This window comes from Rousettus aegyptiacus, unplaced genomic scaffold (genome assembly GCF_014176215.1).
Source record: "Rousettus aegyptiacus isolate mRouAeg1 unplaced genomic scaffold, mRouAeg1.p scaffold_m13_p_14, whole genome shotgun sequence".
Taxonomy (NCBI): Eukaryota; Metazoa; Chordata; class Mammalia; order Chiroptera; family Pteropodidae; genus Rousettus; species Rousettus aegyptiacus.
In genome coordinates this window covers 34,501,449-34,765,221 of record NW_023416289.1, presented here as the reverse complement: position 1 = coordinate 34,765,221, position 263,773 = coordinate 34,501,449, and the positions used below count along the sequence as shown (strand labels likewise).

Sequence of the window (263,773 nt, the reverse complement as noted above, 5' to 3'; positions counted from 1 at the left end):
TGCGTTACGGGACAGAGAGCGTACTGGCCTTCGGCGCCGGCCCAAGTACGTGTGTTGCCCCATTTCTGGAGTAACAACGCCTTGTGTGCCTCCAGGGGATTTTCACGCATAAGGTCCTATTAACAACCTATAATCGAGTCCCATTTTGCAGATAAGGGACAGAGTTCGGGTCGGTCGCAGAATTTCACATGCCTAGTGTGCAAGGCCTGGCCTCGAACCTATGGAGTTGGCTCCCAGTTTTAACCGCGTTTGGTCACACTGCCTCCCAAGATAGAGTATCTGATCACAGCAGCGTTGTACCAGTCACCAAGCTTGGGAGTTGGAAAGAGCGGGTATACAGTTCGCTCGTTGAATAACACCTTTTACAGCCTCGATTTAGCGAGATAATCTGTAAATTTGCTTAATTCCACTCCAGGTTCACAGTAAGCTCTCGGCGAAAACGGTGATTGTTAGTATTAATTAGTAGTAGTATTTCTACTGATGTGGGTGCTAGAGTATACCCTAAATTCTAGAGTATGGAGAGTATACCCTAAATTTTCAGTGCCATCATCAATCATAAGATGTGCATTGTTGATTTAACATCTTTCAGGAGAGAAAAAAAAGCAGGACTGTACTAAAGGGTACATGTAAATAGCAAGATGTGTTGTCTGGCCTTCAGAAATATCACAAAGGTAAATGTTTCAATACATCTGACAACAGAGGGAAAGCGCTATGACAGTAACAAACACATTATTATTATGGGTGTGAAGTTTACACCACAAAACCTGTTTATGAAAAATGTCACTTATCTGTGCTCCTCTGAATCCGATCATTTACGTGTCTGCAGTGGCCCAATGATGGGAGGGGACAGCTTCATCCTCATTCCTGTGCCCAGCTCCCAGCTGGCCAAAGTGAGAATCTAAATATTGGAAGCTGTGTATTGAAGACAGTGGATCAACAAGCTGCAAGGAGCAAGACAGACCCGAGATAATACATGAGAAATGACTTTCTGATTTAAGCCATGGATCATTCAGAGTCTCTCTTGAGCCAAACCAAAGTTGGGACATTTCCTGAATATAGAATGGGGCTGCAGTAGAGATGGCTAACTCTCCACCAAAACCTGCTCTTCCCTTCCAAAGGGTGGAATTACTCATGGGACACTGCCCCCAACTAGGGTCAGCGTTGACCAGTCCTCCTGGTAACTGAGTGTGACCTTGTTATTGGTTCTCACTAGCTATGAACCTGGAAGGGGACCCCCACCAGAAGGTAACTTGATCTTGGACTTTCAGGCTTCAGAACTGTGAGCAATAAATCTCTGTTGTTTACAATCCACTCAGTTGGTGGTATTTTGTTATAGCAGCCCAAACAGACTAAGACATGGCTTTCCTTGTTCTGGAAGCTTCCCCTATGCTAGTTAATACAGGGTTTGCAAATGCTAGGTAGTAAAAGCAATGGCAAGACTCTCCTTCAGAGATTCGTTAGCATCTAGATATAATTGAAAGTCATAGGACCAAATTAGATCACAGGGAAAAGGGAGTGACCTGATTGAGTTCTGGGACCCCCACATCCCTAAGCCTCCTGAAGTTTGGATGTCCAGCTCTTCCCTTAAGACCCCTTCTAGAAAAATTCCCATTTAGGCCTCAGCTAATTCCACTCAGGTTTCAGTCATCTATAACCAAAGAAGCCTGGGTTGCCCACAGTGTGTTGAATGAAGACGGGTTGGAGGAGGTGATGTGTGAGCCACTGGTGTGGCTGTGCTCACAGGAATCGCAGTGCAGGGGACAAGGAACAGCTAGAGCCTTTACAACCCTCTCAAACGTTCCTCCTATGACATCTCATCTACTGAGTGACAGGAACAGCCACAGTGGGCAGAATGCAGATGGAGAGTCTGCAGCTGTTGAAATGTAGATGGTAAGAAGTCCCCTGAAACAGAGAGACAGATAGACAGACAGACAGACACATACACACACACACACACACACACACACACACAATCACAAAATTGCACTTTTCACATTATCATGATAGTAACTATCTCTTGAGTTTTCTTTCTTTCCTTCTTTCTTTTTGTTATGGTGACATCAGTTAACAAAATCCAGTAAGTTTCAGGTATAATCATCTCTTGAGTTTTCATCACAGGCTGGACAGTGCTGAGCACTTTACTTCAGTTAACATCTCTCCATGTCCCAGGCCCCACTGCTGCTAGCCACCAAGTCAGAATCTGCATTTTCACCCAACCATCAAAAGTACTTCTTGACCTCGAGAAAGTTTGAGATGTGCAGATGTCAGAAAACTCCAGGACACTCCACTAAATTTGAATTCCCAACAAACAATGAATAATTTTTTTTTTAATGTGAGAACATTCTGATGCACAACCAAAATAATTCTTGTTGTTTATTTGGAATACAGGTGGAACTGTGCATCCTGTGTTTTTATTTACTAAATCTGGCAATCCTGGGTAGCAGACACCGTGGGTTGTTCTGTAACCCCATCCACCCTCGTCTCTTCACTGACTTTCCCATATTTCTCTGCCTCCTTCGTGCATCCCAATTGCTAAGGGGTGCATGGGAGGGAGGGGATAACTCCATCCCTGGATTTTAAGAAGCAGGAGTAACACCTGTCTTAGAGTCAAGCCAGTCAAGGTAAAATAATACCCCACAGTCACTATCTTTGGGTAGGATGTGACCCAATTTGTGCTGATGTGATAGGGAAGGATTTTGAGTGCTGTTCTGATAAACAAGCTCACTCTGCCTCTCTTTCTGGATATAGGGTATGATGCTTGGAACGGTGGCATTCATTTTGCTACCATGAGGGATACCAGCCAGAGAACAGATCCACACCACAGCAAGCAGAGTGAAAAGTAGGAAAGAAGACAGGCCCTTCGTGACACTTTTGAACAACTGAATCAAATCCATAATGGAACTGTCCCTTTCTCAGAGCTTTTTTGCTGACCAACGAATCCTCTCTTGAGTGTGAGCAAGTGGAGATGATTTTCCCAAGGCCTGTAACTGAGTGCATCCCAATGAATACGGATAGAAACTATCATTGCTCCCTTTTCATGCAGGAGGAAACTGGTGATGGGACAGAGGAGCTTATATGCCCAAAACCTTGTTAGTTCCAGGCCATGCTGATAGCCATCCCCTGGTCACCCAAATGAGGAAGCTTCTTACTAATGGAGACACCTAAGGCTCTCACATGTTCAAGGCATCTTCAGACTCACAACGTTGCTTGAAAGAGGCCAGGGAGACTCTTGTCCAAGTTTTAGACAAAACAACAACAACAACAACTGAGACTCAGAGAGGTTGAGTAATATGCTCAAAGCCACACAGCAAGTGGTGGAGCTGGGATTTAAACACAGCCCAAAAAGAGCTTTCTAACACCCCCATTATGACCAACCCACTCCTGTCCAAAACCCTCCGATCAAGGAGGAAGTCAGAGCTGCTCAGCCCAGCCTCAAGACCTTTCATCAGACCCACTGTTCCAGACTCAGATCTCAGAGCCCTCGCCACCGACCCCCTAGGTAACACTAAGCTATGGCCATGGGGAACTACTGGAAGTCTCCCAGCTGTGCTGCCAGCTCTTCACTGGTAGATGTTTGCTCCAGCTGTCCTCTCCACCCACCACCCTCTCTCATTTCCTCTAGCTAATTCCCTCTTGTCCTTCATGACTCAAGCAGGTTGGGTAACCCCTTGTGCTCCCAGCCCCTCCCTGTGCCACCCCACTATAATGACAGCCCCTCTTGTCCTGAACTCACAGTAAGCAAGGGCAGTGCTGAGACTGAAACCCTGAAAGTCTTGTCATTGTTCGAGGCTTCCTTGTTCGAGGCTTCCTTGACGGTCCCCCCACACACTTCAGATGCCAGTGCAAGCCAAGGGTCTTCACCTGTGCTTCTGGTCAACTGGCTATAGATTGGAGTTTCCAACCACCTGTCCTTGTGATCAGTGAATTTGCTGGAATGGCTCAAAGAATTCAAGAAAATCTGTTTACTCACTAGACAGTTGATTTATTTCAAAGGCTATTTTATTTCAACAGGGTATGGTTGAGGTACAGAAGGAAGGAGCTTCTGTCCACATGGAGTTTGGGGCCCAACATGGTGGCACCTAGAAGTGCTTTGGTTCCCCAAAATGGAGAAGCCTGCAGAAAAATGGTGCTGTCCTGGGTTTTTATGGCAGCTCCCATTACAAGTCTTATTTGACTAAGTCATTGGCCATTGGTGACTAATTCAACCTCAGGCCCTGATGAAATTTAATGGTTGGTTCTCCTGACAACTAGCCCCCACCAAAAGCTGCCTCATTATCATAACAAAAGACATCTTTGTCCCTCTCCACACTTAGGAAATTCTGAGGGTTTTCAGAGCTGTGAGCTAGGAACCCTGGATGAAGACCAGCTACCTTCTAAGTCACCATCCCAAGAGATAATAATAATAACTACCTGTTCACTTATATGATCTTATTTTATCCTTGCACAAATCCCATGATAAAGGTACTAGACATGGAAGACAGATGTAGATATATACATGTGAGTATTCACTCTTGTCTTAGTCTATTCAGGCAGCTATAACAAGATCCCACCAGACCGGGTGGCTTATAAACAACAGAAATGTATGGTTCCCAGTTCTGGAGCCTGGAACCCCAGGATCAAGGAGCCAGCATGGTCGCTTTCATGTGGGGCTTCCCTACTGGTTCATGGCTGGCTTCTCACTGCATCCTAATGTGGTGGACGCAAGTAAAGTATCTATCTCTCTGAAGCCTCTTTCACCAGGGCACTAATCTCATTTATGACCTGATCACCTCCCCAAGCCCTATGTCCTAACACAATTCTGTGAGGCATTAGGATTTCACCATGAATTATTTGGGGAGGGGACACAAACTTTCAGACCTCTCAAAAGGAAATATGAAAGCATGAACATGCATTTCTTCTTTAAACATGAAATGCTCGTCTCACTAGAATGCTTTCCTAAGGACATGTGTTAAAGAATAAAAATCCCCAAATGAGATTGAATTGGCTACACGTTGCACTTTCTGTTCCTTAAAACTCTTCTCACCCAAGGAGAGGATTACCAAAAACGAAACAAAAAACAAAATTAAAAACAAGAGAAAAAAACCTTCAAAGACTTCTTTAACTATAAAGCTAACTTAATAAGCTTCTAATAAATTTAATTTTAAAAATACATTATGATCCTCATTATTTAATGAGCAAAATATATGATCCCTTTAGGGATTAGCTCATGTCAAGAAAAACCTGCTTTGGCAATTACAAATGTCATAAGAAAATTGAAGAGAGGTCAGGTCTTAAGTGATATTGGTCGTGTAAACAAACTGTAAAATTGGTTACACTTTTTCTTTCAGGGGATGGATTGTTCTCAGAGCTATAAAAGTTTCAGCATAAACTCCTAGTGTTGTGAGGGGATGGGAGTGCTTTTCTTGTGGTTGCTGCAGGGCTTCAATAAACGCTTATTTATCTGGGGTGGTTTTTCCTGACATTATTATAGGGATGTAAGATGCTTGGGTTGCTGGTTCCACATCTGACCTCACATCTCCCTAGCCCTCCAATGGGGCCACTGGAGAGGTGGGGCCCAGTCTTTACAATGGGGCACTCCCCGAACTCAGGTTAGAATTCTCTCTCCTTCTCTCTCTCTCTCTCTCTCTCTCTGCTGAACAATGTGGTGGAGACAGAGCCTTTGAACCCCTGTGAGCCTCTGTGGAAAAACACCACACCTCACATGAGGTCCTCAGTATCCCAGAATAAGTGGCCTTGGGAAAAGGCCATGTCACACAGTAAGTGACCTGTAGTTCATGTTTATACAAGAAAGCCATTTTAAGGTTCGGTGGGATTCTCTCTTGACAAAAGAACTGGAAGTTATTGGTAGAAAACAGTTGGTTCTCATTATATGTGGATTCCATATCTGCGAATTTACCAACTCGCTAAAATTTGTTACCCCCCAGATCAATGCTCGGAAGAAACCAACCATGCCGACACCCTGAACTTGGATGTCTAGTCTCCAGAACTGAGACAATAGAACTCTGTCTGACTCTTTCCTGTCGTGGGCCATGCTCACTGTGCATCCAGTGGAGAGGGTCCTCTGGTCAGTGGAAGATCTGCTGCATAGGCTGGCCTGAGTCCTCCAGGAGGGAGACCAGGCTCCACTTCTGCTGCTGGTGCTATAACCTGGTCCGGCCCTACCTCTCTACTTCTCTCCCCATACCACTTGGGGAAGATGCGCTCACCTTGCTGAGTTTCACCTGTCCCAACTGTAAACCTATAAACCAGGCTGATGCTTTGATCTGCTCTGCAGTCTCCTGGGGTGAGTGTGAGGGTGAAATAACATAGCAAGTGGTGAGATCCCATCATTAAGCAATTCATTAACAATTTCATTATTCATTCTCAAGTATTTCCTAAGGCCTGACTAAGATGACTCACACTCAGATCCAGCAGCCCCGGGAGCCCTTCTTGTGGTGTGCAGACTGCAGGGACACGCCAGCCACTCCTTCCCGGACTGTCACCTCCCACCTTCACCTACTCATCCATCATCCATTCATCCAATAAATATCACCTGAGCCTACAGGTGCCACAGGCTGGAGACCCAGAGATAACCCAGATCCTCACCTGCCCTGGTCTGCCTGCTTAAAAGCTCCACACAAAGAGAAACATTAATTATTATTTTAGGTTATAATTATAGCGGTGCTACAAAGGAGCCAGCAAGCTTTGGTGAGGTCTGGGCTAACTTTGCTGCCAAAGGAATTCTCACCCTCAGGCTTGGGAAGCAGGATGGGAATCACTTTCCCTCAATCTTTGTTTACTCATTCACCCACAGGCCCCAAGCTGGGAGCTGGCAGCAGCCGGGCCTCTGGTATGGAGTTGGAGACCCAAAAATAGTCCAGGCACAAGATACAAAGAAAATGGGTACTGCGCAAGCTCAAATGTGGCACTTGGTGCAGGCTTATTGGGGGTAGGAATGGTCTGGGAAAGCTCCCTGGACCCTGGAGGAGACAGTGCCTGAACTGGTTCCTGAGGGATAAACCATGTTGCCAAGTGAAGAGGTGGAGAGAGAACATCCGGGGGGTCATTCCTTCATTCCACCCCTCATATTCTTGGTGTACTTGAACTCCAGACATAGAGTTCTGGTGTGTGAATACTGCACAAACCTGAATGGATACTTAATTTGTGGCACCCAGAGCAAAAGAAAAATGCATAAATGTTGACAAAAGAAAAACAAAAGAATGTTAAGAATTTCAAGATGGCCACAGGAGAAGATAAAACTCAGTGTGGGACCCTGTGCAACTGTCCAGGCTGCAGCCCCATGAACCTGCCCTACATATGTGTGTGACTTTTGTCACTTCTGGTTTCAACTTGACTTGAAAGCCTTGAGGGGACTTTTTACTCCTTGTAAAAGGAAGTCTGGAAGTAGGAGCACTTCAGGGTGGGTGGGTTAATTCTGCAGCTCATCTGTGCCAGGAAGGGCTGGTTCCTCCATTACTCGCTCCTCCCTCCTATCCTAAGTGGGATCTCCATGTCCCCCTTCATGGCACTCTGGTGGGTGCCAGTTTAGTGTCACCCACAGACACGATGATGTGGAAAGACACCTCTTGCTGCTCATCTCCTGTTTAAAAGTTGGGGGAAAACCTCTGATTAGAGGGCTGTATCATCTCTATTTCAGATAAAGACACTAATTAGTTGTTTGCCCAGTGTGTCGCAGCTGCGAGATGATGGGTGGTGGTCTGAACCCTGACACATCCACTGTGTGGTGCCCTGAACTCAGGATGAATGTGGATTCTGTACCTTTTGAGTCTGCCCAGCATCTGTCTCATGATGGGTGCCCAGGACATGCGAATGGAACGAGTGCTGAGTTGTGGGCACTATGTGGTAAAACAAGTGGTTTTCATTACATGGTGGTAGCTGGGGTCAACTTTGCATCTGGCCTGGGCTTTTATTAACTGTAGGTCAAGTAAAGACCAGCTAATGCTTCTCAACACCTGACTCTGCCAGGCAGTGTGCTGGGTGTTAGGCACTCACCCAGGATGCCCGGCAAGAACTCCATGAAGTGCTTATTTTTCTAAGGTGCCAACCAGATGCATGGACACATGTTAGCATGCATCAGAATCCCTGGGAGGCCTCGTCCAAACAGAGGTCTGGGCCGTCCCCTTCAAGAATTCCTGATTCAGCGGGTCTCCTGTGGGGATTGAGAATTTGTATTTTGAACTGGCTTCCAGGTGATGGCCTGGGGCCCTGACTTTATGAAACACTGTATTAGAGGACCCTTAGGCCAGCGGGGTGGAGCACCGGAACTGTGTGGAGGAGTGGTGTTTGGCTGATGGCAGGGATGAACCTTGTACCCTACCTACAGGGACCCAGCCAGGCAGAACATGGATGCCAAGCCCTCCTCCCCAACTACCTGCCCAGTTCGTGCACAGCTTAGGCCTGAGGCCCTTCTCTGGGCACCCTTTTCTGATTTTCACAAAGGCACCAGACAAGCTAGAGGGACCCTGGATCTGAAAAAGCGCAATTATGTGGGACCTCACAAGCCGGGGTCAAGAGTTTGCACTGGAGGGTGTTAAAGCGAAAGAGTGACATGATTCTACTTGAGTTTTAGGACAGGCCCTCTGATTAACAGATACACAAAATGTGGTCCATCCACACGATGGAATGTTATTCAGTCTTAGAGGAATAACATTCTGATACCTGCTACAACATGGATTGACCTCAAGTGAGATAAGCCAGACACAAAAGGACAAACACTGTGTGATTCCATCTACAGGAGGTTCCTAGAGTCATCAAACGCCTCAGCAGAAAGTAGGATGGTGGGTGCCAGGAGTCGGGGAGGGAGGAATGGGGAGTCAGTGTTTAATGGACATTTTCAGTTCGAGATGATGAAAAGAGTTCTGGAGATGATGATAAGGATGATGGTTGAACAACAATGTGAATATAATTAACACCACTGGGCTGCACATTAAAAATGGTTAAAATGGTAGCTTTTATATTATGGACACTTTACCACAATTAAAAAAGAAAAAAGATCCCTTTGGCTGCTGTGTGGAGAAGGGAGTGGGGTGCAGGGGTGGGAGGAGACTGGTGCAGAAGCAAGACACTCCCTAGGAGGCCCGAGCAGTTGTTTAGGTGAATCTCAGAGACTGAGACCAGGTGATAGGTTGGAGAGCAATGGTGGAAACAAACACACCACAGAAACAAACTCATAGATACAGAGAACAAATTGATAGGTGCCAGATAGGGATGTTGGGGGTGGGGTGGGGAGGTGGTGAAAAGGTGAAGTGATGGAGTCCAAACTGCCAGTCATAAAGTCATGGGGATGTAAAGTACAGCACAAGGAATACAGTTAATAATACTGTAATAACCATATGGTGTCAAATGTGCACTATACTTTCTGGGGGGATCACTTCTTAAGGTGTATAAACCTCTGACCACCATGCTGTGCACCTGAAACTAATATAATACTGTATGTCAACTGTAAAAAAAAAGTACAAGCGGAGCCTTTAAGTGGGCAGTTGCCTATGAGTGGGCACAAGATCAGCACGTTCTTGGCTGGAGCACAATAGGCAAGACCAGAGATGAACAGAAAGGTGGCCTCAGCAAGGCAGTTGGCTGTCACCCAGTATGGGGCAAGACGTTCTGTCACAGCCGCCAACCGTCTATGAAAGCCAGGGAAAGTCATTGTGCCTTGGGGCGTACTTGTCATGTGCCACCGCTGTCACAGTTTGCACCAGCCCGACGCTGAGGTGAGGCAGGCATCTGACCTTCACCGTGTGGAGGAGAAACCGCGGGTGGGGACTGGGACAACGTATCTGGGTCCACGCTCTAGAAGCCAAATACACTACCCTTTCTGAGATGGAGAACCTGAGGCCGTGGCCGTGTCCGAGTACGTGCAGGGCGTCTAGCAGCCGGTTCACAGATGGGGCTGAGGTCAAAGGCCGAGCGCCAGGTTCACGTAGACTGAGCCGCCGGAGACGCAGGCGTCTCGACCGCAGCCCGCACTGACCTGGGCCTCGTTAGTTAGTCGGTCTCGATCGGAGCGAGACGACTCGTTGTCAAGGAGACGTCACTGCAGGCGCTGATTGGCGCGGAACTTTGGCCCTGGCTCCTCCTCTGCGCCTGCTCGTTCCCGGGTCTAGGGGCCCCATTTCCCGAACGCCCGGCCTACTCCGGTCTCCAGGACAACACTGCCCTGGCCCCGCCTTCTCTGTGTTGGCCCCGCCTCCGGCTCCCCGGCTTCTCCTCTGCGCATGCTCGAATCTCGCTATGCATTCTGAGAAATGTAGTCCAAAGCCTGGCGCCCTAAAAGAGGCCATGTTTGCAATGGCCAATGAGCCGCTGGCAGCGCTCGATGCGTCTTGGTTTCTGGCACTAGAGGAGCCGTTCGGGGACGAGCACGGGTCTTCAGAGCGAGAGCCAATGGGAAGCTGCCGTTGCCGCGAAGCTTCCTGGGAAATGTAGTTCTCGGTGAGGCCGGCGGGGACGGGGGCGGATGGTTTGTCGGACTGAACGGACGCCTTGGTCTCGGACAGTGTTGAGGTGGGAGGAGGACAGAGGAGTTTGGCGCAAAGCCTGCTGGGGCATGGAGTCCCAGTGAGCTTTGTGCGCAAGTGCAAAAAGGTGAAGGGGGCTCGGGGGGCCTCGCCTGGTAGAGTGAGGTGAGTGAGGGGAAAGGAGGGTGGCGTGGGGGTCGGTTGGACGACTTTCCGTGGGGGCTAGAGGCAGGGAGTTGGGGATGAAAACGGGCTGAGTGAAGAGGAAGGTAGGGAAGGGGAATGGGAGAGCGAACGGGAGAGGGCTGTGATGAGGGAGGGCTGGGAATTAGACGGGGGTGTTTGTCCCCGGTGTGAAGAGCACAGGAGAGTTGGAAACGGGGTGAGTGGGGGAGGGGAGGATTCCAGCAACGGGGTGGGGCTCGGCGAGACTGAGGGCTCCGGGACCGACCTCATTGGAAAGGTTTGGGGGAATGGGTTGTGGGGTTCTTTTCGACAGAGACGAGCGCAGGTGGTTCGTTTGTGCGCCATTTCCACCAGTGCAGTTTCACCTTTATAAGTTGTGGGTTCCTGAGGGTGAGATGACTTGCCTGGTTTTCTTTCTTTCTCGAAGAGCACCCGCCCCTTTAGCTAGATACAAGGGGTTAAGTTCATCCTGCCCGGTTAGCTTGTTGCAAGGGGTTAAGTTCGTTAATGGGGGTCCAGTGCTTGCAGGCTGTTTGCTTTTGTCATCTGAGGCAGTCCCTTCCCCACGTTAACTCTAATCAGCCTTGAATCTCCGCCTTTTAGCGCCTATTCTAATTTATAGCTAACTTTGAAATGCACGTGCTTGTTTTGTTAGAGCGGCACCTCCTGCACCTCACAAAGTAACAGCAATTTAAGTGACCAACTCTGGTTGGGGGGTTGCTTAGCCCAGGTGCTGTTCTCAGCACCTTTGTTTCCCTGTATCTTGAATTCTTGCTGCGACTCTTGGGTTAGAATGATTTTACTGCCCAGGAATGGAGATTTGGTGTGTCAAAGGTGGCGGTGTACCTTGTCCAAGGACAAATAGCTGGTAGGTGGCAGAGCCAGGATTTGCTCCAGAGCCCTTGTGCTGAGTAAATATTTATCCCATGGACCAGTGGCTCTCCACCAGAGGAGACCTTGCCCCCAAGGGACACGTGGCAATATCTGGAGACATTTCTGGTAGTCAGAAGTGGAGAGATATTACTGATATCTGATGGAAAGAGGCCAGGGATGCTGGTCAGTGTTTTCTGTGTCACAGGCTGGCTATCGCAGCACAGATCATCCAGCCCAAATACCGCCAGTGCTGAGGTTAGGAAACCTGGCATAGACAGGTCTTTACAGAGCACTTACTCAGTGCTGGCCCACTTCTAAAACCCTTTGTGGGGAATGAGCCATTATTAGTCCTGTATTAAAAGTGGAGAAATTAAGGTCAGAGGGGGCAAGGCAGATGCCCAGAGTCACACAGCAGATCAGTGGGAAAGCTGAAAGTTGGAACCAGGTAGCCCAGGACCAGAGCCCATCTCTTAATCATTTAATTAATTTGACATGTGTTGTTTTTAAAACTGGCTGCAGGCCAGATTTGGCCCACAGGCAGCTGCTTGCTGACCCCAGTCCCAGGCTAGGGATTCTCAAAAGATTCAGACTCAGGACCCTTTTATAGTCCTAAAAATTATTGAAGGCCCCAAAGCACTTTTGTTTATGGGAGTTAGAGCTTTTGGTGGATATTGTATAAGAAACCAAGATTGAGAAATTTTCTATGTATTAATGTATTTAGAAAAAGCAGTAATCAACTTTTCATGTAACAAATACATTTTAAAAATTAAAAACAACAGTGTTTTCCAAAATGGAGAGTTGGAAATGTGGTGTCTTTTTGAAAATCTCTCCAGTATCCAACTTAAAAGAAGACAGCTAGGTCTTCATGTCTGCTCCTGTGGCTATCAGCCTCTGAAGACCCCACCGGACACTCAGGAGAGAATAAGAAGGAAAGACATGTGTGATGTCTTAGAGTTAGGACAACAGTTCCTACCTCGCAATGTCCGCCAGAAGGGTCTCGGCACCCAGGGAGTCCCCAGACCATTCAAGGACCACACTTCAAGGCCAGGGTTTTTCAGCCATGCACTATTGACCTTTGGGGCTGGATCATGCTCTGTGTGGGGAGGTGGGGGTTGTCCTGTTCCTGTAGGAGTCTCGGCCTCCAACTCCCCAAACATTCAAAAGTGTCTTCGGATGTTTCCAGATTTTCATGTGCCAGTGGGATGTGTGTGTGTGTGTGTGTGTGTGTGTGTGAGAGAGAGAGAGAGAGAGAGAGACAGAGACAGAGACAGAGACACATTACCTTTGGTGAGAACCACTGCACTAGGCTCTGTGTCATCCTCATACCGAAGTCACTGCCACATCTGTGTTCTTTCCTTTGGGAAGGCGGAAGAGGAAGTGGAGGGCTCACGGCTTCTTCCAGGGTAGGGTGGGGTGATTACACAAAAGGAAAGGGGACAGTGGGTATCGGGGAGCTCTCAAGGTCTGCCAGTTTTCCCAGTACCCAGACACGATTGAGGTCTGTTAGTGTCACCATCTGCTCGGACCGCCATAACAAAATGCCACAGATTTAGGGGCAGTTTCAACAACAGACATTTACTTCTCATGGTTCTGGAGGCCAGGAGTCCAAGATCAAGTGCAGGCAGATTTGGAGTCTTGTAAGGACCCTCCTCCTGGCTTACAGGTGGAGCCTTCTTGTTGTGTCCCCACCTGGCAGAGAAATCCTGGGGACATTTCTTCTTATGAGGACACTAATCCTATTAGATTAGGACCCCACCCTTACAATTTTAATCTTTCCACCCCAGTTTTACTGAGATATAATTGGCATATAATATTGTTTTTAGATTATACAACATAACGAGCTGACGTAGATATATAGTAAAATAATCACAATAAGTCAATAATTGACATTGTGTCACATAGTTGAAATTTTTTTCTTTCGATGAGAACTTTTAAGATTTACTCTCTCAGCAACTTTTGGGTATACAACACAATATTATTAACTACCATCACCATGCTGTTCATTACATCCCTGTCACATAACTGGAAGTTTATACCTTTTGACCAACATCCCCCATCATTTAATTATCCCCTAAAAACTCACATCTCCAAATATAGTCAGGGGTTAGAGCTTTCGCATGCTAATTTCGGGGACACAGTTCAGTCTGCAGCAGTTAGTAAGGAAGATACTAGAGGTGGCTTTTGAGCTGCCATCCTAAGATGTCTGTATGGGGGACACAGGGTTTGGAGCGTCATCGGGCAAAACAATCATGAGAATGGTGGTGCTGGCGATAACTTATACTGTCCTAAGCACTTGCTGAATGCCAGGCTCTGTGCCAAGTCTTGTGTGTGTTTTCCTGTTTAACTCTCACAGAGAGGTTGAGGGAGGAGGCTGAGGTCCTGTGGTGCCCAAGTCACTCCTGGGAGGGGCTGAGCCAGGAGGGAGTCAGCCCCTCTTCTTCCAGCACCTGCCATTTGCTGGGTACTGAGTGCAGCCCTTCTCAGGAGCCTTCTGAGGCAACTCTCTCTTGGCCACATGAGGCAGGTGAGCACTTCGTCTCTTGGGAGGAAACCAAGGCACAGAATGGTGACTTTACTTGCTCCAGGTCACACACTCCTAGGTGGGGTCCCTGCTCTCGTGTCATCTCACACGGAAGGCGGTGGATTTTGGAATGACTAGGCTGGCTCTTATATGCGGAACTTTCCTCCCTGCAGGTACTGCTGTCCCCCGGGCTCGCAGGCCCTCATGGAGGCCTCGTCCGCCCTGTCTGTGAAGCAGGAGGGCCAGGCCCTGGACTCACCATGGCACCGCTTCCGCCATTTCCACCTGGGTGATGCGTCGGGCCCCCGTGAGGCACTGGGCCTACTGCGTGCACTGTGCCGAGATTGGCTACGGCCCGAGGTACACACCAAGGAACAGATGCTGGAGCTGCTGGTGCTGGAGCAGTTTCTGAGTGCCTTCCCAGCCGACGTCCAGGCCTGGGTGTGCAGCCGGCGGCCGCAGAGTGGGGAGGAGGCAGTGGCCCTGCTGGAGGAGCTCTGGGTGAGCATGCATGTGTGAGTAGGGGTAGAGGGCAGTTAGCACCACATCCTCCACCACCTTCCCATGGTCACAGTTGGAGACAGGCCTGCCCCTTGCAGCCCGCAGTCCTCAGCTTGTGGGAGCAATACTCCACACAGAAGCAAATAAACAGCAAAGTTCCATGCACCCTGGAAGCCAGGGTGTGTTGGGCGTAGGGATGCTAGAGGGCAAGTGGGAGCATCAGACCATCAGTTAGATGGAACAGCCTCCAAGATACCCTCTCTCCTGACACTCCCTTGGGGGTCCCCAAGAGCACCCTTAGTTTGACAGTTCAATAGAAGGACTCTGAACTCAGGGACAGCTGTTGTGTTCATAGTTATGGTTTATCACAGCGGAAGGATACAGACTCGATCTGCTCAAGGAGGAGGCACAGGGTCAGGGACCAGGGAGTTCCACACACAGAGTTTCCAGTCTTCTCTCAGGGGTTGAGTGAGGGGCACCAAGTATGGCTTGCCAGGGAGCCTTCCTGAACCCAGTGTCCAGGGTTTCCTTGCGGGTCAGCTCCATACGCATGGCTGACTATCACATGGCTGACGTCGGTCTCAGGTCTGGAGGGCAAGCTTATGCAGCATGGCTGAAAGACCCTGGGTAAGTCCCATCATGAGCACAGCCTGTCCGAGTCCACACAGCCCTGAGGGGTTGTTACTGGGCATTGTGGTCCTCTCTTTTTCACAGATGAAGACACAAGGTTCAGATAGGTCTAGCAGCTTGGCCAAGGTCACAAATCTCGTTAGGGGTAGTGAGAGGAATGGAGCCAATGTACTGTGTCCCTAGATCCCTACTTCTAGTCCCTGAGCAGCTATGGCTGCTCTGTTCTGGGCATCTTCCTGTGGGTGGCACTCAGCCTCTGCACGCCTTAGCATCATGTGTCTGTGACCCCAAACCAGAGATTCCCCAGGGCATCCATGGGGTCATGCAGAGGAGTGTAGATTCTCAGGCTCAGATGTGCCCTGGGTCATGAGGAGAGCCTGCTGGTAGTGTGGCTTCCTGGCCTTCACCCCCAGGTGTGCTGACCATGTTGTGCACTTGACCATGCTGTGTCTCAGTGGGGACTTGGGTGAGACTGTGTGCTGCCCAGCCCCCTCTGAACTGACAGTTAGGAGGTAACTTGCTCAGGGTCCTACAAGCAGGTCTGTGGCTGGAGGCATCCAGGGACCTGGCCAGCCTCATGCTGAACCCTGCCCCATGCCTCTGCGTTTGACCCTCTCTCTGAGGGCAAAGATAGGTATCCACTCACTCAGTGTTTAGTACAAGAGGTACCAGGAACTGGGATGTAAAACCAGGCGCTCATGGTGGCAAACAGCCTGACAGTTCCACCAAAAGGTTAAACAGCTATAGCAGGTCCTGGAGTCGCCATTTCATTCAGCATTGATGAGCTGTGAAGGAGTTTAACTACCACATATGTCAAGCAGCCTCCGGTGAAATGGGCTTCATCACGTCATTTCGCTTGAAGTTGCAGAAGCTACCGACAATGTTCAGTGAGGACTTACCCACCCTGTTAGCCAGTAGTCCACTCCTGGGTGGCCACCCAGCAGAAAATAGCATTCGTTTGTCTTATGCTTATACCCAGGAAGGTGTAAATGACGGCAGTGTTACTCGTAATAGTCAAATCGTGGAAACACCCACACGTGCACCAGTTAGGGAGCAGATAACCCAAATGTGGAATGCTTACACATGGGCTATTACTCAGCCATGAAAAGGAATGACATGCAGACACATGCTACAATGTGGATGACCACTGAAAACAATATGTGAAAGGAACCAGTCAAAAAGACCACATACATACTGCATGATCCCATTTAGACGAAACATCCAGAATCCGCAGAGACAGGAAATAGATTCGTGGTTCTCATTGGCCAGGGGGAGAGGAGGAGGAGTGACTGCTGATGGGTTCAAGATTTATTTGGTGGGTGATGAAAATATTCTAAAACTGATGGTGGTGATGCTTGCACAACTCTGAATATACTAAAAACCACTGAATTGCACTTTAAGTGGGTGAATTTTGTGGTTTATGCCTCATATTGCAATAAAGCCATTTAAAAAAAGATTAGCACCAGGGATACCACAAAAGCAAGGGAGGACGGCCCCTTTCCCCCTGGAGCCTGCCATCTGTAAAATGTGGTGCACTGGTCCAGGCGGCTCCATTGGCAGTCTTGACATTTCAGGGAGAAATGACACCAACTCCATATAGACTTTTCTCCAAATGGGAGATGAAGGACCATTTCTGGCTCCCTCTGGGTTCAGCATTACCCTGAGAACAAAACTAAAGACCTAACAAGGAAAGAAAACTGTAGGCCAGTATCCTAATCTCAAAATAATTACATTGAAAGAAACTGGACTGAAAAAAAAAAAAAAAACCTGTTTACTGTGTGGTTCTAGTTGTGTAAAGTTCTAGAAAATGGAAACCTCTGGAGTGACAAAGCACATTGGTGGTCGCATGTTGGAAGGGAGTGGGGGAGGTCTTGTGTGCACAGGATTTTTCTGGGCAGTAGGTGTATTTACCATCTTGATGGTAGCGGTGTTTTGAGCATGTACGTCTCGAAATTCACTGGATGAATTTAAGTGCGTGTGTTCATTTGCACATCTGTGCGCCTCTATGAAGATGTTAAAAACTGCAGTGTGACAGGCATCAGGTAGGGGATGTTCCTGTATCACACAGGATTATAAACATGTGTGTGTGGCAGAGACGAGCTCAGCAACCTCCCGGATGGATGGTAAAGGATATGGGATAGGTTGGTCCAGGCACATAAGCTGGATATACCAAATATTACTATATTCGGATCTAGTACTTAGGATTCTAGGCAGGGACCAGCCAGAGGTGGGGCCAGACAGGATGGCAGGGCCCAGGGCCTGTGGCCCTCGTGGGCCACTCACTGCAAAAGCAAGTAAAAGAACAGCACCTGCGGCCCCTCACAGCCTGGGGTGAACAAATGGTCAGGAATCGACTTATAGTCCCCCTGGGATGGAAAGGTGGCCCCAGATTATCCTGCCACTGCCCAGACAGTGGGCATTTGCTGATACGTCCTAAACCACGTGCTTTTACAAAATGCTCTGCAGCTTCTTGTTGGACCCTCTTACCAGCTAATAGAATTTTAGGCATCATGAATTTTCACCCTAACAATTGCTTTAGTGTGAAAGCATTTGAAACAAGTAAAATGTGTAGCAGGGGGCTGGATGTAGTAACTCATGAGTCAGCCGTCCTCCGTCAGCACCAGAATTCCGGTTTTGTCCTTGGGACTGAGGGCTTGAGGAGCAGCGACAAGAGTAGACGAGAACTGAGCATAGTCACTTGAACCTTTTCTTTAACCTTTCTGGTTGTTGCTGTCTCACTCAGGACTCTCTGCCATTTGAGCTGGGGAAAGCCACATCCTAAGCTTGCTTCGTTTCTCCCGTTAAAAGTACCTTGTTTGTTTTTCTGCATTTCGTCGAGGAGTTTGCAAAGGCAGTTAGAAGCTAAAGCAAGATTGAAAGCGGGTGTATCAGTTATCTGCTTTTGAGTAATAGATCACCCCAGAACTTAATGGTTTAAAAAATCTACATTTATCATGTCACATGGGTTCTATGGGTTAGGAGTTTGCTATGGGTTAGGGTCTCTGAGGAAGCTGCTTCTGTCATCTGGAAGTTGGCCCAGGGCTGGTGGTCCTGAGGTGGCTCCCTTGTGAGCCTCATCATGGGGTGGCTGAGCATCCCAGAGCAGGTGGTGGGACTTGGTGACCAGTTAAAGGTAGAGGAGGGAGGGAGAAGAATTGAGGCCATCACTCAGGTTTCTCAGTTGTGGATGTGGTGTCTCTTGTTTCAGGGACCAGCAATGAGGGCCCCTCGAGACACAACAGAAGGCTCTGGCGTCGGCCTTGGAAAAGAAGATGGAGGGATGGTTCCATTAGGTGAGAAGCTGACTGCTTTCCCACACTGCTGGCTCTCCCAGTGCCAAGGGCCCCTTGTCTCCCAGCCCAAGAAAGACCCGCTCCTTTCTCTTTTGTTCATGAAGTGTCCCTGGTGTCCCTGGCGTGTGCCAGACCCCATGCTGGAACTGAATCAGAGCCCCCCCACCCTGGAGGGCACAGCAGATGGGGGTCACGCCAATCTGCACAGCAGCACAGGGGACTCACGTGCCAGACATGGCTCTGCCCTTGGAGTTGGGCAGTTAACCGAACTCTGTAGATGCAGGAGTCGCCCAGGGAAGTAAAATAACTCACCTGAGATCAGGTGCTGGCAAAGCCAGGACTGTACCAGGCAGTCTTTGTCCACACTCTCAGCTGGACAAAACGCCAGAATCCTGGGTCCTTGGTTCCAATTCAGTCATGCTTTCCTGGTCCAGATGCTGTGGCAATGGGTGCAGCACCCTGCTCCAATCGATGGCTTGGGACACATACCTGCCCTAAAGCTGGGGCTGGAGCAGCTGTATCTGGACCACACACATTATGGCGAGGAAGGGAGGTCAGGGTAAACCTCATCAGCAGTGAACAGACTGGAAGACTGACCTCTAGGATGCCCACCAGGGTTAGATTGGTGATTCTGCAGTTGATGTGGACTCAGTGCTCATGTCCATGTACATGGTTCCTGGTGGGATCTTGTGCCAGCCAGGGCCATGGTGTGCACAGCAGAGAAGCTTGAGGGTCATCACAAGGTGACACATGGAGGCAGCAGGATGGAGGCTACAGGGAGGGAAGGGACCCAGAGAAAATGGAGGTGATAGGGACCTAGGGACGATGGAGGACTCAGGGAGGACAGGTACCCAGGGAGGATGAGGGATGCAGGGAAGACAAGGACCTGGGAAGGATGGGGAATGTTGGGAGGACACGGGTCTGGGGAGAATGGGAGATGCGAAGAGGACAGGGGATGTTGGGAGGATAGTTGGGACCTTGGGAGGATGGGGGACATGGGCAGCATGGGGACCTGGAGAGTATGGGAGATGAGGGACGTGGGCAAGATGGACCTAGGGAGGATGGGGGACATAGGGAGGACAGCAGACATGAGCAGCACAGGGATCTGGAGAGAACAGGAGATAAGGGACAGGGGCAAGACAGGGATCTGGGGAGGATTGGGGATGCGGGTAGGGTAGGGTAGGGTAGGGTAGGGGCCTGGAGTAATGCTTGGGAACGCGTGGTTTTACTGGAAGCAGGTCCCATTCCAGTGAACACCACCGGAAGAGCAAAGGTGGAAGGACCTGTAAAGGTGCAGGAACACCTTTGTGCCTTGGAGAAGCGGGGCGAGTATCAAGGTACTTTCTGCAGAAGGGCAGGGCAGGGGAGCCAGCCAGACTGCACAGGTCACTGGACAAGGCCTCTGAGCTCAGTGCCTTCTCTGTGTTGGGGTAACAGGCCTGCCCTCACTGGATTTGTGAGGTGGAATTGAGGCGTTCCACATGGACAGCCCAGCCTATGCCGAATACACAGGGAGAGAGCGGACGTTAACGAACTGTTTTTGTCATGCCTGTCCCAGTGTAAAATGAAGCACGTTGCGTATCTCCCTGCAGTTCTACAGGGCAGTTAGAAAACAGGGAGAAAGGAAATATGTGGTTCATCCATCCATGTTACTTACCACCCACTGTTTGTTACTTGGGTACCTACTCACACATACCTACCTGCTCCCTTGCACCTTGTGCAGTCCACCCACCCACCATTCATCCATCAGTCTACCTTCCTACACATCCCTTCACCTGTCTCCTCACTACCCCCTCTCCACCAACCAGCCAGCCATCCACCAACCCATCCGTCCATTTACTCATTTACCCACCCAGCCATCCATCATGCACCATCCATCCATCCCCTCGCACACTACGACTTCTCTACTATTTCCTCTTCAACCCGTCAGTCCACCTTTCCACCCCCTCTTCACCTGTGTACTACAGCACTTTCCCCATCCCTTCACCTATCCCCCTCACACCCACCCACCCATCCATACATGTTTGGTGGGCACTTACTCTGCACCAGGCACTGTGCTGCGGACCACAGGAGTGAAGCAGAAGCTCCCCTCAATGTCTCCGGTTGTTCAATTCTCCCAGCCAGCCCTAGGGCCGCCCCTCCTGCCCTAGACGCCAGTGTCATCCCTGGCCCACCCCTGCCAGGTTATACTCACCCCCATTGGTGCAGAGCGGCTGCCCTAACTGCGCCTTTGCCCAGCAGGAGACGCAGCTCTGGGGGCTGAGGAGCTAGCAACAGGGGACGCCCAGGCCGCCCGTCCCTACAAGCAGGAACCGGGCAGCCCCCCACCGGCGCCACCCACGCCCGTCCTGCCTGCCTTTCTGGCTGCCTCAGGCGCCACGTCCTGCCCCGAGTGCGGCATGGTTGCCCTGAAGCCAGCGCACCTGCTGCGCCACCGACAGAGTCACTCAGCCGAGAAGCCACATGCCTGCCCCGAGTGTGGAAAGGCCTTCCGACGCAAGGAGCACCTGCGGCGCCACCGCGGCACACACCCCGGCAGCCCCGGACCGGCCTTGCGCCCGCTGCCTGCTCGTGAGAAGCCACACGCCTGCTGCGAGTGCGGCAAGACCTTCTACTGGCGCGAGCACCTGGTGCGCCACCGCAAGACGCACTCGGGCGCGCGGCCCTTTGCCTGTTGGGAGTGCGGCAAGGGCTTCGGGCGCCGCGAGCATGTGCTGCGCCACCAGCGCATCCACGGTCGGGCGGTGGGTGGTGCGGGCAGGCCGGGTGCGCCGGGCCCTGAGGGCGGGGGACCCTTCCCGCCCTGGCCTCTGGGATAGCCGCCCAGCCACCCTTGGTTCCCGCTGTGCTGCCGGGTCTCTCCAGCACCCGCTCTTCTCGCCTTCCCTCTCCACCCTGCCCCCCGCCCTCGCCCCCACCGTGTTTACACTGTCCGTTGTCCTAACGTTCTCTGTTCTCAGCTCTGCCCCAGACCTCACTTTCCTGTTAAGCTCTCACTTCCGTTCTTCCTTACTGATCCCTGAGCCTCTCCCATCTCGTGGAAGGTACCTCCTCGTACCCTCCTGCTTCCTTCCCTCACAATCCACTCCCTTACCCTGGAGAGAGGAGCAAGGCGGTCAGGAGCAGCAGGCCGGCCTTTTGATAGGAGGCTGAAGGTAGGGGCTGGGCCTTGCTCCTAAGAGACCTCCTCAGGACAGAGTGGGGCACAGGAGAGGAGGCTGGCAGTGGATTTTTTGGTCCCGCTGCCCTCTGTGATGCAGGAAAGCATGAGATGGACAGAAATAACCCTCTCTGGGAAGCCTGTGGGAGCTGACAATTCAGCATCTGCAGAGTAATAAAGTCACTGATGAGGTGTGCAGACCAGAGCCCTGGGTTCTGTCCTACAAGTTACCCTCCTGGAGCTGAGTGTCTGGGCGGGGTTCTCTGGGACCCACACAGTGGGAATCTGGGCTTAGCCCTAGAGCACCAGTTCCTGTTGTTGCTAAGTATTAGTTGGGATAGATCACTCCATTTCATAGGGGGCCCCCAAATATCACTGAGTAGGTCTTTTGGGTGGCCCATTTTACCAAGAGAAATCCACTCTCCTGCTAGATGTGGGGTACCTGCCTGATGGCTATCAGTCTAGGACCCTTGGACAGTTGGGCGAAGGGGCTAGGGATTGCTCACTGTTGAGTGCAGACCTTTTCAGGGTGCTATTTCACTTGTCCTCAGTCCAGTACAGTGTCCTGGGGTCTGAGCCCTCTTTCTTTCTCTCCATGGAAATGCAGGCCATGGGCCATACCCTAGCTGCAAGGGAGTCTGGGAAAGCAGCTATCTGGACTGTCCAGCATCTGCAGCCAGAGGCTGGCGCCACTTTCTGTGACCCATAAAGTGAGAAAGTGCCCAAGCTGCTAAGGGAAGTTTGAGAGCCAAGCACTCTCAAGAAGTGGGCCAGCCCCTGGCCTGAGTGCCACCTTATGAGACAATAAATAAGGCACCTACAGGACCGGGCCCATTGTTAGAAATGAAGTGAAAGAGCGAATACAAAACGTTTGGCACTGTTGGGCTCAGTGTAAGCATCCTCTAGTGCCTGTCCTTGCAGGATTCACACTGGAAGGTCTGTGTCACTGCCCAATGTCTGGCAGAGAAAACCAGCTTTCAGGATCTCAAGAAGGGTCTAGGAGGGACATGAGGTGGAAGTGGTGGGGGCGGGGGGTCTGAGGACAGGGCTCTAATAACACAAAGTGGTTCCTACTATGAACCAGATCTCTCAAGTGCCCAACCCCACCAACTCAATCACTACAGCAAAAGAGGCAAGCAATGTTGTCATTCCCGTTATACAGCTCAGGAAACAGGCACCAAAAGAGTAAGTGGTCGGGCTTCGGTCACAGCTGTGTTACGGTTTTGGGGTCTGGGCTTCACCTATCCTCTTTCCTCTTCAGTGACAAGGAGCTGGGTTGGTGCCCATGGGAGCCCTTGTAGGAACCCGCAGTGGCTGAAGACTCCAGGTTGGGCCACAGTGATGGTTCCTTCCTGCTCCACCTCCTTGGGGTCCTGGCACAGTGACTCTGTCAAGACCCAGCAGAGGTCAGCTGAGTTTTCCTCAGTTCCCCTCTGGCTACTGTGCCTACTTCCCCTTATCTATCTCTTTGTCCCAGTCACAGGAGGTTGACACACCAGGTCCCAAACCCACTCTACTTGGTGTGTGAGGAGGTGAATGACACAAGGAGCCTCATCATGTGGCTGGCTGCTCATCAGTCCCCAGACTTCATTCTGATCCCATTCCAAAATATATTCATAAGCCATCCCTTCTCTCGATCTTTCTTCATTCCCTCCTCTGGGTCAAGTGAGCATGTTCATTCCTTCCTCTCATGCTTAAAACTTGTTTCATAGCTCAATTGCTCTCATGAACGATGACATTGGGCTATGAAGAAGAGGCAAGAACAGAGATGAGGGTGAGTTGTCACTAAGTAAGTCAGCCATGTCTAGCAGGCTTGCCTGGACTTCTACACGTTGCAGGGGCAGGGTTCCAAGGTGATACGATAGCAGAGGTGTGCAGGACCTCTGAGGCCAGCACGACTCACTGCCACCTTATTTCATCAGTGAGCTCCAGCCCAACTTAGATTTGATAGTGAGGAAAAAGATGCTGGCCCTTGATGAGGGACTTGCAAAGAGCTTGGACTGGGAGAGGTAGAGACTTAGGGTGGTCAGTGCACACTCTTTTCTGAAAACTTCCTTTATGCAACAATTGGGTGAGCACCTGTGCTGACTGGGTGTCAGGTGGCCCGTGGAAATAGCAGTGAGCTAAAATAAAGTCTCTGTCCAGCTGACTTATTAATAGTCCAGGAAAGGAGGAAGACAGGAAAAAAAAAAAACCCACCAGATTCCCAAATAAGAGGTCGCAAGAGCGATAGATTATTTAAATGAGGGAGAGTGATGGGATGAGGAAGGCATTTTGGGGGTAAACAGTGGTGGGTAATCAGGGAAAGTCTCTGAGGAGGGACTTGAGAAGAGGCCTGGGTGATGCCAGTCCAGCCATGCAAAGATCTGGGGATGGCTATACAGGAAGAGGGGCCAGCTGGGACCAAGGCCACAGGGAGGAGCAGGCCAGCATGACTGGACCAAGGGGAGTGGAAGGAGGTGATTCGTGAATGTTTGAGGGCTCAAGTGAGCTTGAGGTTTTTTTTTTTTTTTTTCTAGAATGCTGGGAAGGCATAGGAAGGTTTGGGACTGGAGTTACATCATCTTATTTATATTTTAAAAGCAATATTTTGGCTAGTGGAAGAAGGGATAGGGCAAAATCAGGAGACAGGCATTGCTAAGAGTTGGTAAAATGCAGGTAAGCGTGAATCAGTTAAGGGAAAAGAACTGTGGACAAGGCCCAAAGTGTCCTGCTCCTCTTCCTTGGAGCCAATAATGGCCCCCATTCTCTAGTCATGCAGATAAGGAGTTGGCTATTACTGGGAGATGTGATTACATGATCATTAAGCAAACAGGCTCCAGAGTCCAAATGCCTGGTTCTGAATCTGGTTATTTACTAGCTGTGTAAACTTGGGAAAGTTACTTGATGTCTTGGAGCCTCTGTATTTGTCATTGGTTTGATGAGCATGATCCCTATGTCATACATATGTCCTGAGAATGTCACTGGGAACAAAGTAAATGCTGACTATTGATAAGATTACCATTGGTGAAGACCCTTTTCTACAGTGGGTCCTTTCCCCGCCTGCTTTATATGGAGGGTCCTTAATCTTTAAGTGTCCTCACAGGAGCTCTGTGAGGATATTATTATTAGTTCTAAAGTAATTTTAAGTTATTCCTACTTATTTTTTTAAGTTGTTATTCTCACTTTAAAGATGAAGAAGTTGGCACTCAGATATCTGCTTCGGAAGTGGGAGAACTGGAATTCAAACCCAGGCACATCTGGTTCCTTTCCATGTCCCTTTCTTCTTCCAAGAAACAGAGTAGCAGGGAGTAAGACAGATGGGACTTAAGACAGAGGCAGAAAGAGACACAGCAGGCCAAGGACTAAGTGATGTTAAGACACTAAGACACTAGCAAGTGCTGACTCCCAGGGCAGGAAGCCAGCCAAAAGCCACTGCATGTGCTCCCTTCTCATGAAACTAAAAAAAAAACCCTTCACATTCATCTTCTAATTTCAGGCATTAGAGCTTTTCGAGGGCAGGGATTCAAAGTAAAATATATTAGGGCCTTGGGTAACAAGATGGACTGGTGAGGTCTGTGGTGAGCTGGGAGAATGAATTTTGTTAAGTTACTGCTCAGCCCCAGCTAGTGGGTGCTGCTGTTTGGGGACTTGGGTCTGGTGTTTACAGATCCCCTGACATATTGTAAGAACCCAGGAATCCAGATCTTTATGTGAAATGTTTGAAGTCTACATGAGAGTGACTCATTTGCAGTCGAGCAGATCATAGGCAGGAAAGGGAGAGGGCTCTTCACCCTAACCCAGAACCCCAACCCCAGACAACAGCGCATCTCTGTCTTCTAGAGGACTAATTGTAACCCCTTCATTTTGGTCTAAATTAAGGAAGAACTGGTTGAGGGTGATGATTGAATATTCAGCACAATGGACAGAGCTAGTTGTGCAAGCCAAGAGGACTTCGCACTTCTCCACATTCAGAAAATCCATTTCACCTCCCTTCTCAGGTGGCAAAGAGAAATAAAGCTCTCATGCAAATTATTTGTAAACTGTACAAGCCTCCCACCCCATCCCCCTTTGTTTTGTTGCTTATATGTGAGGGGAATTCTTTGCTAAGGCTGAAAAGACAATGAGTCTGCATTTTTAAAATCCTAGGAGATTTTTGTGAATGTCACATTACCGGACCACATAGAAAGTGGGCATGGATTTTTAGAAGCTGCTTAGCTCCAAAGAGGTAATATTCAAAGAATGCATATGCCTTTTTCAGAAGGAACTGCCTTTTCCACCATCACAGTTGGTAATTCCTCCAATTTCCAGCTGACCTTAAACCATCATGGAAACCAGAAAGACACAGCCTACCATGGTAATGTCAAGGTCTTGCCCCATCGATGATGCTGATGTCACAGTCACATGGTGACACAAGTGGATGATGTGGCGAGGGGAGTACTGGTTCCCGGGCTAGAGTCACCAACAATGAGAGGGTGTCCTGGAGTTTGGCAATTGACAACAACAATGATGGGGATAATAGCATGCCTTAGCCTTCAAAGGCAAGTGGACATCCAGTTGTGAAAAATTAAAAAAGTACATAAGCCATGGCAACCTCTTTTGATGTTGAATTGGATTTGAGTCTAATGAATTAACCAGAAATTTGTAGGAACATCCGTGTGTTGAAATGGTTATTGCCTGATTCCTATGATTGGAGGTGGGGCCTAAAATGCAGTCTAATGTGGTGGTTAGCAGTCTCAGCCAAGGAGTAGCAGAACTGGGCTTGAATCTTACCTCTGACCCCTCGCATGTGTCAGCCTGGGCATGTTGTTTCAACTCTTAGAGCTGAGATTTCCTCTCTGTAAAATGAGATCATTATAGTACCCAAGTTACAGGGCTATTTCAGATTGAATGAGATAATCCGTATAAAGATATTAGCACAGTCCCTGGCATAGAGGAAAGGTCCAGTACAGGAGCTGTCATTTTAATCATCCACTTAGCATCACCCTAGAAATGTTTATTGCATTCCCTTAACTCTGAGGAGCAGCGGAAGTCTAATTGCATATGCAGGTATTCTCTCTGACCCTCTGTATCATCTCTCTTTGTCTGTTTTTTCCTTCCTTTCCTTCCTTCCTTCCTTCCTTCCTTCCTTCCTTCCTTCCTTCCTTCCTTCCTTCCTTCCATCCATCTATCCGTGTCAACTAGCCTCTGGTAAATGGGTTTCATTATATATCATTTCACTTAAAATCACAGAACCTATTGACAATGTCAAATGTGGTCTTACTCTAATGTCTCCTTAGGTATCTACTGCTGAATAACATACTACCCCCACAATTAAGTGGCCTAAAACAGCAACTCTTGTATTATATACCATGATTTTGTAGGTCAGCAATCCCGGCAGGGCTTGGCTGCATGACTCTCTGATTTCATGTGGCTTTGACAGAGGCTGCTGGTGGTATTCAGCCGGTGGGTGGTGGACAGATCTGGAGGTTTTAAGGTGGTTTCCATTGCATGTCTGGTGCCTTAATGGCTCTAGCCAGAAGTCTGGCTTCTGCTGGAACAGTTGACTCGAGTTTCTATACATGACTTCTCCAACATGACGGCTTCAGGGTAGTTGAATTCTTTAGTTCATTAAGAACAAGTTGCTGTAACAAAGAGTCCCCAAAATACAGTAGTGCCACCAATATAATTCTACTGTCACCTACCAGTTCAACGAGAGGCAAATAGGAGCTGGTAGGCTGGCTGTGATATCTTCAGCTATACAATTTCCATGTCTGAGTTCATAAGAAAGCATCACCTGCCACCATTGAGAAAGGAGGATGGAAGGCATATACCCATTATTTTAAAGAAAGGCCTTTGAAAGGCCACACCTCATGTAACTCACACACTTCTATGCATGGCTGTTCTTAGTCAGGAGGGAGGCTGAGAAATGTCATCTTTTGCAGTGGGTAACTGCCCAGTTAAAGACATACAATAATGGAAGAATTGGAACTAGATATTCTGCCACATCCTCTGATTTTCCATTGGCCTTTGAATTTACATTTTTTCTTAGCAACCTCATGGCAAGATGGCTAATCCAGGATTCTGACATGTCTGCATCCCTGCCTGATATCTAATATATCAGATACCTCATTCTTAGTGACTTTTAACAGCAGAACAGGAACAGAGAGGCCAGGCTTCAGGGAGAAACAAGACACAGCCCTGCCTTCAAAGATCTCACAGAGGGAGAAACCAGATTAATGAGTGGACAGATACCATGTAGGGGAAGGTTTTGGGAAGAAGGACAAAGGGACAAGGAGCATCTACAAACTTTGAGGTCAGGCTGAGAAACTAGTCCTCAGGGGGACTAACACATGTGGATTCTGATTTGCAGGGTGTTTAGGTGCCTCCATGAGGCCCAGGGGTAGGCACAGCGGGATAATCAGCAGGGTGCGCCCCAAGGGGAGAGCAATGACTATGGAGAGGAAACAAACACAATGAAGATCTCTGATTTCAGTCTTGGGAGCACTAAATTTCTTAAGAAGGTGTCACACTGAGGGATGACTGCCGGAGCCAGCCGGCTAAAGTTGAACAGCACCTGAGAGGGGTAGTGAGGATTAAGAAAAAAACAGAAGAGATAGAGTCAGGAGGGCCCTCAGTCAATACCGAGCAGCCCGGAGTTTCTTTAGCACAGCATATTTATACCCTGCAGAGTGCATAAGAAGCAAAGACCTCTAAATATACAAACAATCACTGAAACCTTGTAGCTATCTTAACATGCTCTTTCCCATGGTCAAAGAACCTTTAGTTTCTCTCCCCCAAGCCAGGTGCACCTCCTCCCGAGTCAGCAGACTGCACGGCTTGCCAACTCTGCAAAACTCCCAGCTTTACTGGCAGTTTCATACTGCCTTGAAATGGCTCCCAACAGATGACCAGGCTGTGGGCTGTAAGGTAGGGGGTACAAACTGTAGACCAAGGGCCAGGTCCAGCCTAGCTGCTTGTGGATGCACAGCCTTGGAGTTAAGAACAGTTTTGCCCTTTTAAATGACTAATAAAGAACAAAGAAGAATGTGGGCAGACTGCAAAGCCCGAAGTGTTTATTATCTCAACTTTTACAGGTAATGTTGGCCGATCCTTGATGCAATAACCCTAACATAATAGAAGAGTTTTCTCCTTCACCTAGAAGTCCAGGAAGGGAGTCTCAAGTCAGCCAGGGGCTCTCTATGTAATGATTGCTTCTACCTAGTGGTCACCTTATGGTCTTACCTTTGGTTGGCTCTAAGTGGGAGAGGAAAGAGGATATGGGGTCAGGAGCACCTCTGCTTTGTGAAAGCCTTGGCCCTGAAACGGCCTGCATCACTTTTGCTCATCATCATCTGGCCACACTTGGCTGAGATGAACAAGGGGAGATGGGAGTGGGGGTGGTGGTGGCGGTCTTCAAAAGGAGAGAAGACCTTTGTTCCAGAGCAATTTGCCCTCGCACTTCCTGATGACTCATGACAAGACCTGAGGAGTAGACTCAACAGCTGGGAGAGAGATGCCTCCTGTGCATAGAGGAGTCAGGTGCGGGACACCCATGAGGAAGGGGGAGGAGGTCGTGTATCGGCCATGGTCCTTCTTTCATCAAATTCTCCAAACTAGTCTCTTAAAAATGCTTAAATTTTTAAAATTGTGGTAAAACACATGTAATATGAAATTTACCATCTTAAGCATTTTTAAGCACACAGTTCAGAGGTATTAAGCACATTCATATTGTTCTACAACCATCCCTGTCATCCATTTCCAGAACTCTGCATCTTGCAAAACTGAAATCTGTCCCATTGAACAACTCCCCACCCCCAGCCCCTGGGCACCCGTCATTGTACTTTCTGCCTCGAATCACAGTATTGTAGTGTATGACAGGATTTTCTTCCTTTTAAAGGCTAAATAATGTTCCGTATCACCTGAGACATGGAACATTTTTACAAGCTGTGAAAAAATCCTTGCCTAAGCTCCACTTTATACCAGGGAGGTTGGAGTCTCTGAGGGTGAGGCAAGGCATGGGTGGTTTTTTGTTTGTTCTCTGCTTCCTGGTGATTCTATTATCATTGATGATCTGAGGTTTAGGGAGTGGTCTTTTCAATGTCGGTCTCCATGGGGGGCTAAATTTGAGGCTGTGATCAGAGGTCTTAGGGAGTGTTAACTGGATTAATTTCTTCTTGAGGACATTCTAACTAGAACAGAGTAATCAATCTCAGGTTTAATAGACTCTGCCAGGTTCATCAGGTACAGACAATTCCCCATCCCGGGATTTCTCAGCCTTGGCACTATTATCATTTCAGATGAGATCATTCTTTGCTGTGAGGGGCTGTCCTGTGCATTGTAGAATGTTGAGCAGCATCCCTGGCATTCTCTCCCCATTTGTGACAAAGAAAAATGTCTCTAGACATTGAGAATGTCCACTTGATATTCCACAAATATCCACTCAGTCCACAAAATTACCCTGGACTGAAAATTCCCATCCTAAAGGATATGAATGTGCTGGCTTAAAAATTACTGGTTGGCTATCACCCATGAGAACATAACGCTCTAACAATAAGCTTTCTGCTTCTGTACCCCTGCTTGTACAACCGACCTGTGGGTTGAGAGTTAGTAAAAAGAAGAAAAATTGACTTGTGTGTTCAAATAGAATGAAGAATAGGGGTTTAGGGCTTAAAAAACCCTGTACCTCTACATTTTAGGGCTGCTTAATCTGGGGTCTGTGTACCCCTGGCAGACCCAGCTGGCTGAATAAAGAGTGTGTTTCCTATAACTCACTGATTTCTGGTGGTCTGTGTGTCTATCGGGGGCTGGCGGCTACAATATGAACTCACAGGCTAAATAAGGAGACAACTGATTCAAAAAATAAAAAATATAAAAATTGGATTACAGATACTTTCAGAAATGAGTATGAGAACTATTGTCCAAGAAATATAAATAAGCATAATAAACATAAAAAATTAACCAGATGAAATAAGAATAAAAATTCAAAACCATAAATATAATTGAATATTAGTTTAAAAAAAATATATATATAGTATGTGAAACAACACATTAATTGGGACATATGGTAGAATGGACACAACAGAAAAACAAATTAGAGAGGTAAAGATAACACTGGGGACTCTTCTAGAAGCCACAAAATATAAACAGTCTTGTGAGATAATAGGATTTGTGAGATAATAGGATTCCACAAAAGAGGGGAAAATAAAAATGGAGAGAAGGAAATACTCAAAGAAATACTGAAGATCAGAGAGTTCCCGTGTACCCTTCACTCAGGCTCCCCCAGTGACCACATCTTACATAAGCCTGTAAAATGGTCTACAGCAGGAAGATGATAATGGCCCAGTACTACTAACTAAACAACAGACCTTATTTGGACGACCAAAGCAAAGAGATAAGGGGTCCTGGGTTAGAAAGAAAGACCAACAGATCAATATTTCCCAAGATAGATTTGCTTCAGAAGCATTTAACAAAAACATTTTGATTGGGCAAGGAGGGATCTAGTCCTATAATTAAAACAATGCCTAAGTCAAAGCATTGATGTCTTCCAAATCTAATTATTCAGCCAAGAGTGTGGATCTAGAGAGAGAATACGATTTATGTAGAAACAAAACTGAGAGCTCAGGGTTCCATAGACAGCTACCCAAATTAGAAATTTTTAGCTCAGTTGAGAAATTACGGCAGATCTGAGGTCAAAATAATAAAGGCTATGGTGCTGTAAACCTAAAACTGCTCTAAAAACATAAAGTCTAAAAGAATTTGAAGGCTACAAACAAGAATGAGAAGAATTTCTAGAATGAAGGATTTGAATAAGTTGGATAGGTAGATGGTAGCTTGGGGCAGATCCCAGTTAATTCTGGGCATTAGCATTATTCACATGAACTTGCTGATGGAATCTGTATTGTTAGAGGGAAAAAGATCAGAAAGCATCAGAAAATAATCATCACAATTTGGGGGGGCAAAAAAAGCTCGTATCAGGCCCTTTCCTGAAAGTCTTCCACTCTTCAAAATCCCTCAATTCTACTCACAAGGAATTTGAGGTTCACGAGGTTAAAAGGCTGGTTTAAGATTCCCCATGGATTGGAGCCAAAAATCAATCTAAAGCCAACCACCCTGCAATTCATCTGAAATGTTAAAAAGTTGACTGAATCTGAAACAAATAAGTCACTATTTGAATGGATTTGTTATGATTTGATTAACAATGGGAACATCCAAGATGGTAATCTAATCATGCCCAGAATTGATTAAAATTCAACCCAGACTGCATGATTCAATCAATAACATTCATGTAGAGCATCAGTCTCTCTATAAATCACCTCCCCCACCCTGGGACAGAGGGGATAAATATATGGCTGATGTCTATGTGCTTTTTTTCTGGTTTCTGTTGTTTTCATAAAAGGGTGAGTTGACTAATGCAAACCGGCGATTTTATCTACCTTGAACAAACCTTTAACATGTTAATTTCGAGATATTAAAAAATGATAAAAAATGTTTTTAAAATTACTAATATTCCTTGTGTATTAATAATTACTTCTCAATTGTTCAATATCTTGGTTTGCTAAATTGATATGACATCATTATCATTCTCTCTTGGTGTATGACCTCTGCTTTTCCAAGCATCTGCTTAGAAATATGTTCTTCTCACACTTTGCCTTGCCATCTTATTTTAAATAAAATTATTTGAAAATCATTTACATTTTTAAAAAGTGAGTGACCCAAATGGTTTCAAACTTTTGGATCTGCAGTATGACTCTTGCAGACACTTCAGAAGTGTGATAAATAACTCAGTAGACTGAGACAACCAATGTTGGGTCTAGCGTAGGTTAGTGTTTCTGTTAGCGGGGTTTCAGTGGGAAATCTAATCAACGTGATTGTCTAAAATGGTTCATTCCATGGTCTTAAACCAATCACCGGGCTAATAGGAAGTGAGGCCCGGAGCGTCTATATAAACAGAGACTTCTCAGCTCATGGCACAGGTCGAGATCCGGTCCCAGACTCAAGGAGGCTGAGAGTCAGAGGATGAAGAGGTAAGTGATGTATGGGGTGTCTAAGGGCACTCGGAAACCAGGACGGAAGGAGGTTGTTTTCAGAAAGATTGAGGTTTATGTTCATTGTGCATTAGCTCTGAGACCTTGTGAAAGCATTATTAACTCATTATTAACTTTGATTCCTTCTATAACTCATGGTTAACATATACATGGTGTGGTTTATGTTTTAAACCAGAGGTTCTCAGCTTCAGCACTATTGACATTTTTCGGCCTGTCCTGTGCATTATTCACATGAACTTGCTGATGGAATCTGAATTGTTAAGAAGGAAAAAGATCAGAAAGCATCAGAAAATAATCTGTAGGGTGTTTAGCAGTGGCTCCCCTCTTCTCTGTGCTCAGGTTGTGACAACCAAAAATGTCTCCAGACATTGCCAAATGTCCTTGGGGATGGGTAGGGGGACTCCTCGTTGAGAACCGCTGATTTAATTATGGATGACTATGAACAGTAACAATGTACCAGGCATATTATCGGCATCCTCTTATCCTCAAACAATTTAGGGGTCCATTTCATCATTCTGTATTACAAGACAGATTATCATTCTGGAAGAGTTAAATGATTTGCTCAAGGCACCACAGCTAATTAAAGCTAAAGTGTAAATTAAAACAACCCTGAGCTGAGCAAGTGTCCCCAAATGGTCTGAAATATGAAAAAAATTCAACCATTAGGGATTTTAGGTAAATGTATTACCTTTAAATGTTTCTGTATGGGGTGCAGTTTTCCTAAAAAGATTTATAGCCATGTCATAATATTGCTAAAAAAGAGGTCCTGGATTTTAGTATCCACAGAGTAGAATCAAACCTTTAATGAAAGACCTGATGTCAGCCTTATAATCCAGTCAGGATCAGAGCCGTTTTCTCTAGCTGGGTGCTGGTCTGATGGCTCTCACTGGTATTCAAGTCTCCTCAGAGTTGAAATGCTGAAGTGTGTACCAAATTTTATATATATATATATATATATATATATATATATATATATATATATATACAATTTTATTTTTAAATGACAGTTGACATACAATATTAGTTTCAAGTGTACAACATAGTGGTTAGACATTTATGTAATTTACTAAGTGATCCCCTGGATTAGTCTAGTACACACCTGACACCATTCATAGTTGTTACAATATTATTGACTGTATTCCCTGTATTGTTCTTTACATACCCATGATGATTTTGTAACTACCAATTTGTACTTCTTAATCCCATCACCTTTGTCACCCAGCCCTTCAATACCCCTTCCAACTGACAATCACCAGTTTGTTCTCGGTGTCTATGAGTTTGTTCTGTTTTGTTCTTTAGATTCTTTAGATTCCACATATAAATGAAATCGTGATATTTATTTTTCTCTGTCTGCCTTACTCAACTCAGCATAATATCCTCTAGGTTCATCCCTGTTGTTGCAAATGGGAGGATCTCATCCTTTTTCACAGCTGAGTAATATTCCATTGTGTATACGTATCACATCTTCATCCTGTCATCTACCAATGGACACTTAGGTTGCTTTCATATCTTAGCTCTGATTTTATTTTTCTTTTGAGGTTCTGTGGAACCCAAAGTGATTAAAAATTGCCAGTCGAATCCCTGCCTTCCCCAGGTTACCAGTTACATGACACCTCTTTCAATTCCCAGGATTTTGGGCTGTCTTTTCTCACATCTCCATGTGTTTTTATGTATTTTTCCACCTTGTGAACACAGAAAGCTCTGGGAGCCACCCCCCCACACACACACACGCCTCTCCTAGAGTCTCGTCCTCCTTGCTCTCCCTTGACTTTGCCCAAGAACTCCGCCTCCTAATTCTTTCACCAGACCTTCAGGTGGACCCTTACCTGTGGCTTGGAGGGACACTGGACAGCATTTTTTCATCACTCTTGCACTTTGAATAAAATGGATCTCTGGAGAATAATAGGAGGTGGCTCTTGCCTTTGGGAGCTCGATTTAGGACCTGTGAAAAACTTTTCTTTTAAAATCTTGCTTTCTGAAAATCTCGGAGTGTTAGATTTTAATTGATTTTCCAGGGGGTAAGGTTACATATACGTGATCCATTAATCCAGTAATCCAAGCAGATTAATGAGTTGTCATGGGCAGGGGTGTGGGGGGAGTGGACAGAGAAGGGGAAGGACTGCTCACTGGGCACATGATTTTCTTCTGGAGTAATGAAAATTAGGTTCTGGAACTAGAAAGCAGTGATGGTTGGATTGGACAACATCACAAATGCACTTAGTATCACAGAACTGTACAGTTTATAGAAGCTGAAATAGTGAGTTTTATGTTACATATTTTGCCATGGTAACTAAATATCTCCCCTGAGACAAAGGAAACATGTTGGGGACAACATTATGTTAATATTTCCCATGCTATTATACCACATGGACCCCTGGGGTGTAAGTATTTTTCTGTATTTTCCTACAGGATCTTGACTAATGCAGTGATTAAATATGAACAATCAAGATCTGTATCTTTTCTTGACAAGAAGCTATAGAAACTGACATGATTGTTAAAATTGATTTTAGGAGCTTCACACTTCATAACCATATTTCACTTTCAGTGAAAGAACACTGTCTCAATTTACAGATGAGAAAACTGGCCTCACCTCTACATTTAGAAATGAGAACCTAGGGGTCATTCAGACATAGAAAGCAACACATATAGTAAAAATAGGCATCAGAAGAATAACTGGATTAACTTCCATGGTGCTGAAGATAGGACCAGCGGTGAGTGAGGGGGCGTGGGATCCAGTGTTAGGGGAGAGACTTAGAAGGGAGGCAAGGGTGGAGTAAGAAGCTAAATTAATCAGATTCATTCTCTTCTCCCTGCCCCCAGACTTCTGGATCCGTTATAGAGTAAACCCTTTCAAATCAGTCTCTATTAGACACTGGCTTCAGGAAGTTTGCTCAAAGTTGTATTGGAAAATTTCCCAGTAAATATGGCTGCTGACCAGACATTTTCGTGGAATCATGGGAAACCCCAAGAGTCTGTGCCACTCCAAGATTTCAATATTACTGAAGGGCAAGACTGCAACGCTGAGACTTGGCACGTCACTTTTAGAGCGTTTACCGGCTCGGAAGAATCAGACCCTGTGGAGGACCTGCGAAGGCTCCAAGAGCTCTGCCGTCTGTGGCTGAGGCCGGATGTCCACACCAAGGATCAGATTCTGGATAAGCTGGTGATCGAGCAGTTCATGGTCTCCATGCCGCAGGAGCTCCAGGTCTTAGTCAAAGAAAGTGGCGTAAACAGTTGCAAAGACCTGGAGGACATACTAAGAAGCAATGCGAAACCCAAGAAATGGGTGAGTGGGACCTTAATGAAGGTACAGCGGGTATGGGGGCCGCAAGGTGGGGTTGGACTAGAAATGGCATAAGGGGTTTATTTAAGATTCGTCATTCTCAAAAGGGAACGTTTAACCCTCAGGGGACCCTTGGCCATGTTTAGAGACATTTTTGGTTGTCACAATGGGGAGCAGAGGGAATGCTACTGGTGAGGAAACTGAGGCACAGATAGGCTACATCTGAACAGGGACACAGTCTTAGCCTGGGCAATGGGTCTCATGAGTCTACACACTTTATACCATTGCCTGTCTTGCCTCTCATGGGGACAGTTGTGTTAGGGATATTCCGGAAGTTCAAAGAAAAGGGAGCCTGACACCAGTACTTTGGTGATTAGAGTCTTGAGATAATGCTGAGGGAGAAAGAAGGAGCTGGGATAGTGGTTGTTTGACTAGACCAGGGTTTCTCAAACTGATAGTAGTGATGTTTGGGGATGGACCACTCTGTGCTCTAGGGTCATCCTGTGCATTATAGCATGTTAGCAGTGTCCCTTGCCTCTCCCAACTAGATGTCAATGGCAAAACTTGGCTCTTTGCCCAATGTCCCAAAGGGTAAAAATGGGCCCTGGACTAAGTAACACTTCCATGGGGACACTTTTCATTACGGCAGTTTGACTGCCTGCATGCTTTGAAGAAAGAGTCAAGGAAGGGAAAGGGGGAAAAGAAGCAAGAATCGAGGATCTAGGTAGAGATGAGACCTGGTGTAGCACATGGAATACATTTGCTCCAGTCTTGGGAACATAAGTTCCTTTAGAGGTAATTTTGTACATGGACAGGAAGGCACCAAGATAGTTCAACGTGGCAATCCTTTTCCTGTGCACTCTGGTGGGTGGCAGAATCCTTTAGGGGTGAGCTGAGGATGGGAACGATAAGCTTTGGCCACATGGTGGAAAACTTGCTGTGAGGAACAGAAAAAGGTTAATCTGGAATAATCATAAAGGCATTCTTAAGACCTAGCCGAGTGAAATGTAAACTCCAAACATTTGAAGCATCTCTTTGGCAAAGTGTTAGATTTTCATCACGCTGCATCTTACCTTCCTAGTTCAGGGAAGGACAAAGCATGTATCAGGATGACACAGCTTGCTGATTTTTAGGCGAAGAGGCAGAAAAAATGGGGTAGGTATGCAGGTTGATCAGATATTGTGGCCAGAGTCAAATCAGAGATGTATTGTGATGATTCAAAGGTGAGACCACCTAATCTTGATCTAGGCCAGTCGTTATCCAATGCCAGGGGGTGGGGTGGTTCCACCTCTCCCCCAGGGAGCATCTGGCAATGTTCGGGTTGGGTGGGATGCATACAGGGAGTCTAAAGGCCACATCCCAATTCTTACCTTGTTTTATTTTCTCCCACAGACCATAGTCAGTTTACAAGGACAGAAATTTCTTCTGCGAGATTCGGATGTTGTGATGGCTGAAGCTGAGGTCAGTGACACAGATGATGTGACAGACTTGTCCAGGAAGCCTCCATCCTCTGTAAGTAGGACAGAGATATATCCTGAGAACAGCCAGAAGGTCCTCCAAAAGCTGGAGGACGTGCCGGGAATTGATGAAATGTCAAGAGGACAGGTGAGTGTCATGCTCTGATCTCTGAGGACAGGTGGGAAGTACAAGAGAAAGTGGTGGGTGTAGCTGCTAGAGTGTCAAAACTGGACCCATTTACCTAGCAATTCTCATGGCTACATTAAATCCTGAGACATTTCTGAGCCAGTGTGGACAATAAAGACCTGTCAACCTTTGTCCCTCTATCATTCAAGCTGTTTTTGTGTGTTAAGGGTGGGGAGAAGGAGATAGTTTCTGTGAAATGGTACCAGGTCAGTTTGCTGCAGGTCAGTGAACTGAAAACTAATTTTTCTCAAAGGCACCCATGGAATGACAATTGGTCAAAGTACCATGATTCAGAATTCTGTCAATTGTTTAAATTAAAGGAGTTGCTTTGCCCCCAAGAAGACCTTCGTCAATGTCTGGAGATGTATTTGGTTGTCAAAATGGGAGTCAGCTGAGGAATGGTATTGAAATTTAGTGAGTGGAGACCAAGAATGCTGTTTTTCACTTTAAAGGCACTGGACAGGCCCCCACAACAAAGAATATAGCCAAAGTATCAGTAGTGCTGAGTTGGGAGACCTGAGTCTAGTCATTTGGCTTCAATTGTCGGAAGCTGGGGTGACGGGGAGAGGTATGTCATTAGGGAATTGAGAGTGAAAACTGTGGTGTGTGGACTTGATTTGATGGTTTGATGGGTACAGATTAATGACAGACTTGGAGAATCAGGTGATGATTATATCAGGGATGATGGGGTAGCCCCAAGGAGGTCTGGACAAATTCACAAAACTGTTAGTAAAGCTGGTATCTCTGATCAGGGAGATGGCAAGATGAGAAGAGATGAGACAAGTTGTAGCTTTCTCTGACACATGTTTCTAATTATACTTGGTTGCCATTGCCAGGTTTGGGGAGTCCTGCCAGAGACTGTTCCTGAAAAAGGTGAACTGGAGGGTCTGAGACCCACACAGAACTTGGAGGAGGATCCGATGGAAGACAGGGAAGAGACGATGACATCTCCAGAGCCCCAGCCTCCAAAGTGTCCTGGTGAATATGGAAATGGGGATTTTAGGGGGGTTAGCGACTCTTTCTAAGCTGGGTGCCAGGCTGGGTTTCCATCACCACCATCTCCTGGGGAGAGCTGGCTCTCAATGCCAAGCCTTCTCCATCACCGACTTTCCAGAGAATCCTGCAGTCTAACGTTTCAAGTTTGTTGGCTGGCGAGAAAGTTCCCAGACAATACACTGTTAGTTCAAATGAGTTGGGTACTATTGTCAAAAACTTTATCAAATGTTCTGTGTTGAACTCTTTCTTCCAGAAGATTCTGTGAGGGCAGAGGGTGGGAAGAACCCCCAAGAAGCAACTCGTATTAAAAATGTGGATGCCAACGTACCTCACACCCATGGTTCGGAGGTTTTGGCCCAGAGTTGGAAAGGAAAAGACTCTTGGAGTCCAAGGAATCCCCAAAGAAGAAAACAGGGCAATACTTCCATTCCCCAAGAGGTGCCTCAAGAAGGAGCCATGTCATTGGACATGGGGGAATTCTCCAGACAACTCAGGTCTAATTCAATGCATTTGCCAAGCACTGTGGGACCATCTGGTCATCCAGTTAGGAAAGAAGCCATGAGACAGACACCATATGAATGTGGTACATGCAAGAAAAGATTTAATTATGAATCTCAGTTGACTGTTCACCAGAGGACACACACAGGAGACAGACCCTTCAAGTGCATGGTCTGTCACAAGGGTTTCATGCAGTCCTCAGACCTCCGAGTTCACCAGCGGGTCCACACTGGGGAGAAGCCATACACCTGTAAAATCTGCTTCAAACAGTTCACCCATGACTCCACCCTGCGAAGTCACCAGCGGGTCCACACAAACGAGAAACCTTACCAGTGTGAAGTCTGTGACAAACACTTCAACCACAAAGGGAACCTCAATGTCCACCTGCGCACTCACTCGGGGGCAAAGCCCTACGTGTGTCACCAGTGCCACCAGGACTTCCGTCAGCTGGGAACTTTGAAACGGCACCAAAAAACACATTTGAAGGTGATCACCCAAAAATTCTGCCATCAAGCCCAAGTCCCTTCCACTCAAGAAGGAAATTGATGGTGATTTGTCACCTGTGTTGCAAAAATGATATATGATGTGTGAAGTACTTAGACAGTTTCTGGAATACAGCGAGTGTTCTATAAAATGGAATTAGGATTTTTGAATAATTACCTTTCTTATTGGTTTTTGTTTTTTGTTTCATTATGTCCTATTGTTTTTTTCCTTATAGGTTTTTTTTTTTTTAAATGGTGCTATTCTTCCAATGAATGCAAGTCTTCTTAGTTGTTTTGATAAATATTTTGTAATTAAACTGAGGCTGCTGGTTGTCCTCCTGTTATCTGTTATTTCATTGTAAAATAGTGTGATCTCAGTAGGGTAATCAGATTAACTGAAGGACACCAGTGAAATTTGAATTTCAAACAAACATTTTTTTTAGTACACATATGTTCTGAATTATTCATTTATCTGAAATTCAAATTTCACTGAGCATCTTGTGTTTTTTAAAAAGACATTTTTAGAGCAGTTGTAATTTCATGGCAAAATTGAGCAGAAAGTAGAGATTTCCCATACCTCCCCCCGCCCCCCACCACGCAGAGCACCTGCCACAATCGACACTCCACATCAGACGGTGCATTTGTTACAACTGATGAACCTACATGAACATATCCTTGTCACCCAGAGTCCATGGTTTACATTAGGGCTCACTCTTGGTGCCGTGCATTCTGTGGGTTTAGATGAATATATAATGACATTTATCCACTGTTATAGTGTCACACAGAGCAGTTTCCCCGCTCTAAAAATCCTTTGTTCTTCATCTACTCATTTCTGTATTTGCCCCCTGCATTCTCTATTTTTATTTGCTGAATTTGGCAACCTATCCATTCCCACTGTGACTAATGGACAACAGGTCATTTTGACCTCAATGTTACATCAGCACCCCGAGAGCTTTGCTGAATCACAGATAAGGGGCCCCACATCCTGTTTCTGACTTGGTGGCTCTTGGGTGGGGCCTGGAGATCTGGATTTTGAAATGAATAGGGTTTCAGGATGGTTTTCTGAAGTCCGTCAGATTCCGGCCCTGTTAGTCACATCGCACACCAGCATGTGGCATTTGTCACAACGGATGGCTAATTCAGTATATTGAAGTGAACCAATGGCTGTGCTTCGAGGTTTTCTCGGTGTTCACATTGTGTCCCACTGTTCCAGCCACTATTCTCTTGCCTGGATACCACACTGCATTTAGTCATCCTGTCTCCTCAAGGCTCCTCTTGGTGACACTTTCTCATATTTCCCACATTTTTGAGGACCTGAGCATCTGCATTTTTAAAACAAGTTCCAATACTGTTGGTCTGGGGACACGAGAATATTGGAGTGGGTTTAACTCACAGGCAGGGCCCAGCCATCTGCGAAGGTCTGGGTGCCTTCCCCTGGTGGCCCATCTACAAAAGTCCTCAGGCCCCTTGGGGAGATGCTTTCGAGGACTTCCTAGAGGCAGGCTCATTTTCTGTGATCAGTGTGTGTGGACCGTTTTCACCTTAAAACTGGGCTGTGAGCAGTTTTGGGGCTGAGTGGAAACTGGTTCTCCATCTCTGTGGTTCAGTCCGACTTCTTTCGTGGGACCAAAAAAATTTTTTTGATGACACAACCAACTCATTGATTTTAACCCTAAGGTCTCTGTCATCAATTAACCAGATACAATTTTTTTTTTTATAGCCCTACTTTCTAATTTGTGTGCCTGTTGAAATCACATGAAAAGTTAGAAAAGCAAAACTGAACAAAAACACCCATGCTGGGCCACACCAAGAGAGGAGGGTTAGATTGGTCTGGGGTGTGACCCAGTCTTGGGGGATTGACTCTAGTGTGTGGCTGACTTTGCCGGGTCAGGGTTTTCTTGTCCATTGTGGTAACTGTAGTGATAGCTATGTGACTTGTCACTCAAGGTCTCCATCCTCTCATTGAAATCAGTGAGTCCATTCCAGTGGCTCAAACACCCACCTCCACACCCAGCCTACAGAGACTGGATGCTGCTGTGTGTCCAGAGTGGTCTGCTCCTTGCACCACTGTGTCCCCCATGCCTCAGACCCTCTTGGAGAGCATAGCTAGGGTTCAGAAGGAGGATGAGTGGGGTCACATATGAACAACCATTTGATCACTCCTGCCTCTCTGGCTTTGGTCCCTGACCCACTGCATCCAAACATCTGGGCTGCTTGCCGGGAATTGAAGCCATTAGGCCCTAAACCCAACCTGCTGAATCAGAAACCCTGGTTGTGGGTCCGGCACACTGCTCTAACCGGCCTTCTAGAAGTAGATCGTTCTCATGCTAAGATTCGCAAACCACCACCTTCCATCTTTCCTTCGTAGACCTGGTATCACTTAGAAAAGGTTTTCCTTGGTTTAGTTTTATTTTGAAATAATTATAGCTTCACAGGAGGTTGCGACAATAGTCCATGGGGGTCTCAAGTCTATTAAATATATGCCCGCAAGGGGCCCAAAATTGGGACATTTAAACATCTAAAGGGGACACGGCATGAGACCACAGATGGATGAACCTGCTTTTATTTCTTCCCATCCAATTCTCTCCTTAACCCTCCATTTGGGCTAGCAAAGTGAGATCTCATGGTGAGAAATTATCTTGTGTGTTGGGATTTGTGGGCGTCCAAGGTCTGGCTAGTCCAAGGTCTGGATGTGATCTAGACTCCCAGCTAAGAATAGGACCTGGATTTAGAATGTTACATTAGTGTAGTAGGACTCCTGAGTCTAAAATATGCAAACATGCTTCAGCTTATTGTATCATGCATGTGTGGCTGAATGCCACTATTATACTCTGCTCTGTATGGAGCCATGCAGTCCTCTGAAGAGCAGAAGGGGAGCACAAGTAGGTGAGCAGGAAAAATGAGAGCAATACTGTGCTCCCTGCAATAGAACTGTACTTCTAGAAACAGAAGTACACTCCACACAATAAAGTTGGTGCTTGCCATTTCATTCTCATGTCAACCCCTCATGCATTCTTTCAACTGGACATCTCATCACCTAAACCTTCTCTTCTCGATCATCTCGGTGTTAACAGCATTCAAGAAAAAAATTTCCAACAGGTAGGGCTTCAAGGTCTGAGGAGCGAACAAGAATTAGAAAAACCAGGGCTGAGGTGTTTTTTCGCCAGTTCAGCTTTTTCACAGAACAAGGTAACTGTCTAAGCTGTGCCACTAGTAGTTTACACATCTTGGTTATTTGGAACATTTTAAATGGTAAAACTGTAACCATTGATTTTAGAGCTCATTTGTATAGTTATTATGACAATGTCCACTAAGTGGCAGCAAAGGTCTTTGAATAGATGTTGCTAGCCGGTTCTGCCATTAACGTTTAAGATCCATCCGCAAAGCTACCAGGTTCTGGGAAACATGCCAGAGTGAGAGATGTCTTCAGATCTCTCCCCTTGAAACAACAATAAACCGAACATCTAAAACTCAACAAAAAACACCTAATCTACACACCAGCATGTCTGGGCGTGGGATCTGCGTGCATAAGAACTACCACAAGTCAGAACCCCAGATGTCAGGCGGTGGGCTGGTAGAAATAAAGAAGCTGCTTTCTCGTAGCCTCTGGAGCTCCCTGCAAGAGGAGGGGGACGGAAGAAGGTGTGGCAACTTCCTAAACAGCCATGCCTGGCAGTGCTGTGAGTTTCACGCAGCAGGCGGCAGGGCCCAGTCATCAGGGCAGAAAGCAGAGAAGTGGGACGGGACTGCAGAGAAACAATAGTTGATTTTTACTGGCCGCAATTGCAAAACTAAGGCTGAGCTGCAGCACCCAACTCCCAACTAAGAGGGCCCCTCTCCACATACACTCCGAGTGTGATCACCACGGAGCCCTGGGGGAATCTGAGCAAACGCTGCTGAGACTGTCACTGACACTGACAGGGACTGAATCAGAGGGTAATGAGCGTGATTAAATATCTACAAGAAAATAAAAAAGACATTATTTAAGCTTTAAGCTTTATATAAAGCAGGGGTCCAAAAGGTTTAGATGCTACCTACTGGAAACAAAAAGAAAAGCGCCTTCTTTGCAGTAGGTTAAAGAGAGACCTTTATATAATACATCTTCTTACTGGAAAAAAAGCCGAATACACTTTCATTAATGCCCAGGTGGAGAAATAGTTCATTAAACACCATGAACAACCAAAGTGACAAGCCATCTCAGAAAGAAAGAGAAAAATCTCCAGAAAATAAGCTTACAGACAAAGAAATATGCAACGTAAATGACAGAGAATTCAGGATAGTGCTTTTGAAAAACCCCGGTAAGTTCCAAAACAAAGTATATCAACAATTTCAGAAATTAAAGAAACTAGATGAGCAGAGTAAGGAGATTGAAACCCTCAAAAAGAACGAATAGATCTTCTAGAGATTAAAAAAAAAAAAACACTGCAAGAGTTGAAAAATGAAATAGCAAGCTTGGGAAATAGAGTAGACCAAATGAAGGAAAGGATCAGTGACGTGAAGGACAGAAATCTAGAAATAAATCAGAAGGAAGAAGAGAGAAACCAAAGAATGAAAAATAATTAAAGAGAAATTCAAGAACTAGCTGATAACATCAGGAGAGGAAACATAAGAATAATGGGCATTGTCAAAGACAAAGAAAAGGAGCAGGGACTAGAAAGCATTTATAGAAAATAGTTGACAAGAATTTCCCAATTCTAAGGAATGAGCTGGATTATCCTCAGACTTCACTACTCAACCTTACAAGGCAAGGAAAAAAAAAAAAGGAATCAAATGTTTAAACTATTAGGTGAAAGGAGCTACCAGCCTAGAATAATGTATCCAGCTAAGCTCTCCTTTAGCTATGAAGGAGAAATTAAGACCTATCCAGACATACAAAAATTGAGGGAAATCTCTCCACTATGAGGCCTGCACTACAGGAAATACAAAAAGGGGTCAGCTCACCTAAATCAAAATGACCAAAAAAAAAAACATACTCATAATTAGGAATGAAGCCCATACTTAGGAATAAAGTGACAATCAGGCAAATGAAGCAGAGGAGTGCAACTCTTACTAAGAACAGGCATTATAAGCTTAAATAATAATAAGAGAATTGCTATAGAAAAAGAGTAATGAATGTTTAGCTTATGCAGGGACAAATTGAGATAACAATGACTGAAAAGGGGAGGATTCAAAGATCCAAATTCGCAAAGGGAAATGGAAATAAGGCAGGCATATAAGAAAATGGATGACTATATATATACATACATACTATCCTTTTCATATTTGTAATGATAACCACACACCAAAAATTCAGAACTGAAGTATATAGCATAAAAAAAGAAGAACCAGAGGGAAAACTCACAAGAGAAAAGTAGGAATAGCAGTACTGGTATCGGATGAAATAGACTTCAAAATAAAAAAGGTAAAGAAAGATGGATATTGAGGGACACTTCATAATGATAAAGAGAATCATACACCAAGAAGACATAACACTTATTATAATACCTATGCTCCCAATCAGGGAGCCCTGAAATACATAAAGCAGTCACTAACAGAGCTAAAGGGAGAAACAGATCAAAACACTATCATAGTAGGGAACCTAAATACCCTACTGTTAGATATAGACAGATTATTCCAACAGAAAATCAATAAAAAAATAATATCCTTAAATTACACATTAGACCAACTGGACAAAATTGACATTTACAGAGCCTTTCATCCCAAAACAGCTGCTTATACATTCTCCTTTAGTGCACATGGAACATTCTTAAGGATTGACCACATACTGGACACAGAGGTATCCTCAACAAATATGAGAGGGTTGAAATCATACCAACCACATTCTCTGATCATAATGCTTTAAAGCTGGAGATCAACTGCAAAAAGAAATCAGGTAGAACCACAAATACATGGAGATTAAACAACATATTACCAAAGAATAACTGGATCAGGGAAGAAATAAAAAGAGAGATCCAGAGATACATAGAAACGAATGATAATGATAGTACAACATATCAAAGCTTTGGGGACATGGCAAAAGTGGTCATAAGAGGAAAGTTCATATCATTACAGGCCTATCTCCAAAAACAAGAATGAGTCCTAATGAACAACCTGACGCTTCATATTAAAAAACTGGGAAAGGAAGAACAAATGAGGCCTACAGTCAACAGAAGGAAAGAAATAATCAAAATTAGAGCAGGAATAAATAAAATTGAAAACAAACCAAAAATACAATAGAAAAAATAAATACAGCAAATAACTGGTTTTTTTTTTTTTTGAGAAGGTTAATAAAATTGACAAACCCCTGGCTAGACACACTAAAGAAAAAGGACATAAATAAACAAAATCAGGGAGGAAAGAGGGGAAATTACGACAGACATGGCAGAAATACAAAGGATCATGCAAGAATACTATGAAAAAGAATATAAAAACAAATTTAATAACCTAGAAGAAATGGACTAGTACTTAGAAAAATAAAGTTTTCCTAGACCGAATCAAGAAGATCTGGAAAATCTAAATAACCAATCAGCAGTATGGAAATTGAAATAATCATCAAAAATCTACCAAAAAGTAAAAGTCCAGGACCAGACGGCTTCACCAGTGAATTCTACCAAACAATCAAAGAAAATTTAATACCTATTTTCCTCAAACTCTTTAAAAAAATCGAAAAGGAAGCAATACTTCTCAACTCATTTTATGAGTCCTATATCACACTGATACCAAAACCTGGTAAAGATAACACACAAAAAAGAAAACTACAGACCAATATCTCTCATGAACACAGATGCAAAAATCCTAAATAAGATACTAGAGAACCTAATACAGCACCATATTAAAAAGATTATGCACCATGATCAAGTGGGCTTCATCCCAGGGGCACAGGGATGTGTCAATATATGCAAATCAGTTAATGTGATGCACCACATAAACCAATTAAAATATAAGAACCGGACGATCATATGAATAGATGTAGAAAAAGCCTTCAACAAGATAAAGCATCCATTTATGACCAAAACACTTAACAAAATTGGTATAGAAGGAAAGTACCTTAACATAATAAAGGCCATATATGACAGACCCTCAGCCAATATTATACTTAATGGTGAAAACTAAAAACTTTGCCTCTAAGATCATGAATAAGGCAAGGCTGTCTACTATTGTTGCTGTTATTCAATGTAACATTGAGGTCCTAGCAAGTGCAATCAGATAAGATATAAAAGGCATCCAAATAGGAAATGAAAAAGTCAAACTGTCACTATTTGCAGATGACATGATTCTCTATATAGAAAATCCTAAAGACTCCACAAGAACACTACTAGAAACAATAAGTAAATACAGTAAAGTTTCTGGATACAAAATCAATGTTCAAAAATCCATGGCATTCCTATACTCTAAAAATGAAGTGTCAGGAAAAGAAGTAGGAAAAATAATTCCTTTTGCCATTGTAACAAAAAGAATAAAATACCTAGGAATAAATTTAACAAAACATGTGAAGGGCCTATATAATAAAAACTACAAGACACTATGAAAAGAAATAGGAGAAGATACAAAGAAATGGAAAGATATTCCATGTTCTTGGATTGGAAGAATCAACATAGTTAAAATGACCATATTACCTAAAGCATTATACAGATTTAATACAATCCTTATCAAAATCCCATCGAAAATTTTTAAAGAAATAAAACAAAAATCATCAGATTTGTATGGAAGCACAAAAGACCCTGAATTGCCAAAGTCATCCTGAGAAAAAAGAATGAGGCTGGAGGCATCACTCTGCCCAAATTCACATTATGCTACAAAGTGACAGTAATCAAAACAGCATGGTATTGGCAGCAAAACAGACACATAGATGAGTGGAACAGAATCGAGACTCCAGAAGTAAACCCATACTTATATGGGCAAATAATTTTCAACAAAAAAGCCAAAAACATACAGTGGACAAAGGAAAGACTCTTGAATAAATGGTGCTGGGAAAACTGGAAAGCCAACTTCAAAAGAATGAAATTAGACCATTGTCCATCACCTCACACCAAAATTAACTCAAAATGGATTAAGGACCTGAACAGAAGACCTGAAACGATAAAATGCATAGAAGACACTAACACAGGAACTAAACTCAAGGACCTTGGACTTAAGGATGATTTTATGAATTTGACCTCAAAGGCAAAGGAAGTAAAAGCAAAGATAAATTAATGGAACTACATCAAATTAAAAAGCTTCTTTTCAGAAAAAAAAAAAAAACATAAGCAAGGTAAAGTGACAATCATCCAAATGGGAAAATATACTTGCAAGCAACACCTTGGATAAGGGCCTAATATCCAAAATATACAAAGAACTAATATGACTTAGTAACAGCAACAACAACAAGAACAAAAACAATCCAATCAAAAAATGAGCAGAGGACCTGAACAGGCACTTTTCCCTAGAGGACAAATACAAATATATGAAAAGATGCTCAACATCGCTAGCTATTGGGGAAATGCAAATCAAAACTAAAATGAGATATCATCTCACACTGTTAGAATAGCTATAATCAACAGGATAAGCAATAAATGTTAGAGAGGATGTGGAGCAAAAGGAACCCTCATACGCTGCTGGTGACACTGCAAATTGGTACAACCAGTATGGAAACAGTATGGAGGTTCCTCAAAAAACTAAGAATTGATCTACCATATGTTCCAGCAATCCCTCTATTGGGTATTTACCCCAAAGACTTGAAAACCCATATCTGAAAAGATATTTGCACATCGACGTTCATAGCAGCGTTATTCACAGTGGCCAGGAATGGAAGAAACCGAAGTGTCCTATGATAGATAGATGATTGGCTAAAGAAGCGGTGGTACATTTATACAATGGAATGTTACTAAGTCATAAGAAGAGATGAAATACTGCCATTTGTGATAACATAGATGGACCTTGAGATACTCATGCTAAGCAAAATAAGCCAGACAGAAAAAGTTGAACTAGAATATGCAGATGTCAAATTATAATGTACACCTGAAAATTATATAATTGTGTTAACCAATGTTACCCCAATAAACTGAATAACTGGGCTGTTACTTTTTGTTACTTTTTGTTGTTGTCGGCTGTTAGAATTTTTTATATATTCTGCAGGTTGAAGGTTGCCTTTTCATGCTGTGGATTATGTCTCCTTGATGCTAAAAAAAGGCAACTTTTTACAAATATATTTTTTACAATTTTATTTAGATATAATAAAGATAGTCAAGTGCGCATACTATCAGTTTATGATTTAATGCGTTTTGACGTCCATGCAGACCTGTGAAAACATGATCCCAATCAGGATAAGAATTTCCATCGTTCTCTGAGATTTCCTTGTGAGCCTGTGTGACACACGCCTCCCTCCTGCCCAGGTGATCACTGGTCTGCTTTATAGCATCATAGGTTAGTTTGCATTTTTTAGAATTAAAAAAAAAAAAGAATCTCACAGTAAGCATATGTGCTCTTTGGGTGTGGTTTCTTTCACTGAGAGTTTCAATATTGTGAATTCAGCCCTATTATCCCCATTTTCAAGAATTCATGCATTTTATTTGTGAGTGTTATTCCATTGTGTAGACATAACATTATTTCTCTTTTTAAATGTTAATGGACACTTGAATTGTAAAACAAGACTTTTTATTATGCACAAAATTCTCCTGTATATATGGTCATATTTTCATACTCTCTATTTGCTTCTGTTGATCTGTTTATTTAGATAGTGTTGCTCCAATAACACACTGTATTAATCACTGTAGTTTTATAAGCATCTTTAGCATTATTGTTTTTTTATTGTATTGTTTGCATGTGCACACACACTTACTCTTCCATGCGAACCTCAGAAACCAAATTCCATTAAAAATCCTATTTTGGTTACTTTAGAAACCTTATGTAAGTGGAATCATACAGCATCTGTCCTTCTGTAATTGACTTATTTCCCTGAGCATAATGTCCTCAAAGTCCTCTCATGTTGTGCCTTAAGTCAGAAATTTCCTTCTCTTGGAATATGTCTTTTATATGTCTTTTACTAGCTTTTTATTTATTTATTTATTTATTTATTTATTTATTTATTTTTACAGCTATATCCCCAGGTGCTGGCACAGTACCCAGAATATATCATCAGCCCATGAATATTTGCTGAAGGAATGGAAGGATGACAGAGTGGTATGTCATAGAATGGGGTATGTTATCACTGAAAAAATAAGTTATTTCTTACTGCTCTGGAAAAATGTTCATAACAATAGATAGCTGCAAAGAAGCAGGTCACTCTATGGATCATTTGCATACTCTGTACAGGTGTGTGCAGATATGTGCATCTGTGCATATGTCTAAAAGAGCTATACCCTGCTGGGAACAGGGAGGGCTGCCATTGGAATTGCTGCCATTGTTGGAAACAGTACAGATACTTGCATTTTTTGTTACAAAGCTTGTCGGTGACTATTTAGTTAGTAAACAAATATACCGAGTTGTCTGTAGTCTAGATTGCAAGAATGGAGACATTGACCCCGTGTGGTCAACAGGTCACAGAGAACCTGGGGCGGGGAGGGGAGAGGAGGAAGTGAGTGAAGTGACAGGTGGAGGGAACTTTGCTGGTGACGCGGAGACTCAGAAATCTGCCAGCAGCTCCTGGCATCAGGCACATGGAAAAAAACAAAACAGCCTTAGTATTCACAGGTGGATTCTGTCTGATCATTGGACCCCTGTGGCTCTTTTCCTGCTATTTCAAAGTTTGAGTTCTCCAATGGGTTCAAATTAATTTATTCCCAAACTTCCCTTGCCTATGGCTTAGGTTTTCCCCCTTCGGTGTCTGCCACTCCCTCCTCTCGGTTTTTCCTGACAGCCCCAAGATGGGTTGAATAATTATCCTAACTGTCCTAATTATACAACCTGCCAGGAAAATGAAGAACAGCGTCACCTACTGTCAGGGTCCCTGCGAGTATTGTTAAGGAGATTTTAATGAGTCCCAGAGCATGTGGCTCAGCCCGTGCCAGTTGAAGTACTAAATTGGCATCAGAAAGTTCACTCTGTTGATATAGAAAACTTTTTGTCAATTGCCAGCCTCCAGAGTGGCCTCCTTCGTTTCAATGCTTGCTGTAAAAACAGTGAGTGTGGTCTGTTTTTGATCATAAAGTTAATATCCATAAATTAATTGGATACATTGGGAAAATAAAGAAAAAAGATCACAGACAACATATAAATTGCCTATAATCTTATCATGTAGACAAGCAGTTTTAATGTTTCATGTGTGTCCTTCTGATATTTTTCCTATGTGCGCATGTGTATATACATTTAAATCCACATAGGTACATTATATAAATGTATCTATGAATGCATCTCCATTTATGTGTATATAGACTATATAAATATGCACATATACATAGGTGTTATACATATACATATACAAATACATACACATACACTTAAAATGCAGAGCAATGGGGGGGGGCATTGAAGAGATTCAAGCACAGGAGCGACATGATTAGAATTTCCTTAAAAAATCATCAGGACAGTCAACGTGGGGACAGATGGCCCTGGTGGCATACACCAAGGATTGGCCACCCAGGAAGTCCTGGTATGTGATGACTAATGCCCTGAGTAAGGCAGTGGACAGAGAAAGAAAAAAAGTCTGAGAAAAGTTCAAGAAGTGGGATGGGCAGATGTGTAAGCATTTATATACAGATGAGGATAAAGCAAAGCAAATGGGTGGCTTTGGGGAACTCCCCCGCAAAGGGAAACCAAATGGGAAGAGTGAGGAGTGAGGCTGAAGATGGACTTAAGTGAGAAGGTCTGTGGATTGTCTAGACACATGTGTGAGGTCTATGGGATGCCTGGGTTTGGGGATCTGGAGAGGGCACCCACCTTGACCATCATCCCAGAACGGTGTCAGGGTCAGAGACCAGGCAAAGGAAAAATGGGACCTGGGCAACCCTGGGCGGGGGGGGGGGGGTTGGCGCTGAGGTGGGACAGGGCATACAAACAGGGAGAAAGGAGAGATACGAGGAGCATGAACACTTGAGAATTCCTGGAAGCAGATGACCCCTTGGGGTAGGGGCTGCTGGAGATGCACCCAAGGCTGAACTGCATGTTCCCAAGATAAATTATGGGGAGGATATGGAACACTTGTTTGTGAAACACAGGCTCTGCAGTCCCTTCAGTACCAGACAGATCACTGATGTGTAGAAAACAGACGCCCACCATCGCCTGGCTGGAGAGCTGGCCGCCTCCACACCGTCTGTTCCCTATGACCACTGCCCAACCTTAGACAAAGCTCCGGGGGGGCTCTAAAAGCCTCCAGCAGTGACATCACTTGGGTGTTCTAGAAGCGCAGTGTTGGGCAATCAACCCTACCACTCTCAGCCACGTGACCCTCTCTTCTTAACTCTCTTTGTAGCAGTGACCAGACCTGAGGTGGCATCACTATCTTTGGCTAATATCATAATTTTCCTATGATAGGATATAAACTCCTGAGGGTTAGAAGAAGTACATCCCAACTCCGGGATGTGCTTCACTTCTGTGGTTCTCTCTTAAGCATCAGGCCACCAACTAGGGAGATGACCAGGTGGGCTGAGAGGTAGCTTGGAGAAGTGGCTTCTAGCAGGGCTGTCCAACAGGGAAGCCACCAGCAACTGCAGCCATTTAGATTTAAAGGAGTTAAAATGAAATGAAATTAATGCCACATTTTCTCAGTTGCATTAACCTCATTTCAAGTGCTCAGTAGCCACATGTGGCAGCCACAGTGGGCATGCAGATACAGGGTGACCCCATCACTGCAGAAAGATCTACTAGACAGGGTTGGTTTAGAGTACACACTGGATGTTTCGCCTCAAACCCCAGGCTTGCAAAATCCCAGCTGTGTGATTTATGTTGACCTTATACTTTCTGGGTCTCAGTGGCCTCATTTATCAAACAGGGCTCATAATGGTTCCCACCTTTAGGGTGTCAGGAGTTTCTAGACACAAGCCACTTAGAACAGTGCCTGGCATGGAGTCAGCACCATAAAAAGTATTAGCTATGGCTGCGATGGCTCTGTTTTTATCCCTCAAGAAACTGAGGACCAAAAAACTGGAAATAATTTGTGCAAGTCCACAGAGCCAGGAGGTGTGGGAGCTGAGGTTTCATCCTGTACTGTTCTAATTTCACAGTCTGGCTCATTCCCAGGAGGGATGTTGTGAATCCCTTACAAGCAAATCTCCTAACCTCCTTGCTCCCTCGTCTGTGTAGTGGTGGGGGACAGCAAGAGACCAGTGGGCTCCCATCCAGGATGGGTGTGAAGAAGGTGATCACTGAGGAACCAGCCAGAGGAAATGGGTTGTCAATTGCAGGACCTACCCTGGAACTTGGTTCTCCCTGAAAGTCAGGAAAAGGAAGTCAGGTTGCCCAGGTCAGGGGAGCCTTGATGTAGCTACTCAGGTCATACCTGTTGAGGTTGTGGCCACCTGTGTGGAGGCTGCTCTGAGGGGCTCATGGCCTTTGGGGCAGGGACAGTGCTCCAAGATGGAACTATTGTCATTAACTCCCCATGGAGCCTGGGGGATTGCTGCTGCTGGTTTAATTTTTAGATTTGGTTCATTTTAATATGCGCGGTTATTGTGCTTGTACTTTTTTTGTGGTAATACTGACTGCTATTTTATTGTCCTTTTCAGAGCCTTTCATGTATTTTTCCGCACTTCAAAATTTTTTTTTTTAAATAGAGATAATATTCACCTGATGTGAAATTCAACATTTTAAAGTGGCATTCCGTACAGTGTTGGGCAACTGCGCCCTCTGGTTCCAGAAGATTATCATCGCCCCAAAAGGAGACCCCATTCGCATAAAGCAGTCATGTCCTCCCCTCCCTCTGTACCCCTCCTTCCCCCAGGAACCACAAATCTACTTTCTGTTTCTGTGGATTTACCTATTCTGGATGGTTGGCATAAATGCGACCATAGACTATTGTCTTTTGCGCCTGGCTGCTTCCACTTAGCATCATGTGTCCCTGGCTCGTTCATGTCATAGCATGTGTCAGTGCTCCCTTTCTTTTTGTGACTGATTAATACCCCAGTATGTGGCTAGACCACATTTCATTTATCTGTTCACCTATCAGTGGACACTTGGGTCACTGCCATCTTTTTGCCCTTGTGAATAATGCCTCTGTGAACATTTGCATGTGTGTCCAACCCACATTCATATGTGAACATCTGAATCTCCAGTGACATAGCATTTGAAGGTGACGTCTTCAGGAGGTGATGAGGGCCTTCGTGATGAAATCAGTGCCCTTATAAGAAGAGACATGTGAGCTCATTCTCACTCTCTGCTCTCTGCCAGATGAAGACACAATACGAAGGTGGCCAGCAGGCAAGGCAGGGTCTCTCCCCAGACACCAGATTTGCTTTCACCTGATCTGAGACACCCAAAGTTTCCTGTTATCATCTTAAAATAGCATAGTATATTTGTTACAACTGATGAATGGATATTGATACATTATTATTAACTAAAGTCAATAGTTTATTAGGGTTCACTCTGTGGTACATTCTATGGGTTTAGACAAATGTGTAATGTCATGTGTCCACCATCGAGGTACCCTACAGAAGAGTCTCACTGTCCTAAAACTCCCTTGTGTTCCATCTCTTTATAGTGTGCTTCACTTTTATGATAAAAAAAAGTGTTAAAGTTTTACTTACATAACTCTGTGGCTAGTGACTATTTGAAGTCTAGGAGAAAAGTTCAGTATGCATCACGCATAAATAATAAAGCACTTTAAATGCTTGAGCATGAAAAGATAACTTCTTAAGACACATGTGCACATGGGCTGAGAGGTAGTATATATGTGATATATCCTTATATTACATTCTTAATATACAAACAGAGACTGTGCAATGTTTTATGTGCTTTATAGATATATATACAATCTTTTCAACAACCCTATGAGGTTGGAAATACCATTGTTCCCATTTTGCAGATGAGGAAACTGAGGCACAAAGTGGCTACATCATTTGTTCAGGGCCCACAGCTAGTGTCAGAGACAAGTATAAATGCAAACCCCTTGGGGAGGGGACACGCACAGGAGTGTGAAAACAATGTTTATTTCTGATAGGTACATCATTGTTTGTTTGATCGATTGTTTTTTTAAGATTTACAATTTGTCTAGGATGAGCTCAACAACATTTTCTGCAAAGGTCTAGATGATAAATGTTTTAGGGCTGTGGGTCAGACAGACAGTCTTTGTCACAACTGCTGGACTCTGCCACTGCAGTATGAAAAGCAAGCACAATTTCAAAATGAATAGGAATGTTCCAATAAAATGTTATTTATGGACACTGGAACTGGAATTCCTTATCATTTTTATGTCATGAAATATTCTTTTGTCTTTTTACCTCCTCAACCATTAAAAAATAAAAACTAAAAACCACTCTTAGCTCATTGGTTTCACCAAAATAGGAGACAAGCAGGATTTGGCCTGCAGGTCCTAGCATGGCAGGTATGCTCACCCTGAAATTATCCTAAAGTGACACTTTAAGATCAATAAGCAGCTGCCAGCAGGAAGAAGCAGTTCTGTGTCAGCAGCTGGTGGCGTGGGCACAGGTCTGGGTGCCTGCTGGTCCTCTAGGTCTGCCACAGGGCCTGTGTGGGCAGCTGGCTTTGCCCTTGGGATTTGGGAGAACAGGCACGAGTAGAGTCCTGTTTATCCTAGAAAGAGGACGTCCACCCCAACCCTGGCCTCACCATGTGCAGCTCGAAGCCTCTCCTGAAGATGGCCCTGCTGATTCTGCTGTTCCTGGGACTGGCCGAAGCCTGCATTCCCCGAGAAGGTAATGCCTGTACTTGCTTCTGGTCTCCCTTCCACTTCTTCTGACCTTGGGCTGGCTCCTGAAGTGTCACTTGGCTCCTTGTTTTGGGTTCAGACTACCCCTATGCTTTTCCCTTGGTGGAGATGGTGGGACAGAGGAGTCCTGGGCACCATGGTCACTGCCCTTGTAGATAGACAGACTTGTGTCTGCATCCTGTGTTGTCACAGACTCTGCCTGGCAGGGACATGTTGCCTAAACAAGCCTCACCATCCTAGCTGGACCACATAAGACTCATAAGACTCATAAGACTCTCCAGCCCGAGGGTGGCTGTATGTTGTTGATGAGTTTGTTTGTAGGAAGCACAGAGTTCTAGTGAGACCCCAGACCTTCACAATATAAAGACACCATATGTTGGGAAGAGGACCAGAGTCTTGTCACAAAGTTGAGTTTTCATATCCCCACTCACTCTGATACACAAGTAAACACACCCCAGTGTGGCAATTAAGAGAAGGGCTCTCTGGATAAGTGACGTTTGAGGAGATACCTCAACAACATGTAGGAGATAGCCAGCTAAAGAGTTAGGGAAGATGGTTCCGGGTCAGGAAATTGTACATTCAGAAGTCCTGGGGCAGGAAGGTGCTGGTGTCTGGAGCATGGTGGATGGGGTGAGGGGTATGGCAAGTGGGGATATTACAAGGAGGAACAGAGAGGAGACAGGAACCAGAACACACAGGGTCTTGTGGGTCATATTAAGGGTATAGATATCACAGGTGCAAAAGCTGATAAAGGGTTTTCATCAGGAGAGTGTGAGTGTTAGGTGTGTGTATGTGTTAAACAATTAGTCTTACCCTTCAGTGGAGAACAGAATACACAGGAAACAGAGTAGAAGCAAGGACCTCACTTATGAGACTGTTGCAAGTATCAGAGTGGAGGCAGGAATATGTAGAAGGTTGGTTGTGAGGCATTTGGGAGCTCAAGTTCATGGGATTGAATGATGGATGAGATGCTGGAGGTTGGTGACAGATGAGACGGATGGATGAGGAAAGACTTATCATTTCTTTTCTTTTCTTTCCTTTTCTTTCTTTTTTTTTTTTTTACAACTGGATGATTGAGGTTTCCCTTAACTGAGATAGGAAAGCACTGTGGAGCAAACTAATGTTTTAAACTTTATTTCAAAGTAATTTTAGACTTACAGAAAAGCCACAAAGACAGCCAGAGTTCCCGAATACACTTCGCCCAGCTTCCTTTAATGTTACTGTCTTACCAAGACCTGAACAGCAGCACAAAACTACTAACTAAATTATAGACCTTAGTCCAATTTCACTAGTTTTTCTATGAATGTCCTTTTTCTATTTGAGGATCCAGTCAAGCTTCCCACATGGTGCCAAGTTATTGTATCTCCTTACTCTTGTAATTTCCTCTTGGAATCTGTGGCTAAAGTGTGTCCATCTTTCACGACCTTGAGATTTTTTAAGAGCCCTGGTCAGACATCTGCAGAATGTCTCTTAATTTGAGCTTGTCATAAGTTTTCTAGTGATCACGTTGAGGTTATACATTTTTGGCAGGAATACCACAGAGGTGGTGCTATGCCCCTTCTTGCTCATTTTGTTGGGGATAACATAATGTTGACGTGTCTCATTCCCCGTGATGTTAACTTTGATCGCTTGGTTACGGTGGTGTCTGCCAGGGTTCTCCACTGTTACTATTTGTTCCTTTGTAATTAATAAATATCCGGGGGCACATAGCCGGAAACTATGCAAATATCCTGTTTCTCCTCAAACATTTGCTCACCAATCTTAGCATCCATCTGTGGATTGCCTGCAAAAATTATTACTGTTGTTTGTACAATGGTGATTTTCTATTTCTCTTCTTCCTTCTACATGTATTAGTTGGAATTCTTCTGTAAGGAAGAGCTGAACCTTCTCCAACCCCCACCCATTTATTTATTCAAGTACTTATTTACGTCAGTGTGAACTCATGGATATTTATTTTTATTAATAAAAAAACATTATTTTTTGATGGGTAGGAGGGCGCTTACCACAAATTATCTTTTGGACATGCCAAGTCTGAATAGCCTGTACAATATTCATGACATCTAGAGGTCATGGCTTCCATGAGAGCACAGCCTGAGGTGTGTCTTATTTACTTCTGCACCAGTAGCTCTCTCCCCGGCCAGTCTTGCAAATGCTCACAGGGCTAGGGCTCAGTCTAATTCATTTGAATCCCCAGAACCAGCATACACTGGTGTCCAGAGTATGTGCCAAATGAATGTTAGTTGGTTGGATGATGGATAAATGATGAATGGGTGATAGATGGATAATGGATGAATGGATAAGTGAATACATGACGAATGGAGGATGGATGAATGATGGGTGGATGGATGGATGGACTCAAGTAGCCTTGATGATACAAACAGTTGGTGGGTTAGCTGGTCTCCAGTGACATGTCCAGCTCTGGTCTCCTTGGTCATTGCAGTGATCTGAGTCTAATGTTGAATTCTCTCTCTGCTCTCTGCTTCCTGCTCCTGCTGGATCTGATGGCTAATACCTTTGGTTCCAGTCGCAGTTAAAGAAAAAAGTAAGAACTGTGGAAACCCTAAGTTTGTATTCCCATAGCTAACTCCTTTTAGATTCTTTTCAATCTTAAAACTATACAGGAAATTCTGGAGGAAAGGTGGGACACATGTTTTGTCTTGGGGGAAGAACATAACTAATATTTTTGTGTGGTGATAACTACATAAAAATAGTCTCTCATGAAATCCCTCCCCATATAATGGACAGGAAAATGAAGGCATAAAGAAATGCATGTGAAATTGAGGTGGATAATGTTAGTATTAACCCTACTCTTCCCTGCTTTTATTTTCCATGCTGATTCACTGACTCCTTGTTCTATTGTCCCAGTCAAATGTAAGTACTATTTCTTGCTTCCTACCGGAATAGGGAGCCATTCAATCTAGAGAAGGAAGGGGCAAAAAGGAGAGGTGAAACTGCTGACCACCGTTCAACCTGGGTAGATTCAGAGATGCTCTCAATTCTAACACGAGCTCCAAATCCAGAAGCTGCAGATTCCTGGGGGGCAACTGGATGGACTTTGGGGAGGTCAGCAAGTCTCTGTAATTGTGTGAGACTGGGTATGAGAGAGAGAACTTGTGTGGTTTTCTGGGGACATGGGCTTCGTAGCTTTGATCAGATTATTCGTAGGATCGGTTACTTTCTGCTCTAAAATGTACAACTGAATTGGATCGGATTGTGTATATTCATTGGTGGATTTAGATGAGAAAGGCATGGTTCAGAGTGGATAAGCCTCCCTCTATTCCAAGTATTAACCATTCTGGTATCCAGCCGAGAAGTGGAAATGGTGATTGGTTGTTATGGAGACCCTCCTTCTGCCAACCTCCCAAAATTTAGGTGGAAGGGGGAAGACTTGGATGCCCCAGGCAACCAGTATACCCAGGGTTTCTTGACTTCTGAGATAATGTGCCTCTAAAGGGGTACAGGGCTCATAGAATGAAATGGATCACAGCTTCTCATTCGGGTTCTCTATCCTGTCTCAGGAACTATGGGGTAACATGGGGTACAAAGGATGACTTAATTCATTTCATATTCTCTCTGAACCTTTACTGGGAAAATTATCCCCATCGGCCACCATTGGTCTTCTCCTTCCTGCTACTTGCATGTCAACAGTGCTGAAAGGTAAGACTTATTCCATCTCTCTCTCTTTAGATTCTGATTGCCCTTGTCTGATAGGAAATTTCTGCGAACCTTCAATGCATCTTTCTTCCACTGTAGCCAGTTTGATGAAATGAAACCACAGCTTTATGATTGAGTTTGCAAGTTGGGGAGGCAGGAGGCTAAGTCAAGAAGTAGGATGATAACCAGTAGAAAGTGCTCAGCATTATGCACCTCTGTCTTCAGAGCCCAGGTTGGTTCCTTTTTAGTGGGACAACCTTGGAGAAGTCATTTTGCCTCTCTGTACCTACTTCATGTGATTAAATGCAATCATAGATGTGAAACACTTTTCACCCAAAACCAGGGCTCGATAGTTCTTTCTGCTTCTATCCCCCACCTCTACTACAAACACATGCACACAATCATCCCTATGCAGGAAGATAATGATGATGATGATGATGATGATGATGATGATGATGATAGTAATGTGACTTACATCATGTTACTATTTCTAACATTTACTGAATGTTTGACTTGAGGAATTAGACTAAGAACTCCGTGTTCTTAGCATTATCTTCCTTCATTTTCACCATGGCTCCAATTGGGAGACACTATCCCCATTTTGCTGAGGCATGGAGAGTCCAGTGACCAGCCCAAGATCACCTAGTCAGCAACATTTATAGCTTGGGTATCAACCATTTATTTCACACCTATGTTCCTGACAACATTAGATATTTACCACCTGATAACTTTAAGTGATATGGAAGTTGGTTTTGTGAGCTATGTGAATACAAAAATTTCCACTGACAAATGTAGTAGAATCCTTCAGTGCATACAGAGTCTGACCCAAACCCCATAATTGGTATTAATATTCTCATTTTGTAGATGGGGAAATGGAGGGTTTATAGAGGAAATCAAATTGACCTGAGCTTGAATGCTTGTACTTTCACTCATCAGCTTTATGAATCTTTGTAAACTACATAATTTTATGGAGCTTCAGCTATCCCCACCAGCAACATGTGGACAATTCTTTAATCTGAGAGGAATGATGTGAAGTCAGTAGTAGTAAAGACCTTGGCACCTCTTTCCAGAGTCAGCGAAGCATACTTCCTTCCTTGCTTCCAAACATGATTGAAGAATTGTCCTAGCTCACTTAAGCTCTTTCTGAAATAAAATGCAATGAGACTCCCCAGAATGTCACAGGGTTTGAGTATTAGTCCCTAGCCACTCATCACGACCTGTTGTGAACTCTCCTTGACAATCTGTCCCCAGAGCCCAGCATCTGATTTTGTTTTTGGTTTTCTTCTTATGGCTTCATCTCCACAACTTCCTGATCTCACCATTCTGTACCACAACTGTAACTTTGACCTTTATGCTGACTCTCCTTCTGGATGGGCTGCTATCAGGAATCCTAGGTAAATATCTTGCCACACTCATGGTGACCTTGTACTATAAACTTTGGTGGGAAACTTTGAGCAAGAATTTCTGAGCATCTAATATATACCTGGACTCATGCTTGTGTGATGGAAACCCAAAGATAGATCAGATATGCTCATTCTTGAGGAACTCAGAAATTAGTGGAGAACAGGAACAAATAAATAAAAATTAAATTAGATGAGAGACAAGTGATGCCTGCTAGTAATGGTGGGGCTGGGAAAAGGAACAGTGAGAATATTGAGGGAACTATAAAATGTGCCTGAGGCATCATAGCCATACTTTCCAAAGAAGAGATTTTGTTAAATCTGTTTAACTAGATAACTGTATTAATTAGGGATATTTCTTTCTGTTGCATTTGCACATCATTTGGTTTGTCTTCTTCAGGTATGATGAGCAGGTTGTCTGTGGATGGTAAGTGTGAGGATTCTCTTTTTCCTGATACTTCCTTTCTCCTGTCTACAAGGGAATACAGACTTATGGAGTCAGTTAGGTTTTTACTTATTCAGTTAAAATGAACATTTTATTCATTTATTTAATTTATATTTTATTGATTTATTTTGGAAGAACCATTCAGATAGTATCCGATCATATTTCATTTCTTTGAACTTTGAGGTAATAGAAATCTTTATTAGCGTGTAACATTAGAGCTAGAAATCTTACCTAATAATTATTATGTTGTAGATTTTTTTAATTATACAAATAGTATATGCACATGGGAAAAGCTGAGGAAACATAAGATGTGAGTCAAAATCTTCCTCTTCGTCCCATTTCCAGTTCTACTCTCTAGAAACAACAACCATTACTGTCTCTTGTGTATTCTTACAAGATATATCCACACACATACATGTATATTCTCAACTTTTGGATTTAAAAATATGCATTTCAGCACTAGAATTTTACCTCTTTCTTTCAAATACCTGAATAATATTTTATTCATGCTTATACAAGTTAAAGAATCTCTCGTTCATGGATGTTTTCTTTTTTCTCTAATTTATTTTGATTTCAGTTTATTTTTATTCCATTGCAAACAATGCTACAAGGAACATCCTGTAGTCACTGCTTTTCTTATTTTGCATATACATATCTGTAAGATAAATTCCTAGAAGGGAAATGAGTGGGTCAGAGGGCATTTTACCTTTGGACAGAGGTTTAGCCAATTTACACTTTCATCAACTGCCTACAAGAATGCTTATTTCTTCACACCTTTGGCAACATAAGATATTATATACCTTTTTGATTTTTGTTAATGGGATGACTGGAAAAAATGAGTCCTCATTTTTCACAGATAGACTGAACCCCCAATAGGTGTCCCTGTCACATCCATGTACTACCAATACTATCATTTATATTTTTCTGTAAATGGCCTCAGTATTTTACTTAAATAGATATGCCCCAAAAAAGGAAGCCAATATCCTTTGCTATAAGGAAGAGACAACTGTAAAAATAAGTATAATGAAAACAAAATGTTAATAAATTATAATGTGATACTGTTTTCTGCTGAGACTCTTTGTCTGGAAGGTGTTCTCTCTTTTATAGAAAGGATAGTTAGAGAGGTGTTGTCAATAAGTTAGCATCATTTTGAAACATTCTCTCTCATAGAAAGAATTGTAAAAGGAATCATTTTCTCGCCATATGGGAGTTAAAGCTGAACCTATGTCCACCTGAGATCTTGGCCATAACCACAGTTCAGACTCTGCTACATAGAAGGCACCTGGATCTAGAGATCTAGGTAGAGGGAATGTCAGCTGGGCTGTCAAAACAGATGTGCCTGGAGTTTAAACCCAGCTCCCTTCTTTGCCAGGATATGGACCAGGGACAAGTCTGTCTTCTTCCCCTTAAAGTAGGGCTAGCAATATGATGTTAAGATAAAATATATTAAAAACTCAGGTACTAGGGAGCTGATTAAAATTGGTTCAACTTCCCCAACCTGCCATTTCATGGATTCTGGAGTCCAAAGCCCTCTTCATGGTTTCTGCTACTTGTGAGATAACAATTTCTGAGTGTTCTCTCCACCTTGAATTGTCTGTTTTCTCCTCGCCTTGAAAGCAGCACTCTACTTCACTGGTTCCCACAAGAAATCTGTTCATATTCACGATTAACCAGTTTTCATGACAATTAGAGTGTCAAGAGTAGTCACAACCTTGAGTAGATGACTTTCTCCACTCAGTGGATCTGCTCACTCTTCATCTCTCTCTTCTAACAGGCTGAATCACTCAGCTCCCTCTAATGCCCACTCTCAAATAATCCACCTAACTTATAAATGTCAGCCTTCTGTGAACCAGAACCTTGCTCCTTAAAAGGCAGCTAGACTTTATTAAAAAGCAAAACATACTTTTTATTCCACATGTGAAATGGCCATGAAGCCAAAGATCAATGTAATATAATCATGATTAGGCATAATAACCTAATACCTAGACCTCTGACCTGGAGTTGAGGTGATCCAGGACAGTTATGGACTTACGAGTCTGGAGATTATCTGACTCAGGATACAAATGGGGAAACGGAATGCTGGAAAGAAACGGCACATCAGAGGCAAAGTGGCAACTAACGAGAATTTCATGAAGCACCTTTCAACTTCCTACATTCTCTAGCTGTAGATACTCTCATGCCACAGTCATCTTCTACTATTATGCCCCACAGAGAGTCTCTTTTGATCCTTCCAAAACTCCAGACGGACGCACTCACACCCAACACCATGTCTACACTGTTTTCTCTGCCTGAGGTGCTTTTCTCTCTCCCTTTCCAGATGTCTTCATCTGGCTAACCCCTACTCATCTTTCAGGTTTCAGACCCAGCAACAAATCCTCCAAGATGCCTCCCCTGGTATCCCCCAAAAGTCAGTGACCATCACCCCTTATAGGTTCCCACTGTATCCTGCAGGTCTACCCAGAAACACACATCCCGCCTATACTCAATATATATATGACTCTGTTGCCTGCTTCTCTGACTAGATTCAGATCACTGATATTCCCTGTGCGTATGGACCTTGCCCATGTAGCTTTCCATGTGTCTTCCATACCGTGCATATAATGGATGTCCCATCTATACTATTTAGAGAGAAAGATGAACTGCATGATAAAGCGTGAGTCTTATCTGCCTCATCTCTGGTAGCACTTCTGCCTCTGCTTTCCTCTGACCAGTTAGGGACATTTCCTTGGTGGGGGTGTAAGATCCCAGCCTTAATGTTGATTTCTCTCTTTACTCTGCACCTCCATTGGAATCTGACTCCCTGCATTCTCACCTCCAGATAGGACAGAAGAAGAAAGTAAGTACTATGGTAGTCCTGGGTTTGTGACCTTGAGATTACCTCCTCAGAATGCCCTCTAAGCATGGAAACTTCTCAAAAATTCTGTAGAGGGGCCCTGGAATTTAGACATTGGCCTAGGGTCAGGAGCATATTCAATGCTAACAGACTTCAGTGAAGAATGGAAGCTGTGGCAGACTGGTAAAAGTTTAACAGACACCTCTGTGTGTGATGGGTGGAGAAGGGAGCCCTAATTTGGAGCAATTTCCAATTTCTGTGGTGTAAATACTTTAACTATGACTGGTTTCAAGCTACTAATGGTTTCATAGCCAGCTTGTAAAGTCTCTCAAAATTTAACCATTGTCTTTTGTGAACTAGCTCTGGCATGGAGGTGCAGTGGACAAATGTGATTAGAGTTAGGGTTCCCCTCGATCTCTAATCTTTCATCTCAAGTCCTGCTTCCATTCACCTATTGAGATGGAGAAGTGGTGATTCAATGGGATTCACCTGCTTTGGGTCATTATTTGGATCTTCTAAACTAAACACCCTCAGTGACTATATGAATCTCTCTTCTTTCATTTATAAAGCAAGATAATGATGTCCTTATTATTTTAAGAGAGCTTCCCTATGACTGTGAGATTGATGAATATTTAATAAAGTACCAAAAAATGAATGCATGAAAAAACTAGTGAAATCTGAGTAAGGTCGATAACAGTATTATGCCAATGTCAACTTACTGAGGGAAGCTGGACAATGGGTACACAGGACCCTTCTGTGCTATATTTGCAGTATTTTGTGAATCTATAATTAGTACAGATAAAAACTTAATCATTTTAAGAATATTTAATGAAGGAATAATGGAATGTACTGGGGTACGTGTGTGTGTGTGTGAAGGTTGATCCTGCTCTCTCGCTCACTCTTTTCCATGTTGACTTTCAACTTCCGATTCTGCTGCACTCTCCAGTGAAAAGTAAGTTATTTCTTTTTTTTTCTGTGAGTAATTTGGATGTTTTTAGTTGTTAGAAAGAAGAGAAAACAAGAAAGAGAAGAGGATTTTGGGGTTCTTCTCAATTTAAGAACCAGGTTACAAGAGATCCTCTGCTAAGGGAAGTCCCAATCTACTGTCCCCACCTCTGAATGGGGCTCAGAATGAGGCTCCTGGGTCCACACACCCTGAGATTGAATGGAAAATCTCGAGAGTGTGTCTGGGATGTAGGTGAGTTCAAAGCGGCAAGCATGACCAAATGGAATGAATACCCAAGGAAATCAGGTACCTGGAGTTTCTGGCCACCTGAATGAATGTGTATCCAAAGAGACAAGTACAGTAGAAGCATCTAGAATCACCCACCTTGGCTCACAGCCCATCCCATGAAATCTGAGAGATTTCCCTCCTACGTGAGGCTCTCTTGAGAACCACCATGGTGAAATGAGCTAAGAAGGAGTCATTAATATCTTTCTTGTCCTCTCCCCTCTGTTTCTATTGATGTCAATGATTCCTACTGGATTTTCTTCTCCTTGCTGCTCACATCTCATCAGTATTGAAACGTAAGATTCTTCTTTCCCATCCCTGCCCCTCCCTCCTTCTGCAATGTTTCCTTTCTCATGTTTGTGCAAGGGTCCATTCCTAGCCATCGATTATCTCTCAGGTAACTTTCCTCTTTAGCCCAGAGACTGGGGAAAAATCTGCATTACCTTCCTCTTCAGAAAGATGGGGTACCTTAGGAGAACCAACCCCCTTTTCAAGTCAGGGATAAAGACAATGTTATGATGATGGTGATGATGATGATGACCATAATTTAAAGTCATTAAGAGTTTCTTAGGCACCAGGGACCAGAAGCAGAAACTTTAACATATTATGTTATGTATTCCCCCCCAAAACTTCTTCATAAGGTAGGCATTATTTGTCTGAGGTATATAAGTTATGTCACATGGTGACACTAAGTACATGAAGAAGAAGTGGTGGCTGCCTTCCCAACCTAGCCCTGATCCAATCCAAGTCATTTAAGGCATTATATTTCACCTTTGGCCCATATAATAAAGCATCTGGTGGTCTCCCCTTGTTCCTTTCCATAAGTCCTAACTGCTCACCATGACCCATCTGGGCTCTGCCACCATTTACTCCCAATCGCCTGCCTTCTGATCATGTGATTTTTTCCTCCCCTACTTATGGTCTCATCTCTCATGGTCCCTGGGACTCAACACCCTGGAATTTGTCTGTGACCACGTTCATGGTCTTGTCTTCAAACCATACTTCCTTCTGGATGGGCAACATCAGAGATCCTAGGTGAATATTTCACTCTGTGCATACCTAGAGATTTTGGTGGAGAACTTTTTTTGGTGAAAACACTCTTTAACACTTAGCATGTGCCAGGACCATGGAGGGTGGCAGTAACTCCCCCCAAAAATGAATCTGATATGCTGTACCACCACATAAACTCATAGTGTGATGGGAGAGACAGAAAAATAGTTATGACACAACAGGAATCAATGTCCTCAGGGAGGGGCAGTGAGAAAAGGTGAGCGGTAGCTTGAGGTGAGCTTATTGAAGCTGTTGGTCTAGGGGCATTTACTATGCTGCCTTTTGTAATTCAATTTGTATGTTATATGTTGTTTAAATATTGTTTTCTATAGGTTTGCTGAGCCTCCAAGTGTTAAGTGGTAAGTGGTGATTGCTATTTGGCCCCACTGTTTGTTTTTGCTCCTGTACACAGAAATAGAGAGTCATTAGATTTTTTTTTTTTATGTTAAAGGAGACTTTAGATATCATCAAACCTTACACTCATTGTCATCATCATTATTATTAGCATCGTAAATGTTTAATATTTTTTCATTCATCCAACAACAAATACTAATTAATATTAGCTACTCTGTTCTAAGTCCTGTTCTAGGTGTTAGAGATATAGCAGAGAATAGAATGGACAGAAATATGTACCCAGGTGAAACCTATTAGAAGAGAAAGAAAAAAGTAGGTTAAGTCTGTTGGACACTAAAAAGTCCTATGCAGATAGTAAGGTAAGGGTGAAAAAAATGCAGTGTGGGAGTAGTTGATATATTTTGAAAGGGTGATCATGGAAAGTGGCATTTTAGCAGACCTGAAGGAGGTGAGGGAACCAGTCATATGTACATGGGGGTTAAGGGTATTCCAAGCAAAGGGAACAGCATGTGCAAAGGCCATGAAGCAGGAGAGGGCCTGGGGTCAAGGGAAGCAAGGAAGTGAGTTGCATTCCCTTCTCTTTTCATCCCGGGGCACCTAGAACACTGTTATTTTGGTCTCCATCCATTTCACAATTTGTTAATGATTTTCTTTCTTCCTTTCTCTCCTCTTTCTCCACCTTCTCTTCTTTTTTGTGCCCCCCTCCTCCTCTTTCTTCTCCTCCTCTTCCTCCCCCTCCTCCATCTTTAGAAGAAACGAATGACTGTAAGGAAGAAGGTAAGTGCATGGAATCTAGAGGACAGTGAGTTCCTTCAGTCTGGGTTACAAAAAAAGAGATCTCAGGTAACCAATGGCGGGGCTTCAGTACCTGAGAGGATGTCCTTTGAAGGACATCCAAAGCATTCAGACCATCTTGCCTTCTTCATGCTTTACCTTCTTCATCCTCCCCCCACCCCTTTCCCCTCTGGTAACCACTATTTTGTTATTTCTATTTATGAGTTTGTTAAACATGAAATCTTTGTCTTTCCAAAGTTGCCTACATGTTGGTTTATAAAGCAAGCCTCAATTCATTTTGGACTGAAGTCATTTAAAGTATCTTTCTGGGTATAATGGAATTAGGACATAATCATCAATAAAAAGTATTAGGTAATCCAAACTTACAAATTAATAGATATACTTCTAAATAACTTATGGGCCAAAGGAGAAATCACGAAAACAATGAGAATTTTGAATTGAATGACAGTAAGAATATCACTATCAAACTTTGGAGGATTCAACCAAAGCTTTGCTTACAAGGAAATTTATCATCTTAACTGCACACATTTAAGAAAATGGAAGGAAGGAAGATAAAAAGTCAGAAAAAAAGATTTGCATACACTTCAAAGAGACAGAGAAAGGACTTAGAACTACAAATTTTCCAAAGTAAATTCCCTAATAAAAAAAAAGAAGGAAGTATTTTCCTGATTTTTCAACAGTGACCATTAATTTTTTTTTCTTTTTTGATTCACATTTACCCTGGTAGTGTTCTATTTTTTTATTTTGGGCCTGTTTAGACAGGTGTGTTTTGTCAAAAATCCAGAAATAGCAAAGTTAAAACCACCAGATCAGTAAAATAGTATTAAGTAAAGGTTTATTGTTTGTGTAAGAAAAATTCTTGAACTCAGAGCTTTCAAATTCAAAAATGGCATGAAACTCATGGATATGACATTACAGGATGGCTAATAAATTGAAATGAGAAAGCCGTTTACTCTTTACAATGATAGTTATTACAATGGAGGGTTCCGGGTGGCAGGAGATTTCTTAAAAGTGATTATCTCAACCTTTTTTGAAAAGATTATAAGTTTCTTTTATGATTATCAGAAATAACTTAAGTTTCACTTATGTTCATGAAATAAGTGAAATAGGTTTAGTTTGGCTTACATGGCTTAAAACATTTTTTTCTGCTCAGGGAATTTTCGAGTCCAGTCTCCATTTTGTACTTAAATTTAACAGTTTATTTGTAATACTTTGAGTTTTTTGTGTGTAACATTTTCATGAAAAATTAAAGTGAAAAAACAGTACAACAGAGGGAATATAGTCAATAATAGTGTAACAACTATGTATGGTGTCAGGTGGGGACTAGACTTATCAGGGGGATTACTTCATAAGTTACATAAACATTTAACCACTGTGCTGTATACTCGAAACTAATATAACATTGTATGCCAACTGTAATTGAAAAATTTTTTAAATTTTGAAAAATAAAAAAAGAGGGAAAGAATATTGGGTGGGCTAAAAACAATTGTGCACCACATTAGGTTTGAAACAAGGAGGTGACAAGGTCAGATCTGGGTGCTAAAAAGACCATCCTGGCAGCCCTGTGGGAGACGGTATGAGGGAGAGGAAGTATGAAGTAGGAAGGTGAAACAACAGCAGTCAACAGGACAGCTGGTGAGGCTGGTGCCTTGGGGATGAAGAAGAGAGGTTGGAGGAACCCAGCAATGACAAAGCAACATTTCAGTTCAGGAGGCATGTGAAGATATGGGAATGGAGTTTGAAGGGAGATCTGTGCTGCAAGGGGAGATTCAGAAAAAGAAGGAATTTCTAGACAGGGAGGGAATGCCTTTGGTGTTAGTCGTTTCCATCTATTTCTCCCAGTTAAGCTTCCCCCAACTACTATCACCACCAAGAAACCACTCAAGAAAAGGAACAAATGGAACCTGTTGAAATGTGCCTACATGATGGTCACCTTCTTATTTGTGTCCTACAATAAAGGAGACTGGGTAAGAAGGAGCCTGTTACCTAAGGAGGGAGGAGGGTAAATGGAGGAGGGAGTGGGAGGAATGAGAAGGAAGGAGAGCATAGAAGAAAGGAGGAAGGAAGCAAGGCACCAAACAAATAAAGTATAGGAGGGGAGACCGCCTCTCTAAATCAAATTAACCCTCCTTCTCTCTCTCTTTCTTTCTTTCTTTCTTTCTTTCTTTCTTTCTTTCTTTCTTTCTTTCTTTCTTTCTTTCTCTCTCTCTCTCTCTTTCCTTCCTTCCTTCCTTCCTTCCTTCCTTCCTTCCTTCCTTCCTTCCTTCCTTCCTTCCTTCCTTCCCTTTCATCCTTTTTCTTCTCTCTCTCGTATCCCTCTCTCCATCCTCAGACTTGGATAGGAGCCACTCTCTTCTGTACTAACACAGTCCCAGAGATTCCTATGAAATACTACCACTCATTTATTCCCTCCCTCCATCCCACTTTCTCTTTCTCTCTCTCTCTTTCTTGCTCCATGAACAAATTTATTTTTTAATTGCATTTACCTTTAAACTGGCAATATCCTCCCCCTCTCCTTCCCACCTCCTCTCTCCCCTCCTCCTCCCTCCCTTAATTTAGGGCCTATTTAGACAGTGTGTTTTGTCAAAACTCCAGGAAAAGCAAAGTTAAAACCACCAGATCAGTAAAATTGTGTTAAATAAGAGCTTATTGTTCATTGCTCTTAAGAATCATGAACAATAAGCTCATGCGATGCCGATGATTAAACTCCCTTTAAATAGGTCATATTTTGTAATGTGACAAGCATCAAAAGAGATGACCAAATTACTAAGTGGGAGTGTTTCATAGGTATCACTCTGTTAGAGAAGTAGGTGATAGCTCTTATCTAAGGAGAAAATAAACTCCTGAAAAGCTTCCTGAAAGAGATGCCATCTCTGCTCCATTTGGTACAGACTTAGTCAATTGAAGGGGTGAGGGGAGGAAAAGCATTCCAGAAAGAGAAAACATGATATACATGAGAGTAAAAGTATAGGAGTAGAGGCATGGGAGTAGAAGTATGGAAGCATTACCTGCAAGAAATGGCCAGTAGCCATTCACTCATGCATGCATTCATTCCTCAAAATGTACAAGTGTAGCAGATCCCATTCTGGATGCTGAGGACTTAGGAAAACAAAACTCTTAAGGTTGCCGGGCCCACGGAGCTCACATGATAGGGGCAGGGGGACAGAAATGAAACATGTGGTGAGCTCCAGAAAAGGAAATGAATCAGGGGGATATCACAGTGCAGGTAGGCCAGTGGGGGCCTGGGGAGGCGATATTGGGATGGAGAAATGAACAAGTAGAAGGAGACTGCTTTGAGAATTGCTTGGAGATAGCTCAAGCAACCATGTCTTGAGCAAAGTGACAATGTAAGGCAAAGACGCTAAGGCAGAAATGTGTGACCTTGAGGAACTAAAACAAAATCTATATGAATAAAGAGGGGCAGAGGGCATCCAGATCCTGAAGGGGCCACATAGACCCTGGCAAGATGGAAAATTTCATCTTAAGTTTGGTGGCAAGCCTGTGAGAGAGACTGATTTGAGGTGTGAAAGGATAGCTCTGGCACTGTAGTCGGCAGTGAGTTGGAATCAGGGCAACAATGGAAGCAGAGGGGCTGAGAGAAGGAAGTCCGAGTGGCCCGGGCAGGATATTGGTGATAGTAGTGGAGATGTAGCAGTTCAAGAACAAGTGCTAATGGAGTGGGTATGAGGAATGAGGAAAATGAGGGACCAATAAGGTAGGCCTAGGCTTGGGCTTGAGACATGGGTTAGGCCAGTGGTTCTCAAATAGAGGTGACTTTACCACATAGGGGACACTCAGCAATGTCTGGAGGCATTTTTGGTTGTCATGACTGGAGGAAGAGGTGTAAGTGGGAGAGGCCAGGGATGCTGCTAAATATCCTGCATTGCATAGGACAGCTTTCACAATGGAATGAGTCAAGATGGGTCAAATGTCAGTAGTAATGAGGACAGTGTCACTTACGGGGGTTGGGAGAACTGGCTAGAAGATGGGACAGAACATGGGAGCAGTGAGAGGTGAGGCTAGATAAATCATCAAGACCACCAGATATTGCAACAAGAGGGAAGGGGGAAAGAAAGTATGCAGGAAAGGAAGAAAGGAGTAGGGAGAAAAGAAAGGAGGGAATTTGACTTGCCTCACCCCTACCATTTCTTTCTGTTTCCGGTTCACTCCTTCATCAAACTCCCAGTGTTACTGCCACTACTGTAACTCAGAAGTGGACATCAGGTATGTTATGGCAGGGAAGAGGGTTTTGTCCACTACTGGGGTGAGAAGGCTTGGTTCCAACTGCCTAGTGTTTGAGTAGGGACCCTGAGGAGGGTTTGGACACTCCGATTGTAGGATCACAGAATTATATGAAAAATCCCAGTTTCATCACTTTTAATCTCAAGCCACTTGACGTGGCCAGTGAAGAGAATTACAAATGATAAAGACATGGAGAACTGTAGGAATTCATTTATGAATTCTCTCAAATTTTATGTTGGGTTTTGAAAGTTGTGGTAAAATACAAATAGTGTGAATTTCCTGTTAGCGATATTTGATGCAGTCACAATGTTGTGCAACCATCACCACTATCTAGCTCTGGAAAATTTTTAGCATCCCAAAAGAAAACACTGTACCCATAAGTAGTCCCTCCACTCAGCCCCTGGCAACCACTAATCTATTCTCTCTATGGATTTACCTATTTTGGCCGTTTTATAGAAATGGAGTGGCCTTGCATGTCTGACTTTATTCACTTTGCATAATGTTTTCAAGGTTCATCCAGGTTGTAGCATGTATAAGTACATCATTGTTTTACATGGCTGAATAGTATTCCAGTGAAAGTATATGCCACAATTATTTATCCATTTACCAGCTGAAGGACATTTGAGTTGTGTGCACCTTTTGATTGTTGTGAATGCTGCTATGAGCACTTGTGTACAAGTTTTTGTTTGAACAAATGTTTCCAATTTTTTTGAGTACATACCTAGTAGTCAAATTATTGGGTTATTTGGTAATTCTGTTTAACTTATTGAAGAACTCATTCAAAAAATTTTTTATTGAGCAACTACTCTTTGATGGATCCTAGATTCATTAAAATGGTGAATTTTATGTTATGTGGGTTTTACTACAATTTAAAAAAAACCTATAAAAAGGGGTGGAGGCTGGAGTCACCCTTGGGCTGTAATTCGCCGACCTCTGCACTAGACTGTGAGCACCTCTGAGAGCAAGAAGTCTGCTTTCTCTGTCCCTGAGACTCCAGTGCTCAGAGCAAATCTTATATATTTACCACCTGCACTAACCCTGCATGATCCAGGGTGCCAGGCTTGGGTTACAGTGAGGCTGCAGCAGAGGAAGTCACTGAGTTCATGGAGGTCACCCTCTAGAGGGAGGGCAGGGAAAACTAGCGATTTCCATAAGGCCAAACAGAGTGCTGTGGCAGAGAGGAGCTTTCTACTGGGTATTAAGAATGACCCCTCACTGAAGAGGAGGTATTTGTACTGAGTGATGGGTAAGGGCCACCTGGCTGAGATATAGGAAGAGTGTTCCATGTGGTGGAACAGCTGATGGGTTGGAGAGACAGAGTGAGTGAAGCATAGTGAGTAAGGAGAGTGGTTTGGGATGCAAAATCAATGCACATATAAATTTCTCTCTTTTTTCTTCCCTTCCTTAGAAACGACCCCTGCTGTTCTTTCTAGTGACCCTCCTCTACCTCAGCTCAACCTTCACAAGTCCTCCAACTCCCAGGTAGTCTCACCTCCCAAGAAACCAATTTGTCCCCTGGACTGCCAATTTGGAGGGTAAGGATTTGGGTCCTTTGAGGAACAACACCTGTCTGTCCAGAGGCGCAGTAGGAAAGTGTCTCTGAGAGCCGTGAGCAGATGGGCCCAGAGAGTAGCTGAGTGAACATCTGCATGGGTTTCCTAAAAACTTCTCTTCCAGATGTCTTTCAACATTTCTTCACTGTTTCTTTAATAAAATGTACACATGTTGAAATGGCTGAACGCTCAGTTCTTCCATCACCCAACACTGAGAATTAATAATGTGTAGGGTGGCAGGGGTGCCAAAAATCATATATATCATTTAATTCTGGCAACAACATATAAGGAGGTTATATTATGCTGCCTGCCTTTATGAAGAAAATTAGGGCTTCAGAGGGTTTGACAATTTGTCCAAGGTCACACAAGTGACAGAGCTGATTTTTGACTCAGGTTTGACTCATTCCAAAGGCTCTCTCTATATATATTTTTTGTATAAAGATTTAGAGTTTCTCACTGAGGAAAGAAGGCTCTGAACACATAGCCTTTCCTGCCACCCTTGGGGAAAAGCAATTAATAAGGACATATTCTATTCCTTAGGGGGTAATCTTACATGCTTCAGCTCCAATGACTAAATGGGCATTTAAAAACTCCAAAAGGAAGAAGCTTCCTCTGACTTCCCAAATCAACTAAACTTAATTAAAGGGGGAGTGGGTGTGGCTGTGTTCACGCAAGTAGATCTGACTGGGCTTCCAGGAAGCTGTTGTCTTTTCTTACAGCAATTCATGTACAAATAAATAAATAAATAAAAAGTAACTACTAAAAGGCACAGAAAACATACAGTAAGTTGATGACAGACAAATGAAAGGGAATGCGGACTCCTTGTAGATGTTAGGTAAAAATGATGGTGCCATGTCCTTTATCCCGCTGTAATTAATTCTTAAACAAGTTTTATGAATTAGTTTATTATAAGAAAGGTTTTATATGCTAACCAGAACCAGCCTAGGTGATTGACATTATGTTTTGTAACTTCCGCTACATGCCTTTAACGGCCTTTTACATCCAATTACCTTTTTCCTTTTGATGGTACTGATAGAGGCCCTCTCAAATTGTATTTAAAACTGAATTTGTTAATGCATCAGCTCATCACAGCAATTGATATCAGACACTCCCAGGTTTTATTAAGTTATAATTGACATATCACATTATATTAGTTTCAGGTGTACAACATAACAATTCAATATTTGTACATACTGTGAAATGACCATCACAACAAGTCTAGTTAACATCTATCACCTCACAGTTATTTTTTTTTTCTTGTGATGAGAACTTTAAGATCCACTCTCTTACCCATCCTCACAAAGATGTTAATGAGCATACCATTGAGTTGGTGTTTACCACCTGCTCAAGTTATCTAAAAGTAGGAGTGCTTAGGAAAAGCCTTTGAAGAGCAGTGGTTCTCAATGGCTGACTTTGCCCCCTAAGGGGCATTTGTGAGAGTCTGGAGATATTTTTGGTTGTCACATGGCGGTGTGGGACGGGGGACAGGGAGCATCTAGTGAGTGGAGGCCCAGGATGCCGCTCAGCACACTATAGTACACAGGACAGCCTCCTCCCAACCCCAGCGGCAAAGAATGATCAGACCCAAATATCGATAACACTGAGGATGAGAAATATGGGTTAACTTCCCGCATCTTTTTGCTCAAAACAAAATTTCCGAGGACATTCTCCTGTTTGTATCCTTGGCAAGTGGCACTTTTGGGTATTGAATAAGGCCCTGTTGACTGAATAAATGTATAGCACAACCCTGTTATCAAGGGCCAGAGCAGGAATGGGATGCGTGGTGCTCCAGAAAGTTGGTAGTGACCTAGTTTGCTTGGAGACAGGTGTTTAGCTAGAGATAAAAAGGCCTTTCAAAGCGAGAAGCTGCTAACATTTGAGATTTAAAAAAAGAATAGCTATTCAGGAAGCAATGATTCAGGTGGAAGCCCAAAGAATTCTTCAATTAGAAGACAAAGGCAGGGGTGTTTATGAGAAAGGGGAGGAGAACAATTACGTCCACAGAAGAAAGGCATTGCTATTGGTGCAGATGACATAATATAGTGATGATAATTCTAAATAACCTTTAAAAATTTCAGTCCAGTAGTCATATCTGCTTTCTTGTTATCTTTGAAAACAGTTCTTTGGGGCACAAGCTTGCTTTAGTCCCAGTCCAAAGGTCATTTTGCCCTGTTTTAACATTCCAAAGGTTTGAGGCATCAGATGTGCTAGGCAGTTCCTCTCACATGGCAGCTACGGTTCCATTTGAGTAGCCCCCATTTATTTACTTTGACACCGATGTGAAACCATAAAGTCTAGGTTTCCAACCAAATTGGGAGAAAAAAATAATAAACAGAAGTGAATGAATGAATCCCAGCGATGTCTTTCAGCAGCTACAGAAAGCAAGCACCAGTCATCCGTGCTAGTTGGTCCTACTGTACTACTGTTTATTTCAATGAAGCGTCCCAGCACCACAGAGACAGCTCACAGGAGCCCCTCTGGTCCCAACCCCTGGCTCCTCCCACAACCGCCTGTTTCGCTTTCTTCCACAGACGCAAGCCTCCTCCCAGGGCACAGCCCGTGACGTCATAATGGTAGGGGCGGAGAGTGTGAGGTGTTACCATGGTGACCAACACGCTCAGAAACATCCATGAATGACGGTGGAGCCCCCAACAACAGACCCCAAAGCCTGCAGACGGGGTCAGGATCTGGCAAGCGGGGCCAGGGAAAGAAAGTGGATATGCCTGGGTCAGGGTCTTTTTTCAGTCCCATCAGCCACCCTGTCACTCAGTGCTCACTTCCGGATCCGGGGTGGGGTCGCCAGCGCCCAGTCCGCCAGCAGCGAGTGAAACTACAACTCCCAGGAGACTCTGCGGCTATCTTGCTCCATTTTTCTTCTCCCACCTCGTTACTCCAGCAAATAACAGTTGGCGAAAACATTTACGAGCGTTTTTTATCCACAAACTCACCCCTGGATGTAGGGGTTTATATCACAATCTCTTTCTTTTTATAAAGACGTGCTCCCATTCCTCTGCCCTTTTCAGACTGGAATACCCAGAAGTCTCTGGGCTGCTTTTCCCCAGGCCTTCAGTAGAAAGGTTGCTCTGGAGACAGCAAGACGCCAGAAGCCTGAAGAATAAGGCGGGGCCAAACTGCAAGAAGGATTTCGATTGGCGGAGAGGCCATACCGGTGCATATGCGCATTGAGTTGGCCTCGCGGGCAACTTTGGTCAGTAGGAGTCCAGGGGTCCGCAAGCTTCGGTCACCTGGGCAGTGTTGCAGGTCGCGTGCGGGGCTTAGAGGTAAGGCCAAGTCTGCGCATGCGAGGCTCCCTGGACCTCGTCCCGGGGGCAAGAAGTGCGGGCTTCGAAGTACCCCGGGAGGTGAGTGCGACCCCTGGTTTTCCCGCCCCGGTTTCTAAATGGGATTTCCAGCCTCTGTGGTAACAACTCCTCAGTTGCATGTGATGTCATAGCTCCCCCTGAGGAGGAGAGAGCAGATTTGAAGGAGTTGTTGAATCTGAGCTGCGGTCTACGTTGTACTCCACTCCCCACCCTGAGAAGGGTGAGTCGGTACCCTTTCACCCTCCTTGGGGCTTGGTTTTCCTTTTTGTGAAATGATCTTTGGAGCTGCTTCTGTGCCCTTTACCTGTTCTCGGACCGCAGGCAAGGTACACACTCTGTATCTAGGTTTCCCCATCTAAAACGAGGATGATGATAGAACTTGACTCTTAAGGTGGTTGTGAGGATTAAGGAGCCTAAAGGCAATAATCACTCAAATGCTAGTGTCTCTATTTTTGTTTGTGGATTTGGACAAGTGCCTCTTCCGCTCTGGGATCTCAGTATGTTGATCTGCATGACGAGGTCAAGAAGATATTTTTTTCAGTTCTGTTTCAGCCTCTCTCATTAGTGAGAAAATATGTGTGTCTGTTAACAGCTAATGTTTACTAACCTTTTATATCAGGCTGTACCTCTTTTCATTGTATTTACTGTTGGACTATATTTATGGCAAGTGATACTGGCTTTCCATTTGGGGTCGTGCAATGAGTTTCATTTTGAAAGTACACTTTGTACATTCAGTGGTTCTCAGGAACTGTAAAAAATATAGTATTGTGCCCGGCCCCACCACTTGGTGGTAGTCCAATGCAGTTTTAAAAAGTTTTCAGAAGATTCTATTGTGTAGTAGAGTCACAAAACGACGACCACCCACTGTAGTGATATGTGCTACTCTAATGCTCATTTATTTCTTCATTCCTAACTCCTAGAGAGGTCTCTGCTTGTCCGTTTTTGGCTTCAGTCACTAACCCCTTCTCCTAACCTAACAGCTGGGGAAGACTCCATTGCCTTGTCTCTTCCAGCTTGTAGAAGCTGCTAGCATTCTGTGGTGCTGTGGACTGAAGGTTTATGTTCCCCCTCCCTAAGTTCATATGTTGAAACCCCAATTCCCAATGTGATGGTATTTGGAGGTGGGCCCTTTGGGAGGTCATGGGGTGGAGCCCCCCACCCCCATGGGACTGGTGCCCTACAGGCAAGAATTCAAGTTCATTTTCTAGACAGAGTGGAGGCGCCAGGCCCCTCAGCTCTTGAGAGGTGGCGGTGGGATGAACGTGGTTGGAACTTAGCTCCAGAGCTAGGGCCTTCTATGTACATTTTTGCACTAAGCTGGGTATGGGGGGCGATGCTCATCCCCAAACAGATTTTTTTTTTTCTTTTTGGAAACTAAATGGATAATGTGCATTTTCAGACCTTTTCATCCGGAGCGAGTTAGTTGGAGGCACCAGAGCTGTACATTTCTGGAGAGTAAGCTTATGAGGACACAGTGGAGGTTACTCAGTGCCCTGAACCCGGAGAGGCCTGGAGGCAGGATCCTCTCAAGGGACAGGAGCAGCTCTTGGGGGAACTGACCATCCCGGAGGACGAAGGGCCCCCACGTTAGGGACTTGGGAGGACCCCCGGCCCTCCCTCCAGCAAGCCTGGGAAAACTCCGTGGGAAGCAAGGTAGCATCAGTGCGCCATCCGCGGGAAAGGATTCCAGTAGCATTCGAACCTGCTCACCCACCAGAGGCTCGACTCTGGGAAGGAGCAGGCGAGCAGGCGAGCAGGGAAGCCTCTGTTATCCCTGGGCCTTTATGCGCGCGGAGGACGCACGGGGCGTGGCGCTTCACGTGCGCTCACTGCGCCTGCATGAGCATCTGCGCCCACCTGGAGGTGCACGTGATCAGTGGTCCCGCTGCGGCACCCAACCGTCCTTGCGGGCCACACGCTCTTGGATGCCGCGTGTGCAGGAAGGCCTTCACCCTAGGCCTTCATCCAGCGCCCCTAGCTGGAGCAGCACCTGTGCGTGTACTGCGGCGAGAAGCCCTCGGAGTGCCACCGCTGCGGATGGCCTTCGGTAAGTGTGCGCACCTGGCGCGGCACTGCGGGCCGCACTCTGGAGCGGGGAGGGCACACACTGCCGGCGCTGCTTGGTGTGAGGGTAACAGTCACTGTACGTGGAGCTTCCACTTGCTGGAGGCGGGGCAGACAGGCTGGGTCTGACCTGGTGCAGCTTTGACCAGTCGGCCTTGGGGTGCAGGCGAGCCTGCTCTGTGGCTTCCGCTGACCCTGGTCCCGGGGCCTCAGTGTCAAAGCCTCAGCTTTCCTCGCGGCAGCCACAGGAATTCTCCAGGCTGCTGCTGCTGTTCTCTGAACTCCTTGGCCCCAGAGACAGCTCTGTGAAGAGACTGGCTGGAGGTCAGGCTGCGAGCCACTGTCCTCTGTAAGCCACAGTATCTTTAAACTCTAGAGCTTTACACATGTAACCCACCCTGTCCTTTTCCTTCTTCAGTACCACTCCCTCATTTATTCCTGCACCTCAGTGCTGGAGCCCGCCAGCAGAGATTGAACAGCATCTAAAAGAGGGGGGTGAAGCCTCAGAAAAAAGAAGACAGAGAAGCGCTCGCTTCGGGAGGGCATACAGTAACTGGTGCAGCCCCAGGTTTATTTAGCACAGCCTTTATATAAGTTTTTGGATACAATAGCAGAGTACAATAACAAAGCACAGAGTACAATAGCAAAGTACAGAGTACAATGGCAAAGCACAATGTACATTACCATAGGAATGCTGACATTTACGTAAGTTCCTATATATCCTTCCCTCAGGGTACGAACATCCTTTTCTGGGCTGTAAAACATTCCACTATCTTAAGAGGATTTCTTTAGGAGGCAAACCTCCCCTCCAGGGTCAGTAAAGTTTAACTCCACACCCTGCTTCCTAGAACCATTGTTTAAGCAGTCTCAGCAGTTGCTTCATGGCTATCAGCTACGTGACTTCTTCAATGTCTCTTAATGGCTCCTGACACCTCAGGATGCTGTTGCTCTCTTTCTAGAAATTCTTCCCTAATCTGTACCCTCTCACCACCCCCTCACAAGATCACCAATATCTGCACTGGATTCTCCCCTGTAAAGCTCCCTGACACCCTCCAGTGCCCTGTTATGTCCTTCGGAGTTATAATTTTTTGTCTGTCTCTTCAGAGAAGAAACTCCACGAGGATACTATGCTAGGCACCAAGGATGGCCAACTGCAAGGATTGAGAAGGCACTCATTAGGGACCTTCATTCTACCGTCATTCTCAATCCCTGACGCCCCTTCCTTATATGACTTTGGTTAACAGTGTAATGACATCTTCATCCTTCACCACACATTTATCCTGCAATGCATCGCAGGTTTTCAATACTTCAAACTACATTGGGGAAAGGAATCCCTCCAAACCACAAACACATTGGTGGCCATCTAAGAGATTGCCTACCAAGGTTGACATGGTGGTTTCAGCCTTAGCAAACTTAGAGACAAGTGATGTTGATGGAAATACTCTAAGAGAAGTCAGGTCTGGGTACAAGGATAGAGACTGGGACAGAGCAATCTGCACCTGGCTGAGTGGCCCTGCTGAGTCACTATGTAAATGAGGAGGGTAACAGGATATGGCTTTATCATCAAGGCCAATTAGTTGCAGTAACTATTAGCTAGCTCAGAATACTTTGTGAAGTTCTATGGATTTTTATGGGTATCCAAAGGTCAATAAACAAGCAGAGATTCAAAGAAATAAGGATTTATTTAAATCGTTTGGGTCAACTTAATTACTCTCATTTGCTGGCAGCGTTTTCCAAAGTCACACAGTTAGTAGCTGACTCAGTTGAAGTCAGAATTTTTAACTTCTTTCTCATGTGAAGGCACTGCTACTCATTTACTCTCATGTTTTTTCTCCTTTCAACTCTTTGCCAGTTTCTGGATGCTGAGATTCATGAGTCTGGCTTAGGTGACATAAGCCAATGTGAAAGCTTTGTGTAGTATGTCTATAGCAGAAGAACTTAAACTTTCATTCAGGCTCATTGCTAAGTCCAGAAATTTGAATGTGATGTTTTCTTCTAAAATTTCTCTAAGGTTATGGATAGGTGTAATTTTGTGATGGATGACTGTTTAACATTCAAGGACAGCGGGAGTGAAGTGTTGATCTACAAATGGGAATGACCACTTTGTCATTAGTGCACATTCATGGAGGCTGTGTTCTGGCCACCACAGGCTCAGTGCATGCCCACAGACTCGTCACTGGGACCAAGGGGCATGGACTGTGCATGTCTCCTGGTGGCTAGTGCGGGTCGTATAAGCAGCAAGGTGCTCGTCACAAAGGAAGACAACATACTAAATCCAGCTCATTGTATTGAGGAGACATTGCTCGACAAAGTCATTTTTTTCCAACCACATAATACATTTCTGGGCAATGGTTCCAAGTATAAAAGGCTCGGTAAGTCCTATTAGGGGCACCTGCAAACTGAGCAAATGTCACCTGGGACAGGCAAAGACTTTTGCCCCCACCCAAACTGCCTAAAACTAGGGAGACTCTGGTGGCACCCCCCAGTGAAAATGCCCCAGCTCAAGCTCCCTGTATACTTCACCCAACACTCCTGGTGCTGTCACACCAAACCGAAATTTCTACAACACCCACGTGGCAGAATGCTCACATTGACCTGCCTTGTGTTATAGGGCACAGCACTGCACATGACACACCTCCTCTCAGACAAGGAAAGTAAGGCTCCGAAGTATAAGTCCTCTCCTGTGGCCACCCAGGAACTGGGTGGGGACTCGCAGAAAAGTTACGGTTTTCCTGCATCCCATGTTCCTCTCTATTAGGAGACCGGGTGGACTTCTTGTGGCCCACAGGGAATTGAGGATTCCATGGAATCACATGGAAGAAGTCTCATGTGGTTTGTGGAGGGGAGGGAAGAGGGTATCCATGAAATCCAGTCTCGATACATGGTTGTTCATCTGAGCCATGGGAGATGAGCTGGAGTTGGCCAAGTGAGAGGGGTGGAGAGGAGTGCTGCGTACAGAAGGATAGGCCTGTGGATGCGCCTCAAGTGCCTCCATTCCATACCTCTCGTCACCCCAATGAAGAGTTAGAGAAACAGACATCTCAATCCAGAGTTTACACTCTGTCAACAGTCAGAGACTAAGTCCAATTTGTCCCCATCAGGGCGTCGTGCCCTGACTCTGTCCTGTGTGGATTACTGTCACAACCCATTAAGTGCTTTTCGGATCTTTCATTTGTTTGTATTCCATGGTGTGCTTGTAAATATTTAGCAAAAGACAGGGATAGAGTGAAGCCTTGCCTTATATTACTTGCCTTTTTCTACAAGGTAAATACTCCCATCATGAAGGATTGCAATCTACCAATATGAGATCAGTGACCATTACAGGATGGTATTATCCTGTTATATCCTTCACATGTGGGAAAATGTGGGAGAAGGACTTAAACTTGGCTGATTCAGGAGGTGCATGGGTTCAGTAAGGTAAAATGACTATTACTATGAATACGTTATATTCAAGAAATGAAGGCAGAGTGGAGTAAAAACACACAAGGTCAGATACAGAAAGGTCAGATAAATACAATAGTATTTATTTCTATTGCTTCTGGAATACTTGCACGCCTCTAAGTGGTTTGATATACAGTAAATAGAGTCACCTTGTGACATAGTTTCTAATGTAACCCCAGTACTACAGTTGGAGAAAACCAGGCCCAGTGAGACCAAGCACTTGATCAGTGACTGAGCCCTGGGTATTCAACACCCTACTGGGAAGGTGGTTGTGCCTCTTTTCTCTATACTTATATAACTTTTTAAGTTTTGCTCTTTTTGGAAGGTATGCTTTTTATTAAAAACAAAGTTCTAATCTTATTTCTTCCTGGGAAATTCACCTTGTTGATTTTGTAGTGTTCTGTTTTACCTGTAAGTGTAATGTTTTGCCTTAAAATTTGCTTTGTCTTGTAGGGCTAGTAGGGCTGAACTGGCTGATGTTTGATAATTATGTTCAGTGCAATGTCCCCCAAAATGCATATGTTGATAGTCTAATCCCCAAGGTGGTTTTAGGAAGCAGGGCCTCTCAGTGGGGATAGTTCATGAGGGCTTTGTGATAGCTCATAACGGTCATGCCTTTAACCAGGAGACCCCAGATAGATAGATCCCTGACTCTTCCTCCATGTGAAGATGTGGAATTTAGGCAATGCCTGTGAACCAGGAAGCAGGTTCTCGTCAGACACTGAATGGGCCAGCACCTTGATGTTGGACTTCCAGCCCTCAGAACTTGGAGAAATAAATTCCTGTGATTTATAAGCCACCCAGTTTATGGTATTTTTTGTTATAGATGCCCAAATAGACTGAGTTACAGGGTATACATTTTTCTCATTTTTTTTTTTATGGTCAACTTTTCTGTATCTTTAAATATGCTTATATATGCTGTTTGTCTTCAAACAACATATGATTTTTTTTTTTTTAAATATGCAGGTTGTTATCCTTTTCATTGTAGTAGTCATGGTCGGGAATCTGGGTTTAATATTGGATGAGGAGGGAGCAAAAAAGGCTGTCAGCAGAAGCCAGAATAGCAGGACAAAACACGATGAGTGTGATTATACAAAAGCCAAAAGCACAGTGTTTCAAGAATGAAGAATTAAGTGAATGCTGAGTAAAGGTGAGGAATGAACGTGTTAATTATATTGAATGACATGGGCATCATGGTGAATCAACACAGTGATTCTAAGAGATGTATAGGTGGGGAATTCCATTTATGGCATGACAGTACCTGCATAGTGGATTCCTTTTAAAATGAATCCATTTAATGTGTCCAGAAATAGTCCTAAGAGCATACAGCAAATAAACGTTGATTCTAGAGAATCTACTAAAATTTAGCACTGTCTCCCCCCAGCTCCCAGAGGACTCTCTTTTAAGTGTATAATAGCAGCATCTCTCACCCTGCCCCCAGCTATCTGTTGCTGAGATTAAGTTCTGGGCAAGTGGATTTGAAATATGAGATATGGAAATCTGACATGGCAGAAGTTCTACGTTGGTGCAGTGCCACTGAGAATATTGGCTCATGGGGCAAGGGTTCCATGCCAGGAGGGGTGTTTTATAATCTACCCAGGATTTGATTAGGTATCACTAGGTGACAGACCTAGAAGCAAATACCTATATGAGATTTTATAACTTATATTATTTTCCAAAAGAAGCGTATCCACTGCTCCACATAGGGTCACATAAGAAAGCACCATATCTGGTCAGGAGGTAGAAAGGAGCCAAGGGAAAGCATGACCCAGAGCCTTTATAGTGGTTTCCTAGGGAAATGAAGGCAGGGCAGGGGAGACACCTTAGGACTGGCTAGTTCAAATAATTTTGGTGGACTCTGAGCTATAAGGATGGTCTCTTGTCTGGTATCCAGCCCTGAGTTGATTTAGGACAGTTTGCTTAGTATAGGGGAATGGGAGGAGTGGAGAGCAATATTTAAAAATCATGAGATTTCTTTTGAGGTGATAAAAATATTCTAAAATTAATTTTGGTGATGGTTGCACATATCTATAAATATACTAAAAACCATGGAATCGTATACTTTATATGGGTGAACTGTATGGTATCTATCTCAATAAAGCTTTTTTTTTTTCCTTAAAGATGTACTGTTAGGGTGAAATGTCACATTGAAATAGATGACACTCTCTTCTCCATCCCTATTCAGGAATCACCTCAATGGCAGAGATCATCCCCTCAGGAGGCGATCCCAGCTGGGAACCATCTGTTGTGGACTAGGATCAATAACTATAGATAGCAAATAAATCCAGGCAAGAACAAGTAAAGAGTCAGAGAGACCCATGCTCTCATCTCCTGTCAGGAGCCATTATGAGACACTGAAGAAGTCATGTAGCTGATAGCCATAAACCAGCTGCTGAGTTTGCTGAAACAATGGTTCTAGGAAGCAGGATGTTAAGTTATACATTACTGACCCTGGGGAGCCTCGAAAAGTAACCCTTTTAAGGCAATGGAATATTTTACAGCTTCTGAAACAAGAATGTTTATGCCCTGAGAGAAGGATATTCATGATCTTATGTAAACATGAGCATTCCTATGGTAATGTACGTTGTGCTTTGCTATTGTATTCAAAAAGATATATAAAGGCTATGCTAAATAAACTTGAGGCTGCAGGCCCTCCTGAAAGATCTTTTCTGTCTCCTTCTTTTCTTAGGCTTCACCCCCCTCTTTTAGGAGCTGTTCGATCTTAGCCAGCTGGCTCTGGCAATCTCCACTTTCAATTCTTCCCCAAGTCATTCCTCAAGTCCAAGGCCAAAGTGAGCTAACTATGCCATGTCAGCCTGGATCACTTTTTGGGCTGTCCCAAATGCATGTGTTGGGGGGACAGATTCAAACCTGATTCATTAAGTGAGCGTATTAGAAAACTTTATTCAAGGCTACATATTCATCCCCATGGTATTGCTCCAGAGAATCTTTAATCTTCAGAAATCTTTGCTGTCCCCTGGTGTACAGTGCCTGGCATTGAGTTGCCCTGCGGAAAGCAGCTCAACTGTAAATCATCACCTGCAATTCAGAGGAAATATGGGTTTGGTGTTCATATTTGAAACCCAGCTGGGTTCCTCTAATCATGACATCTATGTAGGGCATGTCTTTCCCAATCAACAGCTCCACAAACCTCTGATGTATAATTTCAGGAGCTCCAAAGGAGGGCTCTAACGTTGAGTATCCCTAGAGATATGTGAACTCTTCTTACAGTTTAAATATGACACAAAACTTACATTACCCTAATTACACAAATCTTTCTCAGCCCACCTTATGTGATGTGTTAGTGGATGATGAAAATATTATGTGTATCACAATGTGTTGTGTATGTTATACATTACATTATATGAATGTCATGTAATATGAATATGTCGTGTTAATGAATGCACTGTGTTTTTTTGTATTTTTATTTGTCTGCTTGTAAGGGTCCTTGTGATCTTCATGACTCTGGAGACCATCTTTATTTTGTTAGGATTCTACCATTTTACATCAACTTGGCGAAATACTTGGCACATGATAAAAATTAAAAGGAAATATTGGAAAAATAAAAGAATAAATGAAATAATAAGCAAAAATGGCTTAAGATCAAGCTCTGGAATATCATTGTGATTTTTGTATCAGACATTTCTGGTTTGAACCTTGGCTCCCAAAATTTCACTTGCTAAAAAACAGTGTAATATCTTTAAAGCGTAATTTTGTGTGCTCAAGCTAGCAGCATTCATTTGTCCCTGCATCCATTTCTCGGTTCATTTAACAATCTTGGGACTGGGAGTGGCCATCTTGTGATCAATTTCTTAGGGAAACCACCTTCCCAGACAACATGTGTTAGCTTCAAGATGTCAGCAGAGGTCATGAAGCCAAGGGAAAAATGACTAACCCAGATAAGGCCTGGTTCTGGGACAAACTCACTGTCTTAGACAAGTCTATAGACCTCTTGGGGAAGGTTGCCTCATTCAGAGAATGGGCAGAACAGGGCTTGATCAGGATTCAAACGTCTGACCCCTGGGACTCTGGTCTCTCTGTAGCTATGGGGTCTCTGGATGCATAGAGCTTTTTCTTCAGACTACAGCTTCTCAAACTTTACCACCAAAGTCCCCTTAAATAGCAAGAAGAATTATATTCTTGGTAGATGGTCTAAAGAAAACACCAAAGAAACTGCTAAGGTACAGGTTTATCTTGAGATTTCTTGGATCTCTTGGTCATCCCTCTTGTTCCAGGTACTCAGAAGACTTTCTCAGCCCAAGAAGAAGCTTGCTCCAAGAAAACCCTGGAGGGGTGGAAACAGCAGGGGCTTTGGAGTCAGCAAGACTTGGATTCAAAAATCAGCTCTGACTTTTTCTATGTGACCTTGAATGAGTTAATCTCCCTGTGTCTCAGTTTACACACCTGGAAATTGGAGATTTCAGTAGAAACGAACTAAGAGACAAGTGAAAAGGATGAAATTAAACCTTAAGTGGAAAAACACTTTGGGTCAGGGACAGCAATCGGTAAATGCTAGCTGCTGCTACTAGTGGTGGTGGTAATAGGGAAAAAGCCTAATAACAGTGCATGTCAGCTGCTATTTTGATTAATACCACCTAGTCACCGAATTGGGAAACCAAAACTAGCTTTTCACATTCACTCTTAAATACCCAGTCCCCCAAAACGCACTCATAGGGCCGCACCAGTGCAAACAAGCCCTGGTCCCCCACTACCTTACACACTGGGATTTCTAAGAAATACTTGTTCTCCTTGCACAGAACTCCTTAAACCCTTGGAATTTCCTAAGTGTTGAAAGTGATAAAAGAATCTGTTGTAACCTTCATGAGATGGCTGGTTGTGGAATGCCTCTAGGATGGGGGCTAGTTGCCAAGAAATCAACATAGCTTCAGAGGGTTGGAACTTTTAAGTTCCACTCCAGACCTCCTAGGAGGGGCGAGGGCTGGAAATTGAGTTTAATCATCAGCGGTTTAGTCAGTCATGCCCATGTAATGAAGCCTCCATAAAAACCCAAAGGATGGCTTTCAGAGAGCTGCTGAGGGGTAAACACATGAAAGTGTGCAAAAAGTGGCACGCTCAAGGAACATGGAAGCTCCAAGGCCTTTCCCATGTACTTTGGCCCATGCATCTCTTCCATCTGGCCATCCTGAGTTATATATCCTTTTATGATAACCAGTGGTCTAGGAAGTAAAATATTTCTCTGAGTTCCATGAGTCACTCTAGCAAATTAACCAAAGACTAGAAAAGGAATCATTAGTTGGTCAGTCTGATGCACAGATGACAACCTGGACTGTGAATGGCAGCTGATGCTGGAGACATGTGGGGGTTCGAGACAGTCTTGGGGACTGAGCTGTAGGAACTGACACTAGCCAGCTACATAGTGTCAGAATGGATGTAAGACATTCAGCTGATGTGTTGGAAAACTGCTTCATGGTGGGGGAAAAAAAACCCACACACTGGCATTGGAATCAAAATTATATATACACATGTATAAAAATACAAAAATTGGGCCTCTACACTCAAGGTCTCAAACGGTGGTTTCCTATACACAAGCACAAAAACTGGGCTACATACATACACTAGGACACTTCCACAAATACACACACATATTCACAATCTGTGGTTCCCTACACACACACTACACAACTACTGTTGTAGCTGCCAGCCCCCCGAAAGACACACAGACCACCAGGACTCAGTGAGTTATAGGAATCACACTGTTTATTCAGCCAGCTGGGTCTGCCAGGGGTACGCAGACCCCAAATTAAGCAGCCCCAAAATGTAACAACAAGAGGAGGATGATTAAAGGTCCTGCTACAGCAGATGGAAGGGTTGTTAGCCATGGTGACCAATTGAACATCCTATGAAAACAGTTATTTGATTTTAGTCTCCGTCTCTCCCTGGCATCTAAATTTTTTTGTACTAGTTGTAAGCTTTCTCTAATTACTCCAGAGTTATCGGCATAGAAGGAACAGGTTTCACCTAGAACCATACATAATTCATCTTGTTCTAAGAATAATAAATTTAAACCTATTCTGAAGGACTATTTCTGCTACTGAATCGATTTGAAGTTCTAGCCTGCTGATGGTGTCTTTTAAAGTCTTGATATCCTTACCTATCTGTATTCCAATCTCACATAATTCATTTTCTCCCTTGATGAGAGCAGTAGTGCCTACAGCCGCTGAGCCTGCTATTCCAAGTCCTTCAAGAAGGGGTACTAAGACTGGTATGGCCCATTTCCCCAACCTGTCCTGATAGAAGTGGAGTCTGCCTTCTGGCCCATTGTAAAGGGACACCTGGGGGAGTACAAAGACTAGGATACAAATATTAGCCTCACCTGAGTTAAAAAGAACAGGTGCAGCACAGTGAGCCTGCTATCACATGCTAGCCAAGTATTATTTGGAGCCTTATAGTATTTACTCCCTGAGGTTGGTACTTCGATAGTACAATTACAGTTATTGAAGTAAGGTGACTATGCCAACAGCTTGGAATAGTTCTTTGAAATTAGGCAGGTTCCTTTTCCTTGTATGTCTAAGGTGAGTTGAGGAGTTTCTCATTCACAGCCTTCACACTACGGAGCTCAGTTAGGTTTAGGGGAATTCCTACTCTGACATAAGCGGGTTTTGGGTTTAGGCACAACCAGCAATCTTGTACTGTCTGGGGTGGTCTTATTTAAGCCCTTGTGTATTGTTGTTAACATAGTTATTAATTCCTCTTCTGGTTCTGTTTGTGGCAGGTCGAATGTCTGGGGTTTAATAGCTGTTAGGCTACTACCTGGAGACACTAGAGCTGGAGTTGGAGTTGTTCCGGAAACAGGAGTTCTCTTAGATGTAAGACTTTGGGGTAGTTCTGGAACTAGAAGTGGTTTGTTGAGTCCTATAGGGTGAGCTTTCCTGGGAGGGTTCTTAACTTGTATAGTAAAATATAATCCTGAATCGTACCCAGTTTTATATAATCTGATACCCCATGGCTGTCCTGTGAGCCAATAGTGCTGTCCCCCAGGGCTACCGGTTGTGATGGTGATTATGATAGGATTGCAAGACTCAAGAGAGCACATGGAGGGGCTTGGTCCTCTTATTAATCTAATATGATTATCATTCTGTTTTTTTTATAATTATCTATAGTACGGATAGTTTCACAACCCGTTAGCACAAGAAAATTGGTCTCAGCCCTCACATCCACGTCCCATATTTCTCATGCGGCCAGATATCCCTTTGTTACGTCCTTGAGGACAAATATAGAGTCCTATTCCCAAAAGGCTTTTCTCAGCCGATAATATGCCACAGCTGGGTTCCCCGTTGTAGCCAAAGTATGCTCCTCCGCCTATGAAAGCTCCACCTATGAAGGATCCTGATCCAAGGTGGTGTCTGGCCATTGCAATGGCAAGGGGATCTTTGGTAAGCTGGCACAAGTCTACTCGGATCTCTGCAGTACCATGGCTGGTGATGTTCTGGGCAATAATTTTACTGATCTTGGTTACTATAAGTTCCCATACTCTAGACTGGTGAATGTTTCTGTATGCCTGGGATAAAGAGGAAAAAATGAAGAAATAGAGGGTTAGACTTATGTATGTTTGAGTCTTAGTCTTAAGGGCCCATCTTCCTCAGCTGTCCACTCTCGTGCTACCTTCACATGGGAGTGATGAATCCATGATAGGATGCCGTCTACTTTAACTGCAGTGGGCATCAATTAGATAGCGAAGGGTCCTTTCCACTTGGGTTCTAGTCCTTTCGAAGTGAACTTTCGGATCCACACAGAGTCCCCAAGGTGAAACTGGTGGGGAAGTCCATCCCCCGGAGCTGAGTGGATAGCACGAACCCGGGGCAAAATCTCCTTCTGTACACTTTGAAGGGCCTGTAAAGACTTAAGTAAGACAAGGTTATGCATTTCTGCCTTTTTCTCATCTTCTATTCTAGGTACTAAAGGTGGGGGTTTTCCAAAGAAAATTTCAAATGGGGTGAATCCATTAATACATGGAGTACACCTGGCTCGAAGAAGAGCAAAGGGGAAAGTTCTACCAAGGTCCCACCAGTTTCTAATCCTAACTTGACTAATGTCTCTTTTAGGGTCCAATTCACTTGCTATACTTGGCCCAAACTCTGGGGTCAGTAGGCACAGTGGAGTTTCCATTGCAAATTTAGTTAGCTAGCCAATTGCTGTGATACCTTTGCTACGAAGGCTGGCCTGTTATCCAACCCTACAGTTCCAGGAAGACCAAATCGAGGGAGGATTTCTTATAGTAGTTTCTTAGTAACTACTAAGGCAGTTTCTTTCCTAGTGGGGAAGGCCTTTCTACCCATCCTGAAAAGGTGTCTGTAAAAACAAATATTTGTAGCCCCCCACAGTCGGGGTTACCTCAGTGAAATCGATTTCCCAGTGGTCCTCCGGATAAGTTCCTCTTTCCCTATGCCTAGGTTCTTCTATCTTCTCTCTCTTTGGATTAACTTGGGCACAAACTGAGCAAAACTGAGCATCGTGAGGCAATCTCCTCTGTGGTTTTTCTCTCTTCTAACAAGTGAAAGTAGGTTTCTAAAGCTTGGAGCATCTTAGTCTGCCCTAGGTGTGTGGTCTGGTGTAGTTGGTGGAGGAGAGTCCTTCCAAGGGCCCGTGAGAGCCTAATTTTTCCATCTAGGGTAGTCCACCACCTGATGTTTTCTAGTGGCTCCCTTGTCTTGAAAATATATGTCCTCTTCCGCCATATAGGAGGCAGTTCTGGGTAAGGGACAACAGTCAGTAGATGTGGTGGGGGCCCCACTGGCCTTGTGGTTGCTGTTCTTGCCTCTGCATCGGCTTATCGGTTTCCCTCAGCCTCAGGACTATTCCCTTTTTGATGCCCTTTATAATGAACAATAGCCAGAGCCTTAGGCATCTATATGGCTTCAAGTAAGGCTAAGATCTCCTCCTTGTTCTTGATGTCCTTCCCAGCGGAAGTCAGAAGCCCTCTTTCCTTGTAGATGGCTCCATGTACATGTGCAGTGGCAAAGGCATGTCGGCTGTCTGTGTATATTCTGACTGCCTTATCCTTTCCCCATCTTAGTGCCTCAGATGAGTTCAGCCTTTTGAGCAGAAGTCCCATGGGTAAGAGCCTGTGACCAGATAGTGCCAGTTAGAGTTACGACCGCTGCTCCAGCGTACCTTCTTCCTTCTTGCATGAAGCTGCTCCCGTCCATTAACAGAACTTCATTGGCTTCAGGCAGAGAGGAGTCCTTGAGGTCTGGCTGCGAGGAACACACAGCATCAGTAAAATCTATGCAGTCATGAATGGGGATCTGGGGGTCTGGGTGTGGCCATAGATTGGCTGGGTTGATGACAGTTGCTTTGGAGAAACTGATCCTTGGCTGGTCGAGGAAAGCCTGATATTGAGTGATTCTGGAGTTAGTCATCCACTGTTCTGGGCTACTGTGGAGAAGGGCCTCTATCGCATGAGGGGCAGTAATGTCTGGACTCTGCCCAAGGGTGAGTTTGTTATCCTCTTTGACTAAGAGAGCCATCGCTGCAATGGCTCTGGCTCATAAGCAGGGTGGCCATCCGGAGGCCACCGAGTCTAGTCTCTTAGATAGGCTACTGGTCAGCGCCATGGGCCTAGCGTTTGAGTTAGGACCCCTTTGGCAATTCCCTTAGTCTCACTTACAAAAAGATGAATTCCCCTGGTGATATCTGGAAGAGCAAGGGCTGGGTGCCTGCTTGAGAAGGTCAAAGGCCTTCTGTTCTGTCTCTGTCCAATTGAGGTGCTAATTTCCTCCTGTAGCCGAGTACAGGGGCTTTGCGATCTCTGAGAATCCAGGAATCCAAAGTCTGCAAAAGCCCCCTGCCCCGAGGAATTCTCTTACCTTTCTCATCAAGAAAAAGGTGGTGGGTACCGGAATCTGAAGAATGGCTTCAATCCTCTGCTGGGAGAGAGTTCATTTTCCTCCTTTGTGGGTATATCCAAGGTAGGCCACTGACTGGGTGCATAGCTGGGCTTTCTTAGCTGAGACCCAGTCCCCGTATGCCTCTAGGGTGCCGAGTAAGTCCCTGGTTGCTGTGAGACAGATTTCTTCGGTTTCAGCTGCTAATAGTAAATCATTGACATACTGGAGTAACGTACAGTCAGGATTACGTTGACGAAAGGGACAGAGATCTGCACTTAGGGCCTCATCGAATAGGGTAGGAGAATTTTTGAATCTTTATGGTAAATGTGTCCAGGTTAGTTGGCCCGAGAATCCCCACTCCAGGTCTGTCCACTTGAAGGCAAAGATAGGCTGGCTGCTGGGGGCTAAGGGAATGGTGAAGAAAGCATCCTTTAAATCTAATATGGTATAAACAGTTCTCTCAGGAGGCAGCAAGCTTAAGAGAGTGTACGGGTTGGGTACAGTCAGGTGGATGGTTTTAAACCTCTTGTTCACTTCTTTTAAGTCTTGTACTGGCCGGCAATCCTGAGTACCAGGCTTCTGGACTGGGAGTAAGGGAGCGTTCCACGGCAACTGGCACGGCACGAGAATTCCTGCTTCCCACAGCCAAGGGATATGCTTCCTTATACCGATTTTGGCATCATAGGCAATCGGGTACTGCTTAACCTGGACAGGGGTCGCGGTAGCAGTTAAACTCACTACTACCAGGGCTTGGTGCCTAGCCAACCCCAGGGCATTGCTTTCAGCCCATACCCCTGGATATTCTGTCAGGAGTCTATCTAGTAAGGGCCCCGTGGACGGGTCTACATTTTCTTCCTTCTCATAGAGGAGGTACTCTTCAGACAGACAACAGGTAACTAAGATGGTTGACAGGGGGGCAGACATGGATATGAGGTGTACTCTCTCCGAATGTGATAGTAGCCCTTAGCTTTTGGAGTAGGTCTCTACCAAGAAGTGGGGCCAGACATTCTGGAATTACGAGGAAAGAGTGGGTCACTATCCTTCGCCCCAGATCTATAGTCCTTTCAGTGGTCCATGGGTATTCTCGTGTTTTGCCCGTGGCCCCTTGGACAGTGGTCTTTCATTTGGAGATTTGTCCCCCTGGGTTGACTAACACTGAGTGGGTGTCCACCAGGAAGTTAACAGTTTTGCCCCCAATTTTTAAGGCTACCCTGGGCTCCTTGGGGCTTAGTGTGTAGGAGCCCTGGTCCTGTCAGTCCTCTTCCTCAGTGATGAGGATTTTAGTCTTGCGGTGTCCCTGGTCTTTTGCATTTTTCTCAGGACATTCATTCTTCCAATGGCCTTCTTTCTTGCAGTAGGCACATTGATTTTTTCTTAGGGGTGTGCAACCCTTATGTGGGTCTCTTTCTGACCTCCCTTGTTGTGCCCTAATCTTCCCTAATCTCTCCTCCTGTACGGCAGCTACCATTATTTTAGCCATATGTTTGGGGTCATCTGGTGCTTCCCTGTTGTTGAACACCTTCTGGGCTATCTCAAAAAGTTGGGACAGGTTCATCCCTGCAAAACCTTCTAATTTCTGCAATTTACGCCAGATATCAGGGGCCGCCTGAATAGCAAAGGCTACATTAATTGCCCGTTGGTTCTCAGGGGCCTCCTGTAGTCATTCAAGAAACACTCCAGGGGATTCCTGAGGTTCCTGTATAACTTCAGTTACCTTAGAAAGGTGGTGCACAGCCATCTTAATTCCCCCAATTAGAATCTGGTGGTACCGATCTAATGCCGTCCTCCCAGCCTGAGAATTGTGTCCCCAGTCTGGGTGGGTGGAGGGAAATTCTTCTTAAATCTGTTCCCATCTTCCTCAACTCTTCTACCTCCTGCAGCTATCTTTTGTGCTTCTGCCCGAATGCGGCCACGTTCTTCCATGGTGAAGAGGGTAACTAAAAGCTGTTGACAATTGTCCCGAGTGGGGCGGTGAGTCTGAAAGACACTCTCTAAGAGTCCCATTAATGCCTGGAGTTTCTCAGAGAAAGGCATATTCTGTGACTTCCAGTTGTACAGGTCACTAGTCGAAAAAGGCATGTAAACCATAAAGGGCCTGTCAGTGTGATGCCCCTGGGGTGGTGCTTCTCACAAGGGGAGAATGGCCAAGGTGGTGGTATTGGCTAGTGCCCCGCCCATAGCGGGAGCAGGAGGCCCATAGGGGTTACCTGCTCGCGTCCGAGGAGGTGAGGCGGTGCTATTGGACCTCTGTTGTCCTGGATTATAGGGTGGGGGAAGGTCACTGTTCTCCGGTGGAGATTGGAGGACTGAGGGACTGGGCCGTCTTGGAAATTCAGTTGTTGCATGTTTCAGGGTGCCCACAACTAAAACTCATGCCCTCAGATAAAGGGCACACCAGCGGAGCCAAGGAGGGGGGTTCTGAACAAGGTTTAACCATTGATGGATGTAGGAAAACTGATCAGGATGTCCTGGGTCTCCCGTGACAATCTTCCAAACATTCCTCACCAAACCCTTGTCAAAGGAACCAGAGGCCAGTTTATACCAAAAGATGGCCACTCAACTTCACACAATGTCCTTAGTCTACCTGGAGAAAACTTTATGCCATAGTCAGCTCACTCTACAAACCCTTCTTTGAAATGTCGGAGACACCCCAAGGGTATCTTCTGTGAACTTGGGCTTCCCCCCACCGCTTGTGCAGAAAACGCAAACACAAAACAGACACTCAGACGTGAACAATTACTGAGGTGTGAGTGGACTCAGAGAAGTCACCCACAACCTAGACAAGACCAGAGACAATAAACAGAACCAGACAACAGGGCACAGAAGGCGGTGTCCCGCAGCCTGGCCACAGTTCAGGAGATATAACTGCGTCCAGTCGCTCCAAAGACTCACTAAAGACGAATTAACAGAAACGGAAAGGTACCTTTTATCCAGACACTGAGGCCTCGGAGGGTCCAGGTTTCCATCAGGACCAAGAACAAAGAGCGTGTCCTGAAAGTTGCGTCTTTGACAATTGCATTAACTTCGTCACAGCATTCAAGGGCCCTGGAATGTCTCAGGTTGGCCACCCCTTTGAATCTGTAACAGGGCCACTTCAGAGGCCAGTCGGGTCGTAGATCTCAGGGCCACTTCCTGAAATCTCTCTGGGGCCTCCAAATATTGTACCCGCCAGCCCTCAAAAGACACACGGACCACCAGAACTCAGTGAGTTATAGGGAACACACTCTTTATTCAGCCAGCTGAGTCTGCCAGGGGTACGCAGACCCTAAATTAAGCAGCCCCGAAATGTAGAGGTACAGGGTTTTTAAGCCCAAAATCCCATTCTTTATTCTGTCTGAACACAAAGGTCTATTTTTCTTCTAGTCATTACCTGTTGACCCACAGGTAGGGTAAGCAAGCGGGGTTAGAGAAGCAGAAAGCTTGTTATAGAATGTTATGTTCATATAATGAAAAGTCTATGTTCCCATGGCGATAGTCAGACAGTAATTTCCTGCAAGTTATAAATTTCTAGCAGTCATTTTTCAGCCACCACACTACAAAAACGGCTCCACTCCCTCGTGCACTTCTGGAGGACGCGCAGCGTCAGCACCACGGAACCTGGCTCCAGGGTCTCCCAGAAAACAGAGTCTGGGCGCCAGAAAGAGGCCGCGCAAAGAACTCTGGGGCTTCTCGGTCGATAAAAGCGCAAGTGAGATTCCTCTTCTGGCCTGGAGAAACATTCCTCCGCCTCACTTCCGAGCCAGTTCGTCCCTGGGAAAGACAGGTCAGAGCCAGCAGTGACCCAGGTTGTCTCCACCTCACGCCTGGGCGTGGCCGCACCGAACCGCCCTGCGCCCCAGAGGCTTCTGGGAGTTGCGCACTGAACTCGCAGTGCGCACGCACGAATGTGCGCTTCAGCGTCCGCGGGTGAGTCTGGCTCTAAATACCGGAGAATACCGGCGCAGGGGGGAGAGTGCTGGGGCTAGAAGCCCCCAGACGGGAACGCGCAGGTGTGGAAGCCGAGGAAAGCGGCGGACTGCGGAGGGTGGGTTTGGTTGACTAGATCAAGGATGGGCCTCAGCGCCTGAGTGCCGTCGCGTGACTTCACAAGGGGAACGAGGCATGGAGCCAGCGCAAACTGAGCTAGCCCCACACGCGACTGTGCGTGCTACGTGGATTGGCGCTGGGCAGGCCTGGCGGTGACGCTCCCAAGGACGCTCTGATTGCCCGAGCGGGCTGGCGTACGCCGTTACGTGCAGAGGGGCGGGGCCTCAGGCCAGTGCTTGTGGGACGCCCCTGGACGTGTGGTTGTGACCGAGCTCTCGCCGCGTGGTTTTGTTTAGCAGCGGGGCCTTGCTCTGGGGCCGGTCCCGCAGGCGGTGCCATGGCCTGCCTACGAGTCCCACATGTGAAGGGGCGGGGACCGTGGTGCCCACTGGGATCCTGGAGGGGCGGCCGCAGGCGCTGGGAAAGTGGGCTGCGGGCACAGCTTTCAGAATAGGCGCTGCCAGTACGCGACCCGCGAGGACGGAAGAGTGGACGCAGACCTATGTATATGTTCCGGCGGCTGCGTGGCTGTGAGGCTGCGGGAAGTCGTGACGCCGCGGGGGATCGAGGGCCCAAGGCTGCGTGGGATTGCGTGTCTAGTGTCGGATGGAGTGTGAGGGTTAGGGTCATGACCGTGTGTTTGAAATGTGTGGTGGTGCTGGATGTGGTATGAGAAGGGGTGTGTATGGGTGGCTCTGTGTTTGTCTTCGTGGCGGAGTCACGTGTGGTGACGGGGGCGTGTCTCAGTATCGTGTATTTCATTGTGTGCTCTGTGGTGTTGATAGGAGAAAAATGACGGCGCCTCTAGGGATCTGGGAATGGGTATAAATGCGCCTTGAGGATTTGTGTGGTTGGAGCGCATTTGTGTGTGTGACGAGAGCGATGTAGTTATTTATCAATCTAGGGCGGCTGGGTGCGACACTGGGAGTGTTAGTGGTTTTGCAGTTGCGTGATTGTGTTGTCCTGCTGTGTATCTGCCTGTGACTGTGGAAGGAGGTCCGGTGGGGAGCATTCTGAGCGTCTGCACAGGTGCGATGGGCCCTGGGAAAGGCGGTGTTGTGTTGTGCAAGGCTCCCCTTGTGGGTTAAGTGGGACGATGAAACCGCCTGCCTGGGTGGTGGGAAAATCCAGTGGGGTAACAGGTGAAACACCCAGGGTAGAGCTTAGCATTTACCAAGCACTGTGTATGTGCCAGGTGTTTGTTGTCGTACTGCTGGTTGTTCTTTGACCCAGTGCGGGGGTAGGGGTGCAGTGGTGAATGCTGAAGGGGTTTTCATCTCAGAGTTTGAGACTGGGCTTTTGTCCTTGAAGCTGAGGGTCTGGTTTCTCCCAGTTGAGCAGTGGTGTCCCCAGTAGGTGAGCTGCACCAGTTGCTTCTGCCTTGGTATACATTTGAAGGGAGGGCAGAGCCTGCCCTGGCCTGTGGAACCTGTGGCAAGGTGACTAGGGGAGCTTGGAGAAGAGCGTGGACTTTGGGACTCCAGGTTCCATCACTCACTAGTTGTGCGAATTGGGGAGAAATCACCTAAATCTGCTGCCTCTCAGTTCACCTGCAAAGTGGGGACAATAATAGTACCAATCCCAGGCTTATGGTGAGCATTATGTAGAACAGTACCTGACACAAATAAGCAATATGTAAAGTATAATTGTTTTATTATTAATATAATAACCATGAAGATTCCAAACCCAGAAAATAAGATCCACAGGAAGACAAGCAAAAAGTAGAGCCCCAGAATAAACATTTCAGGTCAAGAGGTAAAGTAAAACTCTAGGTAGGGGCTTAGATTCAGAGCTTTCTAGTCAGAGTTCTGGGAGACCCGGAGCAGAGGGTCTTCCTAGGTGGAGATGTCCCTAGGCAACCTGTGGTGGGGAAGACTGGACCTGGAAAGTGGCAGGGCATGAGGAGTTGTATCTTCCCATAACCCCAGGGGCTGGAGGTGTGTCTGTGTCCTATTCTCAGCCTCTTCGCTATGGATACTTTGGGCCAGATAATTTTTCTGGGGTGGTGTGGACTGTGTCCTCTGTGTCATAGGATGTTTATCATTATCCCTGGCCTCTATCCACCAGGTGCCAATAGCAAACCCCTTGACCTAATTGTGAAAGCATGAATGTCTCCAGATACTGCCAGGTGTCCCCTGGAGGGCAGAATCATCCTAGTTAATAATCAGTGGTATACAGGACCATGAGGAGGATATTCTGGACATTCCCAAGAAAGGATAGGGAGAAAGCCGAGGGCACTGGAGGAGCGGTGTTAAAGAGTGATGTTCCTGAGATAAGAAGAAAGCACAGTGTTGTGGCTTGAAGCCCAGGTGGGCTGTCAGAGCCACTCAGTCAAGTGTCTGCCAGGGGCTAGGTACCATGCTAGTCAGCCAACGAGATAGATGAGGTTTATACTGGACTGCACATTTAGTAGGGAGCTGGGAGGGAGCCCACAATTAAATTCATCACAGGTGGTAATAAGCATTTGAAAAGTAAAGCAGGGTGAAGGGATTACGGGGTGACAGCAGCTGCTGTTTTCAGAGTCAACACCAGCTTCCCATGGGCACTTCAGTCAGCTCCAAGCCAGCAATGGCCACCTTCATTGACTCAGTGGCATCCCTTCATCCCATTAAAGTCTATTCTGCTCCAACATTGGGCCTGGGCTTCAGGCTAGAGGGTTTAGCACTTCATCCTTGCTCTCAAGGCTCTGGCTGGGCAGAGATTATAAACCCTGGCCTCCCATTAACATCACCTCGGAAAGTTTTTTTTTTTTTTTTTTTTTTTAAGGCCCAGATTCAGTCCCCAGAGATTCTGATTTAATTGGCCTGGGATGGGCACACCATCAGTATTTATTAAAGAGATTCTAGTATACAGACAGGGCTAAGAGCTACAACTCTGAGAGCTTGCGGGTTCCTGCGGGGCTTCTAGGAATCAAAGAAATCAGTGTTGTGGAGAGGGGAGCAGATGAGTGACCAGTGCTTTCAGTATCTTAGGACAGGCAGTCCTGACAGGTGCACTTCCCCATGACAGGGACATTCCAAGCTCCGTCCTAAATTGATAATGCCTGTCCTTGTGCTAAGAGAAATGGCAGGTCCTATCCTAACATGCAGCGTCTGTGTTTTCTGGTACAAATGGACTTAGGTCTTTAGAGAAAGTGTCCCCATACATCCTGTCTCTGGGGCTGGCAGGCTCAGGGGACAGTAGTCTTCCGATATTTGACAGGTGGTTCAGCAGAGGCCAGCTCTGGCTGGAAGGAAATGGGGACACTGTCCATGCTGGCTTTCAAGTGTGTCAGGACCTGCCCCCAACTCAGGGCTGGGCATGGCCCTCCAGGCCAGAGGGGTGTGGAGTTGAGGGGGACCGTCATTGCCTGCCCCTTGATGGGAGGCATGGCCACTGTCCATTAACTCTTTGAAGCTTGTTCCCATCCAGGTTTGAGCCATCCCTACCTTAGGACCAAGAACTGAGCTTCATGCTTTTCAAAGCCCTTTTCCACCCTGTGGTCTGGGACTTGGGAGACAGGCCAGGTGTACAGCCTGCCTGTGGTGATGAATCTAGCCTCTTTATTTCATTTGTGGTGCTAATGTTTTGAAGAGGTAATTCCGTACATGGGTAATGGAAGGCCAAGGTGTAGAGAGGAGAAGAGAGTTTTGGGTTTCTTCTACCATGCCAGGGGACCTAGTTTCCTTCTTCAGAGACACTCACTCCCACCAGCTTCTTGATCACTCTTCCAGAACTTGTCTATGCCTTTTCAAACTCATGTATTTGTATTTTGTGTTTTGTTTCTTCCAAGCATTTTTTCTCTACCTTTTCCTCATCATTGCAGCGTCTCTTGGAGACCTCTTCACACAGTGCATGTAGAGCAGGTTTCTCAACCTTAGCATAGTTGACATCTGGGCCAGATCACTGTGCTCTGGGGGTGTCCTGTGCAATGTGGGGTGTTGAACAGCATCTTGGGGCTCTACGCACCAGATGACAGGAGCAAACCACCCCCACCAGTTTTGACAACCAAAAATGTCCCCTGATATTGCAAGGATCCCCTGGGGGAAAAATTGCCCTCAATGAAGAACCACTGATGTAGTGCCATCTCATTCTTTCTAAAGGCTACATGGAGTCCCATGTGGGCACGTAACGTTCACTTAGCCATCTTCATACTGACATTCAGTCAGGTTGTTTCCAATCTCTTGATAACTGACTTTTGTTTAGCACTGCTAAACTTGGCTCTAAGTGTGCCACATGTTTTCACTCATTTCATCCTCACCACAGCACTATGGGGTCATTGTTATTTGTCCCATTTTACAGATGAGGAAGCTGAGACCCAGAGGACATAGAGAGTGTGAAGTCACACAGAGAAAGTGGCAGAGTTAGAAGACCAACCTAGACAGCTTAGCTCTAGCCACCTGTGCTCACCACATGCCTGTCCTGCCTCTTCCTACAAACTCTGCCACAGTCTGTCTTTTACACACATGTGAGGGCATCTGAAGACAATTACCAGAAATGTGGAAAGAGTATGTGCACCCTCCATTCTGAAGGTGTTGCCAAGTTGCCTTCCACTGAGATGGTGTCGATCTCTCTCCAGTCAGGCCCGGGTGAGGACTCTAACCACAGCTCTTTCAGTGAGTTTCAGCCTTCCTTGGTTTCCTGGGTGCTCGGTGTATACTGACTTAACAAGGAGAAGTAAGGCAAGAAATTCTCATATGCCATCTCATGTAAAGTCCTTGACAGCGAAGGGTGATGCAGGTTTTCTTCACCCCATTGTATAGGTGAGCAAACTGAGGCTGTGGGTAGTTCCCCCATAGCCACACATTGCCAGAATGCCCTTATATCAAACTGCTGTTCTTTCCTCCCCAGCAGAGCTGAGTTCCTCAAAGAAAGTTACTTGTGGACAAGAATTGTGCTTCTTCAATTTGGGGTGCGTGGCTGAGCACAAACAGCTTTGAGAAACCATAGAGTGGACATGATGCCACTTTCGGGAGCAACCTGTTTTACTTGAGGAATCAGAAGGGAAAAGCCAAGCAATGTACTGATCTGGTAAGTAATTTAAAACATGATTTTATGTTAACACAAATCAGATTTATGCCACAGGGTGCTGAAGTTACATGGATGTTTCAAAACAAAACACAAACAGCCAGCAAAAGAATTTTCTGTGGAGAGGCTGCTGCTTTGGGATGTTTCCCAGAGCACAGAACTAGGCTTTAATCCCCTTCTGCTGTTGAGGGATGTTGGTCTAAATATGAGAATGCCCAGACAAAGAGGACTTCATTGTCAGAGTCAGCCCTGGTGGAGTGCTGGGACTGACTCGTACTGGTTCTCAGAAGTCTGTTGTGCATGCCTGTCCCCAGCTCTGTGCTCAGTGACTTTAGTTTGGTAGTTTACAGTGGGCCCAGCAGGGGTATTCACACCATGGAAGTTGGCAGGTGCTTCAGACACCTCCTTATACCCCTGCCCTTGGGTCTAATCCAGAGATAATTCAGGTGTACAGGCTTCTGATGGGGCCCCTGAGTCTCCACTTTCTGCTGAGGGAAGCCTTGCTCAGCATGGTCAGAGAATGGAAGGCCAGGCCACTGGGTTCGTCCCTGAGCCACAGCTCCTCACCTTAGACGGGTTGCTGCAAACCTCCCCAAGTCCTCTGGCCTCTCTGCTATAAGGCAAACATCTGGTGATTATGGTACAACAATGACACCTCCCGAAGCCCACCAGAGAGGATTCCCTGTGTGGACTCCTGTCCTACAGCAGGAGGGCAGATGGTGTAGAAATGGGCCGGAGCTCAGACCCTGGTTCCATTATGTAAAGCTCTGTGACAACGCATGGGTGATCTCTGCTGTCTCACCCTCAAAACATATGCATTCTCTAACTCTACTTAATATGGTCTTGGCTTCATTTATTTTCACCTACCCTCGCTTTCAAGGGAGGGAAGCACACGAACATCTGTGGAGGACATACCCGTGCTTCCATTTCCCAGACCACCTCCTGCTGTGTCTTTCTCAGCAATCATAAAGGCTACTTACAACATGTCTACTGTTGTTGGCACTGGCATGTGCCGATGGCATTCTCCAGAGCTGCTGCTGATGCATTTAGGGCAAACTGTTGTCATTGCTATGTCATGACTGAAATGACTTGATGTTTTAAAAGCAGTAAGGAAAGTGTTCATATTGGGTGAAGAGTGATTGGGGTACCTTGTACTCCTTTTCTCTAGATTCATATTTTTCACAATGAGGGGAGAAGTGTGCCCCCTTGTCTACTTTTTTCAGACCCCACCTTTCTCCAAAAGACAAGTTGAGAGGGCTTGAGGGGGCTGCTGGCAGAACTGTCCTGTGGTCTCAGCATGGCCCGGTTGGCCCCACCCCGACTCGGTGGGCTGGATGGCCTGGGTACTGGTCACTGAGTCAGTCAGAGATCTTCCTGAGTGCTGCTCTGTGCTGGGCTTGTTCTCAGCCTCGAGAGGAGAGCAGTGGGCAGATGTCCAGTTGCCTGTTTTCCTGGAATCTGAGTCACAGTGGGGGGTGCAGTGCCCACGTAGACATGCATCAGCAAGCTGTTTTAGGGGAGTGTGAAGTAAGCAGAGCGGTGAAAGGATGGGGTAGACTGGATGGGGTGGGATAGGCTGGATGAGATAGTGTAGACTGGATGGGAGGGGCAGTGCTGTCCTATAAACATGGTGCAACACAGAATTAAAAAAATTTCAGTAACCACATTGAAAAGAGTAAAAAAAACAAACATTAAAGTTAATTTTATTTAACTCAGTATGTCCAAAATATTAGTTTCAACTTGTAATCAATATAACTAATTACCAGTGAGATATTTTCTGTGATTTTTTTCATACTATCTTTATGTGTTTTTCTATACTGCTAGTATGTGTTTTACAAGTACAGTGGACCTCAATCCAGACACTTAATTTTTATTGGAGTTACTCTTTCTACATTTAAATTTCATAAAACATTTCATAGGAAAAGTAGATTCAAACACCCAAGCTGTGCCAGACAGACCTTAAGAGTTTTACAGTAATTGAATTGAAGATTGGTTTTTAATTTTAGATTGATAGTAAATTTTAATTAGATAACTTTAATATTTATTACTTATTAAGGTTTTAATCAATTAATATAAAACACCCAGTTCCTCAGTTGCACTAGCCTTATTTCCAGAACTCACTTGTGACAGACATATGGCTAGTGGCATGCATGTTGGATGGTACAGCTGTGGGGAAGAAGGTCTCCTTGGGGTCTCTTTAGAAGGTATGTGGGACATCTTGCCCCTTCCCCTGCTCCCACCCCAGTGCACCACCACCACTTCTCTACTAAATTTCTACGTACCTATCTGTGAGTTCCCTCTTTGGCTTTTCTTCTGTGATGTCTTACCACATTTGGGGGAAGTTCCAAACCACTCACCACCTCCTTTATGGTTTGGCCTTCCTGGCTTCAGCCCCGCTTGGCCTACCACTCCCTACCTCTTTGCTGCAGCACGCAGCACACTGGCTTCTCCTGCCTTCCACATGCCAAGCACACGCCCGCCACAGGGCCTTTGCACCTGCTATACCCTTCTTCAGAATGCTCTTCCACAAGTGTTAGCGCCCATGTGGCTAACACTTGTACACATTCAGACCTCAGCACACATTTAGACCTTTGAGAGGCCACCTCACGAACCCACCATCCCACAATCCTGTCACTCTAGCCCCTGCCTGGTCCTTTTATCCTTCATAGCAATGACCTCAGCCGACACTGTTTATGTGGATTTGTCCTCCCTGCTGGAATGTCGGGTGTGCACGAGCAGGTCCTTTTCTGTGTGCACTCACTGCTCCCGCAGCACCTGGGACAGTGCCTGCACTCAGTGAGTGCTCAGTATATACTTGTCAGATGGACTATTAGGTATCTGTCAAGTCACATTGGCCTCCTGATCCAGCACCTTCTGAGATCTTAGGAGCAGGTAACATTGGTTGTGGCCTACCTCTGACCCTGAAAAGGGCAGAAATGTTCCAGAAGACATTCTCTTCTCCCTCTGTGTGCATGTGTATGTCCAGGGTGAGGGGCTACGAGTTTCTTACCCTGAGACTCAATGACCACCCAGAAGGCCCACTGAGCCTCCCGACTTCCCTTGTCCTGCAGTACTGCTGCCATAGTGCGCTGCCGCGCCCAGACGCGGACCCTCATCAGGGAGCAGAGGATGCCTGTTGCACGAGGAAAGCCCAAATCCAAGGTAAACAGCGATTCCTCTTCCTTTGTTAAAATTCCATCCCGGAAGACGTGGCGCATTTGCTTTTCCTCCATGTACACTTCCTGCCTAACAGAGACCCAACCAAGACCTGTTCGCCGGGTTCCTCCTGTTACCCCAAGGAGAGCGTGACAGCCCCCACAACCCAGGTAGCTGCCCTGTGGCCCCTTCCTTTTTCTCAGTGTACACATGACCATTCAGCTGTGGGCCCAGCACCTCGAAGGCCTCTGCCAGTGTTGGAAGAAATGCCCTCCCCAGGGGGAAGGTGACAGCCACTGTGATTTCTCAAGGTGGAGACAAGTGCCCAGATGGGACCTGCAGATGCGGAGGAGGTTCCATGTTGTGCTCCAGAGCCAGCCTCTTGACATCACTTTGTTTCTACCTGTCTAACCCATGTTTACTACGGGGAAGTCTCTCTGACTTTAAAACACTCCATGTAGCCCTTGTTCAGGTGCTGTTCATTGGAGCCAGGCCCACTAGGTGGTAAGGGCCGCCCCTGTGATAGGCAGACTACACTGCTTTAGACATAGGCATCTTTAATGCCATTTCTCAGAACAAACAGCTTCACCCTTGACTTACGTGTATTTGTTCCCTGTCACTGCTATAACATTACCATGCACTTGGTAGATCAAAATAGCACACACTTAATCATCACCCAGTTAGTGCCTTAGCTGGGGCCTCTGCTTTAGGTCTCAAGGCTGAAATCAAGATGCTGGCCATCTGTGGTCTCCTGAGCCCCGGGTCCTCACCTAAACTCACCGGTTGTTGGCAGGGTTTGGTTTCTTCCGCTTCCATGTGGCCCCTTCTTCCACCTTCATACTGGCCATAGCAGGTGCAACCCAGCGCATGCCTGCGTCTCCCTGATGTCTCTTTCTCTCCTCCTGTCACAGCTGCAGAAAAGTCCCTGCTCTTACAGTTTCCTGTGAGTCCATCGGGCCCCCCTGGACAATCCAGGGTAATCTCCCTATTTTAAGGTCACCTGGTCCCATCTGCAAAGAATCCTTTGCCACGTGTAATGTAGCCATGTGCTTTTCAGAAAGCAGGTGGTCAGGAGCATTAGTCAGAAGCAGACTGCCCAGATTGGACCCCAACCCCTATGTGGACTAGCTAGCTGTAAGGGCTTCAGTAAGTCACCTCATGTTGGGGCCCCACTGTCCTCATCTGGGACATTGCAGTGATTCTTTCAGTAGTGCCCAGTCACAGGCTCACACGAGCACTAAGTGAGCCAGTATATGTAGGTGCTTAGAAAAACACCTCAACTTTGTTGGTGCCCGGTAAGTCCAAGTTGCCAGGCTTGTTTTTGCAAGCAATCTTGACTAACGGTTATGTCATATGCTGTTTGACTTCTGTTAACACACTTGCCCCTTTGGCCTTGGAACCCCAATCCTGACTGTGTACCCCATTCCTTGTCCCTGTGTGGGACAGTCCACTGTCTTCTCCAGGCATGTGGAATCACGAGCCTCCTGTGAGATTTTCCATTTCAGGCCCCAGTGACGTTTGCGGATTTGGCTGTCTACTTCTCCCAGGAGGAGTGGGAAGGGCTGAGCCCCACACAGAAGGACTTGTATGAAGATGTCATGTTGGAGACCTACCAGAACCTGGTGTCTGTCGGTAAGCTCCCCCTCCCCCTCCTCTGGAATGCACAAGCGCCCCTTCAAGGGGCATGTGCAATCGTTCTGGTCAGGCAAAAAAACCACTTTCATTTGGGTTTCTTTTTTCTTTTTTTAAACGGTTTATTAAAATGTACTTCACATACTATACAATTCACCATATAAAGTATGCAGTTCAGAGATGGTCATTTTCTTGACAGAGTTGTACATCCATGACTGTCATGAGTTTTAGAACATTTTTATTACCCTTGGCTGAAACCCCATACCATTTAGCAGTCATTCTTTGTTCCCCCTGCCCAGTACACCCCCAGATCAGGCCAACACCAGTCTCCTTTCTGTCTCTATGAATTTGCCTGTTGGCCTTTCATTGAAGTGCAGTCATGAATATGTGCTCCTTAGTGTCTGGCTTCTCTCTGAACATAATGTTTTCAGGGTTCATCCACACTGTAGCGTGTATTGATGCCTCATTCCTTTTTATGGCCAAGTAATGCTCCAGTGTCTGGATGGTCCACATCTTGTTTGTCGCTTCATCCGTTGATAAGCAGGTGGGCTTTTTCCACTCTACAGCTATTAGGAATATGCCACTGTGAGCATTCTTGTGCAAATTTTGCATGAACGCATATTTTTATTTCTCTTGGGTGTGGATCTAGGAGCAGAATTGCTAGTCATATGGTAACAATATATGTAACCTTCCGAGGACACCCTGGTTGTTTTGAGAGTTTAATACAAGGAACCGACTTAACAGGTACTGTTAAGAAGCCAAAGGCAGACACTGAGGTGACACAGAGATGGTAACTACAGGCCATGGCCTCCATCCGAGGGCCAGGGAAGAACTTAGGTTTTGAGGACTTAGAGGAAAAGACGCAGACATCTGAAGGAGGACTGGGTACCCTGTCTGGGTTCTACACCTGAGGGAGCAGGAGGATACTCATTCTGGGAGTGGAGGGAGAAAAGACAAGTATAAATTGAAACCACTAGAGCCCCTGTTGAGAATCCTCGAGGGGCAGCTGGTGAAGGAGAAATGCCCTGCACCCAAAACCGATGAGAGGAGGGTGCGGTTCGAGCCAGAGGCAATGGCTTACTAATCAGCCTCAGGAATTTGTGGCTCAGCCTTTCAGGAAGGTGGTTGGCTCTGCAGATTGGAAATGAAACACTGTTGGCTGTGAATGTCTTCATGCCCCTCATTCCCAAGGGGCCCTCTGTATCTTCTACACTCCTCTGGGCTGATACCTCCATTGATAGAGCTGCAGGGCCCATCTCTGATGTCATGACCACAGCGTGTTTAGGTCCCATGTGTTCCCCGTGTACAGGACTTTCCTGTCGGAGGCCCAATGTGATCATCTTACTGGAGAAGGGGAAAGCACCCTGGACGGTGGAACCAGCAAGACAACGCCGGGGCCCTGGTGAGTGACAGAGCCAGGGCTTAAAAGTGGGCATTACATATAGGAGCTCATTCCCCTGGAGAGGACAGCCTCGTTAGGATAATGTTTGAGGGCCACTTGCTCACCTCAGAGGCCCCAGGTCTGTGCAGTAAATTCTAGTCTCCTTAGTGTCACCCACCTTTCTTAGAGGGAAGAGAAGCACTATACAGTAAGCCCTTATGAGGATGAGTGCTGGTTCCTCCCAGCAATGCTGGAAGGCAGGTGCTGTTACTCCTATTTTATAGATGAGAAACAGGTCAGAGAGCTGTGGTGACCTGCATGGGGTCACCCAACTAAGTAGTGACGCAGAGCTGGGTTGGAACTCCAGCTTTTGGTCTCAGAAGCTCAGACCATAACACCCTCATCTCCCTGTCACTTTCCCTGCTTTGGCTTTTGTATTTTCTTTCCGAGAAAGTATATTATGGCTTTAATGAAAGCACATCTGGTAACAATGTCCAAACGTGTATCACTTTCTTTTCTTATTAAAAAAATTAAAATCTCCCATAGCCATTCATCTTGATGAGTTTTCAAAAACTTATTCCCTTTTCCAATGGATTCCTCTTTGATTGGTCATACAATGTTTCCTTTACAGTTTTATGAGTTTTTTTTTTAATTGTAAAAAAAGTGTAACATTAAATATACCATTTTAATCGTTTTTAAATGTACAGTTAAGTGTGTTCACACTGTTATGCAACATATCTCCAAAACTTTTTTATCTTGCAATACTGAAACTCTGTACCCTTTAACTACTAATTATTCCCTGGTCCTTGAGAACTGCCTCTCTTCTCTCTGTTTCTATGATTTTGAAAACTGTGGGTATGTCATAATAATAGAATCACATAGTACTTGACCGTTTCTGACTGGCTTTTCTCACTTAGCTTGAATTTCATCCATGTTGTAGCATGTGACAGGATTTCCTTTTCAGAGGCTGCATAATATTCCATCATATGTATATATAGTTGGCCCTCCATATTCTGTTCCACGTCCGTGAATTAAACCAACTTCAGATTGAAAATATATTTGAAAAAAACATTAATGTTGTTGCTGGTATGGATGCCATGTACTTAGGCCTACAGTGGTCGCATATGTACTAAACATGTACATACTTTTTTCCTTGTCATTATTCTCTAAAAAATACAGTATAACAACTATTTACATAGCATTTAAATTGTATAAGGTATAATAAGAAATCTAGAGACAATTTAAAGTACATGGGAGGATGTGTGTAGGTTATATGCAGATACTATGTCATTTTATATAAGGGGCTTGAGCATTTATGAATTTTGGTGTCCATGGAGGTCCTGGAACCAATCCCCTGAGGGATGACCGTACCACATTTTCTTTATCTATTCATCTGTTGGTGGATACGTGGGGTTGCTCCCCCCTCTTTGCTGCTGTGAATAATGCTGCAGTGAATGTGTAAGTGCAGATATCTTTTTGAGATCCTGATTTCAGTTTCTTTGGATAAATACCCAGAAGTGGAATCACTGGATCATATAGTAGTTCTAGTTTTAATTTTCTGAGGAATCTCCATGCTGTTTTTCACAATGGCTGCACCATTTTTCATTTTTACCTATGGTGCACAAGAGTTTCAGCTTCTGCTTATATGTTCACTACAGTTGTTATTTTCTTATTTTCTGTTTTTTTGATAGTGGCCATCCTTATGGGTGTGAGGTGATAATATGTGTTTGATACGCATTTCTCTAACGATTAGTGATGTTGAGCATCTTTTCATGTGTTTATTGGCCATTTGTCTATCTTGGCAGAAATGTCTTTTTAAGTCCCCTTGCCCATTTTTTAGTAGGGTTATTTGTCTTTTGTTGTTGAGTTGTAGGATTTCCTTATGAAGTTAACTTCTTATCAGACATGTTTTGCAATTATTTTTTTCCCATTCTGCAGGTTGCCTTTTCACTGTGTTGATTGTTTCCTTTGGCATATAGAAGTATAGTTTGATGTAGTCCTATTTGTCAACTTTTTATTCTGATGCCTGTGTTTTTGGTGTCATTGCTAAGAAATCATCAGTACTGAATCCAATGTCCTGGAGCTTTTCTATGTTTCCTCCAGGGGTTTAATAGTTGTAGGTGTTATGTTTAGCTCTTTAATCCATTTTGAGTTATTTTTTGTACATGGTAGAAGGTAAGTGTTCTACTTTAATTTTTTTGCATTAGATACACAGTTTTCTCAACACCCTTTGTGGAAGGGACTATCTTTTTCCTGTTGTATAGTTTTGGCACTCTTGTTGAAAGTCAATTGATCAGATATGCAAGGGTTTATTTCTGAGCCTTCCATTTATTTTACAGGTCTGTGTATCTATCTTTGTGCCAGCACCACACTACCTGATTACTGTTGTGTTGTAATGTGTTTTGAAATCAGAAAGTTTGAGGCCTCCAACCTTGTTCCTCTTTTTCAAGATTTGTTTGTCTGTTTAGTCTCTTGAGATTCACTTTAGGGCCTTTTTTCTATTTCTGCAAAAAATGTCATTGAGATTTTGATCAGGATTGCATTGTATCGGTAGCTCACTTTGACCATTGAATCAATTTTACAATGTTAAGTCTTCAAATCGAAAAGTACAGGATGTCTTTTCATTTAGTTGTATTTTCTTTAATTTCTTTTACCAGTGTTTTGTAGTTTTCAGTGTAAAGTCTTTCACCTCTTTGGTTACATTTATTCCTAAATATGTTATTTTTTTTGCTACTATAGTAAATGGGATTGTTTTCTCAATTTCCTTTTGGACATGGGTCTTGTTAGTGTATAAAAATGTAACTGATCTTTGTGTTGATTTTGTATCCTACCACATTACTGAGTGCGTTTATTGGTTCTAACAGTTTTCTGTGTTGACTCTTCATGGTTTTTTACATATAAGGTCATGTCATCTGTTAACAGAGAGAATTTGACTTTCCTTTTTTTATGTTTTTTTTTTTTCTCTCTCCCCCCCCCTTATCTAACTGCTCTGGCTAGGACTTCCAATTCCATGTTGAATAGTGGTGGTGAGAGTGGGCATTCTTGCCTTGTTCCTGATCTTAGAGGAAAAGGGTTCAGTCTTTCCCCATTTACTGTGATATTTGCTGTGGGCTTTTTGATTATCGTTTTTATTATATTGGGGTAGTTTCCTTCTAGTCCTAGTTTGTTGAGTGTTTTGATCATGAAAGGGTGTTGAATTTTGTCAAAAGCTTTTTTCTATATCAGTTGAGATAATCGTGTGGCTTTTGTCCTTCATTTTGTTAGTGTGATATGTTACATTGATTGATTTTCAAATATCAAACTATTCTTGCAGTCCAGGTATAAATCCTACTTGTTAACATATATGATGACTTTAATATGCTATTGAATTCAGTTTGCTAATACAATTAACCCTTGAACAATATTGGGGTTAGGGGCGTGGACCCCTGCATATCAAAAATCTGCATGTAACTTAATTTGTCCCTCCACATCTGCAGGTTCCCAATCACAGATCAAAAATAAGGTGTTTGATCTGAGGTTGGTTGAATTTATGGATGCAGAACCCGGGGACATAGAGACCCAACTGTGTATTTATTGAAAAAAATCCATGCGTAAGTGGACCCACGGAGCTCAAACCCATGTTGTTCAAGGATCAACTGTATTTCTTCTACTTACTTTGTATTTAATTTGCTCTTCTTTTTTTCACTTTTCTAAGAGAGAATCATAGATTATTGATTTTAGATCTTTGTTCTCTTCTAATATATGTATTCAGTGCAGTATATTTTCCTTTAAGCACAGCTTTTGCAGCATCCTACACATTTTGATAAATTGTGTTTTATTTTCATTTAGTTCAAAATATTTTTAAACTCTTCTTGAAATTTCCTTTTTCACCTGTGTGTTAATTAGATGTATGTTGTTTAATCTCCAAGTATTTGAGAATTTCCAGTGATCTTTCAGTTACTGATTTCTGGTTCAGTTCTATTGCAGTCTGAGAGCAGACACTGTATGATTTCTGTTCTTTTAAATTCATTAAGGTGTGTTTTATGGCCCAGAATGTGCTCTATCTTGGTGAACATTTAATGTGAGCTTGAGAATAATGTGAATTCTGCTGTTGTTGGATGAATTAGTCTGTAGATGTGAAGTAGATCCAGCTGAATGATGGTGTCATTGAGTTCCACTGTGTCCTTGCCGATTTTCTGCCTGCTGAATTTGTTGATTTCTGAGAGAAGGGCGTTGAAGTCTCCAACTGTGATGCTAGATTCATCTAGTTCTTGAGGTTCTATCAGCTTTTGTCTCATTTTGTTTGACACTTCATTGTTAGACAAATACACATTATGAATTGTTTTGGCTTCTGAAGAATTGCCCTCTTTATCCTTATGTAATACACCTCTGTATCCATGACAACTTTCCTTGTTTTTAAGTCTGCTCTGTCCAAAATTAATAAAGCTGCTGCTGCTTTCTTTTGATTAGTGTTAGCATGATATATTTTTCTCCATCCATTTTACTTTTAATCTCTGTGTGTTTTTATATCTAAAGTGGATTTCTTTCAGACAGTGTACAGTTGGGTCATATATTTTAATCCACTTCGATGGTTTATTTTAATTGGTGCATTTAGACCATTCATATTCACAGTGATATAGTGGATATATAATGTCAGAAATAATTATTTAGTAATCATATTTGTTACTATTTTCTGTTTGTTGCCTTTATTCTTTGTTGTCTTTATCCTGTTTGTGCCTTCCACTCTTTTTCTGCCTTTTGTGGTTTTAAATGAGCATTTTACATTATTCCATTTTCTGTCTTTCTTAGCATATCAATTATACTTTTTTTAAAAAACTTTTTTTTTAGTGGGTGCCCTAAAGTTTACAACAATATACAATACACATTTATAACTAATCTAAGTCCACTTTCAAATAACACTATACCATTTTATGAGTGGTATGAGTACCTTATAATAACAAAATAATGCTAATATCTTCCTTCTAGACCAAGTATCATTGCTGTCATTCACTTTATTTATATATAAGCAGACTTAAATATGTATGTATGTATATGTTTCTATATACACACACAAACACATAAGTTGAATACATGAATTACATAATTGAATACACTGTTGCTGTTATTATTTGGAACAAATACTATCTATTAGATTAATTAAGAATAAGGAAAAAAAGGTTTTTTTTCTTCATTTATTCCTTCTTCAGTGCTTTTATTTTCTCTATGTAGATCCAAATTTCTGATCTGTATTATCTTCCTTTTTTTCTAAAGCACCACTTTTAATATTTCTTGTTAAGATAGCTGTACTGGCAATAGATTCTCTTGATATTTGTTTGTCTGAGAAAGTCTTTATTTCTCTTTCACTTTTGAAGCATATTTTCACAGGGTACCGAGTTCTGGGTTAGTGGTTTTTGTCTTCTAAAGAGAGTTCCCAGTGGTTCTTACAAAAATGAGTATTTAGTTAAAAGCCAATCTGCCTCAAATTTAATCAGCCTAATGAAATCCAATTTTCACAGTATTAATTTTTCTTCACATTAATTCTGGGGAAATATCAAAGTGGTTTAAGGTTTTAAATTTCTCTTAATGATTTTCAAATTTTACTACTTTTTTTTAGCATTTCAAAGAGCTACTTTAATAATTTAAAATTACTATTAATGTTATGTTCATAAGGAACATGCTCATTTCAGAAAATGACAGAAATCATAATGAAGCAAAATATTATTATTGGCAGTTATTTCTCCCAGAAACAAAACTTTCTATTTTGATGCTCAACTTCCAGATATGCAACTTATAAAAAGGAGTAATTCTTGTGGTAAAATTTGACATCCTAGGAAATTTTCTGTGTCAGTTCAACTTAGATTCTTAAATAACAAATTTTTTAAATAAACAAAATGTTTAATTTGTTGATGTATTTCAGACTCAGGGGCTAAATGCGAGATGAAGAAATTACCTCAAAATCATTGCAAAAAATATGAGCAGAACATCTATCAGAAAACAGTTTCTGCACCACAAAAAGGTCCCACAGGAAAAAGAGGCCACAAGAAAAATTCAGTCCTAATAAAACCGAAGAAGGTACATTCGGGAAAGAACCCTTTTAAATGTAATGACTGTGGGAAAATCTTTAGTCAGAGGTTATCTCTTAAACTTCATCAGAGCTCTCATACTGAAGAGAAGCCTTATGAGTGTAGTAATTGTAGAAAAGCTTTCATACAAGTCTCATCGCTCATTCTTCATCAGAGAATTCACAATGGAAGGAAAAACCATAAATGTGATAAATGCGGGGAAAGCTTCATTCATAGAACAACCCTTATTCTACATGAGAAAAGTCATGATGGAAAGGAAACCTTTGACTGTGGGAAGGCCTTAAGTCAGAACGCATCTCCCCCTATACATCAGAAAATTCACCTTATTGAGAATGCCCACCAGTGCAGAAAATGTGGGAAAGCCTTCACTCGAATGTCATCTCTTTTAGTTCATAAGAAAATTCACAATAGGAAAAAAGTACATGAATGCAATAAATGTGGGAGAGGCTTCAATAAGAAATCAGCCCTTGTTATACATAAGAGAATTCATGCTGGAGAGAAAACCCATGAGAGTCAGAAGGCCTTAAGTCAGCAGAAAAAGAACCATTTAGAGAATCCTTATAAATGCAGAAAATGTGGGAAATCCTTTAATAAGATTTCATCTATTATTCTTCATCAGAGAATTCACACTTCCAAGAAACTCAACAAATGTGATAAATGTGAGAAAGTCTTCAGGCGGCTTTCAGCCCTTATTCTGCATGTGAGAATTCACAGTGGAGAGAAACTGTACAGATGCAATAAATGTGAGAAGGTCTGTAAGCGGCATTCATCCGTTCTTCAACATCAGAAAGTTCATACAAAGAAGAAGAAACTGTTTGAATGTAAGGAGTGTGGGAAGATGTTTTCTGGAACCGCCAACCTTAAAATACATCAGAACATTCATTCTGAAGAGAAACCTTTCAAATGCAATAAATGTGATAAAGTTTTTGGCCGCCAGTCATTTCTTATTGAACATCAGAGAATTCATACTGGAGAAAAACCATATCAGTGTGAGGAATGTGGGAAAGCCTTCAGTCATCGAATATCTCTTACTCGACATAAGAGAATTCATAGTGAAGACAGACCATATGAATGTGATCAGTGTGGGAAGACTTTCAGTCAGAGTGCGCACCTTGCCCAACACGAAAGAATTCACACTGGAGAGAGACCATATATATGCAAAACATGCGGGAAGGCCTTCAGTCAACGCACGTCCCTTATTCTACATGAAAGAAGTCATACTGGAGAGAAACCCTATGAATGTAATGAGTGTGGGAAGGCATTTAGCAGTGGGTCAGATCTTATTCGGCACCAGAGAAGCCATTCTTCAGAGAAACCATATGAATGTAGTAAATGTGGGAAGGCATATAGTCGGAGCTCATCCCTGATTCGACATCAGAATACACATTCCGAAGAAAAAGCCTAATGCTGTTATAAAAGCAAAGACTGAAGCATCAAAGTAGAGACAGAGGCGTGGGAAAAAGGCATTTGTCTCTAACATACATTTTGTAAAAATGGGACCATTTGATGGTGTGTCCCTCTTTGAAAGCCAAAGAGCAAAAGTCCTTGATGATTTTCGAACTGAGAATTTGAAATTAGCTGAGGTGGTGACCTTATTATAGGTCTTAATAAAGTTCAGATAATTGGATCAGTTGTTTTTAATGAAGACCATTCTTCATTTGGTAAGAATCACTGATACTTTATTTCCAATGCAGTTTTAAAGCTATTTCATTGGTTGCTTTACAATAAAGTAGAATTCTAAATTTTTTTTTTTTTTTTTTTTTTTGTGGATGGGGCTTTGAGCCTGATTTAATGTCACATGAAGAAGGTTTGTGTTTGTCCCTTAGAACTATCATATATAAGGGACTTCCTCAAAAGTAAAGGTGCCACTTCTGGCTGCCAAAAATTCGTGGGTGAAAATAAAGGAGAGTGAATCTTTAAGTGGATAAATATAACAGTCAAAATTACGTGGAGCAAAGGGACAGTATCATAGATACGTTTTCATACATAATGAAGATATGTGATGTGAAAAATCTAACAACCCTGACAGGCTGGCTAATGGGAGAAAAAATAGGATGTACTGAAGAACAAGGAACTTTAGAGCAGGGAGAAATTATTTTTTGTTTTAGTTGAAAATAAATTTGTATTTATATGAATAAATATTGATATTTTCATGTAAGAATACTGTTGTGTAATAAGTAATTGGTGGAGGATGGGGTCTCATGGACTGAATGTATTCCCCTCCCCCAAATTAATGTCGAAGCTGTAACCCCCAATGGGGAAATGGGGCCCCTGAGAAGTAATTAGTGTTAGTTGAGGTGATGGGAGTGGGGCCATCATGATGAGACGAATGCCTAAAAGAGATTCACTTTCTCTCTGCCATGTCAAGGCGCAGCAATAAGCCAGCTGTCTACAAGACAGGAAGCTAGCCCTCACTAGTATCCAGCCAGGCGGCCACCCTGCTATCAGACTTTCAGCCTCCAGAACTAAGAGACACATTTCTTTTGTTGAATTCACCCAATGTCTGATATTTTGTTATGGTTGCCCAAGCTGACATGGGAAACCCCTGGATTTATTAAGTGCTAGGCTTTTCTCCTGTCAGCTGTTCACCATGATAGCTTTCAGTCTCTCTTTCCAGCTTGTGCAAATACATAAGAAATAAAATCAGAATTCATTTTTGTAAAGGGGTTGTATACAACTGGACTCTTACTTGTAAGTTTTCCTTCTGTGAAAGCTATTTTTTCTTAAACACCCATATCTTGTTTTGACAACTTCATTTGGATGTATGACCACATGGGTTCCATCACTCTTAACTTTGACCAGAACTGAGAAAACCGCCACCAGATTTGTGGAGGGTGATTACATGTACAGGATAATAGAACGATGAATTTTTCATTTAAACTTGTCATGTCAGTTCTATAAAACCAGCATAAAAAAATCCAAGATCGATTTTTATCCTTATATTTATTATTTCTATCCTTAAGCTAACTTAGGGTTTCATTGCTCTTCATTTTCTAATTTGTTAAAGTGCAGATTGAAGTCATTGTTTTGAGAGATTTCTATTATAACTTAGGCATTTAGTGATATTATGTTTTCTTCTGAGTACAGTTACACATTTTGATATGCTATGTTCTGTGTTTCATTCAATTCATATTCTTTCTATTTTCTCCTTTGGTTTCTCTTTTGACCCATGGGTTACTAAAAATTGAGCTATTTAGATCCAAATATTTGGGGATTTTCCAATGACCTTTCTGTTGTTGATTTCTAATTTAATCCATTGTAGTCACAAACCATATTTTGTATGACTTGAACCCTTTTAAATTTACTGAGACTTTTTTTAAGGCCTAGAGTATGGTCGATCTTGATAAATGTTCTGGGTGCATTTGAAAAGAATGTATATTCTACTGTTCTTGGGTGGAGTGGTGTTTACATGTCAATTAAATCAAGGTGGCTGATGGTGTTTACCTCTTCAACATTCTCACAAGTAAATTTTCTGTCTACTTGTTCTATCAAGAGATGCATGTTAAAATCTCTTATTGTGGATTTGTCTTATTGCCTTATTCTTCTATCAGTTCTTTCCCCAGCTTCAGATCATTTTCTCACATGCCTGTTCTCAACAGTATTCAGGTAAAAACTAGAGTTTTTACTAAGGTAAAAATTCTGCATATGTCTGGGTTGTTTCTTCTTTCAGCACTCTCAGGTACTTTACCTTGTGACCTCAAGCCACTTCAGTCTTCTTGACTCCCAGCTCGGTCTCCTCCACTCAGAGACTGCAGCCAGGAAATTGTCCAGGCAGTACCTGGGGAAGTCACAGCATCATACTTGCCTCATATGTTTCTCATTTACCAGCGATCTCTGTTTCATTACCTGATATCCAGTGTCTTGAACACCAAGTTTTCATATATTTTGTGAGAAAGTTTACCCTCCCACCTGAAATTTTTTTTTAGCATTTCAGGTGGGAGGGTAAACTATTCTCTGGAATCCCATCTTCACCAAAAGTAAGTAATTGCCTTTCTCACCTTCTTCCTAAGAACAAAGTTTGATCACCATATCGGTTAAATCCTCCAACTGCTTACTAATTCTACTTAACATCACCCATCAATTCTTCCTGAAGATTTATTTTCTTCGCTAACTCCCTGGTCTCCTAGCTTCCCAGTAATTTGGATGGGTTGTTGCAGAGTGGTCATTCTAGTTATTCTCAATGTCACTCTCCTGGGTTACATCCTCTGTTTATTGAAGCCTTTCCCATCACCTTCCTTTTGCATCCACATTTTGCTAAAACTAATCCTTCAATACCCTAATAAAGGACATGTGGGAGTAAACTGATGAGAACTGCATATATAGACTATCAGTATCTGTCCAGATGTTTTAATTATTGTTTTGGTATAGACGTCTAAATTCAAAGTGATTTTACTTCATAACTTGGAAGGGCTATTCTGTATTCTCATATCTAATATTGCTTATGGGAAGGAAGGCCAAGGCTAGTTTGATTATTCTTTTTAGGTAACATTTACATTTTGGGGAAGCTGTAGTCTCAAATTTCACAAGCATATTTCTGGATGTCCTTTTTTTTTTTTAATAGTTGTGGTGTTTGCTAATTCAGCCAGTCCAACATTCAATAAGCTATTTCAAGTTGCATTCACTCCTTTCCTTAGTTTAGATTCATAATTATTTACTTGCTATTTCCCTCATAATTAATTTCCCTGATTTTTCTGTCACTTTTATTAGATGTTGGACCTTCTCAACTTCCATGTTCCTTTTTTCCTCCCATTTTCTGTCTTTTTAATGTCTGTACTTGATGAGCTCCCTTAGTTTTTTTTCAAACATCCTATTAAGTTTATTAAAGCAATATTTTTTTCATTCTGAGTTTTTATTTAATTTATTTTCGTAGCTTCCCGTATTTGTTTAACAACCGCAATCATCTTCAAATCTCAGACTAACATAAATTTTACTTCTTTTATTATGTAATGTGCCCCACTCAGGCTAGTCCTGCCTCTTAGTCCTTATTATGCTGAGAGTTTTCTTCACTTGTGATAATCCTTAGCTGTCCATGGAATATGGTGTGAGGGAAAAAACAATGATATGGTTTGATTATCCTAGCTATACAACGAGGGTTCTTGGAAATCCTCACTGTATATCTGTTTCCCTAAGTGGTAAGGGTTACTGGGATCTCCATGTGCATGGGAAGGGCTGGTGAGTCAATGACAGATTCTCCAAACTCTGAAAAGGTTTCACCTCAAGCCTCCAACTCTCACTCTAATTGCCCCAGTTCTCTATAATTATTTCCTTTTTTTCTAATTTTATTTAAAATTTTAAAAAGTTAGACACTTACACAATCCATGAATTGACCTCTCTGATTACTCTAGTACCTGTCAGGCACTATACAGGGTGAGAATATATTATTACATTCCTGTTTAAAACTTCATATATTACTGATAAATATTAAATCCCTTCTTGAACAGAATATCCAATCACAGTCTGCTCCCCCAGAAGAAACAGTTATCAGTCATATGTGTCTGTTCAGAACTTTTTCTAAGCATTTGAATACTTATATATCGAAATATATTTTAAATATATAATTCTGTGTGTATTCTGTGAGATTTGCCTTTTCAATAAACATATTTTTGTCAAGTCCATATAAATACTCAGTCTATTCTTTTTAACTGATGGTAGTGTTTCTCATCTTGCCTTTATAATGTAAGTTGAGATTGTTCCCAGTGTTTCACATACTAACCACACCGCCCTCCATAGGGGCTGTAGTGAATATTTAAAAATATTTGCCTCCAAAGTGACATTGATGAGAATACTCATTTTTCCACACCACTGCTAAGTTTTGATGTTATATTATTTAAATTTGCATCTCTAAATAAGAGCAAGGTTAAACAGGGGCTGTGTTTACAGGCTGTAAGTATTCCTTCTTTGTCCATTTTTATATTGTTTAGTTGTCCTTATTGATTTAAAGGTATTTTTACATCTCTTCCTCTGTATTATATTAAAATATTTTCTTCTTTTGTTATCTTTTTTGTTAAAAGCATAATTTTTGATATCTTCATTAATCTTTTATGGCTTTTGTTATTGTTTTAGAAAGAGATGTCCAACATCAAAGTCGTAAACACATCCTACTATGCTGATACTTTTACTTATTTACATTTAGGATTTTCTACTGGAAGTCATTTATGTGCATGGTGTACAGTAAGGATCCCATTCAGTGTACTTACAGGAGAGAGGATGGAGTGGGGAGGCTGTTGGCAGGGGGTACTAACATAATTTCCACATAGAAATGCATGTAACAGTCCTGTCATCTTGTGTCCTTAGTACATGAGCCTCTATAAGCCAGCCAATCTTCTCTAGGGATCCTCTGGCCAAATGGGCTCCCATGACTGCATTTCCTACTATGCCAACATTTCGGGTAGCAGCTTCCTGTGCTACAGTTCATGAATGAACACTCTTCTCCCTCTTAGCTTTTCACAAAATTTAGCCCTTTTATCCACTGATAACCTCTTTTCTTTTTTATCTGTTTACTGAGATATGAAAGGAAGGTACACTTGTGTGCAGTTTGTTAACTGCAAAAAAAAATTGGTTTTCCCAATGAAAGTTCTGATACTGACAAATTACCTTGAAAAGGCTGTACAAATCCATACTCTCTCACATCAGTACACAGAAATCTCTCCTTTCATGTGCTTTCTTAATGTAAATTTTACTAGTCTGACACTAGAAAATGGATAGTTCATTGGTTTAACTTGTAGTTCTTTGATTCTAGTGAAATTTGGTACTCACGTATGTTCACCAGTCACCAGTTGCCTCTTCATGCCCTTTGCCCATGAGGGGAGAAGTGTTCTTTTCTAAGTAGTTTATAGCAGCACTTCTATGTCAAGGACATGAATTTCATAGGTTATATATGTTGTAATGATTTTCTCTAATTCTGATGTTTAGAAACCTTTGTTTACACTATCTCTGACTATATAAAAGCTTAATAAAATTCTTAATCAAACCTGGAATCTTTGTGTGTGTGGCTTCTGAAGCTTGTTTAGAAAGGCTCCTCTCAACTCTATAATTATAAGGTATGTTACAATGTACTTTAATCACTCCGTTTCACATTTGGATAAGAATGAAGGGATTGTTTTTGCACAGAACAGTCAATTTTATCAATACTGTTAAGCCACTGGCATGAGATATCAACTTTATTTTGTATTTTGTGTATATCTCTATGAATGTATATGTATATGTTTACACACAATTTTTTGAGCCTTAAGAAAGTCTTAGGACTTTGTTATGTGCCTACTAACATCTGTAGAATACCAAGTCTTCCCTTACAGAAGGTTAAATGCCTATTCAAATGTTTTTTCATCATCCATTAAACTTTCATCATTTTCTTTGTACCTGTACTCATATGGGAGTTGGTTATTGCATTGATTGAGTACTCCAAGCCATCAGGAAATAATATAAAGTGTAAAATAAGTCAGATGTACAGAAACAGGAAGTGGTTTAAACTGTAGAGAACTGGAAAACACATGCCCACCTAAAAGGACTCAGATTCACTTTGCATACCAAATCAAACATGTTGTGGGGCAGCCAGTTTATGAGTACTGACTTAACAAGTTTTGGTTTCTTTTCCTCTCTAGTTTTAGAACTATAACTTAGAAATCTAACAGCTTTCTATTTTAAATGACACAGATCTAATAAAATTCACCCACCTGGAATTAGGAGCAGGGGTCAAATTTACACTTTTCTAGTCTTCTTTGGTTATTGATCTTTTCAAGTGTGTGTGTTTTTTTCTTAATTAAATCTACTTTGAATGTAAATGAGGTATACATCTCTGCCACTTCTACTTATCACCAATTAAAAAAATCTGGCTGCTAAGAACCATTGAATATCTAATGAAGTTAATTTCCTTAGCAACAAAGTCATATTTCTATATGTTCATGCTGAAATAGAAGCCACTGTTTTATTGTACATTATCATGGACTCTAGTATCAGTCCTGTATTAGATGCCCTTGTCACCCATGTTTGGTACAATGACTGCTGTTTCTGAGTAAAAACCTTTACAACCGCTGGAGTCTTGACCTGCTGCTTTTGTTATTTTTCACCTGGTCATTGCTGAGATGATCAGGTCTCTGTTGTGTACCACAGTATCTTTATTTTGCATTAATGTTTATTGAGTGATTACTTTATGCTAGGCACTCTGCTGAGCAATTTACATGCATTAGCTCATTTAATGCTCATTAACTTTCGAGGTAGTACCATTATTATTCCTATAATAGAAATAAAACTGAAGCTACAAAAGACAAAATGTTTCCCTAAAATTAGAGGGGCGAAATACGGAAGAGCAAGGATGAAAACCCAGACCTATATGATACCAGAATGAGTTCTTAATTCTGGATAAGTATCCAAAGAATGAGATGGATATCGACAGGAGGAAGGTAGACTAGAACAAGGTAGTGGAAAGTCTTTTAAGCTTTTTTTGAAAAATGTGTGCTTCAACCTAAGAACTATGGGATGCCATTTGAGGGGTTTTAATGAGAGAGGAGTGATATCAGACTTTTTAAATATAAGTTTGTCTGCAATGTGGACAACTGATGAAGTGGTAAATGCAGAACAACCATTTAGAAAGCTATTTCCATAGTCCATGCCAAATAGATAATTAGGTAGTGAGTGCAGATGATAGAATGGAACTGACTGAAGGAGTGAAATTCAAGGCATATTTAGGAGATAAAACCTACAGGTCTTGACAATTGACTGGACATGGAGGGTGAAGGAGAGGAAAGACTCAAGAATGACTCCATAGTATGAATTCTCTCATGATGAGCCAGGTGTGCACGCTGCCTAAAAGATTTCCTGCAGTCCTTACATTCATAGGGTCTCTCTCCAGTATGAATTCTTTGATGTAGAGTAAGAGATCCACTATAGCTAAAGGCTTTCCCACAAATGTTACATTCATAAGGTTTTTCTCCAGTATGAATTCGCTGATGTTGAGCAAGGCCTGCATTCTGGCTAAATGTTTTCCTACATTCCTTACACACATAAGGTTTTTCTCCAGTATGACTTCGCTGATGTTGTGCAAGTGATGAACTATTACTAAAGGCCTTCCCACATTGAATACATTCATAGGGTTTCTCTCCAGTATGAACTCTCTGATGTTGATCAAGGTATGCAATCTGGCTGAAGGCTTTCCTACACACTTTACATTCATAAGGTTTCTCTCCAGTATGAACTCTCTGATGTTGAGCGAGGTGTGCGTACTGGCTGAAGGCTTTCCTACATTCCTTACATTCATAGGGTCTCTCTCCAGTATGAATTCTCTGGTGTACGATTAGGTAACCACGGTGGCTAAAGGCTTTCTCACACACATTACATACATAAGGTTTCTCTCCGGTATGAATTCTTTGATGCTGGGCAAGAAATGAACCATTACTAAAGGCCTTTCCACATTCAATACATTCAAACGGTCTCTCTCCAGTATGGACTCTCTGATGCTGAGTCAGGTGTGCAATCTGACTGAAGGCTTTTTTACATTCTTTACACTGATAAGGTTTCTCTCCAGTATGAACTCTCTGATGTTGAGCAAGGTGTGCATTTTGGCTGAAGGCTTTCCTACATTCTTTACATTCGTAGGGTTTCTCCCCAGTGTGTATTCTCTTATGTTGAGCTAGATTCGCACTTTGACTGAAGGTTTTCCCACATTCAACACATGCGTAGGGTTTCTCCCCAGTATGAATTCTCTGATGAAGAGTAAGAGATGAACTCTGGTTGAAGACTTTCTCACATTCGTTACACTTTAAAAGTTTCTTTTCTACATAGATTTTCTTATGTTTCATTTCAACAGATTTTTTTTGGTAACTTCTCTTTTGTGGCTCTTGCTTATGTATGCTTTCTTTGGTGGGAAAACTCTGTTTTATGGCAAATATTGCATCTCGATGGAAGGTTTGCCAAGATTTAGTATATTTATTACTTTGATCTTTAGGGAGGATTTCTCGATGAGTGATGATCAACTGATTAGGATGAACCTCATGACTTCCCAGCTGTTTCTTAAACCAGTCCTCATTTTTAGAGTCTTCTCTCAAAAGGGGGCAGTCAAGGCTATAACTAAGATGGCTTCTTCCCAATATCACAACTTTGGATGATTTTTCATAAATAACTTGCTTTGATGAAAATTCCTTGTTTTTAAATGCATACTCCCAATCTAAAAGATATGAAAGGAAAAAAGTCTTGTGTTTATGCAGTAGAACAGAAAAATTTTTTAAATAAATATTGAATGAAATACATAAGAGTTTAAATGCAATTTAAAAAGTGTGAGATTATAAAGAACGAGAACTCAAGATTAAGAATATAAATTAATCACACATAGCCAGTAAGGTAACTAACAGAAAAATTAAAAATCAAAGGGGTTATCTAAAACCACAACCATCATTTTATATCTATATCAATATAGGTTTCCAAACACTCTTCCTCTCTTGCCTCAAGTTATCCTGATTCAAAATAAGTTCATTACCTTTAGAAAAACCAATTTTATAATGTTAATATGACTAAAAAACCTCCATAAGATCCCCAGACCCAAAGACACACCAAGCACTATTAGTTGCCTTAGACTGTACATGAAACTCTATGGTTAAACTTTTGTAGTCTCAAAAAGGTCTCCCTGAATATCATTTTCTATGAGATGTATTTCAACCAAATGTAAATTTTCAATTGATCACTGAAACTAAGATGCCTTCATCTAAAAGTAATTTTACATCAAATTGCTTGATTTTATTAACCTACCACAGGACTTACTTCACCTTCCCCTTTTCATTCCTAAATCAAATTACCCATTCTCAAGATTTTTCAATGGTTTCTCACCACAGTTAAAATGAAACCAAAATTTTTATCTTGGTTCACAAAAATAATGTAGTACATGAACATAAAGGTAAAACCTTTAATAACAATAGCAAATCAAATCCAGGAAAATGAAAGCAATATCTTGATCGATATAGTTTATCCCAGGAATGCAAGGTTGGTTTAATATGTGAAAATCAATGTCACTCATTGAGTACATCAGATCAAAAATGAAAAACCATATGATCGTTTTATTAGATGTAGAAAGAATATTTTCACTAAATTCAACACCTATTGATAAAAATTCTCAGCAACCAGGAATAGAAAGGAACTTTCTCAAACTAATAAAGGGCATCCAAGAAAAACCTATAACATCAACTTATTGGTGAAGACTGAATACATTTCCCCTTAAGATCAAGAACAATGCAAGTATATCTGCTCTTACCAATTCTATTCAACATTGTACAGGAGGCCTTAGCTATTTCAGTAAGTCAAGAAAATAAAGGCATAAGGATCAGAAAGGAAGAAATAAAATGATTGAAAAATAACAAGATTGTCTATACAGAAAATACTTAGGAACTACAAAACAACTATTAGAACTAAATGATCAAGCAATGTTATAAGTTATAAAGTTAACATGAAAATAAACTTACATTTTTGCTTACTAGCAGTAAACAACTGGAAAATGGAATTTTTAAGAATTCTGTTTTATAATAGCACACTAAAAAAACTGTAAAAGATTTAGGAAAAAAACATTTTTTTAGATATAAAAGACCATTACACTGAATACTACAGAATACTGCTAAGAGAAATTAAAGAAGACAGTAGGAAATGGCTAAATAAACCATACTCAAGATGAGGAAAACTCAATTTTGTTAGGATGTTGGTTCTCCTCAGACTGATGTTTAGATTCATCATAACCCCCATCAAAATTCCAGCAAAATTTTTAGGAAGAAATTTCCAACTTCATTCTAAAATGTATATGGAAATGCAAATCATCTAAAGTAGTCAAAAATGATGTTAAAGCTACAGATATCAAGACAATATGGTACTGGTGAAAGGAAAGACATATAGACCAATGGAGCAGAATGGATTCAGAATTGGTCCCATGTATTTATGGTCAACTGATTGTCAACAAAGGTATCAACAAGGCAATTTAAAGTGGAAAGGAAAGTCTTTCCAAAAAATGGTACTGGAGCAACTGAATTATCCAAATGGGAATAAAATGAACCTCAACCTTTATTTCACACAAGACACAAAAATTAGCTCAATGGATCATATATCAAAATGTAAAAGCTAAAACTATAAAATTCCTAGGAGAAAACATAAGAAAAGCTTTGTGACCTGGTAGTAGCAATAGTTTTTTTTTAGATATGGCAGAAGAAGTACCATCCGATCTACAAAAATTGAAAACTTTGAATGTTCAAAACATAGCAGTAAAAAAACAAAAATACAAGCACAATTGGCATACAGAGATCCCAATACGTATAAATGACGAAGGACTTGTATTAACACTATCTAAAGAGCTTTTACAACTCAATAAGAAGAAAAACAACCTAATAAAACGTGCAAAATATTTGAACAGACACTTCACAAAAGATATATGAATGGCCAATAAGTACATGAAAAGATGTTCAACATTATTAATCATCAGATAAATGCATATTAAAACCACAATAAGATACCACAACACAACCATTAGAATAAATAGAATTAAAAATACTGACAATACCAAGATTTGGTGAGGATGTGGAACAGCTGAAACTCTCATAACTGGTAGGAATGAAAATGGTATAGTCACCTTGGAAAACTAATAGTTTCTTAAAAAGTTAAACATTCCTATCACATAACTCAGTTTTTCCACTTTTAGATATTTACCCAAGAGAAATGAAAACATGTCCACACAAAGTCCAGCTTTGTAGTGATTTTATGATAGCCCCAAACTGGAAACAACCCAAATGTTCATCAACAGATGAATGGAAAGACACAATGTGGAATATCTATACAAGGACAACTACACTCAGCAGTAAAAGGAGTAAACTATTCACACAATATGGATGAATTTCAAAATTATGATTTTATGAAGTAAGCCAGACATAACAGAACATGTATTGTGTGATTCCATTTAGTTTAGATGCTAAAATGAATCTAAAATGATCAGATTATAGTGTTTGGAGCTGGGAATGGTGAACGTTGGACTACAAAAAGGCATGATCATACGGTGTGACAAGATGTATGTCTTGATTGTGGTGACAGTTTTGTAGCTGTAAAGAAGTGTTAGAACTCATCATGTTTCATAATTTGTATAGAGGCAATTTGTTTAAATAATTCCTTAATGAAATTATTTTAAAAATTATAGATGGAAATAAGAAATGTCAGTGAAAACACACTTAAATAACATAACATAATAAAACTCATGATATGTAACAAGCTCTTTACCCTGAAAATAGAGACTACACTTTGAAACTTATGGAGCATTTACAAAAACTAAATATATGTTAGGCTACACAAAGTCCTCAAATGTTAGAAAATAGAATTAGTACTAATTACTATTGGATCAAATATGATAAAACAATTTGGTCAAAATACAGTAAAACCAGAAAACTTTATTTTAAGCAACTCTTGTGTAAAAGTGAAAATTTTAAAAGTAGTTTATCTATGGAACAACAATAACAAAAACACTAAACATCAGATTCAATGGAAGATAGCTGAAGCTATATTCAGAGGAAAGTTCATAGCCCTTAATAATTAGTAAATAAAAGAGAATGAAATGAATAGGTTAAACTTTCATTTCAGCAAGATAGTGAACAAAATTAACCTCAGAAAATTAGAAGGGAAGAATTAGTAAAGAAAAAAGCAGAAACCAGAGAATTAGAGAAGAATGGTAACACTAATAGATAAATCCTTAAGTTGGATTTAAAAATAAAAAAGTTGATTAAAGAACAGCAACCTAATAAATAATTTAAAAAAGAAAAGTATACATAATAAGAAATTAAAATTGGAAACTACTATGGCTATAAAAGAAATAAAAAAATTATAAGAGATTATTTTGCTCAGATTCACAGAAATAAATCAGATAACCTAAATGAAAAGGATAATTATCTAGAAAAATTAAAGTTTAGAAAATTTAACCCAAAACAGAAACTGTAGAGAAGCCATTTAACAGAGAGGGCATTGAGAAAGTTATCAAAGCTCACTTCTCTACAGAGGCCCCAGTCCAGGCTTTATCTCTCACACTCTTATTCTCATTCAATTCATGTTAACATCTCTAAATCGCTTTTTTTCTTAGCCTGTCTCCCTCCAATGGCATGTTGCATTTCTTCACTTGGAAATATCCCTAGCTCATAAAAATAAGTCTCTTGTTAAAAAAAAAAAAAAAAAGTCTCTTATGTCCCAAGCCAAATTCAACTTTTTCCCTCCCAACCTTTTCTTCTGACTTGTTTCTATTTAAATGGTATCACCTTCTAGTTACCCACACTTGAAAATAACAACAGCAAATGCTTTCTTTTTTCATTGATGGTTTATAAACCTCTGAATAATCCCAAGAATTTAGCAGAATGATTTCTCAAAGTAGAAACTCAGTGAATCTTGGTAAAAAACTGTATAAAGAAGTGAATCAATCTTTCAATCTAAAAGGAATAAGTGACTGAAAGGAAAAAATAGGCATTGTTTTGTCTGGATGTTTTTAATGTGATGGAGCAGCTTGTGCAAAACAAAAGCAAGGACAAGGAGACAATGACATTCGGGCCGGAGAACAGGAAAAGGTTATCCGAGAAGATACCTTAACGTGTGAAAGAACATATACAGAAGAATAAGTTGGGGAGGTCATGTAAGGACACCTCAGTGTTTCCTCCCAGGCCTAGAGCCTTTAAGAAAAGTGACCCAGGAAACCTCAGTTACGAGCTGGAATCTGTCAGAATGGCTGAGCTTTTCTTTACAATGGCTTCCACCTTCCTAGTTCTCTCTCACTCACCATAGCATTTGCCTCTTGACCCCTCCTTCTTCACCATCCAAGGCTCCTTTCCTTGCTCCAGTAATGAGATCACATCTGGCTTAGAAACTGAAACTCCTGCTTTTAAGAAATAAAAGGGGAGTTAGCCAGGCCCATCAATCAGATTAAGCTCCCTGGTTACCACCAGAAAAGTAAAGGGCATCACTGGTGGGAGCTGAAGAAGAGGAAGTGTGCTGAAGAATAAGGAAGAAGAAGCTGTAGGAATAGTTTAATGAAGCTGCCAGTTCTATAAAACTCAGCCTATTTGGGGGTAAGCACAAAAAAGAGAAACTGAATGAAGTACATCAGAGGCTTCCCAAATATCACATTGGAAAGCAGCCCTAAGTGCAGGTTCTGGCCTACAGGGAGTCCTTACCCAGCGACTCCAGGTTCCTGTAGTTCTCTAGCATCACACGCCTGTACAGGTCCCTCTGGGCAGGGTTCAGCCGTGCCCACTCCTCCTGAGAGAAATCCACAGCCACGTCCCCAAATGTTACCAAATCCTGAAAGGACATAAACATGTTATTGTTCAACGAGTGGTATTACCCTCACAGGGGCATAGTTTGAAGAGTTAAATTATCTATACTTTTGGAGAGAAATACTGCATATAGCAAAATTTTCTGGCAGTATCTTAGGTTCTGTGCAACATATGTGGAGTAATTGCTGGACAACTTCTGTCATTAGTCTTGATGTCACCATGGTATGCATAATTTCCGAGAGTCCCTATGGAGAAAAAATAACATACCACAAAATGGGCAATAACAATACTGTTAACAATCAAGTGTAAGTAATAGCTTATTCATACTGAATGCTAAAACATTTCTCAATCTGGAGAATCAGGATAGACTGGGCCAGTGAAAGCAAGCTTTGAGGAGGAGCAAGGACATGAGTTAAGCCTTCCAAGACATATGTGGTCTAAACCAGCAATTTTCCAATGAAATCTGGAATGTTCCAGATTTATTGATAGAATACTTATAATATTGATCTTCTGTAGTTAAATATATATGTAATAAAAATAGTAAACAAATTTTATAGTGATTTTGCAAAACTACACCTTAAGCAAATGTATGCCATAACAGAGAACCTCAGGGGCAGCAAAGGATTACCCAACAGTTCCTGAGGACCCCATTAAGTTTCAAAGACAGCTGGTAACTTACCATGCTACCTAAGAGACAAAATAATAGTCATTTTAAGCACTATTGATGGAATTAAATAGTGACTCTTTCCTATGTGATCATGAAGTACATCAAAAAATACCTACAGCTCTCACTGGAGGAACATATGCAATTGTGCATATCTAATGAGTGAGAATGTTTTTTAAATGTTACAGTACAGCTCTCCCATACTATTACCATATGTTGAATTAAGGGTTCTTGTAATATGGAAAAAGACTTAGTTTGCTCCCTAAAAACTAAAAATGGGTATTCCTCCAAACGAGATGACTGCTCCAGACTTAGCAAGGTCTGTTGCATGGTCTGGCATATGCTTGTCAGGTTTGGCATGTCTCAGAGCAATGCCACTTAAGCTGTGCTGACAGACTGATGGCACTCAGTGGTACCCACCCAAACAGCTGAATGGACTTGTCAGATATTGAAATAGCACCACACAGGTTGGTAAACAGCTGTTGCCCTGAGCCCTGCCAGTGACCATCCCAGATCCCCACTTAGTCCAGCATGGCAGCAGCCTCCAGGACCCAAGCTGGAGGAAGTTCTGGTGTGTCTCCTGGCCTGAGTAGTTGTCAAATACGAACGTCACTCTTGTTCCTACTGTGACTCTGTAGAGCTTCTACTGGAGATGTATTTCACAAAAACATTTTTAATGGAAACAATAAGTCAATGTATGACTCACTAGTGCCTGAGTGATAGACAAAAATGTTAAGTAGGCTACAAAGGAAGCAAAAGTATGACTCCAAGAAGCATCAGTTACACACATCAGCTTCTACCTCACATGCTTCTGTCTCTGAAACACTTTGTCACACAGTGAGATCTGGAACAGGAGTAAAAGCTTCAAGGAAGAAAGGGAATGTGAAGTCATGTATGAAAGGATGAATGTTGACCTACACAGGCTGGGCACCGTAAGATATAAGCTCTATTAAAACTCAGAGTTTTGATACAAACTCTTTAATGTTCCACACGTAATGTCTTCTGTAGACAGGTGAGGCAAGTTTTGCCAGATAAAGTTCTTAAAAGACATTTTTTAGCTGCACACCCAAATGACTGGATTCCAAGTGTCGACTGACATTGTTTCCTCAGCCAATGAGATTTGAATACCTTTCAAATATTTTTATATTTTGATGTGCTAAAACAAATTTCATACAATTTTGTCATCATTAAGAGAAATTATAAAATAATATTCAATATTTCTACCTTCAGTGAATTCACACCCCCCTTTTTAAGTTAAAGAATTGGGTCGCCCTACCTCCTAAGACCAATAAAAATTTACAGTTAGTATATATTTGTTCAAATGTTTCCTTATACAGGCAAGTCTATGATTATCCATGCATATTTAATTACTTATAACATCACCTTTGTTGGATGGATAATATTACATGGTATAAATATGCCACATCATATTTTCAGTTATATGAATCTCAGTTTTTCCACTATAATGATGCAAAGGCCTGTAATTATTTTCTTAAATTTCTAGAAGTTTTTCTCTCCATGTAGACTAGAATTTCCCAGACTTACTTAACCTCAGAAAAAATGTTCAATTACACTATTTTGATCCAGCAAGAATAGGAGCGAATGAAAAATAATTCAGGGTGGGAATAGAGTGTGGACCTGCACGCAAAGAAATACTAATGGGTTCTTCAGGTAGAAGAAAAATGGAAGGAAATGGAAGCACAGAAACACAGGAAGAAATTAGGAGTCCCAAGACAGTAACTATAAACCATACATAATATATCTACTAATAATATCTTGGAGTTAAGCCACGGTAGTGGTCTTAACTTGTTGAGAGGACTAACTCTCAATTGGTGAGAGTACTAACTATAAGAGGAAGATTACAGAAGGAAGAAAGAGGATTACTACATAATGAGTAATGGATACATATTATCCTAAAAGAATAATAAAAATAATGTATAGTTAACAAGATAATAATAATAAAGACCTGATTTATCCAAAAGAAGGCCAAAAAGGAGAAATACAGGAACAAAGAACAGATGGGATTATGCAGAAAACAAACTGCAATATGGTAGACTTAAACACAAATATATCAGTAATTACATTAAATGAAAATGTTCTCAATACTAATTAAGAGACCAAGCTTATCAGACTGGATTTTCAAAACCATCATTTTGAGGGGAAACACGGGATCGTGAGAAGTACATAGGGTCACTTGAGTGACCAGTGAGCACAGGGTGAAGAAAACAAAACAAAACAAAACACCCCAACTATATACTGTTTACAGGAGGATACGTTAAAGATAAAATCTTTAGAGGCAGAGGTTCTCAAAAAGTGTGCGTTAAAGTCGTTCTGGGACTCAGTAAAAATGTGGTTTCCTGGGCCTCACCACCAGAGACCATGAATGAGGTCTGGGGTGGGGTCCCAGAAGCAGCATTCGGGCTGATGGGCTCTATCTATTCTACAAATCACACCCTCTGCCTTCCCCTTCTTCCACTGACAATTCAGTGGCAGGAGAAGAGTGGCAGGAGAGGAGTGGTAGATGGCTCTTACCTCCCTTTGTCTCCATTCCTTTGTTCATTCATATATTTGGCAAATATTTACTGAATGCCTACTATTACACTGTTGGGAATACAGAAGTGGACAAAATATAGTCCCCGCCCATGTGGACTTAATATTTTAACAGAGGACAAAGACATTAAATATAAGGTCATACAGTGCCAGATAGTATTAAACGTTATGACAAAGAAACAAGGTAATGTGATTGAGAGTGATGGGGGTGTTTATTTTAGGAAAGACAGATGATCAAGATTAACTTAAATGAAGAAGTAAAGTTTGAACAACAATCTCAATTATAAGTGAGACAGCAAGCCAATCCGATATCCAGGGGTAGAGAAGTACAGAAGAGGGAGGAGCAAACGCAAAAGTTCACAGACTGGAAAGAACTTGGTAAGTTTGAGGAACAGCAAGAGGACAAGTGTAAGTGAAGCAGAGAAATATAAAGAGTTGTAGAAAGTGAGGTCTGGGGTAGCCAAGAGCAGGCTCATGTAGGGCCTTAGAGGCCATGATAAGCACACGGGATTGCATTCCAAGTTGGATGGGAAGCTAATGAAGCTTCTAGGCAAAGGTCACATTGTCCATCATTTTCTACCACCTTCTTCAAACCATCACTCACCATCGTCTATATTACTGACTGTAGACATATAATACAACTTCCTACAACTGACACAGTCACTAACTAGTGATGTGCATGTCACGTTCCTTTTTTGGCCTCTTGTTCCTCATCTGTAAAAGGAGAAGTTTGGAAAAGATCGCCTACAGTTTTCTTCCTGGTTTTATCATTTTGTAAGCCTAGAGCCAAAAGAAGGCCAAAATACACTGGCTACTGACCACATGTGGCTATTCAAATTTAAATCAGTTAACATTAAAATCCAGTTCCTCACACTAGTACATGCAAGCTCCACAGCCACGTGTGGATAGTGGCTATTGTACTGGAAAGTGCAGATGTAGGTATTTCTATCAACTATCACAGAAGTTCTATTGGATAGTGCTGTTCTAGTTGATTTCTGGTTCTGGCTCATCTTCCTCTTTACAACCATTCTCTATTTTCATCCAACAGTTTGTATGGTTTTATTTTTTATATTTAACCTACAGAATGTATTTAACCTTAACATACAAGGAAGACATTTTTTCCTAAAAAATCTATTCCTCCATTGATTTAAAATACATCATTATCATATAATAAACTCCATGAAGACAAAGACAGTCTATTTTTATTTACCTCAGTATTGCCAGCACTTAGTATACAGTAACTCTTAGGAACCGTACATTTAATGAATGAGTAAATATTTTCCATTCTTATTTCAACTTGTATTTGCTTCTGGACATTATATGCCGATCTTTTAATTTGTTTCTTCTGGCTGCCATTCCACACTATTTACTGTTTTCCTATGGATGGATGTAGCCATTTTAATATGTACTCCCTTCAATTATTCAAGTACTCCTATTTTCCTTTTTTAAAAAATTTCCTGTTATTTTTCCATATTAATCCCATTAATCTTAACTGGTTGACCCAGAATATACTAGCTGTAGCCTACTACTTAAGACATTCCTAAAACAGAGCCTCATTACACCCATGGAATCCTATTTCTCAAAACCTGAAAACATCTTTGCCCCAGCTAACCCACAGTTTAATACTTAAGACCCAACACATCCCACTCCTCAAAGTCACTTTGAGCAGGAGACCTTGTCATGTACAATGACTGAGATTGCACCAACAGCCCTCATTTTGCCTTCCTCTCAAACCCAGGTCTGTGGAAAAGCTCTAAGGTAGTGGTCACATTTGAACATACACTTGACCTCAGAGAATCCCTACAATGAAGGGTCTCACATCCTACCCAGAAGTGCATTTCCGCCTCTTGAGAGCTCCTAACAGAACACCTAACCCATAGGAAGTGCTAAACTATTTCTTGAATGAACATGAAAATGCTGGCTTTGGGGGACCTCCTTTTACTGGACTAGAGTACATGAGGACAAGGTCACTAATGAATGGGACTTTGTTAGGCTGGGGAGTTTCAGAAGAAAAGCAAAACCTTCATAGAAAACCTGAAAATTAAGGCATTCCAGGGAAGAGAGAAAAAAAGTCTTCCTTACCTCAGACATGGCTTAAGGAATTTAAGAATTGATGACAGCTTTTCTGTCTGCCTCCTTCAGGCTCCTATCTGGGAGAAGGGCAGTGTCTGGAGAAAATAAAGCTGGAGGGGAGAAAGAAACCCTAAAATGTCAGTTCAGCCCATGCATCACCAGCCTGGAAAACCTTTCCTTCTCTTGATTTTGAAATATTTCGCCTTTCTACGAAGAGATAGGCTACAAAGTGAATGCTTCGGAGAAAACCTCTTTACAGAGAGTAGGCATCAGAGGGGTCATGTGGTTTGGAGGACACCCTGCTTCTGGTCCTGGTATATGACTAACTGCACCTGAAGACAAATCTCTTTTATGGGCAATTCCCTCATAAGAGACTTGGGAATGGGGAATTATGCATGAACAGTCACTGAAACTCCTAATCAAAGAGTGACTTTCCACTAAACCTCACAGCCTTGGAAAGTAAAGCAATTATCTCAGAAGCAGCAACTTAGTGGTAAGGGCTACTAGGTTTGGGGATCAAAATGCCTGTGCTCAAACACCCAATCCACCACTCATTAACCCTGTAACCTCCCTCCAGTTATGGAATCACTTCCAACCTTAGCTTCCTACATCGGTAAACAGTACCCACCCCCTATCAACTGCTAAGACTATCATGGCATGATCCACATAAAGCACTGAGCACAGTGCCTGGACATCCTCATGATAAATAAATCTCATTCAGCCATTTATTTTCAGAAATAGCACACAGTAGGTTTCTTCTTTTAGCTCTTCCATCACTCACTAGGAGAGGGGCTGGGAAGATGGAAAGATCTGCACTGGAGATGGTGAAGGTCCTGCTGCCCGGTCTTCTGCTGTGCAGGCCTGAGGCTGGGGCTCCTCTGTCTCTTCCTCTCCAGCTCTGCCCTCTCACTCGCTCCTTCCCTTCTCTGCTTAATCTCCATCTCTTCCTCTGCATCTCGGTCTTTCCCTTTCAACATGGTCACCAAACCCTGGAGCATACTGGCCTCCCTAAGCACCCGACGGCCTCACCTCGCACCAACGCACCAGTCTCTGCTGCCGGCAACTCCCCTGGCCGCCTGTGGACACGTCCCGAAGCTATACACTGCCCTCCCTTCACAGTGGGTCACACAAGGCCACTCTGGGTCCAATGTCACACATTGTGTCGAATTCCCTAACATTCTCATTCAGCCCTAAGGTCACACAATCTTATGCACATGACCACACAGTCACACAGTTGCACGCTCACTGTCGCAGACATAATCACATACGTTCTCACGTAGTCACACACATGGCCAAACTGTTCACACGTGGTCTCATAGTGTCACACACATTGTCAATCACACGGCCTCACGGTGACACAGTCTCACACACATGGTGACACCGTCTTACACTTTACACCCAATCGCACATGGGCCCACTTTGTTCACACGCGCAGTGACACGGTCTCACATACGATGACAGGCCACCTCACGCGCCGGCCCAGTGGCCCACCCGATCTAGAATTCTCATCAACTCCTCCCAGCGGGTCGGTACCTCCCTCCGTGCGGTCGGTCGGCGGAGGCCGGAAGCCCAGCGCCCCGCGGGCTGGGGCGGGGACTCGATCCAGAAAGAGTCTGATCCGCGGATTCACAAAGGGGCCGCCGCGCTCGGGCGGGCAGCGAGCATCAGCCGCAGTGCCCGCCGGGAAATGGAGTTCGAGGCCCGGCGCAGCGCATCCTGGGACTGCTAGCAAGGCTTACCTAGATGCTTCCGGCCACCTCCCTCTAGGTTGTCTTTGCCGCGATACCAAATCCCCTGGCCTTCCGAACCCTCTCAGGCCGGCCGACCCTTGCTGCTCTACCGAGTTCCGCACAGGCCTGGGCGCGGGTGGAGGGGGGAAGGCTCAGAACACGATTCGCACGCGCAGGGGTTGGGCCCGCGTTTCTGGTCACCTTAGGGATTCAGCGCCTACTGTGTGCCAAGCACCGTTGTGGGCGCTGGGAACACAACTGTGAACACTCAGAAATATCCCCCTGCAGGTACCTGACATTCAATTGTCGGAGAAATTCAACAGAAAAGAAAAAAACTACTGATGCATATTCGGAAGTGATACGTGTATAAAGAAAAACGGCAGTTTATAGATCGTTCTTTCAGCTCTTCAGTCTTTCAGTTCCCATCGAACCTATCTTTGAAAATATTTTATAAACTATCTCTAGCCCTATCTCCAAGTCATGTCTGAACTTTTCCGAAATTGCGTTACATGCTTCAATGCTTCAGGTAACTTGTCTCACCAAAGTAACCAATGACTAAAAGCATTACAGATGGGAATTTTTACATTGAGGAAATAAAAAATGCAAATATATTCACAAAGATATTAATTGAAGCTCTGTTTATAGTAATAAAGTGTTGATATAAACAATGGCTACAAGTACAATGATAAAACAACAGTATTCTATCGGGTCGAAACTGTACAACTTATAAAAGAATGACTATGATGAAAAGCCATGTGTGAAAATACTGTTGTTTTTTTTTTAAAGAAGAAAGCTGTTATAATTGCACTAAGACTGTAGTATTGGAAAACTTCCTGTGTGTAAGTTTAAACATTATTAACTGGCTAGGTTTTTTTTACAGCCTTTTCCACGTTTCATAAATGAAGATTGGGCATCTTTAGCCTGAAGATTTGTGGTAACATTTTCCATTTTCAGCCATTATCTCTTAAGCTCCTTCTGTTGGCAGAACCCTCTACAAGGCTTGGTAATAGTCACTAAGTAAATCAAAATTTACATATGATCAATTCAAATCAACAATCAGCACACAGATGTCAGCCCAGCATATATAAATTTATTGTAATAATCTAATTACATAATCCTGAGTAGTAAAGAAAGACAGGATCTCTTTATTTTGCCCTCAGTAGTCATAATGAAGATGCAATGTGTTTGTTTTTTTTTTTCATGGGTTAGTAGTGGTGCAAATTTAAGTCTGTAATCTATAGAGTTAATTTTTGTAAGAAGTGTAAGGTCAAAGTTCTCGGGGGTTGGGGGGTGATAGGAATGTCTAATGGCTTCAGCACTGTTTGTTGAAAAGGGTATTCTTCCTCCATTAAATTGCCTTTGTACCTTTGTCAAAAATTAGTTCAGATACCTGAAAAGAACTTGTATCCAAAATATGTAAAGAAAACTTGCAAGTGGCTAAGAAAAGTGGGCGACAATTCTCCAAAGATGCACAAAAAGGTGCTCAGTGTTGTCAGTCCTCAATGACTCTATCCATCTGATGCAAATATTTCCTAATTTAAAATTCTAGCCCAGACTTTCCCCCTAAAATTACCTCCATATTTCTACTCATATATCTAACAGACATTTCAAATCAAATGCCCTTTCTTACCTCCACAAATGTTCTCCTCTCTGGGTCTTCCTACCCCAGTAAATGTTCTTCCAGTTATTTGGCTCAAAATCCCCTGGAGTTATCCTTGACGACTCCTCTTTCTCATGCTACTTCACCCAGGAAAGCAGATCCTATCCGCTCCACCTTTTAAATATCTATAAAGAATCCAATCCCTTCTCACCTCCTGCTCTGGTACCATCCTATTCCTAGATTTGGCCTGAGACGGACATTCGGTGGCAGAGGGAGAGGACTGGCTCGGAGCCAAAGTCACTTCTGATAAATGCAGTTCAGTTCCATGACTCAGGACAGAAAGAAAATGCAGCCCAGTTTATTTGCCTGAGATATGAGTCTGGTTGGGTCATGCTGGTTGGTTGACCATAAATGACCCATTGTCCTTACTCAAGGACCTAAGGTTCCTCGCCTCATTACGGCTTTGTGGTCCGGCTCAAAGTTGTTCCCAGTTAGGTTATCCAGCTGCCTGACACTCAGCCTCAGGAAGCCCGGCCAACCCACCCTATGGGAGTGACCAGAAGGCCTGATATTAATTCCATCCTCTGTAGTCATTTCTTGTAAGTGTCCTGCCTAGCACAACCCTGCCACGGCTCAGTGACCTTCTTTCTCTTCTGGGCACCTTTGTACGCTATCTCCTCCAAGTTCTAGCCTAGAGTCCAGACTCTCTGTTTCCATGAGGCCTCATGGGCACTGTGATGTCATGAAGCAAATGTTGTCTGTCTCTGAAGATGCTTTCTCCAAGGTTCCACATTGGTTCATCCACCATTCAGAAGATCGAGGTAGCATTTCCTCCACCCGCAGGTACTGAGGTCTTGTTTGGTGGAAATACCAACTCCTCTTCCACACTCTGCCCCGCAAATTCCAGTCACTTTGGTCTCCCCAAACTGCGCTATTAGTGCCGACTTAGCAAACTGGTGCTCTGACTCCGCTCCTTCTCCCTGCTGAGGTCTGGAATATGCCTTCAGACAGGAAGCCACTGCAACTGCAGAATCAAAGTCTTGCAATACTAGTTGGCCGATGTCTGAAAGGACTTGTTTCTTAAAGGTATCTAGTTTTATTTTGTTTCAAGTGGGATGGCAAGTTTAGTACAATTACATCATCATAGCTTGAAGCAGGAATCCTCCCTGATGTTTTTTGAACATTTCTCTACTTTTTGGCTCAAAAATTGAATATTCAACTTGTCTGTTTCCAAAGGGAACTCTAGGCCTGGCTCCAGGACAAACTGTACCACCTTGGACGGGAATGGTTTCCTCATTCAGACACCAGGTATAACAGAGCCTGACCTATATCCAGGGCATCAGAGCCCTGACTACACGTGACCATCTGCCTCAGGATGTGAGACGACCAGACTTCTCACTCTTTCACGCAGCGAAGGTGAACGACCTGTGGCCGCAGGAGTTGGCCGAGAGATATCACCCCATAACAGGAAGCTCCTTGACATCTCCTTTAACACATTTCCCCACGCCCACCCCCACTCCGCCCACCACCGATTTTGCATTCTCCTTCAGAATCTACATTTATTTCAACATAGAGAAAAAATTTAAAATTAGTCACCAGATACACTCTTGGGATTTGTACTCCCTCCAAACCTTGTGGTAAAATTAACAGCTCCGCGGAAATGCTCATTTAATAGATGAGAACATTCTTCACGCAGTTGCACACAACCGTTGAACGGTCCCAGTCACACACTCAAGACCGAGACAGCACGTCACAAGAACCACAGCATGCACGGTCACAGCCACTCACACACTCATCCGCAATCAGACGATCGCACGTAGACAGCACAACCCACAAAAAAACCTTCACACTACCCATGCTCCAGAACAGGCGTCGTCGCGTCCCCGACAGCCCCACGCACGAACGTCCGGGTCCCGCCCACTCCTGAACAGCGCGAGACCTGGCCTTAAGGCTTGGCTACGGCCGTTACGCCTAGAAACTACGTTTCCCAGAAAAGACTTCGGCGCTGGCCCAGTCACAACGCAGCATCGGCGCGGCTTTGTGCGTCTGCGCCATCTTCCGGCTCCAGGAGGCAAGTCAGCCGGTACCGAGGAGGAAGCGCACCCGGGGTTGTGGGGGTCGCGGGCGCAGTGGCACCTGGACGCGAGGAGGCAGCGGGTAAGGAGTTCCTGAGCTTGCCGGGTACTCCAGGGTTCCTGTGGGAGCGGGCGCCGCGGCCGGGCGCGTCTTGGGCCTGGGAGGAACCGGAACGTCTCACCCCAGCATCCGTTTGCGGCTTCCCCGGCTCTCGACTACATTTCCCATCGCCCCCCGCGGCGCGCGCCTCGCTGGCGCCCTCTTTCTGCTCGCTTCATAGCCCCCGTCCATGGATCCGTTAGGTGGGTGTTCAGGGGTCCAAACCCCCTAAAAACGCTTGCGGTGCCTTGCAGTCATTCTTACGCGTGCCCTTGTTTTTGTTTGTTTGCTTTTTTCTTTTCTTTTTTTTAAATCTGGGTAGAAATCTTGTTTCATGAGATTCACAGAGTTGTAAGACCTCCAAAGTTTTAGAACCAGTAGTTTAGAAGCGAACTTATACTTGGGAACGCTTTAGATAATTTTGTTCAAAATTTGTGTCCAATGGGGGAAATGGCTGAGTAAATCACAGTCCACTCATTTAATGAAATACTACACAGCTATTACAGATAATGATTAAACAATGGTCATGGTAAGAAAAACTCCTGTTACGTGGTATTAAAGAACGTTCATAATGATCTCATTTACACATCACCTAAGTATCTGTATCGTGGTAGTCACTGCCCTAAGCTCCTTTATAAACAACTCAGGAAATGATTAAATAACATCACTCTTAATACTTGGATGTCTTCTATTCCAGTTTTGGTTTTAGTCCATGGGGGTAGGTTGTGTTTGTTTTAGGCTATGTGTCAGTAGGTGGGTGGGTTTGACCTGTTTTGCTGAATGTTCTGGGTAAAAGGAATGTCCAGTTGTGAGTGTCTTTGTCAGTTAATATTTCCCCATATCATTTTTCATAGTTGATTGGCATCTGTCACTTGGCTGCGCCAGAATTGAATTGCTCACTAGTCTACTTGCGGACTGTTACGTACAAATACTCGGTTTTGCTTTCCAGCAGATTTGTTGTGCATGCAGCTTTGCACAAAGGTATTTCTCTGTTCAGGGGCATATTTATGTGCTGATGGTGGAGCACAGTACCTGCTCCATCTAATTTGTCCCCTGCAACTACACCCCATCTGTTGACTCAAGGCAGGGTCCACAGAGTGTTGCCCACCAGGCCTTAGGTAGGCCCCTGGGGCTCTTTGTGAATGTGGAAGTTGGGGAAAGTTCCAGGGAGATTTCGGAAGGTGTTATGTTGCAGGCATGAGAGAGTTAAATGGTCTGGTTCTGGGAAGGCTTCATTGTGTGTTGGGCTGATGTAGATCAGGCTCTCTGTGCTTCCAGGTCTGAGGACAGCCTTCCTTGTCCTTGGAACACCATTTTAGTCTCAGTCTTAGAACCAGGTCTGAGCATCCCCATCTTAGATTTGCATCAGTAACAACATAAAATTCCCTGGGTATTTAGGGGAAATGGGAGAGAAAGAGCCCCTGATTTCCTTCCAGTAGCTAACGCTGGGTTTTCTGGAGTTGGGTGATGACCACAATTCGTCCCAGCTCTCTTCAATTTAGGTGGTAGGTGGGGGTCAAGGGAATGGGAACTTGTAGCGTGGCATTCTGGGAGCTGTGAGGCAAGCCCCGCCTCTCATGTTTGTTCTTTCCTCCCCCAGCTCTGCCACCTCAGGACTCTACCCTTACCCAAGAGAGGAGCCAGGAGAAGGACCGATCAGCCCATGAAATTCTAAAAGTCATGTCCCTCGTGAGTTTAAAATCATGTAAATACTTGCTTTCCTTATCCTGAAGCTTCCCACCTGGTTTCCATCCAAAAATCTAGTTCTCAGAGGTTCCCATTTTGGGGAAGGAAAGGACCAGGCAGCCAGTATCTTCTCCCATTACTCTCTACTATCGAAAATTGTTGCTTTGGGTTTTTTTTTGTTTTTGTTTTTGTTTTTAATTCCGTAAAAGTAGAAATTTTAGCTCTTACATTGAGAAGTTAGTATACACCAAGGACAGAGTAGGCAGCATGCTTTATTACACTGTCACAATTGGGGAAACTCCATTTAGTTGGATTTTAATTTTCATCCCACCTCTGTACAAGAGCTTGGTTTGTAAAAAAAAGAACTTTCAGGAACATTTGAACATTCCATTTTATTCATGACACAGACCCCAGCTCCAACATTCTTTTTATCCGGAATAACCCATTCCTGCCAAAGCCACCTCCATCTCCTCTCATCCCACCGAGACATGTTTCCTCGATGTCTACATGTAACATACCTGCCTGTTGTTCCAGGGATCAGACTTGTTCAGGGACGTGGCTGTAGTCTTCTCCCAAGAAGAGTGGGATCGGCTGGCACCTGCTCAGAGGGACCTGTACAGGGACGTCATGTTGGAGACCTACAGCAACCTGGTCTCTCTGGGTGAGGTGGCCGGCTCTGATAGTTCGGAGGTTACCCTTGGGCATGTCTGTTCCTTCCCTGTCAATTTTGGGGTATCCTTGAGTGGCTAAAGGGCAGGTCCATTGGCTGAAGCTACATCTTTCCCAGCTGTTAGGTGGCAGCCACGTCTTCCCCCGGTCCTTCACACAGCTGACTCCTCTTCGATGACCAGGCCCTGGATCTGATTTCTGGGGTCCACAGCATAACCGGATGGCATATTTCTTCTCGCATCCAGATCTTGCCATTTGCAAACCCGATGTGATCACCTTCCTGGAGCAAGGCAGAGAGCCCTGGATGGTGGATGAGGTGACATTCGGAGGCCTGTGCCCAGGTGAGTGGGGCCTTTGCGGGAAGAGAGAAGCCACAGATAACCGTCCAGCTGCTTGGCACGAAGCAAGCCCTTCGAGGTAGAAATTTTTCCCTCCAAGTCGCTATACTCCACGATTTTTGTGACAACAAAAAATGTCTTCAGACATTGCCAAATGTCCAGGGGAACATGGGGATGGCAAAAATCTTCCCTGATTGAAAACCAAAGTCACAGTGTCACGTGAGATGAAAAACATCAACAGTTTCCACAATGTACAGTGTACTATAAGAGAATTTCAAATGAGCAGCTTAGAACTAAGCGTCACAGATGTTCTCGATTCACCCACATTGAAGTGACAGTTGGCCCCTGGGCGTGAGCAAAATCAGGGGAGACCTGAGCATCAGGAGTGAATGTGTGTGGTGCCCTGTAACCTGACAGTTCCTTGGGTCCAGGGATTCGGTTGGGGAATCTTGGGACGCTGTCATTCTGCCTGTCACACCTGTCCTGTCAGGAAACAGTTTTTGCTTTTGTTTTTGAGTTTTAACAACACACCTTTGTTTAATTGTTTGAGGTGCTCAATTTTTTAATTCCTTAGATTTTTGGGTTGGTGTTATATTTAAGGAGGACATTCCCCTGTGAGGTTATAAAGAGTCTTCTATGATGTTTTTCTAATATGTATATTTGGAAATATTTACAACCCATCTGGAATATATCCTAGTGTAAGATGTGATTTTGTTTACCTTTCGGATTGTTATCTTTTTTGTTCAAAGAGCATTTATTAAGTAGTTTTATCTTTTCACCACTAATCTAAAAAGCCACCTGTGTCATCTGCTATATCACCTGTGTATTTGGATTTACTTTTGGACTTGCTATTTTATCCCATTAATCCCTCTAACCATGTGTCAATACCATACTGTTTTAATTATTGAAGGTTTAAATATGTTTTAATATCTGGTAGAGTCAGTCCCTCTTCATTTTTCCAAAACTTCCTAGCTTCTCTCATTTATTCTTCTATCTGAACATTAGAATCAATATACAATTTCAAAAAAATTATGTAATTTTTCTTACTGAGCTCACAGTAAATTTATAGATTAATTTAGGAGAACACTGATTTCTTTCTTATGAGGAATCTTCTATTAAAGGTCACAATAGGCTTTACGTTTCCTTTATGTCTGTCATGGTGAAAGTTTTCACATTTTCTTTATACAGATCTTGTACATTTCTTAAATTTCTTCTAGGTGTTTTACATTTATTGGTGCTGTTGGAAATGGTATAATCCATAATATAGATTAATATAATACAATATTCATCTACATTATATTCCAACTGGTTTTTTATATGACAGAAGCCACTCATATCTTCAGATTAATTTTGAGCTAACCCAATTTACTGAATTCTCTCACATTTATCACAGTTTTCATGTAATTCCCTTGAGTTTTCCAAGTCTTCAGTTATATCATCTGCAGATGGTGATAATGTTTTTGCATTTTGTAACTATAAAGGTTTTTTCCCTTGCCTGAAGAGGATGTTGATTATATAGGACCCCCAAACAGCATTAGTGGAGGTAGCTTACTTCCTAATTTTGGTCTTGACCTTAGTAGGAAAGTGGTTATTATTTTCTCATGAAACATTATATCAGACTTAGGTGTAAGATAAGGATACTTTATTTGGTTAAAACATCATCTTCTTTTCACATCTTGTGTTTTTTTCCTTTTTCAATCTGTGAAGTTGGGATTATATGAATAGATTTCCTAATATTTCCAACACTTCCGAAACAGGCAAATGTTGCATTTATTGAGCTAGTTGTAGTCATTTATTTTTTTTCCAGGAAATGTTATAAATTTAATTTTTAAGAGTTATAATAAAAATAAGGAACAAAATTCCCCTTTTTAATCACTTTAAAGTATATAGTTCATTGGCATGAAGTATAGTGGTCACCGTTTCCTAGTTTCTGAGTATTTTTATCTCTCTGTGATATCGTGATTTATAGTAAATGTATACTTGGTCTTCATCGCTGTTTTCTGGTGCAGTTCTGACAACCCTTGGAATCTCTGACTTAGTGTGTCATTTGTGTGCTAATGAAACGACTGGTGGCTGGGGGCTCCTGGGTCACTGCAGCCAGGATTTGGGCTATTTGAGAGCGGATCTGTTATGCAGATAGAGGGTTGGAACTTTCAGTCCTAACCCCGCAACTGGTGAAAGTTAATCACAGTGGCCAGTGATGTAGTCAGTCAATCTTGCCTCCATAATGGAACTTCCATAAAACATCCCTAAACTATGAGGTCTGGAGAGCTTCCACGTAGGTGAGCACATGGAAGTGCTGGGTGGGAGACACCAAGAGAGGGCGTGGATGCTGCACGCCCTCCCCCACACCTGTGTCTTCCATTCAGCTGCTCCTGAGTTACATCCTTTGTAATAAACCCGTAGTCTTGTCATTAAGCTGTTTTCCTGAATTCCGTGAGCTTTTTTAGCAACTGACTGAATCCCAGGAGGGAGTTGGATCTCCAATTTATTGGGGGTGGCAGAGGCAGTCTTGTGGACTGAGCCCTTAACTGGTAGAATCTTACATTATATACAGAAATAGTGTCAGAATTGACTTAAATTTGTGGGACACCCAGTTAGTATCTGCCAGGGAGTTGGAGAATTGCTTGGTATGAGGATGAACTGACACACATTTGGTGACCAGAAGTGTCAGAAGTGAAGTATGGAGCATAATGTAGTGTCGAGAGGTATGTCTTTCTGAAACACATCCCATGAGGAAACCTCATACCCATTAAGTGGTCACTCCTCCTTCCTCTCCCCCCAGCCCGAACAACCTCTAGTCTTTCTGTCTCTGGATTTTCTTTTTATGGACATTTCACATAAATGGAATCAAAATATGTGGGCTTTTGTGTCTGGCTTCTTTCACTTAGCATGATGTCCTTAAGATTAATCTATGTTATAGCATTTGATAGGATTTCCTTCCATTTTAAGGCTATAGATATGCACCACAATTTTTTATCCATTCATCCATGGATGGATATTTGGGTTGCTTCCACCTCTTGGCTATTGTGGGTAATGTTGCAGTGAACATGGTGTGAAGATATCTTTTAGATTCTGATTCCAATTCTTTTGGGAAAATGCCCAGAAGTAGAATTGCTGGGTCATATGATAGTTCTATTTTTAATTTTTTTAGGAACCTCCATACTGGTTTCCACAGCAACTGCACCATTTTATATTTCTGCCAGTAGTGTACAAGAGTTCTAGTTTCTGCCTATCCTCAGCAACTCATTATTTTCCTTTTTTTTTTTTCTTTTTTAAATAGTGGCCATCTCAATGGCTGTGAGGCAGTATCTCAGAGTTTTGACTTGCATTTCTCTAGTGATTGGTGATGGTGAGCATCTTTTCAGTGCTTGTTGGCCATTTGTATAACTGTTTTGGAGGAGATGTCAATTCAAGTCCTTTGCCCATGTTTTAATCGAGTTTGGTTGGTTGTTGTTGAATTGTAGTTCTTTGTATATTTTGGATGTTAATCTATTATCAAATATATGATTTGCAAATATTTTCTTACATTTTGTAGGTTGCTTTTTCTGCCTATTGATGGTTTCTTTTGATGCACAGAGTTTTTAAGTCTGACGGAGTCCCATTTGTCTGTTTTTGCTTTTGGTGCCATATCAAAGAAATCATTGCCAAATGCAATGTCATGGTGCTTTCCCCTGTTTTCTTCTAGGAGCTTTATAGTTCTAGGTCCTATATTTAGGTCTTCAATCCACTTTGAGTTAATTTTTGTATTTGGTTGAAGGTGAGGCCCTGCTATATTCTTTTGTTTGTGGATTTCCAGTTTCAGCAGCATTTGTGGAAGATACCGTCCTGTTCCTCATTGTGTGGTTTGGCCCTCTTGTCAGCGAGCATTTGACCACATGTGTGTGGGTTTATTTCTGGGCTGTGTTGTTCTATTGGTCTTCGTGTCTGCCTTTCTGCCACTGCCACATCATTTTCTCATATGTTTTGAAGTCAGGACGTGGAGACAACTTTTTCCTTTTCAAGATTGTTTGGCTCCTTGGGATCCCTTGAGGTTCCAAATGAGGAAATCAAAACATTTTAATGTTAAAACTATACATAAGATTTTTAGACATTATTTCATTGGTTATTCAAAACAGTGACTACTGATGCTGAATAATTAACCTTAAAATATGGTGCCCAGTCATGTCAGGAAAACATGAAAATGATACAGAGGATCACTATTATTTTTGCTACTTTGCAGCTTTACAGGGTATTGAACAGAAGTTAGAAAAGTAGGGCTTTTGATCCTATCTTGATAATTATAACACATTATTATAATTATGGATGGCTTCATTTAAGTGAGAGCAAAAGTGCCCATGGAATAAACACTATACTCTGACTGCCATAATTTAACAAAACTCAACTGTGTCAGGTGTCTTTGAAAGAAGAAGTGGCAGTTGAGAGAGAGGAGTGCTTTTAATGGCATGTCCTGAGAGGCAACCAAGGTTTTCTTCCGCAGTGCCAGAAAGACCAAGTAACATTGGAACACTTTAATTCCTAAAACCAACTTCCATTGGGTATAGTCCCACATTCCCAATCTGGTGTTCTTCTGACCACCAGGCTGGCTTTAATATTCCATGGTGGACTGAAGCCTGACCATTTTCTTTTGTGGTGTGGTAGCCAGATGTTGCTGACTGTTGAGTAGGTTAACCTGCAGTTCTTAGGTGGCCGTCATGGTGCTGTGTTTGGAGCCCGTGTAACCAGAGTTATCAGACCACAGGAAAGACCCATAACCTCCCTGTCTGCACAGCTAAACATGGCCTCTGAAAAAATATCTGTACATTGTGCCCTCTTCACATGGTCTTGTTCTTACAATTTCATACAGAAACCCTATATGTGGCCCAAGTTTTTGGAGTGACAGCAGCATCGTTCCCACAAAATCTGATACTTCTTTCTCATGTTCTCCATCATCTCCCATCGCAGACGTAATCTTATCTTCCAGTGGTGTCTGCTGAATACTGTCACAAATAACAGATGAATCTCAGCCTCTGATGTGCCACCACATGAAGCAGGCACGCTCGTGGAAAGTCCTGTTGGGCCATCTGTCTAATACACTTTATAACCACCTTCAGGAGCACCCATTTGTTTTGTTCCATAGTTCCTTGCATCAAACTTTAATTGATTTTTTGTTAGCCAGAGAAGTCAGTTGCTGTGACTGTAGTGAAACGGGCCACCACAGCTGAAATCCTGTACCAGGTGGCATCAGGATCAAATACACCATTCAGCTTTTCCTTGCAATGAATGAGCAGCAAAGAATGTTGGCCTGGAAGAGGCCACCCCCATTAAGTTGGAAGTAAACAAGGAGCAAGACCCTCCTTTTTCCATGATCCCCTTTAGGCAAAAGAAAGGTCCAAGGCAGACAGCTCCTGCCATGGTATTCAGCTAAACTTCAGAGATAGAAAGCATCACAGCAGTTGGCTATCACAGCATTCCAGTGGGCACGTGTAACTACCCTCCCAATTACGTCACCCAGCGAGCAGGGACACCAGCATGTTCCTCTGGCCAGAGAGAACCTCGTCACCCTCAACATCATTTTATGAAATCCACTTTATTGAGGTATAATTTACATTCAATAAAATGCCTGCACTGGAAGTCTAATGTTTTGGTGTTGACAACCATATACAGCTATGTAACGGCTGCCACAGTCCACATAGATGACGTCTCCATCACATGCAAGACATCCCTTGTGTTCCTTTCCACACAGCTGCTTACTCCCCCAGCCCCAGGGAACCAGTGGTGTGCCTTTTGTCCCTCTAGATCATAGGTGTCTTTTATGGGTTTCACACCTAGTTTTTAAAAACCTGGCCATTCTGTTTTGTAATGACATTGGAGAACTACCCTCATCACCTCCCTGATTACCTGCTCATCTCATTCATTGTGTTTCCTCTTTCTCTGTTCTACTTGTCCATTTTCTAATCGCTTAGCCACATTCAGGAGCTTATAGGTGTTATCTTGAGTCTAAACTTTCCAATTTTTACTATAGAAGTTCTAATTTTTACTATAGAAGTTCCTTTGTCTGGAACAAGAAAACAAGTGAACACATACTTGCTTTTTTTTTGTTCTTTTTCAGTAGTGAAGTCCAGACACATTACTGAGGTTTTATCCCCAAAGCAGCCCATCAGTGAAGTGCAAGCATCCCACTGGGAGAAAAGGAAAAGACTGACAAGCTGTGGCCTTGAGTGCTTAAGTTTCCAAGATGAGTGGGAACACGGAAGCCAGTTTGATGGACCACAGGGGAAGCTACATGGACACTTGAGTCACATGACAATCAGTCATGAAGCTGTGCCCCCTTTAGACCAGCAAGCATCCCTTACTTTTTATCAGAAGACCCAGACTGGAGACAAACACTTTGGATACAATGAATGTGGAGACTTCTGGCCAGATGACTTCCTCATTAATCATCAAGGAATTCACACTCATGAAAAACCCTATAAATGTAAAGACTGTGGAAAGGCCTTTAAGTACGGCTCCCGGCTAATTCAACATGAGAATATTCACTCTGGCAAGAAACCCTATCAGTGTAAGGAGTGCGGAAAGGCCTTCAATTCAGGTTCTAATTTCATACAACACCAAAGGGTCCATACTGGCGAGAAACCTTATGAATGTAAGGATTGTGCAAAGGCCTTTAGTCGGAGCTCACAGCTGATCGAACATCAACGAATTCATACTGGAGAGAAACCCTATCAGTGTAAGGAGTGTGGGAAGGCCTTCAATCGCATCTCTCACCTTAAAGTACATTACAGAATTCATACGGGTGAGAAACCCTATAACTGCAAGGAGTGTGGAAAGGCTTTTAGTTATCGGTCTCAGTTGATTCAGCATCAGACAATTCATACTGGCAAGAAGCTCTATGAATGTAAGGACTGTGGGAAGGCTTTTAATCAAGGCTCAACTCTTATCCGACATCAGAGAATTCACACCGGCGAAAAGCCATATGAATGCAAGACGTGTGGGAGGTCTTTTAGGGTCAGCTCACAGCTTAAGCAGCACCAGAGAATTCACACAGGGGAGAAACCCTACCAGTGTAAAGTGTGTGGCAGGCTTTCAAATGGGTCACCCATTTGATGCATTACAGAATCCATACAGGTGAGAAGCCCTTCGAATGTAAGGCATGTGGGAAGGCCTTTGGTTACTGCTCACAGCTCATCCGCCATCAGTTCATCCATATTGAGGAATAGCCCTATGGCCGTCAGGAAGGTGGGAGGACAGTGAGTCTGGATTCAACTGTTGTTCAACATCAGAGAATGCCAAATAGAGAAATGCAGGTGAATATAGTAAATGTAGACAAGACTTCTATCAGCACATATCCCTTGTTGCTCATCAGAGAATTCATGTTAGCAAGCTGTCACCTGAATGGAAGCAATGGGGAAAGCCACTGGCTTCGAAGCTGGTCCCAGCTTGCTTCTTCCATCTTGGATGAAGACCCATTCTTCAGGTCTTCATGGAACACAAGTGCAGATGCCTTCATTCAGAGCTCTCCTTTGAGTCAGACAGTTCACACTGAGAAAAATCCAATGGTTGTCAATTGTTGAGACTATACCAAAGAAACAAAGGAAGCTTGGAAAAAATTGTCTAATACATTCCTGATTCACCTTTCCTAACCACTGTGTAATTTAACACTAGCCAGAAGTTTTCGTTTTTGGGGAAGTAAAAAGAGAAAAAAACAACCATGTTACTCTTGGGCTAATAAGGAAATAAATCTTACAATAAATGGTATAGAAAAGAAGGACAATGAGAGTTAACAGATGCGGGATATGGCTAGTGATACTTGGAGGAATTTTTATGGCCTTTAAGTGAAAGCACAACATGAAAACCTGAAAGGTTATACTCAAATATACTAAATGTGCTATTCAAGAAGCCAAAAAAGAGTACCAAACACCCAGATCATGAAATAAATCAATACAAAATGATGAAATAGAAAGTCATTAAAATAACCTCAGTTTTTACTCTTCCTGATCTAAGAGTAAACTAAATTTAGGAGATGGTTTCTTAATTTCCACATTAATTGTGTTGGTTTATTTTTTATAACTTCTGTCGTAGCTAGGAAGGGGTTGGTTGCCTACCTAGCAGCCTTACACAGTTCCCTTTCCTTTGGGCAGCATCCGTGTCTTGCTTTGGAATCAGAAGATGTCAGATGCTCATTTTCAGCCGCCTTTACAGTTCAGGATGGCCCATATGTTCTAGGAACCAGTAGGCTTTGAAGAAAGACTTTCCTTATTTGGAAGAGGAAGGTGTATTAGAAAGATGCCCCTCTCCTGCTTTAAAAAACATATATATATATTTTTTTTGATAACATGGGGCCAGGAGCTGCTGCAGCCATCTTGGAACCAAGAGGAGAAAACAGGACCTCACAGAAGCTGATCCAAAGCCCTGACAAGACAGCTACGAGGGTAACCTCCGAACTATCAGAGCCGGCCACCTCACCCAGAGAGACCAGGTTGCTGTAGGTCTCCAACATGACGTCCCTGTACAGGTCCCTCTGAGCAGGTGCCAGCCGATCCCACTCTTCTTGGGAGAAGACTACAGCCACGTCCCTGAACAAGTCTGATCCCTGGAACAACAGGCAGGTATGTTACATGTAGACATCGAGGAAACATGTCTCGGTGGGATGAGAGGAGATGGAGGTGGCTTTGGCAGGAATGGGTTATTCCGGATAAAAAGAATGTTGGAGCTGGGGTCTGTGTCATGAATAAAATGGAATGTTCAAATGTTCCTGAAAGTTCTTTTTTTTACAAACCAAGCTCTTGTACAGAGGTGGGATGAAAATTAAAATCCAACTAAATGGAGTTTCCCCAATTGTGACAGTGTAATAAAGCATGCTGCCTACTCTGTCCTTGGTGTATACTAACTTCTCAATGTAAGAGCTAAAATTTCTACTTTTACGGAATTAAAAACAAAAACAAAAACAAAAAAAAACCCAAAGCAACAATTTTCGATAGTAGAGAGTAATGGGAGAAGATACTGGCTGCCTGGTCCTTTCCTTCCCCAAAATGGGAACCTCTGAGAACTAGATTTTTGGATGGAAACCAGGTGGGAAGCTTCAGGATAAGGAAAGCAAGTATTTACATGATTTTAAACTCACGAGGGACATGACTTTTAGAATTTCATGGGCTGATCGGTCCTTCTCCTGGCTCCTCTCTTGGGTAAGGGTAGAGTCCTGAGGTGGCAGAGCTGGGGGAGGAAAGAACAAACATGAGAGGCGGGGCTTGCCTCACAGCTCCCAGAATGCCACGCTACAAGTTCCCATTCCCTTGACCCCCACCTACCACCTAAATTGAAGAGAGCTGGGACGAATTGTGGTCATCACCCAACTCCAGAAAACCCAGCGTTAGCTACTGGAAGGAAATCAGGGGCTCTTTCTCTCCCATTTCCCCTAAATACCCAGGGAATTTTATGTTGTTACTGATGCAAATCTAAGATGGGGATGCTCAGACCTGGTTCTAAGACTGAGACTAAAATGGTGTTCCAAGGACAAGGAAGGCTGTCCTCAGACCTGGAAGCACAGAGAGCCTGATCTACATCAGCCCAACACACAATGAAGCCTTCCCAGAACCAGACCATTTAACTCTCTCATGCCTGCAACATAACACCTTCCGAAATCTCCCTGGAACTTTCCCCAACTTCCACATTCACAAAGAGCCCCAGGGGCCTACCTAAGGCCTGGTGGGCAACACTCTGTGGACCCTGCCTTGAGTCAACAGATGGGGTGTAGTTGCAGGGGACAAATTAGATGGAGCAGGTACTGTGCTCCACCATCAGCACATAAATATGCCCCTGAACAGAGAAATACCTTTGTGCAAAGCTGCATGCACAACAAATCTGCTGGAAAGCAAAACCGAGTATTTGTACGTAACAGTCCGCAAGTAGACTAGTGAGCAATTCAATTCTGGCGCAGCCAAGTGACAGATGCCAATCAACTATGAAAAATGATATGGGGAAATATTAACTGACAAAGACACTCACAACTGGACATTCCTTTTACCCAGAACATTCAGCAAAACAGGTCAAACCCACCCACCTACTGACACATAGCCTAAAACAAACACAACCTACCCCCATGGACTAAAACCAAAACTGGAATAGAAGACATCCAAGTATTAAGAGTGATGTTATTTAATCATTTCCTGAGTTGTTTATAAAGGAGCTTAGGGCAGTGACTACCACGATACAGATACTTAGGTGATGTGTAAATGAGATCATTATGAACGTTCTTTAATACCACGTAACAGGAGTTTTTCTTACCATGACCATTGTTTAATCATTATCTGTAATAGCTGTGTAGTATTTCATTAAATGAGTGGACTGTGATTTACTCAGCCATTTCCCCCATTGGACACAAATTTTGAACAAAATTATCTAAAGCGTTCCCAAGTATAAGTTCGCTTCTAAACTACTGGTTCTAAAACTTTGGAGGTCTTACAACTCTGTGAATCTCATTGAAACAAGATTTCTACCCAGATTTAAAAAAAAGAAAAGAAAAAAGCAAACAAACAAAAACAAGGGCACGCGTAAGAATGACTGCAAGGCACCGCAAGCGTTTTTAGGGGGTTTGGACCCCTGAACACCCACCTAACGGATCCATGGACGGGGGCTATGAAGCGAGCAGAAAGAGGGCGCCAGCGAGGCGCGCGCCGCGGGGGGCGATGGGAAATGTAGTCGAGAGCCGGGGAAGCCGCAAACGGATGCTGGGGTGAGACGTTCCGGTTCCTCCCAGGCCCAAGACGCGCCCGGCCGCGGCGCCCGCTCCCACAGGAACCCTGGAGTACCCGGCAAGCTCAGGAACTCCTTACCCGCTGCCTCCTCGCGTCCAGGTGCCACTGCGCCCGCGACCCCCACAACCCCGGGTGCGCTTCCTCCTCGGTACCGGCTGACTTGCCTCCTGGAGCCGGAAGATGGCGCAGACGCACAAAGCCGCGCCGATGCTGCGTTGTGACTGGGCCAGCGCCGAAGTCTTTTCTGGGAAACGTAGTTTCTAGGCGTAACGGCCGTAGCCAAGCCTTAAGGCCAGGTCTCGCGCTGTTCAGGAGTGGGCGGGACCCGGACGTTCGTGCGTGGGGCTGTCGGGGACGCGACGACGCCTGTTCTGGAGCATGGGTAGTGTGAAGGTTTTTTTGTGGGTTGTGCTGTCTACGTGCGATCGTCTGATTGCGGATGAGTGTGTGAGTGGCTGTGACCGTGCATGCTGTGGTTCTTGTGACGTGCTGTCTCGGTCTTGAGTGTGTGACTGGGACCGTTCAACGGTTGTGTGCAACTGCGTGAAGAATGTTCTCATCTATTAAATGAGCATTTCCGCGGAGCTGTTAATTTTACCACAAGGTTTGGAGGGAGTACAAATCCCAAGAGTGTATCTGGTGACTAATTTTAAATTTTTTCTCTATGTTGAAATAAATGTAGATTCTGAAGGAGAATGCAAAATCGGTGGTGGGCGGAGTGGGGGTGGGCGTGGGGAAATGTGTTAAAGGAGATGTCAAGGAGCTTCCTGTTATGGGGTGATATCTCTCGGCCAACTCCTGCGGCCACAGGTCGTTCACCTTCGCTGCGTGAAAGAGTGAGAAGTCTGGTCGTCTCACATCCTGAGGCAGATGGTCACGTGTAGTCAGGGCTCTGATGCCCTGGATATAGGTCAGGCTCTGTTATACCTGGTGTCTGAATGAGGAAACCATTCCCGTCCAAGGTGGTACAGTTTGTCCTGGAGCCAGGCCTAGAGTTCCCTTTGGAAACAGACAAGTTGAATATTCAATTTTTGAGCCAAAAAGTAGAGAAATGTTCAAAAAACATCAGGGAGGATTCCTGCTTCAAGCTATGATGATGTAATTGTACTAAACTTGCCATCCCACTTGAAACAAAATAAAACTAGATACCTTTAAGAAACAAGTCCTTTCAGACATCGGCCAACTAGTATTGCAAGACTTTGATTCTGCAGTTGCAGTGGCTTCCTGTCTGAAGGCATATTCCAGACCTCAGCAGGGAGAAGGAGCGGAGTCAGAGCACCAGTTTGCTAAGTCGGCACTAATAGCGCAGTTTGGGGAGACCAAAGTGACTGGAATTTGCGGGGCAGAGTGTGGAAGAGGAGTTGGTATTTCCACCAAACAAGACCTCAGTACCTGCGGGTGGAGGAAATGCTACCTCGATCTTCTGAATGGTGGATGAACCAATGTGGAACCTTGGAGAAAGCATCTTCAGAGACAGACAACATTTGCTTCATGACATCACAGTGCCCATGAGGCCTCATGGAAACAGAGAGTCTGGACTCTAGGCTAGAACTTGGAGGAGATAGCGTACAAAGGTGCCCAGAAGAGAAAGAAGGTCACTGAGCCGTGGCAGGGTTGTGCTAGGCAGGACACTTACAAGAAATGACTACAGAGGATGGAATTAATATCAGGCCTTCTGGTCACTCCCATAGGGTGGGTTGGCCGGGCTTCCTGAGGCTGAGTGTCAGGCAGCTGGATAACCTAACTGGGAACAACTTTGAGCCGGACCACAAAGCCGTAATGAGGCGAGGAACCTTAGGTCCTTGAGTAAGGACAATGGGTCATTTATGGTCAACCAACCAGCATGACCCAACCAGACTCATATCTCAGGCAAATAAACTGGGCTGCATTTTCTTTCTGTCCTGAGTCATGGAACTGAACTGCATTTATCAGAAGTGACTTTGGCTCCGAGCCAGTCCTCTCCCTCTGCCACCGAATGTCCGTCTCAGGCCAAATCTAGGAATAGGATGGTACCAGAGCAGGAGGTGAGAAGGGATTGGATTCTTTATAGATATTTAAAAGGTGGAGCGGATAGGATCTGCTTTCCTGGGTGAAGTAGCATGAGAAAGAGGAGTCGTCAAGGATAACTCCAGGGGATTTTGAGCCAAATAACTGGAAGAACATTTACTGGGGTAGGAAGACCCAGAGAGGAGAACATTTGTGGAGGTAAGAAAGGGCATTTGATTTGAAATGTCTGTTAGATATATGAGTAGAAATATGGAGGTAATTTTAGGGGGAAAGTCTGGGCTAGAATTTTAAATTAGGAAATATTTGCATCAGATGGATAGAGTCATTGAGGACTGACAACACTGAGCACCTTTTTGTGCATCTTTGGAGAATTGTCGCCCACTTTTCTTAGCCACTTGCAAGTTTTCTTTACATATTTTGGATACAAGTTCTTTTCAGGTATCTGAACTAATTTTTGACAAAGGTACAAAGGCAATTTAATGGAGGAAGAATACCCTTTTCAACAAACAGTGCTGAAGCCATTAGACATTCCTATCACCCCCCCAACCCCCGAGAACTTTGACCTTACACTTCTTACAAAAATTAACTCTATAGATTACAGACTTAAATTTGCACCACTACTAACCCATGAAAAAAAAAACAAACACATTGCATCTTCATTATGACTACTGAGGGCAAAATAAAGAGATCCTGTCTTTCTTTACTACTCAGGATTATGTAATTAGATTATTACAATAAATTTATATATGCTGGGCTGACATCTGTGTGCTGATTGTTGATTTGAATTGATCATATGTAAATTTTGATTTACTTAGTGACTATTACCAAGCCTTGTAGAGGGTTCTGCCAACAGAAGGAGCTTAAGAGATAATGGCTGAAAATGGAAAATGTTACCACAAATCTTCAGGCTAAAGATGCCCAATCTTCATTTATGAAACGTGGAAAAGGCTGTAAAAAAAACCTATCCAGTTAATAATGTTTAAACTTACACACAGGAAGTTTTCCAATACTACAGTCTTAGTGCAATTATAACAGCTTTCTTCTTTAAAAAAAAACAACAGTATTTTCACACATGGCTTTTCATCATAGTCATTCTTTTATAAGTTGTACAGTTTCGACCCGATAGAATACTGTTGTTTTATCATTGTACTTGTAGCCATTGTTTATATCAACACTTTATTACTATAAACAGTGCTTCAATTAATATCTTTGTGAATATATTTGCATTTTTTATTTCCTCAATGTAAAAATTCCCATCTGTAATGCTTTTAGTCATTGGTTGCTTTGGTGAGACAAGTTACCTGAAGCATTGAAGCATGTAACGCAATTTCGGAAAAGTTCAGACATGACTTGGAGATAGGGCTAGAGATAGTTTATAAAATATTTTCAAAGATAGGTTCGATGGGAACTGAAAGACTGAAGAGCTGAAAGAACGATCTATAAACTGCCGTTTTTCTTTATACACGTATCACTTCCGAATATGCATCAGTAGTTTTTTTCTTTTCTGTTGAATTTCTCCGACAATTGAATGTCAGGTACCTGCAGGGGGATATTTCTGAGTGTTCACAGTTGTGTTCCCAGTGTCCACAATGTTGCCTGGTCGTCAATAAATGCCTAATGAGCCAGGGAGGAGAAAGAATTATCTGAGCTCCTATCCACTCCTGACTCTGTAAAGAATGTGTAATGGCTTCTAGTGCTGTTTCACTCTACCTAACACCAGAGAATTCATACTAGTGATAAACCTTATAAGTGTGAAGATTGTGAAGAAACTTTTATTTCGCTCTTAGGACTTAATGTACACCATTGAACTCCTACTGGTGAAAAATCCTATCAATGTACTGAGTATAGGAAAGCTTTTAGTCACATCACTGTTACTCAACAGAGAATTCTTACTGGAGAAAAGCCCTGTGAAGGACTGTGGAACGACCTCAGGGCTATCATGCAACTTAAAGAACATTAAAATCCACACCAGTGAGAAGCCATGTAAGTGTGATGGATGTGGAAAGGTCTTTGATCATCATTCACATCTTCCTGAACATCAGAGGATCCATACTCATGAGAACCATGTCAATACACTAAGTGAGGGAAAGCTTTTAGTCACTCAACACAAGATTATTCAATATCAGAAGATTCACATTGATTAAAAAAAAAAAAGAAGCCCTTGAATATAAGGAATGTGGGAAAGGTTATCTCACGTCTTATCCATTCTTATCAAAGAATTCACACCGGTGAGAAATCCTGTAAATACACTGAATGTGGAAAGGCCTTCAATCATTGTTCACATCTTCCTTATCCTCACAAAACCTATACTAGTGAGAAACCTTATAAATGGATAGATTTTGGGAAGGCGTTTAGGCACTGCCCAGAGCTTACGTGACATCAGAAAATCCATGCTTGGCGTACATAAGAAATCTGGGGAGGCCTTCAGGCACTGTCATCTTCCTCAACCTTAAGGAATTCATGCTACAGAAACTCTCTGTAAATTAGTGAAGGAAAGACTTCACTGGTCCTATTCTTTGAGGAACAAAATAATTTATCAGTAACCCTGTCAAATGCAAAATGCTTTTGGATTCGACTCACGTTACAAGTAGCAGCAGATTCATCATCATCACATTTATCATTAAAGATCATATTAATATGATAATGTAGAAAAGCTTCCCAGCACTACCTGTTGATCAATAATTATCAGAAAATTCGTGCTGGCAAGCAATCATATAATTGGAGAAATTTTGGAAAGCCTTTAGTGTAAGCTAATCCTAATTTACATAAAAGAATGAAGAAGAGGAAGTAATCTTGTGACTGTTGTTAAGTATGTGGAAAGTAAGGCTAAAGAAATTTTTATTTTTTAGCTTAAAGAAAATTCATACTGAGGAATGTAATATAAGGGAAAAAATTCAGAACTTACTATTTTAATGTGCATCAGAAAATTATAGTGAATAAAACCCTTGGCATTTAAAACAGCAGTTAAACATTTAAATATCCAATTGAGGAATGTGTGGAAAAATTTGTCACAAATCATACAGAGCCATTAACACAGGTAAAAATTAATAAATTAGACATTAACGAAATAACATTTTTGTCACCTACTACCTAATATATTCTGCTTCAGTGAAGCAATGAGAATACTATGAAGTGAATGAGAGCAGTATGACACAAAATCCGTGGGATGTGGTCATATCTATACTCAAAAACATTTTAAGCTTAAATGTATTTGTAGACCAGAAAACTATAACACTGCAAATAATAAGTGAACTAGATCTCCTGAGAAGCCAGAAAAAAACATAGCAATTAGCAGAATTAAGGGGAAAATGCATTAAAATTTAAACAGAGAACTTGGTTTTATTAACCTTGAAACCTTTTCTTTAAAAGGAGAATATGAATATTTACCAAATTTTATAAAAGTACTATACAGTATTATTTAAAAAGATTATAATATAACACATAAAGAACATATAAGGTTGAACGCTTTACATTTTTGATTTCGATAAATTTCAAATTTTAAGTGAATTTCATTTGCTAAAATGGAAAAACTATGCTTTCAGAATTGACTAAAGATTAGCAAAGGGCAGATTTTATAGGGAATCCAACAGTCTTTTTAAAAAATCTAGTATCAGTTGTTAAAGCACAGACTTATCAAAAAAAATAAGGTACAGAAACTATCTATGATACAAATTTCCAAGTTTGAAAAGATGCAGAACTTATCAGCTCCTTTTCTGAGTCTTGCATAATCTCAGTATACAAACTGAAATCTAGATTTGCAGATGTCTTCATCTGTCGAGTGTCCAAATTACAAAAAAAAAAAAAAAAAAAAAAGATTGTTGAGTACCTATGAATGCCAGGCACTTTTCTACATGTTGTGAATTTAAATTTAAAAAATCATAAGCTCTATAAAAGCAAAACATTTAAATTTTCTCTTTAAAATGTAAATATTTTAAACCAGTAATCCTTAATATACATTTTTTAATGATAAGATTATTTTTCAGGGATTACGAAGAACATACATGTCCAAGGTTGATGATTATTCCAGAATTTAGGCAGCTTAACTAAAAAATAGGAAAATATTTTAAAACCACTTGATCCTTGCAATGAAGAATGGTATGATGACATATATAGAATCAAAATGTGGTACTTAAAATAATTATTAACCACAAAAAAATAAGGACAACTTAGAATCGTCAGGACATATGCATAATGTAGAATTTATATGTTTCCTTTTTCTTATAAAACATGGAATAAAATGTCTCTTTGGAATTATAACACATGAATTTCTGATTTCTCCTACTACCAGCTAATGAGGTCCCTGCTATCCACAGGCAATCCACTTCTTTCATTGATGAGGCTGTCATAATACAGATGAAATACACATTCATCTCTGATCCTGCATGTCCTCTGCTGAGACCCAGTTACACATTCTCAACTTACAGTTCAAGCTGTATCTCAATTCTAAATGATTCCTTGATAAGTGCATCACAAATGTACTCTATTTCCTCATTTTTCATCAATGTGAACATCACTGAGTTTCAAAACTAAAACTGTCTTCATGCCCACACATTAAAACAACCAATTTTGGCCCTTGATTTATAGTTTCTACTTTGCACAAAGTTCATGGAAGCAAGCCTCAAGCGCAAACTCATTGCAAGTTTCTATACTTTTCAACAAACTCAGAAAAGAATTTAACATGGCAGGCCCTTCACTGGTTTCTAGGAACTTGGACTTGAGGGTAGGGTCCCACTATTCCTAGAACCGATAAAAATGGTTTTCCGTGCCTAAATTTTTTGTGCAAATGATGTAGCTTGTGCTGAACATCTGTCTGCTGAGCGGAATTCTAGCCCATACTAGGCAAGAGGGTACCTCTGTGATCAGCCGCCAGTAAAAACCCCAGGCACAGAGTCTCAGTGTTGCCCATCAGCCAGCCTCTCACAAGTCATCACAACTTTTGGCTGGATGGATCAAGCATATCCTGTCTGACTCCATGGCATGGGGCCTTGCACCTCGTTTCCTCCTCACTTTGTCCCATGAGCTGATTTTGCTTTATATCCTTCTGCTAAAATAAATCTTAGCCATTGTGTAGTAAAGAATGGAACCTTTTCCAAGTAGAAACCTAGCCATCACCCTTGGCCCCTGGGAGTTAATCTCTGACCCCTTGAAATGTCCTGCCTAATGAAAGCATCTGTGTTTATATAGGCAACTTGCACTAACTACACCAGAGTCAAATAGTGTGATTTACAGTGGAGCTTTGTATCACAGAATCAGAGGGGCTATAATGAGTCACGTAAGAAACCCATGTCTACACAACAGCCCCAATAAAGGATTCACACCTGGTGTCAGCCTGGTGTCCCTGGCCATACTCTGTGCATATTGTCACTCGTTGGTGGGATGCATTACGCTGTGCGTGACCCCATTGTGAGGGGACTGATGGAAGCATGCAGCTAGTACCCTTCTGAATTCTTCCCCAGGAGTTGGTTTTACTGTGTACCCTTTCACTGTAATAGATCATAGCCAAGTGTATATAAGTTTTTAGCAAGTTCTGTGAGTCTTTCTAGTGAATTATCAAACCAGGTAAAACAGTGATCTTGGGGACCTCTGAAAGTGCGATTGGTGTCAGAAATGAGGGTGTTCTCATAGACTATTCCCTAACTTTGTAGCCAAGAATACAACATATGCTGAGTCCTTTGACTGCTTCTATTGAATAATTGAACCCAGAGGTGATCCTGGGGGCCCACAACACTTGACCAGTTTTAAAAAAGGAATAAATGTTAGTGAATACATGATCAATAAACACATACATTCAATCAGACAACTATAGAGGTCATTTTACAATAAAAAACAACAGAGACTTATACAAGACAGAATGAAAAAAGAAAGATGTGCCCATGAGAAACAGAGTTGATGTAAATGTAGGAACTCAGACTCTAGAAGCCTCAATTTCTGCACATGCCTGAAACACTTCAACACAGCATCTTTCACATCATAACAGTGCTATGTCTTGTAGACCCAACTGGCCTTGGATACGCATGGCTTTTACCCCTGCTTGGTTCCTTTGCCCACTTGGCAATGCTTCTCTTACCTGTTATCACATGATATCACCCCATGGCAGGTTCCCATGCTGCAACAGCGAAATTACACCAGACTTAGAAAGGCCTGTGAAAACTAAACAGAAGAACTGGCCATGCTGAGGTGACTTGAGTGCTGTGACACAGCCACGTCATAATGAAGATAGAGACCCATTAGCTGGTGTAATAATCAAATGGACATGGGATCAACAAGAGAAAATAACCAAATTTAATACATGTGTATGTATAGGAACCCCTCATGCCTGAAGGAATCTGACACCCCACATGCAGCAGAGGTTCAGGGACAGACAGGAAACATCGATGTATAAGCCATCTGGAGCTAGGGATGGGGTAAGGTGCCTTGGGCGCAAGCACATTTGATAATTCGTGGTTTGCCCTCCCATGGAGATCGGTCATCTCTGATGATCTCTTACTGTGGGCACAGCCCCAAATTCAAGTTCTGTGTAGTTAAGGAAGGGGCAGAAGTTTCTCCTGCAAACATTGGGGTGTTTCATTCTGAACTCCTCCTGCCTTCTAATTGAACCTTCAGAAAAGTTCGTTTAGCAAATCCAATTGATAGCTTATTTGTTAATTGGAAATGCACTGTACGCCTAATTTCTGTAAGGAACATTACTATGGGAAACTTTTTATATGCCTAGTTGGATCACTATCTCATTCATATATATGTGTGTGTGTGTGTGTGTGTGTGTGTGTGTGTATTTTACTTTTATTTTCCCATTACAGACAGAAAACAGGTTCTACAGAGGGTAACCTCACAGCCAGGACAGCATTTCTGTAAGTTAGTTCCCTATTCAGACTCTCTACATCCACACCTGGACTTATCTGCTGGTTCTCTGGCCTCTTCGTTTCTTTGCCACATGGGGCATGCTTTGATTGCACGGCCTTTTTTCAATGGCAGCAGATTTGAGACCTTTTTTAATTCATTCCTCCTCAGCTCTGTATCCATAGAACTCTGTTCTTCAAAAAAGGGGCCCTGTGAAATGGAGAATAACCATCAGACTTCTAGAAAGGACATCCCAGGTGAGTTACAGCTTCGTTTTTGTTTTCAAGCAATGAGATTATTACCAGTATGTGTGTACTACGGTCAAGCTGACTCGTCCTCATGAGTTTGAGGTTGGACTAAACCCAGCTATTGACCATGAAGTAGATAGAGGTAGTAAAGATTTCAGGAAATGAAAAAAAATGGTCACTTCATTAAATGGAGATCCTCGTGACCACTGCAGATGTTTCAGTGCCCAAGATTTGATCTCACGTCCAAAGACAAATTTTCAAACAAGTGAGACTTTTTTTCTTCTGGTTGAATACCTTCTGTTACTCTCTCCACTCCACCCCACCCCTGCCCCCCGGCCTCCGACCTCTGCATGTGCGCGCGCGTGCGCGCCCGCGCGCACACACACACACACACACACTTACACGAATATGTTTTTTGGTATTGTAGAAAATTATGAAATACACTACAAAAAGAGAAATCCATAGCCAGCTTTAAGATTTCGGTGGATAATGGAGTAAATGTGCTTCTACTATCCAACGAGCTGGTCTTTGCTGTCTACATGCACGTACATACACTCAGCACAAATGCATGGACTCTACAGTTTGCACCACAGCGAACATACAGAAGGTGCCTTAGTTCAGCCAAAGCTTTGCCCTCCTGCCCAGGGCCTTGTGGGTAAGAAAGTATTTGGCTTTCTGAGACTGATGACTTTCTGAGATGTGGCCATCAACTTCTCCTAAGAAGAATTGGGGTTCCCAAACACTTCTCAGAGAACTGTATGGACCCATGAAGTTAGAGACTTAGCAGAACCTGGTCTGTCTGGGTGAGTGCACCCACCCTTGAATTCAGCATCTGCTTTCTGATCTGCCTCCCTATTTCTGTTGGAAATCTTGGGGGTGGGGAAATTCCTTGACATTTATCTGTCTGTATGTCTGTCTGTCTGTTCATTCTCTCCTTTCTTTACTTTCTTTCTTTTCTTTGTTTCTTATGTCCCATGAAGAGCACAGTCAGTAATGGACAGCTTTCTCTTCCTGTCCTTCAGAAAACCTTTAAACTCCATCTGGCCATTCTTGTAAGGCTTTGGTCCCATGGTGGTGGGGCTCAATTCTTGGATATTGAAGGCCTGGCTAATTGTCCTTTCTTTTCCTTTCTGCAAGCATTTCCATTTTTAAGCTCGATGTCGCTTTCCTCTGGAGAAAGGCAAACAGCCTTGGGCAATTAAGGAGGCAAGGTCTCCATGGGGAGGTGACTCATGGGAACCAAGCAGAGGAAAGGTGATAGTGCAAAGGCCATCTGCCCCCTGGGGCTTCAGCAGCTTGAAGGTGTTTGGACATGTACTGTCGGAGGATCTGTAGTTTGAGCATCCCAGTGGATCCAATTTTCTCCTCATTGATCAACCTATTCTTGTGCCTTTTTAAACAATTATCTCCAGCCTCCAAATGTAACTGTGTCCTTCCCCCTCATTTGTGCTCAGTGTTTTACATTCATTCTTTAGATTTTGTTTCTGCAGCTTAAATGCCCACCTGCCTACATTTCCTTCCTTCCTTCCTTCCTTCCTTCCTTCCTTCCTTCCTTCCTTCCTTCCTTCCTTCCTTCGGCTGTTTTTTTCAAAACTATTCCTCAACACTTGTGTCTTCTTTATTGAAAAAATATTTGTTCTGTCTTCTGATTAACTGAATAAATATATCCATCCAAGTGCTGTTCCATTAATAAACATATTCAGTCTTTAATTCTGGCTAAGAATGGGGGTTTCTAACCCATCAAGGAACCTACTGTTTAAAAAAGGGAACTAAGAGATGTTCCTAAATACTTTTTTGCCATGTAGGAGCCAAGATTAGAGAATTTAACTATGATGACTACTGCACAGCATTGGAGCGGGCAGGGATCAGCACATCGGTGGCGGGTGGTATGAAGTGGTGTGTGTGGTTTACCTTGCCCTTTAGACCTGGCTAAGCCCAATCCTGGATGCACATCTTACATTTCCTGAGAGATTGCTGCTGACTCCACCCCCTGCTCCCCCAAGAGCTGCTGGTTTGGACAGTACTCGGTTTGTGTTGGCAGTTTCGGCCACATAAGCACTTGGTGTCTGTTTTAGTCCATTTGGGCCAATGTAATAAAAACACCCTAGACTGGTGGAGAGGAGGTGTTGGGGGGCGGTGCTTAAAAAACAGATGTTTCTCATCATTCTGGAGGCTCAGAAGTGCAGGATCAAGACACCTGCAGATTTAGTGTCTGGCGAGAACCCAGTTCCTGTTCATAGATGGTGTCTTCTCGCTGTGTCCTCACATGTGGAAGGGACCACGGAGTTCTGTGGGGTGTATCCCATAAGGACACTAATCCCATTTATGAGGGCTCCACCCTCATGACCTCATCACCTCCCAAAGGCTCTTCCTTCTAACACCATCCCATTGGAGGTTAGAATTTCAACATACAAATTTGGGGAGATCACAGACATTCAGTCCATAACGGTATCTCTTAGGTAGAGGGTTTCTCCTGGTACAAATGTCATGTCAAGAGCTCTTTTCAAATGGCATATAGTTCTGTGACATCAATCTTGCAGTCTGAGATCCAGGTCTCCTGTTGGGGCTCCATGTGGCATCTTGTCCTACCACAGATATTTGGAGGCCCATGGAATTTGCTTAGTAATGGCCTAGGAGTCAAGGCTGCTTGTAACCCAATCCCAACCTTGTTCTGGGTCTCACTCAAAACCAGTATTTTCTACATAACCATGTAATCAGAGCACTTTTTCCAAGTATGGGATGTGCCACCTCCTCTCCGTGCTTATTTCTTGGTTATAAGAAGCATGCATAATGTGCAAACATGTATCCTTTCCTTTGGCAGGAATGGTGCAGAATGCTCTGGGCTACAGGACCCCTAAAATCTTCCCTTTCTGCCTGGTCCCTGAATCTTCACAGGGTTGGTCTCTCATCTTCTGGAGTGCATGTGTCTTACCAAATCATCCAGGTTACTTGCCATCACTTGTCTTGCTCCTGAGACATCAAGTCTCATGAACATAATGTCATCAGTAGGGTGGACCAATGTAATATTCTGCAAGAATGATCAAATAATCCAGAATCTTCAGATTTTGCTGTGATAGAGAGTGGAAGAACTAACTTCAGTGCTGGGCCAAAACCCTTGTATCAGTCTGGTCAAGCTGCCATAACAAAGTGTCACTGAGCAGGTAGCATAAACACAGAAATTTAGTTCCTCACAGTTTTGGAGGCTATAAGTCAGATCAAGGCGTTGGCAGCATTCGCTTCTACTGAGGCCTCTCTCCTTGGAGTGTAGATAGCCATCTCTATTTCCTCACATGGTCGTCCTTCTGTGTGTGTCTGTCCTAATCTCTTCCTTGTAAGATTGGACAAAGACGCACCCATCTGACCCCAGTTTTCCTCTTTAAAGGCCCTATTTCCAAATATCTGCCTATCCTGCGTCCAAATCACCTAACTTGAGGGACAATCTGCAGATTTAGCTATTACGGGGATAGGAGCAAATGTTCCTCCACATTATGGGAGAGCACCTTACACCTGGCAGCCTAGTTTTGAACATTTCTTTAGGAACAGAGTCTCCTTTTACTTTCTTACATGCAAATGTTGACCATGAGATTGGTTTGGGTTTGTGAACTTGTTGACATACAGTGGGACTCAATGGGAAAAATCATGCCTAAGACAGAGGCGGTTGGCTGCAGGTGCCAGGGAATGAGCTGGCTCTCCAGCTCTCTCACTCATCTCTTCTCCCTTCCCCATCCTGCCACCAAAGTGATGTAAAAGATGTCATGTCTGTCCCTGACTCAGAAGGCTCGGTGGCTCCCCATCAACTGTAGAAGAGGATTCAAGACTCTGAACATGACCCACAAGGAACGCTCATTTGATCCCTGTCCTTTGTGGATATCTCCCAACCCTTCCCTTCTCACTTTTTAAAACTCCAGTAATGCCACACTGTGTGATTCTATTCCTCTGAGTATAGAGTTCCCTTCACCTGGAAAGACCATTCATTCCTCAACTCATTGCCTGGTTAGCCCAGCTCAGATGGTTTCCCCTCAGATCATTTTTTTCTGCAGTCCCTGTACTTGGTACATACATGTCATTGGATATTCCCCCCAAAGTGTGGTATTTAATTTTATGTGTAGCTGGGCCACAGGGTGCCCACATATCTGATTAACATAATTTTGGTTGTTTCTGTGAGAGTGTTTGGGGGTGAGATTAACATTTATGTTGGTGGACTTTGAGGAAAGCAGATTGCCTTCCCTAATGTGGTGGGCCTCATCCAATCAGTTGAAAACCTGAATAGAACAAAAAGGACAGCGTCCTCTGGGCAAGATCACCTTTGAACTTCATCTGCAACTTGGACTCTTCCCTGTTCTGCACCAGACTGCCTTTAGACTGGACTGGAACATCAGCTCTTCTGGACTCAAGTCTGCTGGCCCACCCTACATATTTCGGACTTGTCAGCCTCCATATTCACATATGCCTATTCCTTGTAATGAATCTCTATGTCTATATACATCCCATTGGTTCTGTTTCTCTGGAGAACCCTAATACAAAATGCCTGCCTATCTGTGTTCTCAGCATGAGTATGAACTCCTTGTGGATAGGAACTCTATTTTATTGGCTTCTGAATCCTTAGGATCCAGAGAGTATTTGTTGACTAGGGATGGACAATATTTTAAACCATGAATATTTCATCTTTCTGGAATGTGATATGGGAACCTATCTGCACAGGATACAATCTCAGTAGGGATTTTATAGAACTACTGTATTAAAATTTTTTAGAAAACATTTTCTTTTTCAATTACAGTTGACATTCAATATATTAATTTCAGGTGTATAGCATAGTGATTAGACATTTACATACCTTACTAAGTGACCCCCCTGATAAGTCTAGTCTCCACCTGGTACCATCCATAGCTATTACAATATTATTGGCTATATTTTCTGTGCTGTACTTCACATCCCCATTACTGTTTTGTAACTGCCGGTTTGTATTTCTTAATCCCTTCACCCTTTTCACCTCATCCCCTTCTCATCAGGCAACTATCAATTTATTGTCTGCATCTATGAGTTTGTTTATGTTTTGTTTGTTCATTTATTTTGTTTTTTAGATTCCACATATAGTGCAATCATGATATTTGTCTTTCTCTTTCTGACTTATTTCACTCAGTACAATACCCTCTTGGTCTATCCATGTTGTTGGAAATGGTAAGATTTCATTCTTGTTTATGGCCAAGTAATAAAGAATTATTTTATTGAAATATATTTTCTGGTTCTTAGAGGTGGAGAAACACCTTAGCATAGATCCTAGTATTATTTTAATAGGAATATGCTTAGTTTGGTATTGATTCACACATTTTATCTCTTAACATGTGAAGCAATTAGCATGACTTACTTCTCGCTCTCTTAGACAACTGCTGTGATTTTTAAAGAGCCTAACATTTCTAATAAAGTTAGTTGTCCTTTCTTATCTCTCCTGTCTGGGTAATGAGCAGGCCATTGCCCCTCCAGAGCCCAAGTGTGTTGTTAGGTCTTGTCCAAGGCAAGGTTGATAGCATCTCTTTCAGCCTTTTCTGCCATCTGACCCTTATTACCTGGGTCTGGATAGCTGTCTCCATCAGCAAATATCATCAGCTTTCATCTTATTCAAAGCATCAATGAATCAGGCCCAGATATTTCAAGGACACCTGTAAAAAAAAAAAAAAAAGCCCTATTTGATCTGGTGGCTCTTTAAGAGGGATGAAATTTTCCTCAAACAGTCACTGCCATCCTTCATGTAAAACTGAGATGATGCCAGGGGCAGACCGGCTACACCCCTAAATATGCCATTTTCATTTGGCCAACAAAACCTCTTGAGTTCCTTGTTGGGGATGTCAATCACCAGGCTTCCAAGGGGAAAATCTCAGCTTCCAGGAGATAGAGCTGTTGTACTTGGTACCTCTGTCCACAAGGTGGCGCTGCTGAACTACGAAACAGCCTCTGAGCACACCCGCAACCGTTATATTTTTACTAATGCGTCCCTCCCTCCCCCCTTTCATCCTGGGATTTTATATTATTTTCGTTAGATCCCCTGAGAGGGATCAGGAATCGCCTCTGCATTTGGCAATGTCGAAATGGAACAAGCTTTTCTGATCTGTGGTGTGTATTTACAGGACAGACATAGAATACATCCAACGCCAGGAATTTTTATAAAGAGAAAACAAGCAGAACTATTTCCATGGAACACACCTTTGTAGCAAGAGAATTCGGCAATACACTGACAAACAAGTAAATATAGAATCTCATATCAGATGGAAGTACAATGGCAATTACAAAGCACGTTAATGAGACCTTATGGTATTTCGTGCTATCTTCTAATACATCGAATCAAGCTCACCTTGATATTAAATCTCCATTGCAAACATTGCTTAAACCCTATCAGTTCGCACACTTTCTTTTTTTCCTACAGAAACAGACCCAAGGAATTTAACACATGCATGGTGGGGGATTAGCTGTCCTTTGGCTGGGAGCTTGAAAAGTGCAGGGAGTTGGGGTTTGGAAGAGTCTGGATGTTGGAGGCAACAATGAAGCTTCTCACCACCCAGCACTGACTCCAGCCATGGGGCCTCAATAGGAAAAAATAAGACACCGCCTCCTAACACTCATAACAATACTATTCCCATTACGCAGGAGAAAAATTTCCTAATTTGCTGTAGTCTCAGAACTGATGAAACAGTTGGGGTTCGGTTCCCAGACCCGGTACTTAGCGTCGGAAAACTTAGCCCAGAAAGACAGGCTCATAGAGCCTCGGCCGCGTGACGCTGTGGTCACTCGGTCACAGGTCACAAGCAGTACTCCAGACACCGAACAACCAAGTGCTCGGCTACGAGGCTTTTGGATACGGTAACTAGGGACGCTTCTGGTCTCCAAGGGGCAAGGGGTTTGGAAAGCGGGAGATTGCATTGTATGTGCCTGCGCACACTCGCGCCCAGCCGGCTACAACCCTGAACCCCTGGGCCACTCCCCTCGAACACTGTGACATACGTGGTCACGCACGCACGCTCCGCAGCTTGGCTTCCTCTTTCCACTCTCAATTTAGAACGCATCCCTTTCTAAGCCCTGCCCAGTCTCCGCCCCTTAATCCGGATTCCTTCCTCTTACTCCGTTTACCACAGGAGATTCGTACCTGCGCACTCGGAGCCCGGGCGTCAACTCCCAGAGCCCTTACGGTGAGAGCACCTGCCTTTCGGGCGGAGCCAGGGGTCCTTTGGATGGTCATGAGTCTGAGCCCGATGGTCCGGCGGGGTAGGGGAGGCGGGCCGCGCCGTCCTCCTCCGGCGGACTACATTTCCCAGAGGCCCGCGCGGAGCGTTTCCCTGGGTCTGCAAGCCCGGTTGCTTGAGGCCTCAGTTTCTGCCGGGTCAGGGCTGTGGGGCGGTTGCAGCGGGCAGTGTAGAAGAGACCGCAGAGTGTTTGGGAGATGATGTGCCTGTGTGTGAAAGATCACCAAGAGTGAGAGGCCCCGGGGAGACGGACTCGGAGAGACCAGGGCGTGTTTGAGACAGCGAGAAACCTGGGAGTGTTGGGGTGAATGTGCGTGAGTGTCGCGTGTACGTGTGTGCCCGGCATGTGCGGTTTTGTGCGACTGCGTGTGCCTGAGAGTGTAGGAGGACAGTATGTATTCTGTGAGAAAGAGCAGTTAGAATGTGAGAGCCAATGTGTGTGAGACCATCATGTTTGGGGGGGCGGGGCGGGCAGACTAGCGACAGGGCTCTGTGTGGGTGAGAGACAGTGTAGGCTTGCCGGTGCATCTTCTGTGAGGTTGTGGGCCTGCACGTGTGAGCGAGGCCGGGATACCGGGCAATGGGCCACGGGTGTGTGATGTTTGTGTATCGCCTCTGCGTTTGTACCCATGCCCTCTTTTGAGACCGTGGTGTAAGCGACTGCATGTGATGTCCCTTCCTTTGGGTGCTCGTGATCGTATCGTGCCCTCGGTGTAATCGGCAGAGGGCAGGTGAGAGTGAAGGTAGCAGAATTGGGTGCTCAAGGATCCATTGTCCCAGAAGGAGAAGGTGAAGGCTCTGGAGGTTAGGGTAGAGAATAACTGTGGCCTCTGGTGGAATTTGAGATTGGATTTTCTAACTATAGACTGTGTCCAAGCATGAGGCAGAGATGCAGGAAGGGAGAGAGTCCATCTCTCCCTAGAATGCAGAGGAAATAACTATTTCATAGGATTATTTCAAAAATAGAGTGACAGACTATTCCAGGCAGAGTATTACATCAAAAATAAAGTGAGAGACCATAATCCAAGCACATTTATTATTTTTATTCTCAATAAGACCAAAGAATGGGAAGGCAGCTTTTAGAAAAAAACCATTAAATTTTCTATCTTGAACATAAGAGAAACAGTTGTTAGACCTGCTCAACAGCCATAGGTTGCTTGTAATGTCCCAGTTATGTTGGCAGTGGGACCAAAGAAAGGTGGGAGGAAGGAGGGGAAGACAGGTTTTAGGCTGGCAATTCTAGGAGTGCAGAGAAGGCCTCATGGCTCACTATCCTTTTCCTTCCTCCAGCTTTGCCCTCCTGGGACCCTTCTGTTCTCCAAGAGAGAAGCCAGGAAGAGAAGACAAAAATGACTGTTGAACTAGTGAAAACCATACCCCAGGTTAGTTGTTATTTCCTTTCTCTCTCCCAAGAAAGGCGGTCTTACTTTTTAGGGCTTAGTAATGCTGCTTTTCTCTGAAAATTTCCTGATAAACAGTCTTGTCCGAGGGCCTGGTGACCAGTTCTCCCAGAGGGTACTGTCCTTAAACTGCCTAAGGGATAAGTAAAACTGAGTATGATGAAGTGCAGAACTCTCACTTCTCACCCCATGTATATTTTAATTCAGTGTTGAAAATTGTGAAAAGATTTGGTTTCTATTATATGGATTGGAGGTATCTCAGTGAGTCAGGTTCCATTTTAAATGTGTGTCCGATAGCCCTCTCCATTTTATAGAATACATCAGTCACCCCTCTAGCTGAATTTTGTCTCATCTCTAATTATTTTCTTAAATTCTTAAAAGTTTTATTTTATATGTATTTTTGTTCACCTAAAAAATCTTATCCTAGTTTTTGCAAATTTGGAATTTAAATAAGTGATATATGCACATGGTATAAAATTCGAAAGTCTTAAATCTTGGCTCTTGCCTCCTAGTCTTCTCTTGTGAGACAGTAACTATTTTCAGCTTCTTATATTTCATTCAGGGCCATTCTATGGATAGATAGATACTTTTTTCCCTTCACAGTGCATTTCGTGTCCTGTTTAAATCTTTGTCTGCTCTTAGGATAGGTAGATATTCTGTTTTTCACCTAATGGTTAAGATTCTGATAAATCGAGAGTTGATTTTTGTGATTTTTTTCCCTACGATGGTCTCAAATTACATTAAATTTTATGTTAAATTTAATTTACATTAAATTGTTACATTAAATGTTTAACTTCTCATAAGTGAGGCAGAAGTTCATTTTTTTCCTGGTTGCCTGCCCAGTTGACTCAATAGTATTTCTTGCATAATTTATCTCTTCCTCAATATATCCTGTATATATTTGGTTTTGCTGCTGTATTACTTTCAGTTTAATTTGTTTTCAATCTTGTAATATAAAAACATTTGCAGGAACCTTGAATATGAAGGGAGCCCTGAATTCTCCTGATGAAAAGTTCCCAATAAAAAGTGTTTCCAAGTGGAAAACACACTTTCCTTAAAATGAGGAGAGTCACTGTCCACTTATTGTTTTAATTACGCATTTTCTTTTAAAAGTCACATATTAATTTAATTTTAAAACACTGCTTTTTCCCCGCACTGTCAGAGTTGATTAAGTATTCAAAAAGAATTACATGTATTTTGGGCATCTGTATCTTTCTCAGTATTACTATTGCTTTATGAATCATCTAACATAACTTTCCAGAGATACAGAACTTCGAGAGTTTGTGTGTATAATGTTGTTATTGACATTGTAGGAGAAGTCACAAGGACAAACTAGCATAACATTAGGATTTTTTCCTCTCATTTATCCTATAGGAATAACTTGGGGATCCCCATTATGTTACCACTTAACCATCTTAGTTGTTCTGGTTTTTAACTTCATCTTCCCGAATAATATGTTCGGAACACTAGTCCTTGATTATTTTATGTTCATTTATTTATTTTTATTTTAGGTTTAAATATTATCTATGCACTGACTATTATGGATGATAAGGATATAGTCTATTAACAACCCACAAACACACACACATACGGTTTTGTTAGTCTTCAAACATTATTTTATCATGTTTTAAATCAGTGTTCAAGGTAGCTTGGTGTTTTTCATCAGTTTGGGGAATTTTTCAATCACTATCTTTTCATCTTTGACCCTTTCTTCACCTTCAGAATTACAATTATGTAAATATTAGATCTTTTTCACTCTGTTTTATATGTTACTTATGCTTTCTTTCTCTTTAACTCTCTAATCTGCTGTTAAATCCATCATTGAATTCTAAACTTGATTGCATTTTTAATTCAAGAATGTCTATTTAATTGTATTATATAGTTTCCCATTTTCTGCCAAAAGTCACTATATTTCTTTTTAATTCCTTTAACATATTCATTGTAATTATTTTGACATATTGTTGGAGAATTCCATTATCTAGATCTTTTGTGAGGTTTTTTTTTCTCATTTTTTCCTCTTGATTTTGTCCTCATGTGCCTCATTATTTTGGGTTAAGTGTTGGACTTTGTATGTTAAAAAATCTTAGAGATAATTTGAAGCCGTGATATCTTCCTTTTGATAGAGATTATTTTGTATAACAGTTTATGTATTTACAGAAAAATTACAAAAGTAGTATAAAGGGCATCCATATACACATGTAGCTTCCCTTTTTATTAATATCCTACATTAGTATGGGACATTTATGACAATTAATGAACCAATATTGATTCATTATTACTAGTATCTTTTTTCTGTTCTAGAATCCTATACAGGATATCATGTGACATTAAGTAGTTCTCTCTCTCAAGGCTCCTCTTGGCTGTGACAAGTGTCTCATACTTTTCTTCCTTTTTGGTGATCGTGTCAGTTGAGGGGTTCTTAGGTATTTTGTGGAACATTTCTCAAATCTGATGTTTCCTTCATGATTAGATGGAGTAATGTGTTTTTGTGAGGAGGATCGTGAAGGGAAAGTTACCTAAAGTTGCCTGTGATATCAAAGGTACATACCATCAACATGACATATTACATGGCACCTTGATTACCTGGTTGAAGTAGTGTTTGTCAGATTTCTCCACTGTAAGGTTACTCTTCCCCGCCCCCCCCCCCCCCCACTTTTCCATACTGTGCTCTTTGGAAGAAAGTCACTATGCACAAACCACACCTAAGGAGTGGGAAGTTCTGTTCTACCTCAAGGGTGGAATATCTAAGTAAATCATTTGAAATTCTGTATAAGAAATTAATCTATTTTTCTCCATTTATTTATTCAGCTATTGGATCACTATGGACTCATACACATTTACTTCATACCTTAGGTTATAATATAATGCTACTTTATTCTGTTGCTCAAATGGTTCCAGCTTTGGCCATTGGGAGCTCTTTCAGCAGCTCCTGTATCCCATTGTCATACCCAGTTATTGTGGGGTGCCTCTGTTTGTTGAGCACTGACAGAAATTTCTGACACTGCATATCCACACTCATCTTGTATATTTTCCGCACCAGTATTAGAGGCTCGGTCTCAGTCCTTGTGAAGGCTGGCTTATTTCCAGTACACCATTAATCCTGGGGTATAGTCCTTCCTTTGAGTTCTCAACTCAAAGTAGGATGTTTACAAGGATGTTTACAGGTTATAGTAATCTGTAAACACTCCAGATTAGCATGTGTTACTGTTCTTTCTGCTGATATGTCATTCCTCAAAAGTCCTCGACAAATCAGCTGTGAGAGTTTCATCGTCTACTTTCCTTATGAACCTTGAGTATTTTCTAATGTGGGAGACCTGGGAAATAAGTAATCTATGGTATAAAGCATGTTTGGGGACATCTTTGCCTTGTATTTAGGCACTAGTGGTATTTTATAATGTGGGAGGGCTGATAACTAATACTCTTATTACTTACCATTCCAGAATTCTACTCATCTTTTAAGTTTATTTTTCCAGCAAACTTTTAGAATCAGGCAGTTTTTTGAAACTCCACTGATTACTTTAAACTGGGATTTATGTATTCAGCAAATACTTTTGAGGGCCTTATACATGCCAGGTGTTCTTTTAATTCTGAGGTTGCAGCAAAGAACAAAGCAAAGGTCCTGCCCTTGTGGAGCTTACCCTCTAGAGGGGGCAAGTAGACATATAGAAATGAATTGGTATACGTCAAATAATCAAAAATGAAGTGGAAAAAGATAAAACAAGGTAAGTGGGAAGAGGGAGTGCTGGGTAAGGGATGGTCTGAATTTTTTTTGTTTAGGGGTGATCATGGAAGACTTGCCTGATATTCGAGTAGAGACCTAAAGACAATAAGATAGAAAATACATGGGTATTGGGAGGAAGCTGGTTCCTGAAGCAGGAACAGCTAGATGTACAGAATCAGGGTCCTGAATGTCTCTGTGTTCAGAAAGAGCAAGAAGGACAGAGCCAATAGGAGAGATAGTAGATGTTGTCAAAGAAGTCATGAGCACTGGACCTTTTGAATCTCAAGGCCATTATAAGGACCTAGGCTTTTGTTCTATGTGAGATGGGAAGGCTGAGGGGGGTTTTAAGCAGAGGTGACACATGAGGATTCTTCTGGCTGCTGTGTTGAAAACAGATGGTTAGAGAAGCAAGGACAAAGCAGGAAGACATGTTATAATGGGATAAGAGGTAATGATAGTTTGGGTCAGGATGGAGAGTCTGTTAAATTCGTAGATTAATTTAAGGAGAAATGAAAGCTTGAATCTTCTTATTTAGGACAAAAAATGAGTATGTATTTACATTTATTCAAGCCTGTGTGTTGCACAGTAGTATGCTTTTCATGTGTCCTTGTCATGTTTTACTCTTAGAAAATTCTGTACTTATCATAGATTTGGTACTTTTTCTGTTAAATATACCTTTTAAGTGTTTTAAAGAGATGTATCAAATTCTGAATGTAATATTTTCCCATTTTCATCTCTAGTGTGTGTTAGAAAAGGAAAAAAAATTAATATGTATCTTACGCTAGGGTACCTTTCTAAAAACTTCCTTTTAAAATTTAGTTTTAAAATTTAAACATTTCTTTAGAAAATTTTTTTAAGTAAAGTTTTTGTTTGATTGGTTTAAGTTTTTTTTTTAAACTAGTTTCCTTGAGTAAGGGTACTTGATGGACAATGTTGGGGTATAACATTGACTCGATGTGAATCCTCACTGGAATTGTGTGACTCGAAGGCCCTATTTTAGCTCTATGTTCATATCATCGCAGGAAAGAGATAGTTAACCAACATTTTCCCAATATTTAATGGATTACATATTATTATTTTTGTTTTGTTGGCATCTTTAGAGTGTAGATATTCTAAAACAATATTGAATACGTATGGCAATAATGCCTTCTATTTGTCAATTTCTAGATATTTTATAATACTAGATTTCTTTTTTAAAAAACAACTTTGTTGAAGTATTATTTACATAACATGAAATTTAATGTTTGAAGTGTATAATTCCAAGATTTCTAGGAAATATACTGAGTCGCGTAACTATGATTATAGTCCAATTGTAGATCATTTTCATCACCTCAGTAGGATCCCTTATGCCCATTTACAGTTACTTCCTTTTTTCATCTCCACCCCCAGGGAATCACTGATTACTTTCTGTCTTAGATTTGACTTTTCTGGACATTTCATATAAATGGAATCATACAATATGACATCTTTTGTGTCTGGCTTTTTTCGCTTAGTTTTACATTTTTGAGTTTTGTCCATGTTGTACCATGTATCAATATTTCATTCTCTTTTGTTGCTAATCGTATTTCATTGAAAGGTGTACCAAATTTTATTTATCCATTTATCAGTTGATAGAGCTTTGGGTTGATTCTACTTTTTAGCAATCATGAATAACGCTTTTGTCAACATTGAATGTAAATCTCTGGATACGTTTTCATTTCTCTTAGGTAGATTAACCTAGGAGTAGAATCACTGGGCCATAGGCTAAATTCGTATTTAACTTTTTAAGAAACTGCCAAACTGTTTTTCAAAGTGGCTGTGCCATTTTACATTCTCAGCAGCAGTGTACGGGGATTGGGTGTTAGTCTGATGCTGGGTGACTCCTCATATTGCTTCCGGCTTACTCTGGTATAGAATGGCATGGTATGCTAGTTCTTGATGGGATAGCGTAAGAAACTGCATTCTGAATATATTCATTATTTTTAGTGTGTAAGAAGAAAAGTCACCTATATCAGTTCAGTACTCTTCCTACCTAAATAATATTTGTAAAATAGTTTTGCAAATAGAGTACTATTTGCAAGATACAAGTTAGATATTTTTTGTTGTTGTTTTGAAGGTTTGACCATAGGTGTCAGTCTTGCCTTGAAGCTCTGGTTCACTCCCCTGTGGCCACCTGTCCATATTTCCTCATGATGAAAAATGGATTAGTATAATTGTATGTAATACAATTGAATGCTTCAATAAGTACTGTATTAGGTTGGAACTTGTGTTTAAGTTTTTTCTTCTCCAAGCATAAAGACATCTTAACACTTTAGCCTGCAGTCATGTGTGGACAGGAGCATTGGTTAATCAAGAATGTATTTGTATCCTTTCAGGACTTGGTGACATTTAAGGATGTAGCAATAGACTTTTCCCAGGAGGAATGGGACTGGCTGAACCCTGCTCAGAGAAGTTTATACAGGAGTATGATGTTGGAGAACTATCAGAGCCTGGTATCACTTGGTGAGGATCTTTCCCCTCTGCACAATTCAGAAACTAACTTTAGGGACTACTTTTTATTATTAAAACTTTTTATTGGGAAACAAAGAGGATATTCATGGATTGATGAAAATTTTAGATTTAGTGAATTTGATATGTATCAAGAGTTCTGTGGGTATACTGTTTAGGCAGTTGGACATACAGGCCATGATGTCACTCTTACTGTTCTCCTGTGCGCCCTTGTGCCTTACTGTATTGTTACCATCTGTAGGCAATAACAAGGTTCACCTAGAATATAGCTGGATTGCTACAAATTCAAAATATCATTTTTAAAATTTGTGCAATAAATGAACCGCTGAAACACAAACTATGAAAATGGCTTCAGACATTATTAGGGAAACTAACATGGACCCTTCTCAGTCATAGGACCATCTCATTGAGTAGACTAGTTTTCTGTTCTTTAGAGGATCCTTTTATCCTGCTTGTGGTTCACTGAGCTTCTAAAACTAAATTTATATCTTTCATTAAATTTGAGAAATTTTTGGCCATTATTTTTTCACATATTTTTTTATGTTCTCTCTTTTCTCTTTCTGGGACTTCAATTGCAAATATGTTAGGACATTTGATACTATAGGTAACTAAGGATCTGTTTACTTTTTAGAATATTTTTTCTCTGTTTTTCAGATTAGATCATTTCTATTGATTTTTCTTCAAGTTCATTATTTCTTTGTCCTCTTCAATGTCTTGTTAAGCCCCTCCAGTAAATTGAAAAATTTCAATTCTAGACATTCTACTTGTAATTTCTTTTTCTAATTTCTAGTTCTCTGCTCAGGAATTACAAATGTATATATTTTTATATTATTCAAGATAGATACAAAAGATGTTTTAAAATCCTGGTTTACTAATTCAACATCTGCATTATTACACGTTGGATCTCCACTGATTGCCTTTTTTTCTGAGAATGATTCACTTTACTCTTTCCTATTTTATATAGTAATTTGGATTTCATTCTGGACACTATTTAAGTAACACATTGTAGAGACTCCAGATTCTGTTATATTCATTTGAAGAATGTTAAATTTTTTTTAAAGCAGTTAATTAACTTGACTTAGATACCAAACCCTTTCTCTAGGTGATCTTTATTGTACTTATTTACTCCTGTCAGATGATCCTCTTAAAATGCTGGGCTGAATTTCTGCCCATGGCTCCTTAGAAAATTGTCTAACTTTTAGAGTTGACTGATGGTAGTCCCACTAGACTATGCCAGAAGCTTTGTGTAGTGTGTCCTTAAAATGTGCTGTACCCATTGATCTATTCATATTATGTGATTATCAAAATTAAGAACTGGCTTATAGTCTGAAATACCCAAAACATGGGCAATTTTCATGTCTTTTTTTGCATGCAGGACTTTGCATCTCTAAGCCATATGTGATCACCTTACTGGAGCAAGGGAAGGAGCCTTGGAAGACGAAGAGTGAAATGACAAGCCCATTCTCAGGTGTGTGTGGGAGACCCACATTATCAAAGGTGGCCATTTTCAAAGGTGACCCTCCTCATTTACGTCTCTTAGAAGTCTTCTCTAGCCTTCCAGACATGGGGGGAAAGCTAAAATGTTACTACATGGGCTTTCCAAATACCTTCTCTTCTACTTGACTCTCTTCTAATAATTCATTTTACAAAAATCTTTATCCAGCTTCTTCCCATTCCCTCTTTCTCTTTGCCATACAGACTTATATAAACTTTTTGGCTTCCTAAATCTTTTTAAATCCAAAATTTGGTGCTGCTTTAAATCTTTCTTTGGTTTTCTGTTACAAATAAGAAAAATCTAAACTCTACTAGTGTCTATGTGATTAGCAACTTTCTACTTCTCTCATTTTATCCTAATTCATTTTTTAGCTTTTTCACTATACTTTAGTCTAGAGTTTTCAAAACTGTGTGAGGTACTCAGGTATGCTTCAAGTACGTCACAGGTGTCTTAAGGTAAGATGCGTGTCTCTTAGCCTTGGAGACCAAATGGGTCCTATGTTCATGGCACATTTATTCCTTCTTCAAGACTATAAACTGGCTAAAGATACTTATGTGATTGTAAATAAAAATCAGGTTAATAATAGTGATGCTAACATACATATTTTTATAAAACTAATTAATTCAAAAGTACACATGGCAAATTCCCATTAAGATGTTGCCTGAGAAGTGACACTTTTCCTGAGCTAGTGCAAGTAAGAAGATGAATGAAAAAATTCCTTATATGTAGCCTCAAGTTCAGGGATCTATAAAAAATGACGAGTTCACTGTTTTTAAGCAATGGAGATGGGTTACAAGGATATTATTTTCTGAGTATGAAAAGAGAACTCTAGATTTCACTTAAACCCCAGGGGAAGTTACAAAGCATAAGGAATTTTGGTTGCTGGGACTCTGTAGAGATTGTTGAGCAGCAATAGGGGTGATAGACCCGTGAGGATATTGTTATTTAAACAAAGTTAACCTAGCTGTTATGCAAATTAATTAAAAGTAGGAAAGAATAAAGAGAGGGAGCTTAATTTATAGTCTGTTAGTTAATACAGGTATAAAATATTTCCTTGCAGACTACTTCTCTAGGACCTCATTACCTTACATTTAATTTTCATAATTGCCTATTCCATGTTCCTCTATGAGCTTTCATTCTTTGGGGTCTTGTTGCAAGTTTTCAGCTGACATGCCTGTATGTAATAGATTTTTTAATGGAGATTCATTATTTTTGAATCCCCTTTTCCATCTTATATGTTTCCTTTGAAACATATAAGATGAAAGGAAAAAAAAATTTTTTTTTTTTTTTTGGTATCTTTCAGATTGGGACTCTAGCTATGAGACACAAGAATTATCTCTGAAGCCATTCATATATGATGATGTGTTAATGGAGAGAATTACAAGCTATGGATTTGAGTATTCCACTTTTAGGGAAAACTGGAAAGGTGAAGATCTTTTTGAGAGGCAGCTGGTAAGTCAAGAGACACTCACTCATAAAGAAACCCTTACTAAAGTAATAGACCACAAATATAATAAATCTGGGAAATTTGTCCATCTAGACAATGTAGGAGAGAATGTTTATAATCACAAGTCTGATAAAAAAAACTTTTCTAAAAATGCCATGGTAAGAAAACACAAGAGAGTCTGTGAAGGAAAGAAACTTTTTAAATGTAATGAATGTGAGAAAACTTTCACCCAGAGGTCATCTCTTACTGTTCATCAGAGAATTCATACTGGTGAGAAGCCATATGAGTGTAAAGAATGTGGGAAAGCTTTCAACCAGAGTCAACACCTAGCTCAACATCACCGAATTCACACTGGAGAAAAACTCTTTGAATGTAAAGAATGTAGGAAAGCCTTCAGCCAGAATGTACACCTTATTCAACATCAAAGAATTCACACTGGAGAAAAACCATATAAATGTAAGGAATGTAGAAAAGCCTTTAGCCAGCCTGCACACCTTGCTCAACATCAGAGAATTCATACTGGGGAGAAGCCCTATGAATGTAGGGAATGTGGAAAGGCCTTCAGCGATGGCTCATCCTTTGCTCGACATCAGAGATGTCATACTGGCAAGAGACCCTATGAATGTATTGAATGTGGGAAAGCCTTCAGGCAGAACACGTCTCTTATTCGTCACTGGAGATATTATCACACTGGAGAGAAACCCTTTGATTGTGCTGACTGTGGGAAAGCCTTCAGTGATCACATAGGCCTTATTCAACACAGGAGAATCCATACTGGAGAGAAACCCTACAAATGTGACGTGTGTGGAAAAACATTCAGCTACGGCTCATCCCTTATTGTACATCAGAGAATTCACACAGGAGAGAAACCTTATGAATGTCATGTCTGTGGGAAAGCCTTTAGTCATCATGCTTCACTCATTCAACATCAAAGAGTGCATTCTGGAGAGAAGCCTTATGAATGTAAGGAGTGTGGGAAAGGCTTTAGGCAGAGTATACACCTCGCTAGTCATCTGAGAATTCATACTGGTGAGAAACCATATGAATGTAAGGAATGTGGGAAAGCTTTTAGCATCGGTTCTCAGCTGGCCACTCATCAGAGAATTCATACTGGAGAGAAACCTTATGAATGCAAGGAATGTGGTAAAGCTTTCAACCAGAGGGCTCACCTTGCTCAACATCATAAGATCCATACAGGAGAGAAACCTTATGAGTGTAAGGAATGTGGGAAAGCTTTCAGCCAGACCACCCGCCTCATTCAACATCAGAGAGTTCATACTGGAGAGAAACCCTATAAATGTACTGAATGTGGAAAGGCTTTTAGTGATAGCTCATCCCGTGCCCAGCATTGGAGACTTCATACTGGTCAAAGGCCCTATGAATGTGTTGAATGCGAGAAGGCATTTAGGACAAAATCATCCCTCGTTTGTCATCAAAGGTGCCATACTGGGGAGAAACCTTATGAATGTAGTGAATGTGGTAAAGCCTTTAGCCATCGCCAATCCCTTACTGTTCATCAGAGAATTCATTCCGGGGAAAAACCATATGAGTGTAAGGAATGTAGGAAAACCTTTAGCCAGATTGGACACCTTAATTTACATAAAAGAACTCATACTGGAGAGAGGTCTTACAAATGTAAGGAATGTGGAAATGTCTTCAGACAAAATGCACACCTTGCTCATCACCAGAAAATTCATGCTACAGAGTCAACTCAGGCATTCAGCTCTTCCTCACCTATGTTACCAAGGCCTGCAGATATATCTACTAAATATTTTTGGACTTCATCCCCTTCTTTTAGTTCTCATTGCCCTAGTCCAAAACACAGTCCGTTCACCTGGACTATTCCAATTGTGTAAAATTTGGTTCCCTTGCATCTTTTGTTCTCTTTAAGTTCATTCATACTGTTGCCACTGTGGTCTTTTAAAGATGTAAATATAATTATATTACTCTTCTCTTAAAACTCTGACACTTCAAATTAGTTGATGTATATAAAGTGTTTAGCATAGTGCCTGACTCTTAGTGCTTGTTTAATCTTAGGTCAATTTCTTCAGAGTCTGTTAAGCATTATTTTTAAACAATAAACTCTGAAAAGCAGTATATGAGTGCTAGTTTATCATAACAATTTTGGAGCTGAAGTTATGGTGGATGATGAGGATTAACATTAGTATGATTAAAGCTTAATGTATAACAGACTAATATAATGACTTTTCCATGACTCTGAAGCTGTGTTTCTTTGTTGCTGAGGAAATTCAGTATGGCTTGATGCATAGAGAGTATGTTTTTGGTTGTGTTTTGGTTTTGGAAACTGTGGATAAGACTGGAAAAAAAATGAATTCAAACTTGCCGGGAAGAATGTAAGACACTATTTAGTCCAGGCAAAAAAATAAATATTACTAATACTTAAAAGTGAAGAAATAGAAAACTTGCATAGTCCAGCGTTATTTAAAGTCACCTGGTTTCATAAACTCTTAACTTTTAAGAAACCAGTAATTGAGCTGTTGCAGAGTATAGAAAAAATATTTAAACTATTCCACTTATTTCAACTTTGATATCAACCCCAGAAAAACATGAAATTATAGATAAATTTGGTCCCAGCCATATATAGAAAGGAAATTATTGCCCTCTATTGAAAGAGAACAGAGGCTCTGAATAAATGGAGATCATACAGGTTTCTAGATGGACATTTTATCATTGTAAAGGTGTCTATACATTCACTTAATTCCAGTCACACTCTTTATAGGGAATTTTTACATTGACTGTTTGGTTCTGAAGTTTAGTAGAATGGTAAATGGGCAAGCATCTCAAGGAAATTTTTGAAAAAGATCATACGCTTAAAAATTTAGTATATTGCAAACAAATGATATTTTTGATGTGTCACTGGGAGGGATGGATTATTTAAATGGTGTTTGGCAATTAGTTCTCCAACTAGAAATAAAGAGAGGTCTGCATTTCACCCCTTAGAATTTCATTCAATATAGATAGAAGATGTAATAGGAAACACAATATGAAAATTCTAGAGTAGAATGTTGAATATTTCTATCCTTTTGAGTAGAGGAAGACTTTGGTAAGCAGGACATAGAGTCCAGGAGTCTTGAAGAGAGAGAGTGACAGGTTGGACTGTGTAAAAGGTTTAAACTTTGTTCATAGTATAAGGCACTGTATGCAGGGTTAACAGGCACACGCAGGCCAAGAATTTTAAATGTCTTATGAAGGATAAAGCCCTTATAAGAAGTGTTGTTGGATAAGATAGACAGCCTGAAAAAGCATACCAACAAGTGACTTCTTCATAAAGAACTTGAAACAATCAAAATGGAGGAGGTTCTTAACTGTAATAATTATCAGGTAAATGTAAATTTTAAGCTTCCCAACACAAACACACACAAATTTTATATGAATGTAAAGGTTTGCTAATACCCGATATTTTGCAGATTTGAAAAAACATTTTCATATATTGAGAGAATAAATTGTTAGAGGGCAATTGGTGTTATTACCTGTCAACATTTCCAATGTAATTAATCGCTTTTTGCCACAGTTCTACATCTACATACTTCTCGAATAGCACAAGTGCAGAAATACATGCATAAGCACATTTATTAAAGAATAGTAAAAATTTGGAACAGCTATAATGTCCAACAGTAGTAAGTTGATTACTTAAATTATGGAAAATCAGTTCGGGAGATTCTTATGCAGTCACTGGAAAGAACAAGGTGGATTTCTGTACTCAGGGAAAGTGTAGTTTATTAATTGAAAATAATTTTCATAACTATATAATGGGTTCACATAGTTTTAAATATATAACCTTTATAAAGTAAAATTAGGAAAATGCAGACATATCAGATAATAGTTGTTGTTTTTCTCTACACTGTAAATAGAAACCATGCACATATAAATATGCACAAACTCCTTTTAGCTGCTTTGAGGAGCTGTTCTGATGTCATTTCTTGAGGTTTTATTTGTGTTGCCAATTGTATATGATTCACTTTAATCCAATCAGATACAGCGAGTGCGGCCTTGAGACAATGGAGTTGAATATGAATCATCTTTGGCCCCAGCTTAAAGATGGTGTTTTAAGTTCCTGCTGCTCTGATTGCTAGAGCTGATCTGATACATGTTCTTCCCAGGTTGTACCCCACCAGTGGTTTGTTTTCCTTTTCAAATTAGATTAAGTTCTTTTGCTGTCAACTAAAAAAATCTAACCAATACAGAAATTGTTGGCATTGAGTGGGTTTTTCAGGCAAAAAAGATCCTCAGAAAATGTATTATTAAAGTCTGGTTTTTGGGCAAACTGGAGCAAAGAATTGTTAGGCTCCTAATCTTATTTTGTGCCACAAAAGCATTCATTGACAGCAACAATCATCTGTGGTCTAGATCACTCTTGCCTTAGACCAATAGAAAGAGGGCAGGAAGTGCCAGTCCACGAAGTATGTATGATGTCTGTTCATAATGGAATTGGATAATATAAAGCAAGAGAAAGAACTACTTATATCTTAAAAGTTTTGCTTTAAGGCATGGACTAGAACATAAGCCATTTTTGTAACACAGTCGAAAGACTCTGTTGTAAGCTGTATCAGCGGCCCCCATTATTTTTGACACCAGGGACTGGTGCTCCTATGAGAATCTAATGCCTGATGATCTGAGGTGGAGCTGAGGCAGTGATGCTAGTGCTGGGGAGCGGCTGCAAATACAGATGAAGCTTTGCTCTCTTGCCTGCTGCTAACCTCTTGCTATGCAGCCTTGTTCCTAACAGGCCATCGACTGCTACCTGTCCGTGGCCTAGGGGGTTGGGGACCCCTGAGCTATATCGCTGTGGTTGCTAAATATCACAGTTTTGGTAGGTTTCTTAAGTAAAATATTAATTAGGAACAGTTGGTGTTGTGGCTATTGGAATGGGGACTTGTGTGAGAATTTTGGAATGTTGTGGCTATTGGAATGGGGACTTGTGTGAGAATTTTGGAATTTTATAAATCTAAGCTCCCTAAAAAGAATTAAGAAACCACACCAACTATTTCTCTTTTGCCTGAGATATCTGTGAATAAAGGTTATCCAATTTTCCATTTAGCTTACCAATATTATGACTTCACTGATTTTTTTAAAAAGTTATTTCACATACTGAGTATTTCAGTCTGATAGTCAAATTTATCACTACTGCCTTTCAGGTAGGCTTATAAAAATTTAACCCAACCAAGACTTAAACTCTTGGACTGAGGCTTCTTCCCACCCTTTTTTGACATTTATGGTAAATGATGAGTAAATATTCTTTACAGTAAAGGACAGAGTTTATGCTTTTCATTTCTATTCGTAGAACTGGCAACCTCTCTACCTGGCACCAGAAAAAAACAATTTTAACTGAAGCCGAATGAAAGTATTTGAGGTTTAGAACAATTTTATTCGAAATTTTAATTCAGGTAAGAGATGTTCTTGACCATTCCTAGTTTACTAAACTTCCTAAATCACAGATGTGTATTAGATTTTATCAGATGCTTTTTCCTCATGTATTGAGGTAGAGATTTTTTTTCACCTTTTCTTTATTAATGGTGCTGACTTTCATGAACAAATTTCCCACTCTGGTACTCCTGTGACACAGTCTTGTAAATGAATGTCAGCTAACTTCGGATGATGACTGTTATGCTGGGGATTTTATAAGGTCATGAGAGGTCTTATTTGTTACTAGGAGGCTGGGCAACTCTGAGGAAATGACTAGTGAATGATACAAAGAATCCAGCCCTGACAAAAACAGTTCGGGGGCCAATGAATGTTACTATTTTTGAAATTTAGATAATATAGATTGTTGCAAAGTAAAAATCATCCATTATCCTACCACTAACATTTTGATCAATGTATATGTATACATAGCTATTATTTTTATAAAAATGAGATCATTACTATTTTATAATTTGTTTTTAATTAATATGGGTAATTGATATGTAAATAAATAATTCCACATTATCATTAAAAAAAAACCTGCTCAGAACCAGCGTCTGCAAGTACTTGGGCCTACCACATTTAATGGGTATGGCAGGTGGGAGAGGCTGGAGTATCCAAGGAGACAAGTCAAAAATGCGCCTCGGACACGCGAAGGCACACTAGCTAACACACGCATCCTCCCCCCACCCCCCGCCCCCACCATCGCAGTCACGGCTTGTCCCTCCCTGCCCGCGCTTCCCCATTCCAGGCGTAGTCCCGGCCGGGCCCACTCAGCGTCCTCTCATCCTCCCTTAAGCCAAGCCCCTGGCCGTAAGCCCCGCCTCCTTGCAACTATTCCTGCGCGCACCAACACTGGCGCCGACTCCCGCAATCCCTTGGATCGCGGCTCTGTAGCTCAGGCATCCTGTACTTCCGGTCAGTTCCAACCGACCGGCCCGGGGAGTCGCCGACAGGCGCAGTGTGGGCCTGGGGTAGACCTACCTCTCGCAACCTGCGCTCCGCCCAACGCATTCGCGGGCCCAGCCGGGACTACGCTTCCCAGAGGGAGCTGCGGCAACAGACACGCCCGCTTCCGGTGGCTGCGGGCTGCTCAGTTCCTGCGCGTCGCTTGGTTCCTACGCACCCTGCGCGGCTGTGAGCTCGGCGGCCGCTGTTGGCGTAGGGTGGGGGCGGGTGTATTGGCGGCCGGGCGTGCCTGGGCTGGGCTGGTGTGTTAGCCGGATCGCGGAGACATGCGGGGGGTAGCGAGTGCGGCCGGGAGCTCTGGGGAGGGCAAGCTGGGGTTCCCGGCGCGGCGCGGCGCCCCCCGCACAAAGCCTGAAGCGGGCCGAAGCCGGACTGTGGCGACCCAGGCCACTTTCGTCCGCCGCGGTCGGGGAAGGCCTCGCTCAAGGAACGGCCTTACCTCCAAGGGCCAGCGACGAGCGGTGACCACGGTGCCGCAGAACAGAGGTGATGGTGACAGGTGGCCTTGTGGGGTGGCGGGGGATGAGTTCATCTCTCTCAAGGTGAGGGGACGGGGAGGCTTTGGGACAGAGGGCCTCTCGGGGCCCAAGTTGTCGTGAATGGTGTCCCCAGGCCCCGAGGCTCGCGGATCGGCGGAATCCAAAGGTCTGGAAGTTGAACTTGAGGTAGAATGTCAAGTAGCGGTGTAGGGAGGGACCTGGGCTTTCTCAGGGTCACTCTAAGCAGACATTCCTCATTTTCATGCTCCTAGGGAGAAGACCCACCCCCCCCACCCCCACCCCGCAGCCAGAGGTAGAGTAATGGCCATATCCCAGCTGCCCGTTCAAAAGCAGCCTCATCCTGTATATGTCAGGGTATTAAGTTTCTCTGCCTGTGGAAGTCCTTTCTGATTGATGGCTGTAATAAGACTCAGCAGGAAGGGAGCCTTTCAAGGCTGGAGATTGAGAAATGCTGTGTAGACCTGATGTCTACTTGCGCTCCTCCTCCCCCCCACCCAGCTCTGCCTTGCAGCAACACTGCCCTTCCCCAGGAGAAGAGGCACAAGCAGGAGACAGCAGGGACAGGAAATGAACCCCAAGCCATATCCCAGGTGAGTTGGTTTTTTCTGTTTTTTCTCTGAAAGGCACTCTTGCTTTTCAGGACTCAGTAATATTTATTTCCTTAAAAATTTTTTTAGTTTAAGAGACCTGTTCTAGGAGTTGGTTCCCATTTCCTGGCGTCCTGGTGATGGGCTACAGGGATGGTCCAGGGCCTCTTTCCCCCTTCCTCTTTGTCTCATTCTTCAAAGGTGAAGGGATTCAGCTCCTCCCTGTGCTATTTTTCTCCGAGGGACTCTGATAGAGAAAGGTACTCCTTGTGGAAAACATGACAGCTCTTTGTGCTATACCTGCCAGCCTCTGGAGAAACAGGTGGCCAAGCCCCAGTCCCTGCTAGGAGCTCACAGCCTGTTGGTGGAAAACACAGAGCAAAAAGGTTCTAGACTGCAAGTCTTAGGACTGAGTATTGTGACAGTGGCTGGAAGAAGCTCTTGGTTTCTGTCTGCCTTGGGGGTAGGTTACAGAGTGTTTAACGACAAGTGATTTTTGAGCCGTGTTTTGAAGGGAGAGGCGTTCCCTGGCAAGCAGAAGGTGGAAGAGCAGCATTTTCAGTGCAACGTGAAAGGTTTTTCTCCTCACTGATTATGTGGCTTCTTAAAGTTTTAATAGTTTTGTCAGCTGTATCTCATAAATATATGTGGCTAGCTCGTAAACATACAAATCAGGCTCTAGTTGTCCCACCCAAACTGCTTTTAAGGAGGTTAGCAGTGATCCCACATTGCCACCTGGAGTGTTTAGTTCTTAGTCTTTTTTGACTCTTTGGTACTTGAAGTAGCTCAGGGTTTGGCAAGCCATCCAGGTCTAGGGCTAGGTAGCAAATCTTTTAGGTTCTAAGGGCCATAAGGTCTCTGCTGCAGCTACTCTCCTCTCCCTGTCCCAGAACTAAAGCAGCCCTGGAGCAGGGGGTAAGTATATGAATGGTGGGGTTGTGTTCCAATAAAACTTAATTTACAAAAGCACGTGGCTGCCAACCTCTGAAATAGGTCATCCCTGGCCCCTTTTCCTCGGTTAGCTTCTGGTATGCCACGTGCCTCTGGCTTTCTTCCACCTTCCTGACATCTTGTCTTTTGCTGCTGGTTGGTTACTACTCATCACCCTGACCCATAACTCTCTGTCCACACCTTACCCTGTTCTTGTCTATAAAAATGAGTCTTGTGCTGGCTTCTCCCAAATTCACTTTTCCAAACCAGACCTCTCCTGCAAGCTCCAGACCTTTGTATCCAACTTGACTCCTTCTCTTGGATGTCAAATGAAACTTACCACCTCCAGATGCAAATTCCCGAGATTCTCCCCCAAACCCACTACTCCAGCAGTTGTCTCTGATCCATGGCAGAATCATGCTGTCAGTCGCTCTAGCTGTAAACCTCGGTGCCATCCTTGTCTCCTCTTTTCTTCATCTCCTGTATTTGATGTGTTTGTAAGTTCTGTCATCCTGTCAGCACCATTTTAAATCATATTCAGAATCTGTGGCTAACCCTCCACCACCACCACCACTGCTGCCTTGGCCCTCGTTACCTTACTATTGGCCCCTAGACTCCTCTGCTGTGACCTGTTTTTCCTTAGGCCACTTCCCCACACAGCAGCCAGAGGGTTCTGTTCTAACTGCCCTGTCACTCTCTGCTCAAAACCCCCGAAGTGGCTTCCCTGAAGGAGGCTAGAATACTTAATATGATCTACAGGGCCTGACCCCTTTGGCTCTGACATTGATGACACACTCTCATCACTCACTCTGCTTGCTCCAAAATTGCCTTCTCATTTCCCTGATTACCATATGTGAAATTTTAAGCCTTTTACCCAGATCTTTATAACCCTCGTCCCTGTTTTACTTTTTGATAACTCTTAGTACTTCCCAACATCCCCTATTTTGTCTGTTTTTCTCTTGTCCGATTCCCTTACTGCAAAGTACACTTGACACAGGCAGGGATTTTGGATAGTTTTGCCCCAGTGCCTGATACAGAAAATACTTGCTGGATGCATATTTGAATATAGTCTTAAAATTCCCTTGTAGTTAATGTTTTGCTAATTTAATATAGTATTATGGTAATCGTTTTTATACCTGAAATGTGCTTTATCCTAGTTATTTCCTAGGAATATATTTGCAGCAGTTTTTGTTACATTGGGGATTAAAGTTAACTAAACTTAAATCAGAATACTTTTATAAGTATATTTGGGTGGAACAGCAATAGGTTCACAAAAGCTAGAATTCATGCTTTAGGAAAAAGTAAACTTCCCCCAAAATAACCCAGGAAGTATTACCGATTTTTTAGTTGTGTGCTTTCAAATTAACTAGAATTGGAAAAGAAAATTTTTTCATGCACTTTTTTCTTGTAAAATGCTTTTTATTCAGTTCTTCCTGTAAAACATGAACACAGTATTTTTCTGTAAGGATGGAGTTGCTTTTGTTTTTTGTTCATTTGTTTTAGATGTTTGTGTGTCATCTTCATTGAGTGAGAGAGCACCAAATCAAATTCTTACATCTGGAGCAGATGCTGTACCTATGTGTTTTCTCTGTGCTGTAGTGTGACATTGTGAGGCCCAGTTGGAAATCTCTACACCTGCATGGTAGCAACAGGAATAAAAAATATGACCTGCACATTTGAGAGTGTTTCGTATCTCTTGAATGAAGCAGATTGGCCCAGACATCAATTAGAGAAAGTGTATTTTACTTGAAAGCCGTGTTTCCCAGTGGATCTCATTCCTCTGTCAAGGTGAAAGGACAGCAAGCATCCTTGCTGTTGTCTGGAACTTTTCAAGGTGGCTTGGCAGTCACAAGTGTGGGCTGTGGAGCCAGACACCTGGTTTCAGATTCTTGTTCTGGCACTTAATCACTGTGCGGCCTGAGGCAATTTAAATGACGCATTTGCTTTGTAAAAATGCAAATACTACTTGGCTCATGGCTCTTCTAGGGGTTAATTAAGTTAATACATACAAGGTACCTGGCACATGGTAAGAACTCAGTAAGTGTTACCTGTCAGCATTTCATGTCATCATGATTGTTTTAGTGATCACATTAACAAAACTACATAACATAGGGCAGGAGTAGGCAAAATTGGCCTGTGGGCCATATCTGGCCCGCCAGTTCTTTTTATCTAGCTCACGAGCTACAGATGGTTTTTACATTTTTCAGTGGTTGAAAATCTTCAAAAGAACAATATTTTATGACGTGAAAGTTATATGAAATTCCCATTTTGTGTTCGTGAGTAGAGTCTTCGTGGAGCACAGCCCACACCTCATTTACATAATGTCTATGGCAGCATTTCTGCTTCACTGGCATATTCACTAAAGCATTGACTCTCCCCCCTTTTACCGAAAGACTTTGCTGACCTTTGAGGTAGAGGTTCAGAGTGAGGACTGTGGAGCCAGGCTGCCAGCATCACATCTGGCTCTGCAGTAGGTTCAGGTTACAGCTGTTGCCTCATCTGGACAATGGGAAGGTGATAACACCTACTGTTGGGGTGGTTGTGTGTCTGGAATGTTGTGCCATAGCTGTAATTGTTATTATTTACAGTAAGAGACTTGCAAACAAGAGTCACTGATTCTATGTATAACTGACAAAACAAGGGAACACATACTATTGACAGGTCTCTCTTGAGCATTGGATTAGAGTGGTGGAGAAGGGGACATTTCTTATTAAGAAAACATAATCAGAGCCACAAAAACTGAGTTGCCAAGTATAAGGTTTCAGCCTGTGTTCTTCCTTCTAGGAGCACCCACAGTTTTCTTACCAATGACAAAGCGGTAATAAATGGTAGAAAAGTGGGCATCATTTTCTCTGCATGGGTAAACTTCAAAGTGATTGTAAAGATGCTATAAATATAGTTTAAAGATTTTTAAAAGGTGGTATAATTGGTAAAGGATATCTGAAAAATACTTGGGATATTTGAATATTTAAAAAAAATAGCGCAAGACTTGCCAACTGACAAGCATGTAATTAGACCTGTAAGACTGGAAACTGTGAAAGCCCATCTTCTACAGTTGGATCAGAAACATAGAAACAGCTTGTGTCTGAGCACCTGTATCTTTGAACATAGCTTAAAACAGTTGCATTAACATGTATTTTGTTTTTAAGTCATTTTATTGAGGTATGATTGACATGTAAAAAGCACATTTTTAATGTATACAACTAGATGAGTTTGAGGATAAGTTACATTGTGAAACCATCACCACCATCAAAATTGTAACCTTATCCATCACCTCCCAAAGTTTCCTCCCAGTTTTTATTGTTTCTGGTAGTAAGATCAACCCTCTTAGCAAATTTTAAGTATACAGTACAGTATTGCTTGCTGTAAGCACTGTGCTGTATAGAAAATCTCCAGAACATGTTCATTGTGCAACTGGAAGTTTGTACCTTTGACCATTGCTTCCCCACTTCTTCCCGACCCCTGGCAACCTCCATTCTACTTTCTGCTTCTAGGAGTTTGACTATTTTAGATTCCACATTTAAGTGAAATCATGTAATAGTTGTATTTCTGTCTCACTTAGCTTACACATTGAAACATTAGGGTTTCAGTATACTCGTGGGTGTCCGATCTGCAGAATCTTGCACAGTTTTCAAAACTGAAGGCGTTTAATAAATTGCTGGTGTTAACATGCGGATCAATAACAGATCAGTATGAGCAGCACGGAGAGCTGGAACTGATTCTTTCTTACAAGAGGAACACTCCTGCCAGTTATTCAGTCCTCAGATCAGTTGCCCTGCTTTCATGGCCAGATCTCCACCTTGCAAAATGACTGTTGTGAGCCAACCACATTTGTTTTGGACTAGCTCACTCAGGTGGGCACGGGAGTATGTCTTTTGATCAAAGCTCACACTAACTTGCTGTTTCCTGCAAGTATTACCAAGCATTTTGTTTTATTTATTTTTTGATACACACTCAACATCTGGTGGACACCACAAGTCAAAAAGAAAAACTTAGAACTCCATTTGGGGATTCATGTTCATGTTTTGAGGTTCATGCCTAGGTTTATTTTCCCATTGTTGTGTTGATCCAGGCCCTTCAAACATCCTCATTAAACACTGTGCATGGAACAGTTTACCTCTGTTATGTATCATTTTGAATGACGTCAAATATTTTTCTTGTGTGTACCTCCTTTTACCTGCACTGAATTGCCAGTTTCCTAAATGCAGGGACCGTCTCCATATTTTTCTCTCTTTTCCGGATTTTATGACATTAATGAGTCCAACTGTCCTGTAATTAACTAGATTTCCAGATCACTGGATATTATTCTTTCCATGTATATTCTCTTACCCAAAATGAAGAGGGAGTAACCCTCAGTCCCTTGTATGAGGCTTCCATGACAAAATACCACAGACTTGGGGACCTAAACAGAGATTTCTTTTCTCACAGTTCTGGTGGCTAGAAGTTCAAGATCAAGGTGTTAGTACGTTTGGTTTCTCCTGGGGCCTCTACTTCTCATTGTGCCCTCATGTGGCTTTTCCTCTGTGTGCCTCCGTTCTTGGCGTTTCTCCTTTTCGAATGACACCAGTCAGATTGGATTAGGGCCCCAACATGTGACTTCATTTAACGTTTTAGAACCTCTTGTAAGGCCCTATCTCCAAATACAGTCACATTCGGAGATACTAGGAGTTAGATCTTTAACATATGCATTTGAGGGACACAGTTCAGTCCATAACAACCCCCAGTTGTGATGGGGCATGAGCACTGGTTGAGCAAGAACTTGGTTTTGTCCTTTCAGAGCTTGGTGACATTTGGGGATGTGGCTGTGGATTTCTCTCAGGAGGAGTGGGAACGGCTGAACTCCGACCAGAGGGACCTGTACAGGCGTGTGATGCTGGAGAACTACAGGAACCTGGTGTCGCTGGGTGAGAGTGTCCTCGCCCCTTTTTTCACCTTCCCCTTGACTGCCACTGAACCCAGAAATCCTGCTCCATTAGCACTAAGGCTCATACTAGCCTTCTCCCATTAAGCCAGGGCCCCTGTATCTCAAATCTGGACAGACCAACAGCGTGACCCCCTCCTGTTTCTTTTTATGTATTTAGGACTTTGCTTCTCTAAGCCCGACATAATCTCCTCATTGGAACAAAGGAAAGAGTTCTGGATGGCCAAGAGAGAGGTGACCAGAGGCCAGTGTCCAGGTGAGCGTGAGGGGGGGCGGTCAGGTGGGGTGAAGCCACTACCGGTCACAGCTCAGCAACCTCAGACATACAGGACCATCAGCAGACTATTCCTAGGCTCTGGGCCCAGAAGGCAAATGAACTCCTCTTGAGAATGGACCGCCACATGTGCATCTCCCCTGTGTGTCCTCTCCAGCTTTGCTGCCCTCCCTCTAAACATAACTTCATTTGCTCTCCTCTGGGTCCCACCGATTCCTGCTCCTCCTCTGACCCATTATCATTCAGACATATATATCATCTTCGTTCCTTACAAAATCTTTGATTTTGAAGTCATTTTTATTGTCTTCTTTCTCTTTGATTAATCAACAGGTTTATGGAGTTATTTTTTACTTTTATTTTTCAAATGTAATTGACATTCAATATCAACTTAGTTGTAGGTGTCTAGTACAATGGCTAGAATTTATATGATTTACAAAGTGATTCCGATAAATGTAGTCTCCGCCTGGCACCATACAGTTATTACAATATTTTTGACTATATTTCCTATGCTGTACTTTACATCCCCATGACTATTTTGTAACATTTGTGAACTTCTTTTAACTGATTTTTACTGAGCATCAGCCTTGAATAAGGCTATTAGGTAGTGGTTGGTAAGATGAATGTAGGCCACTAAAGAATTAACCATCTCACCTGAAACTGATATAAAATAATATAGAATGTCAGTCGTAACTGGAAAAAAAAAGTTATTAAAGGATTAACCATTTCAGAGGGGTGAGAAGACATACCTGTACATACCTTAAATAGAAACTGCTATTCCCTGTATGGTAGTGTAAATAAGAACTCAAGAGGAAAAAGAAAATTCATTCCCAGTTTTAAGCAGAGTAAATGAGAATAGAGCCTTTAGCAGAAACATTCGAATGAGAGAAAAGAGATTGGTAGGTTAGAAGATGAGTTTGGGTTTGTTTGGCCATAACTGATTTTAACATTCAAGTGGACTTCCCAGTGCAGACAGGCAGTGTGCAGTCAGGTGATTGGCTCTTGAAGAAAAGAACACTGATTTTGATTGATAGAACATTCTTTTAGATATTGTGATAATATTTATACCACTGGGGAATATGGAACTTTCAACCACAATTATTTCTGGAACAGCAGATTACTCAAGTAAGTTGAGGAATCAGAATTAAAGACTTCTGTTGGAGGTTTCTATAATAGGAAATGACAAGAATTTCTAAAGACTTGAGAATTTTATAAGACCTTGCTGTCGAAATTATACTTCAAAGGAAAAGTTAGTATTGACAGAACAGAACAGGCTGCTTAGAGTTACAAAATATGACGGCTCACGTGATCATCACGAACCATAAGGGAACTCAAATGGTGTTTCTGAGAACATTTTCCATTTAACATTATATTAAATCATGTTTTTATTAGCATTGTAATAAAGCCCCATTGTACTAAAGAAGAAATTTTTGCTGGATAAAATGTAGAGTCAAAGCAAGTTTTACTGAATAAACAGAAATGAGGATCATAGCATTTTCTTGTGTAGCCTACCCTCCCTTCTTCATCTGTATTTGCCACATTTTAGATTTAAATCTAAAATGAGCTCTCTCATCTCTTGGTCCTCCATTTCTTTTTTCAGTTTCCTGTTAAAAGTATAATATACACTGTTTGGTTGACTTTTAGGTGAGAAAGCTGGTATTGTATCATATCAGGGTTAAAGCTACACAAATTGGGAAATGTAAGGTCAATTGGTCATATGGAAACGTTTTCAAAATGATAGGCTTTTCTGAGGATTTTAATTCATCTTATTACATTTGGGAAGTTTTCTTCACACTAATACAGAATGAAAGCACTCTTTACTTTCTTCCTGTCTTCCAGACTGGAAGGCTGTGCCAGAGAGTGAGGAGTTACCTCCAAAAAAGGACTTGTGTAGAGAAGAGTTGTCCGAGGCCATGCTCATGGACAGACTGACTGGCTACAGTTTGGGGTGCTCCATGCTAGGGGAACACTGGGATTATGAGCCTCTGTTTGAGAGGCAGCCGGTAAGTCAGGAGACAGATCGCGGGGTGAGGATATGTGCATGGGTGACTTGCATGAGGTAGAGTCTGTAGACTTCCAAATAATGAGTATCAACTGTGGGGAAGTTCTGTCATTAGACAATCCACACTGTGTATGAGTTACTTCTCAGGAGAATTACAAAGTCTCCATGGCAGAAACAGATTCTCCTATTCTGTTGTCCCCCCACCCCCCCCCCAAAAAAAAAAAAAGTGCTGTAACTAAGCCTAGTCATTACGTGACCTAGATCACTTGGAACCTAAGTGACAGAGTGCCTTTCACAGTGTGTAGACACAGCCCCGCCTGCCAGAGCTGTTGTAGGTTCATGAGCATGGTTTGTACAGAAAATGCATTTGTGCCATTTCAGAGCTTGGTGACTATCACGAATATGGCCATAGATTTCTCCCAGCGGCTAGACCCAGCTCAGAGGAGCTTCTGTAAGAATGTGATGTGGGAGAGCCACGACCTGGGGTCAGTAGGTAAGGATGTCCTTCTCCCAAATCTGAATTTATCTTTCCTCCAATTGGAAGTGTGTGTGTTTGTGTGCATGCGTGTGTGTGTGTGTGTGTGTGTGTGTGTGTAGGGGACCTTCTGAAGTGTTGGGCTCCCAAGCCCAGACATAAGAGTTTGCCATTTGTGGAGCTCAAAGTTGGTGTCTTCATTAGGCTTGAAGCATTGCCTTTGCTATTCAGTCAACTCCTCACTTTTCTGCCTCTTCCTGTCCTAACACTTTTATCTCAAAGCCAAGGAACTGGTTCTCACTTTAAGACTGCCAAGAGCGTGACAGATCCCCATGTCTTTCCCACGCATAGGATGCTGCTGGATTTCTAAGCCAGATTTGCTTTCCTTACTGGAGCCAGGGAATTAGCCCTGTCAGATAGAGCATGAGCTGACAGCAGGCTTGTTCTCGGGTGAGTGGGAGGTCTGACGTGAGACGCCACCACAGCTTAGCATGCAGCCCCTCCCAGGACCAAGTCCTTGCTGCTGTGTGAGGGTGGCCTGTGCCAAGTCCTCTCAGTCTGGGTAGAAAACAGGTCGGGGCTTTCAGAGTTCTTAACTCCCCCTCTGCTCCCTCCTCTTGGTGATAGCTCATTCCAGGTAGTGTACCTCCTGTTTCTGGCCACTGGGAAGTGCATCAGCCACTTGATTCCTAAAGTGACCGTTCCCTGACCTGGTACTTCTGGGCTGTCTTCCAAAGGTATACTCCTGTGATCGATCAGACAGCCCAATCACCTCCTTATACGCTCAGTCCTATAAGAACTGTGAATCAAAAGTTACGTGAGGGCAGCACTCTGCTTGGCATCGGCAGGCAATTGGAGAAGGGATTCACACATATGTCTTACACCACCAGGCAGTTACTGTAACAGTAGGGGTGGGGGGAGACGTGCATGGTAATTTGCATGGGGCAAAGTTTGCAGACTCCACCGGGCATTGCCCGACATAGAGGAGAGGATGCCCAGGAGCTTCCTGGTTTCAGTCTGATCTGGCAGGCAGAAGTCGGGTTGCAGGAAGTAAAGGGACCCTAGTTTGGTACACAGGGAAGTGAAAGAATTTTCTTTAAAAAAAATGGTTCATAGGAAATGTAATACTATCACCTATCTGGAAAAAGAATAAAAAATCATGACCCATAAGCACTTGTATGTTAACAGGGCAATTTCAGACCTTTTTTGCGTCATAATAAACACATTTTTAGCATAGTAAGAATTATAATGTGTATTCATTCAGGCAGGCATACAAATGTTTATCACATGGTTCCATGTTGTACATACTTAGGTTATGTCACACTGGTGTGAAAAAATACGCTTACAATAGATATCTTGATGTAAGTAGAAATTACATGTGGGGGATTGCTGTGTCCCTCAATATGATGGACATATGCCAGGTTTTTTAAGTTTTCTTAGCTTTCAGCAACTCTAGCAATGACTAGATATATGGGTTTAATTGCATCTTCATAGCATGAGGTATTTTGATGAAAATGTTTGCTTATTATTTGGCAAAAGATTATAATCTAAATTTTTGTTCTTGTTATGAAAGAGGTTGAACACTTTCCCTAAATTTGGTTATTCTCTTTATCTTTTTAGAAAATGTTTCTCATTTATACCCATTTCTCTATCTGTGTCTTAAATGTTTTAATAGTCCCAATGACTGATATATTGTCTGGAACTATTTTTCACATGTGGTAATGAGAGCTTCTGTTTTAATTAGGCCTTTTAAAATGGCGATATGTAAAACTTTGAAACTTTCTATGTAGTTTAACATTTTACAATTTTTCCTTTTATTTGTATCCTTAGAAACTTGATACACATAATTCTACTTCATTTTTTAAATGACTATCTAGTATTACAATGTATATGTATATATCATAATTTACTTAACTGATTGACTTTTGTGAACATTTAAACATTTAGGTCTCTTCCAGTTTTTACCTGTAATAAACAGTGGTCCAATTTGTACATATCTCTTTGCATGATTAGTATTTTAAAAGTTTTATGCATATAGTGCTATACCCTCGATGAACAATATGAGAAACCTGTTTCTACACATTTTCACCAATAGTATTTGTTTATTTTTGCCAAGTTGTTGTATGAAAATGAGTTTTGCTTTAATTTTTATTTCCTAGATAACTTGTGATGTTGAGAATATATGCATTCAAATGCAGTTAGAGTTCATATTCTGTAAATGGTAACTTTGTAATCGTCACCCACATTTCTATTGGGTCCCACTTCTTTGCCTTCATATAGTATGAATATAAGTCCTGTTTTATAAATGTGATACATTTTTTTTTAGTTTCATGTAGCCTGTAAGTTTGCACATGATGTTGCTATATAGTAGTTTACATTGGGTGGTATCTTCTTTTAAAGAAGCATTTACTTTGTTGACTTTTTGTTTCAGTCATAGATTTTTCTTTTTATTAATAGATGTATTATTCCCATTTGTACCATATGACAAATTTGTTTGGTCTTCTGTTACTTATTCTTTCTTGCTCTCATTCTGTTCATGAACAAAGTATTCCTATTCATGAATACAGGATGTCTTTCCATTTATTTAGGTCTTCTTAATTTCGTTAGCAGCGTTTGGTAGTTTTCAGCATACAGCACATCCTTGGGTAAAGTTATCCCTAAATAATTTCTTCTTTTAATGCTATTTGTCGTGGAATTGTTTTCATAATTTCCTTTTCAGATTTTTCATTCCTAGTTTATAGAAGTACAGCTCATTTTTTATGTTGATCTTGTATCCTGCTATTTTGATTAATTGAGTTATTAGCTCTAATGAGTTTGCGGATTCTAAAGGATTTTCTGTATATGTGATTTTATCTTTGAGTATAGTTTTACTTCTTCCTTTCTAACTTTGATAACTTTTAATTTTTAGTTTTAATTTCTCTGGCTAGAACTTCCAGAACAGTGTTAAGTTGAAGTTGTAAAAGCAGGCATTCTTGTCTTGTTACCGATCTAAGAAGGGAGGCTTTCAGTGTATAGTTGTCATTTAAAAAAAGAGTTTCTCCTTTTCCCTTTTTAAGATCATCCTTTTCCAGATATTTGTCTCTCTGCATTATCTCCCCATTGCCATTTTCATCTTTAATATTTATTGAGAAATAACTACACATACACAAGTTTTGGTATATGCTAGTGATTTAGCAAAAGTATTCCAGACACATTCACTTTTCCCTATAAGCTTAAAGTCCGAGATAAGACGTTCTTATTAGGTAGTGTATATGAACATAATTAATATAATATTAATAGTTACCATTATTATGAAAACAGTCTCTTCAAAATGAGAAATTAAATTGCATAGCCCTAACCCTAATAAACGGCCAGAGAAGTAGGGATTTTGTCAGGCTTGTGGAAGCAAGCAGGTAAATGTAAAAATGATTTTTTATTACCACTGAGCTTTGGCCATCAATTAATTGTTGAAATTACTCAATTAAAATATGGAAAAATCATTTCCTGGTTGTAGGGGAATGACCAGGCTTTTAGACAGTCCTAATGAATGTTATAGAATACAGTGTCTATTTTGTGTTGTGCATGTTTTTTTTGTAAAAACTTTTGTGATGTGATGACTACTCTGGCATCCAAAGCAGGAGAGTGAGTGAGGTTAAAGTCACTGGATGTTGTAGCCTATATTTTTTAGATGGTGTGATTGCAGAACTTTTTTTCCAGCTCCTTACTCTTTTGATATGTAACTGATTCTATATAGTTACTTATTTATTTTTACTCATATCTCCTAAAGTTTCTGTATGAATTCAGTCTTAAGTCTGTTTACATACATTGTAGATTGCATGTTTAAACACAGTACTTTTTAGAAATGCGTAATTTATGTGGTGTAATTCACCATTTAGTGAATTCATTCACAATTTTCCTTTTAGCAGATTCCTTTTTTTCTAGTACATGATAAAGGAAATATTTGTTTTCTTGATATGTTTCAGGCCAACAATCTGTACATGAGACCCAGGAATTATTTCCAAAGCAGGATTTATTTGCTGAAGTGTTAACAGACAGAACTTTAAACACTAATTTGGAGTGTTCCACTTTCAGAGAAAATTGGGATTCTGAGGGTGTATTTGAAAGGAAGCTGGTAGGTCAGGAAACACAATTCAGGCAAGAGACTATCACTAATAACAAAACCCTCTCTAAAGAAAGAGAGCGTACGTATAACAAATATGGAAGATGGTTCCCTTTGGACGTTTCAGAAGAGAGCATTCATAATTGTGATTCAGTTAAGAAAAGTTTCCCCCAAAGTACAGTGGTAATAAAACATACAGGAATCTATTCAGGAAAAAAACTTTTCAAATGTAATGAATGTAAGAAAACTTTTACTCAGAGCTCCTCCCTTACTGTTCATCAGAGGATTCATACTGGAGAGAAACCCTATAAATGTAATGATTGTGGAAAAGCTTTCAGCGATGGCTCATCCTTTGCTCGACATCAGAGATGTCACACTGGCAAGAAGCCCTATGAATGTATTGAATGTGGGAAAGCCTTCATACAGAACACATCCCTTATTCGACACTGGAGGTATTATCACACTGGGGAGAAACCTTTTGATTGCATTGACTGTGGGAAAGCCTTCAGTGATCACATAGGACTTAATCAACATAGGAGAATCCATACTGGAGAGAAACCCTACAAATGTGACGTATGTGACAAATCCTTTAGATATGGCTCATCCCTTACTGTCCATCAAAGGATTCATACTGGAGAAAAACCATATGAATGTGACGTTTGTAGAAAAGCCTTCAGCCATCATGCATCACTAACTCAACATCAAAGAGTACATTCTGGAGAGAAGCCTTTTAAATGTAAAGAATGTGGAAAAGCATTTAGGCAGAATATACACCTTGCTAGTCATTTAAGAATTCATACTGGAGAGAAACCCTTTGAATGTGGGGAATGTGGCAAATCCTTCAGCATCAGTTCTCAGCTGGCCACTCATCAGAGAATTCATACTGGAGAGAAGCCCTACGAATGTAAGGTTTGTAGTAAAGCATTTACCCAGAAGGCTCACCTTGCACAGCATCAGAAAACTCATACGGGAGAGAAACCATATGAGTGTAAGGAATGTGGGAAAGCTTTCAGCCAGACCACACACCTCATTCAACATCAGAGAGTTCATACTGGAGAGAAACCCTATAAATGTACTGAATGTGGGAAGGCATTTGGTGATAACTCCTCCTGCACTCAACATCAGAGGCTTCACACAGGCCAAAGGCCTTACGAATGTATTGAATGTGGGAAAGCATTCAAAACAAAGTCATCCCTTATTTGTCACCGTAGAAGTCACACTGGAGAGAAACCTTATGAGTGTAGTGCATGTGGCAAAGCCTTTAGCCATCGTCAGTCTCTTAGTGTACACCAGAGAATCCATTCTGGAAAGAAACCATATGAATGCAAAGAATGTAGGAAAACCTTCATACAAATTGGACACCTGAATCAACATAAAAGAGTCCACACTGGAGAGAGGTCCTATAACTGTAAGAAAAGCAGAAAAGTCTTCAGGCAAAGTACACACTTCACTCATCAGCGAATTCATAATGGAGAGTCTTCAACACGTCCCCCTTTACCTTCCACATCAAGTCCTGTGGATCTGTTTCCCAAATTTCTCTGGAATCCATCCTCACTTCCATCCTCATAGTCTCAATATTATTATTTCACCTGACTACTTCAGTAGTTTAAAAACTGGTATCCCTGCTCTTTTATTTTCACTCTTTCAAAGTTAGTTTTTCATGTAGTAGTCAGATTGGTTTAAGTGTAAATTCACTCCTCATGTAACAACTTGCATTGAGATCCTTTTAACTGATTAGTGCCTAAGATGCTCTTAACGTAGTCCTCATCCATGTTAAGTATTGAGTAGTTTTAGCTCTTTTAAAAACATTCTAGCACATTGAAGCATTACCATAATTAGCTTTGAGTAAAAATGATGCATAGAACGGGGCATAGAGAAACCAGGTTTTAGATCAGGAACCGGAGTTTCAAGGTAGTCAATGAAGCTTTGCCTACATTGGTTTAAAGCTTGCTTTCATCATGTTGAGTTAGTGTTCTGGCTTTCCGTCTAATCTGCATAATGTAAGGTGACGAGACCTAGTTGGTGAGAAAATTCACCTTTACATCTGACAACGGTCTTAGAAAGTGTGTAGAGAAAATGGATGAGTGGGCCACCTGGAACAAAGAAATTTAAACAATCAGAGAAATGAAAGACGGCGTGCATAAAGTTAAAATTGCATGTTACTCAAGAGTTAGAAATTTTGGCAAGATTTGATCTGTTTAGTCACCTGGACTTATGAATGAATTCTATTAAACTTTCAAGGAACCATTAACCTGAGGTACACTCATCAAGAGAGTAGAGGTCAGCAAACTGACTCCTGACCAAATTCTCACTGCTTTTGCATGGCCCATGATCTGATTTTAAAAACAAACAACAACAACAACAAAACACTTTATAAGTTGAGCAAATGAAGAGAATGATGTTTTAGGACAACATGAATATTATATGAAATTTGAATTTCAATGTCTACAAATAAAGTTTTATTGGCTCACAGCCACACTCCTTTGTTTACACATTGCCTATAGCTGCTTTCACTCTACAAGGGCAGAGTTGAGTACCTGCAACAGAGACAGTGCGGCCTACACAACCTCAAACCTTTACTATCCTTTTACAGAAAAAGTTTACCAACCCCTGCTGTAGCAGAGAAGAATATGCAAAAGGTTCTAATTCTTTCTATAAGAGTAATAGAAATCTCACATCACCAACAAAAACTGTTAAGTGATTTATGAATAGAGGTGAAAGGAAATTATTAAACCATATCGAATAATAGAAAATGTCAGTTAAAGGAGAAGTATATTTTTCTAGGTGAAATAATACTATTAATACGTAATGTAAATTTTCTTTCACAGCAGCGTCCCAGTAGGATATGTTTACTTTGACAGTTTTAGTTGAAACCATACAAGAAAAGATAATTTGGCCAGCATAGCAGGGTATTTTGAAATAGGTTTCTTTGCATTTGAGATTTTGGTATATAAAAAGACCGACTTTTTATTTGGGGGAAATGATGTTTTGATAGTTGGTTATCCAAACTCCAAAACAAACAAAACATTACACCTTCCAGAGAAATGTGATACAATTGTATATAATACAGTTGGATTTACTAAGTAGGACATGGAGTCCTAGGAGACATAAGGAAGAGAGTAAGTTGGCCTATACAAGGATTTAAAACTTTGGCATGGTAAAAGGTGCTAAAATAATGTAAAAGACTATTGACAGAAAATATATGCAACTTATGTGAAAAAATGTCAGGAACAAAATGCTATTACATATACAAAATAGTGGGAAAAATTGACAGTGCAAACCAACAGGCCGTCACATTTGAATTCAAATGAATAATGAAAATTTGTGAAGTTTTTAACCTCAGTAACCAGAAAATTACAAATTAAAGCAAGTTTTCTTGGCTGTTGGACGGATTAAAACCTGAAGTTTAGGTAATATCCAGTACTGATGTCAGTGTGGGAAAATGAGCACTTCATTAGCAATATAAATTTGTCTCATACCTTTTTAGAAGGCAATATGGCACTTTCTGGCAACATAAATGTGTGTTTCTTTTGAAACAGTAATTCTACGTCTAAGAAGTTTATCTCATTAAAGTAGGTAGGTAGGTGTAAATAATGTTTACTGCAGAATTGTTTTAATTATTACATAGGAATTCAGTGTCCTGCCAAGCAGATTGAATTGTGATTATTCAATACTGTGTTGTCCAGTCAGTAGAAAGAAGTTAAGCTGTGTACATGCTTCCTTGGAAGAGTTGTCTATCCACAGTATATTAAATGAAATATGTGATTTGCAGAACTTTATGTATAAAATGATCTTGTAGTCATAGTCAAAATTAATATCTAATATGTATATTTTTGCATGTATGTATATGTGCGTGTATGTATATATATTTTTTCAGAATATATGTTGAAATCTGTTTTTATCTTTAACCATACACACTTTCCTAGCTCTTGTTGGCACTTTCACTTTCTTCATTCTGTATTGTTCCGGGGAACTGCCAGTCACATGTGGCTCCATTTAAGCCAATTGGATTTTTTGTTCTTTGTATTTTGATTGGAGTCACAGGGACAGGAGCAAAGTCAATATTTGGTTTCTGTATGGCCCTAATGGGTGTTTACTTTTCGTCAGTATTCACTTTGATTTGTTGGGGTCCTTATTGTACCAGCTATTAAGTACGGAATGTCACTCCTGGATTGGAAGTAGTTGAAATTGAGTCATCTTTTAGCAGCAGCCTAAAGATTTTTGCCTCTCTTCCTGTCACTGTGATCCATTAAAATGATTTCTGCTTCCTCACATCTTAGTTTTGTTCCATTCTTTAAATCTGTGAGGCAACTAGTTTTCTTCCAATATTTAACTTATAATCTTAAATAAGCATTATCATCTTTCAACCAGAGAAAGCCAGCCCATATAGGAATTGATACCTTAGGATGACTGTCATACTATAGAGAAACAGAGTGTTAAGGATTGATTATTGAGTAAGATAGATCAAAACACAGAGAATCTAATAATCCTGTTTTATACTTGGGAAGGGTGTTCACAATACAACAGGATATGCCCATTTTGCATTAGGGGCTAGATAGTGCTTACCAAAAACTGCAGGGAATGAGGAATGCTATTTTTAGTAGTGCATTGGGAATCATCTTACCACTTCTAACTGTGGGGCTGCAATTACTGGCAGCCAGTTACAACAGTAGATTGTTAGTTGCTGAGCTCTGATGCTTAACTGAATTCCCAACCTTATCACTTCTCTGAAATGGAAGTGGAGTCTTGGGAAAGATTTGAATCCACATTGTTGAGATGGGGCTGTTATGAAGGATTCAAGGGTCTCAGAAAACTTGAATTCTCTCAGACCTTAAGAAACCTCTGTACTAATTCTTGCCATACCTCCCTTTTGACAAAACTATTAGTCTCTGAGTCTGCTCTTCTGCTTCCACCATTATTACTTGGTTAGTAACCAAAAGCTGAATTCAATACAACCTGTAGTTTGAAAGACAGAAAAATAGAGAATTTAACTTCAGCCAGAAATATTTAGTTTTACTAATTATACTATCAATAATCTAGGGAACATCATTGGAAATGTGTTTTAAGGGTTAGGAATTACTTTGCATGATAAATAAGGACAAGAGTTTATAATACTGGACTGCACGATTTAAGTCCATGTCCCTGACTCATCTTTTGTAAGGTCCTCTGTCAGCTCAGTAGCCTTTCCACAGTTTTTTGACATGAAAGAAGCCCCAGCATCTTAAAACTTTTCTTACATCTTATATTGGGGTACTGGGAATTCTTATGAGACCAACTGCATTTGGAAAGTGTATTGAACTATGGTATGTGTACTAGTTGAATTATGAGGCAACGGTTAGCCATGAGAAGGAAGTGAAATGGTCATAATAAACCTCAGAACTCCAAGAATGTTCTGATATCCAATATTGCTATTGTACTTACTAATCGATTCCCACGGTTGAAACTACACCTAGGTTTTGTTTTAATTGAACACTTTCTGTGGTATGATCTCTAAGTCCCACAGCAACTTGCATCCATAGAAAGGGGACTGAGTGCTCTTGAATGATTGTAATTAAAATCACTATGAACATTTTCCCTCTGTATTTTTTAAGTGACTTGGCTTTATGCAGCGTGAGAGCTATGGGGGAATTCTTATCTAGTGTAGTATATAGCAGGTCTAGTGACCACAAACCCATACTGAGGTTATTTTCCAAGGTCCTGAGTATTTGTTAATATCTATGATGTGACATATGGCTGCCACACGTTTGTGCTTTCCTTCCTCTTGTCTGGAATTGATTCTGGATGTGATTGTCCAGATGGATCCTACGTGATTCTGCCATTACTGTTTCTAGTTGTGGTTATTAGGTTAATTTTCTTTAGTGCGGTTTGAATAGAGATGATACGTCATTCTGGGCTTGCTTATTAAGAAGAGGATATACTATCCAGCTGGGGAAGAAGACCCTTAATTGTATGGGATGCAAAGCTGCAAGATGGAAGAACTCTGGGCCCTAAACCACTGCTTGGAGAAAAGCCATCAGTCACCCAGGAACACCAGCAATGGATTATGTGAGTGAAAAATAAACATATGTGCGAAGGTGATGACATTTAGGCTTTCAAAATAATAGCGGCTGCTGTAATTCCAGTCAACATGATATCTTTGACTACTGGTAGAATCTCTATTTTAAGTCACTTAATCATAGAGTAAGAGTTGTGATGGTATGTTAGCTATTGTTTAACAAATTACTCCAAAGCTTAGTAGTTTAAAACCAACTTACATTTATTATCTTACAATTTCTTTGAGCAAGGAGTCGAGGCATGGCTTAGCTGGGTGCCTCTGGCTCCCAGGGTCTCTCACAAAGCTATAGTCATCTGAAGTCTTTATTGGAGGGAATCATCTTCCAAACTCACTCATTTAAACTGTTGGCTCATCTCAGGTGCTCACTGACTTGGCTGGACACATTAATTCCTTTCCACTTAGCTCACACCATAGCAGCTGGCTTTCTTGAAAGTGAGCAGGCAGTAGAGGGAAGAAGGATGCCAGAGTCTTTATGTAACCTAATATTACAGGTGACATCCCCCTTGATCTTTGCATTTGGTTAGTTAGCAGTGGGTCACTAGGCCCAGCTCACTTCCAGGGGAAGATTACAAAAAGATAAGAAAAACAGGAAGCGAGGTTATTGGGGGAACCATCTTTAAAATTTTTTTTTTTTCTATTCTGGAACATAAAGCTTTTTTTAATGAAAGCATAGTTGACATACAATATTATATTAGCATCAGGTGTACAACATAGTGATTTGACATTTACATACCTTACAAAGTGATCACAAGAAGCCTAGTAATCATCTGTCACTGTACAAAGTTATTGCAATATTGACTGTATTCCCTATGCTGTACATCACATCCCTGTAACTTATATTTAAAACTGTAAGTTTGCGCTTCTTAATCCCCTTCACCTCTTTTGTGCATTCCACCCACCGCTCAACCCTTTGGCAACTATAAGTTCGTTCTCTGTATCTGAGTCTGTTTTGTTAGTTCATTTGTTTAGTGCTTTAGACTCCACATACAAGTGAAATACAGTATACATCTTTCTCTGACTTACTTTACTTAGCATAACACCTTGGTTCATCCATGTTGTAAATGGCAAGATTCCATTCTTTTAATGGCAAAGTAATAGTCCATTGTGTATATATACCACCTCTTCTTTATCCATTCATTTATAAGTGGATACCTAGGTTGCTTCAATATCGTAGCTATTGTAAATAATGATGCATAGTGATGCATATGTATTTTTTAATTAGGTTTTTCATTTTCTTAGAATAAATCCCCACAGTGGAATTGCTGGATCAGATGTTATATTTTTAATTTGTTGAGGAACCTTCATACTGTTTTCCATAGTGGCTGCACCGATTAACAGTCCCACCGATGGTGCATGAGGGTTCATCTCCACATCCTTGCCAGCACTTGTTGTTTCTTGTCTTTTTTTATAAGCCATTTTAATAGGTCTGAGGTGATAACTCATTGTGGTTTTTACCTGCATTTCACTAATGAATGAAGTTGAACACCTTTTCATGTATCTTTTCACCATCTGCATGTGTTCTTTAGAGAAATATCTAGTCAGGTCTTTTGCCCATTTTAAAATTGGATTACTTGTTTTTTTGTGGGTTTTTTTTTTTTGATGTTGAGTTGTGTAAGTTCTTTATATATTTTAGATATTAATCCCTTATCAGATATATTGGCAAATATCTTAGCACATTCAATAGGCTGCCTTTTCATTTTGTTAATGGTTTTTTTCACTCTGCAGAAGCCTTTTAGTCTACTATGTCCCATTTGTTTATTTTTTGTTGCTGTTGCCCAAGGAAACACATCCAAAAATATTTTTCTAAGACCGATATCAAAGAGTTTATTGCCTATGTTTTTTTTCTAGGAGTTTCATGGTTTCAGGTCTTATATTTAAGTCTTTAATCTGTTTTGAGTTTATTGTTGTATATGGTGTAAGAAAGTGGTTTAGTTTTATTTTTTTGCACGTTGATGTTTAGTGTTTCCAACACCATTTATCAAAGACTTTCTCTATTGTATATTATTGCCTACTTTGTTGTAAATTTGATTACATAAGCATGAGTTTATTTCTGGGCTCTGTATTTTGTTCCATTGATCTATGTGTATTTTTGTGCCACTACCATACTATTTTGATTACTATAGCTTTGTAGTATAGTTTGAAATCAGGGAGAGTGAGGTCTCCAACTTCAATTGCATTTAATTCTGCTCCGGTCTTTTATTGTTTTTTTCCTTCTACTAACTTTTCAAGGCTTTGTTATTTTTCTAGTTCCTTTAGGTGTAAGGTTAGATTGGGATTCTTCTTGTTTCTCGAGGTAAACCTGTACTACTGTGAACTTTAGGGTAACCATCTTAATGGTATTCTTCCAGTCTGCTCTGTAACCCTTAGCGATTCATGTTCCTTCCACATGCAATATACACTCACCCCTTTCCAAAGCCCTCCCAAAGTCTTGTCTCATAGCATCAACCCAGAGTCAGGAATCTTTCAAATAAATCAGGTCCAGATGCTCATGAGGTGTAGTTTCTCTCCATTTCCAGAACTTTGGAAAATACAGTTCCTCTCCATTTTCAGAACTTTGGAAAATACAGAAGATATTACCTGCCCCACCCCCTGCAGCCAGCTGAGTGAAATTGCTGGTACATAGCATTTCTGAAATCTGGCCAGAAAAATTTTTGAAAATTCCTTGATTAGATCTCAAGGCCTGAGAATAACTCTACACCCCTCGGACTCTTGGTTCTGCTAGGTTATTTCAGCTCAGTAGTTTTCTAATCTTGCTTATTGGCTTTCAAATTTTGGGAATCCAGTGGTCTCTTCATTTTGTGTCCATCCTTTTCACTGCAAGTTGGCAGTTACCTGCAGAGCGAATATTCTTGAAAACTTTGTGGACTTCATGTGAATCTCGTTGAGATAAGCTTCTTAGAGGCCTCCTCGTGTAAATCAAAGTATCTGTGTGGGTCCTTTTTAATCTCTTTCCAGAGTCTTTGTGTGATTAAACAGTACTCTTGAGATACCAGCTGTGACTTTTCTGAGCTTCTAACAACAGATTTTACAGTCATACCCTTAGTTTTCTCTCTAGACCAGTTTTCTAGCAGTACCTTGGATTTTGTCTTTGCCCAAAAGCCTTTTATCGATTTTAGCATCATCTGCCATCAAAGGAGGCTATGGATTTTTCACAACCATCTTATCCTTGCTCCTTGTTAACAGTCCCTCAATTTTTATCTTTCCTTTTGCATGTTTCTATAAGCAGCAAGAAAACAACACAATGGTGAAATGTCTCCTTAGCTAGATCACCCAGCCAGCTCTATTTTCAGCATTAACCACAAATAATAGGTTACTAAACTTCTGCCACTACATAACAAGAACCCCCTTTCTTCCAGCTTTTAATAAGGGTTTTCTCACCTTTTTTTAAGCCTTCATCAGCACTTATAAAGGCTAAGATTTTCGGCTACTCCCTTATATATGCAAGTATTCGACAAATTTCAAGCATTCCAACTAAGGCTGAAAGAACTGAGTAAAGGCTTCAGCTGCTGCCTATCTCAGGAGAGACAGAATTTGGTGATTGAGTTCAGCCAAGTGAACTGCCTACTAAAATAAAAATGTGCTTCACAGGAATATTAACGGTCTCTCTACAAAGTATTAATTATTCATGAAACCTAAGATGCAACCGAAATTATTAGATATATGGGAGAAAAAACAACAACACATAAACATAAGCAACATGCAAGAGAAAAAGCGATAGACTATTCAAGATAACCCAGATGTTGGCATTAGCAAACAAGAACGTTAAAGCTGCTATTTTAATTACTCTGAAGGATATAAGGGAAAGTGGGATTAATGAATGAGCAGATGGGAATTTTAGCCAAAGAATAAAAATTTGGAAATGAGGTTTCTAAAAATTAGAAATACAATATTTGGAAGTAAAATTTTAATAGGTTTAACAGCGAATTGAAGGTAGCAGAAGAATTGATGAAGCTGAAAATAGATACATTAAAATATAGAGAAAGAAGGATCGAAAGAAAATGAATAGTGCTTCAGTGACTTGTATGATAATATCAAAAGGTCTAACAAACAAAATTTCAAAAAGGGAGGAAAGGAGATGAAATAGAAACCAGTTTTAATAATGTCCATAAACTTCCCAAATTTGGTGAAAGATACATATTTTCACATTCAAGAATGTCATAAAACCCCAAGCAAGATAAATACAAAGAAAACCACACTTGGACACATCATTATGAATATAATGAATCCCAGAGATAAAAAGAAAACCTGGGAATTAGGCAAACAAAATTATGACTCCTTTTTATAATCAGTAACAGAGGACATGGGATGACACTTAAGTGCTAGGAGGATAAAAGCAAACCTTTCAACGTAGCATTCCATATCAAGAGAAAATATTCTTCAAAAATGGATGTGAAATATATTTTAAGCTGATAAGAACAGATATTATACTTGACCTTAGCCAAAAGACCAAGAAATTTAGACTTTTTTAGATAAACAAAAGCTATGTATTTGTTTCTGGCAAATATACATGACGAGAAATGCTAAAGGGAATTTCCTCAAGCTTGAGCTAAATATCAGATAACTTGGATCTTGAGGAAGGAATGAAGACCACCAGAATATGTGGGTTAAAAAGAATTTTAACCTTATATTTATTCACTCTTAGTTTTTGCAAACTTTGTTTAAAACAGTTATCTAAATTATTTTTGTATCGTGGCATTTATAATGCATGAAGATGTGTGTGTATGTGTGTGTGTGTGTATGTGTGTGTGTGTATCATAAGTGATGGAGACGTAAGTAGAACAATATATGTGCAAATTTCTTATATTTAATGCGAAGGCACAATATTAACTTTAAGTACATTGAAAAGTTAAGGACGTATATTATAATTCCTTGAGCACCCACTAAAACATATTAAAGTTAGCATAAATATAAAATGTAAATGCAAAGAATTATACCTAAAAAGTCAATTAAAATGAAGTTCTAGTTAATTTAAGAGAAATCAGGAAAAGAGGACAAAAGCAACTAAAACAGTTAAAGATAAAACAGCAATTGATAAACTAAATCTACCATTGTCAGTAATTACATTAAATATAAATGAACTCAATACTTCAATTAAAATTCAATTGTTGTTAAAATGGATAAAAAAATGAGAATTAAGAAATACTTAAATAAAATACAATGTGGCTGAAGTTTTCACTACATTTGAAGTTTTAATTACATTTATCCTGAAATTAGAAAGGGCAAGAACAAATTATGTATTCAAGTAAAGTACAATTAGACATACACAAAAAAAGAAAATGAATGAAATGTGGAAGGTAGAATAACAGTATCTGAAGCTCTGTCTTTAAAAAAGTTCATACTACATCAAAGTATCTGATGAGAGTTCAAGAGAACATTTAAAAAACAACTGAAAAACAATAACTTTAGACACAATAATTAGCCAACTGTATATCTAAACGAAGGGGCTAGATTCTTAAAAATATAAAATTGCACAAGAATTATAGAGAATGAATCAGGCAAAATGATGGAGACCTCTCATCCTAGAAGAATACCATTCAGATGGCTTTAAAGGTGAGCTCTACCAAACTACTAAGAAATGGTTCATTCCTCTTAAAGAAGTTATCCCCCAAAAATGGAAAAAATTGCCCAGTTCATTGTATAAGAATCTATAACTTTGATTCCAAAATAAGACAAGAACAATATAATATAATGAAAAGGTCCATTTCACTTATGAACATATACACTAAAATTTTAAATATTAGCTAACTGTATATTCACCAATTTCTTAAAAATTAACATGATTGAGTAGTGTTTTCTCACAAAAGGCAAAATTGACTAAACAAATGTTATCAGTCTTCCACCACATTAATAGAATTGAAAAGAGGAAAGTTATATGATTACAGTAGGAAAGCACCAGTTAGGTAAACAACAAGAAAATATTGTACTCAGTAGCACATTGTACATTAAGTACAATATTACTTTATGCTTTCACTTTGATACTAAAAATAAGACAGGTGTATCCAGTGTCATTACTACTGTTTTACATGGTACTAGACCTACTACTGGAGAGATCCACCATCCTCTGGAAGGAAAAGGAATGAAAAGATATAGTGATAGCAAGAGAATGGATATAACAGTCATTATTTGTAGGTGATATGAAACATCTACTTGTAAAAATGAACTAGAACCTGTAAGAGAGTTAGCAAGATTGCCAGATTGACAGTTAACTTACATAATATTTTGTTTGTCTCTATGCCATCTCTGGTTTTAACATCATTATTATTATTATTATTATTATTATTATTATTATTATTATTGGTTTTCCCCTCTTTTAGGTTCCCTCCCTCCACCGGACTCCTTCAAGGTTTTCTTTGTGTTTAACTTTCTGCATCTTGACTGTGATATGCCTGGGTTTACACTGTATATGTATATTTGTTCTGCTTGGCATTCTCTGTGCTTTCTGGATCTGTGGTTTGCTGTCTGTCATTAACCTTGGGAACATCTCGGTCATTAACTCTTCAAATATGTCTTCTGCTTTCTCTCTCTTTCTGATATTCCAGGTATATATAAGTTACACTTTTTCAATTGTCCCACAACTCTCGGATTTCTTAAGGCTTTTCTTCTCATTCTTTTTTTCTCTTTTCATTTCAGTTTGGGAAATTTCTATTGACTTGTCTTTTTGTTTCTATTGACCTGCCTTCAAACTCATTCTTTTCTCACCTGTGTGGATGAGTCCATCAAGGGCATTATTTTTGTCACAGTGCTTTTGATTATTTTTTAAGGGTTTCCACCCATCTGCTTACATTACCCTTCTGTTCTTGCCTGTTGTTTTCTTTTCCCATTAGTAATCTTAACATAGTAATCATACGCATTCTAAATTCCTGATATGAAAATTCCAAAATCTGTGCCATATCTGAGTCTGGTTCTGATGCTTGCTTTGTCTTGTCAGACTACTTTTTCTTGTGCCTGCCTTGTAATTTTTTGTTGAAAGCTGGATATGATATTCTAGGTAATAGAAACCAAGGTAATTAAGTTTTTAGGTGGATCTTATGTTCATCTGGCTAGGATCTGGGTTGTGTTTAATGTTTACTGTAGCTGTAGCTATAGCTGCTAGAGACTGGTTTCCTCTGGTTACTTCGCTTTCTTTCCTTCTGCCTATTGTCTTTGGATTTCCCTCAGAACTCCTCGAATAGAATCTGTGTCTTTCTACTAGTTGTAATCTGCTGTTGTTATACTGAAGTGCTATTGGTGTGGTAGTAAAGTATCAGAGGGGGAAGCATTCTATAATCATTATTAAATCTCTTTATGCCAGTGGACCCGAGTCCTTGATCTGTGACCTTCAGAAGTCTTTCTTAGCCCTGACTGAGAGAGGAAGGCTAGAGGGGCTGGAGCTGCCCTGTTGGCCTTCCTCCAGGTCCAAAGAGGCTCTCATATGTAGTTTTCCTTGGAGTGCAGGACTTTGTTAAGGAGAATGCCTATATTTCAAAACATTTACTTTTCCCCTCCCCTGTCCAAAACACAAGGAGGTCCCCCCCTCATCCACCCCCCTACACACACACACACACACACACACCTGTCTTTAGTGTGAAAATTGTATGGAGTTCTTGGGATAAAATCCATGTGTAGGGGCCCTCAGGAGTTTTTGGAGTCACAAGCTAGTCCACACTAATTGTCCAGTAATTCACTAAAATTATCAATTAAGAATTTGTACCAGTTTATGGCTCCTACAGCTTCTGCTTCAGGTAAGCTGATATTTGCTATGATTTTGTGTATTCCTCCGACTACAAATTTCACCATGGTGGTTTTCTTTGTGACCTTAATTCCCTGGTGGATCTTTTTTTTTTTTTTTTTTTTGCAATTTTTTAATTTTTAGTTTGTTGAATGTTTTTTTTGTGTGTGTATGTGAAGATGCAAGTGAAGGTTCCAAGCTCTTTATATCTCTTAAAATGGAAAGTATTATCGTTGCTTTTATATAACTCAAATAACCAAAATGTTACAAACACTAAGATTTCACTTAGAAAATGTTACAAATACTAAGATTTCACTTAGAGACAGCATCTTCACAGCTAGAATTAGCTTCATTATAGAGTCCACGAAGTCTGAGAAATTGGATCCTGGAAAGCCAGAGTCTAGATGTATGGCTTTGAGTGAGTGAGTGTGTCTGAGTGACTTAATTTTTAGGTCACATGTGATGGACCATTTTCTATAGCTGTGTCACAATGAGACTGCTAATGCTAAATTAAGTAATTTTCTTTTTTCTGAGCACTTAGTACAGTTATATGCCATAAAATGATGTTTCGGTCAGCAACAGGCCCCCTACACAACAGTGGTTCCATGAGATTATAATGGAGGTGAAACATTCCTATCACTGAATGATGTCATAGATCATTCATTACTCATGTGTTTGTGGGTTATTGGTGTAAACAGACCTGTGCTGCCAGTCATATAAAAGTATAGCAATATGATTATATATGGTATGTGATACTTGATGATAATAAGTGACTTTATTACTGGTTTATGTATGTACATTTTATTGTTGTTTTGGACTGTGCTCTTTCTACTTACGAAAAAATGTTTTCTATGAAACTATGTTGTGTTATGCCAGCAACAGCCTCATATATCTTGTGTTTTTCACATTTCTTGATTGTATCATTTTCCTGGTACTTGATTTAATCCGGTATTATTTTGTTCACCATAGCCCCTAAGTGTACAAAATCTACTGCTGCCGTTGCCGGCAAGAGGCCACGTCGAGCAATTAATCTGGAAACGAAATTAAATGTGATTAAAGACTATGAAGGTGGAAAATCAGTGATGGTTATTGCTCGCCAGTCAGGCATGTCCCATTCCACCATAGCTACCATCTTGAAGAACAAGAACAAAGTGACAGAAGCTATTAAAGGATCTGCTTCATTAAAGACAACAAGACTAACGAAAATTCGAGAGGGGCCTGTATCAGATATGGAGAAACTTCTAATAACCTGGATCGAAGACCAGACACAGAAGCGTATTCCTCTCAGCACCATGACAATCACTACAAAAGCAAAAAGTTTGCGATATTGAAAGAAAAGGCTAGACCAAACTACAATGTTGAATTTACTTCTAGCTCCAGGTGGTTTAAACATTTTAAGAATCGTTATTCATTGCATAATATGAAAGTGAATTGTGAGTCTGCAGGTGCCGATATGAAAGCAGCTGAGGAATTTTTGGAAACTTTAGATAAGCTGATTAAAGAGGGAAACTACTTGCCAGAGCAAATATTCAATATGGATGAAACCTTGCTTTTCTGGAAACAGATGCCTAAAAGGACTTTCATTCATAAGAGGCCAAGTCAATACCAGGTTTCAAAACTTTTAAGGATAGGATTACAGTGTTGCTTGGGGGCAATGTTGCAGGTTACAAATTGAAGCCCTTTGTCATCTGGCACAGTGAGAACCCCAGGGCTTTCAAGCATATCAGTAAGCACACACTGCCAGTGTAGTACAGGAGCAATAAAAAGTTATGGATGACCCAGCTCCTTTTCCAAGATGCTCTCTTGAATTGCTATGCCAATGAAATGGAGAAGTACTATTTGGAGAATAACATACCTTTTAAGATTTTGCTTATTGTTGATAATGCTCCCGGACATCCTCCTTTTATTGGTGATTTTCATCCCAATATCAAAGTGGTATTTCTCCCTCCAGACACCACCTCTTTGATCCAACCAATGGTCAAGGAGTTGTAGCAGCTTTTAAGGCCTACTACCTGAGAAGGACCTTTGCCCAGGCTATTGCTGCAATTGAGGAAGACACTAAGACAACACTGATGCAATTCTGGAAGAATTACAACATCTATGACTGCATCAAGAACCTTGCTTGGGCTTGGGGTGATGTCACCAAGGAGTGTATTAATGACATTTGGAAAAACACACTCAAGAGATTCGTCCATGACTTCAAAGGATTTGCTAAGGATGAGGAGGTTGCAAAAATCAACAAGGCTGTGGTTGAGATGGCAAACAACTTTAACATGGGTGTGGATGAGGATGAGGAGCTCCTGGAAGTTGTTCCTGAGGAATTAACCAATGAGGAGTTGTTGGAACTGGAGCAGGAGCGCATAGCTGAAGAGGCAAGAGCAAAGGAAGCTGCAGAAGAAAAAGAACACCCAAGAGAATTCACAGTGATAGGTTTGGCAGAAGCTTTTGGAGACCTCAACAAGTTTGAAAACATGGACCCCAATGTTGAAAGGTTTTCAGTAATAGGGAAGAACATTTATGGTGCAGTATCTGCTTATAAGCAAATCTATGATGAAATAAGGAAATCAAGCACACTGCTAGGGACATATTTCTGAAATTCTCAAGAAGGGGTCTCAGGCAGAAACATCTCAAGAAGAGGCTCAGGTCCTTTAGGTTGTATTCCAGAACAAGGCATTGTCATCACAGATGATAGCTCCATTTGTGTTATTGGCCTTGAAGACCTCCCAGTGGGACAAGATGTGGAGGTGCAAGACAGTGATATTGATGATTCAGGCCCTGTGTAGCCCTAGGTCAATATGTGTGTTTGTGTCTTGGTTTTTAATAAAAAGGATTAAAAAAGAAAAACATTATTTGAATAGAAAAAAGCTTATAGAATAAGGATATAAAGAAAAAAATGTTGTACAGCTGTACAATGTGCTGTTTTAAGCTAAATGTTATTACAAAAACAGAAAATTCGAAAAATTAAAGTTTGTGATGTAATAATGTTACATTAAGCTAAAATTAATTTATTGAAGAAAGATAAATTTTCAAAATAAATTTAGTGTAGTCTAAGTATTTATAAAGCTTACACTAGTGTACAGTAGTGTCCTACAGGCTGTCACATTTAATCACTTGCTCACAGACTCGCCCAGAGCAACTTGTGTCCTGCAAGTTCAATGGTAAGTGCCTTATACAGGTGTGCCAATTTTAATTTTTGATACTATATTTTTATTTTTTCTATTTTTAAATGCTTGGGTACACAAATACATTGTGTTACATTCACCTACAGTATTTAGTACTGTAACCTGCTCTACAGGCTTGTAGCCTAGGAGTAATATACTATACCATACAGGTTAGGTGTGCAGTAGATTATACCATCTAGGTTTGTATAAGTGCACTATGGTGTTTGCACAGTGATGAAATTTGCCTAACTGAATTTCTCAAACCTATCCCTGTTGTTAAGCTACACGTACACCAAACACTCTTCTAGTCAGTAGGAGGGAATACAACCCTAAATAGTGTTAAGGAGCTGTGTATCTTCATGGGGCCCTCGTTCCAGTAGAGAGGGACAAAATGGGTTGGGGTAGATTATATCAGAGAACTGGTTGGTATGACACAAGTCAGGTCACACACACAGTCACAAATCACATTTGCACAAAATACCAGGCAAAATGGAAATGAATCGATTCTCCTTCCCAGAGGCTCGGCTTCTAGACCCATCTACTGGGCCCCAGCGAACGGCCGAGTGCCCAGCTCCCAGTTAGCTTTCTAAACCTGACAGCTGCGCTTGCGCACTGGGAACCTGACCAGGGCTCCCAGGTGTCCCAGGGCAGTTTATGGATGCGGTCGGACTGGGACTGAGAGGCTGCTAGGTGACTGTTAACCCCAGGCGGTACTTGCAGGGGACAGAGGGCGCTGGTCACCAGGCCTTGAAGGGAACTGCGCCTGGTCACCTTATTGTCTGATTCCGGAACAAGGATGCGGCCCGGTGGGCACTACATTTCCCAGGGGTTGTCGCGGCGGGATACGCCCACTTCCGGCGAGAGCTTGCTTAGCCGTAATGAGTCAGTGGGGTCTGGGAAGGGGCGGGGCGGGACGCCGGCTGTTTGAGGGCCGCGGGAGAGGCACTGTGGGGGCGAGGCGACGGTGCGTGGTGTGTGTAGAGAGGACGTGACAGCCGGGAGCAGGCGAGTGGGAGTGTGCCGTGTGACTGCAAGGGCGGGGCAGGGAGCTTGCGCCTTCCTTGAGTTTCTGCGCGCTGTGCGAGTTCCAGCAGCATGTGAGAGGCGGTGTGTATTGGAATGAACGAGGGGCTGAGATCTGGGACCCCTGGAGGAGACCACCTACCCACACGCAGACCCAACCGCCAAGAAGCCAGCGTGGGCCAAACCCTAGAGTTCTGGGCCAGTGCCCCGTTGGGGCGGGGCGGCCGACACCTGGAGCGGGCGGAACTCGGGAAGCGTCCAAAAGTCCTCTGGACTGAGTACCCCGGGTAAGAGTGACAGATGGCTGAAGTGGGGCTGCAAGGGTGGAAATTAAGGCTTGGGGGTGCCGTTCCTTGGGCCCAAGTGTTGGAAGAGGATGTCCCGGGCCTCAGGCTGGTGGACCCTAAAGTCCAAAAGGCTTGGAGGGTCCACTTGGGCCAGAGTATGGAGCTGAATTCAGAGGGATCTTGACTTGCCAGGAGTCATCTCACAGACAGTGCTTCCCGGTCTTTGTGAATATCTCCAAGGACCCAGGGAAGTGAGCGTTCCCTTCCCACAGTGGGTAAGAGAGAGGGGAAGGAAGTGCTATTCATATGTATTGTTCTTCACCTGTTTCAGTGCATGCATTAATGACAGCCGACCTTTCCTGCCAGACAGTTCAGAAACCTTTGGGTAATATCAACACCGAGCTTCACAGCATTTATGAAGTGGAACCTACCTCATCTCCTTTTTACAGGTGAGGACACTGAATCATAGAAAGAACAAGTGATCGCTAGTGAATGGAGGAGCCAGGATTCAGATCCAGGACAGGCTGACTCCGGAGTATCCCTTTGTCCTGGCTCTCCTGTAATCTCTTTCTTCTACAAGGGCTGGAGGTAGGTATTCTTAACCATTTTGGACAGTTGAAGAAATCAAGTCTGAAAGGGTTAAGTAACTTCAGGTATTCATATCCTAAAATCTCCACCGAGCAAGTTTTTAAAAAAAATTTCTGACCTAGTTTCTCTTATGTAAAATGGAGATAACATACTACACAGAACTGTTATAAGGATGAAATGAGTCATGAATGAAAAGCACTCAGTGTAGTCATTGCCACGTAGTAAGTGCCCAGTAAGCATTCATTCTTATTATCATTATAATAATGCTTTCAAGAAGCAGTGGAGTTTACAGAAGAGAAACTAGAATTACATCAGATATTTGTATCTTCTTTCTAATAAAAGAGACTTGGCCCAGAGGGGCCAAGCAAAACGAGAACTTGGGTGTTAGCCCCCTCCTCCGATGATTTTTTGGTTCAGTTATCTGCAAGTCATGTGGACTTTCGCTGGGGAAGACGATTCCAAGTCTCATAGAATCTATGGAATCCTGGCTAGTTAGTTGCACAGGAGACATATTTTCTATTATATTCTGGTGTCTGCTTCAGCAAATACTTTGGGTGATAGAGCCAGATAGACCTAGGTTGGTTCCCAGGCTCCGTTATTTGCTAGCTATGTGACTTGTGCAAAAGACTTCATTTCCCAGAGGTCTCATATGTGAAGAGGCGACAGTATTTCCTGTTTTCAAAGACAGCATGAAGGTTAAATCAGAGTAGTAATAGATGTAGCATTCCTGGTACATCTCTGTTGTTAATAAATGGGTGGCTTTGAGAGAGAGAGGTGTTGTGCTCAGCCTGAAAATGCAGAGCAGAGCCCCAGCTGTAAATTACAGGCGCCCCAGCGAGTCCCTGGACTGAGGGAAGCATGGGTGAGAGTAGTGGAGTGAAAACAGGGAGCTGAAGGGAAGAAAGTTTCTAGGCAGTGATTCTTAGAGCTGCTCAATCTCTCACTACTTTCTCCTCCCTAGCTCTGCCCTCTTCAGGGGAAAGCCCTTCAAATGAGGAGCCAGGAAGAGGAGGAGGTGATGAGAATTGAACTTTGTAAAGCCATGCCCCCGGTGAGTTAGTATTCTCTCTTTCCTCCTTACAATACAGTTTTGCTTTTCAGGATTTGGTAATATTTGTTTGCTTCTGAAAACTCTGCTTAAGAGTTCTGCCCTGGTGCCTGGTTCCTATTTCTTCCCTTTCTGATGAGTGGTGGTGTCACAGGGATAGACTCAAACAGCCCAGTGACACCTTTCAGAGCTTCCTCTTCTTCCTATTTGCTATTTATTCTTCATTCAAGAAATGACCCACCTGAGCCATTCCTTCATGCTCAGTCCTTTCATAAGCATCAGACTATACAGGAATGCAGTCCTTCGAGGAAATTTGAAAGGAAGCCATGATCTACCTAGTTCCTGAATCCCTATCCTGGCTCTCAGAGAGCTTGCAGTCTGTTCAAGAAATGAAAAGGCAGCAAACATTTATTTATATGATGTGATCAGTGCTGCACATGGAGAGCAGACTTCTTGTGGAGTAGTAGGGAAGGGCCATTAAGAGCACCCATATGTGCACCTTTGAGTGAATTAAGAAAAGGTGCTACTTCCTCTGGACTGAGGCTCTGTGACAGACCACTATCTGTCAAGAAGAAATCTATTTTAGCTCTTTTTTGCCTCCTTGGTGAGAGAACCTTACACAGGATATTGCCTGCACAGTCACAAACACTTGGAGGGAGGTAGAGTTGGGAGGACTTTAACCACAGAGGAAGTGATTCCTGAGTTGCATCTTGAAGGAAGTGGAGGAGATTAAAAATAACTAAAGATAGTAAAATTGTTTTTACTTTATATCAAAGACACAATGAACAAGTGATATCAAAGCCAAATACCTTTTCTTACATGATATGCCATAATACGTGTACTACCAATGGACCTTGTTTCTTAAGTATTTAAACACTAAACAAAAGCATTATTGTTGTCGGAGGAGAATGCTTTAAAGAGTGGCAGAGTATGTCATCAAGTTTAGTAACATGGACTCTGGAACCAGATTGCCTGGGTACAAATTCTAACTCCACCATATACTAGACATTCCTTAATTTCAGTTTCCACAACCATAAAATGGTAATAACAGTAGTACTAATTTATCAGATCGTTGTGAGGAATAATGAGTTATGTTTTAAGTGTTTAGAGAAGTACTTGGCACATAATAAGCACTATTTAAGCATCAGCTATATTTGCTATAATGTGCCTGTGTAGCTACTATTTGCTTACATGCATATGTAGTTCCATACACATAGACATACACACACACATAAGTTGAAGAACTACAATATTATGTAGAACTACAATTGATGCACAGGAAGCACCAACTATCCAGGAGCTTTTAATTTCCAATGAAATATTAATTTTAAAAGTAATAATTTACACTGAGAGCGTCCTGGTCCTGGGTAAGGTGGACTGAGCACACTGCACCCTATCTTTCTCAGTGATAGCTGCTGTAAACCAAGAACAGCGTGCCTAAAGCAACAGTTTGAGGTGTCTAAAAAGTGAATAGTAGCAGGCAGATTGGAGAAGGAACCCAAAATGTGGAGTACTCCCAAAAATGTGTTATGTTTAGCTCCCCCCACCACCCCCGCCCAATACCTCCTAGTATGGATTCAGCAGGCATAAAACCCAGAAGTGGTATTAGCCTGTATAGAAAGAACTACATGAACAGCCTTCTAGTTCAGGCTCAGGAAGTGGAGAAGAGATCTAAAGCTCAGAGTGGCGGTGGAAGTGTCCCTTTAAAATAATGTTCTGTTTTCATGTGCCCTGCCTGACAATTGCAGCAGGGTCTGCAGGAGTCTAAAATTCTGAGGGAGGAGGAATTTTCTCTGCGATTGGAGAAGCTTTGTTCACCAGAGGGTGGGATAAACCCCTCACTGCTTTTTTCCTGCTTCTGTCCTCTTCCCAGTTTTCCCCAGAGGCTAGGTACAGTTGTGGCAAATGCACAGTGGGATAGGATAAATAAGCCCCAGTTACCTGGCCAGACTAAAAAGGGGAGCCCCAGGGAAACGGAGGATACTGGAGAGATCACAGAGAGGGCGGAGCTTTGGCAATCAAACCACATAAAATGGTTTATGAACTCCAGGGCTTACTCTGAGTCCCTCATGCACGTATCTGACCCTAAAACTAAGGATTAGACCAATCTCTATGAGTGGTACACAAGTAGGATGGAGGTTAATATCACTACAAAGGCTTTGAAAATGCAACTGCCTTTGAAACACAGCTCACAGAGGGCCAGTTAGAACTTGCAGTTTGAACACAATATCAACAGTCGCCATAGAATTTAAACAAGACATAGAGTCATAACGTCCAAAATGTCATGGATACAATCCAAAATTACTTAGGTAACAAAAAACTAGGAAAATTTCAATTCACACAGGGAAAGATAATTACCAAATGCTAACATCGATGTGCCACAGATGTTGGAATTATCTGATGATAATAATATTGAAGCAGCTATTATAAAAGTGCTCCAAGTAAGGGTGAACATTCTTGAAACAAATAGAGAGTCTTAGCAAAGAAATAGAAAATATCAAGAAATGACAACTATAATAACCAAAATAAACTCACTGGGTCAGCTTTAGTGGTACAGTGGAGATGACAAAGAAGAGAGTAAATTTGAAGGCAAATAGAAACTATCTAATTTAAATAACAGGAAAGAAAAGATTAAACAGAATCTCAGAGCCCTGTAGGACAGTGCCAAAATATTTAACATTTATATCATTGAGTCCCAAAGAAAGAGAAAAATTGGAGTGGAAAACATATTTGAAGAAATAATGCCTGAAAAATTACCAACTTTAGTAAAAGGCATAAACCTGTGGATCCACGAAGTTTAGCAAACTCCAATGTGAAAAACACAAATCATTGCCAGGAAACTTTGTAATAAGACTGCTGAAAACTAAAGAAATGAAAAACCTCAAAAAACAATGTTTAGCATAAAGGGTTATGGTGATTTGAAAAACTGTGGATTTCTTATCAGAAATCATGGAAATTGGAAGGAAGTCGAACTTTTCTTAAGTATTTAAAAAAAAGAACTGTGTCCAGTAAAATTAGCTTTCAAGAATGAAGGTGAAATAGTTTCTCATATGAAGGAAAACTAAGACTATTCATTGACAGATTTCTAGAGGGATTGCCAACGAAATTTATTCACATAGAAATTATACCAGAAGAGAACTTGGAACATCAGGAATGAAAGAAATGCAACAGAAATTAGTAAATATGTATATGTAAATACAAGGGACTGTTCTTTTGAGTAATTTAAAACAAAACTAATAGGCTTCATGAATAGAACAGGATTTGAACTTAGCTAGTCTGGCTTTAGAGACCATGTTCTTAAATACAGTAGAATACTGAAATTAGATAAAATATAAGTAAACTCTTATTGAAGTATTGAACGAAATGTTTCACCTGTTTTGGGCCCCATCCTCCTCCTCTTTCCCATCCCTTCTTCATCATTATCCTAGGTAATAATTCTTGAGCATTTAGCCAGATACTGTGCCTGTTATTTCATTTAATTCTCACAGTGCTACTATGAGGTAGGTACTAACATTATTCCCATTTTTCAGGTAGATAAACTGAGGCACTGGAGAGTTATTTAACTTGGCCAAGACCATCCAGCTAGTCAGTACCAGAGTCTGAATTCTTTAGAATAGTCTGACCTTTTTCTCTGATGGTTATTTAAAACTCATTCTTAGATGTTGATATAAGTGAAATCACAAAATAAGAAATGGAAAATCTGCAGGTGGTACCCACAGAATGGATGACTAATATCACTTGCTAGTTGGTTAGGACATTCAGCCCATCTAGCAAAACACAGGTTGCATGACATGTGCTTACTTCATATGCTCTCTCCTAATACTTCTTAGCAGATCATCAAAAACCAACTTTCCAAATGTGTTCTCTCGTAATACAAATATGCTTTTATTTCAAAAGAAAAGAATGTTACTAGGCATTTTTTTCTTTCACTTTTTTTAGGCACACCTTTTAACATCTCAAGAACACCAAGATTTTTTTAGAATATATTATGGAGATTGAAATCATGTTCTTCAGGTCAGCATCCTTCCTTGAAACTTTCCCTCGCAGTCCCAGAGCTCTTTAATTTCTCTGTATAGAAAAGTGATCTAGCTTCTACCACAGATAAAATAGTTTAGTACTGAACGATACTCTGTTTTAAATGTCATGAACAGTTTTTCATAAACACTCATTTCATAAAATTGTAAATGCTCCAAATGTGGAGAGTGTCTGTCATATTTTTCTTTTCATATGTAAAGTATACCTAGGCAGAAAAGTTATCCAGTAACTAACCACATCACCTGGATTGTTTAGACCTCCCATACATTTATGTACACACAATGGTTTTTTCCCCCACAAAGTGTGAACAGCATAATCCTTTACCTTCGATTCAGGTAAGTAAGGGCATGAACACTGATTGAGCAGGACTGTATTTGTGCCATTTCAGGATTCAGTGACTTTCACAGATGTGGCCATAGACTTCTCTCAAGATGAGTGGGAATGGCTGAATCTTGCTCAAAGGACTTTGTACAAGAAGGTGATGTTGGAGAACTACAAGAATCTGGTTTCCGTAGGTAAGAGTATCTTCCTCCTGTGACCTCCCCATAGGAGTCTTTCCACCTCAGTCATCTTTCATGCCTTTATCAATATTTTCCTACAATGTCACTCTTCTTTCAATACCATTTGGATTCTTTCATACCTCTGGAATAGCCACGGCATAGCCAGTTTTTTTTATCTTTCTTATGCAGGTCTTTGCATTTCTAAACCAGATGTGATCTCCTTATTGGAGCAAGGCAAAGAGCCTTGGGTGGTGAATGGAGATGTGACAGCAGGCTCATGCCCAGGTAAGCCCTAATAATGTACATTAATACATAAGAAATAAAAAGTAAGTGAATTAAGTATCCAATTCAAGATAATAGAAAAAACAAAATGAATCTTAAGGAAAACCAAAATAAGCCTTGTATACGGATATTTACTGCTAGAGAGAAAAGTAGGGATACATGAGTTAGAAAATAGTAGATTTAATGAAATCTGTGCTTCTGTAGAAAACCAATAAAATATATAAACTGTCAAGACAAATGCTAGAAAACACAAGAAAAGAAAGACTACTAAATAACCTCCAATGCATAAGTACTTAAAAGAATCATCAGAATTTATTTTCCTCAACTTTCTGTAAATAATTTAAAAACTTCAATGAAACAGATGACATTTTAGGAGAATATAAATTACCACAACTGACACCAGAAGACAGACGATTTCAATAGACCAGTTACCATTGAAGAAATGTAGAAACTTACCTAAGAACTCCCTCCCCCAAGAAAAGCAACAATGTCAAATAGTTTCACAAATAAATTTTTTAAAACCTTCAAGCAAAAATATCATTAACATTGTTTAAAATGTTTTGTGACAGAGAATAAAAATGAGAACTTTAAAAAAATATATGTTTATAAAGATAGCATAACCTTTGATACCAAAGTCTTACCAAAATAGCACCAAAAAAGAAAATTACAGGTAAATCTCAATTATGAATATTGGTGTAAAATCTTCAAATAAAATGTCATGTTGAAATAACATACCATACTCAAGGAGGGTTTATTCCAGAAATGTAAAGGTGGTTGCATTGTCTATCTTTATCTAAAAACTGTCAAAAACATTAACCTTTATGGCTATCAATAACTGTTTGATTCACCTGGTTTCATTTTGGAAGTTTTTGTTCTTCTAGCATTAAATGAGACATTCGCTTTCTTGATATCTTTCAGACTTGGAGTATGTGTGGATTGTCAAGGAATTATCAGCAGACTTTGACATTCATGAAGAAAAATTATCCCAGGCAATGATAATGGAAAGACTTACAAGCTATGACTTGGAGTGTTCCACATTAGGGGAAAACTGGAAATGTGAAGACCTGTTAAAGAGGGAGCTGGTAAGTCAGAAGCCACATTTTAGGCAAGAGACAATCAGTCATATAGATGCACTTATTGAGAAAAGATTTCATTCTAGTAAATCTGGGACAGTTTTTCATCTGAATACATTATCTTACATAAAGCAGGTATTTCCCTTCGAAGAGAAGATGTGTAATTTTGACACAGACAAGAAAAGCCTAAAAACGCATTCATTTGTAAAAAAATGCAAGCAAGTCTCTGGAGAAAAGAAACTTTTGAAATGTAATGACTGTGAGAAAACTTTCACCAAAATCTCAACCCTTACTCTTCATCAAAGAATTCATACTGGAGAGAAACCTTATGAATGTATTGAGTGTGGGAAAGCTTTTAGCCAGAGTGCCCACTTAGCTCAACATCAGAGAATACACACAGGAGAAAAACCCTTTGAATGTGCCGAATGTGGAAAAGCCTTCAGCCAGAATGCTCATCTTATTCAACATCAGAGAGTTCATACTGGAGAGAAGCCTTATCAGTGTAAGCAGTGCACTAAAGCCTTCAGCCAGCTTGCACACCTCGCTCAACATCAGAGAGTCCATACTGGAGAGAAACCCTATGAATGTATTGAATGTGGGAAAGCCTTTAGTGATTGTTCATCCCTAGCTCACCATCGAAGGATTCACACTGGAAAAAGACCCTATGAATGTGTTGACTGTGGGAAAGCATTCAGGCAGAATGCTTCTCTTATACGTCATCGGAGATATTATCACACTGGAGAGAAGCCTTTTGACTGTGTTGATTGTGGGAAGGCTTTCACGGATCACATAGGACTAATTCAGCATAAGAGAATTCATACTGGGGAGAGACCTTACAAATGTGATATGTGTGGGAAGGCTTTTAGTCATGGCTCATCCCTAACTGTTCATCAGAGAATTCACACAGGAGAGAGACCTTATGGATGTACACTCTGTGAGAAAGCCTTTAGTCATCGTGGCTCACTTACTCTTCATCAAAGGGTCCATACTGGAGAGAAACCCCACGAGTGTAAGGAATGTGGGAAAGCTTTTCGGCAGAGCACACACCTCACGCATCATCAGAGAATTCATACTGGAGAGAAGCCTTATGAATGTAAAGAGTGCAGCAAAACCTTCAGCCAGAATGCACACCTAGCACAGCACCGGAAAATACACACTGGAGACAAACCTTATGAGTGTAAGGAATGCAGTAAGGCCTTCAGTCAAATTGCACATCTCGTTCAGCACCAGAGGGTTCATACTGGTGAGAAGCCCTATATATGTGTTGAATGTGGGAAGGCCTTTAGTGATGGCTCCTACCTTGTTCAACACCAGAGACTCCACACTGGCAAAAGACCCTTTGAATGTCTTGAATGTGGGAAGGCATTCAGACAGAGGGCGTCCCTGATCTGTCACCAAAGGTGTCATACAGGGGAGAAACCTTATGAATGTAGAATGTGTGGGAAAGCCTTTAGCCATCGTAAATCCCTTACTCTGCATCAAAGAACTCATACAGGGGAGAAACCTTACAAGTGTCAGGAATGTAGCAAAGCCTTCAGTCAGATTGCCCATCTCACGCTACATAAAAGGATCCACACTGGAGAAAGGCCCTATGAATGTAAAGAATGCGGGAAAGCCTTTAGGCAGAGTGTACATCTCACTCATCATCAGCGAATTCATACTGGAGAGTCATCCTCAAGTCTTCCCTCCTCCTCAAGTTCTCTAGTTCAATCTTCTAAATACCTCTAGAATCCATCCACTTTGTTCCAATCCATGTCCCATCACCCATAGTCCAAGATGCAACCATCTCATTTGGATTTCTGCAGTAGCATCATGGCCACTTTTCCCTCTTGCCCCCTCTCAAGTGCATTTTAGCACTGTAGCCAGCTTAATCTCTTACATATAAAAATCTATATTCATGTTACTTTTTCACTCAAAACACGTTTTGAATAATATGCTAGATAATCTACGTAAAGGGCTTAGCATACAATCCTTGCCATATAATTAGTGCCATCAGGTAAATGTTTCCTTACAATCATGTTTAGTTGCAAGTAGAATGAACCAGTAAAGGTCAAGGCTAAGAAACCACTCTACTCTCCCAGTAAGTGGGAAAGACAAGTATATTCAGAATTGAAGATTGTATGACATACAAGGTCACATAGTGGCTTAAAGCTCTGTGTGAGTAAATATAAAGACATATAGCCTTGTTGGTGAGGAACTCTCCCTGCACCTTGCACTTAGAAACAAGAAAGGGCCAATTAGAACAAAAGCATTTGGTAGAATGTAGGACTAAATGGGGCAGTGTTTAAAACAAAATAAAACTTAAATAGATTAATAGCCATAAAATAAACTGGAAAAGGTAGGTCAACACTTTGACCTGTAGAAATAAATGCACCACAGATAATTCCTGTGATATTTATATTCTAGAGCATCAAATAAATCCAGTCAAGCACTCCATCTTGCTCTATGGGACTGATCCCAAAACAGAAAAATATATCTTGCAATTAGCTTATGAATATTGATGTTAAAATGCAAACTTATTTTTTAAATATAAAAAATAGAATAAATGGAAAGGTAGACACCTTTCTGTGTAGACTCAAGTTTGTGAAAGATACTTTTCCTCCCATTAAATATTAAATTCATTTATATTCCAACAAAAACCCCAATGTATTTTTAAGTTGACAAGTGGGTTCTGACCATCTATAGAATTGTGATACGGCAAAGAATAATAGTACTCATTCAATTAAGATTGAGCATTCACTAACGTGCCAAGCACTGTTTTTATGTGCTGGTATACAACAGGGTACAAAATGTGTAAACAGTTTCTGCCCTCAGATCTCGTGGGAGAATACAGAAACAAAAGTGAAATACTATGTAGTAAGTACATGACAGGTATGATGAGAAGTGATCTGAAAAAAGAGCTAGGGAGTTCTGGGAGGAGTGCCTTACTACCTCTAGAACATGTGGGCATTAGCAGTGGTGGGGGAGAGAGGAACAAAAGGTAACAGACACAGGATATGATGAGAAGTCATGGTATCCCAAGACAGGAAGTGATGACATTGTTGCAGGAAGAGAAAATTGATTCTTTAATAGGGGATTTAATAAGGATCATGAGAGTTCTAACCACTCTTTATCAATGGTGGTTTAGAGGCTGGTGGAGGGTATTTTTTATAACAGCTTTGTTGAGATAAAATTCACATACCATGTAATCAGCCATTAATGACTTTTATGTCGAGTTGTGTTACCATCGCCACAGTTAATTTTAGAGCATTTTTATCACCCAAGAAATCCTGTGCCCCTTAGTGGTCCCTCCACCCCTGGAGGAATTCTCTTACCTGGAGCACCAGAGCTCTTGGGTTCCCTCTTAACTGCTGCTGGTGGCTCTTATCCAGGTCAATGGCATTATAGAGGGCTATGTGAGGGCAGCTCTTATCCAGAAGACATGACTACTAGAAAGTGGAGCTGTGGGGCTCCATCTTTATTTCGTCATAGAAGCAAAGAGATGATCTCATCCAGAGTATGTGGAGCTTCTAGACACTTCATATATATGATAAGGAGGATTCTTTGTTGCGTTTGGGAAAGTTGGAGTGATCAAACACTTATTGGGACACTTATTTCTGTGGAGAGACATAGATCTATCCATAGCACACTAATGAAACTGAAAGATTAATGACCTAAATGTAAGATATTAAGGTACAAGAAAAACTTAGGACGTTTTTATAACCTTGGCTTGCGGCAGACCTTCTTAAGCATCACACACAACTCAGGAGCTGACATTAAACTACCATTTATGTGTGGAAAACATCAGAGTCAATTGATAGACAAATGAGAGACTGAAAGAAAATGTTTGCAACAAATAAAAGATAATAATCCCCGATAGTAAAAGCACTATTACAAATAAATAATAGTAACATCTGCAACTCAGTAGAAAAATGGACAAAACTAACAGCCAGTTCAAAGAAGAGAGAATAAAAACAGCTGATGAAAATTACCCAGCATCACCAGTAACCAGGAAAATGCAAAATAAAGTGATGACATCTCAACTTTCCCCCCAATAGATTGATTTTAAATCATAGAAGAGCAATAATATCGTTTTGGAAAATGTGGAAAACAAGGCAATTCCATTGTCAGTCATATAAGTTGCCATATGTACATAACCATTTGAATCAATATTCCTCAGAAACCAAAGTGTACAAAGGTAGGTAAATGTATAATGGCAAACAAAAATTTTTTTAATGGTAAACTATTAGGATAATGAGAAAAGGGTAAGTTAATTATTATGTATTCATTCAATAGAATTTATATGTATTTGTCAAAGAAAAAAATATAAATGTGTATATAGCCATAAAGAAATACCTATGGTATACTAAATGAAAAAAATTTCAGACCTGTATTCTAGTATAAACTCATCAAAAATAAAACCTAAAATATATATTTTTCTGTTTTTCTCTGCTCTGTTTTCTTTGCCTCCTCCCGCTGCCTACAACATCTCTTCTTTTCCTTGGAGTGACTGGCATATGGTTCTGATGTACCTGGCCAATCACGTTCTCTGGAGTTTGAAAGGCCATTGAGTCTCTGTCATTCAGTGGCAGCTAGCTCCCTAAAGAGGTGATGCTGGTGTTCCTGTGGTTGTAATCTTTGGAGCCACCCTAGATTTTATGCTTTCTAAGGCTGTAATGTCTCAAACTACCCATTAGTTTTCCAATACTTCATTTTTGGCTTATATTGCTCATTTGGCAGCAATTAAAGAAATTTATATACAATACAGAATTTGGTGTGAAGATTGGCAATAAAATCTTGGGGAATTCTGAGGTGCTTGGGGATTGGTTTTGGGGTGAGATGGGGCAAGTAAAACCCCTGTTTCTGTTCTAGCCTAGAGAAGTGACAGCTCACATGTCCTGGGCAAACACACAAGTGAATTATTAGTAGGAGTCACTGGAGGAATAGAGGTCTAGGGTCCTAAATAATGACAGTTTTAAGAGAAAGAGGCATGCTAAGTCCAAAGAGTGTATATGGTGCTGGTGTCTAACTGCTTTGTGTAATTCAAAATTCAGATTGAATTTCTAGCATCAAGACAAAAAATTTCAAATAAGAGTGTGTATGATATTACTGAAGGGCGTCTTAGGCTGTTTGAAGTCATAAGGTTAAGATTGCTAAAAACCCAGTAGAGCAACTCCTTTAATGGGTTGCTGAGAAAATAGGATGCTGGTTAAATTCCATGTTTTTTTTTTTCTTTTGTAGAGTGGTTACGGACTGAATTTTGTAACCTCCCCTCCATCCCAAATTTATGTGTTGAAGCCCTAAATTCTAATGTGACTGTATTTGGAAATGAGATCTTTAAGGAGAAAATGAAGATTAAATGAGGTGGTATAGATTAGACCTTAATTTGATAGAACTGATGTTCTCATAAGAGGGGGAAGACACATCAGAGCCACTGCGAGAAGTTGTGACAACTGAGAAATGTTTTTGGCAATTTACCACAGAAGGACTGACCTTTACAGGAAGTTGGTCTGGAGGTGACACTGGAGCCATGTAACAAGTTAAGGGAATAAACATTTCTACATCACAGCAGGAAACACTCCCATCGTCCACTCTAGATGTAGCCTTCGTATGAAGTGTTTGTGTTCTCTGTATCCAAGGAGCCTGGAACTTAGAGTGCATGTTGTTGTGAGAAACTCCTGCAGTCCTGGCGGGATACCTGGTGCTCGGAGCAACAAGGTCATCAGAAGCAGATGTGGACTTGTACACAAGGACACATTGCAGGGAGGGCACACACGCCTAACCTATTCTGGGACTTCTTGCTCTAGGGACAGGATGGGAAAAAGATACCTAAGAAGAAATAGCTAATAACACGGTTGTGGCCTTGAGGCTGAGTCTGGGAATTGGCTGTAGTTTGTAATTGCTAACCTGATAGTAACTTATGATGTTTTGCAAGGCCAGCTTTGTGAGAGAGAATAAAAAGCCATGGAAACAGGAGTGGGGGGGCTGCTAGCATTGCCATTCTTTGCCATTCCTCCTCTCCCTTATCCATGTTAGTAAAAACATTTCCAGACTCCGACTCTTCTTCCCAACCGTCTCCACAACAGCATGTACCTCATGGAATGTTCTGGAACATTCCTCATAAGAGCAATAGGTCGTTATCTGTAAACTGCTATTCTTGCCACTAGAAGTTATGAATATGGTTCCCAAAAGGAGATAGTCTGATTTACAAACAATCCAGTGTAACTCAAATTGGGACTGGCACCATCAAGATATCTTTCTACATAATATTCCTGAGTTTTTGATTAATACCATTATTGACATTTTAAAATAAAGTATTTTTAAGAGAAACAAGAGACTTTAATCAAATTCTGAATAACTTTAAAGGGAAAGTAGTCAAAAGAAAAATTACCTCAAGTTAAATAGATATAAGTGGCTTAAAATGAACATTAATGTTGAAAAATCAAAATGGTTTAGAACACATTGTTTTGAAAACATGAAACAGGTAAGGTTTTCTTGGTCCATAAAAATCAATTATATAAAGTCATCAGTTGAACCCATTTTTAAAAATCTGCTGTCAGAGTATTTTCTTTGGAAAACAAAACTTTAGATATCTTGATACCTTGCTTTGATAAGTGGGACAGGAAGAACAAGGGTTTTGAGAACAAGACTCAAGGTGAAGTGATGAAGTAATCTTTTAAAATGCATGAATATTTTGTAAATAGCTAAATGCACAAAAAGTTGCTAATTGTTCCAGACCTCCAGAAAGTGACAAGTGAAAAAATATGATCAGAACCTAAATTTTTAAAAAAGAAGAAAAAAGAACTGCATGTAAAAATTGGATACTAGCTCCTCGGCTCTTGGCCCTGAGGTTATGAGGGGAGGCTCAGCTTGCTCCCCTCCCCCAACTATGCCCTTGCAGAGTCTCTGCCTCTGGAGAGGTCACATGGTGGTTAAGTCGGAGGGGACAGTGGTTGCTGGGTTCAGGAACACAGGCCCCTGCTCAGAGGTTTGGAAGGTTGGAAACAGCCCTGAGAAGGGGACAGGTCTGCTTATATGGTATAGAAGATCCCGATGGGGTTGCAGGTGACAGAAGAGGAAGCAAGCCCCCTGAGCAGGGTGCGGCCCTGGGGCCACAGCTCCCCCTTCCCCACAGGGACAGTGCTATAGACTGGATGTGTCACCCACCCCAGAATCATATGCTGAAACCTAATCCCCAAGGGCATGGTATTAGGAGGTGGGGGTCTCTGGGAGGTGACACCAGCCCAGCTCACCGAGGGCTCACATTTCATTCTTTGTATCTTCCCCCAAACCAATTCCATATCTGGGACATACACTGAGTACCCATATTGGTAATGCTGATAGTATGTCTTTTCTGTGCCTTAGATGTCCCCTTGGGCCCCATCTGGGCATCTCTGGGACTCAGGAGGGCCTCTAGAAGGCAAATGTGGAGAGTTATTGTTCAAGGGGTATAAACTTTTAGTTATGTAAAATGAGTAAGTTCTAGAAATCTCCTATACAACATTGTGCCTGTAGTTAATGATACTGTATTGTATTGTACACTTAAAATTTTGTTAGGAGGATAGATCTCATGTTAAGTGTTCTTATCACAATGAAAAGGAAGGAAACCTGGAATAGCCCTAAGATGGAAACATTCGGGATGTGGTACCCAAATTGTGCATTGATGCCGTGGAATAGCCCTTAACAATATAATAATGAACTACATACAGTAACATCTTGGATACATTTCCAGAGAATTATGTTGAATAAATAAAATGGTTTCAAAATTATAGATATGGAGAACAAGTTGGTGATAGTCAGGGACTAAAGAAGAGTAGGGTCTGGAGGAAAGTGGGTGTGGCTAGGAAAGGGGATGCTTCACCAAGCATCCTCGTGGTGATGGAACTGTTCTGTATCTTAACAGTATCGTCATTAATATCCTATTTGTGGTATTGCAAGATTTCATTGTTGGGGGAATTCGATATTGAGCATGGGGGATCTATGGTTTCAACATTGTTAGAACTGCCTGTGAATCTCTTCATCTCAAAATAAAATACTTAACTAAACAATCATTAATCACCACCTAAGGAGAGCTGTCCTTTGCATTTTTGCGGTCACTAATAAATTCGGCAAATGCTTCTGTACTTGGCTTTGTGGTTTATGGTGTAAGAGGGTCCCAGCAGGAGGCCTGGTTCCTACCCCAGCTTCCCCACTTCTTTTGACTGCTCTGGCCTCCACTACTTTCCTCATCTGGAAAGTAGCTTGGTTGTGAGAATTAAAGGAGTTCACAAATCATAAAATGCGAAGAACAGGAACAGACACACAGGCGACTCATTATACAAAGGTTATACTTTTTTTCTTGTTATGATCATTTGCTTCTTTGCCTCTTTATGCTTTACTAATTTTCTACAAATCAGTATGATTATCAGGTTCAAGAAAGTCGCCCAGGACCCCTTGGCTGGACTGCAGAATGTCTGGAGATGTGCTATAGCTTCTTCTCTCCACCTCCACACACGCCCCCTCCTTTTCTGGAATTCTCCCTCCTCCCACCCTTTCTTTCTCTCCTCCCTCTCCTCCTCCCAGCCCAAGCCTACTTCTACTCTTTTTGCTCCTCCTCCTGCCCTTTTCCTTGTACAGTTCTTTCTTCCTCATCCCTCTGCCCATTTGTCCTTATTTCTTCCCGCTCCTTTCCTCTTCTCACCCTCCCTCACTATTCCTTCTCTCACCTCTTCTCTTGGGGTACTTCCATCTGCCCTTCTCATCCCTCCTACCCCTCCCATCTTCCTATCCCCCCTTCCCTCTCCTCCCTCTCCCATCCTTCCCCTCCTCCCCGTCCCTCCGCGTCCCTCTCCTCTGTCTCCCATCCCTGATCTGTACCTCGTCATCCCCCTGCTCGTTCCCATCTCTCGCTCTTCCGCCGCCGTCTCCCCGACCCCTCTACATGCTCTTCCCGTCAATCTCCCAGAAACCCCGCCCCTTGGCTGGGGTGCCGCGGAGCCCTCTGAGAGATGGAGACGCGCGGTCGGGTCTCGGGTTCCGGTCCTTTCGGCTCCGTTCGGCGGGGAGATGGCGGCGCTCGGGCTTCTGGGAAGTGTAGTCGGCCCGGGCGCGCGGGCGCAGTGCCGCGGGGCGAACCTAGCGGGCGCGGTTCGTTGTCATGACAGAGCCGGGCGGTGAGACCCGCTGCGGGCGGACAGGCGCGAAGAAAGTGGGAGGGGCGGGATGAGGTGGGGCTTGCGGGCTGAGGGGGAGCGTGCGGGCTGAGGGGCGGTGTGGGGGCTGAGAGGCGTGAGGGCTGAGGGGAGTACGCGTGTGCTGAGTGGCGTGGGGGCAGAGGGGAGTGTGGGGCCCTGGTGAGGGGCAGACTGAGGGGAGGGCGCGCGGCCCAGGAAAGGGTTTAAGGACCAGGCGAAGAGAGCTGTGATGACTTCATCTGACTGGGTGGACCTGTGTGCTGGTGACTGTGTATGTATTGGGCTGAAACTAGGGGCTGAGTATGTCTGTGTGTGTCACATTTTGTATGGCCTCCTGTGTCCTTGTCTGTGCGCGCGTGTGTGTGTGTGTGTGTGTGTGTGTGTGTGCGCGCGCTACCTGTCTTGGTCTCTTTCAGGGTCTCTGTGACCAGCATCCACCGCTGTCTATCCTTAACCTGTCTCTGTGGGAGAGCCCTGAGGGACCGCCTGTGTCCACGTCTGTGTGTGTCTGCCTTTGTTTCTGTCCATGGTGTCTCAGTCTGAGGGTGCCATCGGGTGTCTACCGGAGTCTCTTCTTTCCCTCTGTATCTGTGTCTCTGGGTGTGAGCATGTCTTTGAGAGTGCGGAGTGTGTTTCTCCTGTCTGTGTCTTTATGTGCCCACCTATGTCTGTCTCTGGGCGTTGCTGAGTGTGTGTGACTGTCGGGGCTGATGTAAGTGTGTGGGTGCATCTGGGTGTGCCTTCCCAAAAGCATGTGTGAAAGACTGCATCCCTGGACAGGTGGGCCTGGCAGAGCACCTGCCTTCTTGCTCCCACATGCCCCAGCTCTTTCCTGCCCCTCAGAGCCTTGTCTGGTGACAGGATATGAGGCTTCCCACTGGACCATCTCAAGGGAAGGAGAATGAGGTTGATTTGTTAAAGGAATTTGTGTTGGGTGCTCAGAGTGCTGTTCCTGGCACTCTCCCAAGTCTTGTTTACAGACCTCCCAGTAACTCTGAGATAGGGACCCTCATCATCCCCATTTTACAGATGGGGAAACTGAGGCTCAGAGACTTTGAATTGCCCAACTTTACACCAAAGCAATCAGGTTCCAGAGCCCCTGCACTTAACCACTTGACAGATGGGATATTCTTGTTTCCTTTCTCTCCTCTGGGACAAAGTTGTAGGATTTTTCCCTGTGGGAATTTCCCTGTAGAAACAATGGAAGGAAGGAAATGACAGAAAGCCTGGATTGGGGAAGAGGAGGAATGAGGGATCTCCTGGCTTTGCGGCAACACAGATCTCAGGCCACACTGGGTTCAGTGGTCACCAGCCTCATGCACATGTCACTTCCAGGGCCACTGTGCCTTCATACCTCCTTTCTCCAAAAAATAATTTTTTTAAATTAAAAATTATAGTGATTGCATTAGTATAAGGACAAAGATAATCCAAGATGGATTAGAGTCACCTTTTTTCCTTATAACTTTAAAAGAAATGAAGACGTTTTCAATGGGCCACTCCAGGTATCAGGGGCTCTGGGCCCAAGGTGCCTCCTGGGTAAATAGGCTCTGGTCACTAACACATCCAGCAAAAGGAATGGGTGTTGTTGACTGTCAGAGACTGATAGTCCCAAAGATATATATTTTTAAAATTATATTCTGTTTAATAAATTATCACAGTAATATGAAGTCACTGCATCCAGGGACACAAAGGAATACAAGGGGAAAAAAACTAATGACACCTTCCTTCGCATTTCCATTCCCCTCAGGACACCAGTCACTGTCCATCATTCCACAGCCTTCCCCAGGCTTGGAAACACTGCCCAGAAGCACAGGCACCCAGGAGTGTTGGTTGTTTGCACACCGAGGGGTTAAAGTTATGTATAAAACCATGCAACTTGCTCTCCTCATTTAATGACCTCACAGATATGTCTACAGGTTAGGAACTAACTCCTACTTCCTAGGGTGACCTGGTATTTCAGACTGGATGCCTTGCCATTTGTCTGACCCTTCCTTTACTAATGGCTAGATTTTGTATCCAGGGCTTTTCTGTTGGTTGGTTGGTTTGTGCTTTGCTTCTAGGAACAGTGAGTGCTACAATAAACATCTTTTGTCCACATTTAACTTTTCACATGGAGCTTTTGTTGCCACAGGCGGAGTCCCAGGACCAGGGTTGCTGGGTTATGGGTTAGTCCACTTTCCAGCTCATTCTCCAGAAAGGTTGAGGGGCTTTTGTTCCTTCAGCTGTGTGTGGGAAACCCGTTTCCTTGCATCTTTGCCAGTGCTAGAAGTTGGCTCATTTATTCTTAACTTTTTTTTTTCAATGTGTGGGTGCTTCCCATGTGCCAGATATTGTCCTAGGTGCTAGAGACACAATCCAAAATGATCATCTCAATTCTGCCCCTGAAGGTAATCCCCCGCCCCCAGGAACTGCATCCCGCTCGTTGGAACATACTCAACTAACAACAGTAATAGTAACAGCTAATGTGTATTGAGTTCTTCCGGTGTGCTGCACAGCCCCCAAGGTCCTCATGAGTATCTATTAGTTGAAACTTTCAGTAACTCCGTGAGATCTGGGGGAGCCCCAGAGGGGTGGGGGTGGTGTTGGGGCATTGTGGGGCCTTGGGTCAGCCCTCAGACCCAGGGAGAAGCACAGGGCCCTATTGTTCCCTCTAGCCTGTGGTACTGGCAGAGTGTGTGTGTGTGTGTGTGTGTGTGTGTGTGTGTGTGTGTGTGTGTTGGGGGTGTATTGGTGTGGGGTGTCTGGGCATGCATTTGGGGGACAACAAGCTCATGGACCGAGATGTTCTCAGTCCATCTCCAATCCCAGCTCTGTAATCTTGGATGAGTGGCTTATCTCTTTGGGCATTCTGTTTCCTCATCTATGAAATGGGGTGGGTAGAAATAGTACCCTGTAGGGGTGTTAGGAGGAATAATGAGAGGCGTTTGTTAAGTGCCTTGCATCCGATTGGCCCCTTACGTATTCGCTATTAATGTGTCTGTGTGTCCTCCTCTGCCTGTCTTAGTAGGGATGTGTCTGTCTGTCCTCTCTGCATTGTGAGGCAGGCCTAGACCTGCTCTCTCACTGTGCCTCCCTTTTTCTCTCCCCAACCCACAGGCTGCCTGTCCCCCGCTCACTGATCACTGTGGGCAGTGAAGGGATGGCCACCCAGCTGCTGACTGATGAGGCCCTGGTGAGTCATGTCATCTTCTCACGTTCCCTTCCTGAGGCTCAGACCCAAAGAGTGGGGCTTTTGCCCAGGGATGACCCTGTGCTCCCCCACAGGACCAAGGGCCCTGGCTCAGTCTCCTGGGAGCTGTGTCCACCCTGAGGAGGAAGGGTAGTGCCCTGACACTGGCTTCAGTCACCAGAGGACAGGACAACTCAGGAGTGACCTGTCCTACCCTAGGGGCTCTCAGGAGACACTGGTGGGCGCACCTGGGAAGTGGTGGCTTAACCATGTAACATCAAGTGTGAAAAAGGACCCTGCAGAGGGGCCCAGACAATACAGTGCTGGGCACATGACCTTCAAAAGTGGGCAGATAGCACTAATGTCCGGGAAGGCGGAAAAGGACACTTGTGGGTAGGGGCACATGTACATTTCCGGCTCTCACCATGATGTTTTCAGTGGGTGGTATGGATATGGCTATTTGTGGTATTTTCTCTAAACTTTCTTTTATGCAAGAACTATTTCATAATTAAAAAATTACACGGTCAGGCATGAATCATTCCCTGAATTTTGTATGATTTATTCAGGAGTGGTTCCTTGTAGAGGTAAGTTGGGGTGAGTATTTTTAAGGCCTTTCATAAAGCTTCATAGTTCTCTCCCCTTTGGTTTGGGCACTTTATACTCCCACAAGGGTGTAGGAGAGGCTGCCACTGGTTTACTTCAGTCATTGTCAGGTGTTTATTCTGCTCACTGGATATAAATGACAAATGGTATAAACCTGGAGCAGGGTAGGTGACAACTGGTATCATATAATCTCTTTCTGAGTAGCATCATTTGTATTATATATGAGTTTTGATTTTAAGGAAATGTTTCTTAGTCATTTCTGTGGGCAGGTAAATTATCCTGTACTTTGCTGTTCTACAGGAATCTTAATATTCTGGAAGGTTTTAAAGAATGTGTATGTGTGTGTATGTGTGTATATATTATTTGTGGCAAATATTCTTCTTGGTTTGCTTTTTATTTCTTACTTTCTTTTTCATAAATATAAAAGCATTGCATATTTTAAAAATCTAATCTATCATCTCCATTTCTGGTGTCTTGAAGATGTAAAGGGGTTTCTCCATCCACAGGTCTTAATTTTTTCATTTACCATTTGGGTGTTAACAGAACTTTTGAGACTTTCGTATCCACCTGGAATTTGTCTTGCTGTACAAATATGTCAGTTCACTTACCTGTGAGTTTTGGTTTGTTGCGTTCCCATTAACACCTTTATCGAGATACACCCTACATATCACAAAGTACAATTCATTGCTTTTTTGGTATAGTCACAGAATCGTGCAACCATCACCACAGTCAATTCTAGAATATTTTCATCACCCCAAGAAGGAACCGTGTATCCATCACCACTCACTCCCACTTCCCCTCATCAACTTGTGGCCCCTGGCAACCACTAATTTACTTTTTGTCTCTGGATTGGCCTATTCTGGACATAATTTCGTGTAAGTGGAATCATACACTATGTGGTCTTTTACATCTGGCTTCTTTCATGGAGCATCGTGTTTTTGATGTTCACATGTAGTGTAACATATCGGTGCTCCGTTTGTTTTCATAGCTGAATAATATTCCATCATATGGGTAGAGTATGTATTATTTTTTCATTCATCAAGTAGTGGACATTTGGGCTAATTCTACTTTTTGGTTATTATTCGTGATGCTGCTGTGAACATGAGCATACAAGTGCTTTGTTTGAGTTTGTGTCTCATTTCTCTTGGGTGTAGGAGTGGAATTGCTGAGTCCCTTGTTAACTCTCTGTTTATCCATTTAAGGAACAATCAGACTGTTTTCCAGCTTGGCTGCACCCTCAAGTCTTCATTTTTAACCTCTTTGATTGTCACCTTGATTTCTTCTTTCACTAACATTACTTAGAAGGATTTGTCCATTGTTGTCATTTCAATGTGGTTGGGATTTGGGGCTTAAGTTTGTTTATGTTTTTTTTTCTTAGTATAATTACATTCTGATTTTTTTTTTAATGGAGCCTCTCTGACTTCAGCTCTTTGGAAGTGGGTAGGGTTTTCCTTGTGGTGAAATGGTTTGTGTCATTAGACAGGAAACCAAAATAGATGAACTTCTAGAGTGAGTATCCTCAGATACATGCACACAAAGAACTCAAAGAGGATCTGCTCGCTGAGGTGAAGAGGAGGGCAGCTTCTTTGTCTGCCCTCACATCCTTGCTATACAGCATGGGCTCTAAGACTTCCAGGACCATCTGTTTTCTTTTCAGTACATCCTCATGCCAGCTCAGACTCAATACATAGAGCCTGTGCAGTAAATATTCCATTGAGTGAATTCATTGAGGTGGGACATACTTAGGGAGGACTTTCAGAAGGAATTGCATTTAAAAATTAAAACAAAATAAAGGAGTCAGGCAGAAACTTTGGGAGATCATGGATGAGTTTATGGCCACGATTGTGGTGATGGTTTCAAAGGTGTGTACTTATTTCAAACTTACTAAGTTGTGTATGTTAAATAGATGTACCTTTTTTTATGCCAATCATACCTCAGTGAAGTGGTTTAAACAAAGAGAAATCATTAGCTGGACTAACCAAAGGATGGATGGGGCCAAAGACTCATATAATAATGATATAATATAATAAGTACTCATAATAATATGATATACATGAAATGTCATAGTAATCAAATAATAATAGCAATAGTTGACATGTATTGAGTGCTTACTCTAGCCACACTGCACAGTGCTGGAATCATGTATGCAGTACTTCTTTTAATCTCCATATCAGCTATGGTGGGAGATGCTGTTCTGTGAAGTCTATTGAACAAATAGGCTCAGAAAAGTTAAGACAGAGGAGTCTAAGGAAACACAGCTGGGCAGGGGAAGAACCAGGATGTTGTCATGGGCTGCCAGACTTCTGAGCCCAGACTCGTAACCTCTGCCCATAACTCCCTCACTATGTAGTGGTGGCCCATGAGGCAGCAGAGGCCAGCACAAGCCCAGAGCCCCCAGCAGGCCCACAGGCCCACAGACAGACTGGCAGCAAGTGAGGCCTCCTCTTAGGGTAGGTCATGGTTCAGGGTCCACGATGGATGCATCAGTCTGTTCAGGCCACCATAACAAAGAACCGCACATTAAGTGGCTTACACAACAGAAATCTATTGTCCCACAGCTGTGGAGGGTGGAAGTCGGAGATCAAGGTGTCAGCAGGGTCACGCTCCCTCTGAAAATGCCAGGGAAGGATCTGTTCCCGGCCTCTCTTCCAGCTTCTGGTGGTTCCTTGGCTTGTGGTAGCATAACTCCATTCTTCACATGGCATTCTCCCTGCATGCATGTCTCTGTCCTTTTTTCATAAGGACATCAGTCATATTGCATTGGGGGCATGCCTTTCTCCAATATGACCTCATCTTAACCATATGCACAGCGAACCCATTTCCAAAGTCCCACCCTGAGGTGCTGGCAATTAGGATTTCAACAAAGGAATTAGGAGGAGGACATAGTTCAATCCATAATAACCTCTTAGAATAGTACCTGGCACAGAACAACTGTGTAGTGAGTGGTAGCTATTACTGCTGTGACCAACAATGTTGTCGCCGTCATCATCACATCATTGGCTGCCATGTTGCTAGCCCACATTGATTTCATCAACGTGATTTATGGCACTAGGTTTATGGTACAGGCCAGGAAGGCACCTCTGTTTCTACCACATGAACTTCTCACCCTTGCCCAGTGGTCAGCCATGGAAATCTCAGGTCTTGACCCAAACTCCCCCCACCCAGAATGTACCCCCAAGGACCCAAGCACAAATTTGCCCCGCAGACTACACCCAGTGCCACATTTCTAGTTTTCCTGGGTTTTCCCGAGGTTCCCATTGCTCAGGCACCTCGAGAATTCTGTTCATACTTTCACATACAGATCACAGGTTGGTTGTGTGTCTTTCCGTTTGCTCTCCTATGAGGAGCTAGTTCTAGAACCTTCAATGTCTGTGTCCCAGCAGCTAGCCCAGTGCCTGCAGCTTAATGGGAGTTTGGGAAAGTTTGTTGAATGACTGGATTCCATTGAGAACCCGGCTGACCTTTGTTGGGCTCCTAATGCATGTGTCAGTTCACTGGGTTGTGACCATTTTGCCTTTGATCCCTTCCCTATTTCTCAATTCTGTGAGTTTTCACTCTAAACAGTCCCATATTTGCTTTATTTCTGTCAGAATACTGTTCCAGTATGCTTAGGTACTGAGGACACTGTAAGTGATCAGGCCCCTCAGAACTCTGCACCTTGTTGAGTCACGTCAGATACATCCTGTCTGCCTCTCCTAACCCTCTCGGCTCTTCTGTGATGACGGCCCTGCAGTGAATGGTTGTGGGTTTCCTCTTACAGGAGTCAGTGACGTTCAGGGATGTGACTGTGGACTTCACCCAGGAGGAGTGGCAGCAGCTAGAGCCTGCCCAGAAGGCCCTATACAGAGATGTCATGCTGGAGACCTACAGGAACCTGGTGTCACTGGGTAAGGGCGCAGCTTCACTGAACTAATCACTATAGGCCTGTCCTTTGAGGACTGTAGAGAAACAAGAAAAAAGATTGACAGGTCTGACTACGTAGAAAGTTTAAATTGCTCAAAGCTAAATATGAAGTTGATAGGTGATGAAATGAGGAACAGTATTACCTCATGTATAATAGTCAAAGGATTATAATTATATAAAGAATTCCTAGGAGTAAATAAGAAAAAAATGGAATGATGGACCGAATTTATGAGGTGGCAATTAATAGATGTAGAAATACACGGAGTTCCACTTTATAAAAGATTTTGAATCCTTACTAATAGTCAAAGAAATACAAAATGAGGCAAAGAAATACGGTTCTTGCCCATGAGGTACAGAGATGAAAATAATAATAATAGCCTTTATTATGAGGCTATTATGAGGCTCTTGGAAGAGAGTTTGGCATTATCAACAAAATTTTGAAGGATTGCATTTTGAGGATCTATCCTTTAGAAATCTTCCCATAAGTGTGCAAAGATTTTCATGGGATGAAAAATAAAGAGAAACGACCTAGGTGCCCACCTCTGTAATACTGACATACCATTTTAAGATGTATCAATACAATGGAAACTGTGCAGCTCTTCAGAGATGCACATTCTTTGTAGATGCTGACATGGAAAGAGGTCCCTGGATAATACTGTTCAATAAAAACATTTCACTTTCAAATTAGAGTATGGTCCCATTTTTTTAAACAGCTTCTGTGAAGGTATAATTGGCCACGATTAACCGCACATATTCAAAGTGAATATTTGATGCATTTTGACATCTGTGTACACCCGGGAAACTACCACTGTGATCCAGATAATGAACACGTCCATTAGCTCAAAACATGTCCCTTTGTAACATCTCCCTCCCCGCTCCCATACCCACCATCCATCCCCAGGCAACCCCTGGTCACTTTATGCCATTTAGTTTGCATGTTCTAGGATTTTATATTCATGGAATCATCTGACTTCTCACACTCAGCATCATTTTTCTGAGGTTGACTCATGTTGTACTTATGTGTCAGTAGTTCACTTTCTTTTTCATTGCCAAGTAATATTCTACTCCATGGGTAGACCACAGTTTGTTTATGCCTTTAGTTGTTGATGAACAGTTCTGGACTGATACAAATAAAGTTGCTGTTACCATGCACATTCAAGTTTTTCTGTAGACATATGCTTTCATTTCGAGTAAACATTGGGAAGTACAGTGGTTGGGTCATGTGGTAGGTGTTTATTAACTTATTAAGAAATTGCCAAACTTTTTTCCAAAGTGGTTGTCCTGTTTAACATTTCCACTAGTGGTGCATGGGCATCCCAGTTGTTCGGTGTGCTTGTCAGAACTGAACATATGTCTTCTTTCTTATTTTAGTCATTCTCGTCAGTGTGCAGTCTTGTCGCATTGCAGTTTTCATTTGATATTGAGAGTCTTTTCATGTGTTTATTTGCCATCTGTATATTCTCTTTGGTGAAATATCTGCTCAAGTGTTTTGCCTGCTTTTTTAGTTGTTTTTTTTTGTTGTTCTTGTTGTTGTTGTTGTTACCTTATTATTGAGTTCTGAAAGTTCTTTATGGAAGTCTTTTTAATTTCTAGATCTAAGACCTTTATCAGATATGTGTTTTGCAACTATTCTCTGTGGGTAGTCTTTTTCTGGACAGCGTCATTTGAAACACAAACATTTTTAATTGTGATGGGGGTCCAATTTATTTTTGTAGTTGTTTATGCTTTTGGTGTCATATCTGAGAAACCGTTGCCTAACCCATGAAGAATTACTCCTGTGTTTTCTTCTAAGAGTTTATAGTTTTAGCCCTTCCTCAAAGTCTTTGGTGCATTTTTGCATTTTGAGGTTTTTTTTGTTGTTGTAAATGATGTAAAAAGGGGGGCTAATGTCACTCTTGAATGTGCATATCCAGGTGCCCAGCACCATTTATTGAAGAGTGGAAGTTTTTAATTTGATCACGTCAAATTTATCAACTATATGGTGGAGGGGGTTGTGCTTGGGTGTCATACCTAAGAAATCTTTGCCTATCTCGAGGCAACAAAAGTCTTCTTCTGTAAGTTGTATCATTTTGGGTTTTATACTTTTGTTCTATGATCCTTTTAGAGTTAATTTTTGTAATGATGCATGATGTTCATTTGAGTTCATTTTTTTTCATCAAATGGGTGTCTAGTTTCACCACCATTTATTTTTAAAAAAATGAGTTTTTCCACTGAAAAATTTTCCCTGAATTTTCTCCACTGAATTGCCTTTGCACTTTTGTCAAAAATTAGTTATCCGCATTTGCATGGGTCTGATTCTGGACTCGATTCTGTTCATCCATCCATCTGTTCATCATCCGAGGACCCATGGCACTCGATGTGCTTTCAGGTTTTGCCTTTAACTTGCGCTCAGTCTAGAATAACTTACTCTCCACAAGACCCTCTGGTTGTTGTGCCCAATGCCCCATCAGTTACCTGATGTGAGTTACCTGGCTGGCCAGTGTGAGAAGGCATTATTCCCAGCCCTGCGTCAGCTCCAGGGACTGTTTTCAAATTCTTTCAGGTGGTTTCCCTCCCAACTCCACATAGTTTTTGTATATTCTGATTGGTGATCTGAAAACTCCAGGAAATACCTTGGTGGCCTCAGCAGCTCTTTGTGAAGAGCTTCCCTCCCCAGTGACTGCCACCTGCTATGCCCAACTCAGAGTCTGCTGGGCTTCCCTCTGGAATGGGACAGGGGTGCATGGCTAAATAGACTCAGGATCAGACCGCTTGATCAAGTGTGCTGTGTGACCTTGAGGGTGTGACTTCATTCTCAAAGCTTCCCAGCTGTAAAATGAATGTAATCTTAACAGCACATGTGGTGGTCAGGGTTGCATGGAATGATTCATGTAGGCCACTTCACTCCATGCCTGGCACACGGCAGTTGTTCCGTGAACATTTCCTGGATGCTCTCTGTGTGCCAAGCACTGGTGTAGGATGGGGTCTGGAAACTCCCTTACTTCAGGGAGCTCACTCTCCACTGGGGGGCTGGTAATAAACAGATTCAAGACGAATACCATGAGTGTTCACAAGGAAGCAGGCGAGAGAAGAGCAGGAGAGACCTTCCTTCCCACAGTAAGGTATAAACGCTACCTGAGGCCTGAAGGAGGAACACCCATGAGGATTTCTAGGGCAGCAGATGCAAAGGCCCTGGGGCAGGGAGAACTTGGCATGGACAAGGGGACCAAAGACAACCAAAGTATGAGTGGAGAGGATGGCGGAACGGGGTCAGCAGAAGTGGGTCCGGCTCAGTCCTGAGGGCCCACAGCACAGGCCCAGGAAGTCACTGGCTCTTAGCTCCAGGGCACTGGGGACTGAGAAGCCTCTAGTGGTTTTAGTGTGACTCTTAAGAAGATTGGAATAGAGGTGCATTGTCGAGGGGTGAGGGGAGGCTGTTATGGTCAGAGTGTCCAGCCAGATGGTCCACAGTGGTGATGCAGAAATTTGGTCCAGTTTGAGTGTTTTGCATATCCAGTGGCACTCCTTAATAGGCTGGACAGTGGGAGGGAAGGGGTGAATTGAGGATGACTGCTGAATCTTTTAATAAAAATTTAAAAAAACTTAAACTATGGTAAAATATACATAAAATTTACCATTTGCACCATTAAGTGTGCAGTTCAGTGGTGCTGAATACATTCATATTGTCCCTACCATCCATCTCCATAACTCTTTTCATTGTCCCAAACTGAAACTCTGTCCCCATTAAACAATAACTCCCTATTCTCCCCTCTCCCAGTCCTGGCACCACCATCCTACTGTCTTTAGGTTCCTCATATAAATGCAATCACACAATGTTGGTCCTTCTGGGTCTTATTTTCCTAAGTCTCTCTGATGAGGCTTGCTTTATCATTTTTTGTGTGTGGGGGGGCAGGGGTTCTGAAACCATAAGTTTCACATCAAATTTGGTAGGTTTGCAATATCCAAGAGAGTCACCCAGTAGGGTTTTGAGTATTCCTCAGCAGAGCTCAGATAGGAGGTCCGGGCTGGGGGCTTCAATCTGGAGGGCATCAGTGTAGAAAAGAGACTGAAGTCCAGGCTCCTGTAGCATGGCTTAAAGGAGTGGTCTCAAACTCAGGGTTGTGGGATTCATGTGGGAGGGAGTCAGCTGTTGCTCCACTCCTGCTTTTTGTTGCCTCATAGGAAGGAGGTCTCTGTGTGGCCAATCTTCATGATTTTATAAGATTTTTGTGTAAGAGTTCCAATCTTCAAATGTTTGGGATAAAGTCAGTAGGTCCAGAACATGGGCGAGTCCTAGCCAGGAAGTAGAGTCTGAGAATCAACGGACATGCATAGAAAAGGCTGGAGCCGCCACATGGCTGTGACTGGGGATGGATGAGTGTGCAGAGAAGGGGGTCTGGAGTCAGATGCAAGGGACAGTGGCCCCACCAGGACTGGACAGTGGCCCTGCCAGGACTGGGCAGTGGAAGAGGGAGCAAGGGGTGCCCACAAAGCAAGGTGGAGAGGGAGGGAGCTTGGCTGTTGGTTGGGGTGGTAGAGGACGACCAGGACATGCCAGATGTTATTTCACCATTTCTAATAAAAATTGATGCTTCCAGAAGCAGGACGAGCTGGTCAGGGGTATGCAGGATGAGCCCTAGAAGCGAGGAGCCTGTTGCAATAATGCTACTCGGGTTTGTGAGAGCCTTCGATCCACTCCTCCCAGCCCGTCTTCCTCCTGTTGTTCCTCTTAGGCATCTGTCCTCTGAGCCCCTGGCTGCTGGCCACCCTTTGCACCCCCTCCGGAGGTGACCATTCTTGTTCTTCTGCTCACCTCTTGAAACCACACTTGTGTCTGCTCACTGCTTCCCCTCTCCCTCCCATCCCAGTGACAGGCTGTCACTTGCTCCTCAGTTTGTGCCTTGCTCTGTCTTCCAAGTCCCTCCCTCCAACCATTGTTAATTAACCACGTGTGTTTGGTCTTCTGTTTCCCCTCCCCCAGACTTGGAGACTAGACCAGACACGAAAGAATCGGACCCAAAGGAGGCCATTTTGGAAGACAGACCATCCATGGGGGTGGTCATGAAAGGACCTACAAGGACTGGTGTCTGGGGTTCTGCCTCTGAAGGAGTGGGGACCCAGGGTGACCTGGTGGGGAGGCACCAGGGGAAGGCAGGGACCTATTCCAAGCGAAGGGAGCTCTCCCAGGACTTAGCTCCCACGTGGCCTGACTTTGAGGCATTCATCAACCGAAGTTACGGGCTGGTCCCACCGAGGTCGGAAAGGCTGGGGGAAGAGGGTACGCTCCTCCGGTCCTCTGTGTCCCGGAAGAACTTCTCGGGTGCCGCGCGCCTCGGTCCCAGGGCCAGACTCTCTGCGGAGAGGAAACCCCACGAGTGCAGGCAGTGCGGCAAAGCTTTCGGCCGTAGCTCGTCCCTGGTGAAGCACCAGCGGATCCACAGCGGGGACAAGCCCTTCGAGTGCGACGTGTGCGGGAAGCACTTCATCGAGCGCTCGTCCCTCACCATCCACCAGCGTGTGCACACCGGGGAGAAGCCCTACGCGTGCGGCGACTGCGGCAAGGCCTTCAGCCAGCGCATGAACCTGGTGGTCCACCAGCGAACGCACACTGGGGAGAAGCCCTACGCGTGCACTGAGTGCGGGAAGGCCTTCCGGAAGACCTCGTCCCTGGCGCAACACGAAAGGACGCACACCGGGGAGCGGCCGTACGCGTGCGGGGACTGTGGCAAGGCCTTCAGCCAGAACATGCACCTCGTCGTGCACCAGCGCACGCACACGGGGGAGAAGCCGTACGTGTGCGGCCAGTGCGGGCGCGCCTTCAGCCAGAACATGCACCTAACGGAGCACCGGCGGACGCACACGGGCGAGAAGCCGTACGCGTGCGGGGACTGCGGCCGCGCTTTCAACAAGAGCTCAGCGCTCACGCTGCACCGGAGGAACCACACCGGCGAGCGGCCCTACGCGTGCGGCCAGTGCGGCAAGGCCTTCAGCCAGAGCGCTTACCTGATCCAGCACCAGCGCTTCCACAGTGGCGTGAAGCCCTTCGAGTGCGGTGCGTGCGGCAAGGCCTTCAGCAAGAACTCTGCGCTCACGCAGCACCAGCGCATCCACACCGGCGAGAAACCCTACGAGTGCTGCGTGTGCCGGAAGCACTTCGCCGGCCGCTCGTCCCTGCTGGTGCACCTGGTGGGCCACACCGGCGAGCGGCCCTACGCGTGCGGCCAGTGCGGCAAGGCCTTCAGCCAGAGCGCCTACCTGATCGAGCACCAGCGCATCCACACCGGCGAGAAACCCTACAAGTGCAGCCAGTGCGGGCGCGCCTTCATCAAGAACTCCTCGCTCACCGTCCACCGCAGGATCCACACGGGGGAGAAACCCTACAGGTGTAGCGAGTGCGGGAAGACCTTCAGCCGGAACACCAACCTTACGAGACACCTGAGGATCCACACCTAGGGCGGGGGCGGGGCATCCTGAGCACGTGCATCGGTGGGAGAAGCTCTCAGTGGGGGCCCTGGGTGACAGCGCTAAGAGAAGCTCTGTTAGAGGGGTCTCAGGAATGTGGGCGTTGGGGACAAGCTCTGCTATCTACACCAGCGCTTCCTTACTGAGTGTCCCCACGGCTGCAGTGGAAAGCAGCTACTACAAGTCTAGCATCTGGGGAAATGGTCACACTCTCTCTGGCTCTGGGAACCTAGGACCCCAAATTGTCCTAAGAGCTTCGACAATGGATTTCATGTTTCTGAGTCTTGGTTTCCTCAATAGTAAAATGGAGGAAGGGGAGAGGACTTAGTAAGTGAACATGGGGACATTCTTCCGTTGTCACACAGCCTGGACCTAGTCCAAAGATCAGGTTGTCACTACCTGTGAGTTTCCTTGATGATCTCCATTTTTCCCACACTCAGCTCCTATCCCACAACACCTGCTGGAAGTCCCCAGCCTAATAAGCAGTAGAATTTGGCAAGTTGTTCATGAGGAGAAAAACGTTTTTCAGAGTTAGCAAATGACAGTAATCACTTTGAATGCCAGAGTTTCTCATAGCAGTCTGTTAAAATTTTTAACTAAAACTGTAAAGGAGACCTATATCATTTTAAACAGTCATCAGATGTGAAAGATTCAGGTACTGGTTGTCCTGTCAAAATCAGTGTCAGCCCTGTTGGGGAGAGGTGCCAGCTGGTGCATGGGTGCCAGCAAGCTTAATATCCATGTTTGAACACTTACTGGATTTATACATATGCAAATCTGAGCACAGAGCTGTCCAGTCTGTTATTTTTGCAGGGAAACTTAAAGGTAATTCCAAGTGAGTTTCCTAAGGTCGACCTGAAACTTCATTTCCATGTACTTACCCCCAGAGTCACCTTTCTCTGGGGCTTTTTACACCACCCGTTTTATTTTCACATTTGATGGTACTCATCACAAATGTCATGGTGTTTCCAAATGTCCCATGCTTCCTGGCTTGGGTGTACGCGAAGAATAAATCATTTAAGAAATCATTTATATCAGTAAACACATTTGTGTTGCAAGTAGGAAAATTAGCTGATTGAGTATGCATGACCAGGCAGGCAGGTTTTCGTGTGTCTGGAGGTGGGTGGGGATCAGAGTGGGTTTGATCCAGGCACATGGCATGAGTGCCATAGTTCTGGTTGTCAGGCTTCCCTCTGTGTACTGGCCTTGTGCTCAAGCTGGCTTCTCCCATGGTTTTATGGTGGTTTCTAGCAGCTCCTCTTGACTGCACATTTTCTCAGTCTCATCTTGGTGGGGGTAGTCCGCCCCCAGTCATGGACAAAAAACCCCAAGCTTCATTCTGTTGGACTCACCCATGAATGGATCTCTGTTCCCCAGACGTGCCATGTGCTTGGGTCTGGGTTCTGCCATCGTTCCTGAAACAATAACTGTGGAAGGGAATGGACTTGACTCCCCAGACCTTCCCTCGACAGGGCATGGGGTCAATTCCACCCAGACCACAGTCAGAGGCAAAGTGGGATGATATGGGAAGTGTTACCCCAAGGTTTAACATGGTTTAAAATTGGATGGCTGCTTGAATTTTGCCATGAAAGTGAGGTCTTGCTGCATGCAACATTTTCTTTTGGAAGTCCCATCATTGTTGTGTTTTACCCATGTGTCCTCTGTACCCTCTTAACACGAGGTGGGGGCAGGGCAGGAAGGGACTCTGGCCATGGGCCAGGGGGAGCCCAGACCAGCTGAGAGTTCCCCCTCACGTCTGCTTGTACTGACATGGCTACTGTGCCTTCATTCTCACACTCCATTCCTTTAGTCAGTGCAGATGTCAGCCAGACTGCCTGCTGGGAGGTTGGCTGCGAGATTTATAAATTTTGTAGAGACCGGAAAACATGGTGGCATGTGTGAGGACTTTGTGATGAGTGATGACACATGAAAGGTGGTTGGAAGGAAGGTGAGCACCAGCTGTGTGACCCTGAGCATGTTTCACTTAACCCTCCGTGACATGGTTTCATCTTTAAAATGGGGCAATGAGAGTCAGTGGGTAGGTTAGCCACTGAAGGCTAAGTTACTGTCACAAGTGGACCCAACAACACAGAGCCTTAGAGAACAAAGCCCCTCTCCCTCTCTCTGTCTCTCTCTCTCACTCTCATTCTCATACAAAAAGAAAACAAAAGTTCCTCTCCATGTGATCACTTAGGACCTATGTTCCTTCTATCCTCATGCTATGCCGTCCTCCAGGAACACCCTTGATATAGGGCTAGTCAGAGTTTGCCACCATGTTTGTGTCCCTGCTAGCAGGTTGGGAGAAACAGCCTGGAGTGTTTCTCCTGCTCACATTTTGTTGGCAGCTGGCTGCATCCAAATCTACACTGGGTCTGGGAAATGTTGTCTGGGTTTGTGTCCAGGATGAAGGGGGATGACCATCCAGCCCTTCTTTGACAGACCTGTTGCATCAGATCGAGAAGGGGCAGGAGAGACAGGTTATTCGATAAGATGCTACTACTCCTTCCATGCCCTGCCCAGGTCTTTCATAAATCAGGAATGGACAGAGAGGGGAGAGGTGAAGCAGGAAGGGATGTTAGCTCCTATATCACTCATTGCCACCTGGTCCCCGGGAAGCTGGGGTGGGATGGGGGTAACTGAGACCTTGGGCAGACACAAGCCCAGGGGAGCTCCAGAGGCCCGGTGGCCACTCATCCAACAGCATCTACTGAGCACCTGGATGCAGTTCTGGAAGCTGGCGATGGGGATTCAGCACCAAGTAGAAACAAGGAGCTTCCTCCATGGTGGAGCTTACATTCTGGTGCTGGGGACAGATGCTAAATGAGGCAGCTGAGCATGAAATAACAGTGTCAGGCCTTAGAGCCAGGTGCAGCACAGGATCTCAGGTTGAGTGGGGTGGTCGGGAAGCTTTTCAGGAAGTGGACATTTGGACAGAGGCTGAAAGTAGTCAGGAGCAGTTCACGACCAGGTGGGTGGAATTCATTTGGAAGGCTAGAAGGCTTGGTGGGAGGTTCATACCATGTTTCATAAGGGGGTAGGAGGGAACACCTTATCATAACAGTTAACATTTATTACCTGGGAGTGCAAGGACTTCACACAAACAGTCATGTTTTTTTTTGTTGTTGTTGTTTTTTGTTTTTCATATCAATGGACAGACAGGGAAGCTGAGGTTCAGAAAGGCTCAGAGACCTGAGTGAGATCACACAGCTGGGAAGTGATGGGGCTGGGATTGGAGTATGGGACTGCGTCTTAATGTTATTAAGAAAGTCATAAGAGAGAAGAAAAACACTATTTATGGGGGAAAAATCCATATATAGGCATCCCTATGTTCACTGCAGTGCTATTTACAGTAGCCAAGAATGCTAGCAACCTAAGTGCCCACCAATAGATGACGATTGGGTAAAGAAGATGTGGTATATATATATAATAAAATATTACTCAACCATAAAAAGAATGAAATCTTATGATTTGCAACAACATGGACGGACTTGGAGGATTTTGTGCTGAGTGAAGTCAAAGAAAGTCAAATACCATATTATCTCACTTACATGTGGAATCTAAAGAACAAAATAAATGAAGAGATAGAACAGACACAGACTCATAGATACAAAAACAAACTGATGGTCACCAGATGGGAGGGTAGTTGAGGAGCTGGGTAAAAAAGATGGAGAGATTAAGAAGTAAAAATTGGTAGTTACAAAACAGGGGGATGTAAAGTACAGCATGGGGAATATAGTCAATAATATTGTAATAACTATATATGGTGCCAGGGGGGTACTAGACTAATTGGTGATCTCTTCATAAGGTGTATAAATGTCTGCCCACTATGCTGTACACCTGGAACTAAAAGTAATATTGAATATCAACTCTAACTGAAAAATAAAAATTTCTAAAAAGGCAAAATCCACGTATAAGTGGACCTGTGCATTTCACACCACGTTGTTCAAGGGTCAGCTGTACTCAGTAATCAGTTGTGGCAAGTGTGCATCATTACTATTACTGCTACAGCCAGAGACGGTGCCCTCATTTGCTAAATGAAGGAAAAGGGGCAGGGTAATGGAGCCAGGAAGAACAGAGGCACTGAAGCCAGACCCCTGCGTTCAGCCCCAAACTCTAACCTTATTTGCTGTGTGACTTTGGGCAAGTTGCCTAACCTCTCTGAGTGTCAGGGTGTGTGACGGGAATTTGTACATGCCAACTTGGAGTCGTAGGTGTCAACAGGAGTCTAGAGGTAACGGTGAAGCTGACATCTACTAACAGCCGACTTTAAAGATTATTTTTGATAATGTGGGTAAGTCTCACCCAATTGTTTGCGGGACTTAAGAGTAAAAGCTGAGGTTTCCCAGAGAAGAAGGAAATTCTACTTTAGAATTACAGCATCAACTCATGCCTTGGTTTCCAGGCTGCTGGCCCGCCCTGTGGATCTTGGACTTGCCAGAACTACAACGTCAGGAGCTAATTTAAACAAACACTGTAGAACTTGTACATAAATATACTCGAATATACATACTTATATATCTATATTTAATGCATATATAATATGTAATATCTAGTATATGTATATAATAGGATATATAGGATATGTATACATAATATATATACAAGGTATATAATAGGATATATAAGTAAAATATATAACAAGATAGAGACATGTAATAGGACATGAGATTTATAATAAGACATATCTGTTTAAAGAAAAATGTAGCTTCTGTTTCTCTGGAGCACCCTAACACTATAAGATCACATTTAAACATGTCCTTCTCTGATTGCACTCTGAAATTGCAGCCTCCCCCCCATATTTTTCCAGTGTGCAAACCACAGTCCATCTCCATACTAATCTTCCTTCTTTGTCACCTGTTTTCATCACTAGAATGAGGACAGAGCTTTGGACCTTGTTGATGTGGCTCACCGGTGTTTCCCCAGGACTTAGAAGAGTGTGTGGCATACAGCAGTGCCCAGTAAGCATTTGCTGAATCAATGACTCAGCAGCAGGCACTCAATCAATGCTAGTCAACTGGATTGAATAAGCAGCAAGTCTTCCCAGGTACCAGTCCATTGCATTCCAGATTTAACATACCTGCTGGAGACCTGGCTCTGACTTGGATCCCTCAGCTATGTATCCACAGCCCCCTGGAATGGGAAGGCAAGGTGAGCAGGCTTAATATCTGCTGGTTTGCATCCTTTAGTGGGTTCTGGGGCATAGGGGGTCCCCTGAGTTGTGAGATGTCTGATACCTGCCACTGGAGGGATGGGCTGTGGGCTTGGGATGGGTTGGTTTACATTTGAAAAACACGCTTACAGGTTCCTGGTTTTCTGTCTCTAGGAATTAGCCAGCTCTGGGAGGGGCAGTCTCAAGGGTCAGCAAGGCTCCAAGATGTCAAAGTCTCAGAAAATAAAAGGCAAGGTTAATAAACAGTCGCCCCAGCTCCAGGGAGTTTTCAGATGGCTGCCTGCCAGCCTTTGGCCAAGCAGCAGAGCCAGGATACTCCAGCTGGATGGAGGTGGCCCCTCCTTTTATTGTTACCTGTCTGGACACTGTCCCATTGTGGGAGACTCCACTGGAACCCTAGGAACTGAGCTCACCTGCTCCAGAATATGAGGCCACTTGCCCCACACGCCCCGGATTCCTGGCCTGGGAATGGTCAACCGGGAGGCTGGGCTCCTGCCCATAGCCTTAGAGCCAGGGAGAAGGCCCCTTCGGCAGAAATCCAGCAAGATGGCAGGGAATCCCCCAGGGAGGGCTGTTTTAGAGTTACAGGGGAATGGTGCACCCTCAGATCACAGTCTAATCCTGTCGCCCATGTGCTGGATGGAATTCTTGTGAAAATAAAGTGCTTTCAGTCAAGCAGGCATATTATCCAATATATGCTTCATTTGTAGCCTTAGTAATATTTTTACTTATTATTTTATTATAGATAACAGTGCTCTATTATCAATAATAAATATGCTGGTGCTCTATTATTGTCAATAATAAAATAATACATAAAATATTTGTTAATAAATAAGTAATCAATTACTATTCAGAGCACTATTATCTAGGTTTTCAGCTGAGGAACCCAGGGCTCAGAGCTCTAATACTTTGTTCAAGGTCATGAAGCTGAATAGCTAGACTTTTTATGTGCAATGTCTCTGTTTTATAAACAGCACCAAATACCATATTTTTTTAATAAGTGCTACTTGGGCCAGGCACAGTGAGGCCACACACACTGCATTTGCAGGAAGAAGCATTCTACACCTGGTCTGCAGTCTGTGTAGAACCGCATGCTCTGGGCTTAGTGGTTCCCAAGTTCAGTCACTGGTGTTGCCACTGACCAGGTAGTGATTACTGAGCTCCTTGGCACCTCCCTGTCACATGTGGATGATGCCCGCCCTCCCACACAGGGTGGAGGGGATGGGTGAGGTCACAGACATGGGTCAGCACAGACCAAATACAGCAATAAACCCCACAGGCCTAGGACGCTATTCCAGCCAGTCAGCATGAACATCTGCTTCACCTGGTGACTCAGGAGGCCAGGCCCCCTCCACTATCTTCAACCCATTGCTCTGGTGATGCCATAGGGGTTGGCCTCCAGAAAAGGGCAAGTGGCAAAGGCCTAACCTTTCCTGGACCATCTCTTTCCTCACTCTCTGTGTGGTCCACACCTCTCCTAGATGCAACTAGGAAATGTAGCCTCCAGCAGGATGGCTGTATCCCAGGCCCAACTCCACACCAGGAAGAAAGGACAATGAAGAATTCGAGGGGTGCTGGCCTTCCCTGACACCCAAACAAAGCACAAGGTGGTGCTCAGTTCATGCTTGCCAAACCATGTAGACATGGCTACAGTTATAAAAGGTCGTAGATTGGATATGTTCCCCCAAATTCACATGTTGAAATCCTCGTACCCAGTGACTTCAAAATGTAACTGTATTCGGAGATAGGGCTTTTAAAGGGGATGATCAAGGTCAAAGGAGTTTGTATGGATGGCCCCAAATCCAATGCTGATGTTCTTATGAGAAGAGAGACATCAGTGGTGCACCAGGCATAGAGGGACAAACACATGAAGCAGTGAGAGGGTCGCTGTCTGCAAGCCAAGGAGAGAGACCTCAGGAGAAATCACCCCTGCCAACACCCTGACGTTGGACTTCCAGCCTCCAGAACCATGAGAAAAATAGATTCCTGCTGTTTAAGCCCACCAGAACTGTGGTTTTTTGCCATGGCAGCCCAAGCGAACAAATACAATGAGTAAACAGTGAGCTACAAAAAGGTCAAACATCTTGGCAAGTGTCCTTCCTGCTCCAGCATCAGGCCATCCACAGTGATGAGAGGGCAAAGCTTCTTGGCTTGAGATGCCCAGATTGTGTAGCAGATCAGGCAACCACTGAACAGAAAATCACGTTTATTTCATTCTTGGTAAAATGCCAGACACACAGATCCTGGTGGCCTCAGAGCAGGTGAGATTCAGGGCCGAGGACATGGCTGGTCTGCACCACCTAAAGCCTGGAGAAAAATGAAAAAATAAAGCCTTCCTGCCCCCAAGTCCCTCCACTTAGCACAGAGGAACTCACCCTGACGGAACCACTGAGAGGTCATGAGATGACACAGGGACTTATCCAGAACTATCCAAGAAAGGTCTTGATGTCCCACAAATAACTAACTGCAGAGGTTGGTAAGCTTTGTTTGTGAAGGGCCAGATAGTAAATATTCTATGCTTTGAAGGTCACACCACCTCTCTGTCTCATATTCTTTTCATATTATTTTATAACCCTTCCAAAATGTAAAAACCACCTTACCTTTCAGGCCACAAAAAGCAGGCCTGGCCCCATGGGCTGTGGCTCACCCACCAGATTCAATCTCTCTCCTGGAACTGGCAACAATTTTTGGGACCTGATGAGAAATGAAACTATGGGGCCGTTCATTCAGAGATTATTAAGAATTTCAAGACAGTGACAGTAGAGCATGAAAGCAAGCATTGTACACCCATGAAGCAGGCCCTTCTGTCGCCTGTCCTCACAAAATTATCAGGAATGTGGCACTAGTCTCGTGGATATCTCTCGATGTCCCTAAGTAACTCAAAGAGGGACCGCTGAAACTTGGCCACGATCTCATACCTACTGTCCACAGCTCAGTTGGCGGTTATCTGGAGGATTTTGTTGGAGAAGGGCAGTCTCCCTGGCTGAGCCATCCCCACTGTGGACAGGGGGCACCTCCTGGGCCACGTGGATCTGGCAGTAGCAGGTGAGGTTCCCATGGGCACAAAGGCCTTGCCTCTCAAGGCTTCTTTCAGTGTGGATCCAGCCATGCTGGACCAGTGTGGACTTGTGCATGAAGGTCTTGCTACAGGCTCTGCCCTGGCAGGGCCTCTTGTTGCTGTAGGTCCTCTCCTGAAGGGTCAAGGCAGACGACTTGGGGAAGCGCCTCCCAACTGGAGGCTCAGGAACATCCTCTGCCCTGTGTGCGTCCTCTGGTGTGCCCACTCCCCCACCCTGTCCCCTACCCCATAACACTCTGCACCAGGGCCTTGCCCCACCGGTAGCACCCAAAGAGCCACTCTCCAGGGTGCGTGTGGTGGTGGTAGACCAGGTCCCACTTCCTGTGGAACACCTTCCAGCATACCCCGCACGTGTGGGGGCTGTCACCCGTGGGGGCCTGCTGGTGGCCAAGCAGGGATGAGCACTTGGTGAAGCTTTGCACTTTAAGGGTTTGTCCCTGTGGATGTGCGGCCACAGTTGGCTCAGAGGGAGGGCAGCTCACCTGCGTGCACTGAGAGGCCGACATGCTGGCTAAAGGCCTTTCCATTCTCCGTGCACGCAAACTGCTTGTCCTAGTCATGCGCGTTCTGGTGCTGCACCAGCTCAGCAGCCCGCACGGAGGCCACTCCGCACTTGCGCCAACTGTGGGCTCTCCTGGGGCTCTCCCCATTGGAACTGCATGAGTCACACTTGTGAGGTTCTCTCTGTTCTGCATTTCCTGGCTGAGGGTCTTCAGGGACCCTTTCTAAATGTCTCCTGACCTCTCCGGCCGCAGAACGCCGGCAGCAGTCCCCTCCCAGTTCTTCCAGGGCCAGCCCAGGGGCACTCCTACAGGGACAGCTTCCAATGGGCAGTTCTGCTCAGGCCTGGACTCTGAATCTGAAAGAGACTAAAAACAGGACCGTCACCGCGTCGCCTGGGGTGGCCTTAGGGACTCCTACACAGCCCTCAAACCCTGAGCCAAATCAGTCTCAGTCCTATAACAGTGATGGTCATCATAATCACAGCTGACATTTCTTGAGGAGCGACTACTTTGTGCCACATGCCATGCTGGAGATGGGTGGCGGTCTTTCCTGGGTGAGCCCCTGAAGCCAGCTCCCTGCCCTCCCTCCCCAACTTCTCCAGTCCCAGGCCTGGATAAACAAGACATCTTTGTGGTGGCAGGAGTTGGTGACATTCAGAGATGTGGTATTGGATCAGCCCTTCAAATTGTCTCCATGTATCTATGAGATGGGCCCCTCACTGTCCATAATCACTACACTACTGCGAGCATTTGAGCATCCACCATGTGCCAGGCCTCTTGAGAAACTCTTGACTCATATATCATGTAATTTAAATACAGGAGGGATAATAAATTTGGGAAAGGCCACAGGACAGCGTCAGCACGATGAGGGTAGCACGATGTGGGTGTGTTTTTGTCTCTACTTGGACCTGAGTTAGAAAATCCTGGAGCTCACGAGCTCACTGAGAAGGAATGAACAGAGCAGAATTTCTGCCCTGAAGACTGTGGTCACCTCCCTGGTGGCATCTGGAGGTCTTAGGACTGGAGGCACTCACACTACCTTTTCCCATTAGCTGTTCTGTTTTGTTTTGTTTTGTTTTGTTTTGTTTTGTTTTGTTTTCATTACTCCTTTCTCCCCCCCTTTTTGTTTTTAAATTTTTCTCTTTTTGGATATTAAATATGATCACATATTGTTTTGGATTGTTTTCTCTCACTCCTTGAATCCGTGCTGTCCTTATGGCTTGCGTTGAACAATAGAATATGGCAGAAGGGATGCCGTAGGATTTTGGATATTACACCTTCCGATTCTGACACCAATTCCACCAAACAATTCTCTGACACCAGCTGAATGTTGGAGACACCATCTGCCTGGAGATAGCATCAGTTAGCAATAGGTAACAATATGCCTTTCCAGAATGACCTCTCAATGGGCACTGCCACCACCCATGTATAAGAACACCTGTCTTAATTGCTTCCTGGTCCATCATGGGGAGTGGCTCTCACTTCTGAGTTTGGAGATCTTAGGAAGATCCTAAGAGGCTCAAGGGAGGTAGGTGGGTGGGAACTGCTCATTGTTCCCCCAAATTTGTCTCTTTTCACAGTGCTAGACCCTAAGTTTAGCTGCATTTCCCAGTTGCCCTTGCAGCCTAGTATGAGTATGTGACTAGGTTCTGACCAACAAGGCAAATGGTAGCATCAGGCTATAGCTTTGGGGGTGGACTGCCACCCCTTGTTAAGAAAGTTTGGGAAAGTGACTTATTTTTGCTGCACCTCAGTTTCATCATCTGTGTAATGGGGACATGATAGTATCTACCTTACAGTGTTGTTATAAAGAACAGATGAAGTAATACCAGGAAGCATATAAAACAGTTCCTGGCACATAGGAGGTTCTTTTATGTGTAATCATTATAATAATTTTATTATCACTTCCTAAGATTGATGTGAGGTTTAAGTGCAACCATGCTTCATGCCTTTTCTCAGAACAAGTTTCTCTAGGGTTTGTTGGTCTCCAAAGACCAGGGAGAAATATTAGCTGGAAATTATATCTATCTGGCTCCCCACACACACACACCTGCCACCCACTGGCACCACCAGGAGGCTCTAGATTTTCCATCTCTGTCAGAAGCCATTTTAGGCAGTATGAAGCTGCCAAGAAAGCAGAATGTTTTGCAAAGTTGGAAAGCTGTTTAATCTGCTGATACAGGAGGAGGTACACTTAGGGCTCAAGGAAAGTATCTACTGTCCTTGGCCATAAAAGGGAGAATGTTAAGACAGTCACAGGCTTCCTGGGAAAATGTAGCATTTGTTTGCTTACTTGTGGGTTTTGCTTCTCACACATTTTGTAGGGTATAAATATGCTGTGCTAAATAAACTCGGGGCTGCTTCAGTATTTACTGGGGGCCCTCCCGACTCTATCTCTTCTCTCTGTTTTTTCTTGAATCCTCACTCCCCCACTCAGGTGCTGTTTGACTTTAGCCGGCTGGCTCTGGCACATGTTCTTCATCATTGATACTCATTTTCCCAATAAACACTTCCCGAGCCTGAACATTCATAGAGAGAATTTTCCTTTTGCCCTAGTTTCTTTAAAGAGCTGCCAAGGTAGAGGGAATGCATATTTATAGGCAGTCACCTGCTTCCCGGAGAGGTTGAGAGGTTGAGAGATGGAAAGAAGTGGAGGAGAAAGGGAGGAAGTTGGCATTTTTCACTGCTGAATTCAGTGTGGCATAGAAAGGTCAGTGTGACAGACTTGTGTGGAATTGGGGAGGAGGGAATTGTATCTAAAAGGAACCCGAGTCATTTATTTTCTTTCCCCTTAGTGGTGGGGGAGGGGCTGCCCGAAGAAATAAGAAAGTGGATGCCTAATATGTGAACACCTAGAATTTCTGCATCGTCTGATAAGCAGGAATCTCAAGCAACAAGAGGCTTCGAGGTGAACAGGGAGTCATTCATTCAACAAATATCTGAGCACTTCCGCTGTGCTGGGCGCTGTCTCAGGTGCTGGCAATCTAGCAGTAAGCGAAACAAAAGCTGTTGTGTTGTGGAGCCCTCATGGTGAGGTAGAAAGTGAAAGGAGGAGTACTTCAGCTTCAGCGGTTGCGGGGGCACCTCTCTAAGAAAGTGATGTTGGAGCAGAGCCCCCATTAGCAAAGAGAAGACAGCTGTGTGGATGTTGGGAGACAGACAATGTCCCCTCAATCCAGAGCTTGCTGGAACTTGGAAGAGGAAAAATGAGCAACAATCAAGGATGTGTCCTTAGAAGCTTGGCTAAATAGATTGGGATTTGTCTGGGTAAGAAATGATGAGAAAGAGTTGACGATACTGGTATGTGAGGGGCTCTGAGTTACAGCATTAAATGAAAAACAACAATTTACAAGAGTGCATATTGTACACTCTCATTTGTGTTTTTAAAAAGTACATATACACATACATATTTATGTAACTAATACATATAGTGTATATACACATAGTAGTATAAGGAACACTACTACTTTTGTAGATTGTTAATCTATTGACATGCTTCTATGAAAGCACGTAAATGACTGCTGGTTGAGGGCACCCCCCGCCAACCCTCATCCATACCCCTGCCTTGTCCCATCCTGCATATCGTCAAAAAGGTGCTAGCTGTTGGTGGTTAATACTGAAACTAGCTCCTACTTCTCTGCAGGTTGCTAATTTATTGTTTCTGTGGGAGAGACAGAGCAGAATGTACTTACTCTACCTGAAACTGAGACTCTCCCTCTACCTTTCAAAAAGCAATGACAAAAACCTTCGAGCCTACAGAACAGTATAGTGAATAAGATAACTTGCCTCCTGTGGGAGTGCCACTCAGAGCTATTTGATTTTTTTTTAACTACGTGGGTACAGGACTTTGATTTTAAAAAGAAGTTTTAAGCCACCATAAATTTCATGTCAACATTGTATACAAATTCTTTTTATTTGTTTGTTTTATCCTAATCCTTTAAAAAATTACCCAGTTTTCTACTTTATGTATTCATTATTTATTTAAGAGCTTATTTGATACAAAACTCAAAAGGAACAAAAGAATATATGACAAAAATCAAGGTGGTTCTTTTCCGGCAACCACATTCTGTTTTGAAGTCTCCGAGAAACGTTGTATGTTTTCTTTCTTTCTTTCTTTCTTTCTTTCTTTCTTTCTTTCTTTCTTTCTTTCTTTCTTTCTTTCTTTCTTTCTTCTTCTTCTTCTCTCTCTCTCTCTCTCTCTCTCTCTCTCTCACACACACACACACACACACACACACACTTGCACACACACACGCATCCCATCAAATCCTAACAGGGCCAGCAAACAATGGAAGAGTAGGTCTGTCTTTCCTATTATTGGTGGTCTGGATCTGCGGAAGGGTGATGTGGGTTTCCATGGCAACCGACCAGTTCTCAAGGGTGTTAAGAAAAGACAGTTTGGGTGCCCTAGAATGGATCCGGGTCCTTTCTCTCAGAGAAGAGGACTCCAGTAGCCACCCAGGGCAATGCGGAAGGAGCTTGACGCCGCCATTCCTCAGCCCCCTCTCTGGGGATAAGAGACTGAGAAGGGGAGGAGGTGTCTCTCCTACTGCTGAGAAGTCTTCAGGAGTTGCCTGTTGTGGAGTAGGATGATGGCATGCTGTAGAGCCAATCTGCCTTAGGTCTGAATCACAACTATTTACTGGCTGTGTGAATCAGGCCATTTTGTCTAATAGTCATCAGAACAGTGTGCCAGACATTGGGAATCAGGGATCAGCAGGACAATTCATATCTCATCTCTCAGAGGGGGCTTATTGTCTCCAAATCTCTTTTTAAAAATTATTATTTTGCTTTATTTCTTGGAGATTAGTAAGTAAACACATTTTTTTTGTTGTTGTTAAAGATCAAAACATTGATAAAGCAACATTTCCTGCTGATCTCACTGCTCAACTCGTCTCTGCTCTAGAGGTGAGTGACTGTTGTGAATTTAGAATATTCTGGGGGGCACTTTTCCTTTTCATTTACTTGTGTATTTCTGCCTTTAGAAATAGATGTAATTTGTGTCTGCGTATCTGGAAATGAATGCACTGATTCTGAGCCTCACTTGCTTTATTCATAGAATTAGCCTGGCTAATATTACCTATCCCGTAATTTATGCCAAATGTGGATCACCCTCTTATTATGAAACATGCACTATTGTTATTGAATAAGTTGTAATAATTAAATCTACATATCATATTTCATTGATGCTAAGGTGCACTTTTTTATATTCTAAAATCTCTGTATTGAAATGTTTTTAAATTGTCAATATGTTTGGATTTTTTAGTTTGTTTCTTTTTTAAGATTTTAATTATTTATTTTATATAAATAGTATACGTGGAAACAAAAGTGTCACATTCATGGCAAGCCATAGTCAGGAAGAAAAGTCAGTTTGTACCCTGGGATGAACCGAATATAACAGAGCCCCCCTGCCTAGTCCTGGTCCTCAAATAATAACAAATTAAACACTTCCTGTGCTTAATTAAGCAAAAACATCTTTATCCTTGATTTTTGTCATTCTGAGATTTGAAGATGTGTCATGAACTTTCTGGCTGTGATAATAATAATAAAACTACTCTTTTTTTTTTATCATGAATGAACAGATGCAACTCTGATAAACTCGATAACCTGTGAGCTTTTTCTTTTAAATACCTTTTATGTTTTTAATTGGCAAGTCTTCACACATCTATGCACCCATAGAAAACATCTGACATTGATTTTGTGTTTGTGTATTTTCCTATAAGTGATGTCAGACTACATCAGTGCTTCTGCAACTTGCCCTTTTCGATGTAATGATGTATCATTGAGATCTTTCCATATCAGTTTACAAAGACCTGTTTTGTTCTATAAAATGATGATAATAACAATACCCAGCTGTAGTGAGGACACAACAAGCTCTCAATAAATGTCACTCGATCAGTCAAACAGCAGAAAAGCCCTGTGTGATGGCGTGGGGAGAAAGGAACGTATTTCTCTAAGCAGACGTGGCAGCTCTCTGCTCTTTTATGATTTTACTCCAGACACCCCAAGGGACTGGATGCTTCAAGGATTTAGGTGACTAAGTGAGTTTTCTCATTTCAGTCAACTTTCTTTTTTCCTACAGAATAAACTGAAGAATTTTTAATAGTAGTAAAACAAGATCTTTGGCAACTGATTGCCCTGGATTAAATCCTGACAGTGCCATTTACAAGTTGAATTTGGGGCTCTTCCCATGTGTCTGAGGCTCCCAAAGGATCATCTTTTGAAAATAACCTAAAAGTCTGCCAAATGGGGGAAGGCACACAATAACTAGATGCATTTACACAGTGGGATTAATTCTCTATAGTTTTTTTAAAAGAATGAAGTTGATTATTTCCTTGTGGGATGATCCTTACTTACAGGAGTCCTTGCTTGGTGCCACACAACTCCACAAAAGGATAGAAAGTGGGTAAGAGTCGGCTTTCAGTGGATATAGCTGATCAAAGAGCTCAAACCAGAGCCCCAAACCTTCCTGACCCTCGAAGAGTTGTGGGAATCATCCTCTTAAGGGAAGAAGGTATGCCTTGGGCATTCTGGGTGTCTTTTGTAATACCCAGAACATAGTGGGTATTTTATTAATGTCTGTTTCTTGAATTATGGGAGCAGTTGTGGCTTACCTAGTGATCAGGTCTTTGGGGCAAATGAACATATTCATTTATTCATCCAT

At 42.4% G+C, this 263,773-nt stretch overlaps 8 protein-coding genes, 1 long non-coding RNA gene and 1 pseudogene across 48 annotated transcripts; 6 read left to right on the top strand and 4 right to left on the bottom strand.

Moving 5' to 3' along the window:
• Positions 1-10,298: 10,298 nt before the first annotated feature.
• On the top strand, positions 10,299-24,619 carry ZNF444 (zinc finger protein 444). 4 transcript variants are annotated; one of them, XM_016154212.2, is made up of 4 exons: positions 10,299-10,431; positions 14,211-14,538; positions 18,377-18,461; positions 20,700-24,619. In XM_016154212.2, exons 2-4 carry the CDS (start codon positions 14,242-14,244, stop codon positions 21,278-21,280), a joined length of 963 nt encoding a protein of 320 aa, XP_016009698.2. In that variant the 5' UTR covers positions 10,299-10,431; positions 14,211-14,241; the 3' UTR covers positions 21,281-24,619. The 4 variants fall into 4 exon arrangements, with proteins under 4 accessions (XP_016009698.2, XP_016009701.2, XP_016009696.2 ...); XM_016154215.2 differs by lacking the exon at positions 10,299-10,431 and adding an exon at positions 10,445-10,622 and having other exon boundaries at positions 20,703-24,619; XM_016154210.2 differs by lacking the exon at positions 10,299-10,431 and adding an exon at positions 10,445-10,622.
• A 10,931-nt stretch (positions 24,620-35,550) lies between these two features.
• Positions 35,551-39,594, top strand: LOC107515381 (zinc finger and SCAN domain-containing protein 5B). The gene is made up of 5 exons (XM_036232675.1): positions 35,551-35,913; positions 37,303-37,515; positions 38,391-38,532; positions 38,804-38,890; positions 39,095-39,594. The coding sequence occupies exons 1-5, from the start codon at positions 35,551-35,553 to the stop codon at positions 39,592-39,594; spliced, it is 1,305 nt and encodes a 434-aa protein (XP_036088568.1).
• Positions 39,595-95,324: 55,730 nt separating this feature from the next.
• On the top strand, positions 95,325-114,548 carry ZNF667 (zinc finger protein 667). 7 transcript variants are annotated; one of them, XM_036232257.1, is made up of 6 exons: positions 95,325-95,444; positions 100,398-100,574; positions 103,643-103,733; positions 105,275-105,359; positions 106,669-106,761; positions 112,637-114,548. In XM_036232257.1, exons 3-6 carry the CDS (start codon positions 103,701-103,703, stop codon positions 114,205-114,207), a joined length of 1,782 nt encoding a protein of 593 aa, XP_036088150.1. In that variant the 5' UTR covers positions 95,325-95,444; positions 100,398-100,574; positions 103,643-103,700; the 3' UTR covers positions 114,208-114,548. The 7 variants fall into 7 exon arrangements, with proteins under 7 accessions (XP_036088150.1, XP_016009648.1, XP_016009650.1 ...); XM_016154162.2 differs by having other exon boundaries at positions 105,233-105,359; XM_016154164.2 differs by having other exon boundaries at positions 95,334-95,444; positions 100,395-100,574; positions 105,233-105,359.
• Positions 114,549-118,528: 3,980 nt separating this feature from the next.
• Positions 118,529-138,843, bottom strand: ZNF583 (zinc finger protein 583). Of its 9 annotated transcripts, none has more exons than XM_036232260.1 (5): positions 134,131-138,843; positions 133,359-133,459; positions 127,961-128,087; positions 127,567-127,665; positions 118,529-122,961 (listed from the first exon to the last, which is right to left on the bottom strand). In XM_036232260.1, exons 2-5 carry the CDS (start codon positions 133,365-133,367, stop codon positions 121,484-121,486), a joined length of 1,713 nt encoding a protein of 570 aa, XP_036088153.1. In that variant the 5' UTR covers positions 133,368-133,459; positions 134,131-138,843; the 3' UTR covers positions 118,529-121,483. The 9 variants fall into 9 exon arrangements, with proteins under 9 accessions (XP_036088153.1, XP_036088154.1, XP_016009658.1 ...); XM_036232261.1 differs by having other exon boundaries at positions 134,883-138,843; XM_016154172.2 differs by having other exon boundaries at positions 133,359-138,843.
• Positions 138,844-138,866: 23 nt separating this feature from the next.
• Positions 138,867-150,280, top strand: ZNF582 (zinc finger protein 582). The gene is given in 6 exon segments (XM_036232268.1): positions 138,867-139,057; positions 140,455-140,543; positions 141,075-141,201; positions 141,455-141,550; positions 147,639-148,604; positions 148,607-150,280. Coding segments are annotated over 6 exon segments (1,431 nt in total). The 5' UTR covers positions 138,867-139,044; the 3' UTR covers positions 148,747-150,280.
• LOC107502876 (zinc finger protein 582-like) lies at positions 148,426-152,677 on the bottom strand. Of its 8 annotated transcripts, none has more exons than XR_004954408.1 (4): positions 152,359-152,673; positions 150,635-150,739; positions 149,993-150,119; positions 148,426-149,102 (listed from the first exon to the last, which is right to left on the bottom strand). XR_004954408.1 is itself a non-coding variant. In XM_036232274.1 (4 exons), the coding sequence occupies exons 1-4, from the start codon at positions 152,148-152,150 to the stop codon at positions 149,723-149,725; spliced, it is 288 nt and encodes a 95-aa protein (XP_036088167.1). In that variant the 5' UTR covers positions 152,151-152,352; the 3' UTR covers positions 148,426-149,722. The 8 variants fall into 8 exon arrangements, 4 of the variants coding, with proteins under 4 accessions (XP_036088167.1, XP_036088166.1, XP_036088168.1 ...); XR_004954409.1 differs by having other exon boundaries at positions 150,651-150,739; positions 152,359-152,672; XM_036232274.1 differs by lacking the exon at positions 152,359-152,673 and adding an exon at positions 152,138-152,352 and having other exon boundaries at positions 148,426-149,781; positions 150,651-150,739.
• An 8,375-nt stretch (positions 152,678-161,052) lies between these two features.
• Positions 161,053-168,748, bottom strand: LOC107502863. The gene is made up of 3 exons (XR_001595095.2): positions 168,508-168,748; positions 166,937-167,029; positions 161,053-161,334 (listed from the first exon to the last, which is right to left on the bottom strand). It is a non-coding gene; the product is annotated as an uncharacterized LOC107502863 (long non-coding RNA).
• LOC107502811 (zinc finger protein 471) lies at positions 168,429-216,159 on the top strand. Of its 13 annotated transcripts, none has more exons than XM_016130363.2 (7): positions 185,708-186,030; positions 186,543-186,634; positions 192,339-192,465; positions 192,643-192,738; positions 194,593-194,756; positions 195,137-195,248; positions 199,193-203,601. In XM_016130363.2, the coding sequence occupies exons 1-7, from the start codon at positions 185,811-185,813 to the stop codon at positions 200,896-200,898; spliced, it is 2,517 nt and encodes an 838-aa protein (XP_015985849.2). In that variant the 5' UTR covers positions 185,708-185,810; the 3' UTR covers positions 200,899-203,601. The 13 variants fall into 13 exon arrangements, with proteins under 13 accessions (XP_015985898.1, XP_015985924.1, XP_015985908.1 ...); XM_016130457.2 differs by lacking the exon at positions 199,193-203,601 and adding an exon at positions 214,062-216,159 and having other exon boundaries at positions 185,712-186,030; XM_036232256.1 differs by lacking the exon at positions 199,193-203,601 and adding an exon at positions 214,062-214,156 and having other exon boundaries at positions 185,719-186,030; positions 195,137-195,240.
• On the bottom strand, positions 209,685-209,839 carry LOC118611518 (annotated as a pseudogene).
• Positions 216,160-225,063: 8,904 nt separating the features above from the next.
• On the top strand, positions 225,064-249,389 carry ZNF71 (zinc finger protein 71). 4 transcript variants are annotated; one of them, XM_016130517.2, is made up of 4 exons: positions 225,064-225,098; positions 237,338-237,413; positions 241,774-241,900; positions 246,877-249,389. In XM_016130517.2, exons 2-4 carry the CDS (start codon positions 237,381-237,383, stop codon positions 248,346-248,348), a joined length of 1,632 nt encoding a protein of 543 aa, XP_015986003.2. In that variant the 5' UTR covers positions 225,064-225,098; positions 237,338-237,380; the 3' UTR covers positions 248,349-249,389. The 4 variants fall into 4 exon arrangements, with proteins under 4 accessions (XP_015986003.2, XP_015985974.2, XP_015985984.2 ...); XM_016130488.2 differs by lacking the exon at positions 225,064-225,098 and adding an exon at positions 233,666-234,220; XM_016130498.2 differs by lacking the exon at positions 225,064-225,098 and adding an exon at positions 234,233-234,274.
• Positions 249,390-263,773: the final 14,384 nt, after the last annotated feature.

Excerpts from the sequence above, each read along its gene's own strand:
- ZNF444 (XM_016154212.2), top strand. The coding sequence starts at position 14,242 with ATGGAGGCCTCGTCCGCCCTGTCTGTGAAGCAGGAGGGCCAGGCCCTG. Across the intron at positions 14,539-18,376 it reads CCCTGCTGGAGGAGCTCTGG|GGACCAGCAATGAGGGCCCC; the intron begins GTGAGCATGCAT and ends CTCTTGTTTCAG. Across the intron at positions 18,462-20,699 it reads TGGAGGGATGGTTCCATTAG|CAGGAGACGCAGCTCTGGGG; the intron begins GTGAGAAGCTGA and ends GCCTTTGCCCAG.
- LOC107515381 (XM_036232675.1), top strand. The coding sequence starts at position 35,551 with ATGGCTGCTGACCAGACATTTTCGTGGAATCATGGGAAACCCCAAGAG. Across the intron at positions 35,914-37,302 it reads ATGCGAAACCCAAGAAATGG|ACCATAGTCAGTTTACAAGG; the intron begins GTGAGTGGGACC and ends TTTCTCCCACAG. Across the intron at positions 38,533-38,803 it reads CCAGCCTCCAAAGTGTCCTG|AAGATTCTGTGAGGGCAGAG; the intron begins GTGAATATGGAA and ends TCTTTCTTCCAG.
- ZNF667 (XM_016154162.2), top strand. The coding sequence starts at position 103,701 with ATGCCTGTTGCACGAGGAAAGCCCAAATCCAAG. Across the intron at positions 103,734-105,232 it reads GAGGAAAGCCCAAATCCAAG|GCCCCAGTGACGTTTGCGGA; the intron begins GTAAACAGCGAT and ends TTTCCATTTCAG. Across the intron at positions 106,762-112,636 it reads AAGACAACGCCGGGGCCCTG|ACTCAGGGGCTAAATGCGAG; the intron begins GTGAGTGACAGA and ends GATGTATTTCAG.
- ZNF583 (XM_016154167.2), bottom strand. The coding sequence starts at position 128,105 with ATGTTTATGTCCTTTCAGGATTTGGTAACATTTGGGGACGTGGCTGTG. Across the intron at positions 127,666-127,960 it reads CAGGAACCTGGAGTCGCTGG|CAGGAGTTTCAGTTTCTAAG; the intron begins GTAAGGACTCCC and ends ATTTCTTAAAAG. Across the intron at positions 122,962-127,566 it reads GTCAAGAGGCAAATGCTATG|ATTGGGAGTATGCATTTAAA; the intron begins GTGAGTGAGAGA and ends CATATCTTTTAG.
- LOC107502876 (XM_016130548.2), bottom strand. Across the intron at positions 150,120-150,650 it reads TTCTAAAAGTCATGTCCCTC|GGATCAGACTTGTTCAGGGA; the intron begins GTGAGTTTAAAA and ends CTGTTGTTCCAG.
- LOC107502811 (XM_016130363.2), top strand. The coding sequence starts at position 185,811 with ATGCGGGGGGTAGCGAGTGCGGCCGGGAGCTCTGGGGAGGGCAAGCTG. Across the intron at positions 186,031-186,542 it reads CACGGTGCCGCAGAACAGAG|CTCTGCCTTGCAGCAACACT; the intron begins GTGATGGTGACA and ends CCCCCCACCCAG. Across the intron at positions 186,635-192,338 it reads AACCCCAAGCCATATCCCAG|AGCTTGGTGACATTTGGGGA; the intron begins GTGAGTTGGTTT and ends TTGTCCTTTCAG.
- ZNF71 (XM_016130488.2), top strand. The coding sequence starts at position 234,114 with ATGGCGGCGCTCGGGCTTCTGGGAAGTGTAGTCGGCCCGGGCGCGCGG. Across the intron at positions 234,221-237,337 it reads TGTCATGACAGAGCCGGGCG|GCTGCCTGTCCCCCGCTCAC; the intron begins GTGAGACCCGCT and ends CCCAACCCACAG. Across the intron at positions 237,414-241,773 it reads TGCTGACTGATGAGGCCCTG|GAGTCAGTGACGTTCAGGGA; the intron begins GTGAGTCATGTC and ends TTCCTCTTACAG.